The sequence below is a fragment of the Neofelis nebulosa genome, chromosome 14 (assembly GCF_028018385.1).
Source record: "Neofelis nebulosa isolate mNeoNeb1 chromosome 14, mNeoNeb1.pri, whole genome shotgun sequence".
In the NCBI taxonomy this organism is placed as follows: Eukaryota; Metazoa; Chordata; class Mammalia; order Carnivora; family Felidae; genus Neofelis; species Neofelis nebulosa.
In genome coordinates this window covers 9,671,786-9,960,143 of record NC_080795.1, presented here as the reverse complement: position 1 = coordinate 9,960,143, position 288,358 = coordinate 9,671,786, and the positions used below count along the sequence as shown (strand labels likewise).

The 288,358-nt window shown below is 43.7% G+C and overlaps 1 protein-coding gene and 1 pseudogene across 7 annotated transcripts; one reads left to right on the top strand and one right to left on the bottom strand.

The window, feature by feature from the left end:
* Positions 1-30,755: 30,755 nt before the first annotated feature.
* Positions 30,756-31,395, top strand: LOC131494932 (large ribosomal subunit protein uL16-like; annotated as a pseudogene).
* Positions 31,396-140,346: 108,951 nt separating this feature from the next.
* FAM110B (family with sequence similarity 110 member B) lies at positions 140,347-284,947 on the bottom strand. 7 transcript variants are annotated; one of them, XM_058699639.1, is made up of 5 exons: positions 284,605-284,947; positions 266,830-266,928; positions 248,262-248,357; positions 201,088-201,176; positions 140,347-143,264 (listed from the first exon to the last, which is right to left on the bottom strand). In XM_058699639.1, exon 5 carries the CDS (start codon positions 142,933-142,935, stop codon positions 141,823-141,825), a length of 1,113 nt encoding a protein of 370 aa, XP_058555622.1. In that variant the 5' UTR covers positions 142,936-143,264; positions 201,088-201,176; positions 248,262-248,357; positions 266,830-266,928; positions 284,605-284,947; the 3' UTR covers positions 140,347-141,822. The 7 variants fall into 7 exon arrangements, with proteins under 7 accessions (XP_058555622.1, XP_058555616.1, XP_058555618.1 ...); XM_058699633.1 differs by lacking the exon at positions 201,088-201,176; XM_058699635.1 differs by lacking the exons at positions 201,088-201,176; positions 266,830-266,928.
* Between the last annotated feature and the right edge of the window lie 3,411 nt (positions 284,948-288,358).

The following is a 288,358-nucleotide window of genomic DNA, read 5'->3' as shown; positions in this document are numbered from 1 at the left end:
ATTTTAGTAGCTATTACCAAAGTACTATGTACAGAGGTTGTACCAATTTCTACTCCCACTATCAGAGCACAAGGATGTGGGTCCTCCCACCATTACCCACATGTTAGGTGGGCAAACATTTTGATTATTGCCGGTCTGCTAAGAGAAAAATGTCACTATAAGCTTATTTTTCTTTTGGATTTTTAGGCTCTTGCTTCTTGGTATAGAATTGAATTGGTTTTGTTTAAAAAAATTTTTTTTAATTTTAGAGAAAGAGAGAGAGAAAGAGTGAGTCAGAGAGGGGCAGAGGAAGAAGAAAGAGAATCTTAAGCAGGCTCCATGCTCAATGCAGAGTCTTACATGGGGCTCAATTCCTCAACCCTGAGATCATGACCTGAGCCGAAATCAAGATTTGGATGCTCAATCAACTGATCCCCCCAGGTGCCCCTAAAATTGAATTGTTACATTAGATATATTTTCGTCAGTTTGTTGTCTTTTGACTTTGTGTATTTTTCCTTGAAGACATGTTCTTTATTTTTTTATTTCCTTGAAGACTTTATTCATTTTGGATTTTGTGGTTTCTGGCTTTTGTATCATCTAGACAGGCTTTCCCAACTCTAAAGTTATTAAGAACAAAACAGACACACAAACAAGCAGACAAAGCCAAAAATCTCTTTTCATGATATTTTTCTAGTATTTTAATGTATTTTTAAAGTCTTAACAATTAAATTTTTAAAAACCTGGATGGAGAGGGTATAAAGTGTGAGGTATAAATTCAAATAATAGTTTTCAGGCATCTATCTCATTATTTTATTTCTTTTTATTGACTAATTTATCTTTTTACCATCAATGTGAAATACAACCTTGATCATATGCTGAGTTCCCACATGAATTTTGTTGTATTACTGAACTTGCTCTTTTCTATGGTCTTCATCTGTTTATGTGTCATATGTTTTAGTATTTAGTAGGCTAGTTTCCCCTTAGTGCCTTTCTTTTTTATAATTTTTTTGGCTGTTGATATTTTTGCCCATTTGTATTTCCATGGGAATGCTTGAATGATTTTATACAGTTAAAAGAAATCCATTAGTAATTTGTTGGTATGACATTAAAATTCCACATTACCTTAGGGAGAATTTATGTCATTAGTTGGCCCTCTCCTGTCAAAATCACGGCCTTTTCATTTGCTCAAGCCCTCTCCTTTGTCCTTTTGTTGTGCTTTAAAAGATTTTTATGTAGACCCTTGCTACGTGTGTCCCTTGAGTTTGTTGTTGCTGTTGTTAATAATGCTATTGTTAACTGGGTTCCTCCTTCGATTAGGTCTTCTAATCGTTGTTGTGTTTTGTTTTGTTTTTAATTTTTTTTTTAATGTTTGTTTATTTTTGAGACAGAGAGGGACAGAGCATGAACGGGGGAGGGTCAGAGAGAGAGGGAGACACAGAATCCGAAGCAGGCTCCAGGCTCTGCGCTGTCAGCACAGAGCCCGATGCGGGGCTCGAACTCACGGACGGTGAGATCATGACCTGAGCCGAAGTCGGACGCTTAACTGACTGAGCCACCCAGGCGCCTCTAGTTGTTGTTTTAACATATGATAAATGTTGATTTCCATGTACTAATTTTGTACCCTGACATCTTACTAAGGTTTACTTTTTCTAACTATTTTAAAGTTATTCTTAAATGTCTTCCAGTGTTCCATCCAAATTATCTGCAAGTAATGATAATTTTGTTTATTCTTTTCCAGCTTTTATAGATCTTTTTTGTTTTCTTTTTTATTGCATTAGCTGGTATCTACTAGCATTGCTAAGTAATAGTAGTAGGAATAGACGTTCCAATCTGGCTGCTGATGTAACAGAAATGTATCTTCGAATCACTAAGCATTCTGGGAGTGTATAACATTTATTCATTTTAAGTAAATATACACTTATACTTACCTTAAAGTTGAAGAAATATTAAAAATAGGTGTTAATTTTTGCAATATGTCTTCACGGCCAGCACCTATTGAGGTGATTCCTAATGTTAAACCAACCTTGTATTACTAGCATAAACCCCTTAATGTTCTTTTATTGTATTCATGGCTTCTGTTGGTTAAATATATTTTATTAGTATTTTTCATAAACATTTTAAGTGAGGATCTCTAAATTTCTTTTTTTTATTTTTAAAATTTTATTTTATATATATATATAGAGAGAGAGAGAGAGAGAGAGAGAGAGCACAAGTGGGGAAGAGGGGCAGAGGGAGAGAGAGAGAGAATTTCAAGCAGGCTCCACGCTCAGTGTGGGGCTCAACACAGGACTCAGCCTCACCACCCTGGGATCATAACTTGAGCTGAAATCAAGATTTGGACGCTCAACTGACTGAATCACCCAGGTGTGCCTTTAAATTTCTTTTCCAGTGTTGTCACACATGGGTTTGGGTATCAAGATTTAGGAAAAATACTTTCCTTAAAATAATTGGGAAAATCTCCTTTACATTATACACAGGGAGGGTTTAAACTCACATTAGAATTATCTGTATGGTTTGTAGAATTCCCCTGTGAACACATCTGGACTTGATGTTTATTGATGGGGAAGAATCCTTTGACAATTTCCTTTATTCTTCTATGAAAACTAGTGACTTTATATTTTTGCTATATTCTGAGATCAGTTTTAGTAAGTTATCTTTTCCCAGCAAGTTATGTTTTCCAAGTTGTAGAGTTTAGTTTTCCGGTTTTGTAATTGACTTTGGTTTTGTTGTATTGTTGTGTGTACTTAAAATAAATGGGAATTCTCTTTTCGATACATAAAAATATATTTCTTATCAGTATGTAGTATATACTGAAAAGAGAATTCTTTCATTTAATATATTTATGATTATGTTAAGTTTTACATGTCTTTGATTTACACATCTGATAAAAATAAAATTAATGGAATTGAATAATTCCCACTAATAATGTGTTTTTGCCTGTTTTTCATGCCTTCTTTCTGTTTTATTAATGTTAAAACTATGCTAGCTAGTAAATAGGGACTCCAAGTCACCCTGTCTTTGCTGTGGGCTCCATTTTTGTCGATTTAAGTAACATTTAGCTTTGGTTCTTGTGTCACTTTGGGGGGACTTTCTATTCTGCTTCTTTGGTGTTCTTTATCCTACCGCCAATATTACAATCTCTTAGTTACTACAGCTGTGTGAGAACTCTTTCCATCTGCCAGGACAGTCCCCATTCTACCCTACTGTGTCAGCTATTATTCTTCGACATTTTCTTACCTATTCTTTGGTTCTTTGCTCTTAAATCTAACTTAAAAAAATGTTTTTTAATGTTTATTTATTTTCAAGAGCCAGAGAGCCAGAGCAGGAGTGGGGGATGGGCAGAGAGAGGGGGAGACAACAGAATCCAAAGCAGGCTCCAGGCTCTGAGCTGTCAGCACAGAGCCCGAGGCGGGGCTCCAACTCAAGGAGTCGTGAGATCATGACCTGAGCCAAAGGTGGATGCAGGACTGAGCCACCCAGGCGCCCCTCTTCAGTATAACTTTTAGAAGCAAAGCTCCATGTTTCAAGCTGTGTGTGTTGGCATTTTTTTTTTTTTTTTTAGAACTGCATTGCCTCTATGAATCATTTGGGGAACAATTGAGTTTTACAAGATTAAGTATTCCTGTCAATGGATAAGAATGTCTCTTCGTTTGTTAAGTCTTTTTTAATTTCCTTCAATAATGCTTTGTAATTTTCTATGTGTGAGTCTAGAACATCTTTTGTCAGATTTATTCCTAAGCATTTTAGAAATATTGCTGCTGTAATAAATACTATCTTTTCAAACCATACTTTCTAATTCTTTGTTGCTAATTAATGTGTAGAAATGCAATTGACCTTTATATACTGGCCTATCATCTTTCTGCTTTGCTAAAATCTCTACTTCTGATCAGTCATGCTATCTGCAAATAATTACATTTTCTTCCCTCTTTCAAATTCTTATGTCTTAATTTTTTTTTTTCTTGGTTTTTGGGCTGATTAGAACCTCTATTGTGAGGTGACCAGCTGTGATGTTAGTGGACATCTCTGTCGTGTTCCTGATTTTAAGGGAATACTTAGAATACCTTCTGGTTCGAGATGGTTATCCTAATGTATTTTTATAGATGTACTTTATCAGGTTAAGAAGTTCCCTTCTCATTTTAGTTAATTAGCCATTTTAATTACGAATCATTGTTAAATTCTTCAAGTGTGTCTCCTTTTTTGGATCATCTCATTTTTTTAAAAAAAAGGTGCTAATGTAGTGACTCTTATACAGACAATGATGAAATTAGTGTTATTTCAACTATTCTCTGTCTTCTCTGTCACTTTTTTGGTTCATATCCTTTTTTGATATTCTTTTTTTGTGTTCTGAAATATACTTATACTACTTTTTTGGCTTCTTTTTCTTTTTCTTTCTTGAACCCCAGATATCAGAGGTGAGAAAACCAGTGGGCTTGCACTGCCTTCATTTTTCCCTCCCCATTGCCTTCCCAAGCATTTTTATTTCCATTTCCTCACCATTAGGCTTTTAACATTTACTTTTTATCCTGCAATCTAATCTTCTGGTTTATTTCAGTATTCAGATAATAGTTAAATTATAGTACAATCATGCACTTCCATTTTCTTTGCCATAGTTTCTCCTTCATGTCTTAGTTAAGTAGAATGGAATCTATTCTCTTGTATTTTTTCAGCTTTTTTGAGGTATGCTCAATGTCCAAAAGTTTGCACATATATAATGTATACATTTTGATGAGTCTGAAATATGTATTCTCCTGTGATACCATCACTATAAACAGGCATGTGAAAAGTTACTCAACATTACTAATTATCAGAGAAAAGAAAATGAAAACCATAATGAGATATCTCATGTAGCTTATTTTCAAGAAGGGCTGTTGGGAAGTATGTTCCCTGTTGCCTTTATACTTAATCAAACATTTGGCTGGGTTTTAAAGTCTTGGCTTAAAATTTGTTCTCCCTAAGAACTTTGTTAGCACTCTTTTAAGATCTTTTAGTGGTGAATATCATAGAGCAATCTGAGGCTGGACTGAATTTTTGCAACTGTAGATGAAACTTGATCTTTCTGCCTAGCTGATCAAAAATTTTTGAGTATGTGTCTCATCCTTTACTCTCAACATTTTATTTTGGAAAACTTCAAAACCATAGGCCAGTTGTAAGAATCGTACAATGAATACCCATATATCCTTTGCCTAGATTCACCAACTCTCAACATTTTGCCACATTTGCTTTATTGTTATTGCTCTCTATATATCCATACTTTTTTGTTGAACCTTGAAGATATTATGAAACTATACGTAGAAGCACTTGAATATATGCCTACTAAGAATAAGGGCATTTTCTACATTATCACAGCATCAACATACCCTCGAGGAATTTGACATTAATTTTAAAATATTGTCTAATACATAGCGCTCTTTATTTGTAGCGATCTGTCAGGAAAGACACTTAATATGTCCACCCAGTAACCTAGCCTGATGGTAAGCAAATTCTTTTTAAGATTGTGATGTTTCATATTTTGAGATCCATAGCTCTTTGAAAAACAGATGTTGGCCTTATCTTCTGAAAGACGTCTACACAGAAAACATCTGCAAGCACGAAATTTCATGTGAATCCAAAGGGTTCACCAACCCCCTAATCCGTATATCAAAATATCCCTGGGGATGAAGAAGCCCATGAACTCAAAGTTAGGTTTTCCTAATGTCTCATCTAAATTCTTTCCCTTTTTGTGTTTACTTTTTTAGGATCATAGTACTTAGAAAAGATGGAGAGAAATTAGTCTTAAATGCACCCACAGTTTTTCTGTTTTCATTATGCTGCTATCAAGGAACCTCCCCCTTCCCTTTTTTTCTTTCCCTCTCTCTTTTCCTTCTCTTTTCTTCTAACAACAACAACTCCTCTTCCTCCTCCTCTTCCTCCTCCTCTTCCTCCTCCTCTTCCTCCTCCTCTTCCTCCTCCTCTTCCTCCTCCTCTTTCTTCTTCTTCTTCTTCTTCTTCTTCTTCTTCTTCTTCTTCTTCTTCTTCTTCTTCTTCTTCTCTGTAATTGAGATATGACTGCATATAGTAAGATGCACAGATATTAATTATATAATTTAGTGAGTTTGGGCAAATGTAGACATTAGTCAAACTAATACTTTAGTGAAGATATACAATATATCCATCATCCTAGAAAATCCAATCAGTTTCTCTCCTCTCCAGAGGCAACTTCTACATTGATTTCCATCTGTTAATTATTTGTTGTTTATTTAAAATTTCTATTAGTAGAATAATAATGTATGACTTTTTTTTCCCGGTTTCTTTTCTTTGACATAGATTCACTCATGTTGTAGTGAATATTGGAAGGCTATTTCTTTTTATTCCTGGGTAGTAGGTATTCTATTGTATGAATATAACACAATATGTTTAACCATTTCCTTGCTGAGATATTTGAGTTGTTTACAGTATTTGGTTAATATTAAGTTCCATTGAAGTTCTTGAGTAAATTTTTTCTTTTTTTGGTAAACATGTGTTTCCATTTCAGGGGAACAAGGAACTCAGAGTAGAATTGCTGGATCTTGAAGTAGGTGTATGTTTAACTCTATAAGAATCTGCCTAAAATGTTTTCCAAATATTACTTACACATTCCCCCAGCAATGTATTAGAATTCATGTTCCTATGCTTCTTTTTCAACGTCTGGTATTGTAAGCCTTCTAGTTTTAGCTACTTCTGTTGCTTATGTGGTGTTATTTTCCTCTAGCTAAAATTTACATTTCTTTTATGACTAATAAAGTTCATTGACTTTGCATGTGTTTCTTGTGCATTTCTATTCTTTTCTGAATTGTCTGTTCTTTTTGTCCATTTCACTGAGCTTTTTGTATTTTATTCCTACTCTCTAAAAGTTATTTATATATTCCAGAAACATATTCTTTTGAGGCTCACACACATATACAAATATATACACAGTGGATTCTTATTATTCATGGATTTCATAATTTGTGAATTTGCCTACTTGCTCAAAAGAATTTATAACTTCAAAATCAATATTCAGGGCACTTTTGTGGTCTCTTACAAACATGAGCAGAGTTGTGAAAATTTCGAGTCACTTGATACACATGTTCCCAGATGAGGGCAAAATAATCCTCTGCTTTCTTGTTTCGATTCATACTATAAATAAGTGGCTTTTTAAAAATCTATTTAGTGCCAAGTTTTACATTTTTGTTATCTCCTTTGGTGATGATTTGGTTGTTTAAAATGGCCCCTAAGTGGAGTGCTGAAGTGTCTGGTGTTCCTAAGTGCAAGAATGCTGTGATGTACTTTATGGAGAAAATCTGTGTGTTAGATAAGCCTCATTCAGGTGTGAGTTCTAGTGAATCAGTAATATATATTAAATAATGCCTTTAAAGAAAAACATGCATGAAACAAGGTTAGATATTAATCAGGTGATAAAAATATTGTGACCAAAGGCTTGTAGGAACCTAACCCTTTATTTCCCTTAGGTACAATAGTTTAGTATTTGCTAATTTTATGACTTTATGGGACTTAACTATTGCAATGAGAATTGACTAAATGTATCATCTACCTACCTCCCTACCTATCTATCATCTAAATTTTCTCCCAGTCTGTAGACTGGCTTTTCATTTTTTTAGTGGTGTCTTTTGAGGAGCAAAGCTTTTAAATTATATGAAGATATTACTTTTTGAAATCTAAGAAATAAAATCTTTGCTTATTTTACGTTTTCAAAGATATTCTGTTAAAGTTCTATCAAAGATCTTTATTTACCTTTCATATTTGCCTGTACAACCAATTCTAGGTCCATTTATGTGTGTGGTGTGAGAAATGGGTTATGGCTTATAATCATACAGCTCCCTTGTTTCTTCAATGCCATTTGTTGATAATACTTTCATTTCTCCACTGAATTTCATTGGTGCCTTTCACTGAAGAAAAGCAGTTGACCATATTTAAGTGGGTTTATTTCTGAAGTCCATTCTGCTCCATACACCAGTTTGCTTATACTCATGCCAATAGAGCATTATCATAATTACTCTGGTTTTGTAGTAAGCCTTGACATCAGTTTGTGTGAGCTCCCCACTTGTACTTCATTTGCAAGATTGTTGTGGCTATTCTGTATCTCTCTAATTTCCTTGCAAATTTCGGTAGGAGCTTCTCAGTTTTTACGAAAAAGTTTACTGGAGTTCAGATTTGAGTTTCCCTGAATCTAGAGATCGGTTTGAGAAGAGCTGACATCTTTACATTATTGAGTCTATGCTTATGGACATTGTATATAACTCCCCATGTCTCCTCCATTATTAAAGGTGTTGTAAAATTTATCCCTGCAATGTTTTGTAGCAGTTAGTGCAAAGATCTTGCACTTATTTTGTTAAATTTATTACAAATACCTATACTAATCAAGGAAAAGGTAAAATATAAAAAATAATCAGTGTCAGGATGAAAAAGAGGGCATCATGGCAGATTCTCTAGTCCCTGAATAGTTAAGAAAATATTATGAGCAAATTAATGCTAATAAATTATTAGCAACATACAACTTACTACAATTCATACAGAAGGAAATTGAAAATACAAATAGTGGGCTTTTTAAGAAATTGAGTCTGTAATTAAAAACAGTCTCAGTAGTGAAACTCCACCCCCAGGGAGTTTTGATCCGAGTCTTGATCTCGACTCAGGTCATTATCTGACAGTTCATGAGTTTGAGCCCCACATCCGGCTCTGGACTGATGGTGTGGAGCCTGTTTGGAATTCTGGCTCTCCTATCTGCCCCTCCCCTGCTTGTGCATGTTCTCTCTCTCTCTCTCTCAAAATAAATAAATAAGCAAAAAAAAAAAAAAAAAAAAAAGGAATGCATAATGTCCATCTTAAAAATTCTTTGAGAAAATAGAAAAAAGAGCCCTTCGCAACATATTATATTATGCCAGCATAACTCAGATACTAAAAATGGACAACACTATATATAATAAAAAAAAATTGGCATAGCAATATCACTGATGAGGAAAGATGTAAAATATTAATTAAAATAGAATCCAACAATCCGGAAAAAACAAAAATACAGCAAAATACAGTTGGGTTTATTTTCTTAAAAAACAAGGTTAATTTCACGTTTAAAAATAACGTAACTCATCATATTAAAAGAATAAAGAGAAAAATCATGTATCAGTAGATGCAGAAAAAATATTTGTTGAAATTTAACATCATTCATGATACAGCTTTTAGCAAACTACAAAAAGAAGGGAGTTTCCTCAGTTCCTATCTACCAAAAAATAATTTTAAAAACGTATAAGTAGGATACATAATACTGACATGTTAAAAGCTTTCTCTCTGAGAAGGATGAAACACAAGTAGTTATTCTGACTACTTCAAAAACATTGTACCAGAGGTTCTAACCAGGGCAGTAAGCAAATAGCTCACTTGATTAGTGAAATAAAAGTATAATGACCAGAAAGGAAGAAATAACTCTATCATTTATTCACAGATTATATGATTATGTACACGAAAGTTAAAAAGAATCTAGAGATAAGTAATTGGAATTAACAAATAAATTGAATAAGATTCTGGATGTAAGTTCAATACTCAAAAATTAATTGCATTTCTGCATAATGGCAATAAACGGTAAGAAGATAAATATGAAAAAGATACAATTTGCAGTAATAAAAATATCAAATCCTTCAGAGCCAAACTAACAAAATATGTACAACATCTCTACATAGAACTAGATTATTAAGAGAAAGGAAGGAATACCTAATTTTTAAAGTATTCCACTTATGTAAAAGACTCAATATTTAAAGATGTCAGTCGTTACCAAACTGATCTACAAGTCAAAGCAACTCCAATCACAATAACATTTGTGTGTGTGTGTGTGTGTGTGTGTGTGTTGTAAGTTGATAAACTGGTTGTAAACTTTACGTAGAAATGTAGAAGGCCAAGAATAGTCTCATAGCTGAAGAAGAACAAAGTAGAGGGACTTATCCTACTAGAAATCAATAATTACTGAAAGGCCACAGTAGTTAGAACCACGTAGAGTTGGATCAGAGATAGACCAATAGATCAATGGAACAGAACACAGAGCCCAGAGGTCACTCATACATAATACAGACATTTGATTACGAGCAGGAGGGATGCACGGTGCCTGATAGTCCTCATCAGGTTCTGGGGACACAGAGGCTGCCAGTCCTGAGTGGAGCTAGATCAGCAAAGGGCTTAGCAGCAGGTCCAGACAATAGCACGCACAGCTGTGCCACTTGGGCCGTGTGACTTCTCCAACTTGGCCTACTATGTAGTAGACTCATCAGAGGTGGAAAAACATGCTGTGTGGCATTAATGCCACATATGAGGGTCAACCTCATATCCTCAGTGAGAGAATCACCACACAGATGCCTTGAATTTCAGAGGAATGCATTACAGAAGAATCATAGAGCTTTGTATAAACCGCTCCAAGCATTCTACTGGACCCTGGTTTGGACAGTACTTGATCTTGGCTAGTCATTGGCTATGTTCCCAGAAGCTGAATAAGCAGTAGCCCAGATCCCGTGTCGTCAACCCCTGCTACGCCATCACCTCATCCTTAGCTTACATCTGCTGCCCGAGAGGGATCCCTTATGATGGAGAAAGAAAAAGCCTAAACCTAGTTCCTGCATGGATTGGATCAAAATCCGGGTGCTAGGTAAAACTGGATGGTGGCAGTATTGGCCTGCACTCAGGGATGGCATTGAAAGGTCATGGTGGAAGAATATTCTCCCAGGACAGAACAACCAGCAGGGCATCTGGCTTTCTGCTTTGTGTAGTAACGGAAGCTGCCTTCTCTTTCTACAGGTTATAGCTCTAGGTTATAATATACACATGGACTCATGAGCAGTGGCAAATGTTCAGAAAAAAGATGGGAAGATTGCAACTTGCTTCGCTTCCTCTATGCCGGCAGAAAACTCTAAACTTTTTCTTCAATTGTTTCATCATGAAGTTAACACGGTTCAAAACTCTCTCCTACATAAAATCCTTTCAGTTGAAAACAAGGTTTTTTTTTTTTCAAGTTGTGTTCAGAGTAACAGTCCCAGGATAACTAGCAAATTGGTTTTGAGCCAGATGAGTGCAATTGTGACAAACAAATATTGGTAAACCAAACTAATTGACATTTACTGTCTCATTGCATCAGATATCCATGGAGCTTTACAAATTTCCTCTGTTCTTTTCAATAACAAGTTATGCACATAATAAAAGTAGACTTTTTCTTATCCCCCAAAGTCCTCTGGCTAGTCTGTGGAGGCGGAGGATATCTCCTTTATCTCTGCGACAAGGTAGTCTAATCAAATGCCCTTGGGCAATCACAGACTGCATGTCCTCAGATGACTTTATAAGCAACGTGCCAGAAAATTTACTTACAAAACAGGAGCATTAAACTTTGGCTTATTATATAGCTTTAGGAGGCTTGACTTTAAAGTAATGCTATGTTCTTCAAAACAACATTCAGTGTTTCACATTTTTACCATAAACTACTACGTGTACTTGGATCTTTTGATTAATAAATACCAGTTGCCGATATTTAATGCTTGTATCAAGGGATTTTCTTGGTCTAGACCTCTGCTGTCCAACATGGTACCCACTAGCAAACATGTGGCCACAGAACACTGGAAATGTAACTCACAGGATTAAGTTGTACTGTAAGTATAAGATGCCAACTAGACTTCGCTGACACAGTAGACCAAACACGTAACGTATTTTGTTAATAATATTTATTTCAATTACACGTGAAACGACACTACATTTGATATGTTGGGTTAGCTTTATAAGTGCAAGCTTCTATAATTACCATTAATGCGACGTAAGATGCAAAATATCTGCACATGTGGTCTTTACATTATAATTCTGTTGCTTATTTCATCAAACTTCCTACCATTATTAAGTATTAAACTCTACTCGTTACACTGATGATGATTTGTGATCCACACGGGTAGCCCCACTTAGCCCCTGTGCTAAGTGAGGTGGGGACGGCTGGGGACGGGGTGGTCCATGGAGAGAACAACAGTAACGGCAAAAAGCAAAACTTGTAGTTCTAGTTCAACTATAGCGATAATACAGACACCCCAGTGCTACCCAGGCACCCATTCCAGAGAAGTAGGGCTCTACCCTTTCCCTTCCCCTTTCTCTAGCCTACATTCTTCCAATTCTGCCTCCTAAATAACTCTCAAATCTGTTTCTTCATCCTCATGTAAATTGCTGCTGTCTTGGCAAAACCCCTTCTTATCTTTCCTGGAATTTTTGCAGCATCCATAGCTTGGGTCCTAAATTCCAATTCCCCTTGTCCTACTATTTACTTTTCAAATATGGACTAGCTGTTGTTGTTGTTGTTTTTCTAAAATGCATATCTGTTCAGATCCTTTATTTAAAAGTCCTGCAAAAACCCTAATTGCCCAATACACACTACTTAGGAAACGTTACAGACTTTTCCTTCTGCCCATCCCTCCCCATACGCTCCACGGTCAGCCGTGTGGGACTGATCTCCATGCCCCTAACCTGCTGTATCTGTCTAAGCCTTTCAACCTGTGCTCGCTGATATATTTGCCTGGGATGCCATCCCTGATCTGACTGCTTTCCACCTGGCCAACTGCTATCGTTTTGAAGGTGCTATGGACTGAGTAGCGATACCACCCCTCTCTCCATTCATATGTGAACCCCTAACTCCCAACGTGACTGTATTTGGAGATAAGGGCTTTTAGGAAGTTATGGGGTCATAAGAGTGTGACCCTGATTCCATAGGATTAATGTCCTTATAATAAGAGATACCAGAGAACTCTTTCTCTCCCTGTTGTGTGAGGACACAGTGAGAAAGCGGCCGTGTGAAAGCCAGGAACCAACTTCATCGCCACTCTCATATCAGACTCCCAGTCTCCAGAGCTGTGGAGACCTTAAACTGTGGCTTAAAGCCATTTGGTTATACAGCCCGAGGTGACTGATACAGAAGGCTCTGCTCAAACCACAGACCCTGGAGACTGTGCTCCAGTGTCCAAGGCTAGACGTCTTTCATCTGCCGACGTGAAATCCCTGAACATTTTTGAGCCCCACATCTTATTGTGGTTACTGTCATTTCGATTTTCTATACCACTCTTGTGAACTCCTTGAAGGCAAGGAAAGTCTTTTATTTATTCATCTTTGTTTCAAAATCCCCGGCCCGTAAGTTGTTTATGTTAATGTTGAGAGAGGTAGAGAAGAGCGATGATATTTTGTTGGTCGATCATTTAAGAGTATTTTGTAAAAATCTTCCAAGGCAGATAGACATTGATGTTGAGCTCTCATAACTTCCAGCTTGAAGCCATCTGGACAGAGGGAGTAACAGAGATCATGAGCCAGCCAGCTGGAGTGGCTGGGGAGGCTCTAGCGGGCCCCGCTGCCTGGGCAGGGTACCAGCCACAGCACTTAGTTAACGCCCACGACAGGTGGAGTTGTCCCAGTGACGCATCCATGTGAAAGAGATTTGCTCCCTCGTTCTGTGACCTCAGATGCAAAAGATTAACAGCAAGGGAATAAGAAAGAATCTTCAATTATCAAAACACCGTAACCCAATCCCTCAGAGAACTACATGGTATTATGAACTTCAGATGGCTCCGTTTCTGCATGCACATGTAATAAAACACAACTTATTCAGTTTTCACACATTCCCATTGCAAAAATAATGGGGGGCGGGTGGTGTCTCAGTTTCCGCATGCTTGACTAGGGCTGAGTCCTGCATTTCTCCCTTTAGATTAGGTTTGCAAACGGAGTCAATTCTTTGCTATTTGATGGGAGCCTGGGCAGTAGAGATACAAGATCTTGTGTGTTCTTGAAACTTTTGCTTCCATTTTCTCTGTCTTTATCGGTGATCTTTCTTTTTCCATCTGTGGCTTACTTATTTGCTAGTTTTCTAGAAATGCAGTATTAAATGAGTTGTACAAATTAGACTTGGCAGATTCGGGGAGATTTCAGGAGTGGGTGAAAGCCTCCAAGGGTTTACTGCTAAGTAACCTGCTGAAAGGCAAAACAGGCACGGTTTACCCCTGAGATCAAACAGGCTTGTTCACAGACAGTCCTGGGTTAGAATTCTGACTACCGTTTATTTGCCGTGTGATCTTTGATATGCTACTTGACCTCTCTGAGTGTCAGAATCTGGGAACTGGAAATAATGGTGCTTATCTCGTGGTGTTACGAAGACGAGAGGCAGTGTGTGTAAAGCGTTTGGCAAATATAAGCAGTCCAAAGGTATGAATTCTTTTAATGATGCCCCCCTGTTGGCCCACGTCCTTAGAGGGCATTTACCTCTAGTGACAAGGAAGAATTAAAGATGACTAAGGCATATGGGAAATCTGGGACACGAAAGGACCTTGAAGAGCTGTTATTTTCATCTAGAGGAATGTCTAACTCATTCATGATAGATAGTTTTGATTTTTCCTTTTTAATATCTCCGGGAATGAAGACTGTATTACTTCACAAGGCATTTTCTTCTAGTGTTTCATCATCGCAATGGTTAAGAAGTTCTTCCTTATATGCAGCAGAAATCAGCAAGCTCATTTCCTCGGATTCAGACCCCAGGGGAAAAGGAGAACAGCTGCTGAGTTTCTCAGTCCAGAAAATCTTCACTGTATTCAGTCATCGCCCCTTTCCTGTTTCTCCCTGAGTCTGAATAGCCAAGGGCCTCGAACGGTTCCTTGTGGACACTGGCCACCATTGCTCTGTCATCTTTGATTCTATCACACGAGGAGGGTTTGTTTTCTTCACATCTGGTTAAACAGTGGTCTCTGTGCTCTTGGCAGAGTCGAATGATTACAGGATGTAAGGGAAGAATGTTTCTCAAGGCTGCAGGAAAACACAACTTATTTCGATGGTATACTAACAAATCCCAGAGCTTATTAGAAAAGAGTCTCCTGTCATAATCAGGGGCTTTATGGAGGCCTCTAGTATCTTCTGTGATGAATCATGATAAAACAGTATGATGGCTGAGAGCATGTGTTCTGGAATCCTACAGAACCCCTGTTCCTCCTCTTGCTATGTATGTGAACTTGAGCAAATTATATAACCTCCCCAAGCCTCCGTTTTCTCCTCTCTACAAAGGGACAAGAGGCATACTGACCTCCTGGGTTCCTGAGGTGACCATCTGCTCCCATTGTCAATGCATCACCCCTCTTGGGGTCCAGGTTCACCTTCCATAGATGCTCCGCCCGAATGGACAGCGTTCCTTTACGCGTCTCTCCTTCACAGTGAACTTTCTCAGGGCCACGCCCTGCAGGGACGCTGAGCGAGCAGGGTTCCCTGCTGCACAGTGGGTCCCGGTGGGAGGGTGAGGAATCTAGTGATCCCTGCCCCCAGCTTTGTGCCCAGAACGTCCTCCCGACCTGCTGATCCCATGGCTCAATTCACAGGCTTCCCAGCGTCCTGAGGCCTCCTGCCCTTGCTGGTCCCCAGGCCCCTCTGCAGGCCCAGGTGTGGCTGGCCTACACCTGTGACTTCCCTCTGAGCCAGCACTCTGTCTACAGCCCAGGCCACATGCACCCCAGAAGACAACTTTCTGCTTGCCTGGTGACAGCAACCCAGCTCTAGCTGGGGCAAACCAACAAATGTCCCTGGGCTACTTCTGCAACGGAGTCTGAACCCCTGCCTCAGGGAGGGGGCCCTTTCGAGTCTGTCTTTCCTTTGGTTCCCTCCTTAAGCCCTGGGTATAATACAGAGCGTCTTTGGGTCTTGTATACACTGTTTGATCAGAATTTAATTATTCTTTGTCAACCCCCTCCCGTTTAACTCACCGTGTGGTTTCTCTCTCTTACTTGGCCCCAGACTGATCACAGTCCTGCTCAGATCTCTGGCTGTGGGAGGTGTCATGGGGATACGGTCCCACTGCTGTGCTACGATACATCACAGTGTCCTCGCCAAGGCCACACTTCGGTGCCAATGACCGAGTGAGGCACAGACAGGGAACCGTGCTTGTTCTTGGTCGATGTGGGCTCCTTGGATGGGCAGCCTTGGCTCAGGGACCGTCCACAGATTTCCTTAAAAACTGTGCTATAGTCGAAGACTTTTCCTTCCCAACCTTCCTTCCCTCCCCATCTTTTCCACCTTAGTCTGCTTTGTGACCTCTCCAGCTCGCTTCCCACCTCCTTGAATCTGTTTTCTCCTTAAATCCCCTACAGATCTAATCCCATCTTGCGGCCGTATTGCTGAAAGGACCCAAGCAAACACAGCTGCCATAGGGATTAAATGAATTAACACGGGTAAAGCGTGTAATATAGGTGCTTCAAGATGCTTGCTGGCCGTGAGGATGCTGAGGAAGACAACGATTGGCCAGTGTCAGACGTGTGGACACTGTCTGTTGATGTGTGGACGCTGAGAAGCACCTTCTTTTCTCCGGTGAAGGAGTAACAATGATCCCTCTAGTTCCCGTCGTTCACATGTGTGAACCCCATGTGTGGTGGGGTGATGTCTTCGATTGGGGGTACTTCTAAAACCTTTCATTAATTTTCTTTTTTTGCCCCTGAACAATAAACACAGTGCTAGCAAGGGCCCCGCTGAGCAATTTGGAATGCTGCGTGAGGGTCTCCGTGCTTACTGACTTTTTATTCTGATACACTGAAGAAATATGCGGCAATGTGGTAAGACCTCAGCTTGACCTGGTGAAGAGCGCTCTTTTCATCTCAGAAGCTTTTTGTAACTTTTGTTCCTCTGTCTGAAACCTAGCAGCAGCAGCAGCAACTGATATCCAGGGTCTGATCATTTTAGGCTCCTAATCTGGCAGCCCTAGATGCTTAGGTATTAGTTTCTCTCTCTCTCTCTCTCTCTCTCTCTTTTTTTTTTTTTTTGACAGATTAAAAAAAAATGTTAGTGGCTCACAATGCTTTTGGAATTGACTAAAAAAAAAAAAAAAATCACTTGCTCCCATGGTTGTAATTCCGAGTTAACAGTAACGGAATCTTTCTTCATCTCTGGAAGTGGTATACTGACCTGAGCATCCTTCATGCATGTGATGGAGAGCCTGTCCTACCTCGTGGAAGGAAAAAGAGCCGACAAGAAATCCGAGAGAGTTGGTCTTCCCCTGTTTCATGTGACGTTGGTACATGGCACTGGTTTATCATCCCCAAGACTTCCCCGTCTTTGGCTCTAAGACACTCTTCAAGGACCCAGGCCCCCAAAGGGATGTTTAGTAGCCTCCTCTGCCTAATTCTGACACGATGTGTTAGATTTACAACCACCCAGTATCAGGTACCCAGTGCTTTGCTAGCCTGTGTGAGTGATGCGTGGCAAGCTGATGCCAATTTTCAACTAAGTTACTGATTGCAAGAGATTTTACTGTGAGCGAACAAGGAATAATTTCATAAGGTCTCATTCTCCAGGGAGCCCAACTGGATGCATTTGGGACTTTCCAAATCAATTCAGGGTCAGAGCCAGAGAGCGTGGCTAAACATTTTGGCTCATTCAATCATGGCCTAAGTGGTGTGACTGGTAATATATATTCTGTAACCTCGATCCAAAGAGCAGCAGTCTAACCACAGAGAAGCTAACCTGGATGGGGTGTGCTGTGGTGCTTTATGGTAATTTATTCTTTCAGTTATATTCTTGTTGCAGCAAAAGAGATAATTTTGGTAATCGGGAATATTTCTAGCCTTGTATGCTCAGCCACATACACCATTAACATAAATACTTCTTTTCACTCAGACCCTGGAAATAGTAGCTGTGATTAATATGCTCATCCATATGCTTTTTTATACCCTTTAAAAGCAAAAGATGATGTGAAAGAATTAAACGTGGATTGGGATTCATTCTGTAATCACACTAACAAATGGCATTTTAAAGGAGATAGCAGAAAAACATTGTGCTAAGCAGAAATGGCAGCTAAGAAATTGATTTCTTATGACAAAGAGAAGCTTTTTGCCTCCTTGTTTTCAATGGAATAGAAAGAGATTCCTAAAATATGCAATATAATCAGGCTCTTTCTTGTCTTTGGCAAAAAGCCAAAACTATAGTTTTACAACATCATGCTTGGTTCTGTTCTCTCCCTTGCTCTTCCCCACCCCCCACCCCTGCCTCACTCCAGTGATTCTCTCTTCAACTGGCTGGAGCATGCTGGGGTTCGCAGGGACGCCCCACCCCCACCCCCACCCTGTGCCTTTACCTGGCCAGCACAGCTTTCCAGATGCTTCCAAGTCACCAAGAGAGCTGGGGCACCTTGGAAATTTAAACTCTCCTCGCTCAGCTACTCCCCCAGAGAACTCAGTGGGTCGAGGAGAGATTCAGAAACTCTTTAAGTGCCTTTTGAAAGCCCACGAATGGACTCATGCTGACTCATGTTCAGATGAGTGAGCCACATTTAAAACATTGAACAGAGTCAATCAGCAATATATTCCTGAGCGCATTCTTTTATGCTCCGACAAGCCTTGTGCTGCCAGTTTGACGCAGACTGACTCATCTACACAATGCCCACTTCTGGGACATTGTCTTTTGTGAAGGGTGTGCATTCTTGGAAAGGTGTGAATTAAAGGAGAAAAATGACGGATAAGCTACAGATAGGGCATGCGTTCATACGAGGTATTATTTCTGTCATATTCTGACATGGGAGCGGCATGTGATTTAGGACCACAGAGAGTGGGCGAGGACCGGCCAGAACCTCACATGATCCAGCTACATTCAGATGGACACATTCCAGTCTGGTACGCAAATGATAGTATCATGCAAATGTCTGTCAAGGGGCCTGGAGTGGCCTCTCTTCTCTGGTCTCGGTCTGCTCATAATCTCCAGACTGCAAGCCTTGTGAAGGCAGGCCTCTGACTCGCTTGTTGCTGGCTCCTCTTGGCGAACAGGTATCTGCCTCTGTAAGTGCTCAATCCATGCTGAATAGATGATATTAATACCAGGAGCAGAGAGCAGCGGAGCGGAAAGTGGAAGGTCAGAGCAGAGGCAGGAGGGTATGAGTCCCAGGCCAGGCCCACAGGAGGCAGGAGAGGGCAGGAGTCGACCATCATAGTCATTAGGAGGCAGCTACCCAAAGCATGGCCAGGAGGCCCGAGTCAGGGGGAAACTGGGACCGGAGACCAGGGCAAGGGCCAGCACCTGACTGATGGCAACAGGATGATCCAAGACAAGGCCAAGTTTATGGGTGGAGTTTAAGAAGGCCCAGCTGTGAGAGAACAAAGGCTGTGGAACTGAGTTCTGGGCTCAGCTTGATGTTCTGCCTGTAATAGAAACATGTACCTGGCTCGATGTTGGGGTGCTAATTCTCAACTGGTGGCAGGAGTGATGACCTTATGATCCGAATCTTTGGATCCCACTCCTGGCTGCGTCACTTACTAACTACAAGCAGGTCAGTTAACTATGCTTAGTCACACATTGCTTCATGGAAAAACGCTTACAGCGCAGATCTTCTTACCAATAAAATAATAGCTTGTGCCTATTATCAAGACTATGTAAACACAAAAGACGGAAAACTACATTGTAAGACTACACTTTAAAGTGTTAACCGGGATTGACTCAATCATTCTTTCCCAGCACCAAATGGATCACAGATCAGTTTTTGTCGAGTCCTCTTGGAAAAATTGCCCCGAGTCTTCTGTGCCCTCTCTCTCGCCTTCAAGTGCAAGAATGAATCTTGGAAAGTATTCTTAGAGCCTGAAGGGATAGAGAAGCAAGATTGAGGGAGGATGCCCAGCTCAAGTCTGATCCGTATCTCCAAGGACTGGTGGAGTGGAGCCAGGGTACCTGGGCAAGAGAGCCACCCTGCCCCTGCCCGGACCTCCCCAGACGCCACCGCTCAATACCCTGCCCGCCCTGCCCCTCCCACTTCTGTCATTCTTCTGAAAGGGAGGGTGTGTGTGTGTGTGTGTGTGTGTGTGTGTGTGTGTGTGTGCGTGCGCGCGCGCGCACATGCGCAAAGCCACCAGCCTACCCCAGGGGTCAGGATTCATTTGCCCGTGTAATTGTGCACTCACTTAGTCTATAAATGTTTGTGAACCCTTGCTACATGCCCGGCTCTCTGGTAACACCTGGCGAGACAGTTGAAAACCATCAGTTGGATCCCAAGGTCAACCAGCGGGCAGACCCCAGACAGGACCTCACTCTCTAGTTGGTGGGCTGGTACCTTCTCTTGAGGGTCTCAGGCCCATTTATGTTCTTATTTGTGGTTCTGCCGTCAGCTCAAGTCATTTCACGGAAGGCTTTTCCTCTCTTACTGCTATCTGTACATACCCCCCAATCCTCTCCCTCCTTTCCAGTTTGTGCCCAGCTGCCTGAGGAAAATCTCTCTTTGCCACAACCTTAACTAAGGCTGATACATAAAGCTGGAGACATATGGGTAATGATCCCTCTATATCAAGGGACAGGAGGGGCTCCTGGGTGGCTCAGTCGGTTGGGGGTCCGACTTCAGCTGAGGTCATGATCTCACAGTTTGTGAGTTCAAGCCCCATCTAGGGCTCTGTGCTCACAGCTCAGAGCCTGGGGCCTGCTTCGGATTCTGGTCGCCCTCTCTCTCTGCCCCTCCCCTGCTCACACTCTGTCTCTCTCTCAAAAATAAACATTAAAAAAAGGGGGGACAGGGAATCCATATAAAATTAGGGAGGAAAAGAAGGGACTTACAAGTCCCTATAATGGGTGAAATAGATCTTCTCATAATTTTTGTACTAATCCGTTTCATTACTACTGATTAATTTCTCTCTATGACAAGAAACTGCCTTTAAGGTAATTGTTAACTATTTCAAATACAGGTTTAATTTTTTCTGTTTTGTACTATTTTGTTTCCTTTAAAATATATGGTGTTTGGCAACTTTATGGCTGCTCAAGAGTTTCAGGGGTGCCTCTGAATCATTTATTACATTCATTGAATAGAAAAATGTGCTTCCAATTTGAAATGCATGCCAGTAGCGAGCAGGATTTTTAACTCATTATAGAATAAATTGTGAAATTGATTTGAAAACGTATGGTTATAAATCTATAAAATACTGGCACTTTTCATGCTGTCTTAAAACAGATCTCTCCTTTCCATCTTAATTCCTCTGTTTTCACATTCTTTGGGCCCCAGCAGACTCCTCATCCTGACAGCTGGGGCAACAGTAGGCTCTGGGGCCACATGACACCCTGGAATTTTTAAAAAATTTCAAAATGCAATCTGCCAAAGAATGTCCCTAAGAGCCTCCAAACAAAACAGCTGGTTGTGGGCTAGACTTTCTGAATTGATCCTAACCTGTATTCAGCAAACGGAGAGCACACAGTTGTTGAGCATTTTTGTGTCCAGATATTTACGTATTCTATGGATTTTCATTCTTTCGAAACTGAAAAGTATGCATGTAAGTTTCTGAGTCTCGTACTGCACATCACGTGTATTTTTCATGCAACCAGCAGTTGAAAGCTGCAGACACACTGAAACCAGGAAAGCTTATCTTCTGGAATTTTTGTCATTCCCCCTTTCCAGATGGATCCTAAATATTTGCCAGGAACACTGCCTTATTCACAACTCAGAATAGAAATACATAGAGAACCATAATAATTGTTCCCACTAAAACTGTTTTCTGCAATTACCATCGGAAATAACAGAAACGCTAGGAAAACACATATTCATCAAAATAGCAGATTTTTTTTCCTCTGTGAGCTGCAATTAGTTCCTGCGCCAATTTCCATTTTCTGAATTGCATACTAGTTGATAGACGTTTTAATTTTTTTTTTTTTGACGAGAGAAAAATGAATGTATTAACTCATAAGCACATCCTGACCAGATTACAAATCAGTTTCCCTGGAATACATCAGTAAATAAACAAAATCTTTCTGAAGGAGAGGTCCATCCTCCTGGAAATGTTGATCTGGAGACATTAATTTCCAGTCTTCACGTACCTTTGTGTTTTCTGGTGTCTGTTAAGTCTTGCAATATCGTGAGAAAAGAATAACCAGATCTTCTTTAAATGCTAGCCACATGTGCTGCATATTAACAGCTGTCAATTCAGGGTAAAATAGAATGATTTCATTGCAGCAACCCCTTCCTACACCATTCCCCTGTTTCCATGCCAGTAAGCTGGCACTTATAATTAATATGGAAATTTGGTTCCATTTTGAAATAAAAATTATCGACCACTTCCTATGTGTTCGACACTATCCTGGCAGAGTAAGAAGTAAACACCGTAAAATTCCTGCCTAAAGAGCCCCTCAGAACCTAGAAGGTTCCTGTGACCAACAGGAGACTCCTGCCCTGTCTGTAGGCACCTTCAGCTCATGGACGCCGTATGGTGCTTTAGGCCCAGTGCTGCCAGATTTTCTGATTTTTTCAGGGAACACAAAAAGTGGGGTTTTAATATGTAGCTATTGATTTTCAAATACTGATGATGAATTTTAAAAAGTTTAAAACCTTGTGCAGGACAACAATTCATATCTGCTTGACAGTCTGGACCCACATCTGCTTTAAAAAAATTATTTGGCTTTAAGGGCACCTGGGTGGCTCAGCTGGTTCAGCGTCAGACTCTTGGTTTTGGCTGAGGTCATGATCTCATGGTTCATGAGATCGAGCCCCGCGCCGGAGTCTGCACTGACAGTGAGGAGCCTGCTTGGGATTCTCTCTCTCCGCCTCTCTCTCTGCCCCTCCCCCATTGTGTGTGCACTCTCTTTCTCAAGATAAATAAATAAACTTAAAAAAGTTATTTTAACTTTAAAAAAATATTGAATACATGCCCATAGCTCAAAATCCAAAAAGAACAGTTATATAGTGACACGAAGTCTCCCTCCCAGTCCCCTCCCCAGAGGCAGTTCCTATACCAGTGTCTTCTGGACCTTTCAGCCGTCTTCAGTCTCCACGCAGGTACAAGCATATGTACACATAGACTCTGTGAGCACCGAGGGTACTGCTCTATCCACACTCTCATGGTCCACTTTGCTCACTAAATATACTGCACATTATCGCAATTGCTCCAAATCAACCTCTATAGAATTACCTTCAGCATAGTTTTCCATCATCCGGAGGCATGGGATCATCTGACCAGTGGATATTTACTGCCTTCCCTGTCCCTGTTACTGCAAACCATGCTCCAAAGACTAACCTTTGTGCATATAATATTATATGTGTGAGTATATCTGCAGCCCAAATCCCTCAATTCCTTCCAGCAATGATTCTCAACCTGCCTGCACAGGAGGATCCCCCAGTGCAGATTCTTGGGTCCACCGACAAAGATTTGGGTTATTCCCTGGCCACGAGGAATTTTTAAAGGCCCGAGGTGATTCGGAAGGGCAAGCGGTGTTGAGAAACCCTGCCTTCCAGACCGACCCAGGTCGCGCATCCTCTGAAAGGGACTAGTGTTTCCCTGCCAGTGAGAGCCTACAGAGCCCCCCATGGGTGCTTTTGTCCACCTGAGAAGTAGAAATCCATTGGTGCTTCCAACTGCATTTTAGAAATTCTACAAGAGCGGTTGCACACATTCTCGTATTCTTTTTAGCTTTTTTTGAGAACTGACAATATATTTTGCTCGTTACCTATCATACCGTTGGTCCTTCTCTTTTTTTTTTTTTTTTTTAATTTTTTTTTTTCAACATTTTTAATTTATTTTTGGGACAGAGAGAGACAGAGCATGAACGGGGGAGGGGCAAAGAGAGAGGGAGACACAGAATCGAAACAGGCTCCAGGCTCCGAGCCATCAGCCCAGAGCCTGACGCGGGGCTCGAACTCACGGACCGCGAGATCGTGACCTGGCTGAAGTCGGACGCTTAACCGACTGCGCCACCCAGGCGCCCCCCGTTGGTCCTTCTCTTTACACATTAAAGAAATTAGTCCTTTGTGGACTTTTTTTTAATTTGTTTTCTAGCTTGTCATTGTCTTGACTTTGCTTATGGCATTTTTCTCTGGGAGGAACCATTGTATGTCACCAAATACATCAAAAAGTGTTGGCTTCTGAGTTTTGTTTCATACTGAGAAAAATCCTCCTCATTCTGGTATTATTGTAAAAAAAAAAAAAACTTTATGGCTTTCTCCAGAATGTTAATGGTTTTATTTTTGACATTTAAAGTTTTTTCATCAGAATTCTGCATTTGTTTTGGCCTAAGTGTGTGGTATGGTGCCAGCGCTGTTGTTATTTTTTCCAGATGTTCAGACACCATCGACTGAATAACCAATCCCCCCTCCCGTTGACTTGAAATGTCATTTTTATCATTTACTAAATTACCTTATGTATTTGAGTCTAATTCTGGACTTTCCATTCTGTTCCTTGGATCAATCTACCCATGCACCAGAACCACACTGTGTTTTAGTAGACTAGAGATTTGCAATATGTTACAATAAATGATTCCTTATTGCTCTTATACTTCAAAAATGTTCTGGTTTTCTTGTTTAGTATTTTTCATTATTAACCTTAGAGCCAGCTTTTCTAGTTGCATAATAATCTTGCTGTGGTTTTTACAAGACATTGTGCATAATTCATTTAATTTATGGAGAACTGAGTACAAAGGATCTACCTCTCGCTCACCTCTACCCTCATTTCTGCTTTCTCCCTTACTCTGAAAATGCCAGCCCTAACTGTATACTTGAAATTCCACAAACCAATCATGCTTACCTTGAAATATTTTCATTGGCTGAGACCACTGAAGGCGAGATCATGAAACACCTTCCCAAGGGCAACTCCTTCCCAGGCTTGGTGCTCCCTGCCTGGAAGCTTCTTAGCTTAGACACCACATCTTCTCAGAAGATTCTGCTGTTTTCCAAGGACCGACTAACACATTGTATTGCAAATGTCTGTTTGCTAGTGTAAGAGACAAGGGTCCAAATCTAAAAATTGCTAAGACTCAGGTGGACAAAAAAAAAAAAAAAAATCATAAATATCTTTTTTGGGAACTGATGTCATCTTACTTTAAAACTTCTGGGGCACCTGGGTGGCTCAGTCGGTTAAATGACCGACTTCCCTCAGGTCATGATCTCACGGCTCACGAGTTCGAGGCCCGCATCGGGCTCTGTGCTGACAGCTCAGAGCCTGGAGCCTGGCTTCGGATTCTGTGTCTCCCTCTCTCTCTGCCCCTCCCTTGCTCGCACTCTGTCTCTGTCTGTCAAAAATAAATAAACATTAAAAAACAATTTAAAAAAATCAAAACTTCCATATCGGCTGTGAATGGGAAGGAAAAGACCCTTAGGGTTGCTAGCTAATACGTCACTTTTAATTTTAGTAAGACTTCAGAGTATTTAATCGCACTTCCTTCAAGGCATTCTCTCACGGTTCTTCTCCTCGCAGCCTTTTTCCCTGAGGGCCTCTAAATGTAGGAAGGGCTCATGGTGCCAGCATCTTGTGCATTCTCTGCTTCTTCTGGATGTCCTGCTCTGATGTCCACTGAGGTGTGACTGGTGCCTTCTGCTAGTTTTGAGCCTCGAGCTGGTACTCCCTGCTGGCCATGTTCCCCCAGTGCCTTGGGTTGTCAGGGTCCAACACTCCACAGCCTTCCCACTTCAACTGGACACCTTTCCTGTGACTTCTGCACCTCCTATCTAGGGTGGGATCTTCTTTTTCTCCCTGAAAGAGTGGGTGGCACCTTCTGAGTCTGCCCTCAGGTATCTCTACACGCTAATGCTTCCCTTTTGCTCTGTCTGTTGGCCATGGAACTCTGCTGAGGACACTGACAGTCTTGCAAAGGTTAGCCCGGGGGAGGCCAGAACCAGCTCCGGCTGTCCCCGAATTCCCCTGGAATGTCCAGGCTCCCTCACTCTATGACCTTGGTCAGGTTACTTAACTTTCGATGCCTCTGTTTCCTCAGCTGTAAAACAGAAGTGAAAATAGAACGTGAACCATCATGACATTCTGAAGGGTAAATATAAGCACTCGATAAATATTTGCTACTTTAAAAATTATTCTATTCCACTTTTACCTTGAGGATTAGAGAACCTCAGTTCTCCCAGGCATTTATCGATCGATGTGGTATCTTTACTGATTTCCTAGAGCAAGTGAACAAGATAGCTTTTTTTTTAACTCCTTCCATTACATTTGGATTAAAAAGTGTTTTTAAATTTCTTTTTCTTTTTGTTTCTTTTTCTTTTTAAAGTGGTTTTTCATACTTATGTAATAGAGGCTGTTCACCTGGGCAAAAATTATTTTATTTTTTAATTGTGTTTATTTATTTTTGGAGAGAGAGAGCATGAGCAAGGGAGGAGCAGAAAGAGAGAGGGAGGGAGAGAATCCCAAGAAGGCCCATGCTGTCACCACAGAGCTGGATGCAGGACTCAAACTCACAAACTGTGAGGTCATGACCTGGGCCAACTCCAAGAGTGGCTGCATAGCGGACTGAGCCACCCAGGTGCCCCTGGGTACAAAATTATTTAAAAAAAAAAAAACAAACTTATGCAGAAACATCCACTCATGAGTCTGACAGACTAAGACCCTACCGGACAATTCCCTCCTTTGCAGAAAATAAGTATGGAAGCTGGACATAGGAGGAGACTGCCTGATGGTACTAGACAGTGAACTGAAGCACAGACTGATGGGAGTGCACGTGCACTTGCAGGAGGAGATCCGTGGATCTACACAGTCAAGTTTACATCTCCATGCCTTTTAATAGCCATGGGGCTAAGTATGGTCTGCACGGCTCACACAGCAATGGCAGGGGTAATCGGGTTTTCCGAGAAACCATAGTGAAGCCAGGAAACTGAATGCAAGTGGGGGTAATCCAGGAAGGGTATGAGGCAGAGGAGGGATCCCCAGTCTCCACCCATCAGTTTCTCTGACTGACTCCAGAAACAGGTGTGCATGGAACAGACTCAGAGCAGCTGAGCTAGAGACAAAAGATCTGAACTGAACCGGAGGTGCCATCCAAGCAACCGTCAGCACTTTAAGACGGGCCAAGAAAATTCCCTGCTACAACGAAGAAAACCACACTATCAGAGAAAGCAACCACAACAAAAAACCAAAAAAAAAAAAAAAACCAGTATCCAAGATCTGTTAACATTCACAATGTCTGAGATACATCCAAAATTACCCAACGCACAAAGGTCACCCAAAATGGAGCACATTCTCGAGAGAAGAGAAAATGGATTGTGTCTGACCCTGAGATGAGCAAGTTGCTGGAATGAACAGACAAGGATATTGAAGAAGCTATTATAACAATAGTCAATGAAGGAAAACAGAACATGTTTTCAGCAATTGGGGATCTCAGCAGAGAAATGAGAAGTCTCAGCAGAGACATAAAAACAATAAAATAATTAGCAAATGGAAGTTACAGAACTGAAAATTAGAATTAGGATAAAATATTCGCTAAAAACTTAATAGTCAAATAGACATGGCAGAGGAAAGAGTAAATGAATGCAAAGATAGAGCAATAGAAATGATAAAAAATGAAAAACAAGAAAAACAAGATTTTGAAAAAGAAACAATATCTTGTTAGGTTGGATAGAATGATCAAACATACAGGAATACCAGAGGGAGAGAGAATGGGGCAGAAAAAAAAATATGTGAAGACATCATAGCGGCACACTTCCTAAATTCGATGAAAGATAGAAATGTTTAAATACAACATGCTATACACACAACCACCACAATGAGCACAGAAAATCCAACAGAATTCTATGTTTATTGAAAATATCTTTGAAGATTAAAGGCAACCGCCCAGAGCAGTGGAATATTCTCTCAGCTCTCTTTGCAAAAACTTGCACCTGGGGCCAGAGCCAGACGTTGTTTCCAGGATAATGGAGAGTGTTCTGGAACATCCTTGATACTTTGCAATTCCATTGGACATTCTATCTATTGGGATTTTCACAGGTGAAGGAACAAATGCACTATCCAGTGCTATCTTAACAAAAGGGCCATAAATGTAGATATAGGAAAGATAAAAGAATGGGACAGATTTGCAATCAAAGATCTCACAGTGATAGCAATGGGAAATCACATGAAAAATTTATTAGTGGAGGAGGACACATAATTGGATTAACAAACAAAAGGAAAACATAGCTGCATGCTGAAATTCTCAGTGCAGGGTAAGTGGGATTGAAAGTAAAAAGAAATGCTCAGATAAGAGATGCTCTCCCTTAGGACATCCTCACCATCTGTGCTTATGATTTGTTCTTTTCCTATTGGAGATGTAATATATAATATGTAAATATGAAGTCAGAGAAAATAACGCTTCTCTGGCTAGCACAGTGGGCAGAACAGCACCCAAGAAGAAATGGTATTTGAATTGTATGTCAAAGTACGAGGATAAAATTTCCATTCAGAGGAGGAGAGGAGAGGAGAGAAAAAGACTTGCAGGAAGAAAACATACAAAGCACAATGTCATTTTAATTAAGCATGCTACCTCATTAAGAAGTTTAGAAAGTCTTTAAAGGCAAAGCTTAAGGTATCTGCTTAATCTGTATTCCTCACACACAATATATTTTTTTAATTTTTTTAATGTTTATTTATTATTGAGAGACAGAGAGAGACAGAGTGTGAGCAGGGGAGGGGCTGAGAGAGGGGGAGACACAGAATCTGAAGCAGGCTCCAGGCTCTGAGCTGTCAGCACAGAGCCCGTCGTGAGGCTCAAACTCCCAAACCGAGCGAGCATGACATGAGCCGAAGTCGGACGCTTCACTGACTGAGCCACCCAGGCGCCCCCCTCGCACACAATATTTTTTAAAAATGAGACCAAAAAGTCGTTTTCAGAGGAAAGAAAATGAAAATAATTTGTCACCAGAAGACCTGCATTACGAGAAATGCTAAAGGATGTTCTTCAGGCTGAAGGAAAATGACAGCAGATGGAAACTTGAATCCTCAGGAAACAAAAGAAGAACATTGGAAAAGATGAATATCTGGATATTGCAAAAGACTGTTTTTGGTCTTCTTTACTCCTAGTTTCTTTGTCAATAACTGAACGGTGTAAAGAAAGATATAATCTTTCTGGTAGGGTTTATAACATATATCACTGTAACAGATAACTGCTATTATCTTAGTAGTAATATATATATTGTAGAGAGCACACAAGTCGTGGAGAGGGGCAAAGGGAGAGAGAGAATCATAAGCAGGCTCCATGCTCAGTGCAGAGCCCGATGTAGGGCTCGATCCCATGACACTGGGATCATGACCTGAGATGAAACCAAGAGTTGGAGGCTCAACTGACTGAGTCACCCAGGTGCACTGTAGTAGTTATATTTTTACTGTCAGTAGCCAATGAACATTTAAGAGTGCGTATTATAATTCTTAGGGTAAGTACTGAAAAAATGCAAAAAAATTAAAAAAAGGATAGAAAAAAAAGCCAGGAGAAATATTAAAATGGAATTTTAAAAAATATTCAAATAATCCAAAAAGTAGGAAAAAAGAAATAGGGGAACAAAAAACTGGAAAGACAAATCGATGCTTAAATAATAGACCCAACAAAACTGAATTAATAATTATGATAGATATTAATGGATTAAACAATTCAAAAGATTGTCAGAATGGATTACAAAACAAACAAAAACCAACCATTTTCTACCAGGATTCTGTTTAAATGTAAAGACACAGAGAGGTTATAGTAAATGGATGGAAAAAAGATACGCAATGCAAGCCATAAGCACAAGGATGCTTAAAGTTCTATGTTAACATCAAATAAAATAGATTTTTAACAATATTGTATTGCCAGAGATAAAGACACTTAATAAAGACAAAAGGGCCACTTGATCAGAAATATATAGTAATTATAAATGTGTGAGCACCAAAAACATGAAGCAAATCTGACAAAATCAAGAGAAGAAGCAGTCAATTCTACATCAGTTGGAGAATTTAACAGCCATCTCTTAGCAACTGATAAAATTAGACAAAGTCATCAGAGATGTAGACAATCTAAACAACATTACCAATCACTTTGATTAAGTGATACTTATGGTACACTCCACCACCACCAGCAGAATAAATATTTCACGTTCTTTTAAAATGCAGATAGAGATTCGCTAAGATAGACTATATTCTGACCCATAAAACAAGCCCTAATGAATTTAAATAGATTGAAATCATATCAAGTAGGTTCTCTTAGCACAGCGGAATTAAATTAGAAATATTAAAATAAAGCAAGCAGGAAAACCCAAAATATCCTGGCAATTAAATGACTCACTTCTAGTGAACTGGGTCAGAGAAAAAAATCACAAGAGAAATTAAGAAATGTACAGAGCTAAAGCAGGACATAGAGAAAAACTAATAGTATTAAATACCTATATTAGAAATAGAAGTCTCTAATGATCAAAGTAAGCTTCCACCATGAACGGAATAAATTAAACCCAGAACAAGCTAAAAGAAGGAAAGAATAAAGGTAAGTACTAGTATCAATAAAATAGACAACAGAAAAACAATAACTAAAACTCTTGAAACTAAAAGCTAGTGTTTGAAAAGATGAATGTAACAGATCACCCTCCAGCTGGACTCATTAGCAAAAAAGAAAGCACAAATGAATAATATTAGGGATAAAAGAAAGGGAATCACTGCAGAACTTTCAACCATAAAAAGATAATAAGGATCCTCGGTTTGTTCTCTGTTGATGGAGAGAAGGTGGGAGATGGCTAGATGGGTGATGGGTACTAAGGAGGGCACTCGTGATGAGCATTGAGTGTTGTATGTAAGTGATGAATTATCGAGTTCTACTCCTGAAACCGATATTGCACTGTATGTTAACTAAAGATTTAAGCTAACAAAAAATTATAAGGAAATTTTATGGGAACTTCATGCCAATGAATTTGCCAACCTACATGAAATGGATAAATTCCTTGAAAGACACAAATGACCAAAACTGACACAAGAATAAATAGCAAATGTGAGCATTGCTATCTCAATTTAAAAATCAACTTTATAATTAAAAGCAATTTCCCATTTAGCTTTTTTCCTTGGTACACCACTAAAGATTCTGGTGTTGCCATGGGCTGCCACCCCACCTGGTGTTACCAGTATTGTAAGAACAAGCCATTTCCAAAGTCTGGCGTCTGCACAGGTGTCTCTAATGCCAAGATCTGCATCTTTGACCCGGGGTGGAAGAAGGCAAAAGTGGATGAGTTCCCATTATGTGACCACATGGTGTCAGATGAATATCAGCAGCACTCCTCTAAAGCCCTGGAGGCTGCCAGTGTTTGTTCCAAAAGTACATGGTGAAAGCTGTACAAAGATGGTTTTCACATCCCAGTGTGGCTCTAACCCTTCCACGTCATCCGTATCAACAAGATGTGCTGTGATGGAGCTGACAGGCTGCAGACAGGTGTGTGGGGTCCCTCTGGAAAGTCCCAGTGCACAGTGAACATTGGCCAAGTCATCATGGCATCTGTACCCAGCTGTAGAACAAGGAGCGTGTGATTGAGGCCCTATGCGGCACCAAGTTCAAGTTCTCTGGCTGCCAGAAGATCCACATTTCCAAGGAGACTGTGCTAAGTTTAATGTGGATGTGTTTGAAGACAGGGAGGCTGAAAAGCAGCTCATTCCAGATGGCTTGTGGGGGGTCAAATACATCCCTAATCATGGCCTCTTGGACAAATGGGCTCTGCACTCATGAGAGCCTCAGCACTGCCCCTCCTCAATCATGCCCACCAATAAATCCTACTTTCTGTCAAAAAAATCCCAACAATTTCACAAATAAAGTAATTTCACAGTTGAATCCTATCATACAGTTAAGGAAGGCATTATATCAATCCTATACAAACTTTTCAGAAAAACAGAAGTCGGGGAAATACTTCCTAATTCATTTTATGAAAACAGTTTTATCCTGATTCCAAAGCCAAAGATCTCACAAAGGATGAGAACTACAGACTAATATCCCTCAGGAACATAGCTGCAAAAATGTTTGATAACCTATTAGATTGGAAAATCAAATCCAGAAAAGAAAAATATATATTTATATTTATATTTATATTTATATATAAAGGATTATACATCATGAATTATCCTCAAAATGCAAAGCTTGTTCATCATTTAAACATTGAACGATGTAAATTTACTATGTTAATAACAAAATGGCAAAATATAATTATTTCAATAGATACAGAAAAAACATCTGATCAAATTTAACAGTAGAAACATGCGGCAAACTAGAAATAGTTGTGAACCTCCTCAACATGACTAAGGACATGTACTGAACACCTTCAGCATTACTATTTGACATTGCACTAGAGATCATGGCAAGTGCAATAAAATAAGAAAAAGTAATAAAAGGCATAGAGATGAGAAAGGAAGTAGTACATATTTCCTTATTTGCAGGTGACAGGAATCTACAAAAAAGCTATGAGAACTTAGCGAATTCTCATTAATAAGTGAATTTAGCAAGGTTGCAAGATACAAAGCCAATATATAAAAAGCAGTTAAAAGTTTAGATATAGCATCAATTACAAAATGAAATAATAAAACAACACTCCATTTACAATAGCATCAAATGTATATAGGAATAAATTTAATATTTATTATTAAATATTATTCAGTACATAAGGCCTTTGTACTGAAAACTAGAATACTTTGCATGGGAAAAGTAAAGAAGGCCTTAATGGAGAGATGTACCATGTTTATGGATTGGAAGACTTGACACTGTTAAGATGGCAGTTCCCCCTAAGCTGATCAGTAGATTCAATGTAATTCCAATCAAAGTCTTAACTGGCTGCTTCTGAAAGAGATTTACAGGCTAATTCTAAATTTAAATGGAAAGGAAAAAGACACAGGACAGCCAACATAATTTCAGAAGAGAATAAAAAGGTGAACGTAAACATTACTTGATTTCAAGTCTTACTACAAAGGTACAGTAATCAAGACAGTGTGTTCATGTATAGGGCAGAACATATAAATAAATGGGACAGAATAGAAAATCCAAAAATAAACTCACAGTTTTATGGTCAAAAAAAATTTTTTTTTTCAAAAGTGCCGGATTCAATGAGGAAAAGATAGTTATTTTTCAAAAAATGGTTCTGGAACAACTGCATCTCTGGGGAAAAAATTTTTTTTGAACACTGAATCAAACCACACACTCAAATTAACTCAGAATGTATCATCACCTAAATATAAGAGCTAAAATTATAAAACTTCAAAAACAAGACATAGGAAGAAATCTTTGTGGTATTATGTTAGGCAAAGATTTCTTACACAGGTATAAAAAGCCCAAACTGTAACATGCACAAAAATTGTAAAATGGCCTTCGTTAAAATGAAATCACTTTCTCTTTGAAAGATATAACAGAGGGGGAAAAGAGCAAGCCACAGTCATATTCAGGAAAATAATTGTGAAACATGTGTCACAAGGGTTTAAACAGAAAACCTCAAGAATTCTTACAATTCAATAATAAAGCTAAATAACCCAATAGGAAATAGATCAAAGATTTGAATAGATACATTATAAAATATATATCAATGGCTAGTAAGCACAAGAAAATATGCTCAATGTCATTAGTCATCAGAGAAATGTAACTTAAAATGATAACGAGATACTACCACATACCCACTAGAGTAATACAAGTTAAGAAAGCCTGACAATGCCAAATGTTGGTGAGGGTGTGGAGTCAGTAGACCCTCACACATTTGCTGGTGGGAATGCAAATCTGGTTCATATGCTTTGGAAAACAATATGGCAGCATCTTACAAATAAAAACATAAATATTCTGTCACACCCAGCAGTTCCACTTCTAGGCGCTGCTAAAGAGAAATAAAAACGTATGTTCACACAAAGACAGGCATATAAATAAGTTCATAGCGATATTATTCATCATTGCAAACCACTGGAAGAAACCCAAATATTCAACTGATGAGTGGATAAACACACTGTTGTGTATCCATACTGTGGAACAACAGAAAATTAGTACACAAAATATGAATGGCTCTCGAAAATGTGTTCTAAGTGAGAAAAATGAAACACAACCGACTACATAATGGATGATTTCATAAATATTAAATTCCAGAAAAGGCAAAGCCATGGTGATTACAAGGGGCTGGCTGGGTGCGAGCAGAGGAGGGTAGCTGACAAGGGATAAGAGGAAAATGTTTAGGTGGAAGGAAATGCTATATACGTGCTTTTGCTGGTGGTTACACAACTGTGGAGAATTACCAAAATTTCCTCAAAATACTCGTTTAAATGTGGCGAACTCTGCCTCAACTTAAAAAGGAAAAGAAAAGAAAACTCAGAGACCTCATTTAGTGAAACAAACGAACAAGCAAAAACTTCTCCCTTTGTTGACTGCAGTTTCAACCAAGAGTTCCATAGTGAAAATGATGTGAATGTAGAGTCTTGAATTTGAGCATGTTCTGTTCACTGGAAGAACAGGTTCAAGCCCTAAGTCTTCTTTCCACCTCCTGCAGTTTTTAGTAATAGCCATCTCCAGGCAAAAGGGAAAGATAAAAGAAGAAAAGCTCATCTTTGCTTAGATACTTATATTTGTGACTTTGCCCCATTTGCACAAATACAGTCTAGTTCCATAACGCTGCTATGAGAGGCTACAATTCCAGTAGGAAAAAGAGTCCCTCCACTAAGCCACTTCTTTTCACAGGAAAGTAATTGTTGTTGTAAACAATTTGGGAAGTAAAACTAAAGTACCAAATGATACTTGTTTGCCATATGCAAAAGACCCAGGAATCGAACCAGCTGTCTGTGAGGGGAAGTGAAGTTTTACATGTGTGATAAGAAAACCAGCACGTTATTCTTTTCTAGCATATGGAGCATGTCTTTGCTGGTGGCTTAGCACCTCTCTTTAAGTACCAAAAAAGCCACTGGTCTGGATGAGAAGCACCACCAGTTATCTAGATAATACCCCTTCTCCTCCTCTTGCTTCCTACAGAAAACTTTGTTCAGACTATGGAAGTTCCCAGTTTAAAATTTTTCTTAATGCTTATTTATTTTTGAAAGAGAGACAGAGACAAAGCATGAGTGGGGGGAGGGGCAGAGAGAGAGGGAGACACAGAATCCAAAGCAGCTCCAGGCTCCAACCTGTCATGTCAGCACAGAGCCTGAGGTGGGGCTCGAGCTCACAGACCGTGAGATCATGACCTGAGCTGAAGTCAGGCGCTTAACTGACTGAGCCACCTAGGAGCCCCAGGATGGCCCCAGTTTAAATGCTCACCTCTCCAGATTCTTTCACCATCTTGGACAATGAGATATAAGTGAGCCTACTTACGTTTCATTGGCACGTATAGGAAAACTTGTTTTCCTGATAAAAGGGTGATCAAGTCAGACGACACATGCCCTTTTTGTTTACCCTTCAGAAAGAGGCTATCCTGCAGAGGGATGAGGATAAAAGCCATACCCCGAGAGTGGCCGGGAGCTGATTGAGAAAAAAGATATGGCCACCAGGCACAGTAACACACAGCATGCTTAACTGGCTTGTGCTTGGACAGGGTTGCACAAGATGGAAAGTCTCCACAACATGGGGCTGTCCGGAAGCCCACAGTGAGGAGGGATCACTACCAAGAAGGGGAGGAGGGCAAGGACACTCCCAGAGGAGATGCGGACTGGAGAAGGGTCTCATGCGCCCAAGTGATATTTCCTCAGCAGCACAGTGGAGAGTCTGTGGGTCAGAGAGCCCCAAAGGGCCATGGCAGCTTGAGCTGTTATAACCATACGGCTCTACACCGTCTATTGCTAGCGAATGTGGAGGTATGTTTTGTGAGGTATGCAAAGCAGGCAGGCTCCAAGTGGCCAACTATCTACTTGTTTGGACTGTCTTTAAAATAATTGCACGTGTAAAAATTTGAGTTTGGTACTGGCGGGATTTTGAGCTAATGGGTCTTGGCCTGCAGTGAGGGAATAAACAACTTGGGGGCCAATATGCAGGGGCTCATTTATATAACAGAGTGATAAAGCCAGAGCTAGATGGTACTGGGTCCTGAGCGGTGTTCTTAGGCAGCGCCATTAGCCTTGGCCTATGTGTTTCTGCATTTCTAGTTACTTGGATAAAAGAAAACTCTTTGGTTAAACCATATATTCAGGTTTCTGTAGAGTATATATGACTCTATTTTAGAAATCTTGTTAAGCTCTTTGCATGTACTATCCCATTTGCTCCTTATAGCAATTCAATGCAATAACTACCATTTTTATACCTTCAGAAGGGACTGAGGTCCAGAGACCTAAAGGAACTTGTCCATAGTCACACAGCTGAGCCAGTCTTTGGAACCAGTGTCTAGTTTACTGAAAATATATGGACGAAGGAATGTTCATAACAATATGCGGAAGCACATGAAGCCAGACGGTGGGACGTGATCCAGCTCTTCTGATCCAGTTTCTTCAAAAAGCCAATAGACCAGTGAAAAAGAGGGGGAGAACTTTCTGGATTTAGAGACTCGAGGTGACTTCTTGCGTTGGCCAAGCTGGACAAAACTGAGATCAGCCCATCTCTACCACTGACCACAACAAAAACTCTGGGCAGAATATAAAAGCAGCTGCCTGAAGATCCTGAAAACTTAACAACAGGTGGACTGGAGACAAAAGTCAAAATCTGAATAATGACGCACGACACGGACAGCTTCAGCTGTGTGCAACTGTGTGTCAGCGTGGAAGGCTAAACTTCGAGAGCTCCGTCTTTCTGGACAGAGGACTAGGAAAGACAGAATGGGGCCTGAGATTGTAGGACAAGTCCCAGATTGCAGAGATCTGGAGAAGGACACCGTCCAACTCTGCGTATGAACTGACATAAGTTCCAGGGCCCCCTGTGAGCCATGTATGTGTAACAGAGAAATGGAAATATTCACATAAATACTAGATGTGAAGGTTTACGGCAGCTTTACTCATAATCCCCCCAAACATCGGCAACAACCCACTGTCCTTTAGCTGGTTAATGGATAAGCAGGTTGTGGTGTACCTAAGCAATGGAATACTACTCAGGGTTATATGATACGCTGGCAAAGACAAAATTCTAGGGATGGAGAAGAAATCGGTGGCTGTTGAAGAGAACGTCACTATGGTGGGACAGCAAAAGGGAATTTTTTGGTAGTGGTGGAACTATCTGTATCTTATGGAGGCAGTTACACAAATTTATGCATTTGTCTAAACTCATAAAATAGTACCCTGAAAAAGGTGAATTATACCATAATTTATTTTTATTTTTATTTTTTTTGCTGTAAATTCCATAAATTAAATAATTTTTAAAAAGACATTCAAGTACGCGGTGTCTGGGTGGCTTAGCCGGTTAAGGTCCGACTTCGGCTCAAGGTCATGATCTCGCCATTCCCGAGTTCGAGCCCCACATCAGGCTCTGAGCTAACAGCTCAGAACCTGGAGCCTGTTTCAGATTCTGTGTCTCTCTTTCTCTCTCTCTGCCCCTCCCCCACTCACCTCTGTTTCTCTCTGTCTCTCAAAAATAAACATAAAAAAGAAAAGACATTCAAGTGCCATAACAATCAAATGTAACACGTAGTCTCTCTTTTGATAGTGGTTTGAACAAACTAACTGGAAAAAAAAAAGTTTCTGGGGAAACATACATATGGAATCCATTTAAATGATACCAAGGAATTGTTGCTTTTATGAGGGGTCATATGGATCTTGTGATTGAGTGAACAATGTTCTTATGTTTAAGAGATGCTTAACATAGCATGGCATATAGCCATCCATCGAACCATTCCATGTTGGTTATGTCTAAAATTTTTCAAAAATGTTAGTAAATAAAATAAGAAAACTGCTTTGTCTCAAAAAAAGTAAAGACAAATTCTCTTTAAAGTAGTGGGGCTAAGATTTTTACTTAGTTTTAATTACGCTGAAATCTGTAGTCTTTACCACTATGTTCTAGAGCATTCCTATGTATCTTGACCTATTTGTTGCAACTTTCATATTTCCATAAAAGAAATATAAAGCATGTAAATAATCTAAGAGTGACTACGGACATTATTCAGGTAATCTGAAAAAACATGGCCTCATGAACTGCTTTGATATGCTGTCTTCTCTATCGAGAAGGTATTCCCCCCACCCCGACCCTGTCCCCAGAAGAATGCCATTAAAATGTCACTGGAATTTTTCTAAATGTTGAAAAGTTAGAGGGAATTTAAAACACTCACTTCTTAAAAAGACCTCAGAAATTTCACCATATTTCCCCTATGATGTATCTGAGTTAAAAATAATCATTTCAAAAACATTTCAGTGAGGTCAGATAGATGGCAGGTACTTTGAAAATTATGAGAGGGCATTAAGTTAATTCATCTGAGGCTGGCATGGGCAGGATGTGGAGGGCTCTTCTTGTGGTATCCTCACTACCATGCATCTGGCAGACGCTTGTAGAGCTCTCGAGTCATTGCGTCACCAAGAGAAATAAGATACCGTACACATTTCAAGGGGAACGCAGAAGCTTCCCACCATAGGACTACAGAGAAGCCATCTGGGCCCACAGCAGAATAGCCATCTGTTTTCACCTTGTTTGTTGCTTAGCCATTAAGGTAAAATGTGGCCCAGGAAACAATACAAGCACAAAATAACAATCTCATGATAGCCTTCTCCTTGGTGAGAGGGCCATTTCCCCTTATATGTGTATATATTCTATATGTATGCTTTTCATATAGATATGCACACACCCTCTCACTTATATGTCAGTCTAGATCAATTAAAAATAAATGTTAATTGAGCATTCACTATGGACCAAGCACCGTTCCAGCACTTCCGGTGTGTTAACTTATTTCACTCTCACAAAACCACATGACATGGTACTCTCTTCATATGCCTCTCTATTCATATCAACGGATGAGGCAGTTTGTTCTCAACTAGGTACATCGGGCTCTAAAAGTCATTCAGAATTGCATAGGGAACTTTAAACTTGCATTACGGGACATTGCCCTAGAGAACCGATGCACTACATAAAAAATACATTTAAGTACACGAAGCAAAATACTACCTGTTCTATAAATCATTTTCAATTCTTGAATACGCCCATGTGCCAAGTTCTGGTATGGTGAACACTTGTTGTTTTGTCCCCATATCAGCCTTCACCGTTATGTGGTCCTGGGGAAAATGATCCCAGCTTGGGCTAATGGCTGATGGGACATCTCATCCAGGTTGGGCCAACCACAGACACGTGATTCAGTCGGTATTCTTCAGGACTTCTGTAAACAGAAGTGGTAAAGAGAGGAGTCACTCCTTGTTGGTGGAAGAATGTGAGAATCAGGAGCCAGAGACAGCCATGTTTTCTGCCACACGATGGAATTTAATCTTCTTCGGGGACAGGAAATGAAAGTCAAAACCCACTAGTGGGAGAGAGATACAGAAGCCTAGCTGTACCAGGTCTTTTTTTCCTATTGTTCTTGAAGCCCAGATATGTGTCTACCATGTCCATGACTTACTTGTTCATCCCTTTCTTTTTTTTAGTTTTTTTTTTTAGTTTTTAATTTTAGAGGGAAAGAGAGAGAGCTTGAGTGGGGCAGAAGGGCGGTGGCAGAGAGAGAGAGAGAGAGAGAGAGAGAGAGAGAGAGAGCATGAATCTCAAGCAGGCCCTAAGCTCAGCACAGAGCCTGATGCAGGGCTGGATCCCATTACCCTGGAACCATGACCTGAACCCAAATCAAGAGTCCGATGCTCAACCGACTGAGCCACCCAGGCACCCCTGTTCATGCCTCTCTTTAATCAATGATCTCTATTAGCAAATTCCCCTTTTTTGTCAAATTATATTATTTTTGTCACTGGGAATATATAGTAAGTTGCATTATTGTTAAGATCTTCTCTTTTGCCCTTGAACAAACTAATTATCAATGCATATTCTTTGCCATGTGACTTGCCTTCTTCCTGGTAGGGGGTATGGATCTCAGCCCCATTGACTCTGGGTTTGGCCCTGTGACCCACTTGGTCCAGATGTAGTGTGAGAAGTGACAAGGTGGCAGTTTGAGCAGAATTTCTAAAAGGTGGTACATACTTGCACCACTAATCTTTGAGTTTGTGGCCTCCACCATGTGAACAACATGCATCAACAGAAGCCACTTTGCTTGCCTGACTCTCAGCATAAGCAGAGATGGAGAGCTGACCCATCATCCACCTGCTGCCTTCAACATAGCCTCAGACCCACAGAGCTGCAGTCAGCCAGCTCCTGACATGTCACCTGAGTGACAAACCTTTTTTTATAAATTTCTCGGATTTTGAAGTTGTTACACAACATTACCTCATCAAGAACTGACTGACATGGGACTCTAACTGTCTTGATCAATTTGTCCTGTGCAAACCCGCTATTATATGCCTTAAGTATTTCGGGATACAACTATTATTCTTGTTTGCTTTGCAGTTGAGGAAACTGAGTCTTAGAGTGTATAAGCAACTTTCCCAAAGCTACCAAAAGAGGTGGGAATCAAAGATAGCTGACTCTAGAGCCCAGGCACTTAAAGATTTTTTAATTGGCTTTATATCACGCTTTTACAATCTGCATACATAGCATATTTAGTTGCTATGTTGGGGAAATATAACCTGACTGGGAATATATCTAAATTGGTATATTTCATTACGAGATTCTAATATGTGACTATATTACATTAATATGCAATATGTATATATATATATATATATGCATCCTACAAGATTATACTATTCTGTATAATGTAAGTAGCTTTAATAAATTCTAAGGAGTAAGATATTAAAAATATAGAGAAGATAAAGTAGGCCATTTTTATTTGCAATATTAACATTCTTGCTCTTGCTTTCAAATGGACACAGCATGAGCGTTTTTTTTTTTTTTTGAGGTAGAAAACTCTCCAAGTATATTTAAAATGTTATACAGTTAACAAAATTAGATTTGCATGCATTTCCCCCCAAAATTATGTAAAAAAATTATGTTATTTCCGTAACAGACTAAATATCTGCAATAAATCAAATCAACAGGGGAGGTTTTATGGAAATTAGCGAGTGCCTTTAAAAAATAATTGATGATTCAGTAGCACTCCTAACTATTATTTTTGAAAGAGTTTTAGACGTTTTAACAAGCAGTTTCAGGGGTAATTGTTACTGTTGTTATTTTTAGAAACATGGCAGAGTGTAAGTACCAATTTGTTCTGCTATCTACGTATTTGCCTAATTTCTACAAGTGATGAAATGCATCTGTCCTCCCAGGAGCTGTCCTTTGGCAGCATGTTGGGATTTAGTTCAGGAGGGAGAAAAGGGAAAAACTGTTGCAGACAGAGGCTCGTTCTTTCCATACCCATGCATCTCTGTGCTTCAGAATAAATGCACACTACGTCAAGCAGCTTTCTATTGTGGTGAACAAAGGACGGAATTCTGAAACCATATTTAAGAACCTCTTCTCTTGGGGTGTCTGGGTGGCTCAGTCAGTTAAACATCCGACTTCAGCTCAGGTCATGATCTCACAGTTCGTGGGTTCCAGCCCCGCATTGGGCTCTGTGCTGACAGCTCAGAGCCTGGAGCCTGCTTCAGATTCTGTGTCTCCCTCTCTCTCTGCCCCTCTTCCTCTCTCTTTCTCTCTTTCAACAAATGAACATTTTAAAAATTACCAAAAAAAAAAAAATGGATGTCTTTTGGTTCCTATTGGTTGGGTTGATAACTTTTGACTGGCCTTTCAAGTTCTTTGATCCATCAGGGATAAAGTCTTCACTACATGTAAGGGGAAGGTTAGGACGTGGTAATGAAATACAACAAACAAGTGAAGGTCTTGAGGCAAGAATCAGAAGGACTTGACACATGGGTCCATAGGCTGGAAGTGTTGGAGTTGGGAGTTCTGATTCTGTGTATCTACTTATCTATCTATCTATCTATCTATCTATCATCTATCTATCATCTCTGTATATCATCTACCTATGTCTCTGTTTATCCCTACCTATCATCTTTCTCTCCCTTTATCTGTCTCTTTTCTGTCTCAGTCTTTGCAGCTGGCAGATGAGATGGACCTGGGGAAAGCATTCATCTCAGAAGGGTCTGCACGGTCACTGTAACTCGCTGTGGTCTGTGATCAAACTTCAGGCGAACATCAGACAACACAAATGAGTGCAGACATGATTGCGTGGTCTCTTTGGGTTATGGAAACAGAATGAGGCTGCTATGTGATTAAGGACTGGAGGAATCTGGTTGCGATCACAAATGCAAACCGGAGCAGGTGAAAGATATTAGCAAAGCATGCGTGAATTTGAATACGATATAGTTGGGAGATGGAACGTGAGCATTAACACAAAGCCTTCCTTATTCTTCCTGGCGTCTCCATTTGGGTCACTTTAGGGCTGTGCCAATTTTTCTCAATGGAGCTTTTTAAGATCACACCAGATTTCCGGTTCAAACAACAGAATAAGCGCTTGTAATTTTCCATTTTACGATGTTACCTATAGAGTGTATTTGGATTCTTCGTTTGGTTGACGTGAGCTCAGTGTCTCTGTTGTCTGATTCGTAAGATTTGCCACCTTAATTATATTTGGAGTCCAGTTTTCATAGAAATAATAAAAATATTTTGAAAAGATTGCCTTTATTATCAGTAATACATTGGAAATATGCTGAACATATATGTTGCAATATATATTGAATGTATACGTCAAGTGGCCCATTTTTCACACATTTAGCCATAAGCTTTTTTTCCCAAAACAAGGGAATTTATGATTGTCTTATTTAAGCCCTGGCATTTTATCTTAAAACAACAACAACAACAACAACAACAACAACAACAAAACAACAACCAAGGTGATTCTGTGTCTTCTCCTTTAGTCTGGAGCCCATTAAATCTCTTTTTAATGTTTTCTAGAAGGTTTTGTTGGAATCCATACCTATCTATCTATCCGTATCTATCTATATCTAATCAAGCTGTGGTCTCACATATCCCTAGTCTTTTACTGATAATACCAGGCTCCAGGAAAAGTGATGATTCATCAAATACACAGTATACCAGCTTAACTGAAGCTGACATAGAAAATATGCAAGGAGACTAGTTAAAGTACAGACAAGCTCATGCCTGTTCTATGAATGGGTGACATTTTAAACAATAGAGCTGTCAGACCCTAGTGTGAATAAAGGGGCTTAATCATAGCAGGAATTAGTGCACACGACAGGTGATTATGTGTTGGAAACACGCCAGGACCATCTGTGATGCTTCACATTATTTGTAATCTCGGTAATTGCAGCCTTGGGGAAAAAAAATTATTTGGGATTGGAGAACCCATGGTTGGGGAAAGAAGTAAACAAAACCACATACAACCCATTTATTTTAACAATAGGGGTCTCTGCAAATGGGAAAAGTTCAACCCACATTATCAATTTAAGTCCATCCCTCTTCTCACCAATTCAACAACAAAGCAATATAATCATGCCCCCCCTCCCCCGCCTCCTTCTTCAACCCCAATTATAGTGGCTCCTTGCCAATAAAGTAAGCCTGCTATCATCTACTTACTAAACTGAGATGAGAATTTCTTCTAAAATTATTTAGGCTATGCTATCTGAAGCCACTCAAGAAAGCATGGGGCTTGGCTGAAAAGGTGTTCTCCCCTGGTGGATATTCTGCTGTTTAGCTATGATAAAGGTTTGATTGCCTTCTGCTGAGGTTTATGAAAACAGATAATTCTTTTTTTTTTTTTTTAAGAGACCGAGAGAGTCCGAGCACAAGTAGGGGAGGGTCAGAGAGAGAAGGAGACACAGAATCCAAAGCAGGCTCCAGGCTCTGAGCTGTCAGCACAGAGCCCAACGCGGGGCTCGAACTGACAAACCAAGAGATCGTGACCTGAGCCAAAGTCGGATGCTTAACCAACTGAGCCACCCAGGCGCCCTGAAAACAGATCATTCTTTAACCCTGATACAATTTGTGGAGAATGATCTAGTTGGAACCAATGGTGTGGGGAATTCCAGACATAAAAGACTGGAAAGCAAAACCGAAAAATGAAGAACAAAAATACCAGTGAAGATTCGCAGAGTTAGGAAACAAAATTCTGGTCTCATGTTCTAGCTGGCCTATAGCAATGAGGCGGAATGTAAAAGCCAGCTTTGTCTTAGCTGTTGATCTTTAGCCATTTTTTAAAATGTTTATTTGCGAGAGAGAGAGAGAGAGAGAGAGAGAGCGAGCGCGCAAGGTAGAGGCAGAGAGAGAGAGGGAGACAGAGAATCCCAAACAGGCCCTCTGCTGCCCCCACATAGCCTGGTGCAGGACTCCAGTCCACGAACTGTGAGATCATTACCTGAGCCAAAACCAAGAGTCAGAGGCTTAACCGATTGAGTCACCCGGGTCCCTTGATGTTTAGTCTTACTTATTGATTGCTTCTCAATGGAAATAATACCTCCAGTTTTTCTATTTTCTTCATACCCATGTGGTTATCACTACAAAATGCAACTTTGGCCACATAGCTTTCCTTTACACATGTTTTGTGTTTTTTTGTAACTTTTTGATTTGTGATAGTTTCAAATTTTCAGACAGGTTGCAAGAATAGCGTTAGGAACTCCTCATCCTTTTATCAGTTTCTCCAATTATTTACCTTTTGTTCCATTGATTATTGTCCCACTATATATTTGTTGAGATTTGCATTTTTTTTCCTGAGCCTTTGGCAACATGCATTACCATTTTTACTCCTAAATATTTCAGACTACATTTCCCAAGAATAAGGATCCTATCCTATTATCCACAGTGCAGTTATCAAAGTAGGGAAATTTAACACTGATACACTACTATAAGCTGACCCATAGGCAAAACTGTCAATTTGCCCAATATGTTCTTTGTGGCTAATTTTATTTTATCATGCGGGATGTAATCCAGGATTACAAATTACTCTTTGTTGTTATGCTAATTAGTCTCTTTTATCCCAAAGCAGTTCTACAGCCTTTTAAAAATCTGTATGGACATTCCCATTTTAAAGGAGAACCGACATTTATTTTGCAAAATCGTTCTCATTTTGGGGTCTCTTTCTTCAGATTAGACTACATGCATCTTGTCAGGGATACCGCAGAAGTGATGGCGTGTCCTTCTGAGTGCATCAATTACATCACGGGGCATATGAGCTTGGTTTGTCCCAGTAATGACAAACTTTGTCATTAGTTAGCGTTGATCCTTTAATTTAGATGATGTGGCCCATGATTCTTCACCGTAAAGTTATTATTTTTCTCTACAATTAATAATCTGGGAGGAGATAGTTGGACACTGTGTAAGTATCCTGTTCCGCACCGACTTTTACTGAGTTGTAACGTCCATTGATGGTTTTCTAGCTACACTATTCCTTCTTCATTGATCAGTTGGCATTCATAAGAAATTTGTTTCCATCTTCCCACTTATTTATGTTTATTCACTTATTAATGTTAGTATGGAAGTGTAGATTCTTATTTTCTACAATGCGTTATAACCCATGATTTATTTTGAGGTCCCATATTTCCATTTTGGGTAAGCAGAGCTTCTTCAAGCTAGCTGCTATGTCTTTCTGATATGTCGTCGTCATTGAGTACTCCCTTACTGGGTCAATTAGGGTTCCACCAGAGAGACGAAAACACTAAGAGATGATGATAGACAAATAGGTAACAGATAGATAGATAGATAGATAGATAGATAGATAGATAGATAGATAATTTATTGCTGCCTAGGTAAATCCACAATCTGTAGACGAGATCTTCCCCCTGAAAGATGGAAAACTCTTTTGCAGGAGCAGAAATTGTGGTCCCTGAGCGAATATATTCCTTTTCAGAGAAACCTCTGTTTAGGTCTTAAGGCCTTTTAACTAATTGGGTCAGGCCCACGAAGATTATCCTGGATAATCTCCTTTACTTAAAGTCAACTGATTGTAGATGCTAATCACATCTACAAAATACCTTCTCCACAGCACTTAGACTAGTGTTTGGCTTGGTAACTGGGGCTAGAGTCGAGCTAAGTTTGTTACCACTGGTGGGGTGTGCAACTCCTTGGTCCTTGTCTTCTCCAGGGAAAGAATTCAGGTGAGAGACTGTGGAGAGTTAAACTAGCAAAGCTTTACTATTTAGCAAAAAGTGACAGTACGCTCCAGAGACAGGAGTGGACAGACTGATGGGAGGATAGGTGACAGTGTGCTGAGTTTCTCATTGTGTCTTTGTGTGGGGGTTTATTCTGTCTCCTCTCTCCCATGTCGTAGTTACATTTCCACCCTTGGGTCCACCTTGGTTTTCTCCCCTCCAACCTTTTTGTGCAAGCTTGTGTTAATCATCTCCTCCTGAGGCCTGAGAGCTACCCATGGGGGTGAGGGGCCCCAAATCGCAATGACATTATAATGACATTATAATAGCGGACAAGGTCTTTCTTAAGTGCTCATGCTCCAAAGTGGAAGCATTCTTAGCAGCGTGTATCTTTTGTTAATCAGTCTGTGCTAAACCACAAAGGGGATTGGTCTAAGGGAGATGGGTGGCCTCTGGGGGGACAACTGGTGGTTCCTGGTAATTGTCCATCTGTCATCCTCCTGCTCAGGTCTATCTAACTGCCTACTCTGACATGTTGGTACATGAAACTGACCATCACACTGTTTTTTTCTGACGTAAGCTCTTGCAATTTCATTTTGTTGTTTCCCTGCCAATCCTGGAGTCAAACTTTTCTCCCAAAAAGTCTGTTTTCTTTAAGTAGGCAATGGTATTTAGAAACCAAGATCTAGGTGCCAGACGTGCTTATTGCTTTGATGTTACAATTATTTATAGACTTTCGGAGCAGACAGAGCTAGCAAGTGTGTGTGTGTGTGTGTGTGTGTGTGTGTGTGTGTGTTTGTGTGTGCACGTGCGCACGTCCACATACATATACAGAGAGAGAGAGAGAATAAAGAAGGAGGAGGGGCTGAGGAGGAGGAAACGGAGACAGATGAAGGAAAGGAAAAGAAAGAAAGTTTTACACGGAGTTAGGAGTACAAGTTCATACTGATACATCCGATTTCATTACAACAATAAAACATCAGAGGATAAATTCTAGTCCTTGCCTTTTTATATTTGTAACTCGCTTCTTCAGCCGTGTCACTCCTTTGCTTATTCCTATAATAAACAAGAACGTAGTTTCCAAATTGCTAACAATGCCCAGTGTGGAAAGCAAACTTACTAAGTAGAGTTTAAATTTTGCTTGTAGGGTTTTCTTTCACATAAAATTTATATATAATTATATACACAAATCTTAAGTGCACCATGTGATGAATTTAACAAACCCAACCACTGTAATAGTCTGTCCAGTTCCAAGTTGTTTCCATCACCTTAGAAAGTTCTGTCATGCTACTCCTAGGTTAAATCTTCCCTTCCCAGAGCCAACATTTTTGTTCTGATATTTTTTGAAACTGATGAGTTTTGCCTTTCTAGAACTTCCTATAAACTGTATTATATAAGTAGGCACTCTTTTGTGTCTTTCTTCCTTCACTTATAAATTTTGTGGAATTCAACTATGTTTTTCACCTGTCAGTTGTTCATTCCTTTTTATTGTTAATCAGCATTACATTGTTCGATATACCACAAATTATCTACCCATGGTTCTGTTGATGAGTATTTGCAATGTTTCCAGTTTGGGGCTAAGTAAATAGCTATGAGCATTCTGAAACAGATAGATATTTTCATTCCTTTAAGTAATATCTAGGGCTGAAAATTCTAGTTGATAGGGTAGGTAAACATTTAATTCATGATAAACTTCTAAACCTTTTTCCAGAATGTTTGTACCATTTCATCAGCAAGGTATTTTAGTTGTAGGCACTCCACATTCTTACCAACTCCACATTCATACCTTGAGTTGAACTCAAGGGTTTGGGTGTTTTGTTTTAATTAACCATTTTAGTGGTGTTAGGGGCATTAATTTGCATTTTGTAGATGATTACCAATGTTGAACACTTCTTCATGTGTTTATTGGACCTTTGTATACATTCCATTTTAAAGTGTCTTTAAAAAAATGTTTATTTATTTTGAGAGATAGAGAGAGAGCACATGTGTTGTAGGGGGAGGGGCAGCGAGAGAGGGTGAGAGAGAATCCCAAGCAGCCTCCACACTGTTGGCCCCGAGCCCAGTGTGGGGCCCGATCTCATGAGAACCGTGAGATCATGACCTGAGCCAAAATCAAGAGTTGGACGCCTAACCAACTGAGCCACCCAGGGGCCCCTCCATTTTAAAATGTCTTCTGAGGATTTCTCTTCATCTTAATTTTTTAGAGTTGTTTGTCTTAGTGGTAAGAGTTCTTCAAATATTCTGGACATATATTTAATATTCTGGACATGTATTATGTGTTATAAATTATGTATATTTAATTCATAAATATATATAAAATATATGTATATACACAATACTTTTTCTAGTGTGAACTATTTACGTGCCTGTTGGCACATAGAATTTTTAGGAAATACACTTCACCAATATTTTCTTTTATGGAGAATGTTTTCTGGACCCTAAGAAATTTTCTCCTACCCTAAGTTTGCAAAGATATCCCCCTATTTTCTTCCAGATGTTCCCATAGGATATTAGGTTTATTTTTAGCTCTATGATCCATTTTGAGTTAATTTCAGCCTTTTACTCTATCAGAATTTGTTGAAAAGACTTTGCTTTCTCTACTGTATTAATTTTTTTCCTTGGCTAAAAAATCACTTGATCATATAAAACTGGATCTATTCTATTAGTTATTTATCAATCCTATATCATTACCACATTATCAAGATTAATACAGCTTTATAGTAGCTCTTGAAATCTGGTAGTGAAAGTCTTCCAAATATTTTCTTTTCTACTGCCACCTGAGATTATTTGGCTATTTTAGGTCCTAAACATTTCCATATAAATTTTGAAGTCAGCTGGTAATTACCTACCAAAAATATCCTGCCGGGATTTTAACTGAGATTGCATTTGCTCTATAGCTCAATTTTTGGAGAAGTAATATTTTAACATTATTGACTCATCCAATCTATGAGTATGGATTTGTTTATTTCTCCATTGAATTCTGTCAATGTTTGCTTTGCTATTTTTTAAGCTCTTCAACTATTGCACAAACTTTATAATCATTATGTATTTCTGGTGGATTAAGGTTTTATCATTATGAACTGGCCCTCTTAATCTCTGGTAATAATCTTTATACTGATGTCATTTTTCTTCTGGCATTAGCATAGCCACTCAGATTTCTTGTGCTTGCTGTTATTTTTATGGGGTATCACTCTCCATATTTTTACTTCTACTCTCTATATTTATATATAGATTGCCTTTATATTTAAGGTGTGATTCCCACAAATGGCTTTAAAATTTTAGTCTGATAATTTCTGCTTCTTATTGGGAGTCTTTAATTCATTTATGTTTAATAATTATTGATATGTTTTGATTTAGGTTTATACATTTTATTCATTTCTCTTTCTCCTATCAGTTTTATATTCATTTATTTCTCCTTCTCTGCCTTCTTTTGCTTTATTTAATACTTGCTAGTGTTTCATTATGATGCCTCTGTTGACTTTGTAGCCATGCCTCTTTGTAGTGTGTGTGTGTGTGTGTGTGTGTGTGTGTGTGTGTGTGTATGTGTTTGCCAAAGCAATTACAATATAGATACTTAATATTACAGTGTACCAGAGCTCATATTGTATCACTTCATGCAACATGTGAGGACAATGTGATAGTTCATTGCAATTTATCCTTCATCCCACTTGCTATTGTTGTTGTGTATCTTACATCAAATACATTATAGATTCACAGCTCCTATCAGCTCCCTTTTACTTTTCCTTTAAACATTCTTATGGCTTTTAAATATATCTAAAAAGCAACAAATACATATTGCTTCACACATATTATATGTCCATACAAAAATACATAGTCAAAAAGAACAAGAGAGAGTCTTATGTATGTATCCATATAATTAGCATTTCGAACACTCTTTAGTTCTTCCTGTAGATCCTTGCTTTCATCTGTTGTCATTTCCCTTCCAAATGAAGAATTTCTATGAGTACTTCTTGCAATATAGCTTTGCTGGTATACTTTCGGTCGATCTCCACTGCCGACATATAGTTGTTTGTTTTTAAAAATATTTTGCCCAGAGTTTATCTTTGTTGTCTTCAGGGAGGCTAGAGTCATAAAAAGTCCTTTACCATTACCAGAAGTAGAGCGCCCATTATACAATTTTTAAAGACATTTTTTGAGGTTAAATAGTGTGCTTAACTAAATATATATAGGTCAAAAGTTATGTACTTATCTTTCAATGAGTGTGTGTCACATATCCAATTATGTTGCAAGCCCATTGAGGGTTGGCTCTTGGTCTAGCTTCCTGTAGTCCTATTCCCTAACGCTGATACTCAATAAAGGTTTTATGATGATGAAGAATGCCTCTGTTCCTCGTTATATGGTTAAAGAAGCCACGTGCAGGGGCGCCTGGGTCATTCAGCTGGTTGAGCATCCGACTTTGGCTCAGATCACGATCTCACAGTTTGTGAGTTCGAACCCCGCATTGAGCCCTGTGGTGATGGCTTGGAACCGGGAGCCTGCTTCGTAGTCTGTGTCTCCCTCTGTCTCTGCTCCTCTCCCACTTATGCTCTGTCTCTCTCTGTCTCTTAAACATAAAAATGTAAAAAAAAAAAAAAAAAAAAAGAAGCCACGTGCAGATTTTTACTTTTATTATCTTCTACATCCAAGAAGAGAGGTCTCAGTTCTGAAAATGTGTGGCAGATTTTACTTATGGGATTAGAGATTTCATAGCTTTAGTTTTTACGTCAGCAAACTATAGCCCACAGGCCAAATCTGGCCCACTGCCTGTTTCTGTATAGAAATTTTCATTGGAACATGGCCAAGTTCATTCGTTGATGTATTGTCAATGGCTGCTTTCACATGACAATGGCAGAATTGAGTAGTTGTAACAGAGACTGCATGGTTGGCAAAGCCAAATATATATAAGGTCTGCCCCTTTACAGAAGAAGTTTGCTGATCTCTGATCTAGATCAATAGCAAATAATCACCAGCACTTAAACGAAAGCAGTTCAAAGTGCATGCTGCATTGACATCAATATTTCGAGAAGCCTTTTTTTTTGTTGTTCAATATGATAAACACTAGACTCATTGTGGTAGGCAGAATAATGATCCTCTACAGATCTCCGTGGCCTAATCCCTGGAACAGGTGAATATGTTACCTTACCTGGCCAAAGGGACTTTGCAGGTAACTTAAGGTATGACCTTGTAAGGGGGCGGGGGGTGATCATTCTGGATTATCCAGGCAGACCCAATATAATCAGAAGTCTTTAAAAGCAAGAATCTTTATGGGCTGTGAAGTAACAGTGGAGGAAGGACCAGAGACAAAAAAGAGAAAGGGGCCATGAGCCAAGGAAAGCAGGTGTTTTCTAGAAACTGAAAAAGACAAGGAAATGGATTCTCCTTTAAAGCCTCCAGAGAGAAACACAGACTTGTGGACACCTTGATTTTAGTCCAGTGAGGCCTGGGACAGACTTCTAACCTCCAGAACTGTAAGATAATAACTTTTTTTTTTTAATTTTAAGCCACTAAGTTTATGGTGATTTATTATGGCAGTAAAAAAACAAAACAAAACAAACCAAAACAAACCAAAAAAACTAATGTATTCACATACTATAATGCATGAGGAAATGAATTCACTTTATAATTATTGAAAAACTTCTATTATACATTAAAAATATATTAGCTAATGAAGCAGAGTCTCTCTTGCTGCATCAGCTTTGTTTTTGCAGGAATGCATTTAAAGCAGGTATTTCCCTGCTATCTGTGGTGTCTGTAATCATTAGAAAACCTTCATGTGTGAAAGGAAGGCAGTTCTAAGGGCTTTCATTGGGTTATGGTTGCCATGGAAACCATTTTACTTGGTAATCAATATGTTCAGTACGTCTCTGTGGCTTTGCACTTAAGTCCTGAAGATACCATTGCAGAGTGGGTCCATGGAAAAGACTGAACAGGGAAAAAGGAAAACCTTGAAATGTTAACTTCAGTGAAAGACATTCTGGTTAACTTATTCTCATTCCCATGAAGCAGAAAAAAAAAAATAAGAGAATGAATGGCTTTGCTTTGATTTTTGTGCAGACTGAATAGACTGAGATGCATTTTTCAATAGCAGATTGGCAGGGCTAAGTAAGGTCCTCCGGACTCTCTCGCAAGGCCACGGAAGCAAAGACGCAGCCCATCCAGCAGCCAACCAAGCTTTTCTTTTTTAAGTTTCCCTCTCTTTCTTTGTTCTCTGTCTCTGTCTCTGTCTCTCTTTCTCTTTCTCTCCCTGGCATTTTTTCCCCTGAATTGTCCCTCAATTAAGAAATATGAAAAAATGAAATAGACTTGTTTTTAAGGACTCTGGTCAGTACATAGTATTAGAGTCTGTTCACTGTCACATGACATCCTAGACTGCTTTACACAGCCAAGAAAATGCAGCCTACAGAAACAGAGTAATTCCTATTATGCGGAACTAGAGAAAATCACAGAAATGTTTAGGGAGGAACTCAGGGCACCAAGGGACCATGTCATGCGTTACATCTTGAGGTCATTAAAGCACTTTTTGCTGAAAAAAAATGTAAGGTTGACACTTGTGTGCTTGATCACAGCCAAGCAACTCAGGATGAGCATAATCGGGTGACACCGTGACTCTTATATGCAAATACTTCCCCCAAATTAGCAAAGGCTAGCTCTTGAGAAATAGTCTGTCTCAGAACCTGAGGGATTTAACATTTGCACATCAGTACAGTTGCTTTTCCTTATTTTGCATGTAAATCGTTTTGAAATACAGTATTATGAGCATGATTAAATTTGAAATCATCTTGGTCAGAGAGATAGGCAGGCAAAAAGAAATGACACAAAGTGATGGAGTAATACAAGAGCAAACATGAAAGAGATTTTAAAAATTCCTGTAAGGAAAGTGGAGAATTACAAGTGCATAAATGAACGTATTAGTATCTATGTTTATCCAATTCAGTAAGAATTTTACTTTTGCATTACTTTTTGTTAAACGCAATGAAATTTCTGAACTGTTTGGTTATGAAAGAAGAAATGCAGGGTGAGATATATTCATCTAACTTCTCTTTCAAAAGACAACAGTTAATAAGCGTAAAAGACTAAAGTCAGATTTGTACCTGGTCCTGAAATGGTCCAAAAGGAGGTCAGAAACAGTTTAAATGGTTTTTAATGTTTTTTTTTATTAATTTTTTTTTTTTTATTTTTGAGAGGGGGGGAAGTGGCAGTTAGAGGGAGACACAGAATTCGAAGCAGGCTCCAGGCTCTGAGCTGTCAACACAGAGCCTGATGCGGGGCTTGAACTCACAAACCGCGAGATCAAGACCTGAGCCGAAGTCACTCAACTGACTGAGCCACCTAGGTGCCCTTGTCAGAGACAGTTTAAATGAAGACACAATAGCAACAACATTTCTGCATTGCTTCAAACAAAGAGAATAAAAATTGCTTAAAAGATATATAGTTACTGGGGCACCCGGGTGGCTCAGTTGGTTAAACATCTGACTTTGGCTCAGGTCATGATCTCGCAGTGTGTGAGTTCAAAACTCACCTTGGGCTCTGTGCTGACAGCTCAGAGCCTGGAGCCTGCTTCGGGTTCTGTGTCTCCCTCTCTCTCTGACCCTTCCCAGATCATACTCTGTCTCTGTCTCTCTCTCTCAATAATAAATAAATGCTAAAAAAATTTTTTTTAAAGATATATAGTTACCTAAAAGATATATAATTATATAGATACATATTTCCCACGTGAGTGTCCCCTGTGATCTTGTTTTTGAATCCCCTCTGATGACCTCTGTCTTTTAATTGGTGTATTTAGACCACTCATATTTAAAGTGACTATTGATTCTGATGAGGAGACTGTTGCAATCCCTCTCCTATTTCTCTATAGGTTAAATGTTCTATTTTCCCTAGCTTTTTGAAGTTCTTTTCCTCTCTCTTTGGTTTTCTGCAGTGTGAATATGATATGCCTAGATGTAGACCTTTTGGTATCTATCCTTCTGTATAATCCTCTGAGTTTGCTGGATTTTGTATTTGCTGCCTAGCATTAATTTTGTAAAATTCTCAGTCATCACTAGTGAAAAAATTTTTTTCTGCTCCCTTTCCTCTTCCTTCTAGTTCTGGTATTTCCACTGCATGTATGCTATACTTTTTGGCTGTTGTTGATAGCACTGCTATAAACATTGGGGTACATGTACTCCTATGAATCAGCACTCCTGTATCCTTTGGATAAATTCCTAGTAGTGCTACTGCTGGGTCATAGGGTAGTCCTATTTTTAATTTTTTGAGAAACTGCCACTCTGTTTTCTAGAGCAGCTGCACCAGTTTGCCTTCCCACCAACGGTACAAGAGGGTTCCCATTTCTCCACATCCTCACCAGCATCTGTTGTCTCCTGAGTTGTTAATTTTAGCCACTCTGACTGGCGTGAGGTGGTATCTGAGTGTGGCTTTGATTTGTATTTTCTTGGTGATGAGTGACATTGAGCATCTTTCCATGGGTCTGTTGGCCATCTGGATGTCTTCTTTGGAAAAGTGTCTATTCATGTCTTCTGCCCATTTCTTCACTGGATTATTTGTTTTTTGGGTGTTGAGTTTGTAAGTTCTTCATTAGATTTTGGATACTAACGCTTTATCCTGTATGTCATTTGCAAATATCTTCTCCCATTCCGTCGGTTGCCTTTTAGTTTTGTTGGTTGTTTCCTTTGCAGTGCAGAAGCTTTTTATCTTGATGAGGTCCCAATAGTTCATTTTTGCTTTAATTCCCTTGCCTTCAGACATGTGTCGAGTAAGAAGTTGCCGCGGCTGAGGTCAAAGAGGTTGTTGCCTGTTTTCTCCCCTAGGGATTTGATGATTTCCTGTCTCACATTTAGGTCTTTCATCCATTTTGAGTTTATTTTTGTGTATGAAAGTGGTCCAGTTGTATTCTTCTGCATGTTGCTGTCCAGTTCTCCCTGCACCATTTGCCAAAGAGACTGTCTTTTTTCCATTTGTCCTGCTTTGTCAAAGAGTAGTTGGCCATACCTTTGTGGGTCCAATTCTGGGTTCCCTATTCTATTCCATTGGTCTATGTGTCTGTTTTTGTGCCAATACCAAGCTGTCTTGATGATTACAGCTTTGTAGTAGAGACTAAAGTCTGGGATTGTGATGCCTCCTGCTTTGGTCTTCTTTTTCAACATAACTTTGGCTATTCGGGGTCTTTTGTGGTTTCTTTTTTTCTTTTTTCTTTTTTTATTTATTATTATTATTTTTTAAAGTTTATTTATTTTTGAATTTTTTTTTCAACGTTTTTTATTTATTTTTGGGACAGAGAGAGACAGAACATGAACAGGGGAGGGGCAGAGAGAGAGGGAGACACAGAATCGGAAACAGGCTCCAGGCTCCGAGCCATCAGCCCAGAGCCCGACGCGGGGCTCGAACTCACGGACCGCGAGATCGTGACCTGGCTGAAGTCGGACGCCCAACCGACTGCGCCACCCAGGCGCCCCTTAACGTTTATTTATTTTTGAGACAGAGAGAGACAGAGCATGAACAGGGGAGGGGCAGAGAGAGAGGGAGACACAGAATCGGAAGCAGGCTCCAGGCTCCGAGCCGTCAGCCCAGAGCCCGACGCGGGGCTCGAACTCGCGGACCGCGAGATCGTGACCTGAGCTGAAGTCAGCCGCTTAACCGACTGAGCCACCCAGGCGCCCCTCTTTTGTGGTTTCATACAGATTTTAGGATTGTTTGTTCTTCCAGGTGTGCCTCCAGTAGCAGAGGTCAGGCACGACTCTCTGGATTCTGCTGTTTTTTTCCAGATCTCTGGGTAGAGGTTTGCTGTGCAACCTCAGTTCTCTGATCAGTCCAAGAAAAGTCATTTCTTTTCCATTTGTTTCACTTTTTCGTACACTAAGGGCCGGAATGACAGATGTCTAAGCTTATTTCACGTCAAAGCTGAAACTGGGAGTGGTTTTCTATCTATTTTGTCAAACCTAATCTTTCGTCTAAGGCCGCACTTGTCAAGGGAAGTTAAAAAGAAGAAAAAGATACTACAAAGTAATTATAAGCAGTTATTTCCAGCACATTTTGGGGGAACATGGACTCTCTCCTTTAGGGAAACAGCCTACATAATGAATTGAAAAAGGCACTCTTAGACATCTCTTCTTTTCCCTTTTTCTCTTTCCTACTACAATTTGTGCCTTTGGTCTTTGGTTCGCTGGGGTTTAGACTTAGAAAATTGACATTTTGCTGGATTTCTTTCTAGTGTTCCCAGATTACTGGAGGAGGTGGGGAAGAAAGAGAAGCCTCTGTTCCCACCACCATCCATCCCTTCCATCTGGGTGATTGTCTCCAAGGAAAGCCCTTTTTCGTAAATGCTGCCGGAGTTCAGGGAATGCAGTTTTAAATGGTCTTGTGTCAAATCTCCTTTGCAGCGACTTCACCTTTGTGTCCCTGTTTGTACAGCCTCTCCTTAAATATGGGTGGAAAATTTTGAACAGCGAACGAGTCAAAGACAGGGTGTGCAGCTTTGAGAGCAAAGACCTCTACTCTGCACCTGTCATAATGAGATTTTCTTTGTGAGATGAAATTTCTATGTCTTCCCCAAAGCCCCAATTTTCCAGGCCAAAAAAAAGAAAAAAAGAAAAAAAGAAAAGGAGTCTAAAGAAATGGCACAACACCATTAGGGAGAAAGCGTCCGTGTGACACAGTTTTCCCTTATGTGATATAGTGTCACTTAATGCTTCAACCCATTTCACATCTCAGATAAACAACATCTTGCCTTTCAATTTCCTCTCACTCTATTCAGCCTGGAGTGGCCCTCTGGTACCGTGTTAGAGAATCTGGCTCATTTTGCACAAAATGGGTTGAAAGAAAACTGCTTATGGTGAACTTGCCTTTGCCTGTAGCAAAAATGTGAAATGTGGAAGGTTGTAATGGAATTAATGTTGTGGGCATGTGTCGCTAAGAAACTTGATGCAGAAGTGCTTATCATTAGAAATTCTTTAGAAAGTGCGTATCTATGAGGAAAAGGGCTCTTCCTTCTCATACCATTCAATAGAATTCGGTTCCCATTAACACGCTGAGCTGCCAACTGCACATTCAAAAATGAAAGTTCCTGGAGTGCACATCAACTTCCTATGTTCAAAGGCTAACCGGCATTGGGGGCTTCCGAGTGGAGTCCAGCTAGGGGGGGGCTCATCATGAAAAGGTTTAATAGGTTAAAAAAGTTTGACGGTGATGAGAAGGGGGGGGGGCAAGAACAAAAGGACAAACAATATGTTAGGATTATTCATAACGAACATTTCAGAGGTGACTGTCTCTCTAGGGCAGAAGAACAGAAGTGGCGAATATGGCGATATTAAGTATGAGTGGCGGGGCTCCTGTTTACGTTGCACCTTCTTTCTCCCGGTGCTTCAAGACCCCCCAGTCATTACCACCCATTTTGCCTATGTTTCCTCCAGGTGGACGGGGGGCTCTGTCCCTTGCCTATAGCTGGGAAGTGAAAGTCACCCTCCAGGTTTGCTGTCAATCCATGTGTTTTTGGCTCTCACGGTTAAATTTGTTACAGCCCCGTGTTTCCTAATCAGTGGTTTGCAGGCAGCACTGGTTGAAGATAAAGTTTCCACAAGTCCTTGAAAAAAGAGAGTTTTCATAAAGCCAAATTAATTTCATTGGAAAGACTGACAACCTCTAAATTGCAATGATGTCCTTCGTATTTTTTCGGTTCTTGGAAACTTACCATTGTTTGCTCATTTAGCAAAATTAAAAGAATGTTGGCTCTAAATTTTTTATTTTTTTAATTATTGGTCCTGAAATCCTAAAGACTGTTTATTGGTCCTTAACCCCCAAATTGGGATATCCATACTGACTTGTCTGACAGTCAGATGTAAGTAATGAAACACATTGAAGAAATTCCCATGTGTATTAATACAGGTAATTTTTTCCCTACTGACGTTTCCGAGGGCCTGGTCATTATTTACTGGACTATTCCATGCTCCTTCCGGCTACTATATATTGAACACTTACCCTCTGTTAAGCATTGGGTTGATTGCTTGACATGAATCATCCCATGTAAGCTGCAAACACCGTAGGAGGGGAATACAACAATTATTCTCGATTTACAGATGAGGGAACTAAACCACATGGGGTGTGGCTTCTCAAGATTCCACTGCCTTTTTTAAAAAATTTTTTTTTTAATGTTTATTTATTTTTGAGACAGAGAGAGAACATGAACAGGGGAGGGGCAGAGAGAGAGGGAGACACAGAATCTGAAACAGGCTCCAGGCTCCGAGCTGTCAGCACAGAGCCCGACGCGGGGCTCGAACTCACGGACCGTGAGATCATGACCTGAGCCGAAGTCGGGCGCTGAACCGACTGAGCCACCCAGGCGCCCCAAGATTCCACTGCTTTAAGTGAAGAAGCAGAATTCAAAAGCAGGCAAAATTCAGAACCTCCCCCCTTAACTATAATGGGTTGTGCCTTTTGATCTTTACATGTGGGAAATGTTCAGAAGGTAACAGAACCGTTGAGCAGTATGTTCAATTGGAAAAAGCGACTGGGTGCATAACTTATTGTACAAATTTTCCTGGTTTTAAGAGTCGGTCAAATTCTGGCCATGGACTGAGTCAGACTAATAATAAAAAAGATAATGGTCAGTATTTATCTGCACTTACTATCTGCCAGGCACTGCCATGGCCATCACAAAGAGATGATCTGATTTAATTCCCACAACAACTCCGTGGGATAGAAGCCTTTATTACCCCCATTTTCAGATAAGGGAAACTGACACTTTGAGAGAATAATTTGACCAAGATCTCAGTTAGTAGAATGGGTGCATACCACCCTGTTGTAAAATCCTGTGCTATTTTCTCTTATCAAGTTAGGTGAGTAAAAGCTCTAATCTTTGGGCATGTGAGTAGAATAAGGATGAGGAATCAAGTACACTTTTTTGAGGAAGAAGTTTGTCGACTTTTTAAAATTATCATCCGAACGTTCTAACCTGGCTCTTCCTCATTCTTTGTTTTTGGTTTTGGTTCTAAATGTACACTCAAATTGTGCAAAAGCCGAGAGTCCTGCCTTACCTTACGTGCCGTATACAAGTATCTGCCTTGTCTATTTTCTTTTCTAATGCTAAAAAATACGAGCGTTTGCTAAATCCATGGATATTGGACTCAATACCAATCTTGGTCATGAATGTGGCAGAGAAACCACCAGTGATTCCCACATCCTGGTATTCACACCCTTGTGTATCTCCTCTGTTTGAATGTGAGCAAAACCTTTGGTTTGTTCCTGAGCAAAAGAATATGGCTGAAGCCACGGGGTGTCGTGTCCACGATTAGGTTATGTTATAGGGCAACAGTCATGGGAGTTCCAACATGTATAAGGCTGTCTTTCTGGCACGCATTCTAGGAGGAGTCCCTTTCACTGGCCTTGAAGGAGCAAGCCGCCATGAGGTAAAGGCCCATGTTGGAGAAGCCCATGTGTCAAGGGACTGTGAGTGACCTCTAGCAGTTGGGTGTGGACTCCAGCAAGGAACTACATCCTCAGTCTTATGGTTTCGCGAAAACAAGGTCTGCCAACAGCTTGAGGGGCTGGGGAACAGATCTTTCCGTAGTGTCTCTGAGGAGGCCACAGCCCTGCCAAACCCCTCAGGCAGAGAGCACGGCCAGGTTGTGCCCAGACCCCTGACTGACTGATAAAAGCAGGGAAATGGCCCGTGGTGCAGTTTTAAACTGTTAAATGGGTAATTGTCTGTTAAACAGTGAGAGGGAGCTAATACAAATAAAGACCGGAACATACATCAAAGCTAAAGTGTTCTGAAACTTCAACATAAAGTTTTGTTGCTGATAGCACTGTTCGCGAATTGTCCATGCCCCTAGGTAAGGTGAACCCCTCTGCTTGTCTGCTACTCCCGATCCCTTCTGTCCTACATGAAGGCATTTGCTTCAGCAACTCTCCCCTCTCCTGCATTATTATTTTGACTTTCCTTGTTGGATCATGGTCATCTGCTTATGTGATAGGCTGATAATGGCTCCCAGAGATCTATTCATGCCTTCAACCCTGGAAACCGTGGGTGGTCAACTAATGGGGGAAAAGGGTCTTTACAGATGTGATTAAGTAAAAAAAAAAAAAAAAATCTCCATATGGGGAGATTATCCTGAGTTATCTTGGTTGGCCCTAAGTGCAATTACACGTATCCTTGTAAGACAGAAGCGGAGAGGATGGGGGGGGGGGGGGTTGAGATACACAGAAGATGAGGAGGCAGTGTGACCATGGAGGCAGAGATTGGAGTGATGTGGCCACAAGACAGGAATATGGAGGCCGCCAAACGCTGGGAAGGGTAAGGAAGGATGCTCTCCTTGAGTCTTGAGGAAGCATGATCCTGCTGATAGCTTGATTTTGGACATTTGGAAGTCTGGAACTGGGAGAGAATAAACTTCTGTTGCTTTAAGCTGCCCAGTTAAAAAGACGCCCTCAACTCAACTCTACTTTCCCTCTAGCTGTCGCCATTTCCTTTAGAGCAAAATTCCTCAAAACGGTTGTCTACACTTACGGGCTCCAGTCTACCCCCTCTCATCCTCTCTTGGATCTACTGACATCAGCACTTTGCCTCTCTCATGCTACTGAGATTGCTCCTCAATATTGTTGGTGACTTCTACATCATTAAAGGCAATGGTCAGCCATCTTGGACACAGAGGATTACTCTCTTTCCTGAAAAACATTCTTCCTTTGGTTCCCAGGACATGGCACTGGGCTGGTTCTCCTGTGTGCTCTCAAGAAAGAGGTCTGTGCTGGTTCCACTTCCTGTTCTTGAGGATGGGGAGACGGAGGGCTTTTCTCTCTTCTCCCATATTCCCTTTTTCCAACACCCAAATTTATGTCTGCAGCCCAAGTCTTTCCCTGGCATTCCAAACATGCATCTTCAACTGCTTACCCAACCTGTCTGCTCAGCTGGCTCACAGGCATCTCCAGCGTAGCCCGTCCAGAACTGAGGTGAATATCACTCGAAGGTTGCTTCTGTTTGGACTCTGTCACCAATCTTGCAGTTGCAGCTGTCAAAACATTTGGGGCCCTCTTTGTTTCCCCCACCCCCACATTGCACATCCACCCGACTGCCCATCTTGTTGGTTCTCCCGTCCAAATACACTCGGAATCCAATCTCCCTCATGCGTTGTGGCACCCAGGGCCACGCCCCCTTCCCTTTTCACCTGGATCATTGCAGGACTTCCTTCCTCACTGGCCTCCCTGCTGCTCCCCTTCCCTCTTTTGTGCTCTTCACAACTCGCAGCCAGAGTGGTGCGACTGCATCCTACGTGAGGTCCCGACATGCCTCTGCTCAGAGCACTCCCGGCACTTCCTGTGGCCAGCTAGTTCTCCATGGGTGGGTCACCTGTCTGACTTCAACTCCTAATGCTCAGCCCCGTCTCTCTCCATGGCTCCCCGCCAGCAGTTTCTCCCAGCTGTAGGTGCATGCGCCTCCCCCATTTGCTGTTCCTTCTTTCTAGAAGCTTCTTCCCCTAATAGCTCCATGGCGTGTTCCCTCATTCCTGCGGTCTTCACTCAAGTGTCACATTTCCAGTGAAGCCTCGCCTGAAGGTTCTAGCTAAAATGTTAACTCTCTTGAGGTGCCTGGGTGGCTCAGGTCATGGTTTCGCGGTCCATGGGTTCGAGCCCCGCGTCGGGCTCTGCGCTCACAGTTCAGAGCCTGGAACCCGTTTCAGATTCCGTGTCTCCCTCTCTCTGCCCATCCCCCGCTCACACTCGGTCTTTCTTTCCTTCAAAACTAAATAAACATTCAAAAAAAAATTTTTTTTTAATGCTGACTCTCCACCCCTGAACCACCCAACACTTTCAAGGCACTTTCTTTGCTTTATTTTGCCCCTTGATGCTTACCCCTTATATTTTACTCTTTTATTATCTGGCACTCACTAGAATGTAAGTCCCCTGAGGGCAGGGAATTGGGTTTTACTGGTGCAATGCGTGCAACATGAAAACACTGATCAAATATCTTAAATAAATGAGTATATGAACATGACACATGAATATTATAAACAGCATGAAGGCACAGGCAGAAACAGGTACACTGAGTGGATAAGAATAGCCATTACAAAGGCCAGCGGAAGGAAAGTATGATTATCATGTAAACAACATAAGATAATAACATATCATGTAAACATATCATATCATATCATAACATATCATATCATGTAAACATATCATGTAAACAACATAAGATAAATTGGGCTTATATGTTACATTAAGACCATTTGCCTCCCCTGTGATGTAAGGCCTTCATGGTTATTATTTCCTGTATCTTCCCGATGTCTCTGGGAGGTGGGCCAAGAGCTTTATTTTTGTTTCCTTTATTTAATCGTTGGAGCTCCTTAAAATGCTATTTGAATCATTCAGATCGTGGCCTTGATTTTTCCCTTTGTTTTTGCAGTGGAGACAAGGCCGGTGGGTTCTTGGTACATTGACAGATGTTCTCATCAGGGACCAAGGTGAGGTCTATAACCTCGTGAGCAGACACTCCGATTCCTGGTCTCAGTGGTCAAGGATGGTTTTCCCCTGCCGGGGGTGGAGCGCGGGAGGGGGTTTACATAACACAACACTGCATCTGCCGAAGTCAGACCGCTCCTCCCCACTGGGGAGAATGTCACTGGACGTCTCTTTCTTGATAGAAACCAGTTTCCGTTTCAGTTTAACCAAGGCCAGAGTCAGCGTGAAAGGATGCAGTCAATGGATATTATGAGAGAGATACATCATTGCCTAATTCTCGTGAATCTAGAAGGATGAGGAGAATACTACAACAAAGGTGTGCACGAAGAGGTTAGAGGACATTCACATCTGTTCATTGTGCCAAGTGCAGGGACTCAGAGAGGGGTTGACAGAGTGTGAGGACACCGGGCACGTGACAAGACAGCTGCCCAGGCTCCAGGCTGGAGAAAACCGGCCTCAGTTTTAGCGCCGTCGAATAGCTTTGCTCCGCTGAGCGTCTTTTCTGGGTGTTAGGCTCTAAAATACCTAAATGAACACATACGGACTAATGGAAAATACAAATCATTTGATGTCAACTGCGTTTTATTGGAAGACAAAATATTTCCCCAGTCTGGGGAACATTTTCTTTTGTACGTGCCGGGTTTGGGGAACTGGGGGATTCCTACCACTCCACGGGTACCAATGGCCATCGCCTGGGCTGTCTACCTAGATTTTGACACCTTTGCTCACATTTTGAGGGTTTATAAGTAACTTTATTTTCCCATGCGGCTTCGGTGATTATGTATTGGAATAAACATACCCGATGGCATGGAAATGGTTTAATGTTCTGGGACATTAGGACATGTTACACAGAAAACGGGTTAGGAAGACGTGGATCTTAAGCTCCTTCGGGGCAAGAAACGTACCCAGGGCATGTCTGTCTCCCCCTCGGAGCCCAAAACGAATGCTCACTGTGTATTTTCTGTGGAGTCTGAACTGTGGCCCCGGTTAAGGAGAACAGTGACAGTGACGACGAGGACTTGATAGAACAGACATGTCCGGGCACATCAGTGGGCCTGCCTTATAAGGAGCTGAACGGGCACTGGCAGGATACGACCTGACGAACTTCCACTGACACTCGTGAGGGAAGAAGACACCAGTCCCTGAGAAACCGATCGTGCCACTTGTCATTGGGGAGGGCACCATCCTGGTTCTATCGCGCCCCATCTTCTCTCCTTAAAAACATACTACAGGTGTTCTGGTTGACTCAGCTTTTAAGAATTGAGTATATCACAGAGCGCCTGGGTGGCTCAGTCAGTTAAGCGTCTGAGGACAGAGGAAATCAGAAGCTTCGGTCAGTTTCCTTTGCTATCGGGGGGTATTTTCGGTATTGCAGGGACCGCTGGCCTCACCGAGCTCATTAAGCTCGATAAGCTTTGTGCCAGGAATCCTGACTTGGTCCAAGGTGACCAAAGGCATCTCTTCCCTACATCACATAGGAGTGGTTTACAGCCCTGGTCAGAGAGGCCTGAGGCGTGAGGTCATAGATGCACTCGAAGCTTCGTCTGTAGGAAAACAGGTTGAGGGGAGACAAAACATGCAGAATGTGACCAACAACTGCAGAGACGTAAGCAAATATGAGCGCGTGTGGGTGCGTGTGTGTATTTGACCGAGAGTCAGACGGGCAGAACGTGAAGAGAGACATACAGTGCCTGAGAGTTGCGTTTGGTTTTTTGTTTTTGTTTTTGTTTTTGTTTTTTTGATAAACTCAAGTGTTTTGGATTCCTGCAACTCAGTAGTACTAAGTACCAAGAAGCCGGACTCAGAAACGAAGCCACCCCTGGAGCTGTCAGGCTGCACCATGCACCAACCAGATATACTCCATTCTTTTTTTTTTTTTTTAACGTGTATTTATTTTTGAGACAGAGAGAGACAGAGCACGAGCAGGGGAGGGACAGAGAGAGAGGGAGACACAGAATCCGGAGCAGGCTCCGGGCTCCGAGCTGTCGGCACAGAGCCCGACGCGGGGCTCAGACCCGTGAACCGAGAGATCATGACCTGAGCCGAGGTCGGACGCTTAACGGACTGAGCCACCCAGGCGCCCTGTGATATACTCAATTCTTAAAAGCTGAGTCAACCAGAACACCTGTAGTATGTTTTTAAGGAGAGAAGGTGGGGAGACAATGATGCCAGCTACTAGACTCACTGGTCACTGCCATCACATAGCGGGCTATTTTCTTTTCCCCCTCACATACTCCTTCTCTTTGAACAGTTGGCAGAAAAAAAGCAGGGCAGCAAACTTGTTTAGTGCAAAACAGCTAAACAGTGCGTCACCTGGTCACCCCTTCCCGTGCAGCACAATGCTTCTCACCAGGGGACTCAATCCAGACAGGCTCTTGAGAGTTTTCCATTTGGTGGATAACTACTTAGAGAGCTTTGGCGGTCACCAAGCACTTTTTGCAACCCTGGAGATCCGTTTTATTATTCCCCCGTGAGGAGACTGAAACTAGAAGAGGCGGGCCGTCTTGTCCCCAGCTCTACACTCGGTAACTCGAAGAGCTGGATTGTGATCCAGACAGTCTGGCTCCAGATGCCATGCTCTTAGTCACCACACTCAAGTGCCTCTCCGTCTCAGGAGCTTTTCAAACATCAGAAAGCATAACTTTGGAAAGTAAGACAACGTTGGAATGTGTAAGGAAAATGCCACTATTACTCCCCAGCTGTTCTAAATTAACATACGACAGTAGGTTGGTCTGGCTCTTTCCACATCACCTTTTACTCCATTTTTTCTGCAGGCACAAATGTAAGGATTTTGGTTCTGTCTTTGATGATACAGAACGGGATGACGTAATGATACAATATGCATTATATCACCACTTACTTTTTTCGCTCAACAGGATGCTATGGACATTGCTTCGGGTCAATATTCATAGAGCTAGCTAATTCTCTTCAGTAGCCGAACCACATTGCTTACAGACCACGATGTGCCATAAAATATTCAATCATTGTCCTAGTAATAGATATTAAGACTGTGTGTGTGGGTGTCTTTTTGTGGTTTTTTGGGTTGCTTTTTGTTTCGTTGTGTTTTTGCTGTTCTGCAACAACCGCTGGAAACATTATTGAAAAAAACTCTTTGTATGTGTGTCCCTAAGTACTGGAATATTTGTTTCTATATACGGACCCCCCCAAGTTAAAATCATTAGGTCAAATGGGATGCAATTATTGTGGTAAAAGTTTAATAGATATTGACGGATGTATGCAATTTGATCTCTACAACGTACAAAAATGTGTCTTTATCTTCAACTTCAAGGCCACCAATTTCTTCTTTCAGTGAACAAATTGCTCTTGCCAGAATCTTTCAATTACAAAATATTCCATGTCTTTGGAGTCTCAAGTTAATGAAAATATCTTACTCCCCACATGGGCCTAGTGATTGATATCAATGGCATTTCCCAACCAAGCCACCCCAACTAAGCTATCTTAATAAAATGTGTGCTCATAACTTCTAGGCAAGTCCCCAGCCCTGCCTCAATAGGACTGCCCCTTCCTAAGATGCTCCATAGTGGAAAACCCAGAGCTGACCCTCTCACCTTGACGATTTCCTTGAAATGATAATAAGTCTGTTTATTTTAGTCTTCACACGATTTTTATCTTCTATATCAGAGGGTAGTTGATAGAAGATTGATTCTAGAAGATTCTCCAATATTGGTCTTGGGAAAAGGGCACAAATAGATACGGTTTAGTAAAAATATATGGAGTATGGCTATTAATGTCTATAGGCTAACTACTAAACAAACAACCTCAAATCCCAAAGACTCAACCAATAAATTTTTTTTAATGTTCTTTATTTTTGAGAGACAGAGAGAGACAGAGTGTGAGCAGGGGAGGGGCAGAGAGAGAGGGAGACAGAATCTGAAGCTGTCTCCAAGCTCCGAGCTGTCAGCACAGAGCCCGATGTGGGGCTTGAACTCACACACCGGGAGATCATGACTTGAGCCGAAGTCGGACACTCAACCGACTGAGCCACCCAGACGCCCCTCAACCAATAAATTTTATTTCTTACTCCTGTCATTATACAGTGCCACTCAGTAGGGGACAAAGAGAGAGAGCTGTAATGGGAGTGTCATACTCCACACAGTCACTCGGGATCCCCACCCCTTCTGTCTAGGGTTCCATCCCTTGTTGATCTTCTGCGTTTGCTCCAATTAGCCAGTGGAGTGGAAACAATCAGGATTGGGAGGAGGAGAATCAAGATTGGGAGTAGGAGAATCATCACATCGCAGTGGAGAAGAGTCCATGGTCCACGGCTCACCTAACTGCAGTTAGAAGTACACTCCAGCTGAGTGCCCAGAAACAAAAAGCGCAGCGTGGTTTTGTACTTCATTGTCAACTACAATGAGAGTAAGGAGTATTTGTGAGAAAACAATGGAGAGTTAGGGTAATCAGTAATGAAACGCTGATACGGGACGCAAGTTACCAGTGACTGAAGACAACAGAGGAGATTGTTGTGTTGGCTGGCCAGCTCATATAAAAGGAGAGGTGGGATGGGCAGCACTGGTGTCGAGTGGGAACCAAGATAGAAGCTCCTCATCTTGACTCCACCATGAGTTCTCTGGGCAAGTAGCTTCGCTTCTCTGGACCTCCATTTCTTCATGGATAATAGACTTGAAGCAGAAATACATATACTCTAAGATGTCTCACTATTCTTAATGGATTGACTGCAAAAATATGTCCTCGTTATCCACTTAGGCTGTGATAGGATGACCTTTCTTTTAATAAAGTTTTTTTTTAATGTTTATTTATTTTGAGGGAAAGAGAGAAAGAAGGGGCAGAGACAGAGAGAGAGAGAGAGAGAGAGAGAGAGAGAGAGAGAGAGAATCCCAAGCAGGCCCCGTGCTCAGCGTGGAGCCCGATGTGGGTCTCGATCCCATGACCTTGAGATCGTGACCTGAGCCAAAATCAAGAGTTGGACTCTTTTTTTTTTTTTTTCAACGTTTTTTATTTATTTTTGGGACAGAGAGAGACAGAGCATGAACGGGGGAGGGGCAGAGAGAGAGGGAGACACAGAATCGGAAACAGGCTCCAGGCTCCGAGCCGTCAGCCCGGAGCCCGACGCGGGGCTCGAACTCACGGACCGCGAGATCGTGACCTGGCTGAAGTCGGACGCTTAACCGACTGCGCCACCCAGGCGCCCCAAGAGTTGGACTCTTAATTGAGTGGACCTCCCAGGTGCCCTGATATAATTGCCTTAAAAATTTTTTTTTAATATTATTTATTTTTGAGAGAAAGAGAGAGAGAGAGCAGGGGAAGGGCAGAGACATAGGGAGACACAGAATCCAAAGTAGGCTCCAGGCTCTGAGCTGTCAGCACAGAGCCTGACACGAGGCTTGAACTCACGAACCATGGGATCATGAACTGAGCCAAAGTCAGACGCTTAACTGACTGAACCACCCAGGCACCTCTATAATTGCCTTTTTGAAGAAATTTAGATGCCTACATTCCATAGTTACAAATAACCCTAAGGAGTCCAGTTTGTTGTGTTTACTTTTTGTCATTTGAAAATTTAAAATCCATTAGTTCAAGATTTGAAATCTCTTTGATTTAGATTGTCACTTTAGTTTTGGATAATAATACCCACACTTTTCCTAGCACTATCTCTGGGCCAAGTCCTTTACCTAGTATATCCTTACAATAACCACTGGAGATAAATGTCGTTAGCCCCATCCTCAAGATGATGGAATTGGGGAGGACAGATTGGCATGACTTCGTATGCCATGGAGCTGGAGTTAGAAGACAGGCATATCTATGCTCCTTTTGACCCACAAAGAGTTTCAACAGCTAACACAGAGTGATTAAAGTTTCAAATTGGCCTTCTATTTCTGAGTATTCTATATTCTCACATACATATTTCTTGTTGCTTGTATTTCTTGTTAACATTTTGAAAATCTACAAATGTTGGTATTCTTGATGCTATTGTTTGTAGCTATTTATCAAACTTCCTCACTCTTATTCATGTAATATACTCTTTCCATAAATTTCAGGCATGCAAGTAATAATGCTACTTAAGCATTACTCTAAATGCAAGTTTGAGAATGCTTTGTAAAATCAGGACTGATTGTCGAAATGAAATTGTAAATGACGATCTCAAAGCCAGCAGACAAAAATTCTTGAAGCAAGAATGTGGTTTCCATTGCTTTGCTTTCCCAACAAAGTCATTTTACTTTATTTTTTCAGTACTGGTTTATTTAGTCTGATAACATTTCCAGAGAAATAATAATCCTAAAGAAAATAGAAGGTGGGGGCCTGGGTGGCTCAGTCAGTTAAGCGTCTGACTTCAGCTCAGATCATGATCTCATGGTTTGTGGGTTCAAGCCCCACATCAGGCTCTGTGCTGACAACTCAGAGCCTAGAGCCTGCTTTGGATTCTGTGTCTCCCCGTCTCTCTGCCCTCTCCCACTCATGCTCTGTCTCTCTCTCTCTCAAAAAATAAATATTTAAAAAAATGTTTAAAAAGAAAATAGAAGCTGTTCTTTATATTTATGATGTTGGGGAGATATTTCCTATGTTCATTTAGAACACTGAAAATATAGTTGAATATTTTCAGTAAGTATGAGAATGTTAGCTGTGTTTTTGAGGAGTCTGGTGGGTTTGCATAACCAATTAAATAGCTTTTATTTATATATTATTAATATTAATATATTATTATATAATATATATTAATAATTAAGTATTAATTAATAATAATCAATATATTAATTAATGCTGAATAATTATTAATAATTAATTATTAATATATAATCAATATTATTAAAATTAATACATTAATAATATATTCAATATTTTATATTGAAATAAAATAGCTTTTATTTTATTTATTTTATATTGGGTAACAATACATTGGTATTTTGAATACTGTGGAAACAGAAGAGCCAGTATATTAATTCCATCTAAAGAAGACATTTGCTCATACTTTATCACATATAAGAGAAATTTACAGCTAATTTTCTGTGTGAAGAATTGTTTGGGCTTATTTAAATATTGATGCACAAAGATGTTCATTTTCCTCTCTGTAGAGATGCCCCAGTAAATTGCTTTGTGAATATTGAATTACCTGGTTCTTTATCCTACTTTTTTGTGGGTTTACTCAAAATGTAAATATCATCTATAGGAATATGTATAGTTGATCTGTATATTACACGGGAAGCTCATTTTCTAAAACTTTCAGAGATTTTATCAGATTTTATCAGGGTTCTGCTGTAACATTTTCTAGGGAGGTTTAGAACAAGCAGTACCATAAAATACATTATATATTTCTTGAAAGTAGGCAGAGTAAGAAAAGCTTAAATTGGAATTGTCATGCCTTTAGTTGAAATACAATTTTGAGAGCCCAATTTGTATCATTAAAATGTAGGGCTTGGATTAGCAGTACAATGATTATCTATTGTTATTACCCAGATTTGTCTTCCAGGCCATACATTCCTTTGGTTCAATCTCTTGCCTGCCTGCAAGGGGAGGTGGCCAAGGAGCTGTTTGTAGTATCAATTTTCAGTTATCACAATCATGCAATAGAAAATAAGATAAGAAACATTTCGACGATAATAGTGTCTCAAAAATGAGCTACCAAATTGTCATGTTCATTCATTGTCTGGCATGAGATGTTCAAATTACTTTCCTAACCTTTAAAATCTGTAAGGCTCATGCTGTTGAAGGAAAAAAGTAGTGTTACAGATTTTGTTTACCCCTTTGTTAAAAGCATGAATATCAGCAACTTGTATCAGTTGGGAAAGAGGTGATTAAAATTAAAGGGATTTGGTGGGGGGGGGGTGGGGACAAAACAGACCCACAGGTGCAATCACAGATTAATGGATCTCTCCCCCCATTTGTGACATGCCTCCTTCCCAGACCTTAAGTCATCACTTTGCCTCTTGCAAACGTCAGCATGGCTTAAACCTGTGGTCTGATGGATATTTGTAAATACAGATTTAAAAACATAAATAAAGTTCTGGGTCCAGTACGAGACACTCTAAAATTTGCCACCGCCTATTAGAAGAAATCTGAAGGGCTTATAAGGATAGTAAAAATGTCTTCTTCCAAATCTTTTGGGAAGCCAACATTTTTCATTGGGAAAAAAAAAATAGCACCCTCTTTCAACAAGAATTCTTGGTAAGAATCTTTCTAAATATAGCGTGTTTCTTCAGAGCAGCTCAGAGTACTGACTTCTATATTTTGGTTTTTTGAAAATAAGATGTAAAGGACAAGAAGAAATAACCAAGGAAAGGATTTTGTTTGTTTATTCTCCGGCCCTGTTTCCTCTCAGTTCCAGTCACCCACGTGAATCTGTGCCCCCGGTTCCCACGACTACAGGTTACAGGAGTTGAGAGATCTTTGTCCTTAATGTTGGTAGATTTCCACCAGAGGACACGACAAGCGTCCTATTAATTTTAAGCTGCTACGACCACCTGGGCACTAGAGTCCTTGTGCCAGGGGACCAACAAGCAAGAGGCTGAGTCGTCATCCTGAGGGGACAGTTGGCCCTGGTCCCCAGAAGGAGGTAGGGCTGCTGTTACACATGAAAGAGACAGGACTACGTTGGACATCCACTGTCTCTTTCTCTTCTTCCCCAAAGACGCGAGGCCCTCCAAAATCCTAAAGGAGGTGCTTCCCGAGCTGGTATGAAGCAGTGGCTCAGGGCACGCACTACAGTGGACAGGAGGCGGGTACTGCCCAGATTACTGTTGGAGGAAAGGCTTGTGCCCCAGTTTTCAGCACCAGGCCCACAGCTTCAGCTCCTCAAGAGTTTGCCTTCACTGCTCTCCCAAAGGCACGCCCACCCAACCACTGATTGTGGCCCTGCCACGTCATCCTGAATCCAGACAGCTCTGCTGGGCCCTAGAGCTCCCCGTTGGGCTTTGTTCAGGCTTTGCTGCGCCTGCCTCATGATCTGACTTTTCCTCCTACCCGATTCGGCTTCCTCACCCTGCTGTCCGCGGGTGCCGATTCCCAGGAGACATCCTCTCGGCATCTGCCTCTGGATAACACGACCTGTAGCAACCGAGTCCACCAGTGGCGTTTTAGCATATCAGATAGGGTCTCAAAAATCTCTTATGAGGATTTTGATTTAAACGGGACCTGAGTTTCACGCCCTTAGTGGACTCTCCAAACCTCCACCGAGACAGCTGTACAGGCATAGCAAAGAATACAAACGCACAACGTCGAGGATCAAACTCTTGCCATGTTAGGGAGTTTTTACTGACGGCAAGGCCAATGAAACTGGATTGCAATACTGAGTCGGTACAAGTGAAAGCCGAGCCCAGGTTCCTGAGCGTAAATATGGCAAAGTACTGATACAGCCGGGGCAGCCGGCACGTCATGGCACAGTTGTATGGCTCCCTGACAGCCAATTTTTATCATGTTTACTAGATCAGGTAAATTAGTAAATTGCTAGGGCAAGTACCTCACCAAGCCTTAGCTTACAGAACGCTAATGGCCAGTCCTGCTGTAGAATGTAGGGGAGGGTACACAGAATGTGCCCTTGGGTCCTAATAGAGGCTTATCACCAGGGAGGAGGGATGTTGTCTCAGATCCCTTTAAGGATTTAATAATGCTCTTGACCACAGCTGCAGACAAATGCATACACTCAGCCACATTTATATAAAACTGAAGTTCACCTATGACTCCTCCAGGGATCCACGGATCCTTGGTTAAAGAATGCTTGCGTTAAGAGTTGATCATTTTTTTTTTTTTAACTTTTTAAATGTTTATTTATTTTTTGAGAGAGAGAGACACACACAGACAGGGATGAATGGGGGAGGGACTGAGAGAGAGACACACGCACAGAATCAGAAGCAGGCTCCAGGCTCTGAGCTGTCAGCACAGAGCCTGACGCGGGGCTCGAACCCACGAACCACAAGATCACGACCTGAGCTGAAGTCAGACGCTTAACCGACGGAGCCACCCAGGCGCCCCAAGAGTTGATCATTTTTAAATGTAATTTCTCAATAATAGATATTTATTAAAAAAAAAAAAAACCCCGACACTGAAGTAAGCAATTATCTATTAGGTGCTATTTCCCACTTGATATTTTCTACCTATGTTTTCCCAAACTCAAATCCTGACTCTGCCATTTACTTGTGGCAAGACCATGGGCAAGTCACTTAACCTCTCGATATGTCAGTCTTCTCAGCTATAAAATAGAGGTGATAATAATTCCTACTTCATGGGGAGATTGGAAGAGTAAATGAGCAACACAGAGCTTAAGACAATGTGAGCTCCTAGGATGTTAGCCACTGTTATGGTCGTGGCGGCATGAAGTACCTTGTTATCACTCCTTCTTTGTCCCAGTGAAGGGTAAAGTGCACTTTTTCATTCTTGTAGATGACAGTTTATAGAGAAAAGGCAATCTTAAATTCCATACATCACCGCAATATTCTGTTATTCAGGGCAGCGCAGCAAATAGGACTTAGCTTCCCATAGACCCTGGGGAGGCAGACTCTGTGAGACAGCACACCCAGTGCTGTGCCTTCTTGACAATATACTAGGAAGTCTGGATTTTTTGGATCTCACTTGCCATGATGCAAAGTAAATGATTTTGCACAGGGACCTTGCAGGTCATTTGAAATCAAACTGAAGGGAGGAATTAGCCATTTCCTAAGTCCCCAAAGAGTACATGAAGCTTTAGAAGGAATTGAGGTGGTGGCTTGTCTATTTAATACAACTTCTAAGAAAAAGAATCTTAAAAATACTAAACGTGTCCTTGGGATAATGGGGAATGAGGCTATGATGCTACAGAAGATCTTTCGATTGAAGAATCAGACAAATTCCAGTTGGCGAATGGAAAGAAGTGGAGATGAGTTGTAATATAAATGAGATGTTCTTTGATTTTAATTGTTTATTTATTTGTCCTCCCCTTAAAAGGGCTTAACCATATATGGCTTATATAGAAAAATTTAGAAATAAAATGGGGTTTCCAAGGTCTTTAAGATTATCCAAGAGCACATAGGAATAAATAGCCAAGAATACCAGACCCATATTGACCTCCAGAGGGAAATGAAAGAGACAAAACTGTTATAATTGGATTTTTCCCAGAACATGTCAAGAGTTCTTGCTTTTGCAAAAATGTTCATGGGTCAGTAATCATAACCTAAGGGCTGTATCTCTCCTGAAAACCAAAAGATCCTTCTTTGGTCATGGCCTAGATGAATTCCAAATGGCATAGAATACTTAATTTTCAATTTCCCACATGCTTATTATTGACCCCACACTCAACATATCTAAAAAACAAGTTCCATTTATCCAAATGGTATTATTTCACTCTAAAATATTTTTTCTCTTGCACAACCACGCTGTGTTCAAATGTTCTCAATGGATTCCCTGGGACAGGAAGCATTAGATGTGGATCAGGCCCTTCGAGAATGTTCTGGCACTTAAAATCTGAGTGCCAAGGGCCATGGCGTGAACATAGCCAGAAGAGCCATGTTTCCAACCTCCCAAGGCTTCAAGAGCAGCCCGGATGCTTTCTGAAGAACTGGGCCTGCTTGTTAGATTCTCCAATGGGAGATGTTTATCCAATTTTAGAGACAAAGATGTCTCATGGGGATTCTGGCAACTCCCATATACTTCATACCATTCATACCACTCACAAGTGACAGGGACTGGGTAGAGGCAGAGATATTTTCACATTTTATTTATAAGCCTGTGTACCATGTAGAGCAATAACTTCTCCCAGTTATACATTATATACATATGTATATATATATATATATATATATATATATATATATATATGAATTTTTTAATGTTTGTTTATTTTTGAAGGGGGGTAGGAGAGAAAGCGAGCATGGGGAGGCAGGTAGGGGCAGAAAGAGAGGGAGACACAGAATCTAAACCAGGCTCCAGGCTCTGAGCTGTCAGCACAGACAGAGCCCAATGCAGGGCTCAAACCCATGAACCTTGAGATCATGACCTGAGCTGAAGTTGGACGCTTAAACAACCGAGCCACCCAGGTGCCCCACATTTCATGTAGTTTTTAAAGTCACATACTTTAAACTTGCCCCCCAATTTTTGTCTGAGAAGGTGCACACTCTCTTCAGAATAAAGATATGAAATAAATTAAATGGAATATGAAAGGGTATATCTTGGAAAGGCCTATTATATCTTATAGTAAGAGCATAGTCTTGTTTTATTATACCTTCTAGTACCTTCTGTAGTTAATTTCACAATCACAAAATGTTTCATAATCATCTTAATTAGTAATTCCTTTTAATAATTTAACAAGCCACTTATCATCTGCATTTCGTGCTTGGGCAAACAGCTTGTGGAACCAGAAATGGAAGAAGTTGTGCCTTTGAGCTTTTTCTTTGAGGTTTATTCCACTAGGCAGGGATATCTCTGTGTGTCACATTTTTTTTCAAAGATCCCCACAAAGCTCCTCCAAGAATGTCTCTTCATTCCCCAAACCGAGTTCCCCTATGGATCCATCAGGGAGGCAGTGGTGAGAGAAAATTTCAATATTGTACATTTATGCTCAAATATTACCTTCACGGGAGCCTGTAAACTACACATCACAGGATTTCTGGCTGTTTCGAGTGTCTTACAAGCAGCTGGAAATTCACACAATGCTTTGGTTCAGGTCTCTTGGTAAACAAGACCTAGGTATGTGGGGCAGCCTTGCCACACTGATTTATAAGGAGGCAGCAGGCCCGGTAAGGCCAGAAAACACCTAGCCCTGCAGTTTGAAAAGTGGCAAAATGCTCTTACTGCGGACAGGGTTGTGGATTTATGGAATATGTGGTCTGTGCTCAGCATATCGCCACAGAACATGCGAAGCAGTGAAGATTTCTTCTTCTCCATCCCAGACAGACCGATGTGATTTTCTTGTCCTTCCTGGTTTGAAGCCTGACTACTTCATGTCGGACCAGACTTCAGCCTTGGACGTCTCATAGTCAATGTCCCTTTGGTGTAAGCATGACAAACAGCACGTACTTCACTTCCCAAGTAAATGTCAATTGGGACAATCCCGTGGGGCATTGCACTTTGGTGCCCAGTCTTACTTAAATGAGCCTTAAGCAAAAAAAATAAAAAATAAAAAATAAAAATAAATTTGAATATTTGGTCTTCAGAAAAAATAAATAAATAAATGAGCCTTAAAATCCTCAGCTGCTTTGCTAATATGGGTCAAGATATCGATTCCCCGGGTTTGGGCTGTGAGCGGCTTTTTATGAAAAGCGTCGACTCAGCTGTTCAACTCAGCCGAGCTCCTTTGAATGCTCAGAATGCGCTGCTTTTGCTGCTGAGTCGTGAAAATCAGAGAGGATCTTTTAGTTATTGGAAGCCTATTCAGATCCCTGTTGGGTTTGAGCTCTGTGTTGCAGAGCTGGGAAAATAAAAATGAAAATGATTGCTTTCATCATCACGGGGTCCTGCTCTGTGCTTCCCCGCACACAGAAGCATGGGATATCTTGAGAAGAGACTTTGTCATATGTGATTTCATTATACGCTTTCAGGGATAGTGTTTACAAACCTTTCCCGGAGTCACGGACTAGCCAGTTTGCTACTGTGCTCTCCCTCGTTGGAGAGCCAGCTCAGCTCTGAACATCAACAGCTGTGGGTTTCTTTGGCTGTGTCTTTTTGATCATTCAAAAATCGCTGATTAAACGGGGTGCAGAGATGCTGATAAACATGATTTCACAGTGTAAATTGACCAAAAAAAAAAAAAAGGCGCCAAAACATTTACTTCTGGAATGCAGACTGTAAATTCCTTCAGGTCAGAGAGGACTGGGCTTGAAGAGAGTCAGTAAGAGGCTGCTGTGTACCACAGGGCTCGGTAAGCATCTCTATCATTGACATCATGATCAAGTTATTAAGCCCTAGTCTTTTTTTTTAATGTAGATTTATTTATCTTATAGAGAGAGAGCGCACACACAACCAGGGGAGAGCAGAGAGAGGGGGAGACACAGAATCCGAAGCAGGCTCCAGGCTCTGAGCCGTCAGCACAGAGCCCAACGCGGGGCTCGAACTCACAAACTGTGAACTGAAGTTGGACACTGACTGAGCCACCCAGGTGCTCCTCAGCCCTAGTCTTGAGACCAATAGTATCCTCGGAGGAGCTGGTAAGAATTTAACCGTCCTTGGAGGATCAAGAGAGGGCAATAAATTCTTCCAAAATATTAAATGAGTATATTGCGGCCCTAGGCAGTGTACCTGACTACATGATATGCAGGGGCTCTAGGAATGCCTTCACCTCCTTTGGCCGAGCACTCTGGCCTTAGGTCTTCTGTGACTCACCCTTAATGCAACCGGCCCTTCTAGAGCTTTGGAGAGGCTCATTTGCTAGTTCTTATTATGCAGATCACATTGCTTGAATGCCAAAAGTTAGCCCACTCACAGCTCCTAATGTGAGGTTTGGAAAACCTCAGTCTCAAACATATACATATATATGTGTATATGTGTATATATACATATATATATATGTATACATATATATATGTGTGTGTGTATACACATATATATGTACTCATATATATGTGTATACACACACATATATGTATTCATATATATGTGTATATATAAATATATATGTATATGTGTATATATACATATATGTGTATATGTGTATATATACATATGTGTATATATGTGTATATATACATATATATGTATACATATATATGTAGATGTGTATATATACACATATGTATACATATGTCTTTATGTATGTGTACATATGTATATGTATACATATGTGTATATATATACACATATGTCCCAAAACCCAGTCTCAAACACATACATATGTGTATATATATATACACACACACACACACATATATATACACACACACGTGTGTGTGTGTGTGTATGCATTTCAAAATCTAAATAGAAGTGATGTGCTTCAATGGTCCGGCTTTGCCATGGGGCTAGATGGCTTAGCTCACACAGGTTCATGGATGCCTTCATTCTATGTAGAATATAGCAGATACTCCCACATTACGATAATTGTTTTTAACTGACTACAATAGCTGCCCTCTAGCAATCCACGATGCTGCCCTCCGAATGGCACTCGAGCCGTTTATTGAGTATGGTCACAAGACAGGTGGCGTGGAAAGGGTTTTACAAACAGCCTTCATTTCAATCCTCACAAAATTCTAGAAATTAGATGTTATTCTCTCTAATTTATGGAAAAAGGAGAAGTTAAGGGGCTTGCGTAAGGCCACGTCCCTAATAAGCCTACAGTTGTGGTTTGAACAAAAATTGGTCCAATCCAAAGACGGGACTCTTCCCCTTTGTGTTAAGCCTGCAGGGTCTGGTGTGAAAGTGCCCTACTGAACACTAGAAATGAGGAACGTGGCCAGTCCAAGGTGACCTGTGAGGTACACACTGGCTTCAAAGACGGTCTGAATAAATAGGTCAAATGTCCAAATAATTTCACATATTGATTAAACGCTGAAATGATAGTATTTGGGGTCCGTTGGATTAAACAAAATATGTTATTAAAACTGATTTTAGTTTTTTCTTTTTAAAATGTGGCTACTTGAAACATTTAACATGCCTACGTGCTTCTCTTTATATTTCCAACGGACGGAGCTGTGCCAATCTGTATTCCGTTCGAAGACTTTTTCCACTTTCACAAATAAATGTAGGTTTAGATCTGAGAAATTCTTTTCTTTCTTCCAAAACAAAACGAAACGAAACACCCCGTTATTAAATATAAAGAGTGAGAGACTAGTTTTACAAATTCCCCACCGTTTCTAAGGATGAAATATAATTTTGCCTTGAACATTCCTCTTTTAAAATTTTAGTGTCATTGCTTTCTGTCACCTGAGTTTTCTTCAAGTGTCCACAGTTGTTCGTTGTATTTGTTTTGCCTTGTTTGTTTGCTTGCTTGCTTTGGTTGATCAAACACCATGGTGGGGGGAAGGGGTCTCTCTCGATGTCTCTTTCTTTTAGGGTCTCTTTTGTAATCCCTCCATTTAAAAACTGTGTACAATCCTACGGAACCTTCCCGAAATGCTTGCAGGCAGGACAGGAGACACCCAGCAGAGAGCTATGGCACTGCAGCAAGTGTTTAAAGTCTGCACTTCTCAACTTCTAGAGGCATGAAATTCAGAGTATTAGACTCTTCTTACCACATCCCACTGAAGCGTTTCTCTGGGGACTGTCATTGTGTGTGTGTAACAGCTGAAAAACAGAGTTCTGATATTAAATCACGTGACAATCCCAGGTGTTCCGGTTTTCAGTTCTCTCCCTGACGGCCCTTTACTGCAGTCAACAGAGGCTCTCAAGACTGCATCTGATCCACCATTTCAAGGTGTCTGAGAATGGCGTCTTCAAAAACCGTGGCACATTTTTCAGATCAGACATTGCACTCAGTTTAAAACAAATAAACAAACATGATCCTGAACCCTTGCTGATGTCTCTGGGGAGACGCCCAGTAAAGACCGGTGGGGCCTATTTTGCTCATTTCTGAGTTGGACCGTCTAGTTTCAGAAACAGCTTCTGATTCTTAGAGAAAAAGTCACCCCCAGGATAAGGCACAGCAAAAAGAGCATTGCCCACCTGATTCCAGACCCTCTTGAATGTGGAGGATTTGGGGTTTCTTTATTCTCATGGTGTACTTTTTTGTATATTGTTTATTGTTGTTGATCAGACAATTTAATCTTGTTTCCAATTCCACTACAGAATCTGAATCCGAGACCTCTTATAATCATGGATTTCCCAAGTTCCACAGTGGATTAAATGCTTCTTTCCAATAAGGAATGTGAGCGAAGCACCAAGTCTGTCCTATCACAAACCAAACCAAAATGGGACCCACCATGATGAGCCAGTTACCAAGGACCAAATTGCTAGGTGACTTTCTTAATCTATCGCTAGTAATCATCTATTTGCTAAATAGCAAAATCCCTATATAACAAACAATTAAATTCAATCTTTTCTTTTAAGGCACTACACTGGGTGTAATTTCCCTCTCCTATACATTAACCTTTTATCTCAGGGGAGGTTAAGATAATGGTTCCACTGGTACAGAAAAGACTTTCATAAACAACTTGTAGTTTGCAATGATCCTTTGGATTTTCTTCTAATTATTTCCCAAGGGGACAGTAGAGACATACTACTTTCATATATGCAGCACATTATAATCACAACCTTTGCCCCCCAGTTGCGTTTAAGGAGCATGCTGTTTTTCTTCACAAATAGTCTGGAGGATACAAAATACCATTAGAGTGACTTTTCTGTCTTGGAATTTGGCAGGATGCTTTTGAATTCCACCTAAGAAAAAGTACTGCTCATACATAGAACTACTTGCATTTATTTGAGTCCTTCAAAGTAGCCTCCTTCTTTACCTGATAAGTGTGTGTGTGTGTGTGTGTGTGTGTGTGTGTGTGTGTGTGTGTGTGTGTAGTCAAGCAGTGAAGCAAAATTTACCACTGCAATTCACTTGGGCATACATCCCATGAAAGAATTTATAACACTTTTATCAGGAGAATGCTGACATCTAAGAAACATGACAACACAGTGCTATAATGAATGATATTTACAGTATAGGTGTGATGAAGAACCCACCTGGGAGAGGCAGAGTTGAAAACACACCACCATGTATAAAAATCAGGAGCAACCTTGTGTTGTACATGAACCAGAGAAAGATGGTAACCACTACGGTTGAGTTTCTCAGTTCACCTCGTGGAAGCTCCAAGATGTTCAGACCCATGCAAGTCGGTTCCTTTTGACTGTCCCACTCTAAGAGCCCCCATTAGAAAGTACCATTTTATTTATTTTTAGGTTTATTTATTTATTTTGAGAGAGAGAGAGTGCCTGCAAGCAAGTGGGGGAGGGGCAGAGAGAAGGGGGAGAGAAAGATCCCAAGCAGGCTCCTTGCTCAGCATGGAGCCCAGAGCAGGGCTTGATATCATGAATGTGAGATCGTGACCTAAGCTGAAATCAAGAGTTGGACGCCTAACTGACTGAGCCACTCAGGTGTCCGAAAAGTACTATTTTATTTATTTATTTATTTATTTATTTATTTATTTATTTATTCATGTATGTATGTATGTATGTATGTATGTATGTATTTATTCATTCATGTATGTATGTATGTATGTATGTATGTATTTATTTATTTTTAAGAGAGAGAGAGAGAGAGAGAGAGAGAGAGAGAGACAGAGGATGAGCAGTGGAAGGACAGAGAGAGAGGGAGACAGAAAATGAAGCAGGCTCCAGGCTCCGAGCTATCAGCACAGAGCCCCATATGGGACTCAAACTCACAAACCATGAGATCATGACCTGAGCCAAAGTGGGACCCAGGTGCCCCCCAAAAGTACTATTTTAAATATTGGCCAGAATGGCTATAACTATGCCCTCAACGGAGAGATCAGGTAGCCCTCTTGGGACTAAGGTGATAGACATCTCTCCTTCTTTTCTGTTTACTTCTTTGTCTTCTGTCCTCATCTAATACTGAAGCAATTGGTGAGAATAGAGGTGGAGAAAGGGATTTGTTCCCCAGGTATCTGTTCTTCGCACTGTAGTACAAATAATTTTTATAATTTTTACCACAATCTAACAATGTACGGTAGAAACAAATTAGAACAATTAAATTGCAAACCCTTATTTCAAAGTGTGTGTATATTAAAATTATTCAATACAAGTGTGTGCTAGTTATAACACTTTCTTAATTAACCTTGCCAAAGATTAGAATTTACAAATACATTTAAAGAATGTTTATTTATTTATTTTTTGATGGGTGGGAGGCACAGAGAGTGGGAGACCGAGAGTCCCAAGCAGGCCTGATGCCGGGCTTGAACTCACGAATGGCGAGATCATGACCTGAGCCCAAGTCAAGAGTAGGAGACTTAACTGACTGAGTCAGCCAGGTGCCCCTGTAATACATTTTTAAGTTTGAAAGCAAAATAAAAGAAAAATGAGTTTTGAGACTATCAGAAATATCAGCTCACATTTCTTCATCTTAAGTAACTTAATTTTAGGGCTGGATTATTTCTCCCCATAGAGGTAGCAACTATTAGGCTATCAAAAATGTAGACTTAAATAAATGCATGATAACCTCAACGTTACCGTCATCATATCTCTAAATAGCGTTGTCTTCAGAGTAAAGCAATGATCATACGTGGATGGCATGGGAAACGAAGCCAGATTTTTGCTGTTTCGGTTCCTCATGCTGGGGCCTCCTTGCATGGCATGTAACATCTCTGTGCCTCAGTGCCTTCATTTGTTTAATGGGGACCATAACATCATGTACCCCAGAGGGTCGTATGAAGATTAAGTGTTTCGATACATGTTAGAAGCTCAGGGCAGAATGTGTTAGATGTGCTCAGAATATATTAGCAGTGGTTATTTGTGAACCTGGTTGGAGACTTAAACTTGGTGGCAACTCCTCTGACAAATTTGGACACTAACACGTCTGAAGTGTCACAGACTCTCTTGTTTCCACAGAAAAGTGCTCACCATGGATATATCCGTGGATATGCCAAGTAGGCGATAGAGGCAAATATTTAGGAAAACTTAAAAACTTAGGGAGTGTGAGTTACGCTGTAACATAGTATTCTTAATCAATTAAATACGGGCCCATACAGATTATTGAACCAGATACCTAAAGAATACCGGTGTTCCAGAAAATTCAGAAAAGTAGTATTTTATTTCCGAAAACGCTTTTTACTTGGTCTGTCTCTCACACGACTGAAACAAATTTTGCTCAAGAGATATGGTAATAATAAATGGAAGACAAAAACTTTCATTGATTGATTTAGACAACAAATAAAAATCTGAAGGTAATTAAAGTAAAATTGTAAAAGCTCTCCATTCTACGATATAAGAAAGAGTCTCTAAATCCCAGTTTAATATTTCCTGTCATGTAGAATATCCAGCTGCAATAAAAAGATGAAATTTTCCAGTCTCTGCTTTTGTGTATAGATTTGGTACTCTTTTCTGCACCTTAAATGTTGTCAATTAAGTCACTAGTCAATTAAGTCACTATCCCCAGAGCCAAGGCATTTTGCTTTAAATTCAACAGAGCTTAAGGTTTAAAATAATGAACTGCATATGTAATGATTAAATATAAAATCGCCATTTATCATATTTTATTAACAAAGATGGCTCGGAAATGAGTTCATACGAAAGAAATTTTTCATTACCAGCAAAAATTATTTGCTAAATGAGACAGATTCCCATGCTCCGTCTACAGGAGGGAAATTTTCATTGTAAATGATTAGGCGTTTTATAGATTAATACTGTTTACAAGCAACAATACTTTAAATTCTTCAGGATCGGGGACGGTGGGCAAAAAATATTTAGATAGAATTGGCCTTGTACGCCTGTCATGGGAGAGGAGGAATGAACTTCAGAGCAAAAAATACAGAAAATACAAAAAATACAAACATTTTTGATGCTGCTGAAAATAATAGTCCTGGCTGTTCCATGATGAGGTAGCTGGCCCCCTTCCTTCCCCGGCTTCAGGGCACCTTACGTGGGATGAAAGAAGGAAAGTTCCCTTTTTGGCTTTCCTCTTCCACACCCAGCTCCTCTGCCATATTGTCTGCCTTCTGTACTGCCTCATCGCCACTACTCTGTCTTGTTGTGCAAGACTCCTCTCCTACTGACCAAATGTAATCTCTGTGAGTGCTAAATGTTCCTTAAACTGTACTAAAAACAAACCAAAAATGCTTATCGAGATCTCTTTCGCATTTTACTTCTTCACAACCCAGCTCTATCTTTGGCTGTATTTTGTCCGCACTCTCGAGTGTGGTGAATTAAGTTTTCTGGAATGATCTCTCCAGGTTTCCCCCGTCTGAGTTTTTACCCCCTCCCTTTGTTTCCAGCTTTTTACTACTCTTGTTTAGGATATTTTTTTATTGAATCTTGACTTGTTTTGCAGCAAACTAAGTCGTACTGTCCTTACCATTTTTCTGTTTATTTCACCTCTTTCCTTACCTCCTTTGGCGGCTCCACCAACCGTCATCAGAAGCATTTAATCTCTTGGTCAGAACTCTCTTGTCAACACCATCCCTTGACCCTGACTGGAGGGGTCCCTGCCCTGTGCTCTGCATTTTAGAGAGCCTTTCATTGGCCCTCTTCTGGAAATACCCTTCCCCAGGGGCTGAGGAATCTGTGGGGGAGAAGGCAACGTGGCCAATTGAAATCCAAGCCCCCTTTTAGAACTCTTAAAGTCACATTTAGGTACCCAGAACCCTCGAATTCCCTGCCCAAGCCCATGTCCTGGGCCTCCACAGATCTCTTCACGGAGACCATGCTCCCAAGTGCAGATACAACCTCCCAAGTGGCCACAGTTTGCCGGAATGTAGAGCGTTTGCACTCAGACATCCCCAGGCAAGTGCGGATCCCTTGTATATGGGATGAAGTCAGAGCGAAAAGAGAAGCGATGCAGGGCTTCTCCCCCAGGGAAGGTTCTCATTGAAGAACTCAAGAGAGCACAAACATTCTATATTTGACATGGCTTTCTAGGTTACAAAGGGCCACGTGTCCAAATAGGAGCCTAGAACACATTTTATGTAGCAATTTCTTACCTTGATTTAGATCTTTCGACTATTTAGTCTTATGGTGTCTGGTCTTCCTATCCTACAAAGTCTGTCTTATGGTCTTAGTTTCTGTTTTATTTCATAGAGCCCCTTTAAAAAATATTTTTTGGGGGAAAATGAAAAAGAAATATTTTTGTCCCTTTCTCTGCTGCCTCACAATAATCCCAAATGCCATTCTTCTGCTTACTTTTACCCCTTGTTGCAATGCTCTGTTTCCATCTGCCTCATTCTGGAAATAGTTTCTGATAGATCAGTTTCTGATTCAGCTGGCCAGGGCTGCAGAACTGACTAAGCTATTCCATAGAAGCCTTAAAGCCCAGCTTTGGGCAACCAGCAACACCTTTCTATCAACTCCTTCAGGGCTTCTGATGACAGCCAGGTGTACCTCCTTCTTTTGTTTCGTGGAAAAACGACACAAAATTGTTGGCAGTCAGAATGTGAAAATAAATGGCAGTATTATTGTACTTCCTGACTTAGGAATGCCAACACTCTTGATAGGAGTAACAAATGCCCCAGGAATTGCACAAACAATTTGCGTTGGCTTTTTAAAAAGTTTACCCTTCTCTAACAATTGGATTGCTCAGTTCATATTTCAACCAGTTGGCCGTGATCCTTGGGTCGTTAGTATCAGGTACATAGTATTTTACTACCATATTTTACATACTTTACAGCCATTTAATTTTTAAAGCAAATGTCAATTGTCTTTACCCTGGCTTCCTTGTGTGAGATTATCATAAAATCCCAATAGATGTGGCCAATTTTGCTCTCATATCTTTCCCCCTAAATCTGACATGTAATTGGAGATTTAAATCTCTATAAGTCTACTGTTTTGGTTTTATTTCTAACTCTAGGACCACATCTCCAGGAGCTGTGGTTCCAAGGGCACTGGGATAACACAGGATTGACTCATAGAATCTTGGGGGGTTTGACTGATGTTATGGTGTCCCCAGCACCGTAAGTGCAGCTTACATGAGTGGGAAGCTGGAGATCTAGGCTTGTATATTGAAACTCCTCCTCCTCGTCAAGCACTTCACAGACCACTTCTAGGCTGATTGCCTTCATAGGCAGGAGAAGAATCCCTTGCCACTTCTACTGTACCCCGATTGCACATGCTTGCCTAGAAGTCTCTTCCTAGCTTCTCCTTTGAACTATTAACATCTCATGGCCTTTAGCTCAATGGTGTCTTGTGGGGACTTCCCCATGTCTCACATCCTCTGATCAGTTGAATAAGTGAGAACCTTCCACAGCCACTAGAAAAAAGGTAATTCATCCTAAAACAGAGGGTTGTGATTGGTTGAGCTGGACAACAGTAAGAAGTAATAGTAACTGAGCTGATTCATTCGTGTATTTATTTATTTTGTTTAGCTCTTGGCTCAGGCCATTCCAATGAGGATCCCCAACATAGTTCCTTTGATTTTTTTTTTTTTTTTCTAATTTAGGTACAACTCAGGGCACCTGGGCTACTCAGTCGGATGAGCATCTGACTCTTGATTTTGACCCAGGTCATGATCCTGGAGTCGTGGTATCGAGTCCTGCATTGGGCTCAGTGTTGAGTGCTGAGCATGGAGACTGCTTAAGTGTTTCTCTCTCTCTCTCTCTCTCTCTCTCTCTCTCTCTCCCCCCTCCCCCCCCGCTCTCCTTCTCCCCTGCTCAGGCACACTCTCTTTCTCTCTCTCTCTTTCTCTCTAAAAACCAAAAAGAAAAAAATTAGGTGTGGGGAATAAGTTTAAGGAGTCTCAAAGCTTGGCACCAACGGATTAACAAAGCTTAGGGTGGAAAGCCACCACGGGAGGAAAGTGCTCAGCATAGAACAAAGCTTAGTGCAGAAAGCTGCTTCCACAGGATGAAAAGCGTCAGAGAACAGGTAGGGGGAGAAAGCCACCGCAACAGGGCGAAAATGCCCAGAATTTATCATTAAGTAAAACAAAGCATAGAGCAGAAAGCTGCTACAGGGCGAAAGTGCCCAGAGCTAATTAGCGAAAAAATGCCTTGTTAACCCTGTGGTATCAGGGTTAACCTGATCATGGTCTACCTGTCTTAGCCCCTAGAAAAATTAAGATAGGGCACCTGGGTGGCTCAGTCGGTTAAGCGTCCAACTTCGGCTCAGGTCATGATCTCACAGTTTGTGAGTTCAAGCCCCGTGTCGGGCTCTGTGCTGACAGCTCAGAGTCTGGAGCCTGCTTCACATTCTGTGTCTCCCTCTCTCTCTGCCCTGTCCCTGCTCATGCTGTGTCTCCCTCTGTCTCAAAAATAAATAAACATTAAAAAAAATTAAGATAAACAGACACGGTGCCTGGTGCCTGCAGTAAATGGCCATCTGCTCGGTGCCGGGACTTTGATTTGTATCGACCCTAACCCCTAATACCACATACCTTCGAAATCCCCCTTTGCTCACACACGAGTTAACGATCACTGTCTTATTGTCTCCTTCTGCACGTCCATCACGTATGGACGTCCATCAGCCTTCTGATCCTAATAAATATGGAGCAAGGACCTTTACTGAGGGCTCTTGTCTCCTCCCGGACATTAGCCTCTCTCATAGTCAATGCTGTGCCTGCTCTCTTGCTGGACAAGAGAGAACTCCAGATTCAAAGTGCAACATTTATGTATCATTCACATACCATAAAATTCATTTTTTAAGGGTGTACACTCCAGTGATTTTTTTAAAGTTGTGTTATTTCTAAAACATTTTTGTGATTCCCAAAATAAACTCCATAACACATTAGTAGTGCCTCATTCCCTTCTTCCCTCAGCTCTTTGCAACGACTAAATCTGTATTCAGTATCTATGGATTTGCTTATTCCAGACACTTCATATAAATGGAATCATGCAATATATGGTCTTTTGTATCTGGCTTCTTTCATTTAGCATAATGTTTTCAAAGTTCATTCATGTTGTAGCATAAATCAGTACTTCGTTTTTGTTTTTTTTTTTAATTGCTGAATAATATTGGATTATGTGGTCATACCACATTTGGTTATCCACTTGTTGGTTGGACATCTGGGGTTGCTTGGTTGTGTCCAACTTTTGGATTTTATAAATAATGCTGTTTCTTGACGATTCATGAATTTATGTGGATATATGTTTTCGATTCTTTTGGGTATACACCTGGGAAGTTGAAATTGTTGGATGATATGGTAAATCTATATTTGAGCACCTGAGGAACTGCCTGACTGTTTTCCAAAGTGGGTGCACCATTTTACATTCCCACAGCCTCATTGACATTTGTTATTGTCTTCTTTTTTTTTTAAATATAGCCATCCTAGTAAGTGTGAGGTGGCATCTCATTATTATTTTGGTTTGCATTTCCGTAATGAGTAATGATGTTGGACATCTCTTCATGTGCTTACTGGACATCAGTAAATCTTTGAGAAAATGTATATTCAGATTCATTGCCCCTTTTTGTTTCGTTATTATTTTGTTTATTATTATGTTTTTATTTTAATTCCAGTATAGTTAACATACACGGTTGCATTAATTTCAAGTGATTCCACAATTCTATACATTAGTCAGTGCTCATCATGATAAGCACTTTAATCTCCTTCAGCTCTCTCACTCACCCCCCCCCTCCCCGCCCCACTTCTCCTTTGGTAACTGTAGTAGTTAAGAGTTTGTTTTGTTTGTTTTTTTTGGTTCGTCTCTTTTTTTCCATTTGTTTATTTATTTTGCTTCTTAAATTCCACATATGAGTGAAATCATTTGGTTTGTCTTTCTCTGACTGACTTATTTCACTTATCATTATACCCTCTAGATCCATCTATGTTGTTGCAAATGGCAAGATCTCATTCTTTTTTATGACTGAGCAATATTTCAGTGTGTGTATGTGTGTGATAAAACTTGAAGTACCAATTCAATATCTTGTTACACGTCTATTCATATTTTTAACTTTTTATTGAGTCAGTTTCTGCAGTTTATATATTTCTAGGAATCTGTCCATTTCAAGTAGAGTTTCTAATTTGTTGGCAAGTAAGGGTTCATAGTATTCCCTTAGAATCCTTTTTTCCTCATAAAGTCTGTAATGATGTTTCCCTCTTCCATTCCTGATTTTTGTAATTTGAATTTTCTCTCTTTTTAGCTTGGTCAGTCTAGCTAAAAGTTTGTCAATTTTGTTGATATTTTCAAAGAACCAACTTTTGATTTCATTGATTCTATCGTCCTTTTTTTCCTTTCTTCCTTCCTTCCTTCCTTCCTTCCTTCCTTCCTTCCTTCCTTCCTATTTATTTTTTAGAGAGACAGAGAATGTGCGTGAGCTGGAGAAGGGGCTGAAAGAGAGAGAGAGAGAGAGAGAGAGAGAGAGAGAGAGAGAATAGTAAGCAGGCTCCATGCTCAGTGCAGAGCCCAACCTGGGGCTTGCTCGATCCCATGACCCTGGGATCATGACCTGAGCCAAAACCAAGAGTTGGACACTCAACTGACTGAGCCACCCAGGTGCCCCATCTTCTATTCTCTATTTAAACTCCACTCTGTCATTTCCTTCCTTCTGCTAGCTTTGGGTTTACTTTGCTCTTCTCTTACTATTTCCTTCAGAAGTAAGGTTAGATTATTGATTTGAGATCTTTTAAAAAAAATGTGTGTGTTTACTGCTATAAATCTCACTGTGAGCCCTGCTTCCTCTGCATTCCATAAGCTTTGGTGTGTTGTGTTTTTGTTTTCATTGGTCTTTATGTACTTGCTAATTTCCCTTAAGATTTTTTTCTTTGACCTTTTAGTTTTGTAAGAGTGAGTTTTTAATATCCGCATATTTGTGAATTCCAGTTTTCATCATGTTATAGACTTTTGGCTTGATTCCACTGTGGTCAGAGAAGATACTTCATGTGATTTCAATCTTTTAAAACTTATTGAGACTTATCTGGTATCCTAATGTACAGTCTATACTGAAGAATGTTTCATGTGCACTTGTGAAGAATATACATTCTGCTGTTGTTGGGTGGAGTATTCCATAGATGTCGGTGAGTTCTAGTTGGCCTATAGCATTTTTCAAGTTTTCTGTTTCCTTATTGATCATCGGTACAGTAGTTTTATTCATTATTCAGAGTGGGACATTTGACTATAACCTGTCTGGTGTGGCTCTCTTTGCAGTTATTAGTTTTGGAAGCTGTCGAGCTTTTCGGATGTAAAACCTAATGTTTTTCCTCAATTTTGGGAAGTCCTATTTCTTCAAATTTTCATTCTGCCCATTTCTCCCTTCCCCCTTCTTTGGGGACTCATATTACATGTATGTTGGGACGTTTGATAGCGTTTCACAGGTCTCTGAAACTCTGTTTATTTTTCTTCAATCTTTTTCTTTTCTGTTCCTCAAACTGGATAATCTCAACTGACTTAGCTTCAAGTTTGTTTATTACTTCTTCTGCCTGCTGAAATCTGCTATTGAAATCCTCTCGTGAAATTTTAATTTTAGTTATTGCACTTTTCAACCGCAGAATTTCTAGTTGATTCTTTTTTATAACTTTTCTCTGTTTATTGATGATCTCTGCGGGGTGATTTAAAGACTTCTCCTATGGCTTATGTCCAGGCTTCCTCATGGACAGTTTTTATTAATTGACTTTTTTTCCCTGTGTATGAGCCATACCTTCCTGTTTCTTTGCTAGTCCCATGGTTCTTTGTTGAAATTGGATTTTTTTTTTTTTTTAACGTTTATTTATTTTGGGGACAGAGACAGAGCATGAACGGGGGAGGAGCAGAGAGAGAGGGAGACACAGAATCGGAAGCAGGCTCCAGGCTCTGAGCCATCAGCCCAGAGCCCGACGCGGGGCTCGAACTCAAGGACCGCGAGATCGTGACCTGAGCTGAAGTCGGACGCTTAACCGACTGAGCCACGCAGGCGCCCCAAAATTGGATATTTTAAATAATGTACCGTGGAAACTCTGGCAATCCCCTCCTCCCCAGGGTTTGTTGTTTTGACCGTTTGTTGGGGTTGTTTATTTTCGTAATGGGTTTTCTAAACCAATTCTGTAAAGTCTGTCTTCTTTGTGTGGCCCCTGACATCTCTGATTGGTTAGCATATTGGTCAACTAATGATTAGAAAGAGATATACTTTACAAATAAAACCAGTAATTCTTACCAGTATTTACTAGAAGTTCTGTGTGTGTTGAGGTATGCCTCCAACACTCAGCCAGGCAATTTGCCATTCTGTCTGGTTTTCACTTCCTGCTTGTGCAGGACCTCAAGGTCACCCCAAGGTGAGTGCCTAGAGCCTTCTCTGGTCTTTTCTGAGGCATGTGCACAACCAATCCCAGGCGTGCAAATAGCCCTGTCCGAGCATGTGGCTTTCTAGATGCCCAGGAATAGGTCATGGCTTTTCAAAGCTCCCTATGGACATCTCATGCCCCTACTTTTCCTATCAATCATTTCGGTCAGGTTTTGTTTGTTCCAACTATCTTCTGTTTCAGGTAGCCACAATATTCAATTGCTTCTGATTATTTTCAACAAATGTCTATGGGAAAAGGGCTTTTTTGTATGGGGTGAGCGCCAAGGAAGGCCAAATAAAGGGAGTCTTGCAAATGGGATATTGCAGGAAAATGCCACACAGGTCAGATGATGTTGATTCTCTGGGAACGGGTCTTGAAGGAGCCCTAGCAGCTCCATTGTGCCTCCAAGCTGCCAGGTTGCTGATCTTCACCGTGATTTGTGGCTGTTCGTTTTCAAGGTTCCTGCAGAGCTTGAGAGGAGAATGAGGATAGGAGAGGTGGAAACTCCCCAAAACTCACTATTCTTACCGAGACTTCGCTCTTGTACTTGCATAAGCGCTCCCCGGATTGCGACAAGCTCTGGTTAATTTGCGGAGCTCAGAAAAAGTTGATTCTGACCATCTTTGCCACTGCTCTCATCACTTTTATGGAGGAGGGAATTTTTGGAGGTCTTTACTCCACCATTTCCGTTGACGCCCTCAGCGCCTTCGATTCCAACGGAAACAACACCCAATCTGGTCTCTCCTGGCAAATGTATCAGAAAAGTCCTCTTTTTAATTAATTATAGTACCTCTTTGAAAAGTCTCCGGCATTGAAACCTCTTTCTTCCTTCGCTGGTTTATTTTCTGGGTCATTTGAAGCCAGGGACACAAAAACACCACCACCATATACCTTGGCTTTCTCCTGTTCTTTTTCTCCGTAGTACCCATTCACCTCTGGCCCCAATTTTGCAACTGTCTCTCCCGAGCCCCTGCCCTTCAAGGCTGCTGTCTGTGCTGCTGGCTGGGGTTCGCCGTGCCAAGGCAGGAAATGCGTCCAGATTGTGTATCTCTGAAATCCTGCTGGTCTCCAGCTGCTCCTGCTGTTTATACTTCATTTCATTCTCCCTCCTCCACGTCCATCTTAGTTGTTTCCCCAGGGCAAAGGCTTTCACCCTGGAGTCTACAGAGCTTGACGTGGGGACCGGGGAGGTCGGGAAAGGCCCCCGAGGTGAAGCTCCAAGCCTCAGTCACTCTGATCAGATCCGCTCAGCTTTTATCTGTTCTATTTGCTGAAATCTCCCTGTAAGCCTTCCTTTAAACACAGTGCTCCCTGGTATTTAAAAAAAAAAAAAGTTTGAAAATTAGTTCTCTAAGGAAAACAATGTCATTGTGGCCACAGATGCAGCCGATAGAATACAGAGCCCAATAACATTAAAGGAAAACTCATTATTAAAGAATCCCTGTTTCATAGGACAAACTTGAAACTGCTGGATTCTCTAGAATTCCATAATGAAAGGGAAGCCTTTTGTTTTATACATGAGAAAACTAAAACCCAGAGGAGGTGAGTGACTTATCCCAAGGTCAAATAATGGTGCAGCCCTAGCCAAAAGCCAAGGCCACGGTGGGTGTGTTGGCAGGGGTGGGTCGTTCTCAGTGTCCTTCGGGCAGAGCAGTCTCTCAGCCTTTGTAGCTCCTAGCACGTGAATGCATGATTCTCCTTCGCCCAGCCTCAGGCTCGTTATAGGTATTCTCCGCTCTCCTTCACTCTCCACTTGCCTGCCTTTGGTGAGCCTCTTGTGTGCTTCAGAAGATGTCCACGAAGCCTCTTACAAGTATTTATTTTCATCAGCCCTGTCTGGTCTGACAGTGTCTCTTCATTCAGATCCCTAAGATCAAACACTTGTTTAGTTCAGCCCAGCAGATGGATTAGCCACCCTCCAATGTTCCTAGTCATTATCCATCTCTGGTCCACCTCTGGACCAAGAGGTTTGGGATACCTGGAGCTATCATGACCACACAGACCTGCCTCCTCCCTGGGTCTTGAAAAAATTCAGAGTGGCGAGTAAGCCAGATATTGAGAACAAGGCATATCGTCTCGAGCAATCGTCTTTAGTGTGGTTTTAGAAACCAATAAATATGGGATCCAGAGTTCTATACGTCTACTGATGAACAACTGGTACAATTGGTCTGTTGATGAATATTGTACTGCATTAGTCAAGGCTCTCCAGAGAAATAGAACTCACACACACACACACACACACACACACACACACACACACCTCATGTGAAGAGATTTATCATAAGGAATTGGATCGCATGGTTATGGAGACTGGCAAGTCACAATATGCAGTGTTGGCCAGTATGCTTGAGACCCAGGAGAGTTGATGGTAAAGTTCCAGTCCAAGAGCCAGGAACCTGGAGACCCAGGAAAGCCAATGGTGCAGATGAGATCTGAAGCCACTCTCCTGGAGACTGTCTCTTACTTGTGAAAGCTGGTCTTTGTGTTCTACGCAGGCCTTCAACAGATTGGATGAGGCCCATCCACATTATGGAGAGCAATCTGCTTACTCAGAGTTCAGTGACTGAAATGTTAATCTCACCTCAGACACCCTCCAAGTTGGCACATAAAACTCACCATCACGTACGCTTTCTGGGATCTCATCCAAAACAGCTCAGGTACCACAGAGTGAACAGGATTCAATAGTCTTTTTCAGGGACTCATTCCAATTCAGTTTTTCATTAGCCCCGACCATTCCTGCTTTTCCTTAAATAAATTTTATGAACTTCCATATGTATAGAACTGTCACAGAGAGCAAAGAGACTGATATGAGAAGAGTAGAGCATTAAACAGAGCAAAGGGGCTGTGCTATCTTGATAGAATCTCCCTGACGGAAGGCTCCCTGGGGTTTCTGTCAGCCCACCAGTTTGACCAGTGGATAAGTGATTGTTTCAGAATGACCCAGTATATTCTGTAGGGTTGGAAATTCCTCGATTGCTGACTAACTTTTACATCAAGAAACACAATAATAAACAGACTTCCAACTGCTGTGGTCACATGGTGAGATTCATCACTAAAGAATGCCTCTTTTTGCTCTCTCTCTCGACTTCCTCTTGAAAAGCCAGACATCCTGTTTATCATCCAGGATATGTCAGCTATATAAACAATGCCACGGGGCGCCTGGGTGGCTCAGTCGGTTGAGCGTCCGACTTCGGCTCAGGTCACGATCTCGCGGTCGTGAGTTCGAGCCCCGCGTCAGGCTCTGGGCTGATGGCTCAGAGCCTGGAGCCTGCTTCCGATTCTGTGTCTCCCTCTCTCTGCCCTTCCCCCGTTCATGCTCTGTCTCTCTCTGTCTCAAAAATAAATAAACATTAAAAAAAAAATTAAAAAAAAAAAACAATGCCACAAGACCTAATTCATAGAAATGTGGTAGAGGCAAACTAATTCATGATCAATAAATCTTTTAAAGTATGTGTAGTCTATGCTTTTTTTTAATTTTAGAGAAAGAGAGAGGGCAAACGGGGGAGGGACAGAGGGAGAGAGAGAGAGAAAAATCTTAAGCAGGCTTCACGCTCAGTGGGGAAATCAAGAGTTGGACGCTCAACCAACCAAGCCACCTAGGTGCCCCAGGACACATCCATCCTTGCTGCCATAACCACAGGTATCAAACCAGTAATGTTTAGGGATATTGCCCCTCCCACTTCTACAGGTCACATGAGGATCAGTTTCTTTTTTTTTTTTTAATTTTTTTTTTTAACGTTTATTCATTTTTGAGACAGAGAGAGACAGAGCATGAATGGGGGAGGGTCAGAGAGAGAGGGAGACACAGAATCTAAAACAGGCTCCAGGCTCTGAGCTGTCAGCACAGAGCCCGACGCGGGGCTCGAACTCACGGACCGCGAGATCATGACCTGAGCCGAAGTCAGACGCTTAACCGACTGAGCCACCCAGGCGCCCCGAGGATCAGTTTCTTTTCAGAGATGTAAATGACCTATTAAATGTAAATAACGTAAATAATTTATTTGCCACTCTTCTTTAAAAATGACACAACTCTCAAGATAGCACTTGCACCTTAGGACTTCCAGACAGAGAGCTATGTTTTTTGGTATTTCACGGTGCTGAAGGGCATGAGTATACTTTCAATTATATGAAGGAGAGTACAATATGGAATTCATTTTTGATGTTACATCTTTTCCAATGACTAATAACTGCTGACATAGGGCCAGTACACTATCCAACGGTGTTAGGCAATGTACAGGAGAAAAAATGAAAAATGGAAGTCTGCCAAAACAGTTATTCTGTTGGTACAATAGAGCAGCGTGGGTTCAACTTAAGCAGGTGAATGTGATAAAACCACAGAGATAACAATGCCTTCAGTGCCATAGCCCGATAGAGACAAACAGCGGATTGCCTGTGTACAACATCATTTTCCACCTTAGTTTTTGACAGTCCTTTTAAGTTGGACCCTAACTGGAACATTTCTAATAGTGCCTCAAAAATTGCTTTTATGTCATGCTCATGTATGGTAGGATGAGGAAGCATTTTAGGAAATAGATTACAAGCAGGGTACAAAATCTGTACCTCAAAGAAGTTAGAATCGCATTAAGTCTGGTAGAACTTCCTTTTTTTTTTTTTTTTTTTTTGGTATTCTTTCAGGTTGTTGGATTCTGCAGTGTTAGCTAAGCTGTGTTTTAGAAGTTTGAGGCTGTTGGTCGATATGGCTTCAGGCTACCAGGAATATTGTTAGCAGGCGTTATCCCCCAGTCCCCAATTTCACCATAGCTGTTGAGCACAAAGCAGTAAGTGTTTGGTTCAGTTCAGTAATTGCTGTGGAGCTTGTACGGTGAGACCTTGGGTAGATGTACACCGAGGGAAGTCAGTCTTGTGCCTCATCCATAAGGAATGTCCAGTCTGGTGTCCGAGAAACACCCTGTGTGACTGTTGACCACATGATCTGGTAGATATAAGCACAGATGCCTGATAGACATGAGCGGAGAAGGGGACCTAAACCAGCCTAGATTCAAATAATGAAAGACCTAGACAAGCATTCAATTCTGAGTTTGTGTTTCATAGCTCCGCCCGTTGTGATCCAGAAGTTCCCACATCCAGTATTTGGGGCAGGCGGGTTTCTCAAGCCCCCTGCCCTGCCCTGGGCACTTCCCTGAGAAGCACCTCCCACCCCTCCACCCCCCCACTCCGAAATGTTTACTGGAGAATTCAAATAAACTGCTCAGCCTGGGTACAACAACTCAATAAAAAATGGGCTAGAAAACCTTTGCCTCCAGTATCACCTTCCTGCCATCCATCCTCCAGCCCCTCTCTGAGAGGCAAGCGTGATGTTCCCTTCCCGGATTAAAGCCCTGCAGGGTGGGCAGGAGCCGAGCAGGGTGTCTCTCCCACAGCTGGCCTGGTAAGGTCTGCAGTTCCCTTCCTTCTGGCTCCTCCCCTTCTCTGGCTCTCTTACTAGCCCAGCTCCCATTCCACTGATTTGAGATTCCTCCCTCCTAGAACGTTCCCTTGCTCTTGGTGATAATCCTAATCACCTTTTAAGACCCAGTTCAGGAGTCTTCGCCTTTGGGAAGCCTTCGTCGGCCTTCCCGCAAAGGGATCTCTACCTCCTCTGTGCCACCACCGTGGCCCATTCGCATCGCTTCGTTGTAGTAGCAACAAGGGTAGTGTCTTGAAATCGTCTATGTGTCCAGCTCCACACCAGGCCTCTAAGCACCTTGACAGTGCAAGAAAACATCATATTCATTTTTATTTATTTTATTTTTATTTTATTCATTTTACCCTGGCATACAGAAAGTCCCCCCAAAGTAGCTTGTGATGAATTACTCTGCTTCGTCATAGCAATTAATTCAGTGTTTTGCAACTATTTATTTACAAAAGCCACTCCACTTCCAGTTTAAGTATCTTGAGGGCAGAGACTGTGCCTCAAATATACTGTTGACCCTTGAACAACATGGGTTTGAACTGCACGGGTCCACTTATACACAGATGCTTTCTGATAAATACGATACAGTATTGTACATGTGTTTCTCTTCCTTATCATTTTCTTAATCACATTTTCTTTTCTCTAGCTTACTTTATTGTAAGAATACAGCCTATAGTACATATACCATACAAATATATGTATGTTAAGATAACTATGTTATCATTAAGGCTTCTGGTCAACAATAGGCTATTAGTAGTTACATTTGGGGGGAGTCCAAAGTTCTACTGGGAGTTTTGGCTGTGTTGGGGGGTCATCGGTGCCCTTAACTCCTGTGTTGTTCAAGGGTTGACCATATTTATCTGCCTAGCATATAAGAGGAATGACTAAGCAAATCGATGAATTAATTTGGGAAATTACCAATAATAATATTCTACATCTGTGATGCCTAGTAAATTTTCTTAATGAGAAGACTTACAGCATAAATACTGCACTACCTGTGAAAGGTATGTCAAGGATGCTATGTGGCAGATGTTACCAAGGAAGGTAATCTTGCAAGAATAAAAATAGCCCTGTGTTTTCCCCTCCCATAGAATATTAACTAACGATGATCTGGAAAAGATGTGGTACCCAAAACACTGGAAGTCACCAAGCAACAAATGAATTCAAGTGGACTTCGGGGCATACATTCTCTTGCAAAATGACTTCTATGTGGTCGTGCCATTGCTCACAGGCTTTGGGAGAGATCTGAGTCCTGGGGCATCAGCCCATTTTGCTGCTTGGGGTAATCTAATGAGGAGGCTTATAAAACTCTAAGTGCCCCTGACTTGAGAGAGCTTCCAGAGCATGAGCTAAGAGCCTTCCTTCCACTCACCAAGACTCAGACTCAGAACATTAAAGGGCACCTGCAAAACTCCAAGGCTCCTGTTCTCATCTGGCTTCTAGCCAATGAGTGTGTTGTCTCTCACAACGAGATGTCAAGCAGCAAACACTCTAAGCACCAACTGCTCTCCTTCCAGTTCATTTTCATTAGCGTCCCTATTCCAGTAGTTTACTAAACCCATCTAGACCTCCAAGTCATTTGCAATTTGTCACATGCTTCTGTGTCCACATCATGCATTGCCCATTCTCGAGTCCATCACTACAATAAGTCCCTTGCATACACTCGCCAATTCCCTGGCCAATGGGACAGTCAACGAAGGTCCCCAGGCCAGATTGGCCCACTGTTTTTATAAATCACATTTTACTGGAACACGGTCACACCTATGCAGTTGGCGCATTGTAGTTGGCTACTTTTGCACTGAAGCGGGGAGCTGAATAGTTGTGACGGGGACTGTATAGCCCACAAAGCAAGTTTAAAGTATACACCGCCTGACCCTTTACAAGCAAGGTTTTCTAATCTCCACCCATCGCTGTCTATCATATCCACTTGGAACAACTCAAGTTCTGCACGTGCTGCTTCTGGCCTCGGAGCAATAGAATGGGCTGAGCAAAAGCTCAAGCCGAAGCTGAACACGCTTGCTGTAAATTGAAGGCTGTATTTTTCCAGTAATTCTTCAGCACGGCTCAAAACTTCACCTTAATTCCCTAGTCAATGAATGATTCCACTCTCTGAGATTACAATTTTCCATCTCTTTTCTCAAAACTCCAATTACCCTTTTCCTCTTCACACTCTGAGATGATTGATTTACTTCTCATTTCGCTCAGAAAATACTAATATTAAGAAAAGAAATACCCTGCCTACCTTTCATCAAATCTACCAACCTATTGACAGCTCGCCCCATCTTCTCTGTGTGCCCTCTTACAAGGCTTGAACCACCTCTACCCCTATAAGAGGCCAACCACTTGGTGAGTGTTTGGATCTCATGTCCTCAAGGACTTTGATCTTCTAATTATTTCCTCCTTCTTCTGTTTCATCAATTTATTTTTCTCTATTAGACCATGACTGTCAATACACATACTATAGTTCCCATAAAAATAAAAATGCTCTTCCAAGAATGCTCACTGCCTTTAGCCTCGGCCTTACTTACCTGTTGCCTTGTCGTCATCCAGCTAGAAAGAATTGTCTCTGCGGACCATCTCCACATTCTCATCTCGAACTTTCTCTGCAACACACTCCACTCAGACTGTTCCCGTGCCTCCAGACTGAAAACATAACTGTCAAGGCCACAAAGTCATTACACTCACCCTCTCAGGAGCATAGGATGTAGGGATCACTCTTTCCCTCCCGAGGCACTTTCTTCTTTCGGTTTTCACAGCACCGTACCCTCCTAGCGTTCTACCTGCTTCTCTGTGCTTCCTCAGCCTTTATCGCTGGCCTCCCTTATCCTCGGTTGCTAATTGTGAAGGTCTCAGAGCGCCATGCCCAATCCTTAGAACTTTTCTTTCTTATCTATGCTCATTTCCTAGAGAGTCTTGCCCTGTCCCATGGATTTAAATCCCATCCATATCCTGATGCTCACCACATTCATATCTCCAGCCAGACCACTTCTCTAAACTCCGTGTTGACTTCTCTACAGGCATCTCAAACTTAACAGGGCCATAATGAAGAGACTTCCGAAACACGCTTCTCCAGTGTTCTGTTTCCATAACTTATAACTCCATTCTTCCAGGTATAAGCCTATAAATATCTGTATCCCACTATTCATCTCTCCCTTCACATTCAGTCCATCAGCAAATCTTATCAGCTCTTCCTTTGAAATGTACCCAAGTGTGACATCTTCTTGTCACTTCTGTCACTATGTCTTGTTCTAAGTCTCAGCCATCATCTCCTGCTCGGTCTTCTTTGCTTCTTTGCTTCTACTCTTGCCCATGATCTCCCCTTCCCCCTGCAGTGATTCCATAACAATCAGAAAGGTTTTATTTTAAATACAAACCTGCTATGTCGTTGCTATGCTGTCAACTTTCCAGTGGTTTCCCATTATTCTGAGATGAGAATTCAAGTCTTTCCCATAATCCAGAATGCCACCCATGATTTGACTTTGGTCAGGCTCTCTGACCTCCTCTTGACTCACTTACTCCATCTTAAGCTTCATCAACATTTCTACTATTCCTTTTTTGTCAAAGCCTCTCCTCTCTCAAGTCTTGTGCATTTCCTCTTCCCCTGGGATGCCTCCCACCCCACCCCACCCAGGCCTTCTTCATGCAGCTCACCACCAACCTTTGTCAGCATGATTCTGTGTTCAGATGTCACTGCCTCAGAGAAATCTTCCCTGACCACCAGGGAAGTCTTCCTTCTCCCAGGTCATCCTCCACCCACCTATTCTGCTTTTCTTTTCTTCAAAAGCCGTTGTCACTGTGCCCATGGCAACATATTTAGTTTGTATGGCCTGGATTCTCCCCTAGAACATAGACCCTTTGAGGTCAGTGACTTTGTCTAATCACCTCTGCATCCTGGGGTCTAAAATAGTGCCTAACACATAGTAGGTTTACAGTAACCGTTTTTTTGTTTGTTCTGTTTGTTTTTTAATGTTTATTTGAGAGAGAGAGAGAGAGAGAGAGAGATCACGAGCAAGGGAGGGGCAGAGAGGGAGGAGAGAAAGAATCCCGAGCAGGCTCCATGCTGGTAGTGCAGAGCTCCACTTGGGGCTCTATCTCAAGATCCATGCGATCATGACCTGAACCAAAATCAAGAGTCAGATGCTTAACTCACTGAGCCACCCAGGTACCCCTATGTTTTGAATAAATAAATAAAATCATTTCTATCTAATTTCATATCCTTGTAATCATCATTGGGAGTAGAATGACTTCTGTAGTCTTAAAGTGAAAGTCAACAGAGGAAGAAAGAATTTTATTCTGTGAAACACAGAAATGCAATTTAATAATGACTTGATGTTCTATTAAAGGTCAATTAAATCTCTACTCTTTATTTTGGCTTCTGCATTGAAGCCCTTATGATAGAGTAGAGATCTCTTTTTTGGTTTTGTCTGTAGGTACAGGAGACTTGACCAGGGCTTATGTTAGGAAGGAAAACAGAGGGTGGTTAGAGATGAAGTGAATTGACCTGCAGGATATGTTTGGCTACCATAGGAAAGACTTAATTTCATTAATTATCCCAGGTCTATGCAGTGATCACATTTGCCAACAGTCTGTCACTTATGCAAGAATGCATATTTCCTCTTAAACGTCCATCAAGAGAGTGAAAGACTTCATGAAACTGCTAACTCCCATCAAGTTCTAATTCATGGAGGTGATGTGGGCCCAGGACCAGCCAAGAAGGTCCTTGGCTTTGTGCAGGATAGAAATCAAACTCAAGCTGGAGAAAGTGAAAGCAGAGTTTATCAAACGATGTGAGTGACAGACATAGAACAGCAGAATGTCAGGGAGACTCAGAAAGGAAAGAAGAATGAGTTTTTGTCATAGCTTGGGGTTTGGGCTTTATATTAGAAAGGGCTCTAGGGTATATACTCCTTCAGGAACACAGGGTAGGGTCCAATCAAAGGTCAGTAACAGGTGAATACTCAGTGTTATTGTCTAAATTATCCAGAATAAGGGGTATTGATGTCAGCATCAGCCAAGGTTTGTTTGAAACTAATGTTCTGGAACATGTTTGGGATCAGGCTCTTCTTAGATGTTATCAGGTGTTTAGGGGGCCTAGGCAAAACTAGAGAATGATTAACTTTCTTGTTTCCCCCTTGGAGGGGGACCAGAGCTTCTTTGGTTTATTTAGAGACAAAATACAGAACATGAATACATGGGGCCGAGCAGAAAAACAGCCGAGATAGAGCCTTTCCAAAATGGCGTCTCTTCAGTTTCCCTACCTCGGAGGTAAATTTCCCTTCATGTGAGGCCTCTATGCATCAGACTTTGCCTTTTATAGACCGGAAATTCTAAATACCCTTCATCTATTTCTGATAAACATGTAATTACATTTAGCCAAAAAAAAAAAAAAAAATAGAGAAACCCGTTGTTTCAATAAAATGAATCTTTTGACAAATACCCATGGAGCTATAGCCAAGGGAAAAAATGACATATTCACATTAAAAGAAAACAAACCCTCTGAAGAAAAGCACATGGTAATTATGCACATTCAAGAATTTATCCTCAAAATACAGTTGAAGAACAACATATGCATTTGATTATCTCCTTCTTAACCTCTAGGCTTCCCCTTTACATCCTTTTCCTGCACAGACACTTTTCACAATCATGATTTTGGTATACAAACAATGTCACCAAGAGTCTGCACTCTCAGTGACACAGAGACAGCCAGTAAAAGGCCAAATAGGAAATGAACTAAAGTTCTGATTTTATCCCAACAGGAAAGAAGATATGTTTATAATTTCCCCTTGGGAAATCAGATCTATTTCTCTGCATAGCTTGACAAGATGATCGTATGTCTTTTCCCTCTCTATTAACATAATATCAAAATAATGGTAACCCAGAGTTGAATAAACAGGAATAGACTTCTAGTGTCAGTCAAAACACCTGCCGACTTCACTTCTACTGTCAGTTGTGTAGAACTCAAGTTTATTACTAAAAGTATTTATAATGTTCTTTCCTCGTTGTCTAAATCAGAAAGAGATTTAAGAGAAAAAGGGGGAAAAATGCCAGGTGACAATACTATCGTATCATTTCATTTGGAGGATTGCCTTCTTATGAATTTTTCTCAACTGTTCTCATCCAAACACCCACCCTCCCACTCCCCCCTCCCCACCACCATTTTTAGCTGGAAGGTATTGGTGATGCTGTACTTACATTTACCTGGAAATGTGAGCATAAATCCTTTTATCCAAAAGTGATTCTTAAGTCAAATTTCCAGACTCAGAAACCTCCCGTTTCATTTGCAGAGGTAGCTTCAGATGAATTTCCCTCAGAGAAACATTCTGTTGCTTTCCCGAGTTGAAAAACATATTCTAGATGACTAACGTTTCAGTGCTATTTTTCCCTTAGCAACATAAAATGGACTTTGGGGTAGAAGGAGCCTGATTTACTGACAACAGTTCTCTCTCTCAGTTGGGGGGCCTTGCCAAATGCCTCCATATGCTCTGTACTTAAGATGCTCCTTCTAGGAGGCTTTTATCAAAACAATGTGTAACGCAGTGACACTCCTGGAAGAGTTACAGGGTAAAGAGAGAAACTGTGATCTGGCACCCAAGACTGGCCTGGGCTCTTATTAGGACGTCCATGAATTCCTGACCTAAATACTTCCTTCATCCTGTGTGGGTGGTCATAAAGTTTGTGGTGAGTCTGGAGCTGAAATACTGAAATGAAGAGGGCGGAGGCTTAGCTTCCATACTTGCTTTTATTTACGCATTGGGCATTTATTCAGCGGGCACGGAAAGAAGAGCTTGACAGACCCTGGGCTCCTGGACCCCATACAGAATGGGCACAAAGTAGAGGGAGAGAAAGGGAGGTGGTTATACAATTTCACATACACGTGTCTGTCTATCTCTATTACCTATCTATCACCTATTTATCTATTAAAAAGAGTATACACCCATAAGATTTATTTATTATCGAAATGTCTTTGCAGAATGCACTACCTCAAAACAAACAAACAAACCCCAAAAAAACACAACTCAGGCTTGCACTGAGCATGTCAGTATGCAGTTAGTTAATGACCTTGTTGCTTAACGTCTAGCCAAACGCTTTTTACCTTTAAGGCTGAAAATATTTTTGGAAGATAAAGTTCCAACCATTCTTTACATTCAAATTGTTCTTTTTCACTGTGTTCTTCCATAAGACCCTTTCGGGAAGCTTTATGAAAGGTTAAGAGGAACTCCAAACTTCGCCCCGCCCACCGTGAATGCCACAGTCATTAGCTGTAGCTAAGGCTTAAATTAACTGGTATAGTAAGACCTTCTAGAATCTCACATGTGGATCTCTTCATATAGGTAGCTCCTTGAAAGAGCCCACAGAGTTCACACAATGTTTGGGAAGAGTCAAAGATTAGGAAGAGTCCTATTCGATTCCATAAATCTAGGGAAGGTTATGGCTTACCAACTACAAATAATGGCTGTATTTAATGTACTATATGAAGTTGCTTCTTTTTAAAATAATACTGCCTCGTAGGTGCCTCATGTAAATCACTTTTACTCTTGATCTCCCGAATCTGATATGCTAAAAGCCTATTTTATGATTTATTAATTAAAATGCACCTCTTATGCCTGCAAGTCTTTTGTAAGCCCCTTAAAACAGGCAGAAGGAAGAGAAATTAAATCAAACTTTTCAGTTGTCGTTAGATTATCCAATCTGATAAAGGAGTCTCAGTGAAATCTACACCAGCAGGCAAAAGCAACAAATAAAAGGAGCTACTGTAAAGTTAAAATCAAAATCAGCTGATTAGCAACTCCTTGAAATTCCTTGGTAACAAATGCAGATAGTCTTGGCTTTGTTCTCTGGGCAGTGATGTTGCTGGAGTCAGAGCTATTTAAATCTGAGCTACACCCATTGGTTAGGAAAATTAAAAAGTTTATTTAACTCTGGCACATAACCATGTGGTGGCAAAAGTACTGTGGTTAAAAAGAAATTAATTTAGGCTTTATAAGTAAGCTTTCTCAGCATGTTTTTATCAAGGAAAAAATCATCAAAGTGATAAAGTGGTAAGTACAAATGTAAAAATAATCCACAGACTCTCAAAAGAGCCCAGCCAGTCTCTGAGTGCACGAGGAATTTAGGAAGAAACCAGTTCTCAGAAAATTGAGATTCGTTGCCTATGATCCAGGAATACAGAATAAAATCTATATTTTTCTAAAACACAGTGGTTCCCATGCTAAGATTCTGCATTTTTCTGTTTTGTGTTGTTTGTTTTGTGAACGTATAGTTACCGGAGTGAAATTTTCCCAGAAAAATATTTCCAAAATGTTTCAGTTTACATAAATGGTCAGGCAGATCCTAAACAGATGTATTTTTTGCAATGAGTGCTAATATGGTGTCATCACTATGGAGAGTTTACTTCCAAAAGGAGTCCTACAGAAGCATCTGACGATTTGTCTGCCATAATTTGCAATTAACAATTCACACAGCCGCTGGTTTGTATTGCAGTTCATATGAAATGCAATCCCCTTAATTAATTCTTACCACAAAATATACAGCTGAAATGATAGATAGCATTTATATAAATATTTAACAACCAGGACTTGAGGCTGAGGGTTGGAGCGTTGCCTTGATTTTAACATTTGTCTATATTATGGGTGTCAATATGCCCATCACGACCAATTTCAAGCTACCAAGCTGACATCACAGATTGTGGAGTTGGGGAGAGATGTACGATTAGCCAGCATTATGTAGTATTTCTACCAAGTAGGTACGAAAAGAAGTAAAAAACCTCAAGAGCACAGATGATAGTAAAATGCAATAAAATAATCAGAAACTATTGAGTTTCAAGTGTTTATACCTTTTTATAGAACATAATAATGTAACATAATATTGTATAATGTGCAATTTTTAATAATGGCTACCTTTAACAACCGGCTTGAAAAATTCCTGAAACTTTGATACTTGATTCTTGTGAATTAGTGTGAACTGGCTCCAGCATATCATGGTAAGACTTTCAGAGCTAAGTAATATTATTCTGGAAAAAAGAAATTTCATTTAAAAAAAATGTCATTAAAAAAATTTTTTTTTTGACACTTATTTATTTTTGAGAGACAGAGAGATAGAAGAGCGCGAGTGGGGTAGGGGCAGAGGGAGAGGGAGACACCGAATCTGAAACAAGCTCCAGGCTCTGAGCTGTCAGCACAGAGCCTGATGCAAGACTTGAACTCACAAACCGGTGAGATCATGACGTGAGCCGAAGTCGGACACTCAACCGACTAAGCCATGCAGGTGCCTCAAATTTCACTTTTAAAGGATGAAAAATCAGACGCCTTCAGTCAGCATTCAGATTAGTACTTTCTAGACATTCCATTTCACTCACCATCCCCTTCACACTTCTTAGGCATCTTCTAACACACGTTTTCAGTAAAGGGGATGCAATGAGGAAATAAAGGTTTCTTGTGAGTGAACACATCATCATTGATCCCTGACATTTCGTTTTCACATTCCCTCCTCTACGGGTTGTATCTATTCTACAGAGCATGTCTGGTGGCCGGCTTTTCCATTTGCCCCATCCCATACGAGCCCACAATGCTACCCTAACTGCTCAGACAGGGGTGCACTGCCTCTAACCCTGAATATGGTCTTGAAAACAGAGATTGCAGAAGTGCCGTAACTTACCTACGTTCTCCTTCTCCATTTGATCTTTTCTATGGCAAAATGGTCAAGTACAAAATGAAGTTCTAAAGATTAAATGGGGCGTTGTATTTAACTCTACCTTTGCCAAAATCTCTTATACAGCTTTGGAAAACTTCCCAGGGTGTGATCTAATAACAATGATTCCCAAACCACAGTTGGATGACATATTTCATGGGGTAGATGTGGCCATTCATCCACCGTTCCTCTTTTTTTCATATTCTCCCTTAACAATGTTATACTATCCTGCAACGCCAACTATTGAACTGAAGTGGATGGTTATAACTAAGAGTCACCATCCATTCTGGGTTGCCTGACATAGCTCCAATTTATGTTCACTGTCCTGGTGTAGGTCCAAATACTGTCCAGTGCACTCTCAAAGGGGCACATCCTGCTTTGGATGATAAATTGTATGGTCATCTTTCCCCAACCCAACCATGATTTCTTGTTCTGATTCCTGACCCAACTAGATACCCCAAAAGACCTCGAAAGTCAGTTCATCCCAATCTTAACTGAAATTCTGTTCCCAAAACCTACACTTACAGGCTGCTGTTTGTGTTGATGGTATCTCTAATTTATCACATTATTGAGGTCTTTCTAAAAATTGCCCCTTCTTTTCCATGTGAAACAATTTAGGAACGTCTATCCACTTTCCATAGATTTGTATCCTGAACCCACCCCACTGCCACCAGCTTAGCTTAGGTTTTCTTTCCTGGGCTGCTGAAAATGTTTTCTAACTGCCCTCATTATTTTGTTTCTCCAATTCATCTTATACAGTCTCACCAGACTAATGAAATATTTGCTAGAAAGGACCATACAACGTTCTCTTTATGTTGCCATCATTTAGAACGCACCTGGCACATTTTAAGAGCTCAACGTTATTTGTTAAATAAAAGAATTCATAAACACACGTTAAAGTAATCTTCCTAAACCGGTCACTTATGCCTAACACCCATTTTACAATATTCTTTCAATAGCCTCCTTCTATCTCCCACAGCAAAGTCCTTTCTCTGCATCCAAGAGCCTTTGTGTCTTAGGAACCTCCTCTTTCCACCATGTCTGATCATCTGGGTTCCTGTGCCATCACGTGGGTCTTGCCATAGAAAAGGGCACACCCTTCCCAGTATTGTTCCATGTTTATCTGCCTTCAAACTGTTGGTCCTGCCATTACTTAAACACCAATCATCTTCCTCCTTAACTGTCCCCAGCCCATCTTCCAAGAGTGCGATAAATTGCTAAGTAAAAAGACTGATCATTGCAGCAAGGATTTAATGTGATGCAAATCTCAGCGTTCACTCCCAAGGTTTGCTAAAGTCATGTTTCTGTTTCCATAGGTAATCAACTGTACCTTTGGGGGGGGGGGGAGGGAATCCAGTGTGTTTATAAATAATGTACTTCATTTTTCTAAAATGAAACTAGATAAAAAATATGACACCCAAAGAGATGATTTAAGATGATTTATTTTATTCAGAATATCGCAGCTTATAGTAGCTTTTAGTCTTAAGATGAATATAAAATACTCCACATGAAGTATTTTATGTGTTTTTTATGGTTCCATCAGTACATTTCTTTCTCTAGTAGCTTTATAATAGATTCCATAAAAAAAAGTCATCACCAAAACATAAAGTTAATATTTGTAGGTAAGTCTTCTAAAATTTGAAAATAGGACACAATTCAAGAGGTCTTTTGTGCCTGACTTTTTTGTCAGGAGCATAGATAGGAAACAGAAATAAACAATAATATTTTAAACAAATGAAATGATAGCAAATATAAGAATTGCTTTATTTGTCCACTTAACTCATACCCTTTGGAGCTATTTAAGGAAAATTAAATCAACAGTTTTAGTTCCATTTATAATTACTTAGGAGACTTTGAGAGACAGATTTTATTCCCACTGTTTTTTTCTGTGACTTCTTTTATAAAAAATAGGAATTTTAATAATTCTAAGAGTAAGTATAAATCTGAACTTTGAAGGGTCATTTGTAGTTCAGGATTTGGAAGATAAAATGTTTAAATGAGCCTTGAGCTTAGTATAACACATGTGCTGCTTCTATCCTTTTTTGCAATAATACCTCAGAGCAAATAAAACCAGCTGTGTAAATCAAAAATTCAAATTAGATATGTTTAGAACAGCCAGTAGTCCCAGAGAAGCCATTTGAAAATCCATTCTATTCCTTCTGTTACCAAATACAAGCAAACAAACTGTCGCTAAGACTTCACAAGTGACCGAGTCAAGACATCTCGGACTTATGACAAAAATTAACGTAACCCAAAGGTTATTCCCTAGTAGAGGTAAAAGGTATCAGAGTGTAAGATACAGACAAATGATAGATGGGTACATAGATAGATTGATAGATGATAGAGATGAATGGGTTTGTGTCTAATATTGTCAATATTAAATATTATCCCAAGAAAGAGTCAATGACCAAGAATTTAAAAATTATATATTTGTTTATTGCCCACATAAACCAGTATGTGATGTAAATTACCGAATGGTGTCATTTTCCCGTGAGACAGAAGTTTGGAGGGATTAAGAAGTTTGGAGGGATTAGTTTATACTTTTGTCTTGGAGAGTCGGTATACAGATCACTCCTCAAAAGTCGATGACCTGTCTTCCTGGAAGCGTTGGCTACATGAATGTTGCCATTGGTCAAAACTCGGCTCTAGTGCGGCTTGAATCCCGTTTTCAGCTCACGCAGATATATCGAGCCCCATGCGTTTCCTCCGAGGAAACGGTATGAGCCCACGGATGTAGCATACTCGTGTCCTTCCTACCTGGCCTGATGTGATTCCCCACTGCGTTCCATTCCCAGAGCACAGCAGATCGCTCCCCTGCATGCTTTCTACCAGGTGGCTAATCCCAGCCCATGGTGGCCACAGAGGTCACTCTGTCACTCGATATTCCATTATCGAGGGCTCAATCTTTATGAGGGCCCAGTAGCACGTGAAAGTCGCCGTTCAGTTTCCTGCTGCAGAGAGCCGTCCTCACTCCAGAACTCTAAGGATCTGGGCCCTTAGACTCTTTAGCGAGGACAGCCACGCAAAGAATTTTCCGGCACTGTTGGGTCTGCTGGGCCATGCAGCATGAGTGGCAGGGCATAGACCTGAAGCAGGGGTGCCTTGGGCACCCCTCCCAACAGGCAGCCTTCCGAGTCACGTGATAAATGGTTGGCGCAGTGGTGGTCCCGAGCGTGGTATATGTTGCCTACAAATCCAACCGATACAGGTATGCGATGCAAGGTCTTGTCCTTCATCATAAAGGGGTTGACCTAGCTTGCCCAGACCACTCAGCCCCTTAAAACTTTGCAACGTGGCAGGCCACTCTATATTTCTAAGGCTGATCTCCTTCTCTTTGGCACTTTCTTGCTTACTAGGGCACCCAGAGGCTGGGTCCCTTCCTGTACACCGTGTGCACAATGTCATCAATATAGGGACTAACACGCTGTTCCGCAGAAGGGTCAGAGCATCCAGGTCCCTGGAAAGCTTGTTTAAAGCATTATGTAGGCCAAATGGAGAAAGTTTACAACAGCTGCTGGGGGTAGTTGTATGTCTTTCTTTTTCACCTGGTGTTATTTGGAAGTATCTTCTCATGTTATTTAATATTCCTTTAAAAAATGTTTAACACTTATTTTTGAGAGAAAGAGAGCGTGAGCAGGAGAGGGGCAGAGAGAGAGAGAGGGAGACACAGAATCCGAAGCAGACTCCAGGCTCCAGGCTGTCAGCACAGAGCCCGACACGGGGCTCGAACTTATGAGCAGAGAGATCGTGACATCAGCTGAAGTGGCCGCTCAACCGATTTAGCCACCCAGGTGCCCCAACATTTAATATTCCTTTAAAGATAAGTCTTAAATGGCTGTATAATACTCCATCATATTGCTATATGATATTTGTTAAACTGTTCTCCATCTACTAGATATTTAAATGTTTGAAAAGATTTGTTATAAAAATAGTATTGTGAAACCCTTTTTGCATTTAACTCCCTTTCATCTTTATTTCCTCCAAAGAAATTCCTAGACGTGAAATTACTGCTAGAGTGTACTGAATTCATACAAACGGTTCTCTAGAAATGGTATCCTGATCTATTGCCAACCGCCCATGTTTTAGAGGGCTCATTCCCCATGTGCTGGCCGGCACTGATGTTGGTATCGTTTTTAATTTTTGCAAATTCTCATTATTATTTTCCTGATACAGACCCTTGAACAACATGGGGGATAGGTGTGCTAACCATCCCCGTGCAGTTGAAATTCTGTTTATAACTTCTGACTCCTCCCAAATGTAACTACTAAAAGCCCACTGCTGACCAGAAGCCTTACTGATAACATAGTTGATTGGCACATATTTTGTATGTTATGCATAATATAATATATATATATACATATATATACACATATATATAGTATATTTACATATATACACACACACACACACATATATATATATATATATATATATATATATATGTATACAAATTCTTACAAGGAAGTAAGCTAGAGAAAAGAAAATGTTAAGAAAATCAAAAGAAAGAGAAAAGGAAATTATAGCACTATATTGTAGTTATTGAAAAAAAATCCGCGCGTCAGTAGACTTGTGTACTTCAAGGGTCAATTCTCTTTTATTTTGATATGAAGTTGAATATTTTCATGTGCTTATTGGAAATACTTATTTCCTACTTTTTCCCCAAATTTCCCAGAGAAGGAGATAGTATGATTGCCTTCCTATTATTCCATGTTCTCATTGGCATCAAATCTTTCTCATCTTTTTAAAAAATGTTTATTTATTTTTGAGAGAGAGAGAGAGAGAGAGAGAGAGAGAGAGAGAGAGAGAGAGCACGCAAGGGGGAGGGGCAGAGAGAGAGGGAGACCCAGAATGTGAAGCAGGCTCCAGGATCCTAGCTGTCAGCACAGAGCCCGACATGGGGCTCAAACTCACAAACCCGGTGATCATGACCTGAGCCAAAGTTGGACACTTAACTGACTGAGCCCCCCAGGCACCCCAAATCTTTCTCATCTTTAACATTGTGTTACTACCCATTCAATTTAAGGCTCCAATATGTTCTCAAGTTTTCAGAAGAATAACTCCCTTTGATTCAATAAAATATTCAAGATACTCATTTAATAACTACTCTGTAAACCGTTTCATTGTCCTGACCTTGTAGGATGAGTGCCTTCACCTCTCTTCTTCCTTATTGTTTTCTTTTATGTTTATTTATTTATTTATTTATTTATTTATTTATTTGAGAGAGAGAGAGAGAGAGAGAGAGTCCCAAGCAAGTTCCATACACTGATAGCGTGGAGCCTGACACAGGGCTCGATCCCATGACCCTGGGATCATGACTTGAGCTGAAATTGAGAGTTGGACACTTAACCAACTGAACGACCCAGGCTCCCCTCTCTTCTTCCTTATTCTTATCTACCCAGCCTATGGATGCCATTCAGTCTGAGGTCCCCTCAGGTTCATGGCCGATCATTCTGGGATGTGATTGCTATGAACAGTAAGTAGGTAATCCCAGGGATTTTCATCTGGAGAGTAAATGTTGATGCAGACCAATGCTTAACTAACCCAATTTTAGTTATTTCTTTATTCTTCTCTAAACTCTTTCAAAGTGTTTACTGTTCAATTTTTACTCTTCAATTACAGAAATGAAAATGGAATGGGTACTACATGCACCAATATGGAGGAATCTCACAAATATAGTGTTGAGTGAAGGAAGGTGGCCCCAAAGTGTGTACATACTTTATAAGTGGTTCCATTGACATAAAGTTCGAGAATAGGCAAATTAATCTCCAGTGATAAAAGCAAAATAACAGTTAGCTTTGGTTGAGGGAATATTGGCTGCAAGGGCCTTGAGAGAGCCTTCTGGGATGTCCTCCTATTTTATCTGAAGGAAGGGTTCATTCACGGTATATCCACGTATTAAAATTCATCAGTTAAGATTTGCGCACTTTACCTCAATAAACATGTAGATGAAAGGGAATAGGGTGCCCTAATATGTCTTTTGTTAAGTAAGTAAAGAATTTTATGTTTTGTTTTGTTTTTCTGTCTGGATGTCTCTGTAACTAAATAATCTTAAACCTCTTTTGTATGACTTTTATTCTGAGGTTAGTATCTCCTTCCCGGTGAAGTGCAAGAAAATCATTTCTAACTAAAGCTTTGGAAGTTACAAGGATAAAGATCTATATAGTAAATTTTTTTCCCATAAAGCCAAATATTTTACAGCAAATCTCATATATCTTTACCCATTTCTTAGGTTACTTTAGCATCAGTAATTCTTCATAAGGAAATGCCACAGAAATGCACTTTGATATTAATTACACTAGATGCTAATACAATTGACAAGATTTGTAACCTCACCAAGTAACTTATAAAGTTGTCTCAAGAGAATAAGAAAGCAAGCCAGAATCTTCATATCACTGTAATTATATCTAGCTGATTAATGGTTTTTAGAAGCTTTTAAAAAGTGTTTCTCATCCACTACCTATATATTTTCTCCCACTCTCAAAAAAATAAATGGTAATAACCTTTTGTTTGCATTTTCTTTCTTTTGCCATGCAAGAGAATAATGCATGATAATTGTTTTGTCAGAAACGAGGAGGGTGGGTGTGGCTGACTCAGTCGGTACAGCAGTCAACTCTCCATCTCGGGGTTGTAGGTTCAAGCCCCGTGGTGGGTGTAGAGATTACTTAAAAATAAAAATCTTAAAAAATCTTGACAGCCATTTGGGAAAACTTGATTTTGTTTTCTTCCAGGAAATATCTGAAAAGAGTCCATTTTAAAGTGGCTCTCACAAGGGGACCTCTTCTGAGGTATTCTATGCCAGGTATTAAGTAAACAGGTATCATATGGCAAATCGTTTCAAGAATACCTTTACTACTTTACGTGTCTAAGAATGCCCCTTGCCCTCCATCGCCTTCATTAAATCCCAAATTAATCTATAAATGTAGTAGAATTCTAATCACCATTCCTTGAGAGATTTTTGGAAACTGGAACATAATTCTGAAATTCAGCTGAAATAACACATGCTAAAGAAGTGAGGGATGTTTAGAAAAAAAAGCAAGACAGGAGCATGTCTACCAGATTCCGAAACATGAACTTGTAATTACCAGCCACCATTTACTGAAGTGTACTATGGTCTACTGGCTGCTGAGCTGTAGCAACCGTGACCACTGTAAGTCACCTTGTGACAGATTGGTGTGCCTTTCATGGGGGAATAATAATTGGTCCTCAGTGGAATATACACAGGTATATTCTATATTTGAAGTTACTTTCTTGCCCCAAACCACTTGTCACTGATTTGCTGAGGACCCTATTTTCTATCATGAGAACCCAGACAACATTACTTTTGACCAAGGAACTTACTTTACTTCAGTAGATGTAAGATGATAATTATTGTTCATGTGACTTATCATTCTTACTATGTATCCCATGACCTAGAAGCCTATTATTGATAGAGTGACTATCCATCTTGCCGTGCCTAGGATGGCCTTGATTTATGCCTTGTTGTTCCAGAATAATTAGTCAAAGTGCTCCCTTTTGCTCTCGAAATGTCCTTCTTTAGATGATAAATTGTATGGTTATTCAGCTTATTGGCATTTCAATTACAGCTTTAACTGGAAAACCACCCTTGTAGGTTTGTGATGCTATCCTTTAGGATTCAGTATTAGGTCTGAGCCCATCTCCATAAATAAATAAAATACAACCATCCAGGAACCCATGGATGTAAGGGTGAGTGTATCTCTCACTATTATACTTAATGACCCTCTTGCATAATTTTTTTTGCTTCCCATACCTAAGACTTGGACTTTGCTGGCTGGAGACTACTGCTCAAAGGATTTGGATTAGTTACCTATTGCTTTAGAAAAAGAATTCACTCCAACACTTAATGGCTTAAAATGGTAATTGTCATTTATTAGCTCCCATGATTTCTTTGGGTAAAAAAATGTGGGTGTATTTGACTGAATGATTCTGGTTTGTGGTTTCTCATGAGGTTGTAGTCAGGTGGTAGCCTGGACTGGGAAGACTAGAACATCTGGAAGCCAGAATAGCTGGGGCTCATTGAATATCTCATTATGTAGCCTCTTCATATGAAGACTTCATATGCCTCTCCAACATGGCAGCTTCAGGGTAACTCAGAGTTCCCAGAGTACATAGAAAGAGAAAGAGTGAGGAAAGGAAGGAGACAGAAGAAAGAGAGAGAGAGAGAGAGAGAGAGAGAGAGAGAGAGAGAGAGAGAGACAGAAGCATTATGTTGATCAAGGCAATTACAAGAATTTTTTCCAGATTTAAGGGGGAGGGGGTCATAGACTCTCAGTGGGGGAGTGTTAATAGCACACTGGGAGATGAACATGGGGAATGAAGTATTAATGTACCAATAAAATGCAGTCTGCTATAGGATACCATACTTGTTCCATTGAATTAAAAACTGAGACTCAGGGCCAACTCATGGGCATGTGGTCACGGTAGCCGCACAGTGTTCCATGCTTAGAGCACCCCAGGCTTGGTTTAATGCTCAGCTGTTGCCATCTTGAAATCCTTCATACATTTTTAACCAAAGACCCACATTTCATTTCACAAATGATTCTGCAAATTATGCACCTGGTCATGCTGAGATTGTTACCTAGATATTTCGGGCTCTTCACTCACTGGACAAACAAGTAAGAAAATAGGGTTATGGTCTACTGTGGTGATTAACTCTAGGGAATATCAGGTTGCTAATAAACTATAGACGTAGTTAGGACATGAGCCGGTACATGAAAAACTAAAGGAAGCCTATAAAGGAAGTACTACCAAGGGAACACGGCCCCTAGAAACAAAAATTTTCATCATCCCATAAAATGCTGGCCGAAGGCAAAAGGACTGTGTAGAGAAAGAGGCAAGGCATAATTATCAAGTGAAGCCTGGGAACTCGTTGTGAAAACGAGGACTGTGGCATGTAATTGCATTTTATTTCTTGTATTTTCATGCATATATTTATTAACTAATATTGTTCTTTCTTTTATCTCTGTGTATGTGTGTGTGCGTGCATGTGTGTGTGTGTGTGTGTGTGTGTGTGTGCGTGTGTATGTTAGTGGTTGTTGACTATACCATGTAGTCCATAGGCTACAGAATAAAAAGAAAGGATTAGGACAGAGCAAAAGAAAGAATGGACATAGTTTTGACATTTTGAATCATGATGGCTGAAATAATTGAAGAATTTGCATTGATTACTTTTGGGGAAGTGGTGAATATATTTTCAGTTGTGAGAAGGTTAACTGCATTATATGTTGCATTATGATTGTATTGTGTGTGTGCATGTGTGTATGTGTGGTGTGTACCACTGTTTCTATCTTTGTTTAAAAAAATTTTTTAAACGTTCATTTATTTTTGACAGACAGAGAGATAGATCATGAGCAAGGGAGGGAGACAGACTCGGAAGCAGGCTCCAGCCTCTGAGCTGTCAGCACAGAGCCCGACGTGGGGCTTGGACCCACGAACCATGAGATCATGACCAGAGCTGAACTTGGCCACTTAACCGACTGAGCCACCCAGGAGCCCCTTATCTGTCTATCAAGAGGTGATTTGTAGTGGAAATTTGTCTTCTTTTTAGGCTGTAGCATCTGTGAGGAATCATACGGGGGAAATTCCTTATTTTATGGATCCAAACTTGGCTTCAACTACAGAAGCTGAAAATGTCAGATACTTCTTTCCCTGGCTCTTTTGCTGCTAAGGTGTATATGCTTACCAAAGGCCTTTGCCAGTCAATTGAAGTAAAAATTGGTGATGCAAAAAATGTATTTTGGTGATGGATTGCATGGGTAGCAATAGCCGTATCCATAATTTCCAATTTTGTGGTATCATTTTGAGTGCTGTTTTGACCAGTGAGCTTTACCCCTGATTCTCCAGTTCCCTAACTGAATCTGCGAGCTACCCAATATCCTTTTCCTAAGTTCCCTTTCTGTTAACTTCAACCAGAATCAAGTTTTGTTGATTGCGAGTAAGAACCTTAACTAATACATGTAAAAAGATGATTATAAAACATGATGAGTAATGGGGAATTTACCAAAAAAGTACAAATATAATCTCATTTTAAGGATAGAGAAGGGAAATACCCATAGCACGAATATTGGATAGAATACACAAAAATTCAAACAGTAACTGTCTCCGGCTTGTGAGACTATCAGAGTTTCTTCTTTCTATTCTTCTTCCTCCTCCTTTTCCTCTTCTCATTGTCTCTGTTTCTCTGTTATTCCGTCCTTTCTCATCTTTTCTTCTTAAGACATCTTTTCAGGTGTTCCTTTACTGCGTACAGAATAATTGTTTGAAATGCCTTTAGTGATTCTTAAAACATGAGGCAGAAAGAGGGTTTACATTTCCAGATTTTAACAACTTGTAGAAATGGATAGGAACTTAGAAATTAAGTACTCCAACTTCTTCACTTATACAGGACAAGATATTCAGGACCTGCAGGGTTACTAACTCTGGGTCGCACAGCAAGTTCAAGGTGGAGGTAGCTCTAGAACATGGATCTTCACTCCTTCAACAAATATGGATGTGTCAGGCACTGGTCTAGGCATTGGTGATAGAGTAATGAATGAGACAGATAAGGTCACTGTTACCCTGAAGCTTAAATTCTATTGGGAGAGATAATCAGTAATCAGGTAGAATAATAATATAGTTCTAAGTAGTGATAAATGTTATGAGCAAAATAAAAAAATTACTTAATAGAAAGCGATCAGGCGAGTTGATAGGAAGCCTAGGGGAGATTCTTTGTAAGGTTTCCACTTCAGTTGAGATGTGACTGATAAGAACGAGGCAGACTGGGGGATTTGGGAAGAGCACGGCAGGAAGAACGAACAGTCAACGTGAGGCACTGAAGTAGACATGAGTTTTGCATAATCAAGGAACAGAGAAGGCCAATGGGATAGGAGCATTGGGGTAAAAGGGGGGACACGCCATGACATGTGATCAGAGATGTAGAAAGGGACCAGAACATGTGGGACTGTACGTGCTTTGGTTAAAAAATTTTTTTTAAAAAAACAAGTTGAAGCCATTAGAAGTTTTCTTGTGAGACCGTATGATCTAAGACAAAAATTAAGCACAAAAAGTTAACTCAGCCTTCTGGACTGTATTAGAATCCCCAGGAGGGCCTGTTAAAACGCAGATTTCTGGGCCCCACCCCCAAATTTATGATTCAGCATTTCACAATTTGTATTTCTAGCAATTTCCCAGATGCTGCTGCTGCTGTTGGTCCAGGGACCACACTTTGAGAACTACTGGTCAGGTGCCATATTCTTGGTGACAGACGGTGATGTCTTAGACAAGGGTGGTAGTTGTGGGGTGAAGGAAAGAAACTGGGGATGCATGGTGATAATAAAGCCAATAGGACTGACTTAGTGGTTTGAAGTGGGGGTAGTGAAATGGCTTGAATTGCCAGGGGGCAGTGATGCCAATGGCCGAGACAGGGAAGGCTGAGGGGTGAGGAGAGAGGTCAAGAAGTTCAATCAGCGATTAGGTGGTCTTTTGTTGCCATGTCTTTCATTTTGGGTTGGAAGTTATCCAGGTAGAGATACCAAGCAGAGAGCGGGCCTTCTAAGTGTGCAACTCAGGTGTGATGGGGGAGCTGAAGATACAAATATGTGTCATCAGCATATTGATGAGACTGAATGAGAAAGCAGGAAAAAAAATAAAGCAGAGGAGAACAATGGCCTCCAAAGCAAGCGCTGAGGCGATCCACCATTTTCTTGTGTTGGCAAAAGAGAGCAAAGAAAAGTAGGAAGAGTGGCAGGCAAAGCCAAAGGGAAAGCAAGAGTGGGCGGTCCGTGAAATGGGAGGGGGGAGGCGATTCAAGGGGGAGAGGAGCGAATGGGCCCGTTGCTGCTGCAAACTTACCAAGAGCCGGGGTGGGCTGGGAAGGCCCGCGTCATCTGGTGACACAGGGGGGTCAGGGAAGGCCCCAGCGAGGGGAGTTTCAGTGACCTGAAAGCATCAGAGTTTGATAGTAGTGAGTTAAGAAGAGAACCTGACAAGAGAAGGCAGAAGCAGAGAATGTAGCCAATCTTCCCAGAAGTGTGGCCTTGAACAGACAGACAGACAGACAGACAGAAGGTGCCTCCAGGGTAGCTGGAGGAGGGTACGGATCAATCCCAGGAAGGGGATTGTTGGTTCGGTCGGGCTTTTAACTTCAAGGACTCCCCCGCCCAGGGTTAAGTGCTAACAGGTAAGACCACACAGAAGGGAGCATCTAAGCTGTACAAGACCCGGGGATCAGCACTGCAGAGACCGAGTCCTTGGGCAATGGGAGAAGTTGCCCCGGATGGTAGCTGGGAGGAAGAGGAGGGCAGCAGAACTCAGCTTTCCTGCTCCCCGGTGCGGTGAGACCCCAGCCTTCTTCCTCCTGCCCTACCCAAGGAGACAGCCACTATCATAACACATTAATCAATTGCCGTATCTTTGTCAAACAATTTGGGAAGCCATAAGAAGGATTGATTAGGAGGTAGATGAGACAAGGGAATAGTAGATCCCTGATGAAAGGAGGTAAAGCCCACGAGACTCGGACATGCCCAAGGATGTTTGGAACTCGTAGGCAAACTGGGTTTAAAATACGATACAAGGGGCGCCTGGGTGGCTCAGTCGGTTGAGCGTCCGACTTCGGCTCAGGTCACGATCTCGCGGTCCGTGAGTTCGAGCCCCGTGTCAGGCTCTGGGCTGACGGCTCAGAGCCTGGAGCCTCCTTCCGATTCTGTGTCTCCCTCTCTCTCTGCCCCTCCCCCATTCATGCTCTGTCTCTCTCTGTCTCAAAAATAAATAAATGTTAAAAAAAAAAAAAACACAATACAAGGGGAACATTTTGACTGATGAGTGACATAGTGAAAACGTTACATGAGTGACATAGAAGAAAATAAGATGCCTTTATATTATGTTATATAAATAATCAGGGGAGAAAGGGTTGGCAGGAAATATTTTACTTCCTCCATCCCGAGGAACAAATTATGTGTTAAAGAGGCTCTATCGTGCCTTTTTTTCTTTTTAACTTTTCCATGATTTGTTACTCTGAGTACAGAATTTAAAGATCTAATCAAGGTGATAAGAATTATGCACTTGAATTTAAAACATTCAAAAACTCAATTTGGTATTTAAAAATAAATCAAATGGCCTGGGATTCAGATGTTTTAATATGTTCCAAGTTTTTATACTATTAGCCATCTGCTTAAGCAGCAGACAAATTGAAAGCCCAGGAATATACACACATCAACTATTCACGGAGATCAAATTCATGGAGAAATACATTCTTCAGGGAGAGACATTTCTACTTCAAGATGTGTTACAACACACAAATCTACCAGATTTTGCTGTTAGGATCGTGTCTGTTAAGGCTACATCACACGCTATTTACTGTGTTTTAGATGTGACCTACATAGGCTGATGGTTGTGGCTGATCTCAAAATATTGTCTGTCCTCCTTCTGCGGGAAGCCACTAGGAGCAAGGGGGCATTTACACTTAAATGTGATTTTTATTCATGAGCTCGCTCAGTCCTTCTTATTCTCTTGCTTCCGATCTTTTTGTGTGTGACAGGTTCAGAGGTGTAGTCTTGATAAGCGTGCAAACGTTTGGATGTTTGTGTCAACCTCCTGCATCTGCACGAATCTGGCCAGAGTCTCCTGAGGGCTGCTTTCTTGCAAGTTCGCTGGGCTTTCTTTCATACTGGCAGTCCTGGGCAAATTGTCTACCTCAGGCATTTCGTCACTTCTGCTCTGAGCCCAGGCAGCAAGGGACAGATGCAGGGACTGCGTGAACATCGACATCTTGAGAGAGAAAGAAAGGGCTGCATTTTGGGCATTGGCCTTCGGTGACATCAAGGGACGCATAGGGATGGAGACCTGGTGTGGCTGTTTCAGAGTCGAGACACTGAGTTGTTATCACATTTGAGGGACACTCTGCCTCTGCGTTGGGAATTTTGGTATTGGTAATTTTAATCCTTTGGATAAAAAGTCTTGTTCAGCTCATATGCATCACTTTATATTAATCTAACTTAGTTTTGGTATTCACGCATCTATTTATGTTAATTCCATGCTCGATGCCAGACGCTGGCGGAGGACCTGGGGATCCACTCACGGATAAGCCTGCATAAATAACGACTCGAGGAGGTGCTCTTCTAGAAGGACTTCTTTCCGCCGCCCCCCCTCCCCCCCGTCCACCGTGTCAGTACCTTTTCTATGCCCCCCATGGCACCAGATACATTATTCCACAAATATCTCTTGAACCTTTTGTGAGTCAGGTATTGCTGAACCATGATGGCAAACCCTCAGTGATACGCAACATGAAACATTTTATTTCTTATTCGTTCATCTTCTGGTTGGGCAGGTGTTGCCTGATGGAGGCTGGCTTTGCCATTTGGTTCTCAACCATGAAATAGTCCTGAGCCTATGCTATTCCATATCTTCCTCAGACCAGTAGATACCTAAGGATCTTCTAAGGGTAATCACAGAAGCACCAGAGGGCGAGTGGGAAGGTGATGCTCTTGTGTTAAAAGCTGGCATGCTGACCCATTCTATTAGCCAGGCAAGTCACTTGGTCACGTTCACCATCAGTGGTGTGGGATCTACGCATCTTGCTTGGAGTCTCGTTGGGGAGGGAAGGAATGAACGTCTGCTGAACAGTCATCACCTCTATCCCAAGAACCTACTATGTACCAACCATTTAAAAGTTGCTAAAGAGGCAATGCCTTCCAGAAGGGTAAGGTTTCTCACTAAACAGGCAACTACAATGTGATCAGTTAAAAGCAACATAGGTACGGGTTAAGAATTTGAACCCTGAGGTCAGGCAGTCTGTGAATTTTGCTTTTTCCACTTATGAAATCTATGGCCTTGCACAAGATTTTGTGCTCTCTTTGAGCCCCAATTTCCACATCTATACATCGAAAGTGACAATAAGGTACCCATCCCAGAGGCTTCTCGTGGGGATTAAGTAGAGAATGCATGTAAAGTTTTAAATCTAGAGGCTGGCACAGTGTAAATGCTCAATAAATGGGCACTATCATCATCAATCCCAGGCATCCCGAATAAGCAAGAAAAGCATCCTTGCTTTGGAGGTGCGGGGGAGGAAACTTAAAGAAAGCTTTAGTCTGGCATCTATCCGATTGGGCTACAAGAGTCTGTTGGACCATCCGCTTTGCCAACCGAACGGTGCACCCCTCAGGGACAGTCTCCAGGCCTCCTTCCCCAGCGGCCAGCACTCAGTGCACGTTGATAAACCACTGAAACCCACCCCCCTCCCCACTGTGCTGGCCATAGCACTGCTGTTAAAACTAGCTGCAGGGAAGAAGGTTTGGGGTTTTGGTTTGTTGTTTTCACTTCCGATCTGTCACAGACCAGTGTTTCTCGCCTCTGCTCCGTTGGGGGAAATGGATCCCTCGAGCATACGCTGGAGCGTCATGGCCGTGTCAAATTGCCGGAGACGTTTGTCAACGATGACTCAGTATTTCTGTACCGATCTCTCTGTGAAGTAGCAGCAATCCTTGTGGAGGCCCGCACCAGTTCCCAGACCCCACCTTCGAAGAATATTGCTGTACAGTTTGTGAGTTTCCTCATTACACAGTCTGATGGGAAATCCTTGCCAAAGAAGGTACGTGGATAAGCAGGCACACCCTTTCTGCTATCCTTCCAGATACTTAGAGCCGAGGGGCAAAACCATCATTTATCTTGTCAGTGGTTCTCGCTCGGATGCTTCATCCCTCCTTGTTCTCCATAGCCCGGTTTTCCCAAGGAAAACAACAGAAGCCGCGCTGCAGAGGCAGGTACGGGAGCGTAGCGTTGGGTCAGCTCCAAAGCACCCAGTTCGGGGGTTTCTGTAAATGGCTACAAGAGTTCAAATTGCTTAGCCCTGAAACTACCCTTCCAGTATCGTTGCCCTCTCCTGAAACGCACATGCCCTGAAGGCAACTGAACTGAATGAGACCAGTGGTTCTTTGTACAGGACCGACTTCTCACTCCTTGTGTTTGCCTGTACAGCTCCTTTCTTCTTCCTTCTCTACGTGTAGACTCTCCTCATCGTTATCCCCCTTAGTCTACATTAAACCTTCCTTGGTATCCCAGAGCCTAATGCCTTGCACATAATAATGCTCATTAAATATCCCTGGAATGAGAACATTTAAGCAAAGACTGCTTCCTCTTCATGGTGGGAGCGGCAGTGTCTTTCTGTTGTTCAGATGAGCCAATCAAGACTTAGGTTTCTAACCTCTAGAGGGGTTTTATAGAATGGAGATTTGTTAGAGATGTGGTTTTGGAAGTAACGGATCAACCACATGATTGACTGATTGGATGAATGAAGGAATGAATGGTTTTGACCTGTGGTTGGGAGTCCTGGAAGTTTTGCTTCATTTTCTATGACACCTGGAAGGGTTTTCCTGATGGTGTATGATTTTTCCTTTTTGTTCCTGTCTCAAATCTAAGATATTGTAGTCATTGTGTCAAAACATCTGACTCTGAAGGAAATTGGTTCTCTTAAAAGATTCACAGCAAGTTTCCAAGTCATAAGACAAATGAATGGCTGCCAGGTCTATGCATCAAAAGTCTAGACAGAACTATCTACTTCCTGGAATCATAGATAATACAGGAACCATCTTTTGTTGTTTAAATACATTTATTTATTTATTTATTTATTTTTTGAGAGAGAGAGAGAGAGAGAGAGAGAGAGAGGCAGAGAGAGAGAGGGGGACAGAGGATCCAAAGCAGGCTCTGTGACAGCACAGAGCCCAATGTGGGGCTGGAACTCATGAACTATAAGATCATGACCTGAGCTGAAGTTAGATGCTTAACTGACTGGACCACCCAGGTGCCCCATTTTTTTTCAGGAACCATCTTTTACAGAAAAGGAAGCAGGGGTGCAGAGGACCCCTCATCTGCGTTCCCATGGGTGGTGGCCGGGGTGGGGCTGGAACTGGCCTGCAGACTCCCTCTCCATGCCCTGGAGTCACTCAGTCATCTTTTTTGTGGGTTTGAGGGCCCGGGAGAGGCAGCAGGACATGGAGGGAAGATGCAGGTCAGAGCCAGAAGTCCTGCTTAGAGGTCGGGCTCTCACATTTTCTAGGGCCGATTGTTGGCCAACTCATCGAGTTCCACTGCAGATGCTTCCTTGTTTGTATTATGGGTACGGGCCCTTCCTAGAATCACAGGGTTTGTGTGTCACTGGGGTTGTCATGAGGACAAGGAAAAGTCTGCTCCTTCCATATTCCGATCCTACTCCACATGGACTCAACAGACATGATGCTCTGTCCTTCTGGAGCATCACACCAGGAATCACGTGAAGTTGGTTTGTCCCGATTGGTGACGCTAACTTGGATCCATTGGTTAAGGTGGTATCCGCTATCTTAATCCATCCATGGTAAGGGGTAAGGTTACTATTTTTCCTTTCTAATTAACTCGTAATTTGGGGGGAGGCTCTTTGAGGCTATGTAAGTATCCCTTTTCCTCATCAGACGTGTATGTATAAGTTTTGTTGCCTGAATCAATTGTTGCTCTGTTGGTGGTAACCTGGTGAAATCTTAACTCAAATGATGTCTTCCACATTTATTAGTTGCCTAAATTGAGCTCTGATAATATGAACAATGAATAACACAAAGGAGTATACGTAGTTTGTTTGTTGGTTTGTTTTTGTTTGTTGGTTTGTTTTTACTCCCTCGGTAAATATTCATGTCCTGGTTACTGTGGTTAAGCACTGGGGGGACATCAGACACGACATCACTGTCCCTCTCTCTGTGGTTCTCACTGTCTAATGCTAAACATATGACCATCAACACAAGAGCAAATAGCTAAAAGTAGACAAAATCTGCAGAAAGTGCTATGGGATCATAGCACCAGGGTGTCAGGGAAGGCTATTTAATCTCCGTAAGCGGCATTTACTGAGAAACAAAGAAGGAGGTGGCCTTTGATGGTGAGGGCATTAGGGGCTGAACAGCACATTCCAGGCAAGGGTTCTCATGGGCAGAGGTTGGGACAGACAGCTTGTAGGGATGCCCCTTCGTACCCTTCAGCATCTGTGTTGGCATTCACACAGAACTGAAAGGCTGAGTTCCCCTCCCCAGGAGGGAACCCCCAGTGGTCGGCTTTTCTGGAGGCCTCGCTTGCCCTCCAGCCTCTCATCCCAGATAGGCCCAGTCAGAGAGATGTCCTTGTGTCTTGGAGGGAGAAAAAAAGAAAGATGTCCCTAAAAGTATTGGGTCAGACCTCAACAGCCCACAGAAAACAGCCTCCAGAAACTCTGGCCCCGAGATAATGTTCTAGACTGAGGATGTACGGTCAAAAGCTTACCTGGGCGGCCTGAGTCTCGGCTTTCGTCACCCATGCAGAGGGGAATCCTGCACTTCTCTCTCAAGGATGCTGCTAGAACTAAGTGTGATTACGTTTGAAGAGCCCCCTGCTCAGTGCCCCCGCATAACTAACAAGATGCATGTATTAATGGCTGCTTCTCATGATCATTTTATTTCTTTCTCATTTAGAGACAGGGCATATTTTGGGGATTGTTATTAATATGGCAGAACATACCAACGATTAATACAATATAGGATGCCACGAACATGCACAATACAGCAGCACCTAACACATTTTACTTCAATGTAATATTCATTAAGATATCTTTTCGATATAATTTTACATCATATAGAAAGAGAACAAACATAGTTTTTGAACGCTGCTTTGTTTCCAAAAGAGAATTTTAAGATCCAAGCTTGCACTTAGGTTCAGACTATGATTTTTTTGTTGTTGTTTATTTATTTATTTTTGAGAGAGAGAGAGAGAGAGAGAGAGCGTGAGTCAGGGGAGGGGCAGAGAGAGAGGGAGACACAGAATTGAAGCAGGCTCCACACTGTCGGCACAGAGTTCGACGCGGGGCTCGAACTCATGAACTGTGAGATCATGACCTGAGCTGAAGTCGGATGTTCAACCGACTGAGCCACCCACGCGCCCCCAGACAATGATTTTTAAGGACTGACAGATATAAAAATTAAAGAGGACCTTTGCCCCTCATTGCTAAATATTAGAGCTGGGCTTTTCATACAAGCCTGAAAATTGGTCCCTGTAATCCCTTCGATACCTGGGACTGAGTGAGGTTGAGCAGGGTCACTAGGCCGTGTGGGGGTCGGGCGCAAGACAAAGCACACATATTGGCTGTGTTCTAGTAATGCTCTCTTAGACAATAAATGCATGTGATCGCGAGAGACGCTTGACCCCATTCGAATAGTACATTACATGTTCCCAACCTAAGGTGACTGGGTATTTCCAAAGTGATTGCAGTTGTATGGTATTACGATAAGGACATATGCTTTTCAATAAACTGGCTGGAACTCATACATTTAAACGAGGCTTATCCTGCAGAGCCGTTATTGTGGGAGAGGATACCCACATTCTCACAGAAGCGTCATTTCTTAAAATATCCTGGAGCTCGGTTTCTGGAAGGGCTCTGTGATAACATTTAGTTTTTAAACTGCATCAGAATGATCAATGCATCCTCTACTCTATAATTGTATCGTATCCTAAAATAAAAATAAAATTCGATCGCGGATATTATTTTCCTTTCATTGTTCTCCCAAATGGATCCAATTTCTAAATATCAGGATGAGCCATCCAAAGCTTAATGTATCCCACTTGAGGTTTGTGGGCCCAGGTTCAAGTCTGCATTCCAAGGAGGGCACTCCCTGTCCCGGGACAAGGGCTAAGGAAAGAAGAATCATGGTTGTGCGTCTTGAGAGGACAGACCCAGCGTGTAAGATCATTGCACCTGGCATTGATTGAAACTCAAAACCTGGTGAGTCTCTGAGCCAATGCAAGCCTGACTCACCCAAAAGCCAACCTCTGTACAGAACTACTCCTGAACTTCTCCAACTGCATTACGAGATGTGCCTGAGATAGCACAGCTAAGCAGGGCTAGGTCTTCAACTGCAAGTAGCCTCATTTATCCCAGAATGCTTTGCAAATATGACTTTTTCATGGGAGCCCGGAAGGTTTGGAAGTACTCCATTGTGTCGCACTATTTTCTGCATTCGCTCGCTCGCCCGTTATTTTCATCGTTTTTCATGAGGCAAGCATAGTGCTAGATCTTGGGATTATCATAGGAATAGCCCTGTCTGTGTGTTTCAAGTGCAATGGAGGGACTGACAAAAATTCATGACATGTTTATCTATATGTACAGTGAGAATTATGGCAAAATGATCCCTTGTTTCTTTTTATCCGATCTTTTTTTTTCTGATTTCTTTTTTCTTTTCATCCGATCAGTTTTCCAGGTTTTCTATAATTACTATGTATTGCTTGCATAATAGGAATAAGCAAGTTTATGTTTTAAAGTGCTCATATCATTTCAGAGGGCAGTTCAACCCATGGTGGAGGGAGTCCTTGACTTGGGTAGTCGAGTGGTGCTCTTTGGCCCAGCCCATTCTTTCTTATTTATTTATTTTTTTTTAAGAGAGAGAAAGAGAACGTGAGAAGGGGAGGGGGGGAGAGAGAGAGAGAGAGAGAGAAAGAATCTCAAGCAGGCTTCACGCTCAGGTCAGAGTCTGATACAGGGCTTGATCCCATGAACCTGGGATCATGACCTGAGCTGAAATCAAGAGTTGGATGTTCAACGGACAGACCCACCTAGGCACCCCTGGCCCAGACTATTCTTAGCAGTCCAGGGATCGGCTCCTTCTGGTTGTGCCTCAACACTCTCATGACTTTGTGTGGCCGAGGTCTCCGAGGAGAGCATGAGTCCTAGAAACTGGCCCCAACTCAAGGCAACTATTCACTGTCTTTAAACTAACCAACCGTCTCAAAGGCACCATACCCAGGGCATTAGTGGAGACTCTGGTGTTGAAAGTGACAGAAAGCCCAAATCAAACCTAATACAGAAACGTAGGGGGTGGGGTTTGGTTCACAGAACTGGAAGTTGGATGGGCGTGGGCGAACAGTAGCCCCGTCTCTGCTGGGCCTCACTCTTGGCGGTGACCCCCAGCAGCTCCAGGGTCACCACTACCGTTTGTTCTGGTAGAATCTCTTCCCCCTTCTCACTGAGGACCTCTGATTGGGCCCCCATGGCCTGAGAATCGGAACACTCTTATCGGCCCTGCCCGGGTCACTGCCCGGGTCACAGCTGATGCACAAGGGTATGGGGTGCGGGAGGGCCATACTGCACGGTCACACCAACAGTGCCCACAGGCACAGCCTCCGAGGACTGTAGCACACTGAGGATGATCTGAGATCAATGGAACTTGTTTACAGTAGCCCGTTTAGAATTCTCTGGTAGTAAATGACACTGAAACAGAGAGAAGGACAGCAGTGTGCAGACCCTTTTGGTGTTCCTCCCTTTTGCTGGCGATGTGGCCAGAGCTCGGGGGGCCAGGGGCCAGGCAGCCTGGTGGTCTCTCTGGGCAGGCTGCACTGTTCTGTGGATCCGCTTGGGGCTGTCACCCTGGAGCCACCGGGCCTCCTGGGTGACCTTGCCACTTGACAAAATATTTAGGCACTCATCTTGAAAGAGGATAGTTGTGCAAGGTTAACAGACCCTGAGCGCTTACAAATCAAACCACCACCCACAAAATCTAGGCTGGGAGCATCACTTGGACTGGTTAGACTTGTCGTTCTGGAAGTGTCCTTGGCTTGCCTCCCTCCCTCATTTCTGCCCCTGTGTTTCTTGAGCGGAGGTTGCCGTTCGCTTCTTCAGCCGTCTTATCCTTAGAACAGACTTTGCCCTTTGTTCTGGGGAGAGCACCCGTGTCCCATCGTCAGCTCTGCATTCTCGGGGATACAATCTCCTTTTGCAAATTGACAAACTGCAGTTGTTTGAAAGAAATGCCACCTCACACAGAGGTCAGTGCTGGTGGAGTTTTAACGAGCTATGCTGAGCGCCGAGCGCTTGTTGGAGAGACAGGATGATTCCTTGTTTTTGCTGGTCTATGACTGACTGGGAGGGAGGGGACAGTGCCAGTGAGGGTGTGTTTGCAGCGTCACAAGCCACTGTGTGGTGTGCATTCCTGCCTTGTGTGTTATCTGCAGGGACATCCATTTTATCCGCAAGGTCTCAGGGTGGAAATGAGATCAGTGCACTTAAAATACCAGCTCAGATAGAATAAGAATCGGCAAACAAGGGACGCCTGGGTGGCTCAGTTGGTGAAGCGACCGACTCTCGGTTTCGGCTCACGCCATGATCTCACGGTTCGTGAGTTCGAGCCCCACATGGGACTTCACGCTGACAGTGTAGGGCCTGTTGGGATTCTCTCTCCCCCTCTCTTTGTCCCTCCCCCGCTTGCTTTCTCTGTCTCTCTCTAAAAATAAACTTAAAAAAAAAAGGCTCAGCCAACAAAACCTATATTGTAGAATCTTGTGCCCTCTATTCAAATCCTGAAAGTAAAGAGGACAACTTCTTTAATAAAAGTATGAACACACACACACACACACACACACACACACACACACCTCTATAGAAAGCTTTCACACAAAATCCTTTCAGTTCAACACTTCTAAGTCTTCCAAAGTTGTCACTTTCCATCTAGAACATCATTTACTCCCGTTTGATGGTCTTGCAGCTTCTAGGCCTTTCCAGGCTGGCAGTGGGAGCTGTACCTCTAAATCAGCTCAGACAAGCTCTGAAAATATGCTCGTTTTCACTCGGTCGCCATTCTCGGCCTGTTTTCCAGCAGACCGCCTCTTTCGATTTCAAGTTCAGTGCCGTAATACAATTCTGCACAACCAAACCCTGACTTACCGCGAGTAGACACAACTACCTACCTCCTAGGTGCAGCATTTCTAGTCCGTGGAAAAGCCATAATAAGTAATAAGTTCTACAGAAAGCTTTATTTCAGTCAGTCAAGTTCACACTGGGACACGGCACTTAGGGAGAGCTTCTCTCCCTCTCCTTGGCTTCCCTCCCTCCCATGCCAGGTTCACCAAAGTTCCTATTCCTGTGACAGTGCAGCACCGTGAAAAACCCAATTGGTTTAAGGGATATTGGACCTCAGGTGTTCACAATGAAAGGAAAAGCAGTGTTCAGCTCAGAGCAGGGACTGTCTACCCGGGGTTTTAATTAACGGCACACGTCTATCTACAGTCTCTACATCCCATTTGAATCAAAACGATTATTAGCACTACAGTTAATTTTATAGAGAAACGAAACCCAGAAACTCTTCCGAAGTCAAGTCAAGTGGGAGTTAATTCTGGGCCGCGTGTATGCAAAGTGGGTTTTCCCAGATGAAGCCGCAGTGTGAACATTTAGAGGGGTGGGTTTTCCATCCCTTTCTCGGTGGGAAAAGTTAAATAGACTGGCGTGAGATTTAAACAACATTTTGAAACGACAATTAAAACAACAATGGGAGACGTGCCACAGGGCCACGTGTGATTTATTGCCAAACGTTCTCTGCAATAAATAATTGTCACACACACACACACACACACGGGAGGGAGGTGGGAAGACCAGCTGTGTGGTGTGACGGGACGGGAAGGCTTAGAAAGGGGGTAGTTTGGTTTGGGGTTCACAGGATTTGAGTTAGAAATTGGGGGGGGATGGGGTAAAGATGCCCCACGAGTTGTGTCCTCTCCCCTCCTAACCTGTTGGATTCCCCTTTGTGTCCCACAAAACCCTGGACAAGCTGGTCCGCAGTGGGAATTGTTACGTAAATGGATGAAAGAAAGTTTTCCCATGGCTAATTGTTTTCTAAAGTTCAGGCCTCCTTCTTGGTGACAATGCATTCAGAAATTCATGAAATGAAAGAGAACAGGGGGGGAGGAGGAGGGGAGACCCCAGGCCCCACTGGGTGCCGAGTACACAGATTTAACACTCACAAAAGGATGACCCCTTCCTCCTGAGGAGGAAGAAGCACCAAACAGTGTCTCTGTTTTGCAGATGAGGAAACTGAGGCCGAGCAAGCTTGCGTGAGCTGCTGAAGGTTCACAGCGGGAAGAGAAGGTATGGAGAGCGGAGCCCTCAGAAACCAAAGCGGAGTGGGGAATGGCGGGGGGGGGGGGGGTCTGGCACTTTTCTGGGGATGGGAGAGTGTGAGATGCCACCACTGGCTGGGCCACGGACACGGAAGTTTCCAGTTCGCAGAAATGCTTCTGCCTCTGGTTGGCTCCAGTCTAGGCTACTGATTTTTCTGTCTCTGGGAGCCTCCACCCTGCGAGGGTTTGCTGGTCTGCACTGGGCTGTTGGTTTCCGTGGTCTTTGTTCTGAAAATGAGGCCTGAGCTCAAGTTGTGTGACCAGCTTATGTAGGTATGATATATATATATATATATCATATATATATATATATGATATATATATATACACACTTGTGCATATATATTTTTATTTATACATTTGTAGTATATGTATGTATATTTATGTACGTATATATGTATGTATATTATATATATGTATAATTGTATATGTATGTCTGTTATATACGTGTACATAATGTATTTCCATATAGTTATACATGTGTATATATATATACATTTATATACACGTCTTTTACTTTATTATAAAGATATGAAAAAAGGTGTTTATTTGAAATCATGTATTACTTGGTATTATTTACTTTTCTGTTACAGAAATGATTTTAATTAAACAAAATAAAAATAAGACTAGCGTGGGGCACCTGGGTGGCTCAAGTGGGTTAAGTGTCCAACTTTGGCTCGGGTTATGATCTCACGGTTCGTGGGCTCCAGGCCCGCATCGGGCTCTGTGCTGACAGGGTGGAGCCTGCTTGGGATTCTCTCTCTCTGTCTCTCTCTCTCCCTCTGCCCCTCCTCCACTCGCACTGTCTCCATCTCTCTCAAAATAAAGAAATAAAGCTTTAAAAAAAGTAAGACTAGCAAACAGTGGTACTTGGTGGTGATTAAAGTAGGACTAAGCAGTTGGTTGAGTGTCTGACTCCAGCTCAGGTCATGATCTCACAGTTTGTGAGTTTGAGCCCCATATCGGGCTCCGGGCTGACAGCTCGGAACCTGGAGCCTGCTTCGGATTCTGCGTCTCCCTCTCTCTCTGCCCCTCCCCCACTTGTGCTCTGTCTCTGTCTACCAAAAATAAATAAAATGTAAAATAAAATAAAGTAGGACTAAGCAAACAAATGCTCTGTGTTGGGAGAACATAATCTTTTCCCAGGGTGCCTTCTGTCATCTGACGCCATGGGTCACCGTAGCCCTCTTCTTCTCTTTCCTGGACGTCTGACTGTTGTGGGCTGGGTTCGGAGGTACTGGGGACACAGCTGGTGACAAGGGCGGGCCATGAGGCCACGCACCCGCCTGGCCGTCAGCTGGTTTCTGTGATCTTCAGGGAACCGAGCTCCCCCAAAGCGGTTCCTGACTCAGTGCAATAGTCTGCACTATACCTGTCTCTCAGGATGGAAGCGTCCCCACGGGGATTCCAGAGAACAAGCTTGGGTTTACTGGCGTGTCCCAACCCGCAGTGTCCCCTCAAGGGCATCTGACTGATAGGACGTTTTCCTTTCTTAGGGACTCACCACTAAGTAGCTAACCCCTTTGTTTCTCCTCAGCCCCCTGGGTACCGCAGCGTATTTGCTGTGTCTGTAGCTTGGGTTGCTTTTCTCTGATATGTCCGAGGTCCCTCCCTCACCTCCCTCAGTTTCTCCTCAAATGACACCCCAAGTAAGGCCACTGCCTATCACTGCGGCCCTGTTGTATTCCTTTGTCCCAAGCTTGTGTGATTGTCTCAGCATCTGTACATCTGTCTATTTCGTCTCACAGGGAGATCCGAGCTCTGAGAGGGGGCACATTCTGCCTGCGGGGCTCACCGTGGTGTCCCCAGGCTCAGAGCGGCGCCTGGGACAGGGCGGCCACTGGCAGAAGGGAAAGCTCTCTGCTCAGCCTTTCTGGTCTCTCCCCTGAGATTAGGACTCCTAATCTGAGATCTTGGGTTTTTTTCTTACGTCGTATTCATTCGGTGAACATGAAGCACCTTCACGCAATACGCGTACCACAGTCAAGGAGGCACTGGCGACACAGCAGTGGGGCAAGGGTCCCCGTCTTCAGGGAGGTTACCTCCGCACGGGCGCATGTGAGAACAGAGGAAAATGGAACGGAACTGTGTTACCACCTTAGCTGTGGCTCCCTCTTCTCACTAGGCAAGACGTTTGTTCTCTAATCTTTTCTTTCCCCCCAAACCTGAATGCGTTCAGGATGTTCCATCACCAGGCAAAGAGGGTTCAGAGTACGTATATGTTAGAGAAGATGCTTTACGTTTTCTTTTCAGTTCGAAATCGGCCTTCCTATCTGCTGGGCTACATGTCACGTCAAATTCCCCTGCAAAGAACCCCCTCCGCCAAATCGCCAGGATTGTAATTTAAAAAAAATAACGGAAGTGTAGGGCGCCTGGGTGGCTCAGTCGGTTAAGCGTCCGACTTCGGCTCGGGTCACGATCTCGCGGTCCGTGAGTTCGAGCCCCGCGTCAGGCTCTGCGCTGACAGCTCGGAGCCTGGAGCCTGCTTCAGATTCTGTGTCTTCCCCTCTCTCTGCCCCTCCCCTGCTCACGCTCTGTGTCTCTCTGTCTCTCAATAATAAATAAACGTTAAAAAAAAAAATAACGGTAGTGTAACGTGACCCCCAGTACATTTGTCTGGAGTACATTCTTTAAGAAGTCTGACATGTGCATGCACATGAACACGTAACCATTTAAGTGCAGAAAGCACAAAAATCCACTTCAGCCATTAAACTGGATTTAAAAGGCATCAGGTGGTGAATTAAAGGCTGGAAACCAAACCTTGGGAACCCGAAATGCTGTCCAAATCTCAACTCGCAGATTCCTTACACCAAAGAATTCTCAGCAGATGGAAACAAAATCCATAAACTCCGAGCAAGGAGTCTTTAGGGAAGGGGGTGGTTTTTAAATCCCAGGCTCACACACCGAGCTGCTCTGAGAAATCCGCAACATGGACAAAACATACCAAGCCTTTGTTCAGACCGAATGGAGTAATTTTCTCGCCGCCGCAGACATCCGCCCCACGTTCCCGGACCATGTGCACCTGTCAGTTCATTGGGAGAAAAGAAGAAAAGCCTTTAGTGAACTAGCCACATGCCCAGAGGTTACCGAATAAATGTGTCAACCATTTCCTTCCAGAATAAAATGCGTCGTTGTTCCGGTCCTTAACATGGTCGAGAACTCCGTGGGGGAAATGATGTGCCTGCCAGAAACATTTGGAGTTTGGAGCTCGGCAGCCGAGAGCTCAGGGTGCACACAAGACACTCACCTGGCTGCCGTTCTCCATCTCTTACAAAAAGGGGGAAACCACCGGAACAGATTAAGCACGCCTAGAAATCCTCAGAAGCTTCCAAACTTACCTACACTCAGAAAGGCAAAGCAGGCTACCCCAAGCATCTTGGGAGGCAGAGCCCTGAGAGCCCTCCCTCCTGGTTTCCCTTCTCCCAGTCGATCTTCCGTATGTTCTCAATCACCAGCCACCACAGTTTCATCCAGTTGAGAGAGAAATTGCATTCATGCATGGTTGGCCTTTTCCTTTTTTTTTTTTTAATTCCCCAGTGAGCAGAATTTCCCAGAGAACAGGATGGTGAGCCCCTGGTTGAGAGGTCAGCGTGCACAAACTGAAAGGCTCAAATGGGAGGCGATTCTGAGCCAGTTTTGCCGTGGAGACAGACTGCCAGGGGGGCTTTCAACGGTGTATACCCAGGAGCGCTATCTTGAGTATGTATTTGCATTCAAAAGGTAAGCTTTTGTATTCAGGTAAGGAAATGGGGTGTGTTACTCTTTGGCCTTTGAGACAAATGGAGGAAGGAAGTCAAGATAAAGATTCTGCATTCTTAGATGGTCACTATCCCCAGCCCATCCCAAGCAGAGCTCCCCGCTGCTTTGGGCTATGGTTTGGAGGGAATAGGAGACTTTTGCTTTCATTTATTTATTTTCTGAGAGAGGGAAGGACGGGGGGGGGGGGGGGGGGGGGGGGGGCGGGGGGGGGGGGTGATGAGCAGGAGAGAGGGGCAGAGGGAGAGAGAGAGAATTTTAAGCAGGCTCCATGCTCACTGTGGAGCTGGCCAGCGGACCCCGGTCTCACCCATGACCCTGAGATCACGACCTGAGCCGAAATCAAGAGTCTGTTGGCTCAACCCACTGAGCCACCCAGGCGCCCTGATTCCCTTCTTTTTTTTTTCTTCTTTTTTTTTTTTTTAATGTTATTTATTTTTGAGAGAGAGAGAGGGAGAGAGAAAGAGAGAGAAGGAGAGAGAGACCTGGGGAGGGGCAGAGAGAGAGAGAAAGGGAGACCATAGAATCTGAACCAGACTCCGAGCTGTCAGCACAGAGCCCACATGGGGCTCGAACTCACGAATGGCGAGATCGAGACCTGAGTCAGATGCTTCATCCACTGAGCCACCCAGGTGCCCCTCCACTTCTTTTGAATGAGTGAGAAATTCTTGCTTATAAAATCCTTTTATGCAGGGAAGTCCCTCTTGTGGACTCCTACGACCTTAAATGTGTTTTTTTTTTTTTAATTTTTTTTTTTTAATTTTTTGCTTTTGTGTTTTCATTTTCCAAAAACAAATACTAAGGCGAGAAACTCTTAGATGCCAACCCCAGTTCTCATCTGTAGCAGGACTCTAACAGAGTGTCACTGTCAGAGACAGGAGGGGCAGAAGGACAAGCTGATGAGGGGACCCTGAAGCCATGAGGTGGGATTAGGTGGGGAGCTAGGTCTGGATTCTTCCATTCATTCTGAGGATACCCCACAGTCAGCACTCCTGTGCCTGGAGCTGAACGGGGTAAAGGGGGCGAAGGGACACCCAAGATCGACCATAACTTACCGAATGAGAGGATTTCAGATTGCGCTAAGTGCCAGGAAGGAAATTAGCAGGGGACGGAGATTAATGAACACAAGGAATCAACTTTATGGCAACAGAAATGAAACCTGAGAGGACAGGTCTGCCGCGTGAGGAAGGAATTTCAAGAGGACAATGGGCTGTTAAGGAGGGAGCGACCCTGGACCCTGGGAGTTGGGGTGAGAGGAGCTGGTGCGCTCACAAACACGAGTGGGAGCGGAGGGAATGGGGAGCCTCGGTGTTGGGGGGCCAAGGCTGTGAGAGACACCACAGGGTCTCACGGCCTGAGGTGGAGCATTTTTAATTTTGTCATAGTACAAAATTAGTATCGGTGGGAAATCACGGAATGGTTTTGAGCAGTGGAATGATACTACGCACAGTTGGTTTTGCAAAGGTCTCCTTTGGTTGCTTAACGGGAATGAATTGAGGGGGGAGCAGAGTGGAGCAGGCATTCAGAGGCTACGGCTCAGAAGTAGGATTCCAAAATGTAACAAAAGTATCTCCTTTCTTTCTTTCCTAAATGTTTATTTACTCGAGACAGAGACAGAGCATGAGTGGGGGAGGGGCAGAGAGAGAGGGAGACCCAGAATCCGAAGCAGGCTCCAGGCTCTGAGCTGTCAGCACAGAGCCCGATGCGGGGCTCCAACTCAAGGAGTCGTGAGATCATGACCTGAGCCAAAGTCGGCCGCTTAACCGACTGAGCCACCCAGGTGCCCCTCAAAAGTATTTTCCAATACCAGACAATGATAGCATTCTCCCTGGTTTCCATTTAGTAACTTTTGGAGGGTACAGGTTAAAAAGGCAGATACCTGGGCCCACTCCTTGGGATTCTGACTCAGGATGTCTGGAGTGGTACTCAGGAATTTGCTTTGTATTGAGAACCTCAAGGGATTCAAATACAATGTTTCAGGGGCACGTTTTGAGAAACAAAGTGTTGGAGTCAGCCCTTTGATCCTGCCTCTTGCTGGAATAATGTGACCATCTTTTAAGTCTTATTGGTTGCATTCCAACTGAGGCAACAGTCTGGATGGGCCAGGCTGTGGCTTACGGCAAAATAATCCCCCAGATGGGGGTCATTTACAAGGGCAGAGTTCATCCCCTGGGGTTTGTATATCCACTCTGTGTTGGGGGTGGAGGGCTCTGTTCTACATTGTCCTCATTCGGGAATCTAAGGGCCACTCCGCCTTCTGGAACTTTGCTGGCTGCCATGTTTGAGGAAAGAGAAGATGAAAAATCTGGGACTAGCTCCTCCCTCCTCTAACATAGTCACTTCCATTCATGGTTCATTGGCCACAACTAATGCTAGGGGATGTGAACAGGCAGTCCTCTTGTGAGCAGGAAGGAGGAAGAAGCAAATGGATGTTGGAACCAGTGGCAGCGGTCTGCCCCAGAGGACCCAGGATGCCGAGAATCAGGCCGGTAAAAATGGTCCCTAAGCTCCTGAGGAATACTGGGCAGCCACGGACAGCAGAGTTACCAAAATAACACGAAAACAGTGATAAGTCTTTCCAAAATTGCTAGAAGCTTCCTGAGAGAAATTTCTTAATCTCTATTAAGTATTTTATATCTGCTGTGGTTAAATTGAGAAAGAGGTCATGCACAGTAATAGGAAATCTAATTGAGGTTTCTTTAAATATCTAATAGTTTTTGAGGCCAGGGGCCCTGCAAAGGAATCCTAGAGTGGATGGCGACCACGTCACGTGACGGAGTTGTTAGCGGTGCGTGGTCCCACCGTTCCCTGGCCCTGGTACTTAGTGACGGTGGTGGAGCTCTCGTCTCCCTGTTCTGGCTCCACTGGTCAGTTCACCTGCTCCGCAGCCCTGCCTGAGTCCCGCCTCCTCCTTGCTCGGCACCCGTTTCCTCCTCTATAAAATACGATAGAGAGGGCTAGTTGATCAGTGACGTCCCTCTCAGAAGAACCAAGAAGCTCCAGGCCTGATGGGATCAAAAGCAAGAACTAATCTGGAGTCACTCACTGCACGGAAGAATCACAATCCAGCCTACGTAATTGGGTTTGAAAGTTCCGGGGAACGTCCCGCAACACAATTTACCTCCCGCAAAGGAGCAAGAGTGGCTCCCCACCCTGCTAGATGCTAATAACTCATCACGGACTGAGTGCTTTATGGACATGGATTTGCATTTCACTCTTCCCACTGACTGGATGGGTGCCTTGGAGAAGTTGCTCAAGCCTCAGATCTCTCATCGGCAAAGCAGATTCTAATTTACTTCTAACGTTCTTGTGAGAATGAAATGAGAGAACGTGACAGAGGGCTTAGCATCGCATCGAAGGCATACTAATGGTTGTCTCATGAATGTGGAATGAATAAAGTGCCCAATAAAGTGAACGACTCTGTCATTATCATTATCACGGCTTTGTACATTGGTGTGCAGCTGGCCACGTTCAGTTCTGTCACCTTCTGACACCATGACATGTTTCTGGAGATTCCTTCCATTCAGAGAAGAATCTTTTTATAGGCTTCATTCCTTTCCCCCACTAGAGGCTGGTGCAGACAATGCCAGTAAGTGAAGTATTTGGCCCCCATCAGGCCTTGCCTGCCATCTCACTTGCCATGACAACATGAACCCCGCCTTCTCTGAATTTTCATAACCCTGCGCTTCATTCTAATGTTCCGAAAACAGCTCTCGGTGCTGCCACGAAGCCCTGAGGCCAAGGGAACACCTGCGCCAGATGACTTTCCTTCTGTTTTGCAGGTGAGGGAATGGAGGCAAAGTTTTAGGCAGACGGGTCTCAGTTATCGGAGGAAGGGGTCTCACAAGGCTGCCGAGGCCCATCTCTCTTTGGCTTTTCCTTCTGCTGGGTTTCTGCCAAAGCAAGAGAGTGTGAACTACACATATGAGAGAAACCCTTCATGCAGGTGACTTTGTTCAGAGCCAGACACACAACCACAGAGCCTGTCTTTCATCGCGTCACTCTCGGACAGCTGTGTAGAAGCCGATAGAACTCTCGGTCACCTTACAGGGCTAAGTGGACAAGGCAGGTGTCACATTTTCAAAACTGTGGTGAGATTAATCATCCTTTCTGAGTGAAGGATCTCTTCAGTTTTTCTGGAGCATCCTTAACCTTCTAATTCCTCCCCTGGCGCATCTTCTGGCCAGAACACTCCATGTACCTCCCCAAGGACGGCAGAAGGGAATCATGCTGATTCACCAAATCGCCTAAATGTGTTCCCTGATTGTTGAATTACGGGCAGACATTTATCTCTGTTTATCCCTTCTGAAAGTCCTTGGTCAGAAAAGACAGGACGTACCTTCAAAACACAGCACACCCAGAACTGAAAGAATGCCATTCTGAACAGCGTTGTCTCTTTGAACTTAGCAGGCTGTGTGTTGTTATTCATAGTGCAATGGCTGAAGTCTTTTTCTAAATTTTATTGGTAACTGTTTTGGTAAGAGTGAAAACTGCAGAAATTCTGACTGAGACATGTTTGTATATACAGACAGCAGATGAAATTATCAAGATGAATTTAAGAGCACTTTGGTTTTAAAGTACAACACTCAGTCTGCCTTTTTCTGTCTTGAGCTGGAATTGCAGTGTTGAGTTCACGCCCCTTCCTGCCACTTACTTCCTCTGGGATCTCGGTTAAGGGGCTTAACCTCCATGGAACTGAGGTGCTTCACCTGCACAATGGAACAATAACGACCACCTTGGGTTCATCTGAGAACACTTTTGGAGTAACTAGCACAGGACTGAACAGTGATAGGTTAAAAAAAAATCCAGTCGACACTTATGAAGCATCTACTATATATTCTAGGCGGCTGTGCTGTGCCCTGGCCAACTCTGGGATCACAGTTCACATTATACTCTTTGGAGATTTATGAATTAATAGGGCAGTCTTTTTTTTTTTTTTTTAGCCCGGCAGAAAATCAAATGTTTTGAGGAAGGTATACCTTATAACAATTTACACAAAGGCACCATTTAGGCTGGCAAAGTCTGGGCCAGTGGGCAGGACAAAAAGTTACTATGTAATGGGAGAAGGCAACATCGAAACTCAAAAATCTCACTGGTTGATGGTTGTGTTGAATCTCGAAAAAGCAGGAGTCCGCGAAGTCAAGGAGGAAGGGAAAGGCATTCCTCACAGAATTAAAAACTACTGAAACTCAGCAGTAGTGATTTTAAAAGATGGGTATAAATTCCATGATATTTCTTCCTTTAAAAGATGAGGACTAATCCTCCTCTCTAAGAGTGTGGGTTGTATTTAGTGACACGCTTTTAGTCAATTGAATATGGTGGAGGTGTGTGTGACTTCAGATATTGGGTATCAGCAGATATTGGATCATAAAACGTATCGTGGCTTCCTCCTTGCTGTCCCTGTTCGGTCACTCCCTGTAGAGGAACCCAGACGCCATGTTGTAAGGACTCTTGGCAACATCACGTGATTCATCTTGGACTTTTGGATTCTCCAGCCCCAGTCAAGCCTCCAGCTGATGCAGCCCCAAATGACATTTTGTCTGGAGCCTAATGAGATACCCTGAGCCACAAGCATCTGACTAAGCCACTCCAGGATTCCTGACCCACAGAGAGTGAGCTAATAAATACTTGTTGTTATAAGTTGCTCAGCTTTGGGGAAATTTATTTTGCAGAACAGATCACTATCACACTGGCAAAAACTCCCAATGGAAACTTCCTCTGATTGGAGACTGGGGCTTGAGTGGTTGGGAGTCTGGGGGCCTGGAGACAGAGAAAAGGGGGTCTGAAAAGTAAACACCCCACATTCTCTTAGAAGAAGTTAGGATTTATCCTATCAGCAATATATTCAAGCTGGAGGATGTTTTCACACAGAGAAGTGACATGATCAGAGTTGATTATGGTATCTTTGGCATGAAGCGGGATGGGAAGGGAGATTGGCTGGCAGCTGAGGGTCCTCCAGTTAGGAGGTTAGAGAAACAGTAGTTCAGGTACAAAGATGAGAGCCTGGATTAAGACAACGGCAGAGGGGGTGGATTCCGGGAGGACTGTCTTAAAATTTGGTGGTTCTCAGAAACAACCAGTGTTTGGGGCCATCTTGTGAAATTATGCTTCACCCTGCATTGTGCGTGGGGAAAGTATGCTGAGCTATATTCCTACTAACATTATCATCACACACACACACACACACACGCACGCATGCATGCACACATGAGATAACTTCTCATGCTCTAACAGAATCAGCACTTTGTGAAAAGGACTTTAAATTAGGAAGTCTCTCACGCTTAGGATTTAATAGTAAGCCTCTGAAACAGTCCGTTATAGAAACTCTAATTTCAAGAACAAAAAGGAAATAAGGGGCCCCCACCTTCTATGAAAGGAACCAAAAGGCTCGCATTTGTTCACTATTCTAATGAGGCCACACAGGATTAGACTGAATTATGGTGGGATGCAGATTACATGTGGTTTTCAAATGTTGGAAGATTCAACAGGATCCATGACTAAAACAGCATGGGCAGTGATGTTAAATTAGCTAAGAAGTGCTCTTCTTCCAAAAAAAAAAACTGGTTTCCTTAGAAAAATGACACAATTTTTGGTATTTCAATAGCCCTAGAAAGAGATGGATATATAAATGCTAAGCCATGAATATTTCAAATGGCCACATTTCTTCCCTAATGGTTAGGGAATATAAGAATATATATATATGTGTGTGTGTGTGTGTGTGTGTGTATTTTATATATATAACATATATGATATATATAACTATAAATGTTATATATATATAACATTTATAGTTAACATATATCATATATGTTATATATATATATACATATATATATATATATATATATATATATATATAACTCATTTTGAACTAAATGAAAGAAACCTATTTTCATTCTATTATCCTGAATGTGCTGTGTCATCACCCACGCCAAGCTGCATTTCAGAATGTTTCTTCTGGGAAGTAGAAGTCTAGTTGAACTGAAAACTAATCAGAGAACCAGAAAGAATTCAAACCCAGCAGAGAGTCAAGGAACCAAATTTGATCTCCAGAAGGAAAGTGTTACAAACAGTAGTCGTTGGGAATCTTATTTCTGTTTCTGAAAAGTTTTCAAAGAATGCTTTCTTTCACACTAACATATCATGTGGAACTTTTGAAGAAGTGTTTGCTTTCAAATAACTTGATTCAGTAAATAGTTGAATACTCAATGTCCTCATAAGAGGAGATAAGGTAGGTCCACTAAGAAGAGCGATGTTTCTCGGAAAGTAAATGTGAGAACCTGTGCTCCTTGAGGCAGAGACCGTGTTGTTGACCACGATAGTCATGTGCCTACCGTGAGGCCTGAAAAAGGGAGCCGCTCGTCCAATGACCTGTTGAAAGAGGAACGAATGAACGGGTGGACACGTGTATGGACACATGTAATGTTAACGATGTCGGGCTTGTACAAATAAAGACCATTCAAAGGGATGTCTCCGCTGTATGAACTCATAAATATTTACAACTGGAGTCTTGGAGAAGATGTGAAAAATCCTGATGTGTAAGAAAAGGTAAAAATAACAAACGTGTGAACTAAGTAAAGAAGAGGCAGCATATTTTAGGAAGCCGGATGAAGCTATTTTAACAAAAGCACATTGCTAGCGCTATCATTCGGAAGAACTGTGATGTGGTGAAAATAGCTTAATGAAACAATGTGTCTTCAACACGATCAAAAATCCGCTTCTGGCCCACAGTCCAAAGTTAAACGTTCAAGGAGGGAGCAAAGAAAAGGACAAAGAGAAACCACCACCATTAGTGCCTGCACCAGAGCTATTTATTAGCGTAACTTTTTTTTGTTTCTTAAAGATTTCATAACAACTGAAGTATGTACAAAGTCTTACAGCATTTACACCATAAAAAGTTTCCCATTAGCCGATGAAGTCTAAGGTACTGCTGCTGAGAACTTCGGGGCATGAGTACAGAGCAATGAAGCAGACTGCCACAAGTTTACCTCTCTGCGACCGCACCGCGACTATCAGCTGGTCCACAGCTAACTAACCACCTGCGGGACAGGTTACTGGGGAAAACAGGGAACAAGTTGATAGGCAGCACTAGAGACCAAAGGCGGGGAGGGGGGCGGGGGGGGGGGGTTGGGAAGCTACATGGCATCATGTCTCTACAGTTTCCTAGAGCTGTGACAAAGGTCCACAGCCTGAGAGAATAACATAGGCAAGACAACACAATCGCACTGCTCGGATACGGTTCAGCTACGGAAGGTATTCACTTCTGCATGGGAGGCTCTATACTGATATGGCTGGTATTTCCATTTGTGTTTATGTCTTCAGAGAACTCAAACCTGCGCAAGCCCCACCCCCCTCTCCCAAATAAAACAACAACGCAGGAAGGGGAGGAGAGAGGGAAGAGAATCAGCACAGAATCAGTTCTTGATCAAAAACCTTTTTGTTTTGTTTTGTTTTTTAAGACATTTAGTATCAGCTTTAGGATGGCCATTCCCATCAAAAGATTAATAGTAGGAATTTTGGAATCAACCCAAATCAGAACATCAACAAAACCCCCAACCCCCGGACTCCTAGATTTAATCGCCCTCGTTGTATCTGATTGTCTTTCCTCGGGGTCAGTATTACACAGAAGCACCAACATTTTACACACGGAGTCGGACACAGAACGTAGCACAGTTGCCCCATTACTTTAACGAGTGGCAGGAGAATTCCAATACGCGAACGCTTAACATCAGGCTCACCGCTTTTCTTCCTCAGAAAACCCAGCCTGGTTCTCTCACTCAGGTCAGTCACTGTTATCCGTTTGGTAGCAGATCCCATTTCCTTCCCCACTGTATGGGTCTCGCGTGTGGGCAAATTGGCTTTTCACTTCGAAACGGTTCTCCTCTCAACTTAAAAGCCAGTGGATAAGATTTTTAATTAAGACACAATAGCGCGGGATAGAAAAACACAAGAACCACATAAATATCGAAGAAGTTGTCTACCGTTTTTCGTGTAAACAGTTTTGCTCAAAAGATCGAAGCCCTAGTTGGATTCTGGATTCTGGCCGCAAACTCTTGGCAGGTGACGTGCGTTCAGCCGGGCTCTGCAGCGATGGTGGACGTGGAAGCCGGGTCGGTCCCCATGTTACAGGCATGCAACTTGGAAACATTGCACAACAAGCAACACAAAGAGAGTGGAGAAGCTCACAACACTTCAAGGAGACCTCACACCCTTCACGACTGCGGATGCACAGAGACCCACCCCTCCCTCCTTCGCACGGCCTTTCTGTCTTACACGTGGGAGACCTTCTGTGACTCTCTGGCTTGTTTGATGCTATACAACCACTTGATGATCCTCGCGTTTCTTTCGATGGCAGAGATGCCGTATGGCACCCGGTCATTGGCACTGTCGTCATTCCTAAGGTCACTGTTACTGTCCTGAGACTGTTCGCAGTCTGAGCTGATCATGCTTGCGCTGCGGAAGTTGAGGGATATGATGTCGGAGTTGGCCCGGGCAAAGTTTTCCATGCCGAGGTTCTCCAGCTCCTCGGGGTCCAGTCCGCAGTAGTTGAAGAACCTCTCCACGTCCGCGTCCACCCGGAAATACCGGTCGCTCAAGTCCGACTTGGACCGCTGGAGCGAGGGCCTCCGGCTGACGCCGCAGGCCGGTTCCACCGCGTCGGCCTCGGGGGACTTCGCGGTGGCCGCGGCCGCGACCTTGGGCTTGGGAGGCAGGGGGGGCGCGGAGCTGCTGCAGGGGATCGCTTTCAAGGGCTTCGCGCTGGTCACCCTGCGGATGTCCGAGGAGCTGTGCGAGACGTGGAGGAAGGACTCGGCCGCCGGCTCCAGCAGCCGCCGGCCCCCGTGGGAGCCACCCTCCTGCGGGCTGCCGCGGCCCTGCGTGGGGTACACCTTCAGGGACTCGGCGAACGAGTGCCGCTGCAGGTCGGCGGAGTCCGGCCGGTGGGGCGGCCAGTTCCGGGCGCTGTGCTTGTGCCCCGAGCCCGAGCTGGAGCCCTCCGAGCTGTTGATGATGTTCTTCAGGATCTCGAGCTTCAGGGTCTCCCTCTGCACGCCGCTCTCGGTCTTGGCGTGGCCGCCGAACACGCGGAGCGTCGGGCTGCCCAGGGCGCGCTTGGCGGCGGGGCACACGGGCGGCTTGGCCAGCACGGCCGGCTTCACGGGCTCCTGCTTGGCGTTGATGACCTCCTGGCTCTTGACGTACTTGGCCTTGTCGGCCTCCAGCCTCTCCACGGCGCTGAGTCTCTTGGGGTTGGGCTCGGCCTGCCTGCGGAAGTAGTCGGGGCCTTTGTTGAGGATGCGCAGGGGCACGGCCGAGGTGAAGGTGCCCGCGGGGCTGACCGGCTTCACCATGCTACCTGTCTGGAGCGTCTCCGTGGGCATGGTGGGTGGCCTCTCCCCGGCAGCCGTGTTGGATTCTCGTCTGGGCGCCTCCGGGTGCGCGGGGCAGACACATGTACATGAAGCACGCAGGGCGGCGCACGGAGCCTGGGGTCTGGGTGTCGTCAGCAGCAGCAGCAGCAGCAGCGGCGGCGGCGCCGCATCTCACGGCTCGCCGACCGCCCCCCGCGCCCCCCGCCTCGGATCCGCTCGCCCCCCTCTCCGGAAGGCCACGAGCCACGAGTTCCTCTGCTGCGCCCGGCCGCCTCCTTTCTTCTCCCCGAACGACGTGGGAGTCTCCTCCAGGTCTTTGTGTTCGACTGCAGGCAGAGCTGAAACACACAACAACCAACCGCGGGTTAGGACGGGCGAGTGACATCACGGCTGTAGCAACAGAGAAAGCCCGCGGCGCCCCCGCCCCCGCCGCCGCCGCCCCCCCCTCCCACCCCCACCGGCCGCGCCTGGGCGGCGGGGCCCCGGGGCCCGGAGCGCGCGCCCCGGGCGCCCTCAGTCGGACGCGGGGGCTCGGGGCGCGCGCGCACGGGGGCCGCGCTCTCCCACGCGTGTGGGCTCTCGCGGCTGCCTCCCCGTGGCCGCCATCCGCCCCCCGATCACGCCCGGCGGGCGTCCCTCGCACCAAACCCAGGAAATCCTGGGTGGGTGTGGAAATGCGGGCTTGGCCAGGGCCGGGTCCCCGGGGCCCTGCACCGCGCGGCGTTGCGAGGCTCCCGCATCCGCGCCGGCGACCGCGTCGGGGAGTCGGGGAGTCGGGGAGTCGGGGAGCGCCGTCTCCTTCCCTCCCGCGGGCGGCCGGCCGGCGCAAAACGCTTCGGGGGTTTCTTCCTAGCGACCGCTCAGTAACGTCTGGAACGAGCGCTTCCTTCACTCTTCAAAAGCTGAAGATAACGGGGCGAGCCACGGGATTGGCAGCAGAGATGGAAACAAGTTTTTTAAAAGCAGGTTTCAGTTATCTTACTTTGGACAACCCATATATTTGAAAGCACTTTCTCCCGAAAGCCAAGTCTACGGTATGGAGCTCCTCCTGTTAAATAAAGCAAGCTTATTTTATTTTATTTTTTTTAATTAAAAAAGAAAACTAGAAAGACCTCCGGATTAACCAAGTTAACTAATTTGATTATAAATGCTCCATAATGTTTCACACTTCATGAGCAGAAATCAAGGGTTTCTCTGTGGTATGTGTTCTCCCCAATCCCCTAGAGAACTAAGAACTAAGAACATGTGAAGACGTCAATCATACCTAAGCATGTCTGTGCTATAGAAAACTGGTGCAAGAATTCACGGATTTATTATTATTTGTGGCTTTCTGAACAATCTGACCACCCCGGCCCTCAACCAAAACCACCACAACGAAACATTTATCAATACTCCCAGCATCAATCTATCGGCTGTCTCTCTACTTAGTGAACGATATATGTAGCGTTTTTAAAAAATAAAAATAAAAAAAGTTTATTTTTGAGAGAGAGAGAGAGAGAGAGAGAGACAGAGTGCGAGCAGGGGAGGGGCAGAGAGAGAGGGAGACACAGAACCTGAAGCAGGCTCCAGGCCTTGAGCTCTCAGCACACAGCCCGACATGGAGCTCAAACTCGGACTGTGAGATCATGACCTGAGCCGAAGTTGAGCCCTTAACCACCTGAGCCACCCAGGTGCCCCTAAAAAAATTTTTCTTAATGTTTATATTTGAGAGAGAGAGACAGTACAAGCAGGGGAGGGGCAGAGAGAGAGGGAGACAGAATCCGAAGCAGGCTCCAGGCTCTGAGCTGTCAGCACAGAGCCTGATGCAGGGCTTGAACTCATGAACCGTGATATCATGACCTGAGCGGAAGTCAGACGTTCAACTGACTGAGCCACCCAGGCACCCCTAACATTTACTCATTTTTGAAAGACAGAGAGAAACAGAGTGTGAGCAGGGGAGGGCCAGAGAGAGAGGGAGACAGAATCCGAAGCAGGCTCCAGGCTCTGAGCTGTCGGCACAGATCCTGACATGAGGCTTGAACTCACGAACCATGAGATCATGACCTGAGCTGAAGTCGGAGGCACAACCCACTGAGCCACCCAGGCGCCCCCTAAAATTTTATGTTTATTTATTTTTGAGAGGGAGAGAGAGAGAGAGCACAAGCGGGGGTGGGGCAGAGAGAAAGGGAGACATAGAATCGGAAGCGGGGTCCAGGCTCTGAGCCGTCAGCACAGAGCCCGAGGCGGGGCTCAGACCCATGAACTGTGAGATCAGGAGCTCCAACCCAGGAACTGTGAGATCATGACCTGAGCCAAAGTCCAGCGCTTAACCGACTGAGCCACCCAGGTGTCCCATGTAGCATTTTTCTAAGAACAAGTCTCTTTGCCTGTTACTGCTGACAGAGAACATTTATGAATACGTCAGCATCCCAGGGTAACTGGTTACAGCCCTTTTCAGCATCTTTGGTTATAATAAGCAATATTAAGGGTAATGTATTCACTAACATCAAATAACTAATTTACAAAATAAAGTGGCATATGTATAAAATCATCTGCTCTCACGTTAAGAAAATGAAGGGTCCATTAATAACAAGCATGGAGGTCGGGGGGGAGGGAAGCCTGAGATTCCTCTCTCATCATCTTTTACAAGCTCAATCTCCAAATACACCCATTGCCGTGTTTTGTTAAGAGACGATTTTGGGAATCTGCAAAAGGATTTGTTCTAATAAAAATATTTTCCTATGCGAGAGTTGAGAAGCCCCAAGGCAATTCCTACACAATAACTTCCTTTAATTGTGCGCTATGTAGTTTAAAATGTCACCGCCTCCTCCCCCCTCTCATGGATTCAGTGACATTGTTTCTTTGAACACATTTTGAGCGAAATGCCAGAAGGGAGCGACTATTTCTCTGCGGAGCCTTCTGCGTTTGGTCATCCACCATCCTGGGCCCACCTTCCTGGGAAGATGAACTGGGGCTCCCTTCACAGAGGGGCTCAGGGCCAGAACAGGCAGGAGAGCCTGGGGTCAGAGGCAATCCACCGGATCACAGACGGAGTGCGCGACAGCAGGCTGCCCCCGGGACAGGCCACGTTTCTTCCCAGCATGTGTAACGTCTCCTCTGATTAGTTACCTCTGGAGTTTCCAACCGTGTCCACAGAGGGGACAGGGGCGGTACATCTGGGGACACAGTGAAGGACAGGACTGAGATTGGCACCCATCAGCTCTGTGCTCAGGGACCAAAGCCAACCTCTGGCAAGGTGAGCCGAGGGGAGAGGATCGTCCAGTGGGTTGCAGGAGACAGAGCTCCTGGAGCCTCTTCTGCTGGGGCCTCGTCTCCTCATCTGGGATAGGAGGTGCTTGGGTGAGATTCCCAACATCTTGGGAATCTCACCCAAGCACCTCCTATCCCTCCAAGTCATGTGGTTCTGAGCAGCCAAGAAGGAGAGAGCTATTTCCAATTTCAAAATGGCATATGGGAACATTGGCTCAGGACTGCATTGTGGTTCCCGTATTTACCGTTCTTAGGACAATATTCTCCGCATGATGAGTTGTCCTTATCACGTAATGTGAACTGGCATTAGAGCCCATGCTGGCCTGCTCGACTGTCTCCCCTTCTAACCCTATCCTGCTAAGACCAGAAGCCCCAACCTCCACCGCTACTGACCTGACCGTACCGCATGGCCCTGTCTGTTAAGGCGGGCTTTGGTGTCGTTGAGAACACGAAACAAAAATCATTACTTTCGGCTCACAAGACTGGCAGACACCAGTTTATTTAAATACCCGGGCACCCGCCTCAGAAAGCTCCCTGTCTTGCTTTCACAGTTTGCTTTCCTCGTGGAAAAAAAGGCGAGGCAATGGGTAAACAGAGGCAGACGCTCAGGATGGCTCCCGCAGGCACTCCCATCTGTTCCACGCCATCTAACCTTCGGAAGCACGCACTAGAACAAAACCGGTGTGAAAAGATTATGTTAGAAAGGTTGTGACTGGAAGCAGTTCGCACTGCATTTCCTTGTTTCCACCCCTTCCTTCTCCCTTTCCTCTGGCACCCCCAATCTCCCTAGTAACTTTCAACACCCTGATATTTACAAATGACCAGGTTCTGAGCCTACACGTTTTAATCCGGACTCTTTGGAGAGGAAAAGGAAAAGCATCTTCCTGGAAGAAACAGGTTGGGTGTTACAGGATCTGTTTTGGCCAACAAACTACAGCTACTTCAGACCTAATGAAGGCGGCATAGGTGCTCCTTCTTTTAATGCTCCCATAATCCCTAACTTCTCTTCTTTTCCTTTTCAACGTTGACACGGTGCTGGCTGAGATCGGTCAAATGGTAGATGCCGTGCCTGGAACCCCGGGGCCACATCTCGAGGTCATGGATGTGTGACAACCACGATCTCTGCTCGGAGAGCAGATGACGCCCCTCTGACCCCTGGACAGGTCCCTCGGGTGCGGCCAGGTACTGGCCAGGAGGGGCTTCTATTTCTTTACCTTATTCTAGGAAAGGAAGATCAGAGCTCCGCCGCCTAGAATTTCATCAACAAAGGTAATTATACAGTCCTGCCTGATCCCTGACTTATGGCTACGAAGAGGGAACATAAGCCTGAGGCAGAGAGACACTTCCGCTCACCATTTGGCTACATTCTCCCCTGTTTAATAACCATTTGAACATTTCACGGAAGTAAAAAATGAACCGGAGAACAAAGCTTGGCAGAGGTGAGACACAAAATGGTCCACCGTATCAGGGTGCACGTGAACTCCACAGCAATCTGGCCTCGGGTGACAGGAGCGGGGCCCTGCCAGTTCCTCCCCCCCACCGTGGAGCAGGGGGGGCTAGAGGGGTCACGTTATCTGCGGGGGTACTGCTCTGGGTGGGGAGGGCTGGAGGCCACAGGCGCAAACGGTGACTCTCACCCACTTGAAGCAGTGTTTCTCAAGCTGTTACGTGCCTGTGCACCCCAGGGGATGCCCTGCAAACGCCCACTCCTGAAGTAGATCTGGGGTGGGGGGGACCTAGATCCTGTGCCGCTCACAGATCCCAGGCGAGGCCTAGGAAGCTGGTGCACCTTTGAGGGGCGAGAGGAAGCCCACCACTGCACTCGAGAGCATCAGGTTAGAACCCAAGTGCCTCGGATGCAGAGGAAAACGAGCCAAGCTTTCTTGTCTCTCAAGTGAATTCAAGTCTGGGGTCTTTGGGGCACGTAGGAAGAAAGCAAGGGAGTTAGAGCCAGGACCTTGGGATTCAACACAGTCCCGGATTCACCCATAAACATTCCTTAAATATGTGAAGACTGGCCATTTCCCACGCGCGTTACTATGGAGAAAAGGTGGAAATGTTGCCGTCAGGTGGGAGCTGAATTCCACTTGCGGTCACCAAACGTGACCTTCTCTATGAAAACTGAATGTGTTGAATTTGGCGAGCTTGGAAATGCCTTCAGTTCAAACATTCCTGGAGGCGGACAACAAAAGAAGCAGTTTACCTTCGAGGTAAGTAAGAATTCTTGAAGAACCGATCTTCTGATTTCCCACCAAGTCAGAGCACAGAACACTGACAGTACGTATCAACCTGGGCCATGCTGCTTTCTGATTTTTTTGTTTGTTGTGGTAATTTGTGCTACTGCCTTTAGGCATCAAACCCCAACCTGGTAGGAGGGTCACTCTTGCAACTACAGTCTCGGTTTTTCCCACTTAAGGACAGACAGACATCCTTGTTGGTGCGGCAAAAATGCACAGTTTCACATGACAGTGTTAGCCTTTGAATTCTTTACAAACGTAAGAGAAATGCACTCACAATAGAAGAGTCAGAACCGTCCGGGGGAGGGAGAAGGTGGCTGGACTTGGAGTAGCTGCCTCTGGGTCTGGATCCTGGCTCAGCCCTGCAATGGCTGAGCCGCCGTGGGCAGGTTACGGCATCTTCCTGGGCCTCAGGTTCCCCGTCTCCAAAATGGGGACAATAATAGTACCCACCTCTTTACAGGACCCGAGAAGGTTAGATAAGGGCACAGACACTTTTCATTCACATAACCGTTATGCGGAGGGTGTCTCTGGGGATGGAGAGATGTGTGGACAATTTCGAGAGACGTTGGAAGAAGTACATTGGGCTGAACTTGGAGACGCGCTGGGTGTGGAGGGTGAGGGGGGCGTGTTGAGGACGATTCTGGCTCCCAGTTTGACTGCCGAGAAGTGGTTTGTGGGGAGGTACACACTCTCTCTTCCATCCCTCCCTCCTCTGCACCCCAGGCCTGAGCCAAACCGAACTATGGCAGTCTGTCCCTCCAAACCAGCTGTGTGCATTCACACCTGTCCTCCCCTCTGCCTCAGATGTCTCCTAACCAGCAGCGTCTCACAACGTTTGTCACGTCCTTAATACCCATCACACACGGTTAACGATATTGTGGTTCTCACAGAAAATTATTTTATCGAAGCAAAATGCATTCACAAATAACGCTCAGTTCTGTGGGTTCAAGGGAGCAACGCCATTCCATTTGGAAGACGTTAATGCGTCCATTTTAATTAATATGCCATGTTCTCAACGTGTTCCCGTCCTAGCGCATGCTCATTTTTATTCCTTGCTTTCATGCTGGGAGAATAACTTGCAAAAAGTGCAAAAGCAAAGGAGAATATCAAAAGTGGAAAAGTAACTGGGGAAGTCACAAAAGCGGGTTTGAAAAAAAGACTGCATTTGCACGCTACAAATTGCACTGAAACTAAGAAATCAGAGGGCCCACCATCTGGAAGCATTAAGTCAAAACCACTGCCCTTTCTGGACCTGTACTTTTTCAATTACTGAATGACGTGCCTCGTTCTGTCTCATCGCCCGGTGAATCCCTCTTGCCTATAATTCTGACGGCTGAATCTTCTCTTTTTTGGCTTCAGTGTTGCCATCAACATCAACTCCAGGCTGTTGGTGAAAGAATCCTCTTCCAACCACACTATCCCTTCGTATGTTCTAGGCAACCGGGGACTTTTCCCAATAACATTGTGACTTTTGATTCCAGTATCCTAGTCCTTTTTCGGCTTATTTTTTCGGTTGGCTACAGAGTAGGTCTTCACAGATGATTTAATAACAAACCCTTGCCCTAGGTTTCCATTCCTTTGTTTTAGTCTTCCACAGGTGGCGTAAACCATTACCCCCCTTTTGCGGCACCCCCTTTCAGCCCTGTTTCTTCTGGCACATCCATTCTCTACAACCGCGGGATAGAAAAAGATGTTGGAATGGGTGCAGAGATGATGGACAGGTCAACTCTTAGCTTGTTTTTTTTTTTTTTTTTAAACATTTATTCATTTTTGAGAGTGAGAGAGACGGGGCATGAACAGAGGAGGGGCACAGAGAGAGGGAGACCCAGAATCTGAAGCAGGCTCCAGGCTCTGGGCCATCAGCACAGAGCCCGATGCGGGGCTCGAACTCACCGACAGTGAGATCATGACCTGAGCGGAAGTCGGACACTCAACTGACTGAGCCACCCAGGCGCCCCGCCCCTGCCGTTAGCTTCTTATGACTTTATAGATATGGACGAAGAGGAACTGTCTCACTGGCTCTCCTATGTGCCAGGTGCACTGGTGGGGCAGCACACAACTTGTGCCTGCATTTTGATCAAGGTGTGAAAATTACTGGGACAACCGGGGAGGCCCTGTGTTATGGCAATATCCCCCAGGTGGCGCTGTGAGCTGAGCAAGGCTGGAGGGAAGAGTGGAGGGGGGTGGGTGCCACTTGCTATGCCCAGTGTTTCCTCATGAAGCCCAGGGGGCACACAAAGGCGGCTATGGGAGACAACTCTGCCTCAGGAAAGCAGTATGGAGGGCAGTCTCAGGCTCTCTGCTCGGAGCTATGATGGAGGACAGTGGCTCTGTCTGTCTACCTTCATCTCAGACAGTGAGATGAAGCCGTGTTTCCATGAGTACAAGAGTGGGGGTTTCCTAGGTGCACCTAGGTATTTGGGAAAAGGTGCTCTGGGGTGATGGTAAACAGAATTGCCCCCAAAGATTCACCCCCGAAAGGAAGCCCCCAGCCCTGCGCTGAGTGGAAGGCCGTGAGCACCCCCTAGCGGTAGGAGGGGTGTGGCTGCCCCCAGGGAGCCCCAAAGCTCCCAAAGAAAGGCAGCTCTGAAATCCCCCGTCCCCAGGGGACCACACCAGATGACAGGTGTCAGAGCCCAGGGCAGGAACCTTGCGATCCTCCCCTTAGCACTCTGCCTGGCCTGCACATTCACACAGCCTCGCGGGACCTACTCAGGTCAGAAGGGACGCCTGCTCATGAGAGGGAAAGAAGCTGGAACAAGAAAGGAGAGGAAAACCCACGATGTTTATTACGTCCCCTCCTCCACAGTAAATCCTCACCCCCCCCCCCCCCCCCCCCCCCGCCCACCTCCTTCTCTCCTGAGCCAACACAGGCCTGAGCTGGAAGAGGGAGAAGCTAATTTAAACCGGATGAAAGGCTGGAGTTTGGGTTGAGACAGAACAATGGACTGGGCTCTTTCGTTCCTGAAACTGATCTGAGAACTTTCAATTATTTAAGACCCACTGAAGAGGCTATGGGTGCCATCTGAGATTTCATCCCAGGGACGGAAAGGAGAACTCAGCAGGCTGAATTCTTCAGGCACAGAGAAAAGCGCACACTCACTTCCTGTTTATCCCTCCTGAATCCAGGCCAGAAAACAAAAGGGCTCCATCCACACAGTATCCCTCAGGTTTTCTGTTCCCCTGTTCACTCTCTGCCACTCCTCAGTTCAGAGCCCAGGTCCAGGGGTCAAGGTCAACCACACCTAAAGGTCTGCAACCCTGGGAAGTTACTCAAGCTGAGTGTGCCTCAGTTTCCTCTCTTACGCGTAATGACTGCTACACTCCATAGGGCGGATGTGGGAACTCCGTGAGGTATATAAACGTGCTCAGCATGGAACTCAGCACCACGTTTGTTCAGTAAATGTGAGCGGTTATTAAATTTCGTCCCCAGTGTCCGCAACTTGGCACTGATAATCGCCGTCATCAGATCTCGAGCTTTACGGGAACTCAATGATCTTTTGTCTTAAAATGATTCCATTGCTCTCAAGCCATAGTGTGTGTGTGTGTGTGTGTGTGCGCTATTTCTGTCAAAGTGGATTGACTATGCAGTTTCTGTCTGAAAGGTCATTCGCATGACCCCATTTTTATTTGAGTTACAGAGAAAATATGTGGTTTCAAATTTCAAAGCAAACAGTTATGTGAGTGAACCAGGCTAGAGTAAATAATAGAGCCATTATTAAAAATGAAATCAAACCTAAAATTGGGAGGAGAAAAAAAGCAGGTCAAATCTCAATCCATGATGGATTCTTTAATGTCATTCTCCAAGGTCATTTAGAAAATGCTTCGTTTTCATTTTGAAGCCAATCCGTTATTTTAAAATGTTATGGGTTCCCTTTAAAATGCCATTCTCCTATTTAAGACAATTAGAATGAAAACAGAATCAGAGGGGGACAAAAATCACATTACTGGTCCAACTTTCTTCCTTGGCCAAAGGCGAAGAAAATGCTGCTAAGAGAGGCCCAGCAACTTGTTCCACTGTGGGGGAACCCTGCCTTTCACCTGAGATTACAGAAATCAAGGCTGCGTGTAGCTGGCCCCCTAAAATCATTTGGCAGTACAATGGCCCGCTTAATGACAATAACTACAAGTAATTAAAAAACAGGGCCACTAGGATTCCTAATGAAAATCCAATAGGGCTGCTTGCCTTATCCAAACAAACATAAAACGGTCCCACTCGCAGCCACTTTTTATCCTCTCCTAGAGTTTTATGTGGTTTTACGTTCCGCTGTGAGAATGCGGGAGGCCAAATTCTAAATGAACGTCAAGTTCAAGGGACCACTGTCCTCTTTTAAAGACTAGTGTGCTCGGGGCGCCTGGGTGGCGCAGTCGGTTAAGGGTCCGACTTCAGCCAGGTCACGATCTCGCGGTCCGTGAGTTCGAGCCCCGCGTCAGGCTCCGGGCTGATGGCTCGGAGCCTGGAGCCTGTTTCCGATTCTGTGTCTCCCTCTCTCTCTGCCCCTCCCCCGTTCATGCTCTGTCTCTCTCTGTCCCAAAAATAAATAAAAAACGTTGAAAAAAAAAATTTAAAGACTAGTGTGCTCAAATCACAGGCTTTAGAAGTCTTGCTAATTAACGTGGGTCTCAGTGTTAGCTGGTTCCCTTAGTTAGGTAGACCAGGCGACCCTTCCAGGGGCTCAACGATTCTCAAAAGATTCGGAACTCTAAAAGGATCTGTGTTGTGCCTGCAGACACTGTCAGAGGACCACCTCATCCGTGCTCACAACTGCCTCCTCGAGGCTGCCTGGTGCCCCTGTGTAAGCAAGAGGGTAAGTGTACTTGTGAGTGGCCCCTGACGGCCGTGACCAGAATCCAGGGTTGGGTGCATCTGGGGACCCTGCACCTACGTTCTCCCACCAGCATCGACGCTAAGCATCTACGCTGCGCATACTGCTTTTTCCTTTAGCTGTGTGTTGACTTGTACTCTACGGCAATCGTAGCTCATATATACGATAACAAAGATTAAGGGTGGCAATATAGATCGAACCCTTATTTCTGAAAGTATTTTTAATTTCTAGTGATCAGCCTTGGGGCAGAGGAGATTTTACTCTGGAATAAACCTTAACATGTGTTAACATTGTGAACCATTTTTCAACTTGAAGGGAGAAAAAGTAAAGCAGCATTTTTTTTTTTTTTTTTGGACAGTGGGCCAAGTTCGCTGTAAGTGGATTAGGTAAATTCCTTTGTATTACGTTTGAAAATTAACCTATTAATCATGGCCACTTCTTATAAAGCATATATAATGTCCCCAGGACTGTACTAATGCATCTTATAGGTTTTTAAATTCAATCCTGCTGATATCTCTAAAGCAAGTATTATCCCCATTTTGCAGATGAGGACACGGAGGTCCAAATAGTCTAAGGTATTCAATACTGAGTGGCTGTTGGCTCTACACCCAGGTCTGTACAGGTACACTTCGGCCCACCTCACCGTGTCACACTGTCACCCCAGAGCTCTTAATGATGTCGTTTTGAATGTTTTATATTTGGGTAATATGGCCATAGGAGCCCACACTAATTATATTTTAGTTCCTAAAAATCTCCTCTTTGGGCTGTTTGCTGTTCAGTACCAGCTTCCCCCAGAAGGTGGAGAAGGAACAGAGATCTCCTTAATTTTTTGCTAAATCAAATAACCATGCCATTTGCTAACAGCTTAAATGCACAAGCGGAGAAGGTGAAGTGTTTATAAATTGGGTTCCATTAATTTAATTTTCTTTCGTGATACCACTGACTGCGGATCTATGAAAGTTAACCGAACTTTGATGAAAATAATGAGAGATATTAAAAGGAACAACAAGCAACATGAGACTGTGATTTCATTCTGTCTTACTACACAGAGCATCAGAGAGCAGGGATCGCACACTTTTTTATTGCCATTTCCAGTAAAGCTGCCCGCCTTGCACATAGTAAGCACTTGAGCTGAACTAAAACGCTAACCACTCCGTAGAATATCTAGCACGTCAATTTATATGGCAGAGACTCAGTGAAGATGTCAGATATAAAGCTTGGGAAGTGAAACTTGGAATAAACTGTTTAGAAATTTGAAACCACATTCAAATCGCCTTTTTCTTTTTGATTTTTTTTTTTTTTTTTTTTAATTCCTTTTTGAGACAGAGAGAGACAGAGCATGAGCAGGGGAGGGGCAGAGAGAGAGGGAGACACAGAATCCGAAGCAGGCTCCAGGCTCCGAGCTGTCGGCACAGAGGAGCCCGGTGTGGGGCCGGAACCCATGGGCCATGAGATCATGGCTCTGAGCCGAAGTCACTCAACCGACTGAGCCACCCAGGCGCCCCAGAGCACCTCCTTTGGACTTCAGAGTTTGGTATAATAGCACACAACTGCACAGAACCTGTTCTTTCACAACTTCATGGGCACATTAGCCCGGAATTGTGGTTAGGGAACAAATACGCTGCAAAAGGACATCAATGCAAGGTAGAAATGTCAAGCATAGCCAGTAGGTTCACTTAAAAACAAACGAACAAAACACGTGATCTCCTTTGCCAAGGAACACCTAGAATCGTTTTTCGAGTTCTCGAATAGCTCTTAGTACCGCAGCGGTTCGGACGAGTTCTTTGCCTCAAACGTACTCAAAAAAGGTAACAGCATTTTCTCATTTTCCAGGATTCAGACTGCACCGTGGGAGAAAAAAATAACCTTCAAAATAAGATACGTAAGTAGCCAGACACGTGTTTTCTGCAGCACATCTTTTAATCTTGAACGTTTTGACGCGTCTCACCTGAATCATCTCCAAACCTAGAACGCCACGAGGTAGGGCTTCACCACGATTTGCGCTTGAAGTAATATTTTTGGGTCCAAGTGACAAGGAGCTCAGGAATGACTGGTAAGTTCACTCTACTTTCCCCGGGCCCATTCCGGCACCAGAACACCAGGCACGGGGCCAAACTGTTGGCTCTGCTGGGCAGTTTAGCCTGGAGGTGTCTGGGGGCAGGCACTGGGCTAGGAGGGACGGGAGATCCCGGGGGCCAAGAGTAATCTGGGTGTGTGGCCGCAGCCCCCTCCCACCTGCCGCCAGGACCCCGTCTTCCCGGCCACGCGCTCTGATGCCTGCTTCCAGCTCCGGCTCCCTCCTCTGCCAGGCCTTGACCGGAGCCTTCCAGGCTGGAGAAAGTGTCCCCGAGGCCCCTGAGAAGCCTCGTCTGACCTCTCTCTCCACATCCGGTCCTTCCTCCCTGGCACTTCCCTTATGGTCCTTATAGTCAAGGGGCGGTCCCGCCCTCGCGTCTCCCAGCCACGCACACCTGAGGGCGGGCAACCCGGCTCTCGTCTGTCTGTCCAGCCCAGCACTTACTGCTGGGGACGGCAGGCTTCAGAGATCTCTTGCAGGGACGCTTGTCTGACCCGAGTCCAGTTCAGGACGTGTCTGTGCCTCAGTGTAAAAGAATAAAAGCTAATGCTATCCCCAAGGCTTTGCTTACTTCCCCGTCTCCCTCCTCCTGCTGCCCAAACGCACAAACACACAAAAAGCTGCTCACTTAAGAGGCGCTCTAAGGATTACAGTAATCTTAAATCTATATTAAAAGTAATCGGATAAAGACTTAAAAAACCACAGGCATTGCTGGATGAACAAAATGCATCTTTCACGCGCTCTGAAAACTCTGCCTTTGGTATCCACTCACATACGATGTACTTTTTTACTGCCCTCCTTCGTGCTTTCACTTCAAAACGATGCTATCTGCCTCTATCTTGATTAATTTTAAGCTTCTCACTCCTGTTTGCTAAAGAAAAATGACTCATTCAAAGTGAAAAAAGGGGGTAGGCTTTTTGAAATAGTTTTTTTTCCCCTGTCTCTAGCATTTTTTTGTTTGTTTGTGTGGCAAGAAATGGGAGTTTTCCATTACTTTTTAACAGGGAAGAATTATTTCGCTTGTGCCAAAAGGTGGCTGTTGATGTTCAGTGCTTCACGATCTCTCAAGCTTTTGATTTTAGGCACAATCCTTGGGTCTAAAAAGAGAAATACAGTAGCAACCATTTGTGGGGTACCTTTCCTCTGTCGGACCTCATGCCAGATAAGTGCCTTACATTTATCAGCCTCGCCCAACGGGTGTCATGTGTCCCCCTTAGCAGATGGGGAAACTGAGGCTCGGGAAGTCTGAGGGGCTGGCGTGAAGCCGGTCAGTCGAAGGAGCTCAGTGTCGACCTCAGGTCTGTTTTCTAAACCTGTGCTCTCCCACTGCTCTGCGGAGACTTGGAAACATCTGCGGCTGCAGGGAGTGAAGACGGGCCGGATCTGGATGAGAGCCAGGAAGGAAGGGAGGACGGAACAGAGCGGGCGCCCTCCTCACCACCCCCAACCCAGATGATGCCAGGCCTCTGGCTGCTTTCCTAACGAAACCTCCTTCCTGCTGCGGTGGCAGAATCTGGGAGACACTACAGTTAGTGGCAGTGGCCGCACCAGAGGATAAAACAGTGAGGGGGAGTAAGAGGCAGGAAGATGTTCTGAAAACTTTGTGAGACGGCATTCGTAAAATATGAAAAACCGGCCCGATAAACCCAACTTGTGGCAGTGCCCATAAAAGCTTTGCTTGGTAAGATGCTCCAAGGGGATCTCAAAATTGCACTCTACCCTCCTTAGTGGGAAATAATTATTCTCCTATCTTGCTAAGGAAACGACAGTGTCTTCCTAACGACCGAAAAATAACAATCCAGTCATCACCGGATGAGATAAAAGCCACATTCTGTCTGGACGAAGCTGGGCCCACCCCTGGGCATGAACCCTTCGGGTCACGGAGACCCACTCAATACGGCAAAGACAGCTTCCTATCCTCTCCCTGCCCTCAAGGGAACAGGCCCCTAAAGGGACACGGTCCAGCCAGTTTGTACAGACAGAACGGTCTAGAATGCAGGAAGTGCCAGAGGCGTCCCGGTTCATTCAGAGGATGTTTCCTGAGCACCTACTATACGCCGGGCCGTGAACAAGATGAACGATACAGACGGGGCTCACATACATGGCAATACCTAAGAGAAAGAAAGAAAACACGTAGTCCGGTAAGTAGAGCCGGTAAAAGGAAAAACAGAACGTGTATTTTAGCAAGGTGGAAGTTACGGCCGACTTCAGTAAAACAGAGCTTGGCAAAGCGTCGGGCGGGGGGTTTAGGAGAGAATGGAAGAAAGAAAGGAGACACTGAGGGCTGGCGGCTTGGTTCAGGAGGTGATAGCTGGAGGGGAAGCAGGGTCAAGGGAGGGTTTTTTCTTTAAGGGGTAGAAATGACAGCACGTGTGTCTGTGACATGTTTTTGAGACAGAGAGAGACAGAGTGCAAGTGGGGGAGAGGCAGAGAGAGAGGGAGACACAGAATCGGAAGCAGGCTCCAGGCTCCGAGCCGTCAGCCCAGAGCCCGACGCGGGGCTCGAACTCACGGACCGCGAGATCGTGACCTCAGCCGAAGTCGGCCGCTCAACCGACTGAGCCACCCAGGCGCCCCGCCACCGTTCTCTTTTAATGAGCTGGAGCGATACCGCGAGGCGGCCGCAGAAGCAATCTGCAGACCAGTCGAAGGAAGCGTTTTTGGAACAATCAAAACTATCCCGAGCGGGAGTTAACTCCTTTGTAACCGAGAGCGAGCTCCTTCTCCCAGGACGCGCGTGTACAGACGCCGACCTCCCACGTGTCCGAAAAACATTGGAGGGGATTCCTGGGGCGGGTGGGAGGGCGCGGCTGGCGAATGTCAAGTGCCTCTCCCAGAAGTCTGCTTCTCTGAAACTTCTCTCACTGCCTAGACTTCATTTACCGCGCTCAGAGCAAGAGGACAGGCACGCGAGGACGGACAGCACGTGAAGTCAGCAGAAACATTTGCAGACAGACTGTTGCACACGTGACAGCAGGATAGCGGCAAGAATACTTATGATAAGCTGTTGAGGTCTTCCGGGAAAGAGCGAAGAAGAGGAAGGTGTGAGTGAGGAGGGCTGGCTGAAGGAGAGGGGCGAGAAGAGAGAGCAACACGTCTTGTCAACCGTGGCCGCGGAGATCGAGCTGTGCCTTGCAGGCCGACGACCTTTCTCCCCGCGCTGTTCTCCTGGTTCTCGGTTGGCACCCGGGGTTGATTTCTGACATCTCTTATGGCCCTGAAATTCTCGCACAGCATGTCTCCCGATGCAGACCGTGCAGAGTCTTTTGAGCAGTGCACAGCCCCTGAAACTGCCCCATGAGTTTATGGGCTCACCAAGGAAATCACCACGTAGGAGCCGTTCACTGGGCTAAGGAATGATGACAGGTGGTTGATACCTGAAGGTCAGAGGCCGCCTCTAATGTGACCCAGAGCCGGGCGGTTAAACGTGACACCGTGCAACCAGCAGCATTTCGTTTGCGTGTGATGCCTCAGCTCATTCGGGAGGTCACGTCCTCCCCAAAGGCTTTCGAAAAACCTCCATCCACGACTGCAGTTCAGAGATGGGAGTCATTAAATCCTGCAACAGGCGGCCACTGGCTCTGAACTGAGAGATATCACCAGGAATCACTGGATAATGCCTGCCTCTCGAAAATGAATGTTTTGATTCATGTAATTTCCCCGTCCATTAGCTTCGAGGGCATCTAACTCCTTTGTGATATTCTTTTTTCTTTATCGATTTCTAGAGGGAGGGCATTGGATTTTTCTCTTTTGTTTAAGAGCTTTTTAAAGATAGACAGAGGCTTTTCAATGTTCACCTGTTTTACTCACCAAGGCTCTCTCGATCTCTGCACTTACTGTTTCTGGAGCATAAGGAGGTTAGAGCCTTCTTGTGTTTACAAGTATATCTAGAAAAGTATTTCAATAAATGAAGCCAAAATATATACATATGAAGGCAAAATGACTCCTTTTATCAAGCCACAATTGACCATTAAATTGAAATTTATCTAGGGAGGAAACAGGAAAATGGTATTTTTTTTTTTTTTTAAAAAGCTAGTGTCTATCTCAGAAAAAAATCTCTTAGTAATCCATATCTCGTCTTTGGACGAAGAACTACTCAACATGCAACTTCTCATTTTTCAGTGTCAGCTTTTTCAAGTATTATGATAAATACTATAAAGTGACCTACTTCCTGACACCTACAGAAAGTAATGCGTCATTCCAAAATCCATTTCTCCCACTTGCGGGACAAAACACACCTTCTCTGACAGATGGGAAAGGCCCTTTTACATAATCCCTCCGTCGCCCCCACCCCGACACACGAAAAAGTTACTCTACAAAGTATCTATTAAATGTTGCCTTATAGCTGGACAATTTACTACAACCTTCGCGTCCAACTCTCTAGCCAGAGCTGGAATGTTATGGTACAGTGGGGATATTCAAGATATGGCCTTGCTGGGAACTAGGTAGCAAAATGATACAAGGATTACAGTGATTTTCAAAAAGTAGGATTATCTGAGAAAGCGGTTGGTAGGAGTCCCTCGCAGGAACCGAGGAAGACAGCAGGACCCCTGAGTGCAGGGCAGGCTCTGGACTCAAGCGGGTCTGTGTTTCGAACCTGCTTCCCTACGCCCTAGTCCTGTGACCTTGGGTGAGTAACTTCCCCCGACGTGCTATCCTCTACTTCTCCGTCTCTTAAGTGGAGACGACAACGCCTTCCTCCCTGGGCGGCTGTGAATTTGAGGTGATGGGAAGGACGGAAGGCCCTCAGCCTGGGGCCTGGCATAGCCAAGGTGTTTGCTCACATTTTACAGTAAAGGTGTCACTTCTATGGAAAGTGTTAAAAGCACTTGGTGGTATTGGCAAGTCATTTCTTTGGTCATCATTTTCCAAAACACATGGAAATTCTAGATGTTCTTGTTAAAATAAATGTAAGAGAATGAAAAGTGTATCAACAAAAAACAATCTTTCTGGGGTTTTGAGAGGCATCGCATTCAACCTGCTTAGCAACTTGGGGACCACCTCTTGATATTCTCCAAGTAGACAATATGCCAGACGATATAGGCAACAAGAAGCCGGAAGAAGCGAAGCAGGCCAAAATGAAACAGTACAAGGCAGGAAGAGTATCAAGTAAAACCTCCTATCAGTTATATGCAAACTCACAGAAGATTCTTTTAAGATTTATGTAGAAAGGAGGGGCGCTTGGGTGGCTCAGTTGGTTAAGCATCTGGCTCTTGATCTTGGCTCAGGTCACCATGACCTCATGGTTTGTGAGTTCGAGCCCCATGTCGGGCTCCGTGCTGTCAGCGTCTGCTTGGGCTTCTGTCTGTCTGTCTGTCTCTCTCTGCTCCCCCTCCCTCTCGTCCGCGGTCTCAAAAAAGTAATAAAATAAACTTAAAAAAATTTATATGGAAAGGCAAACGAACTCTAATAGCTAAAACAATTTTGAGAAAAAAAGAATAAGGTGGGGGGAATTACTCTACTTACTTTCAAGACTTATTAAATAGCCATAATAATAAAGACTGTGTGATACTGTGAAGGGACAGACTTACAGAACAGTGGAACGGAACAGAAAACCCAAATATAGTCACACACAAGTACAGTCAGCGTATTTCGACAAAGGTTCAGAAGCGATTCAGTGAAGGAAGAATGGTCTTCTCAACAAACAGTACTGGAACAACTGGGCATCCACAGGCCAAAATGTGAATCTTGACCTAAATTTCATACCTTTTGCAAAAATTCAGAAAGGATCACAGATCTACTTGTAAGACATAAAACTATAGGATTTTTAGGAGACAACACAGGAAAAAGTCTTTGGGATCCTGGGGCTTGATGAAGCAAAGTTCTTGGGTATGACAACAAAAACGTGATCCAACAAAGGAAACATGGATAAGTCGGACTTATCAAAATTAAAAAAAAACAACAACTTTTGCTCTGCGAAAGACCCTGTTACCAGGAGGAAAAGACAAGCTACAGACTCAAAGAAAAGAGTCGCACAACACGTATCTGACAACTCATGTCTGGAATATATAGATAAGTCAAAACTCAACTTAAAAAAAAAAAAAAAGACAATCCAGTTGGAAAATGTGCAAAAGATATGAAGAGATACTTCGACAGAGAGGGCATATGAAGGGCAGAAAACACGTGAAAAAGATGCCCCACGTCACTAGTGGTTAAGATGACAAAGCAATTATCTTTACACGCTTGTTAGAGCAACTAAGATAAAAAAAGCGACACCACGAAGATCATGCTGGTGAGGGTGCAAACTAGATCACCGTGTGCACCGAGTAGGAATCTTTTCTGGTGGAGACACGCCGGGAAAGAGTTTGGCAGGTTTCTGTTTTTGTTTTTTGTTTTTTGAAAGCTAGGTGTAGACTTACATAGAACCCAAGAATTGTACTCCTGGGCATTCACTCCAGGGAAATGAAAACTATACCCACATAAAACCTATGCATACTTGTTCACAGCGGCTTTACGTGTAATAGTTGAAAACTAGAAGCAGCCAAAATGTCCCTTAATGGGTGACTGCTTCAGCATAAGCATCCCATGGAATGCTTCTCAGAAATCAGAAAGAACTACTGGTCCATGCAACAAGTTGGACGCATCTCAAAGGCATTACACTGGGTGAAAAAAGCCAATATCCAAAATCGTATACTGACTCATCCCAGTTATGTAACATTCTCAAAATTATGTAACTATAGTGATGGAGAACAATACATACATGGCCATGAGGGGCTGGGGGCAGTGTACACGTGTGTGTGAGGGGGTACGGAAAGGGAGACCTCTGCATACAGAAGAGGATCTTGACTGCGGTGGTGGTTACATGAAACTATACATGTGATGAGAGTGACATATGTATGGCATCCCACACATTGTCCCAATGTCCATTTCTTGGCTTTGATCTTTGATCTTTGATACTATACTATAATTCTATCAGACATAACCATGGGGACAGAGAGTGCTGGGAGACGGTACGTAGCATTTCTGTTATCTTTGTAACTTTCTATGAATCTATAATTTCAGAATAAAAAGTGAAAAAAAAAAAAAAAAAAAGCCTGCCCAGGACACAGGGCGGAAACACACAATCTGTTTCCGGAATAAGTGAAAAATCATTACTTTAAAAATAACAGAAATTTGGGGGCACCTAGGTAGCTCAGTTGGCTAAGCACCTCACTTCGGCTCAGGTCATGATCTCATGGTTTGTGAGTTCAAGCCCCGCAGGCTGCAGATCCTTTGTCCCCCTCACTCTCTGCCCCTCCCCTAGTTGCGCGTGCGCTCTATTCTCAAAAAGAATAAACGTTTAAAAAATTAATTAAAGGGGCACCCGGGTGGCCTAGGTGACTAAGCATCCGACTTAAGCTCAGGTCATATCTCACATTTTGTGGGTTCGAGTCCCACGTTGGGCTCTGTGCTGACAGCTCAGAGCCTGGAGCCTGCTTCCGATTCTGTGTCTCTCTTCTCTCTCTCTTCCCCCACCCTGACATGGCATGAAGGCAAGTGTCCCCCTCCCCCATCTCTGCCATCACCTGCGGGACTCCAGGTGGGCACCGCTGGGCCCAAAGCAAGACTGAGACACAGTGAAGGCACCCCCGCTCACCCTCTGTCTCTCTCTGTCTCTCAAAAATGAATAAATGTTAACAAAATTTTTTTTAATTAAAAAAATAAAAATAAAACAACACAGATATAAAACATAATAGGTTTTACGAAAATAGTTCTATAAAATAGGTTCTACTATAGAAATTAACATGTTTGTCAGATTACGAGACATTTTATATGGAGAAATGGGCTTTAACATTTCTCAGATTTTCATATTGAGAAACCAACCTGAGACTCAAGCTTTGGCCTCAAAATAAAAAAAATGGAACCGTGTTTTCTAAATTGCTAGGAGTTTCTAAAATGAAACTTTGTTTCGAAAAAAAAAAGTGTTTTTCCCTTATTACAGTTCAGAATCTGGCCTGGATTGTAATATGCCATTTAAATAGTACTGAAGACAGTAATGTACTAACCTAAGAACTTACTCATGCTTATGAAGGTACCAAGCTGGAAGTACTGGAGATGAGGTTTAGAGATAAAAGAAATTTCACACATTCATAGTGTTCTTTGAAATTGTTTCCCAAAAAGTGTTTTCAAGGAAAAATTTCATATGTAATTCAAACAGCAAAAACAAACAAACAAACAAAAAAACCCAAACAGAACAATTACAGATTTCAATGATTTCCTACTCCAGATTGAAGTGCTTTAAACTTATTTTAACAATAAATTTAAAAAAGAATTAGCATCAAAGAAAGAGGATTTGGGGCAGAGCGGACTTCACGGTCTAGCAAACTTGAAAGGAACAAATCATTTTTTCTTCTTAAATTCCCCAGTAACTGATTTAGAGGAATAAGATTCAATGATTTCACATTTGGCATTTCCTAAGCGTTCCCCATTCATTCTATATTTTAAATGACCATTCTAACACAGATGTACGTAAAGTCGGTGGGAAAGTTTTCAAAACACGTGCTTTGCGAATTTAAGTTCTATTTAAGTATGGGATAGGTGATGTAACAAAGGCGATTTTCCTACCCTCTGGCACATCTTAAAACGTACCGGTCAAGTTTCCGGTGTTGCCTCCTCCTTGCCTCTGCCTGTCTTTACACGCGTCACTAGGGTGCAGCCTATTACGGCGTTTCTGGGATTGAAAGACTGCGAGCAAAGATAATGAAAAAAGTGAGGGGTGCATTGTAACATGGAATCCCAATGTTTACGTATAGCTAGTCTATCAGATCTGTTTGGATTTGGGAATGAAACTTTGTTGGTGGACAGTGCAACCCAAGAATAGATCCAGTACAACTTTTCTGAGCAATGGTCTACTATGCTTCGCTAGCAAGAGAGCTGAGGGGTTCACGGTAGATTTTACCATCAGAACGGCATGAAGAATCTCATCTGGTCCAATTCGTTTTACTTCAGGATGGCTGAATATCCTAATTAATCTACTGAAGGTTCTGCCAATATACGTATGGCCTCTCATCTGTAGACCAGAGACCAGGGCTAATTATTACACCAAGAGTGGCCAAGAAGATGTCACTTGGGAACCCTGTCTTCCTTTTTAGAGCTGAATGCTTCCATTATTATCTTCTCTAGATTGACACTCCTATTAAATAACCAGGGATCCTCTCCCCAGAAGAAGTTAAAAAAGATAACAGAGAGATAAAGGAAGGCAGATTAGCAGAGGCGCAAACGAGCAAATCCAATTAAGAAGAACTGTTTCCTATACGGATCTCATATCCTCCTCATTTGTGTAGAATCAGGAGAACACGTTTTCTCTATAAATAGAAGAGAACTGAATCCCTGTCACAAACACTATTAATTAACTTAGAACTCTGCTTTCATACTGTCTTCCCGAGTAAGTCCGTACAGCAAGAAGCTGTGTCTCAGACTCTGCAGTCAGGACAGCTCTGCAAACGCGTCTGGCACAGCTGACAGATCCTTGCTCAACTGATCCTTCTAAAGCATAAGTCATGTCAATTAAATAATTTATAATTAGCGTCGGTGTACAAAATCTTTACCGTATCATGTTGATGTGTTACAGAATTTAGCATTTTCTGCACGGTGTTTTCTAAAGGTGGATGCCTCATGTGGAGAACACCGTTGGAGCAACGGCTACAATTTGAACAACGTAAGATGCATCTAAAGCAAATGGGGGGAAGAATACCAAATGTGACTTTCGGTTCAGAATGGTCGCGTGATTTCTTGCATCTCCTTTCATTCCGCAAATCTTGTTAACATGAGACGAGAAGAATAAAAAGGGCAAAAAAAGAGTAAGAGGAATGAATAGTAGAAAGCAAAGGAATAGTACAAAGCAGAGGAATGAATAGTAGCTAACCTAACGGGACGCTGGAAATTAAATCGAACTGTGTGTCAGAAGATCCCAGTGACAAGCCAGTGGATGTTCCTGGCAACACCCCCAAAGAGGCAGGACCCTTGCACAGGACAGGCCCAGAGTGGAGGGCTAGAAAGTGAGCTGAAAGCATGGAGCCTGTGAAACTCCGAACACAGTACTGGGGGGCCCCTGGGACCCCCACCCTGACATGGCATGAAGGCAAGTGTCCCCCCTCCCCCATCTCTGCCATCACCCGCGGGACTCCAGGTGGGCAGCGCTGGGCCCAAAGCAAGACTGAGATACAGTGAAGGCACCAGCACGGGGAGGAGGAATAGGCCTAGGTCTCACTTCCTCTGCCAAACTCTCAATGCCAACAGCAGGACATAAGATGCTTTCTGGAAAGGAATTTTTTCCCTCGGAAGAAACCGATCAGATCGGGTAGGGGTGTGTGTGTGTGTGTGTGTGTGCGCATGCACGCACACGTGTGCTGGAGCAGAGGGAACAGGGAACCTCCTGAAGTTTAGGGGTTCCAATCTGGAGAAGGTGGCTCAGCACAGGGTTTCATACAGTGCATTTCTCCATGCACAGCTTTTACCTTCTCGCACGGAGACCCTGATCTGATTCTCAGTAACTCCCTTTTAAGTGGTAATGGGCGGCCAAGACTCTAACATGAAAGCCAGAGACCGGAATAATCAAACAGAAAAAAAAAAGAAACCTGGAGGAAAACAAGATATTCAAAGGACATTTGAAGAAAACTTCAAAAGGCTTAGGAAATCATCTAGAGAAATAAAAAGATACTGCAGCCCCAAAATAAAAAACAAACGCTCCCTTAAAAAAAAAAAAAAAAGCAAAAATAAGAGCTGTTAATTAAATACTGAATTGAAATAAAGATTCCGTAGGAGAATTTGAAGGAACATCAGGGAGCTTTCCCAGAAGGTAGAGCCAAAAACCAACAAACAACAAAGTTAGGAAATAAGAAAAAAGGTGATGACATGAGAGGCTCCGTCCAGAAGTCCCAGTATTCAAGTAATAAAGATTCTAGGCAAAGACAACAGAGATTAAGGTGGCGGAGAAATTATCTAAGAAATACTACTAAAAAGTCATGGGGGTGCCTGGGTGGCTCAGTCGGTTAAGCATCCGACTTCAGCTCAGGTCATGATCTCACGGCTCGTGAGTTCGAGCCCCACGTTGGGCTCTGTGAGGACAGCTTGGAGCCTGGAGCCCGCTTCGGATTCTGTGTCTCCCTCTCTCTCTCTACCCCTCCCGCGCTCACACTCTGTTTCTCTCTCTCTCAAAAATAAATAAACATTAAAAAAAAAAAAAAAAAGGTTAGTCATGGAAGGACACAGGCATCCAGGGCCAGGACGAGCAGTCCCAAGAAGAAAGACCAAAGAAACCAAAGACTAAAAGAAACCCAAAATTCACGGTAAGTCACATCACTGTGAAATCTCAGCCCATCAGGATCAAGAAAAGATCTTTTTTAAAAAGCTTCGAGAGAAAAACAGGACACATACAGGCGCCCGAATGGCACTGTCCTTCTTAAGAGCAGCACCAGATGCCAGAAGACCATGGTGCCCTATCTCCAAAATCGAGGGGACGTGCTTGTTTAACCCACAGTCACATGCCCAGGCACTCCTTCTTCAAGCAGGAGGGTCGAATAAAGACACTTTTTAGGAATGCGGGGATTCAAAAGCACCCCTCCCAGGCAACTTTATTTAGGGAACATACAGAGGGTGTGCTTTGTCAGATGGCAGAACAAACCTAGAGAGAAAACGCCCAGGAATCCAAGAAGAGAGACGGTCTCTCCCTGACCCCCTCCGCTGTCTCGCATTGTCTCTCACTGTGTTGAAAAGTCACAGCACAGAACCTGTGGAGGGGCTTTAAGAGTAACCAACTGGCCCAGAAATGACCCTGGGGGATAAAGAGCTCCAGGAAGCAGGCACGTATGAGTATTTATAATTAAAGGCACCGTGTATGCATTACGGGCAAAGGCGATCGATGGCCCTCTGGTTTCCTCCCCAGGCCTCGGCTCAGATGTCACTTCTCAGACCAGCAGCCACACAGCATGTACATTCCCATTACCCCCGTCCCATTTTTCTGCATACGCTTGCCACTAACTGAAATCTTATGTTTGTCGGTCTCCTGCACCAGAAGGTAAGGTCCCTGAGGACAGCACGGCGTCTGTCATTCGCCTCTGTATCTCCAGGGGGCATCACTAGAGTCAAGTGATTGGAGGAGCAAAGGGGAAGTGAGGAGGGAAAGAGGATTCTCATATGCCTCCGGGGCAGCTTCGTCTGCGCATCCCCCGAACTGGAGCTTTTCACGGGGGACATTCTGCGTCCCTAACCCTTCAACTCCACCTCACGCGGGCGTTGTCTGGACAGGCGAGGGATGTGTCTGTTGAACAGCTGCCTCAGCCAACTCTGATTGCAGTCACCCCTCCAGTGTTTTAAATCACTGTCCCCTCTTCTCCCTGTCTTACGGCTCGGTTTCTTTACCTTGGGGACTTCGTGGATCCCAGAGGCATCTTCTTAAAGGCTAGATTCTTTATATCAGGGCTCTTGGGCAGATAAGGCAAAACCTCAACAATGTGGGTGAGTATTCCCTCCCTTTGAATTCTTGAGCAGATTATTCGCCGTGGATTATCCTTATCTACAGCAAAAGGGCAGCCCGCTCTGGGATGGGAAGGCAGTCCGTAAGCAAGTATTCTGATACAAAAATAAACTACAGAGGAAGAAGTTCACCTGTTGAAATACCAGACTTACTCCCGGAGGTACCCTGCCTGGAATTTCTCCTGGTAGATAATAGGTATCAGTGGGGCTATTCTCTTATTCCTACATCCCCCATCATTCTTCACCATTAAATAGCGTACAGGGCATTCCAGACAAGAAAAACTAAATCAGGTAGGTCAAAAGGGAACCACCCAGAAAAAGTGATTTCCCAAAGCAATCTCAGTAAGAAAGCAACATGTTAGGTAGGGGGCGGGGGGGGGGGTGTCCCCCATAATGATAAACATTTATGAGCACCTACAATTTGCCTGTCTTCTTAAAATACGCTCAGGCTATGGGCCTTTCCTCAGCCTCTGATAGAATTATCAGAAAACGTGTGCCCTTGCGGAAGGTGCCCTTGGAGTCGCTCAGTCAGGGACACAGGTCTGGGAGGCAGGATATTCTGCCCACTGGTTCGGTGACGGTACAAATAGTGACTGAAAGTATGAACCTGGACGTCAGACGGATCTTGGCTTCACTCTGGGCTCCACTGCCTACTGACTGCATGTCCCTGAAGCAGATTACGGCTTTTTTGACAGCAAAGGAATGGCACATACAACCTACCTTACCAGATGGCCGTGGACTTAAAATGATGTAACACGTACAGAGCACCTAGCAGGCAGGTGAGTGCCGAAGGGCACAGCTGTCACTCTCGCCACACAGAGAAGGCTGAGAAGCAGGACAGTCCCAAAGAACGTCTGAAAACAAGTCAGCGGGAGGAAGCAAAGCCACCAGAGTCGTCTGCATCTATTTTATGGCGACTGCGATGAGACGACTACAAGGACCCACGAGAAAAGCAAAGCATACGTCTCAACCAATTTCTCAAAACCCTGCCGATGAGAAGCGAGTTATTTGGAGCGTTGGATCTACTATCACAACGAGAAATTTACGTACCGCCATTTCCCCAAACCCCGATAAAGAGAAAACAAATTAAGATAAAAGGAAGCATGCAGGCTAACTTTTTTCAGATTTGCTACTCGATTTCCATTTGTTCCATCCTGAATTTCAGCTCAGCCATCCCGAGACAGCAGGCATGAGGATGGGCACGCATCCGAGTTTCTCGGGCTACAAGAGGATACCCTTAGCCTCCCTGTTCAGAAGACTCATGGATCATACGAATTCTGAATGTTTAAAGTAATAATGTCTGCAGGCGATGTTAAAACGAGGCTCTGCAAAGGAGATTCGAAGGCCAGAAGCACAAGTACGGCTGAGTGGTTTTTTTAGACGTGTCAGTATTATGATGTGTTTTAGCGTCGTAAAGTTAGATGGTTTTCCCCAGTCTGCACCAAACTAACATCTGAAATGGTAGCTATAAAAAAAGAGGTGCTTTGCTAACCACGCTTGTAAGGTTCAGAGGGGGAAGTTTTGGAGTCTTTACCCTCAATGGCACGGAAGATATTTACAACAGTAGTCGCTACAGATCCTGCTGATTTGCAACTGAAAGTATGAGTGTGTTGAGCAAAAGCATCCCTCTTAATGCAGGCTCTGTGGAAGCATCTTGGCAACCGGTACCGTGGTCACGCATCCCCCTCGATGAGAAGCCGCTGCTTAGAAGTAACTGTTGGCAATGAAGCTTTCCACGGAAGCTGGCCACGTAGCTAAGCTGCCCGCCACTATTCTGATGCAGCGCTTTGACCTGACGTTTGGTCCCTCCCGCCTCCTGCAAAAATAGATGACCAGTTTGGGGGAATGAAAAGCGTTTGAAATCTGAATGCCCTGGAATGTATCTGGCTCCTTTCCCTTTTCGTTTTCAGTAAGAGGCCAGACGTTTCTAGCTCTTGAGATGTGAATGATGTGCGCTTCCTCACTGTGTCAACCTGCAGTACCCCGAGTACCAGGGATTGGCGTTTCCAGGATAGAATATGCGCATTCATCAAACTTATGACAAATGATGTCATGGAATAAGGTCAGTAGAGAGAGGAAAGAGACAAGGCATCTCTTGGGATCATGGCAATGGTATTATTATCAATATAGAGATTGATGGTAACCAGGTAAACTTTTTTTTCTTTTTAAATTTAAGGTTCCTGACATTAGCACACATAAGATCTATCTTTTTTATAACCAAAGACCTTATTCTAGAATCTTCCTGAGACTTTTTGGAGGCCGAGAGATTTCACAGTATTGCATAAGTGTTTATAAAGATACTTTTTGATTTAAATTTTTAAAATGCTGTCCTTTAATCTCTTTTTGTTTTCTAAAGAAACTAAGTTTAATGCGGATTAAATAGGGAGATTGCAAAAATGCCTTGGTTATAGACTATGTTTATTAATATACACATGCATTTAGGTGCCTCATACATAGGAGTAATGATTACAGAAATAGCTCCTGGCTGGTGCTTCCTGTAGGTGCCTTATGAATATGAACACGTTAGCTCCTACAACAGTTAGGAGGGGCTATTACTGTCCTTCACTTTACAAATGAAGAAACTGAGGCCCTAAGATATTACGATGTTCAGTAATTTCCTCAAGAAAATGCCCACCCGACCACGGCTAGAAAGAAGTAGGGCTCGAATGCAAACAAGGCAGTCTGGGTCCGCGCCAGACGTCTCTCAGGGTCACGTGTGGCCAACAAAGGAAGTGCAGTGCTCAGAGGCAAAGAGGCCCCCCATATCTGCCATCCCCACTTTTGGCAATCGTTCTGTGGCTCTGTGCTTCTCCATGCAAACTGGGGCCTCTGCAGCTCTCCCCTTTCTAAGTTTTCTCTGGCTCTTTTGCTGAATGTTGGTTCATGGATTGTCCCACTGGGGAGTAAACTTGAACAAACCCCTCTTTGTTCCCGTATCTGCGTCCAGCTGCCACCAAGAAAGCGGTGCCCAGAATCATATCAGCTCTTCTCATGTAGCTCAGCTTGCCTTCTGCTTTATTGGACTCACAGAAACCACTTCACTTAGGTTCCCTAATTGGTTTACCTACGATCAATTTTTTTTTTTTTTTTTTTTTTCCTGCTTAAGGGATTCTGGACGGGGCTAGCACAAAAATGCTGGAAAATAAGCCCGCCACAAAAGAGGCCCTTTGCTTTAAGCCATCCCATGGGGTCCCGAGACACGTGCTTTCTAGCCTTACCACTTGTCCTTCTTTAGGTCTTGAGCGAGCTTCTAGCCTTAGAATCCTAGAGGCAGCCCCCAAATGCTGTGTGCATCACACTCAGGAGAAGCTTGAAATGGTTTGCGGTTAACAAACCTTTCCTGATGCTCTACAGTCTATTATATCCCCCAGCCTCCAGAATCCAGAATTACAAGCCTGAAATGGAAGAAATTCTGGACAGGAACAAATAAGGTAACTTGCTTGTCTTTTCCTTATCTCTTCCAAATAGGATGAATGTTCATTCGTTCATAATCTCTGGATTTATTATCATGACACATCTGAATAAATGTCAGCGTCTGTAGAAGGCTCCCGAAACCTTCAGAATAGGCTTTTATTCTACTGATGGGTTAGCGAACTATTAAAAGTACTAAGGAACACATCTGGTCTGAATGTTAGGGTTGGCATATTTGTATGTTCAACAGGTATGGTAGCTCCTTCCACATTCAGGCAAGATTCTGTATGTCAAAGAGGGAGGCCCCATTGAGGAAGAGATCTCTGAGCCAAGTTCTGGAGGAGGTGAGGGGGTGATCACAGAAATGCTGCAGAAAGACAGGTGCAGAGGCCTGAAGGCACACGTATGGTGAGCATGAGAGGGAGGAGGGGGGCCACCTAAGGGGCACAACCTCGCCATACTGTGCGATGCTACAAAGGCCGTAACCACCTCCATGGGAACAGGTGCCACTGTAGCGTTTCAAGCCCAGGAGTGAGGATTTGGTCTCAGGAGTTAGCCTGGGCTCTTTGGAATAGGCTGTAGGGGCCAGAATGGAAGCAGGGACCAGTTAAGAGACTACTGCAGTGATCCCAGCACTTTAGATCTCAATCACAGCAGTGGAACCATAAGAACCAGTCATTTCCTGGAAACGCACCGAAGGCGGGGCCAACAGGATGAGGACATATTTATTTGTTTACTGTCTGTCTCCCACGCTAGTATTAAGTTGCGCTGGAGCAGCCTTGGTTTGCTTTGTTCTCTGCATCTCCAGAGCCCAGAACAGTGCTGGGCTCACAGGCCCCTGGCAATGTCCGCTGAATAAGTAAAGGAACCTGCCAGAGTCTGGAGTGCTACCAAGAGGCTAAACTAGGATTCCAGTCCAGGGGTTTCTCACTCCCAAGTTCCAGTTCATAATCACTATGCTGTTCTGCTTCTACTAACATATTCCTTTATCAGGAATAAGAGGTTCCCCACCACCCCCCCAAGTTATACTCAGGGTAACACACTTCTTAGCATCTGAGTAAGGCACACACTGTATCATTAGTGTGTGTGTGCAGTGTCGACATCTGGAAGAAAAGGGTCACAAACAAGGCAAAGGTCCCAAGAAGCTCCCATACTCTAACATGACCTTAGCATGGCCTTGGTTAGTGTGTGTGTGTGTGTGTGTGTGTGTAGAACTTACTATCTGGTAAAGATACTATATTAATAGCACTCTATAGTTACACAAAAGACGTACAAGGGGAATTCTTTTTTGTAGTTCCACAAAAAAAAAAAAAAAAAAAAAAAAAAAATGGAAAGTGAGCCAGAGAAACAGTCTTTAAGAAACTGAATGGGATGGGGCATTGAGGTCGGCACAAGTAAGTGAACAATGAAATATTTTAAACAACGGTGTTAGTCCAGATGAGTCACAGGTTCGGAGGAAAATGGGATTTTCCTGGAACTTACAGTGATCCAACCACAAATTAAAACAACAAACCTTCCGGGAGACAGGAACAGGTAGCCTCAGAGCACCAAACTAACTCTAGAGGTCTGATGCCAATTAAGATGACCTGTCATATCGCCCTTAATCAGAGGACAGCACAGCATGAAGTCTGGAAAGACACCTGCTGGGTTTAGATAGTGCCTCTACCCGACTAGCTAAATGTCCTTTGGCAAGATACTTACATTCTCTGTCTCAATCTCCTCATCTGTAAAAAGAGATAAAAAATATTACCCTTCTCCGAGGATTAAGTCAGGATTGATTATACTAACACATGCAAAACATTTAGAACTGCTCCTGGCTCATATTGATAGTTAGCCCTTACTGAACACTTGGTTGTTTCACCTAGTGACTTTGTCTCTCAGCTCAGGGCCAGAAAAGGCCCCTAAAGCACCCCCCCCCCCGCCCCTACCAACGTGTCCAGCTAACTTTAAGAAGGGGAATCCCTTTTCAGTGTTTGAGTCCAGAAGGAGGAACCTTGCGTCCTGTGCCTGGGGTTCAAAAGAGGTGAACTGGGAGTCTCATCAAGAATGCAAAATCACTGAGGTCAATGTGAGGCTGGCTGGGATGAGGAAGGCCACTGGGCCCGAGAATGAGCACACTTGGAGAGAATGCCAGTGAGTGTTACACATAATTACAGCTTTCAAAGAAAGTTCTGAGAATCCATGGAAATATTTCATTTATTACTCTATCATTACCAGAATAAATCATTATGAAATATCAATCTATTTGACCTGAGGAACAACAATGATGATTCTAGGAATAATTCTCTCAGACTGATACACTCTCTTGTCACGGAAAGCGGACAAGTTATAGATGGAACCTAGCAGGACTTGTGATTCCGTCTCATATCATAGTGATCATCTGGGAAAAGAGTGTCTCCCTCTACAAATATTAGTCTTTGAGTTATTAGTGAGTCTTTCCCTTCTTAAGGGACAGGGTATGTTCATTAAATACCCAGAGGGCAGGACAGAGCAAACTTCCTAAGTTTGCAGATGACATTAATGTAAAGGCAGGATGTGAGTTACTTTAAAACAGAGAATACCAAAATAAAGCGACAAGGGGCTGTGAGTGAGCACGAACCTTTTAAAAAATGATGAAGAAGTCACTTAAACTCTCCTCTGACATTTATTTTCCATGCTTACTAAGCTTTAGCCAAGACATGAGTCCAAAGCAGTTCTGTGCACGGATACCTATGAAACACCATTAAAGATCTGTACCCAGGAGACCCTTCTTTATTAACGGATCACCCCCACTCAGCGATTTGCTTCCTTCTTTGCAGGAAACTATAAAAGATCCCTTAAAACCATAAAGCCAGATGATGTTTCCTATGGGAGTGTTCTTGGGAAGACAAAGCTAGAAATTGTTTCCAGGTTTCATGGGAATCAGCATGCATCTGGAATGAGGCCGGATCAGTCAGGGCTGCATGTACCTAAGAGGTGGGGCCGCAAACCCACCAGGGGGACCCAGGGACCAGGTCCGGCCCTCAGCAGCACCCTATACAGCACAGGGTGTCACAGGGGAGTCACAGACAGGTGACGTTCACCTGCAGGGTGAGTGAGGATTGTTACCAGACCTACAAATGCTCAAGGTACAGATCTGGATACTTGGGACTTGGAACTCTAGCTTTTTACAAGGTTATATTCATGATGTTTCAAGCAAAAACGAATTAGAAATTCCTTGTAAAAACTACTAAGTAAGCTGTCGACAGGATGATATTAATTTTAAACTTGAATATCGTGATTTTAAACAGCACTAAAAAACAACACCAAAAGGATTTGCTTTTTACCAATGACCTTTTGCTTTACGTGTAACTAATCTGAATTACAGGTATCTGGATAACTGAGGGTGAATTTGTTTTTATCTCAGTTAAACAAGACATGGAAAGTGCCTACCACAGTGCCAGGCACAGACTGTGTGCTCAGCGAGTGACTGACAGAATGCAGAATTAATCCCTCACTACTTTCCACGGTTGGGGGAGGAGGGGCTGGTGTACAGAGAAATTAGAATTCGTCTTTGCACTCAAACTCATCACATGTCTATTTAAGGATCCAGACAGTTTGCTTAAATAAGCATTTGTGACGGTATCTTTTACTTATTAAAGTTTATTTACTCTGGAGCTCTCGAGATAGAGTGTGAGCAAGGGAGGGGCAGAGAGAGAGAGAAAGAGAGTCCCAAGCAGCCTTTGTGCTGTCAGCACAGCTGACCTTGGGCTCGATCTCACGAACCTCGAGATCATGACTGGAGCCGAAACCAAGAGTCAGACACTTAACTGACTGAGCCACCCGGGAGCCCCTGTGATGGTATCTTCTCAAAGTAGTTTATATACTTGCATATCTGTGTTTATTGATGATTCATGGTTATTATATAACTATAGTACATAGAAACCCTGCCTGGAGATGTCTGCTGTTTTAGGTTTCTGGTGTTCCTCATGGAATCAGGCTATTAGTTCTAATTGGCCATTATTCTTGGGTCCAGAAGTTTCCTCACCCCTTTGCAATTCCTGCTTCTAATCTACTGAGTTCAAAAAGAATTAAATTAAATTAAATTAAATTATAAATTAAAAATTTTAAAGTCTGCATTAAATGTAAGCCAACAAGATATCGATTGAATGGACAGTTTAGGAGTGGAGAGCATATTCTGGTGCCATTATATCTAGACAGCCATTTTCTGAGCACAGCATTATTTTTTAAACTTAGGGGGTACATGAGGGCAGGGTCTCGTACAAGACGAACACGTGTGTTTAGAATGTTGCTTTATATTTGTAAAAAGAGATTCACGGAATTGTAAATAAATACAAAACATAAAATTATCTTCATAAAGATTAATTAATTCTCATTATTCAGAAGTCCAATTTTTTTGTAACATAAAATTTATGAATTGCTATCATCAAGTAACAATATTTAATCAAATCCGTTTCATACAATTAGGCATTACACTATCTTCTAAAAGTGATGTTCTAAAACAACGTTTTAAAGGTTTTATTTTTGGCCTCCTATAATTTGGAATCTATTTTCCTGGAGCAACTTTTATAGCTATTTAAAGACTAACCTTTTATTTGAGGAATAATCACCATCAGTGTTCCCGCCCCGCCCCCCACCCCGTCACTCAAAATGTCTGGCACAATTTTACACTATTGTTCAAGTGACATGTTCAAATGCCTGACGTATAATTGACTTTCTGTGGAAATTTTCTCAAACACTGAAAAAAAAAAAATCCCAAAAATCTGTTCTCTCAATCTGATTTTCTAACCCCTGTTGGTCTGCATTTGAAATAAAAGAAAGTGTTAATACTGGGCTGATAACACAGTCCAAATCAAGTTCTGAAGTAAGTTTTTAGAAAAGAAAAAGAGTCTTTGGTCAGAGGCTCTGATTTATGGTAAAGAAAGAAAGAATAAGGAAGATAATGCTACCATGTAAAATACGCAAAAAACACCGTTACCTTTACTTAACACGGAATTAACTTTTCATTACACACAACTTAGGGTAACACTTCCAACTATGACCCCTTTCTGAGCCATTTTATGGGCCACCAATTCTCCAAAGAAAAATTGAAGTTTTAATCATCTTAACCAGTTCCTTTCTGTTGTCTCTCCTAATTAAAATGCACAATAATGTCAGCAATAAACTTCATCAATAAACCAACAGATTCCTTTTTTCCTTTTTCTAATCATAGCAGTTGGTAGTACTTTCTGGTTTGGGGCAAACAGACTGATAAGTACATTTCCTCGTCCAAACAAATGAGTATGATGATACGATCATCTGCCTTGAAGAGTTTCTTGAATAAATAATTCTAACCAGCCCAAATGTAAACAATGGCTATGAAGTAGGTAGCAAGTTTAATTCCCGCTAGCCCCAAATCTTGGATTACTTCTGTTGGATGGAACTTTCAGGCCTCTGGGAACCCCTCAGCTCAGTTTCTCAGGACTACCGTCCCTTCTGTGCTTTAGTCGATAACCGTGGAAGAGAAGAACAATCAGAATAAACATGGAAGGGACGAGGTTCCCAACTTTTCTGTTCGGCCTTGTCTCTGAGCCACTCACTACAGCCTTCGAATGAGTAGATTGAATACGTTACAGTAGACTGTTCTCTCCAGGCCGGACTCACTTCCATAGTAAATGAATTGCAAAGAAGGACAGATTAATGACTCGAGGGCACTAGGGTGTTATTTAGTCAAAGGGTCACCAATCATGGCAGGCGGGATGGCGCTGGCTCAGATGGCCACTCTGGCAATCCCACAACCTTCTGCTTTTCTGATGGCAGGGGGCATGCCTGCTGGCCCTCTGGATTCTCCATCAGTGTCCTGGGCACCTTGCCACTGTGCGGGATCGTCTGGGATCTTCCACGTGTGGCTGGGCTGATGTATGAGGAACTCTAGACAAGCCCCCCTCCCCAAACTGCCCTTCACATGCAGCCTGGCCAGTAACCAGAAAGGGGGCCTACACAGAGTTAGCGCTGTGGAAAAACTAAACTCCCATGTTTCAGGGCCCTTCATCGAAATAGCTTCTGTGCCTTTGTTTGAGGCCAAACGAGTAAACTCAGCCCTAGAGACTCTAAGAGTTCTGTTTACGTAGACTCTCACCGTGGCCAGATACGTACAGCCGAAAAATATTCCCGCAAATACGATGTTCTGTTTATAAAACTGGATTTTAGTCTTTATTCTTACCCTGTGGCTACCCGGGAGTGGATTCAAACTTTCGATCACTCATCTGGTCCTCCAATAAACTTTATTCATGGAACAAGGACCTTGGGCCAAGGGTGGTGGTGCTAAATGTTTAGGGCTGAGGTAGAAGTGATAAGTCGATTAAGACAGAGAACCTCACAGTCTAGCGGGGAAGAAAAAAATGAAGCAGGCACACAACCACACGATGTGTGACATGCTATATGAGAGAGCAAGTATTTCAATCCAAATTTCCTAATTACTGGTGACTTCCGGAGCGAGGTGGTCGTTTCCTCATCTATCAGAGTCTGTAACAGGGCTGAACAGGGCTGCTGGGTGGGTCGACATCACTCGTGTCAAGTGCATTGGTGCATAACAGGCACCCCCCCCCCCCCACACCCAAACAGGAGGTGTCATGGTGGCTAAGAATAAATTACTTCCGGACGAAGGTAATGAAGGCAAAGAAGTAATAAAGTTCTTGGGGAAGGAAGGAAAGAATTCCTTATCACTATCTGTGGTTCACAGAGTGACAGAGTGACAGTGACGGAATGGGAGAGGGGCAGGCATTCCTGCAGAAGGCATGGTCTGAGCGAGGACATGAACCACTAGAAGCTGAACCAGGGAGGGTGGGAATTTGCAGCTGCCACAGGAGGGGGTGGGGAGGGAGGGCAGGGCTGTGGCACTGCAGGCTGGCCTCTTGGCCATCAGGGGCAGCGGGCTGCAGTCAGGAGGCCTGGGCTGTGACGCCCGGTGTCCCTGAGTGGGGGACACCACTGGCCAGGAGGCTAATGAGAAATAGCACCGAATTCCAAGTCACCCAATTTCTTAAAGGTGCTAGAAAGCCCCCTGTGGGATCTGAGCCAACGGAGAGGCTTTCTGTAACGTTTTAGACCGAGTCTGAAGTGCAGGCCTGTCCCGGAGGGGCTCGGGGTGGCCTTCTGTGGGCCTACGAGGATTGCTGAAGGTCTCACCTATGTCACTGTTGCCTCAGGTTTGTGCCTTACTCATTGTCCTGCTGCAGGAATTTCCCCTTTTACAGATGGAAGTCAAAGAAAATAACTGGAATTTGAGAATTAGCGAAGGATCTTCAAAATCACCATTTCTGACCCTTCTTTACGTTTAATGCTTAATCATTTACTTTGAGGGAGAGAAAGAGAGCATGCGGGAGTGAGGGAGAGAGAGAATCCCAAGCAGGTTCCACGCTAGCAGCACGGAGGCCGATTCGGGGCTTGAGCCCATGACCCCGAGATCATGACCTGAGCCAAAATCAAGGTGCTTAACCGACGGAGCCACCCAGGCGCCCCAGACCCCCTTCTTTATTATGTCTGTCACCTTCTCATTGTACGTCATGGAATCTCCACCTCAGATTCAGGAAACAAATGTTCTGGAGTAAGAAAAAAAAATTTTTTATAGAGCTGATAAATATGACAGGATAAATTACATGATAAACAGCCATGTGCAAATTCATGTACATAAAGGGGGCAGGTCCCGAAAAGAACAAAAGCATTTCATCTCCTTGCTATATCCACAGACCACAGCACAAGACATTAAAGATAACCCAGAGGCCCTTATTATTATTCATTATACTAACATCTTTCAAAACCAACCAATTTGGAGGTTTCAAATTACAGGCAATTATTACAAGGTTGAATGATACAAGACAGGTTTAATTATTTTAGAGGTCTTCAAATCAAAACGATCTGCATGCATTAGCATGAGATACACAACAAATCCCCTCCGCTTGGTGACTTAAGCTAGCAAGCAAGATTACATTTCTCACCCCTCAAGAGACTGCAGATATGAACGGGAAATCTAGTAATCACGACAGAACTGTCACTAAAACTTGCTACGTATAATGCAGTGATCTGCCTGTTTGCCTGCGAAACATAGCAGCGGGGCCTTCTTTTATGATGAAAACAAAGAAACAAACCACTTTCGTTGTGCAAAAATATTTCACTAAGAGCACCATAAAAGTAGGAGTCTTCGAATATTTAATTGCTGGCCTTTCCGAAAATTCAAAATAACCGATATTGAGAAGTCAGAAAAAGGTCTACGATCAGTAAGGCATCTGTTACTAGATGAACTGCCTTTGAAAGGCGAGGACAGTAATTGAGAATCATGACATTAAAGAGGGTATGTGAGCTAATTTTTCAGTAATGGAAAATCCATACGGCAATAGGATTTGTTTTGACTATTTTTCACTGCAGATGGCCCTCACCTTTTCAAGGTTATGGCTAGAAAAAGAACCTCAGGGGCAACTGGGTGGCTCAGTCAGTTAAGCATCCAACTCTTGGTTTCAGCTTAGGTCATGATTTCAGGGTTCGTGGGTTTGAGCCCCCCACTGGGCTCTGCTCTGACAGTGCAGAGCCTGCTTGGGATTCTCTCTGTCTCCCTCTCTCTCTGCTCCTCCCCCACTCCCATTCTCCCCCCACCTTTCAAAATAAATACATAAACTTAAAAAAAAAAAGAAAAAAAGAACCTTATAGGCTGAAACCATGCAGTGGGTACTTACTAAACAAGGGCAAAAATTATGAAGGCTCTGTGGTCTCTACAGTTTCTTGTCAAAACCTTGAAAACTTGCTTCTTGTCAGTTATAAATGTGTAGGGAAATGAACGCTACAATTGAAAACACTATAATCGACAACATAAACACATTGAGAATTTTTAGTTTCTTGTGGGAATTTAGCAAGAGTGACCCAAACGATCAATGCTTGTTGCCTTCTCCACCTCACCCGACAGGAATGAAGTTGAGCATCTTTTCTACGCCTTGGTGAACCGTCACACTGCTCCCACCATTTAATCCTTTGTGCTTTCGATGCCATGCATATCCCCGAAAACCGCTTTAACAGGAAGTCGCTTTAACGGGAAGTCCCCCACTTCCTCTGGGACATCTTCAACCTGGTCACATCCGCTTCCCTCACTGACGCGGTAAGCATCAGCTCTCACTGCACATCTGGAAGTCTCTCAAACAACGCAGGGTCAACACTCCCCACGGAACTCTTTCTTCTGTGTCCCTTTGATGCCAATGTCATTGCTCTGCGGCGCTCCCATCCCGGCTTGGCCAATTTGCCTTTTTAAGTATCCACTTTCATAAAATGTCGCGAGATATTACCAGGAGACAAGGGGGCACTGCAACTACACCTACAGATGTCGGCAGACGCTCGATGAGCAGTGACTCTGAAGGAAGTGACATGACTGTGACATTTGCCAGAAGGAGCACCTGCTATTTCTGTAGTGATCTGTGGCCTGAAGGGCTGGCTATGAAGTTTGCTCTTTATGCAATTATGGTCAGCACACTAATGAGAACTCAAATCTGAACTGTGGTGTGGGGTAACTGTTTTTATGAACTAAATGGCATGACTGAAACTCATGTAGACTACAACCACGTAAAGGAAAGAGAAAAGACTGGGCACAATTCCAGTCCGCTAGACAGTTTTATTCTAACTCCATGGCCTACAACTATTTCGCATTTGTTTGTGCTGGGGCAATCACCAAATTCCCAAGCTTTGCGTACATGCTCGGAGTTGAAATGACACTTGAGTACTGGAAAAAATGAAACACTGAAACACAGTTCAACCCTTTCAACGCAATGAAAATTGGCCCATCAAAATAATAACAGAATAACACGGTATACTAAGTATTTTACATCCAAATTCCCATTTAATACATCAAACCTTAGGAAACAGAGGCTTATAGAAGTTTCCTGGCTTGCCAAGATCACTCCCCTAATTGGTGGTAGGGCTATAATGAAACCCAGGTGTTTCCAGCTCTAGACCTTGTTCTTCAACCTTAGGTAACATGGAGGCCAAAGCCATTTTAGACAGACTTCGGTTTCCTCCATTAATAAAGTGTTTTTCTAGCCTTTAAGAAATCACCGAGCCAAGTCGTCTGAGAAACTTTTTGGAATATAACTTCATACAATGTGCTTTTATTTTGATTGGTTTTATTTGCATATAAAACCGTAATTTCCAATATTTAAAGAAGAGCGAGAAAGGCAATCAGATACGAATTTTTGGAAAATATGTAACGGTAACACCAAAGTAAAGAATATCCGTAGAAAAACTGTGGGGAGTAATTATTTCAAAAGCAAGTAGGTACCGCATTACAGCACAGAAGACTGCAAGCAAGTTACTGCAGGTTGACTTTGAACAGTGAGAATCAATTTTACACGTTATAAAAAAAAGCCTACGATCACTATCTTTTAATCTAGTCTCACTCTGCCCTGTGGTCTTCCCCCTCCCAGGTGCAAAGAGGATGAGGAAGAAAATGGCCTGTATGTAAAAAGATAGGTTTACATTTCATTTTTATTTGTAGTTTCAATAGATGATTTTCTACTTAGTCCTAGAACCCAGCTTGCTCTCAGGTGTTCTGCAGTCTTCTTTACCAGACTTCCGTTTTAGAAAATAATTTTTTAATGTTTATTTAGTTTTGAGAGAGACAGAGGCAGAGTGTGAGCAGGGGAGGGGTAGAGAGAGAGGGAGACACAGAATCCGAAGCAGGCTCTAGGCTCTGAGCTGTCAGCACAGATCCCGACCTGGGGCTCGAACTCACGAACTGGGAGATCATGACCTGAACCGAAGTCGGACACTTAACCAACTGAGCCACCCAGGCGCCCCTTCTTTATTAGACTTTCTTAAAACCTGTCACATGCTCACGCGATTGCCAAGGCTTTGCTGCAATTCTTGGAGAAAAACAGGTGGAACCATAGTGTCCCTGTCTAACCACAAGATTCTGTACAACCAGGAAACATCTGAGCCGATCAGTATGTTTCTTAAGTTGACAGGTTAAACCTCGAAAGACTAATCCTGGGAAAAATCAAAGCGTGAAATAGAAGTATGCAGAGAAGCAAAGATTAAGGAGCCGGCTGGAGGCTCAAGACATCGCTGTCTTCCTCCTTTATTCGTTCATTTTGCAAACACATATTGAGTAATAAACCCAGCGCTGGGTGATGAGAAGTGAGTCAAAGAATGACACAGTCCCTGCTCTTGACACACTGGGCTCTAACTGGGCAAGGCAACCAGACAACTACATTAGAGGGTGATATGCCATCTAGTAGAATTATGAGCGGGGCACTAGGGACGCTTCAAGGAAAGGCTGGTAAGTGTCAGGTAAGGAGACAGAATGTGCTGGGAAAATAAAACTGTTATGACTCATTTTTGTCCTCTTATGGCTCCTGGAAAGAGTCAAAGTAGTGAAAATGATGGGGACATGGGGAACTGCACCCGTGCAGTTTATTATCAAGACTGATTGAAATGTTCGGGATGTAACACGGGTACTTGTGTATAGAAATACACAGCAGGACTCTATATACTGCATTAATTGGGTCAGCTGTACAAACCGTTCTCTGTATCCCCTTACAAAGTTTAATTAATTTTGAGAACTGAAACCTGCCTTAGACAAAATAAGAAAAATTTAAAATTAAGGCATAAGACCCTCAGATATATATTCAACCCTTTTATTGCCTTATTTCATTCAATAGGTCTTCTTTTCAAGATGCATTGTATGTACTCTATAATATTGCACACAGAAAGATGATGATGGGCTTTTCTAAAGCACGAGTCTCATCATGTCACTCTTCTTTCAAATCCCTTTACTGGTTTTGAAGTTTCTAGCCTGGGTGACCAGTATCCATCCTGGGTAATGGCACGGCTAAGGCATGAGGAGTTGTACGTGCAAGAAGGCAGTGGGCTTGTGTGCAGGTATGATGTGAACCCCACTTGGTGGCTGAGAGTGAAATATGTTGTTACGACCTTGGAAATCAACTCGTTTCTGCAAAAACGTAAGTAGCTTTGTACTAACACTTGCCCAGATAAATTTCTTTCCATCATTAGAACTCATGTATTCTGGTTTAAAGGAGCTGGCTACATTAAAAAATATATATATTCTTAAACAGTTTATTTAGATATACTCTGAACCCAGGGTCAGACAGGAGAAAGCTGTATTTTATTGGAGATCAAATTATATAAACAGTGGTAAACCTCTAGGATGAAAATTAAATTACATAATCAGAAATTGGTATGCTGCGAATAGATAATTTCCCAATCTTGGCTCTAAAACAGAAGTGGATTGATTCGTGGGAATATCCATTTGTTGCTCCGTATCGTCTTTTCCAAGTTCTGTCAATCAGAGCCCCTCTTTCCGTGACTGAGGCAGGGTGACTCACTCTGAATGCCACTGAAGCAGTGCAAAGTTTTCTGCAATCTGGGTCTTTTAACATCCTGGCTGTGCTTTAATGTAAACACATTCCTGAAAAGTGTTGGTGAATAAGCTAGCATTGCTGAACGAAGGGAAAAGTAGATGTGACGGTCCAGAAAGATAACTAAAAGCAGCATTAATACTGAAGATTTCCTTGCCTTTCGAGTTTTAGATGTAGGGCCCGAGCGCCATTTAAATAGAATAAATAGAAGTTGGTGGGTGCTATAGCTCCAGCTTGCTGCTTTAGTGTCTCCCCTTGGGGGGCGCGTGAAGCCTGTGCCCTGGGACTCCAACTGACAGTGACAACTGCCACATGGCTGGAGGGCACAGACTCGCAGCTTCAAGGAAACGGGTACCAAGAGTGCCAATGGTGAGCCACTGGATGCCATCTGTCACTGAGAACCTGGCCCTCTCATTGGCTGGTGACTTACGTAAGAAAAATTTTAAATTAAGGTTTAAGACCTGTAGGTATATATCCAATGCTTTCAAATCCCCTGTGATTAAATGACAGTGTAGTCGAGCACGATCAAGAAACTAATTCTTGAAACATGAAGAACATGAGGTTTCGGAGGAAGTGAGTTCATCGAGGTTGGAAATCAATACGGCTCTCATTAATAATATACCGTGGTTTACTCTCAGTAAATATTCATATGGTCCTGGTTATTTTTGGATTAAAATGGGACCATCATCTGATGAAAAGGTTACAGTGACGTTGAACGATCTCACTGTCATGTGGGGGGGTAACGATCGCTGGCACAGTTTGTTTATTTTTCAAATGAGGTTGAGCTAGTATGATTAGGAATGAATGGACCCTCCAAGTACATGAACAATCAGAGTGCCAAGCAGAGCTGGCCAAGGCGTAAACGCTCACGACTTCATTTGTTAAAAGCACCCACACCAACTGTGTTTGATTTGTACCGCGATCCAGACACAAGATCTACCTGTTGTAAAACCATGGAGTAGACTCAGGATACAAAACAAATTTTGTTGTAATGATATGAGCTAGGGGTTGAATCGGGTCCCTCTAAAACTCATACAGCGAAGTCCCTCCTACTCCTCAGTAACAAAGAATGTGACCCTGTTTGGAAATAAAGGTGTGCTGATGTAATTAGCGAAAACGAGGTGATACTGGAACAAGGTGGGCCTTAGCGCAATACGATTGGGGTCCTTATAAAAATGGGGAGATCTGAACACAGACACACACAGGGAGAATGCCGTGTGAATATACAGGCAGAGATCAGGGTGACGCTTCTATAAGCCAAGCAGTACCAAAGATTGCCACCAGAAATTGCCAAGGATGGCAGACCACCAGAACTTGGGGGAGAGGCAGGGAAAAGGGAACGAGCCCCGGACACCTTCACCCAGACGTCTCTGTTTCCAGAACAGACAGGGAATACATTTCCGTTGCTGTAGCCACTCAGTCTGTGCTACTTTGTTATGGCAGCGCTGGCCGACTAATATGTGAAATGTATTCCACTGAGAAGGGGACCAAAACCTAACAACTTGTATGCTGCTCTTCGAAGGAGTCCATCCTCCTTCAGAACACATCCTGTGGGAATAACTTCAAGGACCCTAAATTGAATTAACGATTGTTTTTTTTCCCCAAAGGATAGGAGGAAACACGGAACGAAATTTAGGGCGTGCTATTTCAGTATCTAGAGCTTGGGAACGTACATGGGCTGGATAGTACAGAGAACTAGAGGAACAGAATCCCTGGCTTCCATGAGATTTCTAGAATCTACATGACAACAGAAAAGAAAGGGACAGAGATCGGGGAGTGGGGAAAAGAAAAGCTGAGCGGATGGCACTGACACGGCACTCTGGCGGAGCAAGAGCGGATGGCACTGACACGGCACTCTGGCGGAGCAAACCGTGCACGGATTCCCCAAATGGGAGTAGGACGCAGGAACAAAAGGCTGATATCTCGAATGCTTAGCAATCGGGTGGTAGGAGAGAAAATGAAGAGACGGACAGGAATCAATGAAAATTTTCAAAACTGGAAACGCAGCACACAAAACACAGAGCCTTCGTTCGGCCCACTCACGTGTAAGGCCATAGGCTCCATGAGAAAACACAAAACACACTTAGGAAATATTATGAAAAGTACACAGGAAACAGACGAGATATACTCTGAAAGATATACTCTGCCCATATACTCGGCAGTGAGGCTGGATACGTGTGTGTGCACATAATATATCAGTACGGTATTCATATCTATACACACTTAAACATCTAGACGACAACTAAATCCGCCCAGGGAGACCAGAGGATCGGACCCGAATGAACTTAACAACCAGAACGAAGAGAGAAACTTTCCTCGGAGTCTACTGAAGAGATTTACATGCTGAAATTCCTTGTGTTCAATTTTTTGGAATGTTAAGTATTCACTTTTAAAAACTACATTTAAATATTTAATATACCCCAATTAATGACTATCAACTTGAATATTTCTGTACATTCCTTTAGATTCTATTCTCACTTTTTTTTTTTTTTTTAATTTATTTTGAGAGAGAGAGACAGCGAGTGAGCAGGGGAAGGGCAGAGGGATAGAGAAAGAGAGGATCCCAAGCAGGCTCCGTGCTGTCAGCTCAGAGCCCGATGCTCAACTCACGGAGCTGTCCAGGTGCCCCTATTCCCACTTTTAAACTAACGAGTTAGCAGGCGTGTAGACACCACACACAAAAGCTACTGTCGACGGGGAAAAGTGAACAGTCACTTATCTTGTCTGTGCAGGGACAGTACGCTTGATAAATATAGCGTGTCTCCATAAGGAAGCTGAGATTTAAAAGACAAAAATAGTACATAAACAGCAAAGTATGACAAAATAAAATTATGTTCTCCCAGATGACTCCGACGCCAAACCCAAACTATGATACGGGAAAAAGAAGGCTTAGTTAGTGGCAGGAGAACATCGACTTCCTAGCGGTGGTTACTCGGCTTATGCGAAGCATTTTTATTAATAAGAGAAATTGCAATACCCCTCAGATGGAGAGTCTATTTGGAATTTGAAATGAAAGCTTTTCCTCCAATAATGATGCATATTCAAAAGCCAGCTATGAACCTTTGGTTTATTTTTTTAGGACTAGTATAGAGTTAATGTTCCTGGAACTAGCCAGAAGGGCTTAGAAACTAGTAAGTGCGTTTCCATGGCAACGGGCTGCTCTGCCAAGGAGAGATCGGTTCACACATTCCCTATAACCCAGCGACCGCATGGGAAGAAGGGAGATCTGCATTGGGGGTTTTCAGGGTCACTGCCAGCTATGATTTTTGCTAGGTTATTTGTTTTCATGAGAATTCACGTGGCATTCATGTTTACAAGTTGCCTAAGCTTAATGGCGACGGCCATCGGCATGGGTTCTGAGGGAGGAATGGTGGTGACAAAGGCACCCACGGATTTCACTTTAATTCATGCTCTGGGTTACAGACCCCTGGCTGGAAGAGTCCAACGTGGAATCCCGACAGAGGAGGGGCTGCGCCCAACAGGTGCGGCACCCTTCACGTAGATGAAGCGCAGAGAGCGGTTGCTGTCCAGCAGGGGCTTCGTGTGCCCCGCTGGACAACTGACTTGTGACAACTGACCAGGGGATCGTCAGAAGGATCAGGCAGAAAGCATGGTTTCCAAAGACACGGAAGACAAGTGCGGGAGATGCTCCGTAACCCGGAAATGAATGATCACAACTTCCTGAATAAGGGTGTCTTCTTCAAGGGAGATTTTTTTTTCCCAAAGGAAATGTTCTCATTCTGCTTTGCTTCAAATGTAATTCTGGGTGGCGAGAGGAACATGAAAATGTCCTTCTCTTTTGTCTTACAGGGTTCGCCTTCTGGAGTGCCATTAACTTTTGGCCCATTACAGAGGTTGTACGGTCAAGGATTCACTAGACGGGTGAAGGCAAGGCCACACCTATAATGCACGGCTGCCCCCCCGCAGAGAGTGGTCCCACGAGGACAGCACTTGCGTGCTGCAGTTTCCTCCCCTGTACCAAGGGCATATTGTGAAGATGAAGGGGGAAAATCCAGGTTAATGCTTAAAATGGGGCCAAGAGTATAGCAAGCATCCAACAAATGTCAGCGGCCACATGTCATTACCATGGATGTTATCAGATTGTTAATATTAAAATTGAGGCAGGGTCTCTTACGAGGCCTCGGGAAAAATGCAGGTCAATGTTCTAAATGATGAGATGAAAACACAAGAGGTTCTCAAAGGAACTCTCCAAAAGTGTACACAGATACCTTAGACTTTATTTTGAATCAAACCAATTAATTGAAGGTCTTCTGAATCTTGCTAAGGTAACAGCACATTGGGGGAGAAACACAGAAACTGTACTTTGAACGTGTAAATAAAATGTCCTAAAAGATGCCATCACGGCAAAAATATGTTTTTAATGTAGCGGTTAGTTTTGGTGGTATTTTACTTCTATGAAACGCTTTCTCCTAAAAGGTGACTGCCTGATGTAAAAATAAAGAAGGACTATGTGAACTTTCAATATGAATAGTCAGCTTTGAAGCAAAACTTATCAATGCACACCCATAGTATATCTATTTCTCAAATTATCTGTATCAAATCATTACAATGTCAGGATGTTTATGGCTTTCTCCCACCCAGTGAATGTGTTGTCAAATTGCCATAATTATTTTTGTCTTTATTTCGGTCATAACCTATTTATCATGCCAAATAGAGTATCTGCAAAGCAGAGCCATGGATGCTAATCAGAAGAAAATGACCAGGGAAAGAAATGTACTCTGGGCAGTAGAAGGTAATGTCTTTGGACTCAGCTTTTATTCTAGTTTTTTGTGGAAAGCAGAACTCCTAAAACTAAGGCACCCACAAATAGATCAAACCGTGAAACTAAATCACTGCGAATTTAAGGCACAGTGTTTTAAGCACTACGCTGAGGGAAGCAGCCGCCAAAGAGAAGCAGTAAACATCGAAACAGATCCCCAGTGCAAATGACAAGGCTGGCAGAGATCTGGAATGTTCTCAGAACTGTAGAGATTATAGCTCAGCCACAGATGACCTTCACACGATGAAATGCTTTATGAGCCTCGCCCACTGAAGTTCACCGATCCACGCGGATGATACACAAAGGCAGCAACTGATAGACAGTATTAAGACCACAGAGTTGATGTGAAATAAAACCAATCATCTGTGAAGGTTTTATTTCAGCTTCTCCCTGCCCTTTGTGGGACCATTTGATTGTCACCTAAAACTTCAACGCCTTACTGCAGAGTCTTCACGACCGCTAAAGGCATATTCGTGGCACTAGCTCTGATCCCGTCAAAGGCAGTATTTATGTACACGGGAATATAAAACTGTTGTAACAAGGAAAAATGTTGCAGATTTACAAGGGATCAAATTTACAAGGGAGCAAGTTGAGGTGCATGGGTTTCATCTTGTAAACGCTCCGATCAGAAAGGCAGCATGAAAAGCAGAAAAATCTGTCCTTGATGGTTTTCGGATAAAATATCGCTTCCCCTTGGAACATGCTCGTAACTTATTGTTCCTCCTCACATCCAGGATGGGGCCACGCCAAGCACCAGGTGTAACTTGGAAGCAGAGTTCCGTGTTCTTGGGACTTCCACATAAATTCTAGCGCGCGCAATCAACTGACAATCATGTCTTTCTCAAGTTTGGAAAATGGAGAACATACGATTCGGTTTATTAAACTAAGTGTTCATTGCATCGCATAAAAAGAAGCATACACAATCCCCCCCCTACTCAAATCTCCTCCAAGAATGAAGAGAATACAGACAATGGATTATGGAAGGCAAAAGGACCATTTCACTGAATTCAGAACTGAACTACAAAAGATGGGGAAGCCTGTCTGGAAACGTCATTTTATCACAGGAGTTCTAAACTGGATGTGTGAGTTGAAAACATTTAGGCCTTGCTACAACTAGAAATTCATCAGCTTGGGAAAACAAGGAAGACAGCTACGGAGTGACTGGGTAACTGGGGAAATGCACTGTTATGTACAAACTCACTGAATATATGTATGCACATAGCAAAATGAGATTTAATGGAAAAACCGAAAGATGTGATTATCCTTTAAAATCAATTATGAAATTATTTATCATCCTCGCATACTTTAACAGGTATAAAATAAGTACATTTTTGCTATTCTGTGCGCCGCTTAAAATATATACCATAACGGAATTTAGTTTTTCATTTAATTTCACCTTAGCAAACATTTATTGGGCCCCTCTCATGAGCCAGGTGCTAGACTAACCATGAGGGAGACAAAAATGACCGATTCCTGTGCTCTGTCCCTGAGGAGATCAGATTAGAGAGGGAAAAAGATACCACTGGAATTGAAACATTTGATCTCAGTGCAGAAATAAAGTATGTAAGAGCCACGAAACCACCCAAGAGGAGCACGTGGGGGTAAACTGTAGAGTCAGGGGTAACGAAGTCTTCCTGGAAGAGATGACGTCTGGGCAGACTCCTAAAGCTGAGTGCCAGGCCAGAAAACAGTCTAAAACCCAAGCCCAAGAGCATTAAGAATCTGCTATTCACAGAGGCTGTGAGTCCTTTCATGATCCTTCGGGGAAACCCTGTGTGTGTGTCGGGGGCAGGGGCGGGCGGGGGGAAGATGTGCAGGAGAGGTAAACAGACCGTCATGGGGAATCTCATCTGAAGTGAAGCGGCCTGAACCTGACCTTGTAAGTGATGGGAGCCAGTGAATAGTGGTGAGTGGGGGCCAACGTGCCACTTGAAATCACCTGTGCTCTTTGGAGCGCGCAGATAGACCTGGGCAGACAAGGAGAGCAGCAAAACTTCAGAGAAGGTAGGACCAGGGCTTGAAGGAGATACGTGGTATCGAGCTGGGTATCAGATGTTTTGCTTCCGGGGATCCCTGCTGGCCTCACCCAACAGAAACATCGTTGGAAAGCTGCAAATTAATTTGGGAAGCCAAATCAGATTTGGTAAGCCAAACCACACCCCTGACAACTTACTCGTGTTTCTATTAATTTCATCGATTATTAAGTTGGCGCTGGGCCCTAAAGGCTAGAGCTTAGAATGTAATACGAATGGAAGTCTTCAAAGCATTTTGTCGGCTGCAGAGGTTGTCTCTAAAGTAAAGGTTATGTGGAACATCGGCGTGCAAAACAGACAGACACACGGTGGTTTTGGCTAAAGCAGGGCCTCAAATCTCAATGCCCCGTCAGCCTGGAAACGTCTGTGCTCCAGGGAACGGTGCTGAAAACCACTGAAGAAGCCCCATTCATTGACTCCACTGATGAGCAAATGAGGTCTCCTGGGCAGAGGCCTTGTTTCAGAGTTGTGATGGAGAAGGAGACAGATGGGTTCACACGCACGGCTTTTCCGGTTATGAGCCACGTTACTTTGACAAGTCGCTTTCCTTCTATGCTTCTGTTGCTCATCTATAAAGTTGAGGTGACAGTGCCCCCCATTCCTCAAAGCGTAAGCGCTTTGTAAAATGTGTACGTCTATGAAAAAAAAAAAAAAAGCAAACTGCCAACCTCCGTTCAGAGAGCTGGCAGCAAAGCCCAATGATCCGAGTCCCAGACGGCCGGGTGATCCATCCAAGACCCCTCCCCCTAAGGATAAGAATGGAGGTGACAGAGAGCATGGGTCTCTTTGAGGCCACTACATAATCCACAGCCTGGAGGGGAACTGTTGTTGGCATCTACAGCAAGTTTTGTTGTTGTTGTTGTTCAGAGAATCCTTTAGCAGATCTAATCTGCCAAAAGAATATGGTTTCTAAATAGGAAGAAAACATTTAGCTCCAAAGTCTGGGATCTGGCACGTACACCATCGCTCCTGACACGCTTTGGCAAGGTGTACAAGAAGGCTGCATCGGCAGCCAAACATGGGCTTGTATCTTGCCCCCTGATTACCTGCTCCGTTCCAACAACTGCCGGCTATGAGAATTAAGCGAGACGCTGCATAAAGGCCAGATGACTGGCCTCTGGAAAGCGCCTAGTAAATGCTAGCCCAACACCGGTTCCACGACCTTCCGCTCGTGCCACCATCGTGTAAGTCACTATGCTATGGAGCTATTTGTCCATTAATATCCCACTGTCTTCACCGGGAAACACCGCAGCATTTAACACGTAGTCTTAGAGGATCACCATCCGTTACTGACCAGTGAGGAGACCGGAAATCAGAGAGGGCAGTTTGTGAAGTATTTTACACAGCAATAAGGCGTGAGCTTAAAACAGAGGTAGCACCCTCTACAAAATATCCTAAGACGCACGCAGTGGTCTTACTTATGTATGAGGCCAACTGTCAACGACATGGCTACTTATTACTTTAAAATAGAAGAACATTTCAGCTAGCGATTCAAAACCAGGTTTCAACAGTCATAAAACATGAGATCGACCGGATGTAAATGTCTAATGATCATAAGGTGCTTTGAAATACGGTTGTTGTATTTAAGGTGAACGCATGACGTCAAGTGTCATTAATACGATGAAAACCCCCCAAACGTTGCAGATTTGGCATAAAGTGTCTTCAGGGAGAGACTTAAAGTCACATATCCATATAATTTTTCTTAACTGCACTTTAGCATCTCTTAATCGAAAGCTCAGTGGCCAAAGGATGTGAAGAATAAGAGAGAGATGCTCTTCCAGGCTCCAAATGAGGCCAATTTGCTTTGGTCTGGCACCCCCGGAAACCAGCTGAGGATGACTGGAGAGTCAGTTACGAAGACGTGAGCACTGGCCACGGCTGATGAACAGCAGGGCAGCGGGCAGGTCCTCATTTGCAAAAGGACAGCATCAAGGAATGCGGCAAGGAATCAGTTACACGAAAGCAGAATGCAGCACGTTACGTAACAGGGACGAGTTCCGGGGAAGGTTCAAAGTGCAGAAACACACGTCGGTAGGGGAGGAAATGCACGCGGCCTTCAAATGCCTTATAAGTAAACATGCCAGGTGTATTCTGAGATCATTTATTACATTCTCTAAAAACCCAATGTGAATAAAACCTTTTCAGGCTCAAGTTCAACAAACGCATGCGTCTTTCTGGTTCGCGACAAGCCAATGGTCAAAATCTTAAATCTATGAGGGTATTGGCTTTCTAAGATCTCCTCATTGATTGCATGAAGAAAAGAAAGGGGGGGGGGTCTTAAAAGTATAGCATGAAATGAACCACAAATAAAACTAGGAGAATAAAAGAAAATGAAGCCCTGCCTTCTCCCCTTAGTTTTTGCTGTCTACTGCCAGGGTTCTGGAGCAAGGACACAGAGCCTGAGACAGAGGCAGAAGAGGCAGTGGGATGGGGGAAGACAGTCACGTATCAATGCCGACCCTGACTCACCAGGGATGTCCATTCTGACATACTCTGTAAGACAGTGTGCAGAGGGGGGTCTTGAGATCGCAGTATGGGAGCTCACGCCTTTGCTAAGTTTAGGATCTAAGGCTACTGGGTGGGGATATTGACCATGATTCCAGCAATCAAGTATAAATATCCCACTGGCACCTCGGTGGAACCTCTTGGAAAGTAATCCACATTAACAGATGGAAAGAACAGCCTCGCAGCCCCCTCTCTACCTGGGAGATGGAGAGTGGCAGGGTATAAAAGGTGTTAAGCTTTGCAGTGAAAAGTCATGTTTTCAAAAAACGGGATTCAAGTCCACGGTTCACTGGATGGAAAGCAAGCACGAGAATCTTACAAAACCACTTAAAATCTCAAACTCTGCCACGACGTATGGGCCAACTGCCTTCAAAACGATGCTTGAAAACAGTATGTTTGTCTGTTAACCGGGGTGCACACCATCAGTGCGTTGCACTTCCTCCTTTGCACGTCCACTATATGAGATGAATGTCAGCCAGCAAGGTCTAGGTCACAAACACACCTCTCAGGAAAGATAGCATGGAGGTTTCAGAGGACACAGAGAACAGACCCTTGGCATTCACAGACAATGCGACGATCTACGAGAATAGACCAAAGATTCGAATACACAGTTCAGTCGTACTGGAATCTTCCATAGGTCATGGATCTGAGCTACCCACGATTTAGCCATTCTCTCCTGGCATGTGATCAGGGCTTCTGTTCTGCCTAAAATCCATCATTTTCTTCGATCTTTTCGCATTTTCTTTACAACCAACCCCAAGATGAGTTAACGGACACCCTTCTCAAAATTAGTTTTCAAACACAAAGTTTTTATCCCTTCACGAGAAGGACTGGGAATGTCAGTGTCTCAGGGGGCAGGAAAGGTTCCTTATACCCATTAAATCCCCAGGTGTACTAGGCAGTGGATTCCTGTTTTTTTTTTTTTTTTTTTAAGGAAAAGATGAATGGATTAACACACAGGCAGAACACGAAGCCGGGGTGAGTGTGAACAGTAGGCATGGCTGTGCTCATTCCTCATTTTTCATGAGCGCTGATGTATGTCTTTTGAGGCGGCACCTCCCCCAAATTGCAAATTAAGGCTATTATTGAACTTGGGGCCAAGCACAAATAATTGAGCTTTTGAATGCTGAATCTGAGTCCCTAGGGAACACAGACTTTGAGCTAAGGAACAGAACTGTATCTAAACTAAATTTTGTAAACAAAACCCTATTTAAATGCAGTTGAGGAGTCCAGATTTAAAGAGCCTTTTGATAAAGCTAATTATGCGTTCACTGCTCCCTCGTTTGAGTAGCTTAAAGTTGAAGCTCAAGTTCTTACCATAACATTCAACTGTAACTCGCTACAAACAACTCAACTTTTCCTTTTTTTTTTTTCCCCTTTCTTTTTCCTGACTTCATTTTCTCCTTCCTTTTCCCGCATTTAGACTGTGTCTTTGTCTTTCAGCGAAGTGATGCACCCGGTCCCGTTAACCCCTCCTGCTGCCATGTCTTGTGTCTGCAAGAGGATGCTGCTACCAGAACTTGTAAAAGACAGAGGTCTGAGACCTACAGTGACTTTCCTTTATAAGCAGAGGAAACCCTTGGGTCCTATTCAAGTCCACAAACTATTCTCGATCGTCTACAGTTTGCTAGATTCTGTGCTGGATTCTAAGGCCCGGGGTTCAAACATAATTCCTACCCTCCGATTGCTTATATAATCCGCCAGCAAGAAGCGGAGGAAACGTAACCGTAACACAAATCAGGTAACGGTAAGTACGCCGTATGTATGCAGAGACTGAAGAAAGTACACGACAGAGACACTCATGGTCCTAAGGGACTAGGAGTGCTTGTAATGTGAGTTCTGAAATAACAACGATTTAGGAAAGAGCAAAGTCTTCACGCAGGAGGGGAAACTTGACCCGGACCTCACAAATCACGGGGGGATTCTGATCGGGTTTCTACTTGTGTTTCTGGCCGTCAGTGGGTCTGTTTTACCTTCCAGTGGAGATGCTGTGGTTTCCTCTCGACTGTGTTTTCCCTAAGTCTATTTAGATGTCACTCTATCATGGACATTTCAGAACCGACAACGGCTCTCCAATCTGTGCTGTTGAGCGAAACTGTGATTTTCCTGAAGGGCTTCCAGCATTGATAAATGACTTCATTTCCCTTCAGGAAGCTCGTCAGTCCACAGAAGCATACCGAGGCTGCAGGACATCCTAAAGTCTTCTCTAAGATTTCAGCCCCGCCCGTGCCCCTTCAGGGCAGGTGGCGATGGATGCCCGCCGTGGCTCAGACGCCACCGTTGAGAGCCTGTGTTCTTTACAGTAAGAGAAAATTGTTAAAGAAACTTACCATATCATTTGAGAATCATACAAATGCTTACACCAAAGGATGACTGCGAGACTGTGCCTGTAAATGTACATGGTATATACTAAATTGTGAAGAAACTTGGTGAATGAATGAGTGGTAGAAAGTCTTGGATTTTGCTCAACAAAAGCTTTTTTCTTTTTTTTTTTTTCTTTTTTAAGGAACAGGTAACTTTTGAGATGGGCCTCCAAGGAACTCCTCGACTCCGAGAGTGAGGCGCTGATAAGGAATTGTGGGGAGGAAGACGCACACAAACTCTGCTGAGCCAGGTGTGAAGGGCGCACAAGAAGAGGAATAGATCCTGACTTTGGGTAAGTGTGGAGAGGCCAGCCGAGAGGTGGCTTTCGCTGCAAGGCTCTGGACTTTAAATTTGATCGATGGGTACCTGGGAGAAAACAGGGTTTTGGAGCAGGGAAGGAACAAGATGAAAACAGTGTTGGCAAAAAAATGTTCTGCCTGCTAAATGGACTGGTCTGACAGCAGAGACCAGAGGGCAGGCTGACTGATATAATAAGGCGAAGTCAGTAACAGAGCTGTCTGGTGTTGAAGGGACGGGGTCTGACGTCTAATGCATGAAGAAAAGCCGGTCAGGCTTGGCCTCCCTGGACACGGATGGTAAAGAGCCAGCAGTGCCTCAATGGGGCTTCCTTCCAGAGGAAGTTCCTTCCAGTGACCGTTGTGGTGGAAACTGCATGTCTTTGAGGATGATGCTGAGCTGAGCTCGGCTTTTCACGTTGTCTTCTAGAGTCAGACCCACCAGACCCAAGTAAAAGCAAGAGATCAATTTCAAGACAGTGACAGACCAGTGCTATGGGAAGCTATGAGAGCAGGTACGTCCAAACACCATCCAAAGGCCATGTGCAGACGCCAACTTTCTCCTAGGGGTCTTAGTCTGTTCCGGATGCTACAACAAAATGCCACGGACCGGGTGGCTTATAAACAATAAGCATTTCTTTCTCACAGGTCTGCGGGCTGGAAGTCCAAGATCGAGGTGCCAGCGTGGTTAGTCCTGGGGAAGGCCCTCTTCTGGGTGTGTCCTCACATGGCAGAAAGGGCAAGGGATCTCTCTGGAGCCTCTCTTACCAAGGTACCTTCCCATCCCGAGGGCTCCACTCTCATGACCTAAGTACCTCCCAAAGGCCTCAGCTTCTAGTACGATCACATTGGGCATTAGGATTCCAACATATGAATGGGGTGGGGGACACACTGAGACCACAGCACTAGGCTCTGGAAGAGAGTGACCAGTTTGGAGAGGATACTCCAATGCTCACTAGTCACGTGGTCCTGATAAGCCTCCACCTCTCTGAACTTTGCATAGTCAGGATGCTTGGACACTTCCTCAGTCCACACCTCATGGTGGAGCAGAAACTCAACAGGCTGGAGAATAAAAAGTGAAGGACTTGATAGGCCAGCTTTTTACTTGCCACAACTCTGTATGTGTCCTCCTCTCTCTAATGGGTGTTTTCTTACAGCCCCTTTCTCTCATCACTTGACTTTCTGGTCTCATCCCTTCTCTAAATGAAGACCACCCATAGTTTCTAGGGAGTGGTTCCAACATTCCACAAGATATCCATGTTGTCTTGTGACCTTCCGTTCCACTTTCCCACTGTCCAATTATCCTCAACTATGTTTCCCATTCCATTTATGACCCTAGCATTATAAAGAAATCAATGGGTATGAAAAGTCTAGTAAGGGATTGATAGAAGAGCCTGGGGGTAGACTTGGGATTTTATACCCAGTGCATCTTATCACACGGTTGCCCTTTCAGGAAGTTTTAACCCCTTCAGTTCTTGCATCCTCATCCACACGATGAAGATTCTTAAAGCCTTCTCTGCAGGGCAAGTAAGCGGATGAGGCACAGGATGCCTCCAGCACAGCACTCCCCAGGTAGGCCTTCCACGGACCATGGGCTTAGCTCTTCTTCTAATCTTTGTCGAAAACCAGTGACTAAGGGCGCCTGGGTGGCTCAGTCAGTTAAGCATCTGACTCTTCGGCTCAGGCCATGATCTCACAGTTTGTGAGTTCAAGCCCTGCATCAGGCAGACCATGTGGAACCTGCTTGGGATTCTCTCTCTCCCTCTCTCTCTGTCCCTCCCCCACTTTCTCTCTCTCTCTCTCAAAATAAATAAATACACTTAAAAAAAAAGAAAAGCAGTGACTACATCGACAGTGAACTGATGTATACTGTAATAGTCACTAGTAATTAACAACAACAAAAAACCATGGGCACACAGTAACTTACAGAAGTTCTTCCCTTTGATTAAAAAAGAGCATTTCAAATATGCCAAATAACTGGTAATTTCACAATTTAAATTGCCATCAGTAGTGGCCTCTTGAATTTCATAATAAATACGCGTTAAATCCTCAAAAACAGAATTCTACTTTCCGTCTGAGTATAGGACTATTTTGTTTTAGAGAGGAGAATATCCCTACGTCTAACTTCACAGAAGCCTATATGATTTTTGTGAAGGAGAATAAGACAAGTAAAATCCCAGCTACTTTTTCCCAGAGGATGCCCCTCCTCTTCCTCTGCTTTTTTAAAAAGCACCAAGCAAGGTCAAAGCCTGACTCCACTGGGCTGCACGGCGGGTCTCATTACCGCCGCTGGCTTCCCTGGCTCCTGGGGAGACCTTGCTCAAGGTCAGCTGAGCCGGCTTTGGGAGAGCCACACCTGCCTGTACCGGTGGAACTTGAGCTCTGAGTCATTTGCTTGGCAAAGAGCTGATCTGGGAAAAGGCAAAAAGTCAGAGATGCTGGCGTGAAAGGTGGATGAGTCACGGACAAGGAACAAATCTTTCGTTAGGGAGGACCAGCGTTATTAGGAGACACTAAAATGGAGAAACAGCGGTTTGGGGAAAACTAGCCCGGATTTTTGGTCAGGAGCATTTAACACACACAAAAAGCAGGCAAAGGTTGCTTTTGCTCCCGGCAATGTCTCAAGTACCCAGCACTCACGCTACGAAGGAACAAAAATCTGTGCCAGAGAAGTTTTGGAAAAGGAAGCTTTCCAGGCGAAACCGCCTTTATCAGTTGCTTAAGTTTGATTCCAATAATAAGAAACTAAAACACTGTAACTTATTTCCTCAAATTGTAATCACACGGATAATGCATAGAAACCGTTTGTTTCTTTCACGGCGACTTACATAAACATTATACAGGGGGTTTCATATTCTAGACTGAAAAAACTCAAAAGTTTAACCAAGAGAACGCTGCAAGGTCATTTTATGCCTTTCTTTTCTTTTTTAGTTTCCTTGAGTAAGGAACCATGTTTTAAAAAGACACACCTTGTACTCTTTTTTTTTTTTTTTTTTTTTTTTAACGTTTATTTATTTTTGAGACAGAGAGAGACAGAGCATGAGCAGGGGAGGGTCAGAGAGAGAGGGAGACACAGAATCTGAAACAGGCTCCAGGCTCTGAGCTGTCAGCACAGAGCCTGACGCAGGGCTCGAACTCACGGACCGTGAGATCATGACCTGAGCTGAAGTCGGCCACTTAACCGACTGAGCCACCCAGGTGCCCCCACACCTTGTACTCTTAAAAACAACGTAATCTTAAATGCACGTCTTGAGTGATAGTGAAAAACACGAATGACAAGATTAGTACCTAGGTCTCCATAGGGTTACCTATCTCTATTTCAAGAACGCAGAAACAAAACAAAGTTTTAATACACTTCAAATGCAAAAACCACCCCAAACAGTTGAAAACATTTGGGTGGCGAGGCAAAAACTATGCTTTTCAACAACGATCTTTTAGAGCCCTTTTGAAGTAAATGTTTCCATCTTATTTATGGGAAAACCAGCAGAGAAACAACTGAAATCGGCTTGTGTACAATTAACTGACTTAGACACAGGGCCAAGAGTTAGTGTCTCCAACCCAGGCGACATCGCATTAATGAGTCAACGTGGCTGGATCCTTTCTCATCTCTCCCATGCAGGACCTCAGCTAAATGAGAATATTGACAAATATCGACAAACTCAAGACGGCTGTGCCTGGGACAGTAACTGCCTGTCTTCTCCGGAAGCTGTCTGGGAGGGAGAAAGGACGTTCCTTCACCTCTTGCATGCCTCTACGGAACCAGGCACTCCCACAGCTATGTCCTTGGCCTTCTCCAAACCCCTACTAGCTTGCTGTTATCTTAGCTGGCATGTGGGCAACTGAGGCTCAGAGAAGTAAAGTCCGTTCGCAGGGTTGGTAAGCAGTGGAGCTGAGTTCACACTCGTGTCTACTCAACCCCTCAGTGTTTTCCTGGCTACCAGGGTCGCAAATTCACCTGCTCTCAGGAGCGAGCCCCCCCCCCGGGCATTAACATCGCACGGCGGTGTCTGAAAAAGCACGGGAGCTGGGAATCATAAAAGGGACCCACAGGCCCATTTGTGGGGGGCCTGCTTTTAGCACCTGTCCCAGAAAACCCCCTCCCTTGTGGGCACATCGGGATGGGTGGGCTCCTCGAATGAGGCCGAGTGGAGAACACGGGCCCTGCTGGAGGCACTCCCTCTTAAATCCTGTGTGCAGGGGCAGTTTTGCAATCTCAGACCGGGGGATGGAGGGCGTGGAGTTCCTTCCAGCCAACAGGAGCCTAGGGCTTTCCTCTCAGCACTTCTTATATCCGGGATAAGAAGATAAGGTAATATGGTGATGGATTTCAGGGCATATCACTGGGGGGCACTGTTGGCTTTTTCTGTAATGCCTCTCTCTCCACAGATGGCAGAATTCCACCTGGCACAGGCCGGTTCTTACCTGTCAGCCTAAATTAGATTCTGAAGTTCCTGGACAGTGGTAACATCTACCCAACAATGTCATGCATAATGCAGGAATAATAAACTACAGAATGCATGAAATACTATACGGGCAATGGCCCGATTCATATGGATGCTGGAAAAGAGGCTTGAGGAAGGCTGTCGATCAAATCGGAGCTTGTGGCCACTTGGGAATATGGCGCTGAGGTTAAGACTGTGCTCTCGTGACGTCTGTGCCTTACCACTGCTTAAGTGACTGCAGACATCAGTTAACTGGAGAGCTGTCTCTCAACTTCCTAAACATTTCCAATGTCCTCGTTTGGTGATATCGAACTCTCAGCCCCTCTGGAAAAGGGAGGAACCATCTGGACCCTGACCACTGTTCATCCATGTCCTTGCTTCCTTCGGGGGAAAATGGGTCTGGTTCTAGGTTGTTTCCGGGCTCTCCATCAGCTCTGGAGACCAGGAAGGAATCCTGGGGTGGTGTGGACGCGGGACGAGATGCCCAGCAGTCTCTTCATGAAGCACGCACATTTCCATAGCTGTTGGCTATCTGCCAACACTTGCCCCCGGCCTTCTCAGTCTGTCCCCTGGCTGGCCATTAGGTTCTGGCCTCTTGACATGGCCTCCTTTGGGAGCCATCCGGCAAAACTCTCTCTCCCCAAAACTCCCAGGGCACTTAATGCTGGCCCTACACCATTCGGCCTGTCAGAAAACACCATTTCATTCCCCGACCATAGACAGTGTACTTTTCATTAAAGTACAAAGATGTTCGCTTGTTAATGTCGCCTTCAAACCCACGCAGTGACGCGTAGCTGGTCACTGATTATTGGTAAATACAACACGGCCTTTGAAAAAACCATCACTACTAAGCAAATACATAGAAGACATATCATGGAATTCCTTGGAAAAGCAAAAGTAAATCAAGGTTACTGTTACTTTTAGTCCTGGTAGAGACCTCCAAGACAGGAACTCCTTTTTTTTTTCTTTGTCTTTTTTCTTTTTTGGTCAGACAGCAAAATATCTGAAACCTCAGCCTCTCAGCCTCTTTGTCTTAATGTAATAATGTCACAGGTTTTCAGAGCGAATCAATACCTTCTGCTCAGAACGGGTCCAAATCAAGCAATGTACTTACTTGAAAGAGGAATGAGTATTTTATGGACGGTAGGCAGAAGTCACAGGGAATCCTTTCTACCTTAAGCTACTCTCTGCAGCATGTAATATCTGAAAATAGAGAAAAAACTGCTATTGCTTTTTTATTTGACAGAAATAGGCAGGCTACTAGATATATATAGCAATGGAAAATGATGGTTCTTTTAAAAATGGGCGCATGCATTAAAAAAAAAAAAAAACAGATAACAAACAGGTAGGTACACCAAAATGTGTTAGTTCTCACACACTTCACTTAGAGGCGAAGGGTTTTTTGCTCACCTCAGCTACGCTTTTAAGGAGACATTTAACCACGGGCGGCAATTATATAGAAGAATCTGCACGCTGAGTTGTGAGAAGTCACATAAATAAAGGCTGACAGGACGTCATCTCATTTCTGGAACTGCTGCCCTGCACATCCCGAGTCTGAGTCTACCCAAGGTCTGGCAGGGTGTTCGCATGTCAAATGGCCTCAGGGCCATCTGGTAGCCCACCCCCCCCCCCCCCCCCTCAGAACGGGAAACAGGCCCGCTCAGGTAAGGGGCTTCACAAAAACCACTCGGCTGGCTGGGGCAGAGCTCCAGGAGTACCCCTACCTGCACTGTCAAGCCCCCATGATAGTATTCATTCATTCATTATTCATTCATTCATTCTCAAGTACTGGCAGAGCACTTTCTATGAACCAAGTTCTATTCTAGGCTCTGTGGGTGAAGGGAAAAATGTCTGACCTCAGCGTCTACATTCCAGTGAGGGGAGACTAAATTCTCAGAAATGTCCCGCTACCATGGCGGCTGGAGACATCTGAAGGCAGCAGGGGAGCTAGCCAGGGGTCTACTGGGGGAGGCACATTCCAGGCAGAGGGGGCAGCCAGGGCCCTGAGGCACAAGGAGCCCAGGAGGCTGCTAGGACTGGAGCAGGGGACATGCGGGGACCCAAAAGTAGTGGCTAAGTCTGTGGCAATGGACGAACCAACCAGTGGAAAGCAGGTGTCAGAGAAGCTGATGAAGCACAGAACTTTTGGGATACCTACTTAACAGGTGGGCAGAAAAGAAGGAGCCTGGAAAGAAACAATTCAAGACAGGAGAAAAATGGAAGGGGGCTGTTTCCCAGAGGCCAGCAGGCCAGCTCCCAGCTGCTGCCTCTGGTGGTCCGCTGTGAAGGAGAATACGTCCAACACAGAGAGTAGCGGTAGAGCGAAGGCAGACGGAAGTCAAGGCTGCGATACGACAGATGTGAAAACGTGGATACGGAGGCCCGACTAGAGCAAAACACTGCAGAATTCTGACTGCGGGTCCCGAATATCGGAAATGCAGGACCCGTATCCACGCAGACGGTTCACTGGTGGAAGATCTAATGCAAACTTGTCCTTAAAGTGGACCTTCCCCCCACATTTGGCACGATTTAAAAGACGCCTAAATTCGATGAAATGTATAAGGAAAGGAAAGCAGAAGGCCTTCATCATAGTAAGGCCAAAGGCAAGTGTTATCATCCACGCTCCAACTTTACAAGCCTGTCTTTAGTGAGCATCGACAAAATGACTCCCACAAAAGAGTCAACAGGCCTCTAAGAGCAAAAGATTATTCCTGGCAAGGCACACGGTTGCAAAAATCATCACTGAATTGCTCGGGAGTACAACAGTAATGAAGGTATTTTGAGATTCCTTGAAGATGGATTTTTAAATTACGAGGTACATTTAAATTACTGGATGCCTCAAAAAAGTCTTTTTTAAGTCCCATGTTATGTAAATCTACTAAAACATAAATACTTCTGTGCAACAATCCAGGGTGCATTCTGCAAAGGTGTAGAAGGGAAAAAAAAAGCGACGGTTTATCTTCAGGACGTTCATTACAGATCACAAATAGGACCACATAATAAAACTGAAAGTCAATATAAGCTACGGAACAGCCCTGTGGCCCACGCCGACTCCTACAAGACATTAGCTCTGGTGGATGTGGTGCAAAGTGAGTGGCAATCAGAAAGTTCTGGATGGGGGGCCGGGCGTTACCATCTCTCTTCTCCTGAAGCCTTCCCTCCCTGCCCTTTCTCCTTGGGATCACCAAGCTAAACGTCTCAGTTCTCCTCTTATCCCCTATTATTATTTATTTCACGGTCTCTCCTCTACCACAGAGCTGTGTCTTCTATCCTTGTCTCATGAATGCTTAGCGCAGAACCTGGCACTTGGTAGGTGCACATAATCACAGAGTAAAATAATAAAAAAAAATGAAATACACTTAAATGAGAGCCCCGTGTCTCTTCAAATATTTTTCCAACCCAGGCAAATCTGGGGGGGGGGGGGGGGTCAATCCTGAGATATTAATCACTTGCCAAGGACAGATGTCCCTTGTTTTTTGCCATCACAGATGCCCAAGCATCTGGCCAGAAAGCCACCTCAAGGTGCCATACCACAACCCTCACGTCCAAGACCATGTACGACACCTTGCTCTTTCTTTTCTGCAATTATTTTCAGGCTGCGATCAGCCCAGGGGCTTTGTGGCACATCCTATTCTACGTGGAATGACTTTTTGTTTTTAAACTCACTGCCATTTTTTTCGGCTATGATTACGAACCCCTAGGAGAAAAAGTCAGGAAGTAGCCCTTGATGTTTTAATTTAAAAAATTATACATTTTATATTCTAGTTCATGCTAACGGACTTATTTTTGTTTTGTTTTTGTTTTTTCTTAAATTTTTTTTTAACGTTTTATTTATTTTTGGGACAGAGAGAGACAGAGCATGAACGGGGGAGGGTCAGAGAGAGAGGGAGACACAGAATCGGAAGCAGGCTCCAGGCTCTGAGCCATCAGCCCAGAGCCCGACGTGGGGCTCGAACTCACGGACCGTGAGATCGTGACCTGAGCTGAAGTCGGCCGCTTAACCGACTGAGCCACCCAGGCGCCCCTAACGGACTTATTTTTGATTGGTCAGAAATGCCGTTCTCTCAGCAGTAAAGAGCCACAGAATTACAAGGATGGGCAGAACAAAATTTTAAAGTGTCTAAGAAACTTATTTTTACTTTCTCATTTCAGAACTACATAAAGAATCCTCTGAGCGTAGTAAAAACAGGTCGTAATTGATCTGAAGGTAAAAGTGTAGGTTTTGGTACTCTAAGAAAAGATGGCTGGCATTTTGTTTAGTGCTATTTGAAAAATGCCCCTTTAGTATATGTTAAAAGGCCCTTTGGGATATCATAGTACCTTACACAATATCCGTGCACATTTATAGTTACATCACATTTTTAAGAAGTTCCTTCTAGACACAGAAAGTCTTTTAAGATCCAGCCCTTGAGAATCAACGTCCTTTACAACTATTTCCCACAGCTTCCCAAATGCTAAGTGGGGCTGTGCTCAAAAGGGAGGTTTACAATGGTTATGCAGGACAACAATAATTTACTCTTCAGGCAGCTTCCTTCTTGGAAATTCTGTAAGACTAAGGTGATTAAGGAGGGGTTTCGGGAGATTAGCAGAAGGAGAAGGAGGACAGGCAGTTATGGAGCCGCATCAATTTATTCTTGTGCAGACGAGTGTCCACGCCCAACTGTCAAATGCAGGTTATTTTCCACACCTGCAGCAGGAAGCATGTCAGGCAAAGGATGGAGGGCTGTAACTGGAGAGAGGGGTCAGGCCGTGTGAAGGACAGCACGATCACCGTAACCAACTGCGCTCCCGCCACGGCGACGCAACCTTCTGAAGTCAGAACCAGGCGTGGCTGGGGTCAGGGGAGTCCAAACAGGAAGTCAGAGCTCTCGGGAGGGCGACCCTTCCCACATTCATCCCGTCACATGTGCTATCTTAAAACCAAAACGCTGCCACTGCCTGTAGTCACAGAGAGCCTTACAACGAGTGACTGCCAAACTTTGTTATTTATAGATGACGCTGCATTACCATAAATGACCCCCTTTCTTGATATATTCTTTATTTTTTTTTCTTAAAACTGTGATTTGGGAGAAATGTCACATTAGACAATTTATTACAACCTCCGGATAGACTAGGGAGGGGATCCGGGCGGTGGGGAGTGAAGCACAGTTAGTATTCTGAAGTTTTCCTCTGCCTAAGAATTTACAGAAGCCCTTCCAACCAGATCGTAGCTTTCAGTCAAAGCAGTCATTTTAACAAAATACTTAAATGGCACTGTTTGGCTTTTCAGGAGCAGGGCAATAATTCCTGACAGCCTTCAGATATCAGCAGGGCTCTCCACTGACAGCAGACCAGACGCATGGTGGCAGCCAGCCAGCCGTGTGACTGGTGAGTCAATACACAAGTTTCTCTGGTCTCCACAGTCGGCGACGGTAAGGACATCAATTGTTAAGTTTGAGGACCAGATGATAACAAGGGGTTCTTCTGAATCAAACAGCTCTATGGCGAAGGTACGCTGAGAAACAAAAACTCACGCTGCGTTTGTCTGGGTTTCTTGAAGCGCAGCCTTGGCCATTTAGGTATTTTTCCTCCAGACTATACCACCTTTATTACACAATTTAAGATTAGTTAGGGTTTGATTTGGAAAACAGTCCAGGCGACCAGGCATAGAAATTTTCAAACGTCGTCAGACCTCAAAGTGGTCAGAACCCCACCTTTCTGTGATTTCATTTCAACTCCGAAAGCAACGTAACATCCCTGTGAAACAAAAGCCCCGAGTGAAAAATTCTCTCTTTGGCACAGCTGAATACGCACCTCTACATTATTTTTGGCACAATGGGATATGCTAATATTCTCCATATTAAAAAGGCTTAATGGGAACTACAAACGGTGAAACAAAGAAAGCCATCCAAAATGAAGGCTGCACACATCTTTGAAGAAACAATAGCACATTACTTCTGCGCCGACACCGGGAGAATCGCTCCCCCGTCCTCATCAAAGTGTGTTTCACTGAACTCTCCTCGATTGCTCATCATTCATGAGAGTCTGGACTCCATGCAAACAAAGTCACCCGGCTACTGAAACGCACCTCCAAAGCCACCTAAATTGAGGCAACATCGGACTTTCCAAAACAGGAGAGAACCAATAAGAATCATCCCCCGCTACCTGCACTCTTGAATCCAGGTAAAAACAATATTTCTTCGTGAACAGGGGAGCTGTTTACCAGCCAAGCCTTCTCCAGGAGAACACATTACAGTCTGGGAAAGCTGGAGCACGCGTGATATTAACAAAAGCAAGATCAAATTAAACGGAGGACATGACGAACGCACTTCATTTCACGCATGGCCCTGTTTTTTCCTGCGAGATAAAGCCTCAAAGTAATTACCATGAACTGAAACTTCTTCAGTGATCTCCGGGAGCCGGCAGCCGGTGCCTCCGATGAACTACAACAAAGACAGACACCTTCTCTCCGGTGCCTTCCTCCTCCTTTACTGTCAGCAGCCAAGCACCTCCGCCGTCGCAAGAACACAGTAGAGTATCTCTGTATCTGTGTCTCCAATGCAGCATAAAGAGTACTGTGGAAACCTATCAAACTGGCGAGCAGCAGGGCGAGCAACCAATGAGGAGAGGCTCATGCAGAATCCAGCACATGCTCTCTGAGGCGCAGGCTGTCACCAGCGCTTAGCAGGCTGCTAATCTAATTATAGCTAGTTTGCTAGCACAGAGCTCTTGGAGCAAAAGCACAGAGGCAAATTGCATTTTAATAAATTAAAACCCCACAGACAAAAATCATCTTGATTTCCCGTCATTTTGAAGATGGATGCATCACCTCGTAAACGAGAAGTGTTTCTTACAAGCGCATGCCTGTGTTCTCTCCAGTCTGGAGAAACAAAGAGTGGTGAAATCGATGTGCCGTGCCACCAGCTTCCTTCAACTTCACAGAAGCCAGCAGGGAGAAATAATAAAATCGATACCGTGAGGATATTAAAATCCAAGTCCTCTAAAATCTGCGCCTCACTTTATTTACCCTGCGTTAGCAATCTGCCACTCATTTGTCCCAAAGTGCTAATTAATCTCTCGATATCATTGGAAATACCACGCACGTTTGTGTCCATCGGGGAAAAGGGCTACTCAAGGTGTCAAAAGTCATAATCTTGATTCTGCTGATGAATAATAATTCAGAGTTACAGGGGATGGAAAAGGGTTATCAGAAGTCATTATAAAAGCAAAAATTAAATACATTTGCCCACCTCACGGTTTAACGGTAGAATCAGTTCTAGAAGCCAAATCCTGTCAGGGATGGTTTGATGCAAACCTAAAGGGCATGCATCTAAGTGGCAAACTGGCTGGGTTTAAGTTCTGGATCAGCTATTTCCTACCTTTGTGACTGGGCAAGGGACTGGATTTCTCTGTGTCTCAGAGGCAATAATGCGAGACACCTTGCAGGATTATTGTCAATGGGCTATTAGCACTTAGCACGGGGACTGGCACACAGTGAGTTCTCATCAAGCTATTATTAATAGCAGCAATCTTTTCACGACGTCCTATTACCTACCTTCTTTTCCAGTATCACACTACTCTAAAAAAGTATCTAACCACTTCTCCACTGTGGAATTTTGTCAGAAACACCATTTAGAATTAACAGTGACAAGCTAATGGCAGACTTGATTAATCACAGAGAATCACTATTGTATTCCCTCTAGTAACAAAAAAAAATATGACACCTCCTTCTTTTTGCCTATGTAATTGCTACAATTTCACTTGATTCTGTAAGAACCGATCTTAAAAGGACTTTTCAGGAAATTATGGGCATATAATTGTATTTCATTTACGACTTGCAATATGGATTATATGATATACATTTTGAAAGTGTTTTCTATGGAATATAAATTGGGGAAAGTTGGTAATGAGCAGTTTGGTTAAATTTAAATTGACAAATTTATGTGAGAAGGGGAGAGGAGAGAAGTCAGCGAGTCAAAGGCAACTTTTGTCCCTGCAGCCTACTTACACATTTGTTTTCCCTGAAAGTCATTTCTTTCTCGTATGTGCCACAAAATTAACAATCCCGGGATGATATTTATCAAATCTGTTAATCTGTTCAGTGTTCTTTCAGTAATTCCCAGAAACTGGTATGTTCTACCAGTTAAGTTCTGATCCGACGATACTGGGCAAACTTCTCATTTCTATAGTTTTTATTTTGCTCTGCTTTTTATTTGAAAACCTTGATAGAAAGCTGACATTCTCAAAAGGCACTATGATTTGCTCTAAGGAACCAAATATCCCCAGGGATTAATCAGAAAAGGAATCCTGCCTACGGATCATTTTTCATCCACCAGTCTTTGTGTCCCACAACCTGTTTGGGAAATAAGCTGGTGAAAGGGAAGACATGGCCCATAAACTCCAAAGGAGAGCACAGAAACTCATGGCCCATCAACTTAATGAAAAAGGGTGTAGAAACGTACACGCAGACACAAAGTCGGCGGAAACATGATGGAGGCAAGTCTGCTGAAGGAAAGTATTGCCGCGTGCGTTACTTGGAAGCATCGACCACTGAATTATCAAAGCGCAATCAGCATCATCAGGAGCTAAAACTCCAAGAGGAATTGGCTTCAGTGATTTGGCCTAAGGCACAGCTCCCCAGAGGCTGCCAGGATACAGACTAGTAACACTTCCAGGCATTTATCTAGGAAACATCGAACAGCTCTGCCTTCCCCTTCATTTAACAGACTGCTAGCTCAAAAAAAGGCACTTTAAAAAGCTGTTTGATTAATTTCTCTCATGCCTGTTTGGTAGAAGCATGAAACAGACCCTTTCTGAGAGACGGAAGCGACTGTCCTTTCTTCGGTCTTATCTTTCCACATGTTTAGAACCAATATTTGTTTGAAACTGGGTAACAGTTAATTGGTAATCTTTCTTACTGCCACTCTGCTGGGCGAGCCTATATATTTGGTTTTAACCTCCGGAACGAGCACTTTTGTCTTTGAACTTTTGTCAACTCGTCCTTGATTCTGAAAAGCCATTCGCCCCCTCAACAAACAGTGCTTGGCACCTCCTGTGTGCAAAGACCGGGCTGGACATTGACAACGGCGGCACAGGGAGGAGTCAGAGCGTCCAGATTCTTAATGGAGCTTCCATTCTAATGAGGGAGATGAACATCAAGTGATTCATTAACAAATGAGCAACCATGATGGCCTTAAACCCTTGTGAAGCGCTGTGGTGGTGGGGGGGCAGGAGGTGCTGTGAAAGCATGTAAGTGGGGGGTGGGGTGACCGGTCTGTGGCTGAAGTGTGGTCTTCTGGCTGGAGTGTGGGTGAGGGCCAGGGGTGTGTCAAGGTCCTGGAGAGGCTGGTGGGACTGGAGGGCAAAGGAGGGACTTGGAGACACAGCCAGAAACAGCATCCACCAGAGAAGGAAGGAAGGGAGTTTGGTCCGAGCTTTCTGAAAATATGACTGCTGATTCCTTTTCAGTTCTTTCTAGAGTAAGAGGTTCCCACAATCTTCTAAGTCAAAACCTTTGCTTGCCCTGCCCTGTACAAAGAACAGAAACGTGTGCATCTCACATGTGCCACACTGGGCAAGGAGGAGCAGTCACGCACCACGGGCATCAACCTCCCTGAACGGAATCCCTCAATTCTGTTTTGATTCTCTAACCTTGGAGCATGAAGAGAGGAAAGCGTAAGCGTCGAGACTTTCCATACAGAGTTCTGTTAGAGTTTTCTTCTTCCCTTGGAAAGGAAACCAGAGTTCCCATACTAAAAATGATTCTTTCTAAGCGTATGGCTCCTAGATTACTTTAGACTGATCCGAGGTGTCTCTATTTTGGTTGTTTGTCAGACTCCAACTTGCCGCAAGGGGTCCAGGAAAGCTGCTTCTGCTCTGAGGAACCAGATCCGGTTCCACCGTGGGGAGGGCTGCTCATAAGCTGGGCCTCCATGGCCAGGGATTCTCCCACTTGGCTGACCGGAGCCGCAGCTCAGCTCTCCTCTCCCGGCTCTGCCAAAGGAAGGAGCAAGGACCAGCGGTTGATTGGTGGTCCGAGGCGTGCCACGGATCCCAGCCCACGTGGAGTACGGGCTGGCCAGTATCAGAACAGCTAGCCTGGGATGGCGTGGCCCTGACCAGCCGCATTTCCATCGTGGGGTTTCAAGCCACCAACCACCATGCAGTCTCTGTGCGTGGGACTGGGCAGAGGTGCTAACAATCAGTTCCCCCCAGACCATATGAAGGGCTTTAGCATACCACCGACTCCCAACTCCAAGGGAAAGAGAAGCACGCCCAGGCTGTGAAAGCCTCCTCTGGCTACCAGGGGTGGGACAGCCGATGGAACAGCATATGAGTAGTTAGGAAGTATAGTGCTCTTTCCTTCTCTGTTCATAACACCCAAACACTGGCCTTCCTTCCTTCCTTCCTTCCTTCCTTCCTTCCTTCCTTCCTTCTCTTGCTTCCCTTCTTTCTTTCTTTTTAGAACACAGCACACAGGTGCCTGAAGCAGGTGTAACATGGACAGGCTGGGAAAGACCAAAATGGGCTGCTGGAAATTCCCCCACCCGTGCCAAAGACCAGGTGCGGTCTCCAGCCCCCCCTCTTCATTCGGATGCTTCGCACACTGCCCTGTGTACCACGAAGTGACCCCGCTGTGCAAACAGGGCCTCCGACGTTCCTTCGTCCATCAACGCAGGATGCCGTCGTGTGAGTCAGCTCTCGGGGCCTCCTGGGAAGCCACCTGCTGAGGAAGATGATTATGTCTGGACGACCATCTTGCCAGCCCTCGTAAGCAGCCGGTGTGAGTCTTCTCAGTGGGGCTCGGTTTCCAAAGCCTTCTAAGCCTTCTAAGGCTTAGGGTGCATCCTGTAGGGTCTTCTCAAAGCCTTGTCTGCGCCATCGCCTTTGCTTGTCTTTCTTTTTCTCCGAACGATTCATATTTTATAGTACCGGCCGAGAGAGACGGGAAGGTAGGGGACAGTGAGACAGCTAAGGAGGTATGAATTTGCGGGGCAGCTAGCTCCAGAGAGACTCTGTCCTGGAGGCTGGCTGTGAATGGCTAGCAGTCGCTCGCAGAGTAGAGCCTTTCCGACATCCTCGCACTCTCGGCATCTATCCTGTCAACGAGAACCCAGGGCGGCCCAAACACCCTCACGGAGGGACTTCACAGGATCCACAAGTGCAGGGCTGGACAGCACCAGTCGGTGGTACTTGACCACAGCACTTGGACGGACTGTTTCCCACGGGCCCCCTCTCCCCATTTCCTTGGGCCCCTTTCCTGCTGTATCCCCCTATAACAAACCTATAAGGCCCTGTCTGCTCTCAGCCTCTCTTCCAGTTCGCCACCCCAGCCCACCCAGCGGACCACCGAATTTAGGGCTTTGGACATTGACATGACTTAATCATAGGTCAACACTGCACGGGGATTAGCCCTATCATGCCGATTTAACCAAGAATGTAACTGGTTTCTCAGGCCCAGAGGTAAGAAGTCACTTGGGGGAAAAAGAGAACAAAGGATTCCTTAGGTATGGGACTAACCCTCAAAAAAGTTTATACAGACAACATTGACCTCTGCAATGTCCCATACCCTTTTGTACTGCACCCTGACCCCAAGGATGCCCAAGTACCAAGCGCCTACAACCTTAGCAGGCCACGTAGGGCTGCCCAGCCCCCAAACCTCCTCGCGTTCTAAAACTAACCAGCCAGGACTTTGTCCTCCTACAGGAAAACGGGCCTCCTACGCCTGCTGTGCACAAGAAGTAACAAGTCTCCTGCCCTGGGGGTGAGCTCCTGCACCTGTTTAGAGGATGGTGGTCTCAACACTCAGCGTGAATTAAGAAGAACCCACAGAGGGGCTTCCGCGCAGGTCCACGGGGTTAAGAAGAGAGCTGGGATACGTTGTGCAAAAGGGGCTTTCCCCCCACCCCCCCAGACCTGAGAAACTAAACGATTAGGGTGACAGAAGCAACTTTTGAAATTCCGACGCAAAAAGCACACTTCCGTGCCTAATGAACATCAGATTAAGAAAAATCGTCGTAAGATGGTTTCATTTTGCATCTAACTCACAAACACAACATTCTGAGGAAAGCATCTTTTCGATTCAGCTATTTCCTACAGCAGCCCATTTCCACCCAAATGATTGTTTCTTAATTATAAAGTCCAACAGTCAATTACAGGGAGTGTTAAAAGTGTCTCAACGCACAGGAATTTAAGCATTGCATAATAACGCACAGGAATTTAAGCACTGCATAATAAAAGAACTCCTATATTCTCCAGAAACCAAAACTCCTACCTTCCTTTCACTTATATTTATATATGGTTACAAGTCAAACATGGGTTTTTTTTTTTTTCCAGCCGATGAGGCAGAACGCACAAGGACATTTCATACGTGTGTAAGTACATGTTGGTATCAGAACACACATGTGGACAGCAGGGAGCCTTGCACAAATGGACATTCGAGCAATTAAAAATTAATATCACTAAGAAACTTTAACAATAACAACAACACAACTATGGTGGTGGAATAAGACATCAGTGATCTATACCTGATTTATGATTTTAAATAACCGATAAGAGGGGCGCCTGGGTGGCTCAGTTGGTTAAGCATCCAGCTCTTGGTTTTGGCTCAGGTCATGATCTCACAGTTCGTGCGTTCAAGCCCCGAGTTGGGCTCTGTGCTGACAGCACGGAGCCTGCCTGGGATTCTCTCTCCCTCTCTCTCTGCCCCTTCCCCACGTGTGCTTTTTCCTCTCTCTCTCTCTCTCTCTCTCTCTTTCTCTCTCAAAGTAAATAAATAAACTTAAAAAAAATAAATAAATAACCAGTAAGATTAATCCTCAGCATTCTGACTTGTAGCCTTTAAGAAATGTAAGTTTAGGACAAGGAAGAGAGGGTTATTTGAAAACCTAAAAATAGTAAGGAGACATTGCCTCAGTAGCTCGAGAAATGTATATTGGGCCCCTACTTATGTGATCATGGGTTGAGATATACCATCTTCCTTGATGGAATTTATAGGTGAGGGAGGCAGTGAGCACCAGAGAGCTTGTTGGGAAGGAAGGGAAATCAGAAAAGGGAGCCATAAACTAGGACTTGCTCAGGAACTCCAATTTATTCCTATTTTGCTCCTTTTCTAGCTAAAATCATGTTTGTTCTTATACACAAAAAATTAATTACCCCATGGGTATAATAATTAAATATTATTAAATAATCTTATATATATCTTATATATATTATATATAAAAATAACAATAATGTATAAACACATCACACATATCATATATAATCTATACACATAAATAATCTTATATAGAATAATATAATAAACTTTGAATTGGCTTGCAGTAATATTCCTAAGCATTCCTTTTCTTCTGTTCTCAAATCATACCATGGTTTATGGACACTGACAGGCATCTTCTTGGATGTGAAGGTGTTTACCTTATCAACAATCTCTGTTCTACCAAAAGGACTCAGGCTTGGACTCTTTCTCTACTGACCGTCGATAATTCCTACACAACTTTAAATTACAATAAATGGACTAACGTCCTAAATCGTAGCTTTGACTCCTAAAGCGGCATGCGTAAATATTTCAGTTAAATGAAGCTTCCTATAATTGTAAGCAGTTCTGCATAGTATCAGCCCCCGTTCTTGAGGGCATCTCTACAATTACCGTCCAAAAATCAAGGCATATAATCTTGCATGACTGAAGCATACTGCTATTTTAAGCAACAGCTTCAAGGAATCACTTCAAGTATGTATTGTACGAAATGTTCATAATTATGTTTTAACGTTACTAACTTTGAAAGGTTACTTCATCCAAATATCATTTGCTATGAAATTCATCTGGGGTCTTTCTGAAACGTTTCAAGTTTCCTTTAAAGCCTAAGGATAGGTGTCTTGAAAGGGGTCATATGAAAACTTTGGAAGTTATATCCTCCTGAATGATATTCTTTGGGGGAAATTATGTTGCTAGAATAACATCATCATGTACTTCTCACCTCCTATCCCATTATACTTTATACCAATCTACTACTTTCCAGCTGGCCACCTTGGGTAAATTACTTAACTTCTCCATGCTTGAATGTTCTCATCTACAACATGAGGATGACATTATGTGGATTAAGTGAGTTAATATACACAACAAGCATTTAGAGAGTACCCAGCATTTTGTAAACATTAAGTTCTCCACACTTGGCTGATGGCAAAATTAAACATCCGGGCCAAATGATATTCATGTTATTAGAGAAACCGACCCTCTCTTAGAAAAAGAAGCATATAATATAAATACATAATATATACATAAGTATATAATATAAATACATCATGCCCTGCGTGCAACCCAGAGGGGAAATGTGATACTGTTAAGAGCTTGTTAGTAACATCTAGAAATCCTGGAACTTAAATGAGCATGGCTTTTTTTTTTTTTTTTTTTTTTCCTGGGGGGCAATGTGGGAAAATGTCTTGAAAATGTGACAAATGTGTATACCTTTACCCCTGGCCATTCACCATGGGGAAATCATCCTACAGACCATATGCAAAAATAAATTAGAAATAATTGAGGATATATGAAAAAATGTATAGAGTGACGGTATTTGTCATATCACACTATCCCTTAGAGAGTCAAAAGAGAAAGGAAATCCCATTCAACAATAGCCAATCGGTTACATACATTATGGGGTATAAAATTAATGTAATATTATACTGAATTTAAAGAATTTTTCTACTGTGCTATCACTAACATAAATTATTTACTAAAGCTTTGTGTTTTTTCCCACTCCCACCCAAGGAAAAGAAAAACTTAGGGTGGCCAGTGTTTAATGAGTAGAGCCCCTGTAATGTCTCGGCCTGGAGATTCTTGTTGCCCCCCGCTGCCCCGGTGGACAGATCTAGCCTACAGCCAGTCTGCAACTCAGCCTTGCTAACTAGCAGGTGAGGAATCGGCCAGTAAGCAGCAGCCTCAGCAACCACGATTTTGATGAGCTAATTGTTCTCAGCCATAAGTCAAACCATTAGAGTAGGAACCAAAAGTTCAGCCTGGATTGTCAGCCAATTTGCTGATGATTATTAGACATCAGGGCAAGCCTCTGCTGGCACTCACACAAGCCCTCATTGCTAAGTGCAGCTCAGATATTCCTTACCTTAGTTATTTGGATAATTCTCTCCTTTTATCTAAAAGCGTTCTTACATACTTGGAAGACATGGCCAGGTTCAGACGTCTGGAAAGAAGCCAGTAAGTTTAAGTGCTGTAGAAAATGGAAAATAATTTCTTTGGATATAAAGTTAGAAACATTAGCATGCTTCAAGATCGACTGGGACCTTGGCAGGTGTCTGAAGCTTTATGGATTGTTGCTACTACAGCAGGAATCAAGTTTAAAATAAGGTAAAGAGAAACAATCCCCTTTTAGAGTGTCTGCCTAGATACTGTTTTTACTTTCACAGTTTAAAAAATCTTGTGAACCCTAGCTCAGTATCATTAATAGATAATGGTTCAATGGTTTCGTCAGAAAGATATTTCCATTTACACGTGTATATTTTAAAGATAATTTTATTATATCTAGGGGCCAATTTTTTAAGTTCCACAATAGAAATTAATGTGCAAGCGGGATTTGTTTAAAAGAAATCTGCCTTGCAGCAACCTGAGCCCTACTCCATCTATATATACTATTAAGTGTGTAATTACCTGTAAAGTCAAGACTTTTTTTTTCCTGCTGAAAATAATCACCCCCAGTTTCTTTTTTGAGTGTTAAGTGTTTTTTTTAATGTTTACTTATTTTTGAGACAGAGAGAGACAGAGCGTGAGCAGGGGTGGGGCAGAGAGAGAGGGAGACCCAGAATCCGAAGCGGGCTCCAGGCTCCGAGCTGTCAGCACAGAGCCCGACGCGGGGCTCGAACTCACGAACCATGAGATCATGACCTGAGCCGAAGTCGGACGCCCAACCCACCGAGCCACCCAGGCACCCCGAATGTTAAGTTTTTCATACACGGTGACCAGTTTCTGTATGTGTAATCTGTATCTGTATCTGGATTCCTGTTCCTACTTCCAAATGTACACATTCTTTCCACGTTTTCTTTTAGAGCAAAGAAGCAATTTTTCATTACATAATCCTGTTAAAGGCAGTGACAATAATTAGGGAACCCTTTTCCTTTAACTCATGTTCCGCTCCTGGAGCGTTTTACCACTCAGTGATTTTAAGGAGAAAAAAATAACGTGTCCTTCAAGAATGAATAAGTTATTTGAAGAGAAAGAATCTTCTGAAACTATGAACATCTGACGACTTTCTAAGCAAACAAGAAAATCTGTGTTACTTACTTAAGGTTCTTTCTTGGGTTGTCACTTTATGCTTTATGGACACAATAAAGGGGAAAGTTCCTCCTCCAAACATTACCGAAACAGTGTGTAAATCTGTGGCGATATCGGAAAATCATTTCTGCGGACGTGGGTTCTCTTTCTGTAGGGTATGTTTTCTAAGCACAGCGTCAGTATATCAGGAAGAACAAGCACAGGAAAAGATAAGCTTCACTGCATATTACTTTTATCGTGGGTATGTTATTAACTTTGAAACTGGAAGTGACGGGAAGGACATGAATTCACCTTCAGGAAACTTTCTCGCGTCTCTCTTCGGCTTTATTTTCAAAGTCAGATTACAAGCTAATTTAAATTTCAGGCAGTCAATTACATTCCTCTTGACTTGACTGCTCGTGATCTTTGCCAAATCAGCGCTCCATTCAGGGAGAAGCTATTTTATTTCTACTGCAGGCAGGTCTTCTTCTGAAGAGGAGAGTTTAAATTCCTTTTCCATGGAACAGCACGTGATGAATGCTTTTTATCATAAAGTCTGAGTCAAGCCTACACAAGTGGATTGTGTACTAAATTACATAGAAGGCTTTTAAGTTAACATCACAGAAATGGTCTGCAATAGGAATAAATGGCATAAAGTACCTAACAGGTGAGCAGAAAAGCACCATAGGAGCTCAGAGGGTGGCGAGAGAAACTGCCCACCTGATACCTTGATGGTATCCACCGCATTTTCTTTTTTTTTTTTAAATTTTTTTTTTCAACATTTTTTATTTATTTTTGGGACAGAGAGAGACAGAGCATGAACGGGGGAGGGGCAGAGAGAGAGGGAGACACAGAATGGGAAACAGGCTCCAGGCTCCGAGCCATCAGCCCAGAGCCTGATGCGGGGCTCGAACTCACGGACCGCGAGATCGTGACCTGGCTGAAGTCGGACGCTTAACCGACTGCGCCACCCAGGCGCCCCTCCACCGCATTTTCTAAAGCAGCACGGGCCGTTTCAGTCGTCTTCCTCCAAAGGCTAAGCATAATCTTTGCATTTGTTTTTAATGGTGTTTAAGAGCAAATACAATTTGAGGATGTGATGTGAGTCGATGCCAGGCTTTAAAAGATGGTTCCTGGCGTTCCATGAGGATGAGCTGGGGGTACAGACAGTGGTTCTTAGTCAATTTTATTTTGTCTATAATGAGCACAGCGCTTCCAGTCAAAAGAGTGGATCCTGGCTTTTGGGGTGAAGTAGACAGAAAAATCTTACGGGTTTTGCTTCTCCGCCATTAGTGATGGGGGCCCCAATGGATGAGAATCGACACTCCAACTCCTTCGGATGCTCCAGATGAGAGGGCCAACACCTCCTGCCTCAAACCCCAGCCGAGGACAGGCCAGGGAAGGAAGCACAGAGAGGGAAGACCTTTCTTGATTTGTAGTTGCTACTGTTCTTCAAATGTCCTCATTTTCAGCAATGGAGCTGACACAGAATTTCTTCTCTGATTTTTTTTTCCTTCGGAAACAAACGTAATTTCTGTTTTCCCCAAAGAGGCCAAAAGATGTTAATGCTGTGTACCTTTTGGAAAGGATGTATTTTTCAAGGAAGAAAAAATACTGCACCGACAACCAAGAGGGAGCTGTACTGAAACACCGTCATTTTGAACCCTGGTTGGACCCAGCTGTGTGATATTAATTGGAATATCAATTAACCGATCTTCCTTTTTTGATTTACTAGTTTGGGGCTGCTCTGTAGTCTGTGCTCACTCAGGCCTTCGTACATATTTCTTTTCAGCATTGTTCTCTGACCCAAATTGCAGTGAAATGGAATGTATTACACCAAATTTTTCATATCTGAATAAACCGAACTCATCCAACTGCAAAACACATTCCACCTGCAAAATTCCATGTCAGCGTCAAACATCCGTGATGTTTCACACTTTGTGTTCATGTGTCCCACTGTGTGGAACCTAGATGGTGAGTCACCTGTGTTTCCACTGATAAGAAAGTGTCCTCCCCCTCCTCGGGAAGGACACTAAGCTGTTCCAGAAAGACATTGAAAGGCCAACACTATGGTGTTAGTAAGAAGCAACTGTTAGAGCAATCACCCAGAAGAGTCCAGAAATAGACCCACAAATACACAACTGATTTTTGAAAAAGGCACTCGGACAATTCAATGGAGAATGAAATGTATTTCAATAAATGATGATGGAACAGATGGATACTCATTAGAAAAATAGTAAACTTTGACCCTTACTAAACCGGAGATAGATCATAGACCTACAAGTTAAAACCCAAAACTGCAAAACTTCTAGAAAAATCAGATGAAAATATTTTTGCAACCCCGAAGTAGATAAAAATTTTCTAGAGCCACGAAAAACAGTGTTAAAAAATTGACAAATTGATGGGGTGCCTGGGCGGCTCAGTCGGTTAAGCGCCCGACTTCGGCTCAGGTCATGACCTCGCGGTTTGTGGGTTCAAGTCCCGCGTCGGGCTCTGTGCTGACAGCTCAGAGCCGGAAGCCTGCTTCGGATTCTGTGTCTCCCCCCATCTCTCTCTGCCCCTTCCCCACTCACACCCTGTCTCTCTCTCAAAAATAAACATTAAAAAACATTTTTTTTAATTAACAAACTGGTCTTTGACCAAAGTCAAAACTTCTGCTCATCAAGTGACACTATCGAAAAAATGAAAAGGCAAACACCAAACGGGAGAAGTAAATCTATTATTTACATCTGAAAAAGAACTTTTAGACAGAAACAATAAAGAACTACAAACCAGTAACAGAAAGACCAACAGTCCCACTTTTAAAAGGGGAAAAAAGGCTTGAACAGACACTTGGCAAAAGAAGATACACAAAAGACGTGTAAGCACACAAAGAGGTAGGTACTCATCACCATTAGTCGTGAGGGAAACACAAACTTAAACCCCAAAAGACACTAGCTCATGATGTGGGAAACAAAGGCAAAGTTAAATTTCCCTACAACTGGCAAGTCCTTGAGACAGGCAGGCTGACCTTCTTCTGAGAGCTCCACTGTCTTGATGTGGACCCTCGGCTAAGGGAAATAGACAATCTTAGCCCGACCCCCTAGGATCCTGTGAGTCTACTTTAACATATAGAAATTCATTTGGAAACGTCCTTTATTTATCTCTACCTCTCCAAGATATATGTTTCCAAGCATATGGCCCACTGATCTACATCTGGAGGGTGTCATGACTGAGAGTTTACGAGACAGTCGTAAATGACCTTTTCCTAACCAGAGCTAGCCTCCTCAAGGTCCTGGAAACCTTGCTTCCAAAATTCCTTAGAGACTTATGCTGTCCCTAACCCCCAACTAAAAGTATAAAATCCGTCACCCGTCATACCACCAGTGCAGCTCTTTCTGCCCACAGGTCACATCCCTGTGCTTTGACAAAATCACCTTGTTTTGCACCAAAATCGTCTCAAGATTTCTTTCCGGGCCGCCGGCTCTGAACCCCATCACTTCAAACCACATCAGTTCGCAGCCACTCAAATCACTGAAAATAAAGAGGCAACACCAAATGTCTGCAAAGACGTGGAATAACTGGAACTTTCACGTGGTGCTAATGGGACAGTCGGAAGTTAATCAAACATCTGGCCTCTGAGCCAGCAATTCCACTCAGGGGTCGTGTCCGAGATACAGGAAAACATCTGTCCAGTTGAGCGATGCTCGTAGCAATTTGATTCAAAATGTCCAACTGGAAACAAGCCAACTATCCATTAACAGAAGATCAGAGAAAACCCAATCGCGCTATTTACACACAATGGGGTGCCACTCAGCAGTAAAAGGACCCAGCCACTGAGAGAGACAACAACATGGATGAATCTCCAAGACATGATATTGAGTGAAAGGAAACAGGACAAAGGGCATTTACTGTGATTTCACCGATACACGATTTAAAAACAGATAAAACTAACTTATGGTGATAGAAATCAGAACAATGATTTCATCTGGAGCGGAAAAGGGGAAATCGGGCTGCAAAACGGCAAGAGAGAACTTGTGGGAGTGAAGGAAAGGGTCCACATTTTTATTAGGGGCGTTGTAAGAGTGTTTGGGTTTGTTAGACCTTCCTTACCAGACTGGACACTAAAGATCTGTAAATTTTACCCCCCCAAAAATCCCATATTGTATAAAAAACCCAATTATTACCAACAGAGTCTCACTACAAAGTGTTCAAGGTTTTATTACCAATTTCACACCTTCACAAAACTATTTTTATTTTAAGTTCTTCTGAATTTTTCAACCTCTTATTTCTATGTAGAATGCCGCGTACACATAAGGAAGAAATGAGAACTCAATTCGACATGAGTTTATGTCAGGTACAGTTTACGCACGTGAATGTCACATCGTACCTTTATCTTTAGATGACTTTATCAGGCCTGAGAATCTCTTTTTCTACTTATAGGCCCTGGGAAAGCTCATTTCCAACAGTTAACTGCTGTTAGCACCCATTTAAAACGCCTTTCCGGTAAGTTATTTTTGCGTCTTCTGCCTTTACCTGACCAATTTTTCTTTTATTTGTCTCATGTTTGTAATAAAGTTTTCTGGAAGAAATCAAAACATATTTGATACAAACAGACTGTATCCACTTGCCATTTTCTCTGACTTGTGTGTCACAGAAATAAGCTCACGGCGAAGCGTCTTGAGGCCAGAGGAGGCTTTACGACGGTCTTGGGCTCGAATTATCTGTTCTATTCCTTACTGGTTACCGGAAGGTAGGTAAAATTACTTAATTTCTTTAAGACTCAGTTTTTGCTTAGATAGAAAGTTGTGTGGATAGCTATTTCACAGCTTTGAGAGGGGAGGGGTGCTGGCCCCCTTAAGCTAATAAGGGGGTGCACTGTCTACAGAAAATTAAAAAAAAAAAAGTCAAGCTGCACGCAGACGATGCTAAAACGTATCAGTGATAAAGCTCCTGTCCCCAGTGACAATGCGTCTGAAATTCAAAGCAATGCAAGCTGCCCACCTGTGAGGGCGGGTGAAAAGAAGAAACAAGAGAACACAGGACTGAGGCTAGTCTCCCGTGAAGTTCCGGCCCAGGAACAGCTACCCTTCACTGAATACCGTCTGCGTACGTGGCCCCATGGACGAACCCATTAATCGCTCAATCCTCGCGATGACTCTGTGAGGCAGATACTGACTATTGTCACCACTCCACAGTTCAAGAACCGAGAGGTCTGTGACCTCAAGGCTGCCAGCAGGGGCTGGTCGAATCAGGGGCGTGCTGGTAGGGGACCCTGACAGGCGCCTTTGCAACCATGAAGCCACACGATTGCCTCTGAGCTCCTGAGCCTTCGCAGGGGCTTCTGCAGGTGACCGAGAAGGGGGGGGGCGGGGCAGGTCACAAAAGGGGGTCTCTCGATGGAAAGCATTCCACTTTGGAGAATGCGGGTCCTCTAGCTTGAGGCACAACAGCACGAGAAATAAGAATGAGGAAGAGGGCAGGGCCTCCAGTTCTATTCTTTAGGAAAATAAGCTAGTTTCAGTTCCCCATGTCCTGGAAAGGACAAGAGCAGCCTTGCCAAAAAAAACGTTGCACGGAGCTGTCTCGGTGTGCATTGTGCGTGTGTGTGTGTGTGTGTGTGTGTCCAGCAAGCCCAGCAGGACCTCACCCATGCCAGCATCACGTGCCTGAGGGGCCCTAGGCTGTGGACCTGTAAGCCGGCCCGGTGTCCTCGCCAAGGAGAGCAGCCCTACTGCAGGGGCCGGCGGAGGACAGCAGAGCCCTTCAGCCAGCCCATAACCGGCGGAGTGTGTTTCATGGCAGGGAACTCGCCCCTCAGCTATAGTGTGGATGTGGCTATAAATCAAGCGGTAATTAGATTTCGCCACATTTAACACAGCCCCTCTGTTGCCCTCATTTGCCAACTCCAGCTGGGAAAGAAAGGCAGATCGTTCCCACTGAAAGCACAGACTTCTTCGTTCGGAGCTCTGTGTCCTGCGTTAGCCCTCAGAGCCGAAGACCGCCGTGGAGAGGATGTTCTCTTCGGGTCCGGGTCGTAGGACAGTACCCTGCAACTACTCTGGTGACGGGCATGGCAAGGGCACCGGGAAAGAGGGGATCATCTGTCCTTATCATACTGGAACACACATTAACCACCAAAAGCCTATGGAAAAGGAAACGGCAGTTCAAAGAAGCCGTGCATTACGATGAAAATGTAATTAACGTACCAGAAAAGCACTGAAGTCTTCCCAGACGTGTGCACACACAAAGAAACCTATGCAAACTAGCCTCTCATTTGATTTTAGTCCAAGGAAATCCAGCCTTCCCGTTAGGCTATAAACATGTCAAACTGGGTGGCTTACGAGGGAGACCTCCAGAGACATGTGAATTATGCCTTCATGAAGATTTTAGTTCTAAATGTTATCAAGCCCTGTGAAAATGTAACCTAATACTTAGGTTCTGTAGAAATGCCAATGTTCTCTTTCAGTGCGACCTGAGATGCTTTTCATTTTACATTGCCACACGTTATGCTTCTTAAATTAAACAAATTTTGATAACCTGTGAAAATGGGAAGTGGTATTAGACAACCAAACAACACTGAATTTTGATGTATTTTAAACCACTGGCTGTTTTCTCCCTGACAATTTTAAAAAGATGGAAATAGCGATGATTCCAAAATTGGGTTATGGGCGAAAATGTTTAGCTCAAAAAAAGTTATAGATTTCAGACCACAGTTGGCAAATGTTTCAGTAAAGGGCCAGATAGTGAGTGTTTTAGGCTCTGCGAATCTCTGACATGACTTCTCATCTGTGTTACTACCGCACAGAGCAGCCGCAGTCAACATATACACAGATGATCGTGGCTGTGTTCCAATAAAACTTTATTTACCAAACCTGACAGTGGGCTAGATTTGGCCCATGAACCACCATTTGTCAACCTCTGTTCCAGACCAGACTAAAAACAGTGGGGAATCTGGTCTTTTATATCGGAAACTGACGCTTCAGAGCAAAAAAAGGACTATAAGCAAGCAATGCGTTGCATCCAAGTATATAATGTTAGATGTGGCAAATGTTTCTTGAGTTTCTGGAAGTTGCTAACTTTTATCAAGAAGCAGAAGACTTGAGGGTCTTTCTTGCACACAGCATATTAGCCGGTATCAATGCTGATCCCAGCTGGAAACAGCACGTCCTATGCGTGACTCAAGATGGCCACAGGAAAGGGTTCTTACAAAGGAAGGCTTCACTTGACCAGGATTGGATCTCCACAGGCCCAAAGCATCTTTAAAAAAAAAATCACTGATGTTACTTAAGAGCACAATTGATTCACTCAACTTGAAAAGGGCACTGAAAATGCCATTCTTTGAAAGCACACACGACACTAAGGGAGTGGGGAAAAGCATGATGTCTTCTTCTCAAATGACACAAAAGAACTCGTGTTCACAGGTTTAAGGAAAATTAATTGAAGTGAAATCCTTAGAATGGGCCTGGTAAGTATTTAAATGCCAAAAAGGAATATAACCCGAAATGGGGCGGGGGGAAGATGCCACACAGAGGTGGAAGAAGGGTGAGCTTTTTGCAAATGAAGTCAGAGGGGAACAAAGATCCTGTGCTCTACGGTCGGGTCTAAGCAAATGCTCCGGGCAGGTAGAAAAGGACAGGCAGGCTAGCACCATAAATCAGGGTGCATACCACCCAGCACTGCTGCCCTCTGACCCCACTGCTCACTGTCCCAGGTGACAAGGCCAGCATGGTGTCCTCATTCCAGAAGGGCCAACCAGTTGAAACCCAAACTCTTCAGGTTTGCTGCTCAAGCCCTTTCTGGAGCAAGAGAGGGTATGAATAACCGTCTCAGCTCCCAAAGATTTTATATCACCACCGGGGTGACTCTATTTTAAAAAAGGTACTACCTTTGACAATGTAGCAATTCAATACTAGATTAAATGACCCACCTGATATGATGATGGAAAATGGAGAAAGAGAAAAAAAAAAGAGAGAGAAAGTACAATGAAATAACTGTTCATTTGTAAGACTTGTAAATAAATATGTAACTAGCCTTATAGAGAAATTTACAAACTAAAGGGATTACTTACATAAACACAGATGTATCCACAGGTAGGCTCTTTTGCTTGTGAGGGTCACGCCTCTCCCTACACCCACCAACCCCGACGAGGCTTGGGCACATACACACCAGCCCCAGGGCTCTTGATAAATGCAGGTTTCACAGGGGTCCAGGGACTGCTCCTTCACCTCCTCCCAACTGCCCTGCTTTTTGGAGTTCTGATCTTTCCCGATCTACTAAATCCCCAGAGGGTGCCTTCCCATTCTTGTCTATCGGTTGAGTTGTGTCTAACTGAAGAAATACAGCAAACTATACAAGCGAGCCACGGGTCTTCTGCAAACCCCATCCTGAAAAGCCACACTGACTGCTTATCTGTTCTTTGGTAATGAAGCTGAGGTCAGGGTAGGATATATAAATGCTCTGCCTACTCTTGTGAAACCGGGGCTAGAAGGAGGCTCTAGGCTTACGCATCTATTTGCCCTCAGGAGGAAGAGATCTGCTCCTAGTTCCTGCTAGAATCTTCCCACCAGGGTCCAGCAGGTAATACCATATATTGAAAGCAAACAGAAAAAGTGAGCTGACATTCTGGAGAGGAAGAGAACAACATTTCATGCCTGAGATAAAATAATTGAAGATACTCCACTGGCGCGCCAATGTTTCGGTCTTAAATCTCTTTCTTGCCCGTCTACAGAGACGGTCTTAGGGTCCTCATGGCCGTAGGTCCCGTACATGTGCTAACTACTTCCCTGTCTTCTCTCCTGAACTCCAGACCGGTACACCCAGCAGCAATTCACTGTCTCCCTTTGCACATCAGCAGCAGCTCGAGTGTACGAGGCCCCACGATCCTGTCCCCATCATATCCAATGGCAGCACCTTCCTTCCAGGTGTTTTAGTGAGAAACCCTGGAGTCATCCTTTATTCTCCTCTATCACACTATGCATCTGAGATGTCATTAAATCCCACACACTCGATTTCAAAATATTTCCAGAACCTGACCTTTCCTCACCCACCCATACAGCTGGCCCAAGTGGCCAAACCTGTGCTCTGAGTGACTGCAGGTGTCTTACTGGTCTCGTCCAGTGTCAGCACAGCAGCCAGGGAGACCCTGTTAAAGGGAAGGTCGGATTCAGTCACCCTTCTGTCTGTAATGACTTCCCATTGCCTTTAAGGGCAAACGCCAAAACCTTAACAGCCCAAGGGCCCTTTCCACTCTGGCTCCAAACACTCTCTGACCTTACTTCTTTTTTTTTTTTTTTTTTTAATTTTTTTTTTAACGTTTATTTATTTATTTATTTATTTTTTTTTAATTTTTTTTTTCAACATTTTTTATTTACTTTTGGGACAGAGAGAGACAGAGCATGAACGGGGGAGGGGCAGAGAGAGAGGGAGACACAGAATCGGAAACAGGCTCCAGGCTCCGAGCCATCGGCCCAGAGCCCGACGTGGGGCTCGAACTCACGGACCGCGAGATCGTGACCTGGCTGAAGTCGGACGCTTAACCGACTGCGCCACCCAGGCGCCCCAAACGTTTATTTATTTTTGAGACAGAGAGAGACAGAGCATGAACAGGGGAGGGGCAGAGAGAGAAGGAGACACAGAATCCAAAGCAGGCTCCAGGCTCCGAGCGGTCAGCACAGAGCCCGACGCGGGGCTCGAACTCACGGACCGCGAGATCGTGACCTGAGCTGAAGTCGGACGCTTAGCCGACTGAGCCACCCAGACGCCCCTCTCTGACCTTACTTCTGATAGCATGGGGCTCCCCTCCACCCCATAAATGTTGCTCTCCTGGCCACTCCCACTGCCTGGGCCCTTTCCCACAGAAAGCTGCATGTACTCTCTCAGGTACAGGCTTGACTCAAATACACGCCCCCCCCCCTCCTCCACCCCCAGCTGCAGTCAGGCCTTCCTTGGCTCTCTGTCTGCCTCAGGTCTCTGCTGCTGTGTAACCAGCTACCCCAAACTCTGCGGCTTAAAACAACACCCAGTGAGCATCTCACTGTTCCCGTCAAGGCCCAATAGCGGAGTCCTCGGCTCAAGGTCTCACAAGGCTGCAATCGAGGTGTCCCCCTTTGAGTTCTTGTGGCTGTTGGCAAAATTCAGTCCCCGGGGGCTGGCGGACTGAGGTCCCGGGTTTCCTGGGGGCTGCGAGCTGGGGCCATTCTCGTCTCTGAGAGGTCGTTCCCCGTCTCCTGCCACATGGCCTTCCCACGGCTCACTTCTCCACGACCAGCAGGAGAAATTCTAGCCCGGTCTGCTTTGATGGAGTCTTACATAACGTCATCCAGTAACCCATCATGGTAGTGACACTCATCACCCACTCCACACTCCGCTGGCCCCGCCACCCAGTACAGAGTCCTGCCTACTACAGCCTCTAAAATTGCCCTCTCCTACAACACACATCTATCCCCCCGCCCTTTAGTTTCCCGTGTGGTACTTCTGCCCATTTGAAGTCCCAAATATTTCGTATATTTATCTTCTGTACGTCTGCTTCATTTCACCGAAATATAAGCCCCCCAAGGGCAGAACTTACTGCCTCTTTTTGTTTACTACTCTAGCCCCAGCTGTCGAAGAACAGGCGTGGGGCAGGTTAGCAATAAATATTTATTGAGTGTGGGGCGCCTGGGTGGCTCAGTCGGTTAAGCGTCCGACTTCGGCTCAGGTCATGATCTCACGGTCCGTGAGTTCGAGCCCCGCGTCGGGCTCTGTGCTGACGGCTCAGAGCCTGGAGCCTGTTTCAGATTCTGTGTCTCCCTCTCTCTCTGCCCCTCTCCCTTTCATGCTCTGTCTCTCTCTGTCTCAAAAATAAATAAACATTAAAAATTTTTTTTATATTTATTGAGTGAACAAGTGATTTATTACGTAGGTTTCCTTTAAAACCCTCAGCATCTCAATGTCTCCAATCCCATCGCTAACCTACAGATCACTATGCCCTCTTTTTACCGTAGTTGCATTGCCAGTTTTGGTCACAACGATGAAGCTATGTGTTCTCCTTCTCAGGCTACAAAAGCTCTATAGTTTTAGTTTATCTAGAGTTTTATCAGCCAACTGTGCGGTGAGAACTCCACGCTGAATATTTGCAAAACCAGCAGTTTTATACTTCCGTGCAAACGGATATGTTCACGGTCTGGTTCCCAGGCCCAGGGAGGACTTCTATGTTTGTTTGTTTGTTTCTAATCTTAAGAATCTTTCAGTCAAAAAAATGCATGGAGGGAATAGGAAGTAAAAGCCAAACTCCTTTGGAATACTGACTCCAAGAAAACCAGAAGTATGTGATTTAAACAGAGAAAGTACAGTGTTCAGAAGCAACAACCTGTCACTGTAGTAATAAATGTTAAGGAACCATTACCCATCTCATTTAAAGGAGTGTTACTTTTTGCCAGGGGTAGGGGAACAGGCAAAGCCAAGTGCTATAAATGTGAAATACAACTCCCTGTAAAACACACATTGGGTATCCATTTTACCCCATGTGTCTCTGGTTAGCAAAGCTGTTTGGACGATAAGAAAAATGTATATGCACCTAAACCAATACATATAAACCCAATGGCAAAGGCAGGTAAGTTAACAAACTGATCACTTACCTGATACGCAGCCTGAAAACCACTTATCCATGGTCTCCACTAAAACTGACTGATGCTATTCAGGTGATCACAACTCATAAAAAGCAGTCTGATTTTCTCGTTTATCTTGCTTAAGCTCCCCCACTCTTGTTTATTCTACTAGCACTATTGCTATTAAGGTAACTCAAGAAACATAATTAATTCCTGAATCTCCCTTGCCACGGATAAATAAACATTCACTTCTGAATTTCTGGCTAGTTTCTGCTTCTGGCTTCTCCCCTCTAACCATAATACAGTTTCCAGGTTAATCTGCCAAAAAACAGTGATTCTGGCAAGTCATTTCTCTGGTCTTGAACTGAGGGAGGCTCTCTATGGCCTGGCTTGTCAAGTTCACTGCCTTCCCCATGGCCTCACTTGTCAAGTTCTTCTCCTGGATGAAGCCCAAACTCGGGTCAATTTGGTTTCCATGTTAATTGCAGACTCTGCTCACTTGACTCCCGTCCTCACATCTGGCCACCACTGGCCCTGGAGTGACTGTCTGAAATAATACAGATCGATAAATGAAAACCACAAACATTCAACCCTATGCCCTTTTGACTGTAAAAACATCCCTTTATATGAAGGACTACTTCTCTCTTAGAAATATAGTAAGGTTGAAAAAGAGAGAGCCCATGAAACACAGTCTTCAGGATCTCAAAGTATAAGTATGAAGGTAAATTTGGTCTTTCCCAGGTATCTTAACTGAACTTTTTATGGAGGCCGAATTCTAACATGGTCCCCAGGAATTCCCAACCCGGTACGCACCCTGCATGGTCCCAGGACAGTAAATATAATGGATTTTACTATGCTTAGGTATGCCATATGGTGCATTAACCTTAAGATGGTGAGATTATCTGAGGGACCTCACCTGATCTCATGGATCCTTTGGAAGCAGAGAGGTTTCTCTGGCTGGTCACAGGAGAGAAACCAAAGATCTCAGAAGTGAGAGGTATTTGATGAGAGATTCTGCTAGGGTCAGTCAGAGGGCACCTGAGAAGGCCCAGGGCAAGGAACTGCCAGTAGTTTCTAGAAATTTCTAGGAACTGAGGGCACCCTTGGCTGATAGCCAGGATACAGGGACCTCCATCCTGCCAAAAACATGAATGAGCTTAGAAACTGAATTTTCCCCAAAGTCTCAACCGAGAATACAGTCCGACCAACACCCTGAGTGTGAGACTGTAAGCAGAGGACCCAGTTGAGCCATGACAGACTGGGGAGCAACTCAACTGTGAGGTAGCAAATGGCTGCCTGCGGAGATGTTACCAGAAACAGAAAAACGAATATGCTTTCTTCTAAGCCAGCCTCTGTTCACATAAAAATGACACTACCCTAAAAGCACCTCCCGGGATTAGCCAACTATCCTCAGGAGCATGAATGTGTAACCAACAAGTGGAAAAGAAAGAAAAGCATAAGAAACACTGAAGGAAATCTCTATCCTTCCTATGAAGCCATGAAATCTGAGGCCAAGCAGGACGCATACATCTTTAATGAGAGTGACTATTCTGAAGTATTGCATGCAAAAAAAAGCAATACTTCTCAGAAATGTTAAAATAGAAATCAGCCCTTCTGCAACAGACTAATGCTAACATCAATAAAAGCGACAACAATGTTATAGCTTGTTTAGGTTCCTATGATGTATATTAGGGAGAGTGTCCGTCTTTTATTCATCAAAATAGTAATTGACTATCTACTATATGCAGTATCCTTTGTAAGTGCTTATTGACTAATTCTAGGGAATGCTAAGGTACATGTGACAGCCACATATTATAAGAAAAAGTAAGCATCAGAGGCTGTTTGCCTATTGCTTTTCCTATGAGTAAATACTTATTAAAATATAAATGTTCAGCATCTCATTTTGTTTCTATAAGCAAGTCTGCTGTGATTTCAACTTATAGAAGTTTGTTTCATTTCAACTCCATGCTAAGCTCTCTGCTAGACACTAAAAACAGATAAATAAGTCAGCCCCTGCTTTCCAGTAACCCTCAGGCTATTAAGAGAGAGAGAAACAAGTCTATTAAGAATTGAGATAAACAATTTAAATCAATACAGTACTATTACTAGTATGTATGATGTGTAAGATACGGTATAACCTGGGTATTATATAACGTTTGGTGTGACGGTGCTGAACAATCAATTCAGAAAGTGTACATTTCATTTGCTTGGTTTTTTGCGTGTGTGTGTGTGTGTGTGTGTGTGTGTTTCTGAGATTCCACATATAAATGAAATCATAAGGTATTTGTCTTTCTGGGTCTGATTTATTTCACCTTGCAGAATACTCTCTAGGTCTATCCATATTGTCACAAATGACAAGATCTCATTCCTTTTTATGGCTGAGTAATATTCCTGTGTGTGTGTGTGTGTGTGTGTGTGTGTATACACCACTTCTTCTATATCTATCCACCTATAGATGGACATGTGTGTTGCTTCTCTATCTTGGCTATGCTGTAATAAACATAGGGGTGCATATACCTTTTTGAATTAGTATTTGGTATTTTGTTTTCTTTGGGTAAATATTCAGTAGTGGAATTGCTGATCATATGTCTTTCTATTTTTAAATTTTTGAGGACCTACAAACTCCTCCATACTACTTTCTGGATGGGCAACACAGGTGATAGGGAGGGGGACGTATAGGCTTCCAGTTATGAAATAAATAAATCACAGGGATAAAACGTACAGCATAGGGCATATAATCATTGGTACTTTAATAGCATGGTGTGGTGATGGATGATAGCTACACTTGTGAGCGCAGCATGACGTACAGATCTATCGAAATCACTATGCTGTACATGCTAAGCTAAAGTAACATTGAACGTCAACTATATTTCAATGAAAGAAAGAAAGAAGATGCAATGAAATTAAAGACAAAAAATGAGCAAAATAAAATCACAGATTTTGGGGGGGAAAAGCATATATTTCCACCCATCCATCCTTCCATCCATTCAGACTTATATTAAGAGTTACAAAGAAATATCTGATCTAATTCAGGGCAGTTTGGACATTTGTTGTAAGTACGCCTAAGGATTGTGACCAACTGCATTCTTTTCATTAAAGAAAATGAGATTTTCGTGAAGTATTTCTATCCACTGTCATCTATTCACATATGAGAGGTAGTTGGCAGTTCTTAACTACAACTGAGTTTGCACATGTCTGAAACAATAGCCTGAGAACCACAAAACGGTGCCCATCCATGGGACGGGGACACGAGTTCACCAACTTCTAAAATTCCCCAAACAGAAACTTGTACGAAAGCCAAAGTGACTTCCCAGAAACAGAGTATATGAGAGTGTGACCTAAATCAAACACGAAACCTTTCATTCTTGACCCAGCAATGTAAAATGAAAATAACCATGCTATTGAGGAGACAGAATGATTCTAATAGATAATACTGAGCACTACAGTTTAAAAGCGCGCGTGCACACACACACACACACACACACTCAAGTATCTATCACACTAGTCTTGTTGGGAGGAAATAAAAATCTTAATCCCTATTACTCTACAAAGATTTCTCTTAAGTGAGAAAATTCCCCCCCGCCCCGATAATGCTTGTCTTGCTTGGCATTTACTTTTTAAACGAATGAGCTGTGACTCTTTATACAAGCTGTTTACAAATTCCACCACCAAAAATTATTCCTAAAAGAAATTTCTTAAACTCAGTTGTCAGATGTTTAACATCTGCTGTGTGAACTAGACAAAGTCGGGGATGCAAAATACAGTGTTTAGAAACAACAGGCACATAACGAATGCACTGACTTAAGGCAACACAGCCAAGAGTATGGAACCCAAGTCTTTAAATGGTTTATGTATCAACGGTTGAGATGTGGCTAATAAACCCATGAAAAATTGAAAATAATATGAAACAATAACACACCACCACTGAGAACTGTACACTTAGAAATTAAGACGGTAAATTTTATGTTGTGGTTTTTTTTTTACCACAGTTAAAAATAAAACAGTGAAGAGACCCACTGATAACTCAAAACTAATTGCGAGATCTTAAGACAGGAAGTGCTATAAATTCATTTAGAGTCTGTCTTTAAGGAAGCACGAGGTGACCCTTCCGTTTTGTGGGCGACAGCACATATTGCCGTGACTGGGCTAAGTGAAGGAAATGGGACGGGGACTCTAGGCCCGGGTGAGAGCAGAGGAAACGAGCAGGGTTTGCCACAAGCATTCAAGATCTCAAGCAGGTCAATAAAGCTGACGGGGAGGATTCCAAGCTGGAGAACAGAAAGGACTAGAAAGGTAAGTCAGAGTTCGTCTATGGCACCAGGTAGGTGCCCACCCTACCCCACCTGTACCGTTTACCCCCCACAGTCCGTGGGAGTTAGTAAAAGGCTTTTAAGAAGGAAGGTAACATGAAGACAGCATTTTATCAAGATGCACCTATAGGTAACACACAAGCTGGACAGGAAATGGAACCCCTGAGGGATGGAGTAGCCAGCTGGTGACAGCTTTAGTGACGCTACCTGATGAAAGAGGATGGACACTCGGCTTGGAACTCAGTAAAGAAAGAAAAAGGCAAATATGAACAAGTCAAGGAACAAAACCACTTAATGAGTGAATGCCCACGAGTGTGGTTGATTCTCCAAGGTTTTCCAAAGATGGTTCCTCCGTATCAGAAGCTCAGGGGTACTTTAGCAGAAAAGCTAGGAGAGATGCTGGTTTCTTAGCAGGAAGATCTGGAGATCCATTCGCGTCCTCGTGAATTTGAGTTTGGGCTCGACTATCGATTAAGTGAATCTAGCAAGAGACATAAATGTTGAGATAATCACTGCGGGAAGAAAAGCTGGAACCAGGCTTGAATGTGATGTTCCAGGTTGAAAATGACCAAATGGCTGAGCGAGACCCCTGGTGGATGTGCACATTTCAGCCGTAGTAAGGGAATGGACAAAGAGGGCAGGAAAGGGAGGAGATGAGAGCCCCCGACCTAGAAGACAACAGAAAACAGAGCAGTAAGTCACAAAGTCCCGAGGCCAGGGGGGAAAAGGATTGAAAGTGTCCCAGATTTGTGTATCAGGATGGAGAACCTCCAGAAAGTACCAAAAAGAGACAGTGCCGAGGGAAGGCAGAGGGGAAAGAAAGGACCAGGGTGGGCACAAACAGGACAACAGAACCCACTGACATGTTGTGAGGTATGAGGCAAGGAGGGGACTCGGCGGCGGTGGAGGTGAGGGGGTCAGGGCTCAGCAGGGTAAGAACAACAGTGACATCAACGTGAACATTCTTTTTAAAATGAAAAATACCCAGCAGCACCAAAATATTTTCCACCAAGCCTGCACCAAAGGAATAGTCAAAGCTTCTATTTTTATCCTCCAAATATGAACAGATAATTTTCCTGAAGAGAATTTGCAGGTGGATCTGAAAGGGACTAAGTAAGAGAAAGACCACTGCAAAACAGCTAAGTAATTCACTGCTGACTGGCTTCGTAATAATGAACTATGCCTAAGCACCCTAGAGTTTCAGGCTGGGTTTAGGGATTATTAAGCAAGTATTGAGAACCAAATGCTGAATTTCAGCAGCACATATATAACCCAGGGAGTGTGAATCCATTAGGCTTTCATGCTAATAACTTCTGTAGAAGGTGAAAGAGAGTTAAAAGAAAGAAGCTAAAATTTAAATTAAGTCCTACTTTGCCATTAGCTTTTTTTTTTTTTTTCAAAATTCTCAAACTGGTGACCGAGCACGATAACCTCCTGCACGAAGCTGTTTTTAAAAACTAAAATCCCGATATTCATTACCCACGTGAAATGGCCTCTTACGTATGATGAGAGAGCAGTCATTTACCAAAACAGGTATAAACTGTACAAAGACAGAATTCCTCTATTACCGTTTGATGGGAAACTGCCTCTTCAATGATTTACGAAGTATCACTGTTTGATTAACATCGGTTTAAAATGAAGAGAGAGAGAGGCGGAAAGAGAACACGATTCATTACAATCTCAGCAAGTCCCTCGTGCCTCTGGACAGCCGCTGTGCCTCAGTGCCTGGAACCACAGCCCACGCCCGGTGGCCTCTGGGGACAACCCCGAGGACACAAAGAAGAAACAAACATGGCAGTTCCCAAGTGCACCTCAGACACAGCTAGTCCTCAGACCTCATGACAAGCACCCTACCAAACACAGACCATGATGCCAAAACTCGGGTAACTGGTATTTTCCTCTTCCCTACAGATAGGCAGGGACCGCTGGACGGACTTACTACATCATTTGACGTCCTTCAGAATGCTCGTATCACCGCTTCCCAAAAACGGAGAGTATCTCATTCTGACATAGTCTTTACTGTTTCCAAAGGAAAGAAATCTACTGATTTCCACATTCGCTCCTGGGATGACCGGATTTCGGTATCGTTCGAAGACGCCCCCTACCACCTCCGGTATTTTCTCTCTGGAACTCTCCCACCCGACTTTCTCCCGGTTTGAAAGTGCGCTAGCCTCACGGTTGCCCAACAACACCAGCTCTGGAAATCTGCCACGTGCGGGTTGCAGGCTCCCTGGTTCAAGCTATGGCCTGTAAAGCAAATTCTCTCCAGCATTTGCAAAGCCACCTGCCACTGCATAATCCACTGGAGAGTGACCGTGAATAAACCAAGACCCCACAGCCAACGTGTGGCAGAATGACACAGTCTAGCATGAGGCTGGAGACGTCGTATTCTGAACTGGACAACTGGTCATCGCTGACTTGATGTAAGTTATCCTCTTGCAAAAGTGGACGTGAGTAGGCGATACAAGCTGAAGATCAAGAAATGTGACTACGAGTCCATGTGGCCAGCTATGGGAAGATGTACACACGGAGTTCCTTCTTCAGATCTCTGCTCTAAGAGGGTTCCTAAAGTTGAAAGGTCAAAGAAGAAATAGATGTAGAAGTGGTACTAAGACTTTCTGTTTATTCTGGGTTCGTTAACGGGAGATGACGCACTTAAGGAGGGCGGACCTTTATAGCTGAAAGGTAATGCCTGACCCCCTACAACCTCCCTGTGCCTCAATTCCCTCATCTATGAAACGGGCACTCTTCAGAATCGCCACAAAACATACAGATCATTTCGGAGAATGCAGAAGTCTCAGAAGCCTGGATCGCTGGACCATGGACCGGGTATTAATATACAATATGGGGTTAGATCGGGACACAGTTGAGTTCATTCCATTTGGTGACTATTTATAGGGCACCCATTGGGTGTTAGGCACTGCTCTAGGCGCCCTGGGGAGATAGCTGCCAACACACCACACTTCCTGCCCTCACGGAGCTTACCACAAACCTCTATTAGGCGACATTCGCACGGAAGAACCACAGAGCAACACGGGAGAGTGTGACCATGCTGTCAGAGAGGGGACCCCACTGTGCGGCCGTGATCACTGCTGACGTATCCAGAGCTGCTTTGAGCGGCTAGAGAAGGCAATTCTAGTGTCCTCTGAGCCCCACAACGTGGCCCACTCAGGGCTCTGCCTCCCCCTGTAATAAATGTGGCCATAACTATTCTAATGGCACACACGTACATCACACTGACTTACTGTCAGGTTACAATTAATCCACTTCACTAATTTTTAAACAACTTTTCAACAGACGATTACGCTTAAACTTCTCACCAATTAAAGCTGCTTAAGAAGACGGCTTTATTTTACCTGGTTCACTCATTACTTCCTAACACTACATAGTACAGGTGTTCTATAACCTATTTACTACTGAGCATATTTAGTGGGTACAGCAGTTTGAGGGCTTTGTGTCCATCCATCCACACAGTATTTTGTCCTTGTCTCATGAGCATTTCCAAGTGCCACCTGCTTTCAGCCAGAAGTGGCACTTGGCTAAAGAGCATCCACGAATCTCTACAATCTGATGTATTGCGCGAGTTGCGCTGCCTTGAAGCTAAGTGACAGCTGAAATAGTTCAATGAAATGGCTTTTATTTTGGGACCTTGCGGGGTGAGGTCTATAATTTGCAAAATTACTAAGCTGATGAGTTTGTAATTCTAATACCCACACAGTCTGGCCAACTAACGTCCCTGTAAATTAGAAATTAGTACAGGGGCTTATTTGGATTCTTCTGTTGCATTCCAAACAGCTTCTCTATTTACCTGGTAGCTACTGCTTTCACATGGGCATTTTAGCATCTAGAGGTTTGCTATGTAAAGTATTTTTCTTTTTCACTTCATTCAAAGGTAGCTTTGATACAGTAAGGTGAGTTTATAAAGCAGGAACTATGATCATAGGTACACTACATTTTCTACATGTTCATGAAAGTTTTCCAAAATTTTTTTTTAATGTTTATTTATTTTTGAGACAGAGAGAGAGAGACAGAGCATGAACGGGGGAGGGGCAGAGAGAGAGGGAGACACAGAATCGGAAGCAGGCTCCAGGCTCCGAGCTGTTGGCACAGAGCCCGACGCGGGGCTCGAACTCACGGACCGCGAGATCGTGACCTGAGCCGAAGTCGGCCGCTTAGCCGACTGAGCCACCCGGGTGCCCCGAAAGTTTTCTACATAAGGTTGTCACCTTGCAAAAAGCCGGGCATACAACTGTACAGGCTGTGGACAACGCAGTCTAAGAGATGTCATGATCATGGCGGTCTGTGCGAGGGGCCCCCTAGGACCAACAAAGGATTCATCTGTACCAGCGTATGTGGTGCCTCTGAGCACCCCAACGTCTAGGTAGGAATCCATGCTGCTGCAGGAAGTCATTCCTAAGTAGCACGGTACTTTGTGCAGCCCCCGCAGAATGTATTTAAGTACCAGACAAACAGCGGTCACATTCATTGGTTCAAATACCTCCCACGAAAGAGTAAATGTACATTCACCAAATACAAAGGAATCAGTGACTATTATGCCACTTTTTTTGGAGAGCCAGTACCGTGTATCATTTAAGGGAATGGAATTCTAGAATCATCCTGATTACATGCAAGTCCTATTTTACTACTGTTACCTGTGGAACCCTAGACAAGCTATTTTACCTCTCTACGCTTCAGTGACCTCATTTATAATGGGGATAATAGCAGACCCTACCCCAGAGCTGTTAAGAGGATCAAATGAGGGAATAAGGTGCACAGTACCCAGAATGCTGCCTGCCCACGGTAACCACTGTTGAAGCGTTCAGATCTGGAGTATCCACTGGGCAAGAAAATCAAAGCAGAGAGAGATTAAATAACTTGTCATAGGTTTAAGGGTTAGTCGGTGATCTCTTCCGGAATGAAAATCAACTCTTGATCTACAAGAAACAGTTTTTATGAGACTATGCTGTTTTATTTATTTATTTTCTTGAGAGAGAGAGAGAGAGAGAGAGAAGGGGGAGGAAGGGGGAGAGGGAGAGAGAGAGAACCCCAAGCAGGCTCCACACCCAGCACGGAGCCCCCCACTCAAGGCTCGATCTCAAAACGGTGAGATCGTGACCTTGGCCGAAATCAAGACTCCCACGTTTGGGGCGCCTGGGTGGCGCAGTCGGTTAAGCGTCCGACTTCAGCCAGGTCACGATCTCGCGGTCTGTGAGTTTGAGCCCCGCGTCGGGCTCTGGGCCGATGGCTCGGAGCCTGGAGCCTGTTTCCGATTCTGTGTCTCCCTCTCTCTCTGCCCCTCCCCCGTTCATGCTCTGTCTCTCTCTGTCCCAAAAATAAATAAAAAACGTTGGGAAAAAAAAAAAAAAAGACTCCCACGTTTAACCTACTGAGCTACCCAGGCGTCCCGAGACCACATTGTTTATATCCCAACTTTCTGACCAAGGCAAAACCCATGGCTTGAAGTACTTATTACATCTGAAAAAGTAAACGCCTACGACACCCGAGTGCTTTGATTACTGACACGCGTCATCCTTAACAGGCCACCGGGGCTGGGCATTCTGAAGCCACATGCTGCCGGCCCTGAGCTGACATTTACTAGCTGCCTCTCCTTGCGGGGAGAGGCACGCTCTGTGGACAAACAACTCCAGTTTACACAATCAGCCATCGATAAGACTTGCGATCCTAGGAGGAAATAAGTGTCCAAAAGCTGTAGCCTCGTGCCTCCGCAAGGCACCTACCGCTTTCGTCCGCGTTCTTTAAATACCAGCCGATCCCGGGTGCCCTACCCTCGTAAAACCATCTCATTGGTTACAGTGCAAACAGCGCCTGCCCCCGGTGCCCTGAGGGAGAGGGATGTGTTCTAAAGATGAAAGTGTCACTCAAAGTCTCCGGGGCCGACAGGAGCCAGGCCCGTTTCCAGGGTGTAAAGCGGGACATCTAGAAATCACGAAAAGGCCTGGCATGCTAATGACCGGATGCTTTATATCTATTTCACTTCTTCTACAAGGATCCAGGGAGGTTTGATAACGGGTTTTGACACAGATTGTAACTCTTTTTTTTTTTTAACTTTATTTTATTTATTTATTTTTTTGGGGGGGGAAGGAGAGGCAGAGGGAGAGGGGGAGAGAGAGAGAGAGTCCTAAACAGCATGGAGCCTGACGCAAGGCTCAATCTCACGAACCGTGAGATCAAGACCTGAGCCGAAATCAAGAGCGGGACGCTTAACCGACTGAGCCACCCAGGTGCTCCTCCCCTATAGATCGTAGCTTTTAGGTAGCAGAACATAACACGACACTGGAGACAAGTTCCTCACCCACATCTTCATCTAGCATATTAGAAATTGCAGTCCTATGGGGTGCCTGGGTGGCTCAGTCGGTTGAGCGTCCGACTTCAGCCCAGGTCACGATCTCGCGGTCCGTGAGTTCGAGCCCCGCGTCGGGCTCTGGGCCGATGGCTTGGAGCCTGGAGCCTGCTTCCGATTCTGTGTCTCCCTCTCTCTCTGACCCTCCCCCGTTCATGCTCTGTCTCTGTCTCAAAAGTAAAATAAACGTTTTAAAAAAAAAATTAAAAAAAAAAAAAAGAAAGAAAGTGCAGTCCTACGCCGTAAACTCTGGCACACAGAGTTCATGCACTACCTCGGTGTGCTACAGCCGGCCAGAGTACCTCTCAAACCGTGCTACAGAGGCTGTGTTAGCATCCCCTAACTAGTCTCCCTCACTTATGAAAGGAGATGGGGAGAGCTCGCTGGGAAAAAATTACAATCCGCAGAGCAGAAGATCCAGGTAACCTAGAAAGGTGAATAAACTAGAAACAGACAGGCTGCGGGAAACGATCTGTATAAAAAAGCAGCCAAAACCCAGAGAGGTCACGCACTATCATCTCTGCGTCGACACTGACATTGCACCCACAAGCCTCATTACTGTTGCTTTTGGCTACACAATCAGGAAAAGGCACCCGAGCCCTGTTGGTCAACAGCTGAATAAAAACGCATATGTACTATTTTTAAATCAATTAACATCTGCAATTTTAAAATGTCTTCATCATAAACGCAATTTTAGTGCAATATCCTGGATCGAGTATTGGGTTCAGTGTCTAAAGAGAAGGCATAACATTATTTTCAGTCCGATAACATTACGTGTTCTAACTTAGCCCCTGATTATAATGGTCAAATCAAAACTTGTAGCTTATGGAAGCAGAGAAATCGGAATCTATTTCTCCGCGTGGTACACACAAGGCGGCTAAGGCTGGGAGACTTTACACAGCGTCTCTGAGGTCAGATCCTTCTAAGAACTGAAGCTAGACCCCTGCTTACTCCCTGTGAGAGACTCAGGGACAAGGAAATATGGTTCCTTTTTCGAGCCGCTTCCAGACTTAAAGCAGAAGTTAGCCGTCTGCCAACCATCTGGTGATCAGATTACTGCAGGATTACCAAACCCTATCGCTAAAATGGAGAAAACGGCCATACACACACTACTTTAAGGAACGTCTTCACTTACCAGATGGTTCACACCAGGAAGTGCTGTTGACCCCAAGTTCTTCCTCCACCAGCCAGTGTAGCCCCACACCTCGATGCCACATGTGGGTGACAGCTGGCCATCACTACGCTGAGTGAACTGCATCATCCAGGGTAATGCCCTCACCTTCCCTATCTGGCAATGACACTCCCAGCTTACGGTGCACCTGCTATAATTTCCTCTGGCTGCGACTTCCCTGGATAGGAGCTACAGAATACTGACCAATCCAAATGAGGGAGGGGGGAGAACCAGTAGCATATCAACTTGCTAACATGGTGGCTGAAATGTCACCACCAATTACGTGATGGGGACCACCAGAAATATCTACTCATGGCGGCATGTTTTAGGTTTTGGTAAAAGGGAGAATAACAGAAGAGTGGGAAACATCACCATGCTTTACGCTGAAGGCGTGGTCCTATTTCTTGCTGGAATGGACACTTCCACTTAATGTTTATTCACGTGGTTAAGTTACTGTGGTGTACCTTAGCAATTCAGCTTTCCCCATTTCTGACCCCCCCACCCCCGCCGAAAACAAGAAATTGTGTGCATTTTTGCGAAAGTTTATTTTATCGACCATCATATGGCAACAAGACTGCTGAAAAAAAAAAAAAAAGATTGTAGAGAAAGGAAAAATATCATATGTAGACATTTTAAGCCTCATTGAACATGGAATTTAAAAATGCTGGTCCTGGGGTGCCTGGGTGGCTCAGCTGGTTAAGCGTCCAACTTCGGCTCAGGTCACGATCTCGAGGTTCGTGGGTTCGAGCCCCGCATCCGGCTCTGTGCTAACAGCTCGGAGCCTGGAGCCTGCTTTGGATTCTGTGTCTCCCTCTCTCTCTGCCCCTCCCCCACTCACGCTCCGTCTCCCTCTGTCTCAAAAATAAACAAACATTAAAAAAATTTTTTTCAATGCTGGTCCTGATCTAGGGGGTGACCGTCCAGGAGCACCTGGGTCTCTAAATGTTTGCACATCAACTTCTCTTTGTGAGCATTATTTCAGATACTGGAAAACACGAACTGCTTAGAAAAAAACCAAACTGCTTTGCTTTTATGTTCAATAAATAAACTGTCACAGCACACAGATGGATTAACTCTGAGGACAGAATGATCTGTGCCCAAATCAAAAGCAGAAGAAAGTAAATGTTTTGCAGGAAAAGAAAAAAGGCAGGGCGGAGACAGCATAGTACGTCAAAGAAGAGGTGACCTTCAGAGAAGGAGCTGACCTGTCCGGGCAACTCAAAACCACAGTGAAAGAGCAGAACAGGACTCAGTTCCGAAATTCCTGCAGCACTTCCCATTGTCCAACCGACTGACCTGGTACCCAACACAGCCTACCAAACAGAGATAATTAATTAAATTACGATTTTAAAAACAAATCACGCGTGGGCACCTGGCTGGCTCAGTCGGTTAAGCGGCCGACTTCGGCTCAGGTCACGATCTCGCGGTCCGTGGGTTCCAGCCCCGCGTCGGGCTCTGTGCCGACAGCTCAGAGCCTGGAGCCTGCTTCGGATTCTGTGTCTCCCTCTCTCCGACCCTCCCTGTTCATGCTCTATCTCTCCCTGTCTCAAAAATAAATAAAACGTTTAAAAAAAACATTAAAAAACAACAACAACAACAAATCACGCGAAAGGAATACCAGGGGAATACGATGTCAAGACCTGTGACCTCCATGCGATCCCATATGGGTAAGACTTTCCACGTAGACGGTGAAGGTATTCCAAAGGGGGCAAACAGAGCTGGCGACAAAGGCCTCTTGGGGAACACCGCCCATGGCTGGTGCTTCCGGGTTGGCCACCAGCCCTGTGCCAACCAGCATGGGATCGAACAAACAGGTAAGTAAGCTCATCACACGCATTCTAAGGGAAAGGAGTTCAGTCTTTGAGTCACACGAAGCCTAATAGTCGAGGCTCTTTGCATTTTTAACGTGACCCACACGGAGGAGGCCCTCACAAGGACTTCCTCCCAGCATTCTTAGAGTGAGGATGAGTCAGGGCTCAGTTTCCCTCCCCAAAGCAGGGCCAGTGAGGAGGCCCTGAACCTGCCAGCCAGCCAGGATAACTGTAATCCAGTCTCCGGCACGGAGGGCAACACTGTGAAGAATTACCTAGAAGGACAGGGGTTGGGAGGGGAGTTGTATCAACTAACACGGTAGGGATATGCCTTCTTTAGCTCCGTCGGGGAGTTTCTTTTTTGGTTTTAATTTTTTCAATGAAGTTTATTTATTTATTTTGTGTGTGTGAGAGAGAAAGGGGAGGGGCAGGAGAGGGGCAGAGAGAGAGAGAATCCCAAGCAGGCTCTGCCCTGTCAGCACAGAGCCCAATGCGGGGCTTGAACACACGAACCCATGAGGCCATGACCTGAGGTGAAACCAAGAGTCAGAGGCTTAACCGACTGAGCCACCCAGGCACCCCTCCCTCAGGGAATTTCTATCAAAACAATCTCTGTGACCTAGTGGAATGCTCAATTTACAGAAGTGCAGGAAGGACAACAGAAAATGACATCTTTGCTGACTTTTTAACAGATATCCCAAGCGGAGGCGACTGTAAAAGTGGTCTCAATTTTCTCCTCTGTAAAATCAAGGAGTCGGAGTGAAATCTGCAACGCGTGTATCTTGAACATGCCACGACGTCAGGCGCAAATATGACACGGCGCTGAACAGCCGTCAAGAATGTTCCCAGGGCCGACGGGGAGCCACGAGGGCAGCGATGCAACCTGATCTGGAGTGAGTGCTATCTGAGATTTCGAATGTAAGTGAAAAGAGGCTAACACAGATTTATATGCCAGCAGTAATCACTCGGGGAGAGAAAGACCTTTTGCAGGAGGTTCAATTATCCTCCTAGTAGTACCTTCTGAAGATGCAGAAACAAAAACTGGGTGAGTTACTAGGTCAGAACAATCTAGAATTCATTTGGCCCCCTACACCCTGCATTTCAAACCCAGACAGTCCCTGCTTGTGTCATGTTGTGGTGATGCCTATCCATCCAGCCGACAGAGAGAGGAGAGCAGCCTCGGAGATAAAATGCTAACCGTGGAGGCTGGAGAGGCGAACCTGTACAACAATGAGAAAAAGAGAAAAGAAACGTCTGCTTTCCAGGGCTAATTAACATAGGAAACAACTCCGAAAACAGAGCTGAGAATGGAACTCATTGTAAAGGGATGCAACGAGAAAAGCTTCAAAGATTATATAAACACCGTATTCCTGGTTGAAACAGAGCCTCACCTGTACGACTGAAGTGTGCGACTTAAATCAGAAACATCTGAAATCCATACAATAAGCAACCTTCCTTTTAAAGAAGGAAAGCCAAATTACATATTTGTGTATGAAAACCGGAAAAAGTGCTAAGGACTTGGTTCTTTTAAGAATCATATGTAACAATTAGAATTCATTTACTGTCGATAACAGGCTTTGGAGGTTAATCAGAGCCCGGGATTATAAAATCAAATAGGAAAAAAAAATCAACATGCACTTAGTGCCACTCATACATGGAAGGCCCACCGATTACTTAATTGTCTCCAAAATCACCCTGAAAAACGACAACATACCATCAGATGTTTTTCTTCTTCCTCTAAACACAAGGAAGTGAGGGAAGGAAGTGAGGGAAGGAGGGAGGGAGGGAGGAAGAAAAGAAGGAAGGATGGATATTTATCAGAAAAAAATCGAAGAAAATCTAAGTTTACATTGCAGAAATACAATAAAAAAATAAAATAAAAAACAGGACACTCAGTACTTGGTAAAGGGAAATTCAAATGTTTCTAGGATTTGAAGAACTGTATATTTAACCTACTCAAATACACTCCTGTTTAAATGGTTTGCTCTTCGATGGTACTCAGGTCAGATCTATACCAAAAGCAAACAAGTCTCCGTGAGAGTTTAAAGCCCAGGTGACCCCAGGGTAGAGGGGACAGGGGTATGGATAGGAGGGACTCACTAACATCCCGTTCAGAATAGCAACTAAACTATTCCCTGGTTTCCAGAAACTTTCACCGGTCACTGCTACAAATTTTGAGGAGTAGCCTCACTCTTTTTACTTGTTTAATCTCAGGGCAAACCATAACCTATGTGCAAACACGTAACAAAGTCGAATTTGTTAAGTTGTGCACATCTCCAACGGAAAAAAATCATAACGATTGAATGCCAACTTATAGTCAAATACAAAAACTTTTAAAAATCAAAATGAAAAGAGATTAATGTCTATTACTGGGAATACTAAGCCAGTTCAGGAGTCACCGTATCGGGTCTCTTTCTTTCTTTGTTTTTTTTCTTTTTTTGTAAACGTTTATTTATTTATTTTGAGAGAGAGAGAGAGAGAGAGAGAGTGCATGCAGGGGAGGGGCTGAGAGAGAAGGAGAGAGAGAGAGAACCCCAAGCAAGCTCCGCACGGTCACGCCCAGAGCCCACGCGCAGAGCCCAATGCAGAGCTTGGTTTCCTGAACTGTGAGATCATGACCTGAGCCAAAATCAAGAGTTGGATACTTAACCGGCTGAGCCACCCAGGCGCCCCCACAGTGCTAGATTTCTATCATGAAGAACACACACTGGCAGATAAGAGAATAAGTCTGATTCCAAACAGAACTTAACACTTCTGGCTGAGCCTGGGTCTTTCCTGTGAAACGCAACCATAATACTGTTCTCTGCCAGAAAACAGTGATGTTAATAGAAGCAGAATGCTTCCTTCCCAAATTAGCTGAGGAATGAGGTAGCAAAGGACGCCGACAAAACCGCTCTAAGAGGCGGATGTAACTCAAGAGCACAGACGTACCGCCACGGATTCTAACGGAGAGGCGGACGGCTCCCTCAGGTGTTTAAGTAATAAAGGGGGGCTGCCCACCAGAATACAAGTCACAGCAGAAAGGGCTGGTGGCGTGACTGCTCGAGGTTGCTCGCTGCTGTTGGTTTGAATTCTTACCAGGACCTCTGAAGATGACACCCCGGCCACTGCACAGGGAACACGAGAGCAGGGACAGACAGGGGCCTGTTTAAGGTCCATCTCAAGAACAGGCAGGAGGTGGGTGGGGAGGGGCAGGAGGGCAGACAGGGAAGGAGGGGGGCAGGGAGAGACACAGGCAGCAGGAAGGGAAGGCAGAAGGAAGGAGGAGGTGGACCCCGGCCCATCAGCATCCTAAACTTAGGACAGAGCAAAAAACTCCTTTCAAATACACCCAAAGTATCACCCCCGCTACAGGGTCTTGATTTCTACTTTAAACTCGATTACGGTAAGATGAAAGGCAAATTTGAAAAGTCATCATATTCTCAGTATCCTAACAAAGGCATTTTCAGTTCTCCAATTGCCTTTGCTGTGTTTTTAATTCAGTTCCCAGCTTCACCGATCATGCCCGCGGCCAAGCACAGGTGCGAAGAAAACACGACAGGCCTCTATCGCCAGAAGGGCTCAGCTACATTCACATCCTAAGGTCACTCGCAGTCACTCGAATTATATACTCTGTCCTTTAACTGATGTTCTTAAGCCATGGAATGCCATTTGTCTCTGGTGTACCCAAAGCGAACATACAAAAAAAGTGGTAAGAAATTCTCTAATACACCAAGGATTCAAATGTGCTTTGGTTCCAAGTATAGGAAAAAGAATGTCAAAGATTTTTCTAAAATTAAGCCCCATTTAATTTAGGTCTAGTAGAATCAAATGTTATTAGAGTTCAGTTTGCTTCCCCTTTTATAAAGTTTTGGAACAACCACATAACATGGGTGGTAATATTTCAGTATACTTAAGAATGATGAAGGAAAAGCCGTGTCTAATGAGAAAGACCAAAACATCGACACATCTATAAATATGATCAAGGACATGTGTAGACAGGCTGATGGATTCTAACATTGTTCAAGAGCTAATATCATTTATTCTTAAGGTAGTTTAAAAATTTTGTAAAAATTCAAGAAAAGGCTGTCCTTCATATTTAAAAACTTAGACACTAATAAGAATCAAAAGATGAGCGGGGTATATAATTCTCAACTATTCGCTCCAGTAGTTAACCATACGCAAAGCCTTTCTGAGTTAACTTTTGTGTCCAAAGTGTAGACAATGATTTAACCAGCTAATGAGATTTTAAACGATGTCAAGTTGTCAATACATACATACCGTGTGGTCGCCAAACTGAACTTGCCCGCTACTGTTACGTATCAGCCAGCGTTCAGCGTCACAATCTCTGTCCCACTCTGTACACACTTGCTGTGACAATGCTATTGTCATTTTGACCAGCACCACTGAGGGCGACCGTATGTTGAGTGCATTTACGTGCCTGGCACGATGTATTTTACCGCTGATGCTTGAACAACGTGGGGTTGGGGCACCAATCTCTGAGCAGTCAAAAATCCACATATAGCTTCTGTCTCCCCCCAAACTTACCTACTGATGGCCCACCGTAGACTGGAGGCCTTACCGGTGACATAAAAATATCGATCGACTATATTTTGGATGTTATATGTATTACCGACTGTATTCTTACAATAAAGGAAGCTAGAGGAAAGAACATGTTAAGAAAAGCATACGGAAGAGATTACACATTTACGACACTGTACGTAGATCTACTGAAAAAATCCGCATGGAGGTGGACCCACACGGTTCAAACCGTGCTGTTCAAAGGCCGCCTGTGTATGACCACCTCATTTAATGGGTAGAGCAACCAGGAGAGGGAAACGTTACTATCTCCACTCTGCAGAAGGTGATGGCAACAAATAGCTACTAAGCATTCCCCATGAGCCCGTCTACGTTGCAACTCAATAATAACTCACTGAAGGCTCACCATAATCCTATGATACAGCACTATCATCCTGACTTGACAGATGAAGAAACTGGGGCACCAAGCCAACAGCTCTCCCAACACCACATCCACCATGTGGCAGAGCACAGATGCTGACCGAGATGTGCTGAACGCCGAAGCCACGACCTCATTTACCAACCCCGCAGAATCTGGCTCTCCCATGCCTGCCCTCCATGCCACCTACGATAAGGGCTATAAGCGCAGACAGGAAAGGGCAGGGTTGGTGCGGCCACAGCCGAACACCCTAATCCACAAGCCAACTCATAAATCTGGCTGGGGCCCCCCCTCCCCAAGTTTCCCTGAAGAAACTCACAAGGAGGAAACTGAAATCTGGCCTCATAGCTGGCACATGTGACCCACAGGCCAGGGCTTCTAACTGCCCAGAGCACAAGGCATCCCAGAATAAAGAGCCCTGCACAGATGCCCTATGTCCCTTCAATGGTCACCAACGGCTATGTGCCCAGCCACACTAGGCTCTCAGTTACTGAGCTTAACAAGTCGGGGACCTGCCTCACCAGCTAACAGTGTAGGGAAACCAGCAACTGGGGAAGTGACGGAATAAGGGCTTTTGGCATCATGGCAAATTATTTGTGGATATAGTGGGGAGGGGGTCCCAGGGGGGACTGACTAACTTCACAACCGTCAACCTGAGGACAGACAGAGGCACTGTGAAGAGAGGAGACTCACGTCCCAAGAATCATGCTTGAAAAGGTTTTCAGTTCAGGGAGAAGCTCCCCATTCCCACCGAGCGTCCAAGGCCCAGGTTCCCTCGGGAATACTACAGTGACTGACGCATTCTTAACACCATGTGGCCTAAGTAATAGCTTGACTACAGTGTACTACAAAACACGAACATGAACCAGGCACGTGGGAGCCCCAGCGGCCACCCCCCCTCCGCCCCCCACCCCCCGTTCAACTTGGCAGTCACCAGGAACGCGAAATAAATAAAGGTGAGATATTCCACAGAAAATATGAAACCACTTTTACCCCTGATATTTTTGCCAACTGGTTCAGGGCACTTATTACTGACTGAATGTCTTTATTAGCCACACGAGTCCATGCGTGGAGAGGAAAGGAATTAACATGTTCGCACCTCAATTTAGGCAGTATTATCGCTAGGGAGTGGCATGAGTGCAGACGTTAACATCCTGTGTTGCAGACCTGTAACATTTCATTTTTGTGCAATCTCTGTATCATGTTAGTGGCTCGGAAAAAGATGCCAAATCTCACACCGAGCGAGAACACTTACAAATGCACCAGTCAGGGGCCAGCACACCACTGCGCCTTTCTTTACTTACCCCGTGAGCGACTGCGATCCTGACAGTCCAAACTGGGGAGTTAAAATAGCCACAGAATTCACGGAAAAGCCCCTGCAGGTAAACGCCCAGGCAGCTTCAAAAAGGTCGGGGAGAGCCCATGGGTTTCAGGGACAATGAGGACAGTGACAGCCAGGGGCAGGAGCAGAGACCAGCAGACACGGTGCTCAGGTGGGCAGCAGGTCCCAAGAGGGGCTTTCTGGCAATCCCTCCACTCCCCCAGGGCAAGAAAGACAGGATGACATGTGCAGGCTCAGGACAGTGAGCTGCACCACGGGACAGACTTCACAAACGTCTGCTGGATGAATGCCTGTAAAGAAGAGTGGGGGCGGGGTGAGAAGGAGGAGGGGGGAAGGAGGAAGGAGGGGAAAGGGAGAAAAGAGACAGGAACAGAGAAAGGAGGGAACAGAAGAGAGGAAGGGAAAGTAAATCAGAATGGAAAGGTGGGGGCGCTGGGGGGGGGGGGCAAGTGGTGGGAGAAAACACCTAAATTCTGCTCAACAAATAAAAGGTTGTATTTACTTTACAATCATCAGAGTTACACATCAATTTAGTAAGAAAAGTTTTAATTACCTTTTATTTCCCCTTCAGACCTTAGTGTCCTGTTAACGCTCGATTCAAGATGCAGAAAGAACAGGGTAGGCGCTCTGGATGCCCAAGTGGGGATTTCTAAGGGAAAAAGACACACAAAAATTATTCTGGAGGATGTAAGTGATTAACTTTTCAAGTATCATTAAAAAAAAAAAAAAAAAAAGACCGATTTTCACTGAAGAACAGAGACAGTGTATTTCCTAACATCCCCGGGGAAAATGGAGCCCAAAGCCTCTTTCAAATGCAGTTGCTCTAGCAAATTTCAACCACGGGGGGGGGGGGGGGGCTGCGTTTGGGCGTTCATTGGAAAACAAACCCAACAAGGAGCCTGTGTACTGTCATCTGCTGGGAGCCCCCACCCAGGTGGCTTTATGGCACTCCAAACTCAAGGCCCCCACAGGCCTTGTCAGTCCTAGTTCCCAAAACCACGCAGGAAACGAGCGAGCTTCTTCACCAACAACTGTATCACTGGGGAAGGAAACAGCTACGCTGGAGGAACTTGGTTAACGTTTGGAAGGGAATAAGATATTACGAAATGGGCCTTACTGCTCATCCCATTCTCCGAATGCAGTTAAGCATGAGCTCACACACACACACATGCCTCGTTGTCCCGGGGCTTCTTTCTCTTGGAGCCAGGACAGACCTCGGAGGCAACGTCGTCCCAAACTGTGAGCGCACAATGTTTCATTTTTAGGAAGGAAACAATTAACATTGACCAGGCATGCGCTCAGGCCCAGAAACAACGTGATTCCGGTTCACAAAGGGGGAAAGAGACGGAGAGTCCAATCCGTATATCTGTCTGACACATAAATGCTCTTATTATACTTGGATATACTTGCATCGATCATGAAAGTGCTTGTTTTCTAAACATCCGGCAACTCAAAAGAAAACACTGCGGTGGGAAATGTAAACGTCGTCTCCTCTTGAAACCTGTTCTCCTTGTGTATCATCAATCCAAATAACTAGATCTTTGTTTACGTGAAAGTGGGAGCTACAGACAGGGAAGGAAAATGCACTGACCGTAACAAGTTATCTTTTTTATTGAGATCTACTGTATATTTTGCATGGATATAGGAGGAAGCAATAGTAAAAATTTTAACCACTTCATTAAGGTCAATGCCAACTTTCCCAACCATCATTATCTCCTTTCTGGAGTGATGCGTAATGAACGATAAGCCAGAAGTTTATTAGCAAGGCTGCAGATCCTGACCTAGATTTTGCATAGCTTTAAAAAAAAAATAGAAAGCAAGCCTGAAAATGTCTATTTAAATAACAACTCAGACTGACACTTCCCACACTCACAGTTAAAACTTTCAAAACAATCTACTTTTCCTGTGCCTGTATCTAACAAGGTTCAACAAGAACCTAAAGTAAAAATTGGTACCAGATCAGAAGAGAAATATGAACTCCAAGTTCTACATTTCTGTTTAATTATTTACTAACTGCAACTTAAGACTTTATTTGGTGGTGCCTGGGTGGCTCAGTCGGTTGAGCGTCCGACTACAGCTCAGGTCATGATCTCACGGTCCGTGAGTTCGGGCCCCGCGTCGGGCTCTGGGCTGACAGCTCGGAGCCTGGAGACTGCTTCGCATTCTGTGTTTCCCTCTCTCTATCTCTACCCTTCTCCCACTCACACTCTGTCTCTGTCTCTCAAAAATGAATAAATGTTTAAAAAATTAAAAAAAAAAAAGACTTTATTTGCCTGCTGAAGTATATGATTCCAGAATTCAAATGAATAAAATCATACACCTTTGACAAAGCATTAGGGAAATTTTTATTAAATTGGGCCCAGAGGTATTTGGGATTGATGGTGACTCATAATAACAAAGTAAAAAGTTTTACATTTTACTATTTTTCAACTACAATTTTTTTGTTTTGCCCTAAATCGTATCACAAATTCCTTTTCACCTTTATCATTACTTTTGCTTTCTCTTTCTCACACTTTTGAAGAGAGAAAACAACAAAGAGGTCAACCTTACTCTAATGATTGAGAGATGTCAAAAGTCACACCTCGGATCGGGATGGAGAATAACACCGTAAATGAATTTCGGGATTGGATTTGTCTTCAAAGTTGCCATGTGACATCGAAATCATCCTCATAAAAAATAATTCACAGCATGTATTTTAAAGCTAAGACCATTGTATGGTCATCTGCTCGAATCCGCTCATTTCACATCCGAGGAAATGAAAGCCCAGAGTGGTCAAGTGACCTCTCCAAAGTCACACAGCTCACCTGGTCCTATATCTCAGATTTCATAGGTGCCAATCCAGTGCTCTATTAGATCCTCACTGATCTTTAATTCCTATAAATAAATTCTTCAGAGCTCACATTTTCATCTATTTTCTACACACCTATGACTCTACACAGCATGAACACCACTTGACACGTCAACTTAACTTTACATTAATATGAAATGCTACTCAAAATGATCAAAAACATACTCTGCCCTTTGCTCCACTGATAAAGCTAGATTAAGCCACAAATGCCCAGGAGAAGTCCCAAATAAAATTTGGGATACTCTTAGGTTTGCTAACCTAGATACGTCTACTCTAAAAATAGAATTTGCCCCTCTTATTCACAGTCAAATCATAATCATAGCTTTGCTACAACACATTTTCAAGAAGATTTTATAGAGAGCTAGCAAGCAAAATGTAGGTATTCTACAGTAAAAGCTTATATAAGCAGTTTTTAAAGTAAGAGTTAAGATAATTTACTTTTAGATCCATCAGTTCAGACAGAACTCTTATTCTCCAAAACTCTGGAATCATTCAAGAGCACTTAATTTACCTAGACCAGCAACTTATTACCATCAGCAGTCATTTGTCGCCTCCTCAGTTATTTACTCTGCACCGAGTGCCAGGTACAAGGGAACCAAAAAGCATGAGAGGCTGTCCTTGCCTACTGTTGGCTGATGAGGGGAATAATTAAGCGGGCTTTCATAGAGGCGTCTAGGCAAGGCAAGCTTTGCACATGATCAGTGTATACGTATGTATGTGTGTTTAGGGGGGCAGCTAATAAAACCACGTGCGTTTTCTCAGAGAACGAGTTGACAGGTTTAGTAAGCAGTACAGCTGACCCTTGACCAACATGGGTTTGAACGGTGAGGGTCCACTTATGCGCAAGCTTTTCCCGATAAATGGGGTACAGTACTGTAAATGCATTTTCTCTTCCTTAGGATCTTAATAACCATTCTGTTTTCTCTATAAAACATATGACCTAGAAAATACGTGCCCATTTTTGTGTTACCAGTCAGGCTTCTGGTCCATAGGAGGCTGTTAGCAGTTAAGGGGGGGTTCAGTCGGTTAAGCGCCTGACTCTCGATGGCGGCTCAGGTCGCGATCTTGTGGTTGATGAGATCGGGCCCTACAAGTACGCACTACTTGGCTTCTGTGCTGACAGAGCAGAGCGTGCTTGGGATTCTCTCTCTCCCTCTCTCTACCCCTCCCCTGCTGCCTCTCTGTGTCTCTCTCTCCCAAAATAAAGAAATAAACTTAAAATAAAAATAAATACTAGGCTGTTAGCAGTTAAGTTTTGGAGGGAGTTAAAAACTGGATGTGGATTTTTGACTGCATGGTGGGGGTTCAGCACCCTAATAACCCCTGCATTGTTCAAGGGTCAACTACGGATGTCAGGAAGCAAGGTGAGATACAGGAAAAGAAACCAACAGATAACAGATGAATCCCTCTGGTCATGCCCACAACAGCAGCAAAAAATAAATAAATAAATAAATAAATAAATAAATAAAATAAAAATAAAAATAAAAATAAAAATAAAAATAAAAAATAAAAAAATAATTTAAAAAATGGTGCAGGAAACAAAATACCCACTGAAAGGAATTCCCTTCTTGAAAATAAGTCAGCAACAAAATACCTTCCTTGTGTCTCTTCAGAATAACTCGTTAATGGTATTAAAACCCAATGCCAGACAAAAGACCCCACTGGGCGGGGGGGCGGGGGGGGGAAGACAAGATTTAAACACCTTCAACGAAGAAAATAAACAAATGCCAAGTGAGCACAAGAAGAAAGCTTCAATATAGTCAGCAGGAAAATGCAAAGCAAAACCTTAATGAGATACCACCAGAAACTCACAAGAATGACCAACTTTTAAAACAGCAAAAATACCAAGTGTTTGCAAGGAAACGGAGCAACTGGGATCCTTATACACCTGCTGGCAGAAAATTCAACATGTTACAGGCACTTTGAAAAATAATTGGGCAGTTTCCTATAAAGTGAAACACACACCAGACGACCCAGCAATTCCACTCTGAGGCATCTGCCCAAGAGAAATTTAAAGACCCAAATGCTGAAGACTTACACAAGAATGCGGAGAGCAGCCTTATTCATAACAGCCTCAAACTTGAAAGAATGCAAATGTCCACCAACTGATAAAGAAGGAAACAAATTATGGTGTAGTACACAAAGGAACACAACTCAGTCATAAAAAGAAAAGAATTACTGATGCAAACGATAACGTAAGTCAGTCTCAAAAACGTTATACTAAGAAGCCAAACACAAGAGACTATATGCATAAATCCATTTACATAGACTTTTTTGGAAGGCAAAACTCTACCCAGGAAAGCAGATCAATTATTGCCAGGGGCCAGGGTGCGGGGAGAAGGGGTGAATGCAGAGAGGGATGATAGAACATGCTGGGGGCGGGGGGAAGGAAATGATCTATGTCATGGTAGGAGTACTGCTACATGATCGTGCACATTTGTTGTTTTTTTTTTTTAATTTTTTAATGTTTTATTTATTTTTGAGCAAGTGCAAAAGAGAGAGGGGAAAGAGAGAGGGACAGAGGATCTGAAGCGGGCTCTGCGCAGAGAACAGTGAACCTGATATGGGGCTTGAACTCATGAACCAAGACATCATGACCTGAGCTGGACGCTCAGCCAAGTGAGCCACCCACCCAGGTGCCTCGGTTGGGCATATTTGTGAAAATTCACTGAATTATACCCTTAAAATCAGTGAACTTAATTGCATACACAGTATAACTAAACAAACCTGATTAAGAACAAACAAAACTCAGTGCCACCATCATTTAACTTGAAAATCAGCAATCTCATTAATAAAACCTAAAAATGTGGGGCGCCTGGGTGGCTCAGTCGGTTAAGTGGCCGACTTCGGCTCAGGTCATGATCTCGCGGTCCGTGAGTTCGAGCCCCGCGTCCAGCTCTGTGCAGACAGCTCAGAGCCTGGAGCCTGTTTCAGATTCTGTGTCTCCCTCTCTCTGACCCTCCCCGTTCATGCTCTGTCTCTCTCTGTTTCAAAAATAAATAAACATTAAAAAAAAATTTTTAATAAAACCTAAAAATGTACTCAACATTTTCCAATACTTTATTTTTTTAAGTTTATTTATTTATTTTGAGACATAGAGAGAGAGAGAGAGAGAGGAAAACAGAAAGAATCCCAAGCAGGCTCTGCACTGTCAGTGTGAGCCTGATGTGGGGCTCGAACTCACAAAGCGAGAGATCATGACCTGAGGCTTTCGAAATCAAGAGCCAGACACTCAACTGACTGAGCCACCCAGGCGCCCCAACATCTTCCAATAAAGATTATAGCAATCAATGATGGGTAAGTACCTAGAGACCACCAAAAAAGAAAAAGGAAAAAAAAACAATAGTCAAATTGCTGATAGGGAAACTAAATTCTTCCATTTTTCTACAATTTCTGATAGGTTGTAGCCTTATAACAGATTTCCAAAAAAATGGGCTAATAATATTTAGTCTAAAATAAACTCCCCCTCATTGTAAGTGGATAATCTTCCTAAAACTACTGATGATCCATGTGGGGTAATATATAGGAGATTGAAGAATTATCAATAAATGCAGAGACAAAAAAAACCCAACAAGTATGGAAATGGGAAGAAATATGGGTCAGATTGTAAATCAACTCCAAAATTATTATTTAAAACTCTCTGATAGATTAATTGGGAAACATTTTTTAAGCATCCACAAGGCTCTGAGCTGGTCTACTGGACAAGCTTACCTATGATGTAAATAAGGATGTAAGGTAGGCTTATCAAAATTATAGCTGATTCAGAGGTTAAAAATGGGTACAATATTACATAACAGTGATTCTACATGTATAAAGATGGGATGATTTTATAGCGTTAGTGTCAGATATAAGGGAAAATTGCATTCATTTAGCAAATATTCCCCGAGGGGCTGCCATGTGTTGGTAACTAGATGGAAAAAGACACCAAGATTAAGTAAGAAAGAGCCCTTGCCCCTCCTAAGTTCATCAACGAAAAAATATAAGTAACACACTCTGCAGTTAGGAGTGATAAAGTAATTAATCTGAAAAAGACCTATGAGCTTGAGTTTATCACTCAAGTGTTACATATACATAAAATACTGGTAAAATTACAGGCTGAACTAACAAAAGTATCACATTGAAAACAAATACACACAAGTAGGGGCGCCTGGGTGGCTCAGCCGGTTGAGCGTCCGGCTTCCGCTCAGGTCACGATGTCACGGTTCGTGGGTTCAAGCCCCGCGCCGGGCTCCGGGCTGACGGCTCGGAGCCTGGAGCCCGTTTCGGATTCTGTGTCTCCCTCTCTCTCTCTGCCCCTCCCCCGCTGTGCTGTGTGCGTCTCTCTCTCAGAAATAAATAAATAAATGTTAAAAAAATTTTTTAAAAGAAAAACAAATACACAGAAGTACTACTCTGCTCTAACTGCATCAACCATACAGGTGGAAGGGTAATGCTCTATTACGCTCTGGACATACGCATTACAAGTCTCATTCTGAAGTCCAGCTTAGGTGCCCGAACCTTCTGCATGTTGCCATCCGCCCACCGCTAAGTCCCCAAGATGATGTATGAGCCTGGAATTACCCCGTACCTCCTATACAACCCAGGCTGATCGGGGTGTTGGATACTGTCGGACCTTGACACACTGAAACATGGGCAGACAGGAAAAGGTCCAAGAAATACATTTCAATCAACTAGGGGAGTGGGGGGTGGAAGGTGGATTATCGTAGGACGGAGGAGACACTACGAATGGCAGGAGTTAGAGGAGCAAAGGTAGCTCGTGATATCAACATAGCATCACTGAGCAATCGCAACGTCGTTTTTTTTTTTTTTTTTTAATGTATTTATTTAAATTCAAGTCAGTTAACATACCGCGTGGCCCTGGCTTCAGGAGCGGAACCCAGTGATTCATCCCTTACATCCAACACCCAGCGCCCATCCCGACAAGTGTCTCCGTGCCCATCACCCATTTTCCCCACCCCGCCCCCGCCCACGCCTGAACAATGTCAAATTTGAAGACGCTGCCTCGTGAGGTAGGGAGACTTGGCAGCACAAGTTTACTGAGCCGAGAATTCAGCCACGTTCTAAGACTTCATGGTAACATGCTACCTGTCATCCCACAGCCTGTCTCTCAACGCCCAGATTGTCAAGCTTCCGTGCGGCAGCAAAATCAATCTTTCTCGTATCCTTTTAGGACCGTGTGCCCCACCCACCCCCGTGCCCACAGTGCTTGCGCTCTTTCAGGGGCTCTCGGTCACTGATCACTCCAGGATCCGGGCCCAACACCCCGCAGGCTGGCAGAGAGGGCCCCCTATCAATTTCGCCTCTCTGTCACTCTCCCTCATACGCTGTGTCCAGCGGTTCTGAATCACCGCGGAACATGATCACAGGGCCACACTTTTTCTTGCCTTCACTGTGTACGTGCCACTCGCGGTCTGAAATACCCCACACCTCCTGACGTGTGTCTGGAGCCTTCGGCCCACACGGCCTTCACAGAGTCCGTCCCAGCCCTCTTGCGAGAAGAATTCCATGCTTTACCACGTCCCCCCCCCCCCCCCCCCCGCTCCATGCCCACGGCGGCTTACTGGTCTCCAGGAAAACGCTCACCCCGTATACAAAGATTAGTTATGGCTGCATCTCCCTGCTAAACCTTAAACCCCCTGCCTGGTTATCCTAATCCCTAGGATTTCGCCCAGGTTGTGACACTTTATAGGTATTTTCGACGAGTCGGGGATTCCAAGGTAGCCGAGTTCTGTATGTCCTGTCTGCCCTCATATCAATCAGCAGTGTATCAACTTGGGTTATGCAGGAGACACAGAGGAAGCCCAGACAAATGCTATCATCCTAGGGCTACAGAAGACACGCGGGCATCTTTCTAAAGAATCCAAGCAGCCCTAGTTGGGACAGAATATTAGAACCGAAATGATTATCCAGTGGACGCGCTCGGCTGTTGCAAAGTCAGCTGGGCTCAAATCTTGCTTCCACACCTTCACCAACTAAGTGACTTTGAGTAACTAACTTGACCTCTTACAGCCCAGGTTTCGTAGTCTATAAAATGAAAATAATTATAGCCCTTACCTCGAAGGGCCATTGTGAGGACGATGTGCCAGTGTATTATAAAGGAGGTAATGAAGGAACCAGTACATGGCAAACACTCACTAAATGCCGATGTCTCAGCTGCCTCGTCCTGCCTGCTTTTCCCTTAACGAATGGAAATACTGGCTACTTCACGATAAGATGTCTCAACAAAATGTGTAAAAATGCCAAGCACACAGGAGTCACTGGATTATGAATCACTGATTTCTAAGCCTAGAAAATTACCTTTTCTTTCCAAAAAGACAGGATTATACCACTAAAGAATCTTCTGGAGGTTCAAACCAACAAGACCATAATCACCTGACATAATACTCCTCACATGCTGTGAAGACAGTTTAAAAAGAGGCTTCTAAAAAATGTTTATTTATTTTTGAGGGGGGGAAAGAGGCAGAGAGAGAGGGGAACAGAGGATCTGAAGCAGGCTCTGGGAAGACAGCAGAGAGCCCAATGTGGGTCTTGAACTCACGAACCATGAGATCATGACCTGAGGTGAAGTCAGATGCTCAACCGACTGAGCCACCTAAGTACCTGAAAAAGAGTCTTTTTATGTATTCCAATAATTAATTTAACTGCACTAAGTTTAAACAGATACCTATATTTCTCTAGGCTTGACAAAAAAAGAAAAAGCACACTTAAAAGTTTCATGAAATTCACTCAAATGTATCCCATCACTTTTGCTCACCGATTCTCTATAAACAGTAACACTTACTAGCAAAACACATTTGGGAAAAGAAAGGTTAGAGTCAAGACAGACATTTCTGAAAAATGTCATCATGGAAAACCCCTCAAGTGCTTACTACAATATCCGTGTCACAAACGTATCCTAAGGATAAATGCACCTGGTTCCAAACAACACATTTTTTTTAGAAAGAACGCTGCACATTTCCAAAGTTCATTTTGTAACACCTGACACAGAGCTTATCATACAAATCCATGTTTAAAAAATCGAGGACGTAACTGATTGGCTATGATCCAATTATTAATATTGCCATTTTCCAGGGTTTTAGTGATTGTCAGTACCTGAAAGATCTCATTTAGAAAAGATTAACAAAATTACAAAACCGACAGTGTATGTAAGTAGCTGTGTGTGTCAGCAGGTGTGGGTGGGACAAGTTATTTACGGGCATGGACGTGAATATAAACAAGGGTAGTTTTGATACGTTCTGTAGGACTAACATGCTACTTTGGGAAGAAAGAATACAGGAGCCTCCTTCCTTGAAATTTTTCAAACTTGTACACCACCAGAGATTTCCTAAATCCAAAATACACGAAGAGCTTCTTTTTTTTGTCAGATTCATCCTTCCCAAGTCACTGTACCTCTTTGTCCAGCAGAAACCGTTGTAGAAAACGTATATTTTGTAAGTTACTCAAAATTTTCTGTGCAAAACCCCTTATTAACCTACCTTATGGAAAAGGCTTCTTTCAAGAAGACACATGGGAATGAAGAACTTCCTATATAACCTACGCCAAAAAGCATCGATCGTCTCTGGAGACCGATCTTTAAATTGTTATTATTTTTTAATTTTCTGTGGCGGTAAAATACCCAACACAAAATGTACCATCTTACATGGTTTTTACGTGTACAGTTCAGCGCTCTTAAACACATTCCTAACGTTGTGCAATCATCACCGCCATCCATCCACAGGACTCTTTTTATCTTGTAAAATGGAAACTCTGGACCCATCAAACAACAAGTCCCACCCCCCCCCCGCCCGATCCCCCCCCCCCCCCGTCCCTGGCAACTGTTTTCTGTCTCCATGATCTCAACCGCTCTGAGTATTTTACATAAGTGGAATCAGGCAGTATCTGTCCTTTTGCGATTGGCCTACTTCACTTAGTGTGACGTCTTCAAGGGTCACCCCTATTGTAGCCTGTGTCAGAATTTCCTTCCTTTTCAAGGCTGAATAGTATCGCTTTCTAGGGATATACCAGAGGTTGCTTATTCATTCATCCACTGACAGATACTTGAGTTGCTTGTACATTATAGTTACCGTAAATGATACCGCTGTGAACGTGGGTGTACAAATATCTCTGAGACCCTGCTTTCCATTCTTTTGGGCGTATACCCAGAAGCAGAATATCTGGGGCATACGATAATTCTACTTTTATAAGCTACACTTTTTGACCCAGTATCTATTAAATTAATCACTACTTTGCTCAAAATAATAAAAATTATGTAATAGTACTTAAAAAACCTCACCAGGCCACAGCATTATGTCAACAAAATTCTGTTCTCTTCTATGATTATAAACTGGTGATTTCCCATCCTACAAGGCATCTCCCAATCCCAAAAAAGGTGTTGATCACATTCGAGTCTCCCCTCACCTTTTTTTTTCCTTCAAAGAAGGGGTGCCCTGCGGTGCCTGGGTGGCTCAGTCCGGTAAGCATCTGACTCTTGATTTCAGCACAGGTCATGATCTCAGGGTTCGTGGGCTCGAGACCCCCTTTGGGCTCTGCACTGACGGCATGGGGCCTGCTTGGGATTCTTTCTCTCCCTGTCTCTCTGCCCCTCCCTGGCTCGCGCGCACGCTCTCTCTCTCTCTCTCTCTCTCTCTCAAAATAAATAATAAATTGAAAACAATTAGTCTCCATAATATATTCAATGTGGACTGCAGGGACTCTAAGTATCAATTAAACTGTTTGTAAGACACACACACACACACACACACACACACACACACACACACGTTACACTCATCAAACATGCAGGCACAGCGGCTTTCCCACACTGTTGTTTTTTATTTGGTCCTCAAGAGACAAATCTCTGTTTAACAATGCCAAGGTCTGGGGCCTTTTGTCTAGGTGAGAAGTATCACCAGAGTCCCTTTCAAGTACTTTCCAGAGTGGGTGGCAATGATTTCAACCCAAAGAATCTCTACTTTTAGCTTTCTCTAAAAAAGCTAATTGTCTCATTAATAAGCAAGTATAGAACAATGCCAACATCAACACTGGCATTTTCTGCTATCTTATAAAAATTAGGCATAATGTCAATACAATGTAACACAATCTACTGGGCACTTCTTTTTCTTCTCAGCATCGAAATGCATACTTTCCATCATGTTTTATATCATTACATTTCTTAAATAGTGGTATAATACACATAACATAAAACTTACCATCTTAACAATTTTTTAAAACGTTTAGTTATTTTGAGAGAGTGAGCGTGAGTGGGGGAGGCGCAGAGACAGGAAGAGAGGGAGAATCCCAAGCAGGCTGCACGCTGTCAGCGCAAAGCCCAACGTGGGGCTTGAACCCATGAACCGTGAGATCGTGACCTGAGCCGAACCAAGAGTCGGACGCTTACCCGACTGAGCCACCCAGGTGCCCCCCCATCTTAACCATTTTTAAACATACAGTTCAGTGTCGTTAAGTACACATTCCTATTCTTGTCCAATCATCATCACCACCCATCTTCAGAACTCTTTTCACTTTGAAAAACTGGCATTCTGTACCCATTAAATACAAATTAATGAATGAGTGAGTGAATTCTGTGTTCTGTTCCCTCATCCAATACTTAGCATCCACCATTCTTTCTGTCTCCACGAATTCTCTAGGGACCTCATGTAAGTGGGATTCATTGGCATTTGTCCTTTTGTGACCGGCTCATTTTACGTAGCCTAAGTCTTCCAGGTTCATCCATGTCTTAGCCTGTGTCTACGCGTATCCCAGGAAAGTCTTTGCCCTTAGGATGTAAGTGCAGAGCCAGACGAGTCTCTCCAGTGAGGCCCTTGCAGATGGACGGTCCCAATATAAGTCCCTGTGTTTATTACAGCAAGAGTCTGACTGCACTAGTGGGATCCAGGAAGACCAGCATTCAGTGCTACTCATGGCTCCCTTCTCAAGGCTGCTTCCAGCAATCGAGAGGGTGGGGAGTGTGAGCCAGGCCACCTGGCGTGTCTGTAAAATAAGTCAGGGTACAGTTACACCCAGGACTGAACGTTTCATTTTTGATGTCTGCTGTGCCCTAGCTTTAGGGCTTTGGGAAAATTCGTGTCAAAATAAATGGCCAGGAAAGAGCGACACCACTGGTAAACATCAGATTAATGGCTCCATCACATTTAAGGCAATTTTGCGATCTTAACGGTAATACTAAATTGCACAATAAAAAATACAGCTTGCTCCATCAAATATAGCAGTTATTATATGATCTTTTGTAGTCGTTTCTGGCTATGTGGCTATTTTATGTAAGCCTTCCCCAAACGAATTATATGTTTCAAAAACATAGTCTTTGAATTCTTTTATATCCATCTCAAATCAATGTTCGCAAAAAAAAAAAAAACTAGGTATTGGATAAAAATACTACCGACTGATCAAAAAGTAACGGATAAGACAAATATAACACCCCCCCAAAAATGAGGGGGTATATTATGTGGTATAATACACCACATAAGTTAAACAAGGGTTAAAAAGTGGTTAAACAAGGGAGTATTTATAGCTTAGTGGTTAAAGGTGTATGTTCTGTAGTCAAACAATTCCCAACTTAAATCTCCGTTCTACTCAGAGCTGTCCCGAGTTCAAGGATAATACATTTACGACCACCGGCTTGAAACCCGAAATAGAGTAAATAATCCTTTATGGTTGGATCCTCAGTGGTAGTAATGTTATTGCAATGAACCCACTGCGATAGTATTAGGAAGCAGTACCACTGGGGGGTCGTTAGGTCATGAGGGTGGAGCCCTCCTGAATGGGATTAGTGCCCTTCCAAAAGAGACACAAGAGACCCCTTCTGCCCTGTGAGGACACAAGACAAGACAGTTGTCTACAGGCCAAGAAATGGGCCTTCCTGACGCACGGAATCTGCCCACACTTTGATCTTGGACTTCCCTGCCTCCAGAGCTGTTAGAAACAAATGATTATTATTTAAGCTACGCAGTCTCTGGTAGATTGTTACAGCAGCCCAAACAGACTAAGACAGCTCTGGGTTCACTTTATGTATGCATCTTTAACTTTTCCTGCTTTCCGACTTGCATTTGATCGGGCAGTTTCATGCCTGAAAAGAAGTCTGTCTCACAGCAAGTGCCAGGGAACAACGTTTGATTTTATTTTTTATTCTCTTGCAGACTATCGTGTTTTATTGTCGGCTATCGGTAACTAGGGTTGGCTCATTAGAATTGCGTAGGTCCCAGATTTTCGTCTTGGGTGAAAGGAAAAAGTGGAAGAATGTCACTCAGCACTTTCACTGTGGTAGGGTCCCCTCCCTAAGGAGGGAGAAAAAAGGGAGAGAAAACTTCCAAGGTAACCTGGCTACGCGCCTACGTGACAACATCCCTCATGACCTTGTAAACTGAGCCTGCTTAATCAGACTGCATGTTTACGTGTGTTACCATATACGGGAGACAAAGAAATAGAAAATGTATAAAAAAAACTACGCCATGTGATGTGCGGCGCCCAGATCTTGGGGCACAAACCCAACTGAGCGGTGCCGGCATGAATAAAAGTTGCCTCCTGGATAAAAAGCCTCAGCGTCACGACTCTCTCTGTGTGAGAATCCTGCCACATCACCTTACACCAATCATCTGCCAGTGTTTTCCAACGGTTGAACCCCACTGGAACCCAGGGAGCTCACTGTTGGAGTTGGAAGTTTTGGGTATTTGCTTTAAAATAAATGTACAATGAGACTTCCATTTCCAATTACGACACAGAGCACGTAGAAAGGCCTTTGACCTCATGGTAACGAGAAATTTCACCCGGACCAAATAAAAATATACTTTTCTGGGCGTCCAGCAAAGGGTAATAAATGCACAGAAGCCTCGATGACCCACATTCAATAAGAAACAAGCCCTTCACAGGCAAGCTGAAAGCCAGCCTAGGGTGCATGTCTGCATAGGCTGAGCCTGGCTAGTCTGGAGAGGGGGGAGGAAGTAGTCCACGGACGGACCTGACCTGGCAGGAACACGGACAGAGACCAGTGTTACAGGACAGTGTGAACCGGTAGGGCAGACAGACTGGAATCTGGAAGAACCAAAAATGCAGCAGCAAATCACCTTTCCTAGTAACTCTTCCAATCTACCCCCCATACCCTCCTGTGCAAAAGCAGACAAGAGAGCAACAGTGAAGACGCTAGAAAGCCAAGGGAAATCACAGAGCCCATGCATTCTCATGGTATTTCAATCTCTGAGGACAAAGGGGAATCAAAGCATCTAAAATGGTAGTCCAAGCCTCTCCCGGATGAAATGCTGAGATCATAAAAAAAAGGAGTATCAGGTGAACTCATTTTAATTAAAAGTATAACCCATAGTTTAGTTAAATTCTGAGGGATCTGAATATTCAGTTCCTCACCCTAATCTCCATTATGAAGAAAGAGCAGGCAGGCTCTGAGATCTGAACCAAACAAAATATTATACTTCAGTCTTTCTTGTTTTATTTACACCACCTAGGGTACAATTTTTAAAATTATGAAATATACAAAGAAACAGGAAAATGTGATCCATAATTAAGAATTAACACATGTCAATAAGAAAAGAAACATAGATGACTCCATTAATGAAATAAGTAGTTAAGAACTTTAAAACAACTACAAAAAATATATTGAAGAATATATAGAAAAATAGGGGTGCTTGGGTGCCTCAGTCGGCTAAGCATCCAACTCCTGATTTCGGCTCAGGTCATGATCTCATGTTCCTGAGATCGAGCCCCACGTCAGGCTCTGTGCTGACAACATGGAGCCTGCTTGGAATTCTCTCTCCCTCTCTGTCTGCCCTTCCCCCACCTGCAGCACACACACTCTGGCTCTCTCAAAAATAAATAAATGTTAAAAACAAAAAAGAAAATACGGAAAAATAAGTGTACAATGGGAGAATATCTGAGATACATTAGTGCAGAACAGAAATTCTAAAACAGAACTAAATAAAAATCTAAAAATACAGCATTTGAATAAAAAGTTTCTTGGATGGGATATCTCCCGAGGCAAAGGAAATAAACGCAAAGGTGGGCTATTGGGACTACATCAAAATAAAAAGTTTCTGCACAGTGAAGGAAACAATCAACAAAACTAAAAGGCAACCAACGGAATGGGAGAAGATATTTGCAAATGACATACAGGATAAAGTGTTAGTATCCAAAATCTAATGAAGAACTTACAAACTCAACACCCAAAAAACAAATAATCCAGTGAAGAAATGGGCAGAAGACATGAATAGACACTTTTCCAAAGAAGACATCCAGATGGCCAACAGACCCATGGAAAGATGCTCAACATCACTCAGGGTCAGAAAAACACAAATCGCAACTATAATGAGATATCGCCTCACACCCGTCAGAATGACTAAAATCAACAACACAAGGAACAACACGTGTTGTCAAGGGTATGGGAAAAAAAAAGGAACCTTCCTGCACTGCCAGGGGGGACGCAAACTGGTGCAGCTACTCTGGAAAACGATATGGAGTTTCCTCAAAAATTGCAAACGGAACTACTCTACCATCCAGTCACGGCACTACTGGGTATTTACCCAAAAAGTACAAAAAAAATTTTTATTCAAAGTGATACGTGCACCCCTATGCTTACAGCAGCATTATTTATAATAGCGAAACTATGGAAACAGCACAAGTGGCTGTCAATAGACGAATAGATAAAGAAGATGTGTTTTTTTTTTTTTAATTTTTTTTTTCAACATTTTTTATTTATTTTTGGGACAGAGAGAGACAGAGCATGAACGGGGGAGGGGCAGAGAGAGAGGGAGACACAGAATCGGAAACAGGCTCCAGGCTCCGAGCCATCAGCCCAGAGCCTGACGCGGGGCTCAAACTCACGGACCGCGAGATCGTGCCCTGGCTGAAGTCGGACGCTTAACCGACTGCGCCACCCAGGCGCCCCAAGAAGATGTGTTTTATACACACACACACACACACACACACACACAAAGGAATATTATTCAGCCATAAAAAAAGAGTGCAGTCTTGCCATCTGCAACAACATGGATGAATCTAGAGGGTACTGCGCTAATTGAAATAAATCAGAGAAAGACAAATACCATACGATTTCATTTGTATGTGGGCTTTCACAAACAAAACAAATGAGCAAAGAAAAAAAGTGAGAAACACACCAAGAAACAGACTTTTAAATACAGAAAACAAACTGATGGTGATCAGAGGGGAAGAGGGAGGAGGGATGGGTAAAAATAGGTGATGGGGATTAAATGGTACACTTATGATGAGCACTGAGTAATGTATAGAATTGTGAATCACTATATTCTACACCTGAAATTAATAGAACATGGTATATTAATAATACTGAGATTAAAAAGAAAAAATTAACAAAGTGAAAATCTGGAAAAAAAGACGTTTATTGGATGGGTCTGCTAATTGGACATTTCAAAAGAACAAGTCAGTAATCTTACATTTTCCAAGTTCAACAGAGAAAAAGAAAAGGAAACAAAATGAACTAAGTAGCAACGACTTGAGAAATAATATCAAACAATCCAAAATATGAGTAATTAGAGGAGAGAGAATGATGGTATTTAAAATATTTTAAGGAATGTGAATGAAATGTACCAAATTTGAAAAACATCAAACCGCTAACTCAAGATGCTCATTGAATCCAAAGCAGAAAAATACAAAGAAAACCATACCGAGACATATCACGGTCTAATTTCTGAAAGCTAAACATAAACACCGAAGGTATAATAAACAAACAAACAAACAAACAAATAAATCAATAGCAAGAGGGAACAAACACATTACATACAAAGATATTAATGACGGCCGGTTTCTCATTAGGAGAAATAGAAGCCAGAATCTGTCACGAGCAGATCCACATTACAGCAAATGATGCAGGAAGTTCTTCGGGTTGAAGGCAAATGACACCAAACAGAAGAACTCCGATCTACAAGAAGGAGTAAAGAGTGTAGGCCTGGTAAAAGTGTGTATAAATATTTTAAAGGTTTTTCTTTTTTCTTTTCTTTTTTTTTTTTACCTTTTTTAAAAAAGATAATCGGCTACAAAGCAAAACATACTATTGTCTTGTGAGGTTGATAACTTAGGTAGAAGCAAAATATATAACAACAGATCAGCAGAGGGTAAATGGAAATGTATTGTTGTAAGGTTCTCAGATTAAACTGAAAGTTGTAATATGAATTCAGCATTAAATAGATGGATCCTTAGAACAACCAGTAAAAAATAAAAACAAACCTTGGCTAAACAGCCAAGGAGATAAAATGGCATACTAAAAAAATACTTGATAGGGGTGCCTGAGTGGCTCAGTCGGTTGGGCGTCCGACTTCGGCTCAGGTCATGATCTCACGGTCCGTGAGTTCGAGCCCCGCGTCGGGCTCTGTGCTGACAGCTCAGAGCCTGAGCCTGCTTTGGATTCTGTGCCTCCCCTCTCTCTCTCTTCCCACCTTTGCTCATGCTCTGTCTCCCTCTGTCTCAAAAATAAATAAACATTAAAAAAGATGTTTAATAAAAAATACTTGATAAATCCAAACTTAGGCAGAATTTATTCCATCAAATAAATAGAACACAAGTAACAAGAGAGTTGACTTAAAATTAGCCATATCAATAATTACATCTCTCCCGATTTCCCTACCCACACTGTGCAAAGTTCAAGCCCAAAGCAAAGCCAGGTTCTCGACTTCACCAATAGCCAAGCATCACCCGAGGCCCCTCCCCCAGAAATAAATAAGTCTAAGGCGAGGCCCTGGAATCTTTACTGTAAATATGTGTCTCAGGTGATTCCTACAAAAAAAAAAAAAATCCAGTTTGCATCTCATCTGTACCTTCAGGTTTTCACACCGATGCGGACAGACACCCGGAGCCCCCACGACACGGGCTACATGACCTTGGCAAGTCAATTCATCTCCCTCAACGAGGCTCTCCTCTATACAATGGAGGCACCTCCACCTTTCAGAAGTGGAGCCGTGCCACGCCTCAAAGCTAACAGGTGCTCAAGTCTTTGCTGAAGGAATGAACGAGAAAATGTGCAGCACAGGTACCGTGCCCACGTGCCCACGCTGCACGGTTCGGAAGCTAGTCCAAACGCCACTACCTGGGCACACGGGGCTTCTCCATCCCTCCGACCTCCCCAACCCAAACATTTCAGCTTAAGCTGCAAAACTCAATTGCTTGGAGCATCCCCGACTGGCCCGTGCTGTTTCACGCTTCAGTTCCCTGACTTGGTCTGGCGCGTCTGGCTGCAATTTCCCTCCTGAATTTCTCCCCCCAGCCCCCCACCCCCAGCCCATCCCTTCACCTACGCAACACCTACCTTAGGGAGGTAGATGTGACTCAGCTCGGGGATGACCTTCCTCAGGAAAACTTCGCCGGGCACGTTCCCTTTTAGGCTAGCACATGCCAATCACCGCGCCTGGAAGCAATGAACATTGCAGGTGTCTCCCTAGAGCACTTCCTGGAGCAAAGGAGCACCTCGGCAAAAACCTGGGGACTACGGAGAGTTGGGGAGGGGGGGAGCCAGTTTTGGACATAGTGAAGAATCATTCCCTGGGGAAGCTTCCTTGGCCAAGAATTGGACCTGTGACCGAAACAGTTCAAACAGGGGTAGGAAAGGCCCCGGGTGGGGAGGAACTGAAGTCCACCCACCCAACCAAGAGCCAGCCAGCATCAATGCACCCGGCACCCAGCTGAGCCCCCCTGGATGTAGCTCCTCCAGGCCCCGTCCAGGCTCCCAGTGGCCACAGCCCCAGCAACACGCTGACTGCAATTTCCCGAGACAGCCCAGACCCCCACAGAAGTGGGAGGATGAGACACATCATTTTTTGAGCCACCAAGTTTCGTGGTCACTTCTTATGTAATAATAGATAGAGAATACAGATTTCACTTCAACTCCTAGCCTTCTTTTTGCTCCGTATACCCATTTATCTAAAAGTATCCGTTTCATAGATAAAAAAAAAAAAAAAATCATCAAAGAGCCACAGAGGATACATGTTCTAGCTCCCGCCGGCCACACTCACCAAAGAGACATCGGATTTCTCAGATTCTAAAATGGTTTAAAAGATACCCTAGATTCTGTTTTGTGAGGTATTCAGATTAAATGGGTCGACTATATAATTACGCCGTAAAAATAGAATGAGTCAAATGACATAAGGAATAGTTCGATATTCTTTGAATTACACTTGTTTCCAAATAGGACTTATTTTAATTATAGAATACACATTTCATTACTTTATTTTTTTTTAATTTTTTTTTAAGGTTTATTTATTTTTGAGACAGAGAGAGACAGAGCATGAATGGGGGAGGGGCAGAGAGAGAGGGAGACACAGAATCGGAAACAGGCTCCAGGCTCTGAGCTGTCAGCACGGAGCCCGACGTGGGGCTCGAACCCACGGACCGCGAGATCGTGACCTGAGCCGAAGTCGGACGCTTAACCGACCGAGCCACCCAGGCGCCCCACATTTCATTACTTTAAATCCTTGTAACTCTTTAAAGACACGTTTCAGTTCATGAAAGGCATTTTTACCTATGGACCCAAGAGTAAATTTAGAAATCACCTCTACTATATTCCTCCAAATTTAATCAAGTTAATAATATCTACATTAATTTTTGTTGAAATAAGAAAAATTATTCCAAGAGTGTAAATTTTATGTACCCTAAAACAAAAAGAGCCTAGCTGTTTCAAAATAAAGAACATCAAATTTATCAGCTAAAAAAAAAAAAAAAAAAAACCTCCCAAGAAAAGGATACCATTTTGTCAAAAAAATTTTTATTTTTATTTTTTTGAATTTATTTATTTTGAAAAAGAGAGTGCACGTACACACACACATAAACAGGGGAGGGGGCGGGGGGGAGAGAGAGGGAGAGAGAGAGAGAGAGAGAGAGAGAGAGAGAATCCCAAGCAGGCTCCATGCTGTCAGCACAGAGGCCAAAGCAGGGCTCAATTTCATGAGATCACGACCCAAGCCGAAATCAAGAGTCAGACGCTTAACTGACTGGGCCATCCAGGTGCCTTTTTTTTGTCATAAAAACATTTTTTTAAACCTAAGGAAGTTAGTACACTTTTGTGGCTCAAAGTTTTTATGTTAACGAAAACACCTCAGAATCACTACGTTTAAAAATATTTTATGAAAGCTGAATATGTTCCAGATTTCCATTAATTATTTTTATTTTAAAATAAAACACAGTTTTATCATAGTCTTGCTTCCAAGCGTCTAAAAATGTTGAATAAACGGTACTCTGAAAAGCAAATCATAACTCAACTGATAATTTTTCTTTTTCTTTTTCTTTTTTTTTTTAGAAAGAGAGAGAGCATGAATGGTAGAAGGGAGAGAGACAGAATCTCCAGCAGGTTCCATACCCAGCGCAAAGCCTGATGCGGGGCTTGATCTCACAACCCTGAGATCGTGATCAGAACCAAAATCAAGAGTCGGACGCTTAACGGACTGAGCCACCCAGGCAACCCCTCAACTGATATTTTAAATGTGAGTATCCACACAGACTAAAGATGAAAGCAGAATGGTTAGGGGAAAACATACATACGCACAGCTTATTAAGCAGAAGTGTTACATTAAAAATTATGAGCTTTGTTTCAGATTCTTGATGAGAAATGAAAGCCTGTGATAAGGCAGATCTTTGTCGGGAGAACGTCTGTAACTCTGCCCTCTGCGGCATTTTCCCACAAGACATCCACCTTCCATGAGCCTCCCTCCTTCCCTCCTGCTCAGGATCCTGCAAAGTTTACTGTGCCTGGGGGCTCTCAGGGTAGCACCATGCACCCCTAAAATGAGGATTTCACCCCGATCAGCAGTTCGGCATCCACAGGGAACCTGTTAGAAATGCAAACTCTCAGGTCCTCCCTGGACCTTGTTAATCAGAAACTCTGGGAGCCGACTGGCAATCTGTATTTAACCCTCTAGGTAAGTCTGCTGTTTTGGAGTCACTGGCCCGGATCCAGGGCTCCCACAGCCACCTGTGTGCATCACTGTCACCAGCAAACTCCGCAGTGCCCCCCAATTCCTACCCGAAGAAGGTAGCCCAGGACACTACAGAATCCCAGACGTTCTTACTGGGTCGACAGTGTGGATCACTGGATTAGGCAGTCTTGAAGGCCCTTTCGAGGAAGAGCTGTTTCGCCAAGTCAGCCCCAGTAGTTCCCGTTTTGCTTGGGCACTTGCCAAGCCAGAGAGATTGGAAGGCAAGAGAACTCTGCACCCGCGGCTGCCGGGATCTTGATGCACAGAAAATCCCTGATCCCAGGAGACACAAGCTCTAGTCTCGTTTCCAGCACGGTGACAGATGCCCCAAACTGAAGGCCAGCCGCTTTGCCCCTCTCCTACTCTGCTTACAAGCAGTTATCAGTTTACTTTGGTGTTAAAGAGAGATGTGACCTTATTTTCCAACACCGTGCCCCTGAGAGAGTGCCCTGAATAGATTCTGTTAAGTCTACCGTGGAGCAGATTCAGCTTGCGAGGCATCATGAAATAAACCCAAAATGAGAAGTCAAAAACATGCCGCTAGAAATGGCGACAGCCATGGGGGTTGTGGGTGAAGCTGGGAAGTCAGGATGAAAACAACCTGGGTCTCAGCGTAGGGGACAGAAAGCCCACTGCCCAGCTCCCTCCGAACCCCCACTTCCCCATCCCAACAACAGAAAGTCCACTTTATAAGGCAGCCCATTCTGATCTGGGGCAGCTATGACCTTCATTAAGTTGAAACCCGCCTCCATATCACTTTCCCCCCTGGGTCTTGGCTGGGCAACCGGCAGAGCACGCAGTCACTAATCCCTCCACCCCACAGAGGCTTTAGCCCACAGAGTATAGCCAACTACTGTGTACTGAGCCCAGAAATGTGCCGGGCTGGGCGTCTGGACAGGAGAGTAGCCCATCTCCATCCGACAAGATGTGCGGGTCGGGGGACGGCCATTGGGATATCCCAACCCTCCCCCCCCCCCCCCCATCCTCTTACACTGGCCTCGGCACTTGCTGTTATATTTCGTGTTTGATATACGTAGGTAAAGATTCTGGAACACCAGGCATTTGCCTTCATTTGCGGTACTGAAAGAAATCTTTAAGTAAAGCCCAGTCAGTCTCAGTTGCACCCTGTCTAATTCCAAAACAGCCTGTCTGGGTGGGAAGGTGCTCCAGGAAAACCCATCAGAGGGTCACCAACAATCCCTCTCAAGCCTGGGGGGGAAGCAGGGTTGGCAGAGGGGACATCCCAGGGGACGGTGAAATGCAGGAGCTCTGAGAACAGCTCCAGGCAGGGAGGCACCTGCCCGAGAAGGCAAATGTGGGAATGCTCACTCCACCTTGCCACCTCAGGGAAATGAGACACGCGACCCCGGGAAAGGGAAGAGCAGGCTGGGGGGGTGGGGTGGGGGTGGGCAGGGAGAACACCTCCTTCTGACCACTGAGTATATGCTCTATACCAGCTTTTCCACTCCCCAGTGACTTGAAGATACCACTGGTGCTACCTTTTGGCCCCAGTGTCCCTGTAGGCGGGACCATAGCAATACCGACACAGCAGTGTTGTTCTCAGAAGAAATGGGTAACCTCAGGTGACCGCCAGCAACCCCCCCCCCCCCCCTCCCGCTGCAAGGCACAGGATCCCAAGGGTATGCCTGCTTCACACTCCCGGTCACCACACCCTCCCAGAGAATGCCCTGCTCGTGGCCCAGAGACATCGCCAAACCCCCCTTTGAGATGTTCTACCCAAGAGGCAATTAAGTTGGAAGACATTTTCTGCCACAGGACTCCATAAAACTTGTAATTGGGGATGGGAAAAAAGAAATGACCTCTAAATATTTTTCACACCCACAAAAGATAAAGAATTAAACACCTGACCGCCCCAATGTAAATATTTAGTACGCAAGTTTCAACAAGGTCACATAGGTAACTCCTACCTTCCGAATACAAAGGATTTTCAACAGCCAACTTATAGACCAAAAATCACATTAAGAACTCCTCTGGTTTTACTGTGAACCCTGCCTTCTTTCACGAAAGATGTGAGATACCTTTAAGAAAAATTGTCATCAGAGGAAACCAGGTAGTTTAAGAACCTAGAGAAAATTAAAGCACAGAAACCGGTCAAGACAGAGAAACACTACGCATAGTTTCCTACTAAGCCGCTATAGGTGAGCTTAAATTTTGCTTCAAGTTTATTGTTTCTGATCAAATTATTTGCCTCACGTGTTTCTGACACATTTTCAAGTGTGTAAAGTGTAGAACACCCCAGCTGGTAACAGTGCAAGAGGTACTTACTGACGCGTCCACCAAAATACAGAGGGAGATGTCATGGCCACCTCTGGAATAGTCTTCAACCCAAACAGAGGGCAGGAGGGACGAGAGGGCCACGCTGTCAGGAAGATGATTCTAAAAGGATCCAAGATAACTCCTGGCCACCCAAATGCTGCCTAGCGCCACCTACATGGAAGGTCAAAGTTGACAAAACCAAAGCAGTGGAGGGGCTCCGTAAACCCGTGAAAGAATCTTCCCCAACAAATAAGCCTCTTGGATTGTTAAGAGCTCAGTCGGTTCATAATTTTCAACGGAAGTCCCAAAAGCCCGGCCAGAAGGCAGATTACGCGCTTCTGTCCCTAGGGAGCAAAGCCAGAATGCTCTTTGAGAAGTAACAGTTTTGAAAGACCCACTCTAGTACATGGGCCCGGTGAACCCGGATGTCTACTTGAAATTTGCTAAGAGGGTAGATCTTAAATGTTCTTGCCACACACACGTGCGCGTACGAACACACACACACACACACACACACACACACACACAAGGTAACTCCGTGAGGTAGTGGATGTGTTACTTAGCTTAACTGTGGCCACCATTTCATAATGCATACATACGCCAAAACTTCACGCTGTATATCCTATGTATGATTTTTCTTTGTCAACGGTAATTCAGTAAAGCTGGAAGAATATAAATAAAACCAATTAGGGAAAAAAACCCTCTCATAAATGAAGGTGCCATACATGTTAGATATGAGGCATTAAGGATAACGATTTTAGTTTCAGACCAATTAATACTACGCCATTCTCTGGGGCCGCAGAGGTGAGGTGCCTACACACACACGCCTCTACCGATGTGTTACCAGCGAGTGTGCGACTTTACTGGAGGTTTTCTTTCTCGCCAGAGGAAATTTTGAGGTTAGGGACGATGTATTATTAATTTTTATTCTCAGCACCCAACGGAGCGCCGTGAGCACATATAAACTCAATAAATGTGTTCGCTGAATGGGATCCAGACCATTCGGCAGAACGTGGCTGGTGTGGCATGCCTCCTTTCAGACCTGGTCAAACTTGACCTCTTCACAGATGACCTTCGTTTCTGTTCCCTCGTGTCACCCAAATGGAACAGGCTCTACGGGAAGCCTGAGAGCCTCCCCACCTGTTCCTGACACCACAATCAACACAAGATATTCTGAGAACCGAGTTCAACCAGCTACAGACACAGCCACGCAATCAACCACAATTCTATGGGCTCCACGTTGCTCTCGAGCTGATCAGCGGAGATGTTTCAAATGTTTTTACAGAAAGCCAGATAGAAATCGACAGAATCATTCCGATCTTCTAGGCTAGTAACCTTATGAAAAAAAAAATGAGGTTAGCTTGGCATGATTTGTTCTTCGTGAAACGATTCTTGCTTTCAGTTATGACTATTCCTTTCCCTGCAAGTACACAACCATCTACTTAACACTATGTTTTAGAACACTGCCAAGGATAGGGAGTAAAATAATTGAACTGTAGAGTCTAGAACGGCATCCTCCCATGGAAATATAAGGCAAGCCACAGATGTGAGCCATATATGTCATTTCAAATCCTCTTGGTAGGCATGTTAAAAATTAAAAAGAAGAAGATGAAATGAATTTTGACAGCATATTTTATTCAACTCAATCAATCCAAAATATCATTTTCACTTGTAATATGAAAAATATTAATGAGCGATTTTGCATTCTGTTTTCAAACGAAATCTGCAAAATCTGACATATCACACCTGCAGGATATCTGAAGTCATGTTAGCCACACAGCCAGTGCTCAGGAGTCATGGGTGGCCACCATATTGGACAGTGTGGGTCTGGAATCTCTTGTCACTTTCTGAAAAACCAGGGCATTTATCTCGATTCTGGCACCTCTCGTCTTCTCCGTGATCTCTCGGGATTATTACCGAGAGTAATGCCTTGATTTCAGCCGCCAACTCCTTCGGCATCTGAGAAATCATTCACCTCAATCTTGAGACGCAAAACCACTCAGGTAGCTTAAGGCTGAAGCAGATATTCACAAGAATAAGTCATGAGGCAGAGATCTACCTTTATGCCCTTGCATTCAAGTTATTTAAACATCATAAAAAACATGATTGTTTCTTCTGCCCTTTTTCATTCAGACCATAGGTGGTCAGGGAAAATAATTAAAGAGGAGACATGACAGAAGCCTTTTTGGGTGGCCAGGATTGCATGAAGCAGAGCGGAGGGGAAGGGGCGCCGGAGGCAAAAGAAACAGCAGGTGCAATGCAGAGAGATGCCAGAGGCACACGGGAGCCACACTGGGAAGAACAGGAATGGCACGTTAATAAGACTTTGCTTTGAGCATGCGGTCCGGGCTTGGAGCAGGTGAACAAGGTGACAGACGGATACCTCGGCTAATTTTGGAGGCGGTACAAGAGAGGCAGGAAAGGGAAGAAGGTTCAGGGCAGGGCCATGAAACAGAAAGGAGAAGACGGCCAAGGAATGGACTAAGGTGGAAGATGCACCGAGAATGCAGACAGGCAGGGGGCTCGGTCAGTTAAGCATCCTACTCTCTGACCCGGCTCAGGTCATGATCTCAAGGTCATGGGATGAGCCCATGCTGACAGTGTGGAGACTGCTTGGGATTCTCTCTCTCCCTCTCTCTCTCTGCCCCTCCCCCACTTGCTCATGCTCTCTTTCTCCTTCTCTCAAAATAAATACACTTAAAAAAAAAAAGAATGCCGAGACGGGCAAGCAGGAGAGATATTTCAGACTCAGGGACAGAGAGGATGTCAAAGGGGACCAGGGTCCTAACTTCAGTATTAAGATGCTACGCATGAGCTGGCAAGAACCATCCATCTGAAGGCCCCTCTCCCTCACGGGGCACATTCCTGATGTCAGCGTCAGCTCAGATGCAGGGGAAAGAATTCACCCCTTTCCGAAGACAAGCTTTTCATGATTCCTACGTTGTCATTTCATTAGACCACAAAGCATCGACTAATCGATTGAAAATCTATGAGCACAGACAAAAGTTGTCTTGCTTGCGAGTATGTTTGCTATGTCAGGTTTGAGGAATTTACCCTTTTATTGGGAGAGGGGAGTTTCTTACAGGAGTTTTGCTTCTTTACTTATCAAAATGCAAGGGGAAAAAATGCCTGCTGACATCATATTCCCTTTATATGACTTTCTGTTCCAAGACCGGATAGAGGGGCTGAAAAGTGATGGAAAAAAGAAAATGTGATGAAGCTAAAATAAAAATAAAAATAAAATAAAATAAAATAAAAAGATGAACGTTTGCTAAGCTTTCTTTTTCTCCTAAAATAAAAAGATGAACCTTTGCTTCATTGATGGTGCGTCCCCCATGTCACGTAGGCATCGCTGGGGTACACGGGACGCCATTTGCAAAGCACACGGACAATTTCAGCACGGGCACCCAGACACTTCAGAGGACGGACAAGGTCAAAAGCAGCACTGAGGTCACTTCCATTCTCCTGCAACAGGCAGTGGCCTGGCATGAGGACTAAAGAAGTGTACCCATCAGCCTGACTGGGCCACCAGGTGCCCAGATACTTGGTTATGCAAGAGTGTGCTTGGAAGGATGTTCCTGGGTGAGATTAACACTTGAACCTGTCCACTGAGTGAAGCGGACTGCCCTCCCCGCCCCACCCCCCCGACTCGGGTGGGCCTCATCTAGTCTGTGGAAGGCTTGAATACCACAAAAGGGGAGAAGGGACAATCTGATCGCTGCCAGACTCTGTGAGCTGAGACATCGTCTTGCCCTCCTCTCACACTGGAACTTACACCATGGGCTCCCCTGGGTCTCCAGGCTCCAGGTGACAGATCTGGGACTTCCCAGCCTCCATACTCGCACGAGCCACTTCCTTATAATAAATCTCCCTTAAAAAGAGACGGAGATAGGGATAGAGGCAGAGACAGCAACCTATCGATTCTGTTTCTCAGGAGGATCCTGACTAACACAAGGTCTGTATGAATCTGGTAAAATACAAGGTCCAAATTAAAATGAAGATATTCAAGTATTTCGGACACCAAATGTATAAACACGTCTCATCACGTCTTGGTGTCCTGACCTTACAAGGTCTCGGTGATGCCGTCTCTCGATCGCTAACTCGCGGTATACCTAAATACCTTTTGGGAAAGGTCCGAAGGGCAGAGAGAGCTTTTCAACAGCTGAATGCCTCGCGTTCAATGCCTCACATGAACTCCTATCGCTTCTGTGGAATATTCACGTAAAACCAATTTCCAAACAACACAGGTTGATACGTACTTCAACTTACCACGAGATGCAGATGGGTATGGTTGGAAAACTCTTCCCCCTACAAGAGCTATACATTTCAATCCGCTAACAGAGGAGTCAGATAGAATAAAATCTCCACGAAACTAAATAACTGAGCTGCTAGACAGCTAGCTGATCCCTTCAAAGATGGTGGCCACGCTGACCAAAGCACTACGAGACGGTTTACGTGGTCACACACCCGATCCGTGCTGCAGGTTGGACCGAAGCCCGCAAAAGCGAGGAATCGCACCCAGGAGCGGCCATATTCAGAACCGACACAAAGATCTCTCTTCTCCTCTCATGGTCACTACACAAGAACAAAATTTATTGGGAAGAATAACATCTGATTCTGAAAAATCACAACATTCCAATGAATGAGCACTGGAATGAGCACGGGCCAGGGGACAGATTAAAAGGATTTTTTAAATCCCCAACTCACAGTCGAGAGGACAATGAGCTTTCCCATTTCACCTTGTTCTGACCGCGTAGTCAAGACACAGAAGCGTTGTCAGGATTCACCGGTATTTCTCAGCACGTCTGAGTTCCTAGTTTCCAACGGTCTGTTTCTGACCCACTGTGGAAGCGCTGACCCCCTGGTAGCCAGGGAAGAAAGAGCTTGTACGTGTATGTGAATAAACATGCACACACGTCCACGACTGTGGAGTGTCTGCACTGAGATTTGAAAATAAGTCCTTTGATATTAGTCACTAAACTCCACCCAAAGACTGCAATCAACAAGCAAGTACCGTGAAAGATTAAAAGCCTGGAAAAGAATATACAAATAATTCCCTTTTGCAAAATACACACAACATGAAAATGCCCCAACCAAAGTCATGGTAATGAGATGGGGCATCACAAGTAACTGAATATAACTCAGAAGCAGGGGAGATAGCCCACAGTCCACACAGCTGACCGGGCAGGTCTATGAGGCTGACGGCTGTGGCCACAACGTCAGGGCCGGCTTCTGGAATGGCCAGCACAGTTTCCCAAGCACTGGTTGCGTTTTTACGGCGGGTGCATTTCTCTATCGTGTCTGCTCTTGTGGTTTTTACAGAGGGACTAGGTGCCTGAAAGCTGGCATCTCAGACTTTAGGGCCTTCGAGGTCCCACAGGCAAGGACCTCCTCACCTCGCACCCCGGTCGGAAAGCCTGCCAGGTGCTTGGCACAGTTTCCGGCCACGTGGATTCAGCAGCTTCCGTGACAGCATCCCTCTCACCCTGGAAACTGTATTTTCAATATGTAAACAAATCCCACAATTTCAGCGAGGCATGAGGGCTGTGCAGAAAATGCGTCAGGACGATGGGAAAGAGGGAAAGAAGGGTGGTCGGAGAAGGGGCGACCTCAGCTTCAGCGGTCAGGGTGAGTCTCTGAAAACGTGACTCTCGTCCTGTGACCCGTGTGATGAGAACATACAAGAGCGATGGACGGGGGCGCCTGGGTGGCTCACTCGGTTCGGCGTCTGACTCTTGATTTTGGCTCAGGTCAAGATCTCGATGGTTCATGAGTCTGACACCTGCCCCCTCCCGCCCTGGCTCTGCACTGATGGAGTGAAGCCTGCTTGGGATTCTCTCTCTCTCTCTCTCTCTCTTTCTCCCCCCTGCCCCACGTTCTCTTTCTCTCTCTCAAATAAATAAATAAACATTTAAAAAAGAGACAGATGGAAAAAGGCACGAAATCTACGAGACAGTAACACGTAACAGCAACTCATCTCTGTGGAGCACCAGGCATTGGGCAGCATCATCTCACTTAACCCTCACGGCAATCCAATGCTATACGTCATCCCCGTTTTACAGATCAGGAAACTGAGGTTCCAGAAGCCTCCACAACTCGCTCAAGTTCACACAGAGCCGATCTCCGCACCCAGAAAAACTCAACTATAAAACCTCTTCTCCCTGCTGGCTCACAGCTAAGTGTTTGGCCTGGAATCCGCATGGCCCTGACCGAGCCCTCACCCTGCCCTCACCCTGCCTTGCTCCCAGCGTAACAGAAATAAAGCTTGTAATTCCCAAGGGCTCTGCCACCCCGTTCTGAATGTGCACACAGCGTCTGCGACTCCCCTTGAATCTGACGCATCCGGGCCGTCCCAATTTCCTTTATCTCTGACACTAACAGTCTGTTGTGCATCTGGGGGCAAAAGAATCTGTGAATGCCTTCTCTACACGTTTTTAAAGTATCAGAAAGACTGCTTCCACCGGATGCAATTGTCTAGCTTCCAATCCTGAGGTAGGGGATTCCACTATATATGGCCCCCCCCCACCCGCCCAGGTCCTTCCAAATAACAGGATTCGGTTTGTATCACTGATAGGCAAATAGAAATAAAACAGAAAGCAGCAAGGCCCTCTCAGCGTGAGCTCCAGAATGTACCCTATTTCACCGATTCTAAGACACATCTGTTTTCCCATTTTAATACCTGAAATGAGGATTCATATCACAGTGGGTGGTGCATCACAGTTTAACTGGTAGTATGTTTTCTCTTCTCAGCATGCCATACGATAACGATGCATCTTAAGATCAACAGTGGGTTAGGTTAGGAGACATTCAAAATGGTGCCAATATCAGGTTCCCCACCCCTCATCTCCTTTCTTTCCTTCCAGCCCAACTGGCTGGTCACCACAACAGCTTTCTCATTGACTCCCCATTTCCGCTCTTTCCCGACAGTCCATTCTCCAAAAGGTGGGCCACATGAGCTGCCGGAGCCCGGTCCTCCTTGCGTCCCACCCTCCAGCAGCACCCACGACTTTAGAATAAACAGAAACTCTCCCCTCCATGGCCTTCAAGGCCCTGCTGACCTGGTCCCTCTGCTGCAAGTTCCCGTTCTTCACAAATGCAGGTTCTGTCTGCCTCAGGGCCTTTGCACAAGCCACCCTCTCTACCCAGGGACCTTCCAGAGGTTGCCCCCCCCCCCCCTTTTTTTCACTTAAGGCTCAGCTCAAACATCCTTCTTGGAGCCCTCCCAGACCACCCAGCCCAGTTCAGATGGTCACTGTCATTCCTGACTGAATTTACTACTGCTTTAAACTAGCTTTTCATTTGTTTGTTTATCTTATTATGTTTTGCTTCCACTTATGCCATAAAGCCTAAAAGAGGTAGGAACCTTGTCTTCCTTGGACACTGCTTATCCCCAGTTCCCAGGCAGCTGCACAAAGGATCCTCTATAAATACCCATTTAACATAATAACCATAATAGAAGACATTACTAAGCTACATTTATGTGTATAGTTACATTTTATTTTTTTTAAGTTTATTTATTTATTTTGAGGGAGGGGGCAGAGAGAGGATCCCAGGCAAGATCCCCACTGTCAGCACAGAGCCCAATGCAGGGCTCCAATTCACAAACTGTGAGATTATGACCTAAGCCGAAATCAAGAGTGGGACACTTAACTGACTAAGCCACCCAGGCGCCCCTCATAGTTACTTCCTTTTCATTAAGTTCCAGCCAATGGGACAAAAAAAAAAAAAAATGCTGACAATGATCATTTTGAAGTGTATCTGTGATTCTTCCCGAAAAGTCAAAAAAAAAAAAAAAAAAAAAAAAGAGAGAGAGCGAGAGAAAGAACAAAGAAAGAAATAAACTTCCAGTGGGGCTTATGAGGAGCACATGCTTTGCCTTCCCAGATAACCACTCAGAAATTTCCCATATGTTTCTAAATTGTATCTTTAAAAGCTTTATCTAGACTGGATAATTTCTTTTTTTTTTTTTTTTTTTTTTAAATTTTTTTTTTTCAACGTTTTTTATTTATTTTTGGGACAGAGAGAGACAGAGCATGAACGGGGGAGGGGCAGAGAGAGAGAGGGAGACACAGAATCGGAAACGGGCTCCAGGCTCCGAGCTGTCGGCCCAGAGCCCGACGCGGGGCTCGAACTCACGGACCGCGAGATCGTGACCTGGCTGAAGTCGGACGCTTCACCGACTGCGCCACCCAGGCACCCATAGACTGGATAATTTCAAAACCCGTTGATTTTGCTCGGATGTATATATAAAACATACCACAGAGTTCTTATAATTCTTCTAGAAAACCTGTCGGCCAAGTGACATACTGTTTCCTTTTGCTCAGTATTCACCTTTGAACTTCCCTCTAAAGTGTTTACAATTTTAAACCCCAGCTTTAGCTCCACTTCCAGTTTAAAACCGTGTAAATCATCCACATGGTCACTATTTTTATCACTAACATACACTGGAAAGAGGAAGCAATTTGTTTCATCTACTAACTACTAAAGTTTCCAAAGCAAAACAAAACGAAGAAATGAGTCTTATGTCTTTGAATGCTGTGGTCTTCTGTAATTCTCTTTATGAGACTCAATGCTAAAAACGTAAACATTACGTTCGTCCTTTCTCACAGGAAGGAGGAAATCTAACGTGTCAGAAAAGGAAGATACACGACGTAAGGTCATTCATGTTGCGTTACAAGAGATCATCTAGAAACACACCCAGGCTTAAAACCAGGAGGGAAATGTATTCTGCAGAAATTCTGAAGCTTTGCCCATACCTTAATTATCTGCAGTTACTGCGTGGATGATGACACACACAAACAAAGAAAAATTGTATTTCTTACCACTTTCTCCCCAATCTTCCGGGCCGGACGATCCTGTAACGTATCCATCCAAACCTCAGAATCAATGCTACCTTTAGTTTCTTTGGTAAACATTTTGGGCAGAATTTGTGTTCTCTTCTGAACAATTCCCCCAGACGACTTCTTTGCATTTCTATAACAATGTCAATCTTAGTGGCTGCGAGAAACACGAAATTAGGCTCTGGCTAAAATGTCAGGTTGAAAAAAATGAGCCCACCGAAACAAGTGTTCATCCAACGTTTCATTCATCACCATAACGTATTTGATTATTTGATGTTTTTAAGTGATCAAAATGAAAAACAGGTCCTTTAACCCAAGGGAAAGAAAGTCAGTGGGGGTTCAAGGAGGCTAAGACTTTCACCAGATCCCCTGAGCCAGAAAGCCAGAAACAGTCCTAACACTACCTTCACCCTCTAGGCCACGTGCACCCGCCTTTACATAGTTCAAGAAAGTCAAACCTGCCGTCCTTCTCCTCAACCCTCTTAAAATAAGGAGGCTTTAATAAAGTATTGCAAAATCTTAAGAGGCGGCCTCTAAACACTAAAATTAGCTTAAGGTCTCCTGCCTCGTACCCCTTAATGACTAAGCACTGCTCAAGAACTTCAAAGCATGTCACTTGGTTATGAAGAAGAGATCTGTTGGTATCAGACCCAAAAAGAATGTAGGGGAGCACCTCCAAGACAGAGGTTATCCCCCTCGGTGTGGTGGAAAGATTCAGGGGCTCCGGGGCACACACGGCCCAGGGGTAAAACCACTGCGATTCACCCAGTCACTTTGCGTCACCAGCAGAAAGGAGATAACAACTATCCTGCCTTGGAAGAAAGAGAACATGCTGTCAACTGCCCAGAACGAGGCCAGTCCCCGAGCCGGCCCACAGAGACAACTCAGATTACAGTCCAGAAAGCCTTCTTCTTCTGAGTCCTCTTATTCACTTGCTACCCTTGGTGCTGTACTAAATAGAATGGATATATTTTTTCTCGGATGAGTCATGGCTTTGCAGAGCTTCAGATCCTTCGTCCTGCATATCAATTCTCATTGCATCATACCGGGAGTCAGAAAACTGGTAGAAACGAGAATAAACGAGAAGTTGTTCTCTCTCTATTTTTTTTAATGTTTGTTTATTCATTTTTGAGAGAGAGAGAGAGAGATAGGGAGGGGCAGAGACAGAGAGAGAAGGAGGCAGAATCCCAGGCAGGCTCTGCACCATCAGCACTGAGCCCGGTGCGGAGCTTGAACTCATGAACCGTGGGATCGTGACCTGAGCCAAAAGCAAGAATCGGATGCTTAACCGACTGAGCCACCCAGGCGCCCTGAGAAGCTGTTTTCTTAAATCAAGTCATGACGTAACTGGGTTTCTTATCATTTGTTTCTCTCTCTTAAAAGTTAAGTATTGAAAAAAGGTCCAGGTTATAGGGTGTCAGGGTGGTCAGAGGGTTAAGGCGTGAGACTCCTGATTTCAGCTCAGGTCATGATCTCACAGTCGTGAGATGGAACCCCTTGTCAGGGAGCTTGCTTGAGATTTTCTCCCCCTCTCTCTCTCTGCCCCTCCCCTGCTCTAAAATTAAAAATTAACAAACATTTTTTTTAAGTCCAGGTTACTTGGAGATCCTCTGGGCTCAGAACAATCAACCTTATCCTATCACGGAAAAAAATGAGAGTAAAGAGTACGGTCGATCAAATAAGATTTTTACAAGCACCGTTCGTCATAACACCTGGAATACCGTGGCTTTTCAGAGAGAAAAATGTGGCCAAGTAAACAGTCTAAAAAAGTTGGACATACAAAGGACAGACTTTTTACAGAGTTTATTCCTAAGGAGGCTGTTAGACAGGATCGGTGTGGCGGGAGTATATTTTGGGGAGAGGGCAAACAATGGGATTACTAAATTAATCCGTCCCATTCTCCTGGACCACAAATGTGCCTCGTCTATACCAGCATTATCCACAGCTCCACCTACCTGCCACACTGTGTCTACAGCAGCAATGGTATGGCAGGGCCCCAAGAGTTAATGCCATGCCTTTGCTTAGCTAAGTAAACTGTTTGGGAAAGAGAGAGATATCATTTCAAAGTTAAAAGGGCTGGGGGCAGGGGGAGAAAACCTCACAATGAATGTACACTTCCGACAATCTTTTAAAATATCTAGGTAGCAAACGTAATCGTTTGGGTACAGACACTCGGCAAGTAAGTCGTTTTAATTTTTCTTATGTTAGCTAATTAGGCTGCTCTAGAGATTTAAAGTACAAGTAAGAATTACAGGATCTGGTTGATGTATATACGGGGCACACATTTGTATTTTATTCCCTTTTGACCCAGCGGGAGTTACCTAACCGTTGTGCCAATATGCTTCTTTCAAGTACAAATGGAAGTATTATTGTCAACCTAGAGAATGAGGGGGTTCAGAATGGGGTCCAGACTGGGTTTCTCCCAATGGCCAGGCTTCTCCTCAATTAGGCCCTTAAGGATAATTAAGTCTCCTTATTATGAAATGTACCTGGATAGGACTGTTCAGGACTATGTGCTGGCCCGTACAGATCTCCTTATTGTGCAGAAGAAAACACGCAACAGATCGTCAGTCATAACAAAACAACAACCCAATCTCAATTCTGATCTAAAATTAAACCACATACTTAAAATAGACCATGACTTAGAAATTCTTCCACTTTAAAAACAAAAACAACTGTACAGAAAAACACAGGGACTGATAACAAAAATTGAAAAAAGAAAAGTAGGGTGCTACTCACCTAGCACTGGGTTTCGGGCACTGCTCAAAGCGCTTTACCGATGATCAGGTTGACAAAGCACGGCCACCTCCCTGTTCAATTAGTGACTTTACTGTTGTAAGATCCATACTAGCACCAGAAATATCGTAGGATAAATCAGTGGGGATGTTACGGACAAAGAATTCTGGCTTATCATCACCTCGCCCTTAGGTTAAAATAATTATGCTTATTAATAAATAACTCATCTGAATGACCAGGGGTTGTGATGTCACAAAATATATACAAGTTAGTACAGGTATTTTCCATAGAATGACTCTAAGTGTGAATTGGGGCGGGGGGGGGGGGGGGGGAACCCAGTTTGCCCCGATCTCAGGCAGCGAAGAAAGCCCGTCCATTTCTGCGGCTCACGAAACGAGTCACAACTTGAAAGGGTTAAGAAGCCGGGCACCAGGTGTTTTCCTTCCACTTTCCCCGAGTAACTGAAGCACACGGCAAAGTCACCCCTGCCACCCTCCCCGCAAGCCTGCGCAGAGGCACCACTGTCACTGCCATTTCCACCACGCTGCTCCTGCTCCGACAACAATCGGCGGGCACCAGGCTGGGCAGCGGGCACCGGCGCCTCCCCACAGCCTGCAACGCGCGGTGCTGCGAAGTTATGAGCTCCGCTGGGTGACGGGGGCACGAGTGAGCCAAGGATACTTTCATCCCCTCTCGAATCTGTGTGCTTTCAAAGAAAGTGGAGACGAGGGAGGCACGGGCGGAGCCGGAGGGGGGCAACCAAATACAAACTTTCAGAGCCTCTGAATCTGCATTTCTTGCCAGAATTGCCCAGCCGGCGATCAGGAGATCCAGACACACCCCCCCGCCCCCCCCACCCCCCACCCCAACAAGTATTCAGCCCCGGAGGCTGCAGACCCCGCGAGGAGACGCGGTCCCTCGCCTGCCCGCTCCTCCAGCAGCAGGCAGCAGGCGCGCTCGGGGGAGCCCGCCGGTCGCGCCCCGCAAGCCCGCCCGGCTCCGCAGCGCCCCTGCCCGGCCTCCCCGCCCAGCCCGGACGCGCAGCCGGGCGCCTCCCCCCCTTCGCGGCCCACACCGCCGGCCGGGGTCCGTCCGGGCCAGCGCGGCTGCGGGACCGGGCCGGACGGACAGCCAGGCGCGGCGCGGAGGCTCGGGGGCGGACCCGGCTGCGTTCCGGCCGCGCGCGCCTCCCGCATTGTCCGCAGCCGGGGCGCCGCGCGGCCCCCCGCCCCGACCCCCAGCCCCTGCCCGGCCCGGCCTTACCTCCTCGGCCGCGCTCCCCGGCCCCGGGCGGTGCGGTCCGCGGCCGGGCGCCAAGCTCCCGGGGACGACGGGTAGGAAGGTCGGGCCCGCCACACGCGGGGTCCGGGCCGCCGGCGCCGCCGGAGGGCCGAGCGCGGGCCGCGGGGGCCGCCGAGTCCTCGCGCCGCCTCCGCGGGGCCACGGATACGGAGCTGCCCGCGCGAGCCGAGGCGGCCCGGGACGCAAGGCCGTGGAGGGCCCGGCCGGCGGCGGCCGCGATGGTTCGGTCTGCACCGAGTGGGAGGGCTCAGGCGGGCTTCGCGGAGCGCGAGGGAGGGAACTTGGAGCGAGTTGCCGCGGCCCAGAGCGCGTGTCCCTGCGGAGTGTGCACGCCCCTAAAGAGCGCCTCGCCCCGCCCCCGCCCCGCCCCTCCCCTCCTCACCCCCTCCCCGTTCCCGCCCCCTCCCGCACCCCCACTTCCAGCCCTGCCCCCTCCCCCACTCCCTCCTTGGCCCCACCTCCAAACCCCTTCCACACCCCTACCGACGCTCCCACCCCGTGGGGGGGTGGGGAGGGGGGGAAGAAGCCACAGGGTCTCCGCTGCCTCCGGGAAGCCCCACATCAGACCAAGGCGCGGGGGTGGGGGTGGGGGGGGGGGACCCTGGAGTCCCATTTGTGAATGCGGTAACCACACCTGGTAGTCAACCCATCCAGACGATCTCGGTGCCTGACATTTTCCGTGGGCTCACTTGCATACACTCTGGGGAGCCTGCTGTGAGCATTTGCAGACTTAATTTCTCAAGGCATTTTTTTTCAGACTCCAAAAAATGTTTGGAGAAAACAGTAAAGAATATTTTAAAAATCGCAAGCACGATGTACTGCCCCTAGAGTGCAGGCCGGCTGATGTTTCCAAATTAACTCAGTGTTTCAGGGTGTATGATGATTCATGTTCATGGTTTGTAAATGCTTTTTCTTTCGATGCGCTTAATCACTTGGTTGGGTTTTCTGAGGGTTTTGTTGTTTTAGGAATACCGAGCACATTCCAGTTTAGTGTTTACTATTGGGAACTCTAGTAGAAGAAATCCCTACTTATCGAAACGACTGAATGAGATACGAACTCACAACATAATTACTTCTCTAGAATATTTAGCAGAGATTTCCTTATACCTTTTGTACGTTTGAAATAAAATTATGTTTATCCCATTTGCTCAGAAAGATCATCTGTATTTGAACTGTGTGACTTGTATCATTCCAGTTCAGAAACGATCAAATAAATGAAACTCAGACTTCCAGCGTCAAGTTCTGGCTACTGACAGGGGAACCATTTTAAGCAAGTGACATGATACCGGGAACTTTCCTTCGCCATGCTAATGCATTCCATGTGATGCTCACACATCGCGCCGTGTCCAAAAGTCATGTAACGGCAGAATAAAGTTATTTTGTGTAGCACATTGGAACTGACTTCTCTCATCCCAAGGTAAGCTATTAAAAAAAAATGAACTTCATTGCCCCGACCTCTTCCTTTAGGGAATTGTTCCTTTACACTGTGCAGGAGAGACCTTCCCTGCCATCACAGAGGCACGTGACCCAAGCTTGCCAATGAGAGTACCTCTCATCCTCTGGGCACAAAGGGAAGAGGGGAAATACAGAGGATCTAATCTGGGAAGATGCGGGGGGGGGGGGGGGGGGGGGGGGCTTTTTCAGAGTTGATATGACAGCTTCTGAGACAGTGCCATGTAAGACAGAGGTAGCCTGTTAGAGAGTAAGGCCAAAAGAAAAAAGCCACCTGAGCAATGAAGACAGGAAGAGTGGTGATGGCATTAATGAGGCCCTCTAGGCAGCCATGTCTGAAACCAGTCAAAACCCTGGATTTCTGAGGAAATGCACCCATAAATTGTCCTTCTAGCTTCTTGGAAGTTAGGTTTCTTTCCAAAATACTCACTCATAAGGCCGTAAAAGATTCCCATGTGAGCCAGGCTCTGAAGATCAGGAATGTAATCAATGAATCCTAGCTTCTCGATCACCTAAATTGCTCCTTCATAATAAAATAGGTTCCAAGAAGGTCGTTTAGTAGTTAAGTCTTAACTTTTAATAGGACTGAGGTTCTCATTTAAGGTATTACCGTTGCCCAGTGCAGATTTAACATTTTCACATTGCCCTCCTTAAAACCAAAAGTTAATAAAAGATGTGGTTAGAAAACCAGAGAGAAAATATTAATATGTCTGAACCAGAACATCCCAGCAAATTTTTTGTCTTGTCAGTCAGTCCAGTAAAACGTGCCTCCGTAATCCCCTATTTTTGCTGATGTAGGACATTTCCTCTTTCCTGGATTGAAAACGTTAGGGCCTGTTACAGACTTCCAGGGGCTGGCGAAATTGGTCGTCGTGCTGGAATTTTATTGTGTTGCGTATTGTTCAGGAGAAGTGGGCCATTGGCCTATGCTTGGAATTCTTTTGTTCCACAGAACTTGTTGTCTCTAAAACTATGTGACAATATTTGGCTTGGTACCCTAACAAGCGTCCATACACTAATCTGTATGTCGCTTAACCATTACTCACAGGTCACTGTGAACAGTAGGAGTTTGGGTGGCAAGAGAGTGGGTGGGACAGACCCAAAGGCATTGCTCTGAGCCTCTGATTGTACGAGTGGTTTCTAAAGGGAAAAGAGTTTTCGTTGGTTTTCCTTCAGATGGATATGCACCTGGCCATGTCAATAACTAGTGAAATTTCATGCATGAAATCCCAGGAGCTTAATAATTATAGTATACCATACATAGGTTTGAAACCCACAGAAAGACAATACAAGGAGGTGAACCATCTCCAGAAACATGACGAGGAAGCCTAGGAGGATAAGGAAAGGAAAGTTCTAGAATCCAGGCCCAGCTCGGAGTGACACTTGTTCAAATGACAGGCTATGGTTCCCCAAGGGAAAATTTCAGCCCGATATACAGAGTCCCTCCCCATCCTTGTGCTGATCCGTGTGATGTCTGTGCCATTTCCTTACCCTAGAGTGGCTCAGAAATCTCTCATGTAACCTGGGCTCCCCTCTGTCCAGAGCCTACCCTAGGAAAATGGCATACACCAATAATTTTCAAACCATGAAACAGATGGTTAGGAGCACTTGGAGTGCTCCTAACAACGCCAGGTCTCCAGATTAGGGGGAGGAGGGACGGGCACGTGAATTGTTTTAGGACTTCTCCCAAGAGAGGTTGTAATGATCAATTTAAAGTAAATCAGGTCTCTGAATTTGTGCCCTTCATCCCACAGGGGGGAAAAAACAACCTCTAGAAACCATCCGATCGGACTCCATTGACTTAGAATTATATGTAAAATTAAAGTTATTGATTGAACAAGCTCAATTTGTCTTTTTTTCCTGAACAGCCTGTATAGTTCTTCCGAGGTTATGGAAAAAGCAGTGAGGACTGCTCCTTAGGATTTGCCAGAAGCAATCACACTGAAAAAGGACAGCTCACAGCCAGCCAGAGATAAGAGAATCACTAACGAGAAAAACATCGTCCTTTGTTACAGGAAGAGGTTACTCCACCAGAGGCAACAGCCCCAGGGTTATCACCTATTGCATATTTCACAGTTTATTACATGTTCATGCTGATGATCGGAGAAATCAAAACAATTGAATTACGTTCACGGATACTGACCTACATCATTTAATACTAGTAACGGCTATCGTTTACCGAATATGTGGTCTGTGCTAGGCAATTTACAAGCCTCGTTTCTAATTGCAACAATGCCCCTGAGCATAAATATTATAAGCCCCA

Coding starts and splice junctions, on each gene's coding strand:
- FAM110B (XM_058699639.1), bottom strand. CDS start 142,935: ATGCCCACGGAGACGCTCCAGACAGGTAGCATGGTGAAGCCGGTCAGC.